Source organism: Conger conger, chromosome 4, assembly GCF_963514075.1.
Source record: "Conger conger chromosome 4, fConCon1.1, whole genome shotgun sequence".
In the NCBI taxonomy this organism is placed as follows: Eukaryota; Metazoa; Chordata; class Actinopteri; order Anguilliformes; family Congridae; genus Conger; species Conger conger.
In genome coordinates, this window is record NC_083763.1 from 41,294,740 (window position 1) to 41,583,097 (window position 288,358).

General features: G+C 39.9%; 1 protein-coding gene and 1 long non-coding RNA gene across 4 annotated transcripts; one reads left to right on the top strand and one right to left on the bottom strand.

The window, feature by feature from the left end:
• Nucleotides 1–16,133: 16,133 nt before the first annotated feature.
• Nucleotides 16,134–172,982, bottom strand: LOC133125843 (uncharacterized). 3 transcript variants are annotated; one of them, XM_061237524.1, is made up of 5 exons: nucleotides 172,675–172,982; nucleotides 143,945–144,066; nucleotides 131,261–131,308; nucleotides 33,704–33,909; nucleotides 16,134–17,045 (listed from the first exon to the last, which is right to left on the bottom strand). In XM_061237524.1, exons 1-5 carry the CDS (start codon nucleotides 172,739–172,741, stop codon nucleotides 16,769–16,771), a joined length of 720 nt encoding a protein of 239 aa, XP_061093508.1. In that variant the 5' UTR covers nucleotides 172,742–172,982; the 3' UTR covers nucleotides 16,134–16,768. The 3 variants fall into 3 exon arrangements, 2 of the variants coding, with proteins under 2 accessions (XP_061093508.1, XP_061093507.1); XR_009708466.1 differs by lacking the exons at nucleotides 16,134–17,045; nucleotides 33,704–33,909; nucleotides 172,675–172,982 and adding exons at nucleotides 114,716–115,624; nucleotides 115,849–120,615 and having other exon boundaries at nucleotides 143,945–144,034; XM_061237523.1 differs by lacking the exons at nucleotides 16,134–17,045; nucleotides 33,704–33,909; nucleotides 172,675–172,982 and adding an exon at nucleotides 114,716–120,615 and having other exon boundaries at nucleotides 143,945–144,034.
• Nucleotides 172,983–222,696: 49,714 nt separating this feature from the next.
• On the top strand, nucleotides 222,697–226,244 carry LOC133125863 (uncharacterized). Its single transcript, XR_009708471.1, has 3 exons — nucleotides 222,697–222,722; nucleotides 222,799–222,874; nucleotides 225,774–226,244. It is a non-coding gene; the product is annotated as an uncharacterized LOC133125863 (long non-coding RNA).
• Nucleotides 226,245–288,358: the final 62,114 nt, after the last annotated feature.

Consider the following 288,358-nt stretch of genomic DNA (forward strand, 5'->3'; position numbering starts at 1 on the left):
TCTGAGACAGAGACAAAAATTACAGCGCTATAAATATACGTCCATATTTAAAACTCTGAGTTGTGTATAAATAGGAACAACACATGACCATGATTCAAATGTCCGTTTCCTTCTGGCGATTATTTTGTTACCAGAAACCTTTTCATAACTCTATAATGATAATGCAAGCTTCACAAGATGAAAAAGGGCATTGCTGTCCCCCTAGTGTCGGAACCTGCCAGGAAATTTAGACCGCTGTGGATGAGATTGTTCAAATATATTTTTGCCTGTTTGTACTCAAGATGAGCTCGATATGATGAAAACATTTAAATGCAATTGTTCTGCACTGCAGGCTAAAGCGAAATAATGCCTGGTCTACTATCGAAATAGGTCTACTGCTCATGGCGAATAGCCAGAATTGCTTTTATGAGCTTAAAACATTTTTTATTTTAGTCATAGAGATGATTCATCTTTATTTAGAAGAAAATACATTTAATAATTTAATAATAATACAAAATCATTGCAGTTTATTTTGTTAAGAAAAGATGCCTATTGGCATGTATTGAAAATATATATGGCGGGAACTGTTTTAAGATGCCATTGCTTTAACAGTTCCTTATTTTGTGCGTGGTAAAACAAGTATGGGGGCCCCTCATATTCCCTGCTTTTTGGGAATCCACATACTACAAGAAATAAAATAATGTCACTTTTTCAAGTGTCCAGTGGACCGAATACATAATAGCACATTTTTAGAATGAGAAACTAACTCAGAGAAACATTGATAGAATGTCCATTGTTTACTTAACAATTATCATTGTTATCCGCTTTGCTGTTGCATACTTCTACAAAAGTACTTGTAGAATGCTATTATCTACATTTTGTATAGGCTCCCCTGAACATGATGGGCCCATGACTCTGACCAGTATTTGTAATGTAGTTGCAGAGAAAATGCATTACCCCCATCCCCCCATTTCTGTGTAAGAACATTAAGTATAACATTAAGAATGTTATAGAGTTAACGGCTAAAGTATTTCTGCTAATGACATTATGTTTCCAACGGTGTATCATTTGTTAGGCTTGCATAAAACAACACAGCATTTTTTCACTACGTAATAAAACTGCAGCATTTTTTATACGCATGTAGCAAAAACAGTTTGCCAAAAACACAGGACTTTCTTTGGAGGAGTTCTAAGTCAATATTTCTGAGGAAGACAGTGGAAACACCATTGACAACACAATAGAGGGCATTTTCAGGTCCAGGGGCACTGGTTAAAAGCAATGGTATAATGGATTCCACCAAGTATCAGGTAATGTTGTCTGGCTATCTGGTTGCCTCTACCACAAAGCTGAGACTTGGTTGTCGGTGGACTGTCCAGCAAGACAATGTCACAAAGCATACATCAAAATCCACACAGAAATGGTTCTGCAACTACAAAATCTGTGTTCTGCAGTAGTTATCTCAGGTGTGAGACCTCAGTTCAACTGAAAACCTTGTAGTTGAGAAGTGCAAACCCAAAAGTGTTCCTTAACCTTGTCAAGCATTACAGCAAAAGACTCCATGCTGTTATCCTTGCCAGAGGTAGATGCGCCAACTAATAAATCAGGGGTGCCAATAATAATGGAACCTTGTTTTTGGTAAAATCATTTTTTTTATTAAATGAATGTTAGATTTTTGTTGGTTCCATTGAAACATTAATAAAGTACAGTATGTTTTATCGTGGGCCCTTTAAAGCAGTTAATTGAGAACATGGAGTCCATATTGCCTGGGAAACAGACAATGGCAAAAGAGCATGTGGACAGCCCTTCTCAGTGGTCTAGGCAGTTTCTTCCCTTGTGTGTCCCTCTAACTACACCACACGCAGTCCTTTAAGAGTTACTTCATTTACTACAGCGAGGGTACTCTGTGCAACATTTTATTGTGAAATTGTGGGTCGACAGCCTGTTTATACTTTTTTTAAGTTACAATGTTTTGATATTTTAAATAATTATGTTTACTGGGCTTGGTGTACTTCTCTGTCAACACAGACATCAAACCACAAAGAGAAAGGCTGTCTTTTGATTTTGTGGGATTTTAATTTTTAATGTCCTCTTCTGGCCATTTTGATCCAATATGTAAATAGTTTCTAACCCCATTATGGATTGTATTGATAAATATGACAACGGTCCAAGAGTAGATAGATGGTCAAGCTAACAGAAATAAAGATTACAATGCATCAATGGGCTACTCCTAGGAAGTAGAACTGTAGGAGTAGAAGCTGGAGAATTTCTAATTAAAGGTAGAGTTGGCAAAAAAACGACCAAGCAAGTGTCCTTGTAAAAAGGGAATAGGAACATCAGGCAGCATGCATACATCATGCAGCATAAAGCTATGCTTAAAGCTAGTTCACATCAAAGGGATGTCAACATGCCCAAGCGCTTCAGTTGCTATTTATGTCTCTGCAAAGCTGATCCTTTTTAGATTTTTTCAGTGCTGCCATTAGGAAGCACGCCTTACTTAAAGCCCATTAAAATTGAAATATAATGTGTTTTCCCTCTTCTGTTGGCTCTTCATTATTTAAGACTGTTCCTTGAAAGGGATGCTTGTATTCTCACCGATCAGGGTAAACAAGTGCTCCAAACTGCCATTTACTACAGGCCACATAGTGGAGAACACAGGCACCATTAGACTGCTTTAACTCTCTGAACTCTGAACATAATGAAGGTGATGAAAACATTCTTGGGAATAAAGGGCGACACAATGAAATGTCAAATGTTTTCTTTTGCTGTCAATGGCCAGTCAGTTTCTATTCATTTGGAAGCAAAGTGTATGATGGTTGACTTATGGCCATATAAAATTTATATACCATTTAAAAAGAAAAAATATAGTAGATCAAAAGTATCAAAATCAGACTTATTCAATCAAATATTTAACATGGTTTAATTTGAACGGGAAGAAACAGATTGTGGAATTATTTCAGCAAATTCAAACTATGGTAAATCGGCAGTCCATGTTTGACAGCTCAAACTTGTCTGTGGCTAATGTTTGTAATGGGAACCCCATATTTCAAAGAGGCATCTTTTTTTTATCTTCACAGAGTATGCACAGTAAACAACAGGTTTAAAGAACTGTGTAGTGTCTCTTCACATCCTACTCTTCAGCCAGTTCAACAGAGCATGGTTGCACTGAACTTTAAAAGGGCATTTAAAATGGCTTTCCGCTCCCCCGTGGAGCAGCCTTGTTGAATATTTCTAAGTGATGCTCTCAAAGATAGCAGAGCTACATCAGCCTTGCTCACTGACCCTGAGATTACATTCTTTGGTTTAATAAGCCTGGATGGCAGGGTGCAGTCTCTCTGTTGGCCCATGGAATATGCACCTGTGGAAAACGGCAGTATTCCTTGTGACTTCTCACTGCATCATTTAATTATGCACTAATACACGTGGAGGAGTTACTTACTATGTGATAATCCCACAGCAGTGACATTATCTGATGGTAAGTCACAACTTTGCGTGTATTATTGCAATTATACAACTGTTTTGGCAACACATTTATAAATATATTTAAAAACGTAAAGAACGATACACTAACTCAGGTTCAAACGTATGCCGGTTTAACGACGTAAGGGAGCTCTTCAGAAGTGTTGCTAGGTTAAGTAGCTCTGATACAATGAATCAACCAAACGTAAACATACCGTAAACATCTCTCTGCCAATCGCAATGTGAGGTCAGAACAAACTGTTGTATAATGAACGTTAAATCATCTCCAAAAGCATCCTTTTTCTCTCATTGGGAAAAAATCCTAAGGCTTGATGGGGTTAAAATCCCACTTGCCAGTCAGCCTACGAAACCCCTGATTATCATACAAGCTGCAGAGGAGGAGGGGGACACAACACATAAAAGTCTGTCTCAAAGTAAAAGATAAGTTCTTATCTTAATCTAATGACTCCAGAGGCTTAATTTGTCAGACTGGGCCTGTTGATAAAAAACAGGTTTCTGGTTCCCAGTGTTAATAGGAACATCTTTCAAGTCTTGGAGTCAATTGGCAGACGGGAGAGGATCATTCTGTAGACATTCAGTGACGACGCCAATGTGGGGTTTGTTCTTCGCGACTAGCATTTCTGCTAAGAGACACTAATTAGCACCTTATCATCCGCCAAATTGCTTCATAGATAGAGCAACACAGTAACAGTCTATTTTTTAATCCCAGTCCCATGACTGTATGAGCAGCGACTTCAGAGGGAGTCCAGTTAGTGGTCTGAAAAGTGTTCGCTGGAGTAATGAGAGCAGACCCATGACCTCATGGCACAAACATTTCACATTTTTGCCAACGGGGAAAGGGAAAAAAACAACCTCAAAACAAAAACAATCCACATTCACACTTTAAATTCCATGAGGAAATAATCACATGTATAATATCAGCTTCTTCCATATGGTTGTAGGGATGACATTCCTAAATTCATGAAAATTAATTTGGTCACGGGGGCCCAAGCATTTGAAAAAATGACAAAGTTCTGATTTCCATGTCAGAATCCACAAGGTATACTAATGTACACAGCACAAATTATTTGGGAAAGAACTGCATAAAATACAGACTGCTCCTTTTGTAAATAATTTAGGCTGAGCCTGCCATAACTTTTCTCTACAGGGAAAATAACATTTTTGAATGACAGAGTTTGAGTGTGATGACAAAAAGCTTGTTTGTTTTTCACAGTCAACACCATTAGGTTATAATGAGAAATGGCGATTGTGGAGGAGCAAGAATTCCTTGACCTTTAATCTTCACACAGTGAGTTGTGCAAAGCAGCCAATTAAATTTTCACAAAAGGCAAGGATTTATGAGAGCTTTTCCCTCCTTACTAGAAATTTTACATTTAAAGTAAATAATATAATATTACGACTTCGCTGACCCCCCGAGGCATAGTTCCACAAATGTCAAATTGTTTTGTCAAATTCCAGTTTTGCTCAATTACTGCTGTTTTTTTTTCTCGTTTATTCCAAGGTGCATAGACACATCTTTCATTCCACAAGGCTATAAATTATATTAAAGTGACATTATGGGCATGCCAGTGTGAATAGTCAGGTCATAAAGTATCTACGGTTCTTACTGCATAGACAGCAAACAAAATATAAAGCAAACAAAGTATCGTGTGAAGCCAGAACGAGAATTTAAAAAATGTTCAGCATGGCATTAATGAGTCTCAAAAAGAATATGTAAGCAAAGTGTAAGAGTAAATCTCAATAGATTAATTTGAAGTGTGAATTGTCATTCCTTTTTAATTAAGGATAGAATTAACTGCTTTGTTAATAGATTCCTCAAGGAATTGAGCTCCTGGCAGATTCGCAATGAACAGACAAGACATATTTTCTCTTGACATTCCTAGAACTGAATTTGTCCATGTCGAGGTACAATCGCTCATGATTGAAGAAGTTTATCTTTAGAGAACATTATGTTTTGTTGAGGTGATTCTGTTTTCATGTAGGACGTTTTGACATAAAATTATTGAGATTGCAGGAATAATAATGACAGAAGGAGAGGGGGGGCCTTTACCTATGTTGCATTAAATACTTAATGTGCATGAATTGCACTATGCATGCATTTCTTTAATATAAGCCAGTCGAAGAAGTTTGCAATGAAGTGCCACTTAATTTATTTGATGATATTTTCCCTTTACCCAACTTTGTCCATGAAAAATATGTTTCCATCATTTAGTACCATGCAACTTTTTAAGATGAATTTGAAAACCATGGAGAAAGAATAATAAACTCATTGTGAAGACCTGAAAAGGTCTGGCATTCCCTCTGGTTCAGTGGCATCTGAACAGTAGACCAGACAATCCATCAAACCTCAATATTAATACATCTACTTTGTGATAGGGGAATGAGGTATCATGGCATCAACAATAGGTAAGGATACAGTTAGCCATCAACCAGAGTCAGGTTTGCTCCACACTACAAAACAGTAACGATAGCTATTCTCATTCTCATATAATCTCATTCTCCCAGTACTGCATAGAGTGTCATTCAATGTATTGTAAATTCAGGTGTGGTTTAATCATGGTGGCAGTGAGAATGCTTCAGTTTTTGTGCAGGCCATGTTCTTATTGTTCATGAGAACTGACATTGTTTTCCTGTCGGATGGGGAGGCCCCTAGCCAAGATTTTGCTTTTCATGTATCAAATGGGAACAGTGTATGCAAATGGCCAAGGTGAGGTCAGCCATTCCCAGAACTAGAAAAAAAAAATCACCTTGTGGTACCACCCAGGCTTTGCAGAAGGTGAGATGAACCTAGTCTATTTAAAGGCAAAATCACACAGAGTAGGCCCTACATTACAAGTCAGCAGATTCCTCCATGGGCCTGTCGTGCATGATGTACGCATCGGGCAATATCTCTCCCAACAGAGTCCTGATTCTTTTGATATTTTTATTAACATGTCCTCAATCATAAATCATCGGGAGACTAAGTCCGATCCCTCCTCTCTCCTCGGGATCAGATTACAGTTGGAAGACAAAGTTATCAGCCGGCGTGTCACGTGTCCCATATTTAAGGCACAGAGCCTTGTCCTATATTCAGGAAGTAGCACTACTTCCTAGTGAGTAAGACATAAACACTAAAATAGGTGCCTCAGAACTACAAAGTACATTCAGACAATAAACAATATAATAGATAAAATGTATGACATACTGTGTGAAATATTACGGAACATCATAATCATTGTTACAATTGTTTTTTGGATTGATCATAGGCAAATCTCTCCTAAACCCCCTCCACCCACCACAACATTTTTCGGTTATTCTTTCCTAGTTTGTAAAATATGTTAAAAATGAATTCATCAAGCCATCATGTCCTCTAAGAAATTGTGTATATTGCTTTCAGGATACTAAGGATTTCATTTAAAAAAATATATTATTCTTGATTCTCCAAAAATTATATTACTTGTTCTGCATCTTATCTTTGTAGAGAGCACAAATGATTACATTGTTTAAGCACAACACAGATACTATTTACATGACAATTAGGGCTGTATTCTTCTCTCAGAATCTCCCAGCAGCCAACAGTACAGTACAATGAGGAGACTTTGCGTATGTGAGCCTTTGTGTAGCCCCCCACATTTTCATGTCACAGCGACCCGGCACTGTGCGCAAAACTGTCACACTATCTTAAAGCCCACAGATGCGATGTGGAAATCCTTTAACGCAGCTCCATACAGATATACCTATCATTGGTGAAATGGCCTGTCCATGGCATCTTGCATTCCTAAATCTTACCCAAGCTGGGTAATTCACTTAATTCATTCTTCTTGGATTGCAGGTTAAGATTAAAAATAAGAAATGAAAAAAATAGGAATATTCTCATGTTTAATTCATAGCCATTTGGATGTATAAATGCCTGCATGCATTACACTTCTAGGACTTGCAATGACACACTCTTAATTCATTATAGTGCTATTATACTGATGGTAATGTGCAGTATGTGTGCTTCAATGTCTGAACTGTGCATTTAATGGAAAATAACACTGAGCTTCTCCCTTGCAATTGCTGGAAAAACTGTTAACAGGCCCAAGTTAAATAAATAGCAGTTGTACAGCACTTGCTGCTCCAAAACATTGTATAGCTCCCTATTAAAACATCCAAACACAAAACAAATTATTTTGCTGTGGGAAAGTGCCATCACTGATGTATTCTTTAAATTGTGAGGACATGGTAACCTGAACTGAGAAGACAAGGATAATTTATTGTTTAAGATTGTGTCAATTTTGCATGCTTTGAAAGGGTGTTTCTCAAGGCCAGGCAAATACGCTTTTCACTAGTCATTCTTTGGCTGGTTTCTCTTCATATTTATTGTATTGTTATATACTGTGTATGTTATGGCCAATATATCATCTTGCACTATCCTTTTCATCTGGCTCCAAAAAACCCATATTACCTTTGGAATAATAGTGAAAAAGATTCCTTTGTTGGTTTAAAAAACATCTTGTGCCTCAATCTGAAAAGGATATTTATGGAGACGTATGATCCTGAATTGCAGCACTGTAAAGTTTCAACAATCTAAAGCCTACTTCCAATAGACAGTGGTGTCATAGTGGGTAAACAGTCCATGTGCTATGCTTTTAACCTGTAGCAGTGAACTGAAGCCGATTCATTTTACCTTGGTGACTTCAGAAGGAAATTGACTCTGGCTTTATGCTGATACAGTTAAAAATAAAATAAAATTGTACACAGACTATCGAAAAGGACATTCGTTGTAACTTCCGTAACATTGTTCCGGGACCAAATATCCTAAACCCATAAGGTCAGTTTACATGCACAATTTTAAGAATAATATTTTAAAATGTGTTTGGCTGACTAATTATTTAGGTAAAAGCACAGTGTTCTACAGCACAAGTGCATGCATTTTCTATACTCACTGAGATTATTGCAATTATGAAGCTATGGACTGCAAATACCCGCAATGACATTTCTGAGCTTTGGGTCCACCGCAGAGCCATCCGGAGACAATGAGGTAACACAACGTTACATGAGGCTAACGCTGACATTCTTGACTCAGCCAGAAAAATAACCAGGAACCGCAGTGCCTTACAGTGGCTCCACAGGGACAGCCGGGAGACTCATCTTTGAAACGAGCCTGCCAACGCGGGTGCTCCTTTCCACCCATTTTGCCGAGGCGGCCTCTGTTCCTATAGCAAATGCAAATGCGTCTGCGACCCGTTTAATCCTCCACAACAGGTAGCTGAACGGGAGGCTGCCCGAGCCACAGATCAAAAATCTCCCACAACTGGGACATTTGGCACTGTGGCCCTGACAGCCAAATCTTTGTTGGTACATCAAAGCTACCTGCTATTTCACATCTGATTAGCGCTCAGTGGGTCTCTCCACCTGGACAGCAGTCAGAGCGGTAAAGGGCTTTATCTTCACATTATGATTCTTGCACCCTGATGGATGACTTCATAATAATTACCGGCTGAACTTTTAAAGGGGCAGTTCACACGAAAATTTAATTAAGCGATGTTTCCACTTACCCAGAGCACTGTTTGTTCATCCAGTTTCACTGAGATTTGACAAGTTTTACAGATGTCTGCGGCAACTCAATCTCATACAATGGACCTAAACATACCCATATTTTTGTGGTGCGCAACATCTATTTGCAAATAGAAATGCAGGGTTACTCACTAACATCCACAAAGCTCAATTTCTGCATGACTTCATCAATAACTACAGAACTTATTCTACCGAAGTATGCAAACTATGTACAGTATATGCAAGCAAAGCCTTTAACTTGAAAATGACATACCAAAAATAAAATGGTTACAATTCTTGAACCCTCGAACATAATGTCAAATAAAAAAATAAAATAAAATGTTTTGTATTTGGTTGCATATGCTTTCCATGCCATGACTTCCTGATGTCTGTGGCCTATCAACAGGGTCTGGATGTTTTATTTGTGAGGTTGTCCTACAAGCTATACTAAAAATCTTTGGATTTGAATGGATTTGAATGGGAATTGGGGGGTGGGACTAGATTCAGGTATCAAATGAGCCACAAACCATCATGCTGCTGCCAGATATGCAGTAGATACTACAATAATTGTTTCTCCTGACAAATTTTCCTGTTGAAAATTCCTGAGAGTACTGTATCTACTGCATATCTGACAGCACACACAGTATGGGAGAAGGTGAGGTCCCCTCATGCTTGTTTTACCACCCACATGTTACAAAATAAGGAACTGTTGTTGTTAAAGCAATGCCATCTTGAAATAGGTTGTACAGATAGAACCGTGAGTTTTAACACTTTCCAGCCTTTCAAAGCACAGAACAGCTTAGAAAGTAATTGTTGAGACATTGGCATGTATAATTTATTTCATAGAACAAAAGGTGAAACTTGCTTTGGATTATGTTAACTACAAACCTTATTTTCTACATAAATCGAAAACCCTATAGGGAAAAAGCATTGGAAATCTGCAGAGGGAACCCAAAATGCTAACTCACTTCCGGATTTTTGAAACTGTGGCTATACATAGTTGGTATACATTAAGAAGTAGTTCTTGATGAAACTGCACAAATTAAGCTCTGTGGATGTTTAACTGTGACATTATATTCGGACACTATTGTTGAGTTTTCCCAATTATTGGGCGCCACAAAAATATCTGTTGGTCTGTTGTGTCAGGGTGAGTTGCAGTGGATATCGAGAAAATATTTTAAAATTCTGATAAAATGAGGGACAGTTCATCCAAAAATGAAATGAAGGTATGTTTCCACCCAGTTAGATAGTATTCTTAATTTCATTTTTGGATGACCTGCCCCTTTAACATAGATTGTGCTTCCAAATGACATACTTCCCTTTCCCTGGCTCCGCCATGAAGCACAACGTTACCTTGCTTTCATTCCAATGGCTTGCGCTTGTTTTCCACAGTACCCACCCCCAGTTCACTAGTAATTAATTATTGCATGTGTTTTTTTTTCCAAAAGGATACATTTTAATTTACTTGAATATTCTGCATGCATCATTGCAGTCCAAACAAGAACACTATTAAGCTTGTTTATGTGTTCTCATTACAATTAAAATGAGTCACACTGACACGGAGCAGCCAGTCGGAACAAAAAGACAACGGTAATTCTGTAATAATTATAATCTGCAACAGTTTTTTGTGTACAGACAAATGCATCCGAGAATTAAACATTTTTGTGTTATGTTATAATAATAAGAGAAAGCAAACAGAAATGACAGGAGAGATATACTGTAAGCCCAACTCTTTGTTTTTGACAAGAGGGTAAAACGCGAGGCATGATTCCTCATCAAACAGATTGTCATCAGTGGGTTAACAGCTAGTTACATTGTCTGATCCTGGCTGCCGCCAAAGCAGATTACACATATGACTCGCTGTTAAATGGTGAAAGCATTTTTGTTACGTTTCCAAAAGGTAAGTGGAGGATGTGCTCCCAGATGGAAGCTCTGTATGTGAATTGAAAACCACTTTGTTCATATTACTGATGTGCTTGTCCAAAAACAAACCATAAAAATGTTTTCAGGATGCTTCTGTGAAATCTGAAAATGAGGGGAAATTGGTTTCTATACTGTAGGATACTTGAGGGAGAATATATTTAGTAGGCCAACATACATTTTCTCTACTTTACACCAACTCTATGCTATGGTTTTTGCAGTCTGGTTTACTGTATGCGAACCGAGAGCGCTTGTATACACATTCAATATGGACATTGTGGTCTGTCATTTTATTTGGCCATTGCCCATTTAGCTGCACAGTGTGAAAATGCCCTTGAAGCACAAAAGTGGGTCGCAGAAAAGAAAGGATAAAAAGGACCAGGAGGAAAAGGTAGCAAAACTACCTAAACTGTACGGCTTTTTAAAAAAATGATCTTTCAACTGCTGCGCTGTTCCCAGTAGCAGTTGCCCATCGCAATCACTGCACCCGACGGCGCCGAAACCTTGCAAGTAGGATAGCAAGCTAGATATAACGTTAACCTACTGTAATTTTTCAGGAGAAAATTTGGCTACATTTGGCTGCAAGTTTTCTAGCAACTAGGACGTAGCCATGCTATATCCAGGTAAACCCTGAACTGTATTGGGGTTAACCTAGTCCATCAAAATGTCTCTCAGCCTATATTGGGTGGAAATATAGGCTGAGAGACGTTTTGATGTTCAATTTTTTTAATAATAATGACAAGTTGAAAGATAAACCAAAAAAAACCAATTTTTTTATTGTAAAAAATGCATTCAGTGAAAGAACACAGTAAACTTAATACATTCAGTGAATTTATTGTGTTGTGCCTTTCCTCTGATACTGACACATGAGTAGCAAAGGCCTAAGCTTTAGTTATATAAACATCCCAACTATAGTTAGTTGATTTGTTGACTTGTTGATTTGATTCTATGACTATCCATGTTGCTGCATGGTTCTGACTTGATTAATACAAATGTTCTAAAGTATTGCAAACAATGTAGCCTGGGTTCCAATAATCAAAGTTACTCATAAGCCAAATCAAAAGTATTGCCTGTAAAATATCTGTCTAATTGTGCTGTGTGTGTGTGTGTGTGTGTGTGTTTGTGTGGGCATGCATGTGTGTATGTGTGTGCATAGGTTAGATGTGTTTGCGTTCGTGTGCCTGCATCTTGGTTGGCATTTTTTGTCAGAGGAAGGGCTCCATAAAAAAATCTTGCACCGGGGCCCATCCTAACTAGCTGCTGCCACTGAGCGTATGCAAAACAGACAAAAGCAAATAATCAAATGCAACTGCAAAAGAAGGGGGAAAAAAAATCACATTGAAGGCAACCCACATGTAAAGTGGTGCCTAGCTGGAGGCCCTGCCTGGACACAGCCTGCATTTCAAGCAGCGATATTTCAGGAACATTTGTCTTGTGCAAAAGCCCGGGCTCGTAACCTTTAGGATGTCATTTGCAGCAGCGCCCTGTCGGAAGGCGTGGATGTCAGGAGAGGATGCCCTGGTGGAGGTGTGCCTTCCTCGCCGGCCCACCCCCCCGCCCGCCTCTCCTGTGGCACTCCGCATCACCATTTGGAGTCCCAGATGCTGGAAATGAAATAATCCACGCTCATACAGTCATGAAAGTGCCCATCTGGCCCATGCAAATATTAAGCCTCGAAATCGCATAGGCGTGGGCTCACTTTTGTTATGGCATTTTGCAGCCTCCACCCCCCCCCCCCCCAATCCCATGCACGTCAGCCCACCATCCTTCCCGCAGACAATACCGGGGGCTCTTCTCCCGTGCACGACCCTCGCACATGCTCGCTTTCCGTCCGCACAAAAGGCACCGCGACAGAGAGGGTGCACACTGTGCGGCAGGCAAACGAACAGGCCGGATGCACGCGAGAACCGCCGCCAAAGCAAGGCGGGACGGAGACACGCTCCCGCACCCGGAGACCACAAAGCAGGCTTGCCGGCAGACGGGCTCTCGAGAAAGACAATGGGAACAATGACATTTGATAGCATATTACTTTGTACAGCTGGGAACGTAAATTACACAAAGTGTCTCCGACGCCGGCCTCCCTTTCAAATTTTCATGAGGAATATTTTTATTTACTAGTCGAGCAAAATTGCTCCCCCCCCACCCCCCCTTTTGCATAATCTCAGCTTAAAAGACAGGCGCAGATGTGGTTGTCGCCCCTTTCTCATCACCACTTCGCAGGCTATTTAATTAAGAGAAAAACGGGGAGCGTGTGGAGGCTAATGGATCTGATGAGATGCACGAGGACAGGTGACACTAATCAGAGTGGCACGGCACTGCCTCCGTTTAGGCATCATAAAGGGCCTGAGTGCTCTCTATTCGGAAGTTTGTTTTAACCCGCTCTCATGTGAGCTAAGAGCTCATGTCATTGTCATCAGGGCTATTGTCTTTCCACTCTCTAATCACACAGGTAATGACAGTCATATCTGGTAAGCTACCATGTATGTTATCCTATTCTTTAAATCTGTATTTATTGTCTGCTTAAATTAAGTGTGCTTACAGTTAAGAGTGATTTTTTTTTTGGAGAAGCAAAACAAAAAAATCCTCTTCTGAAACACCCCGTAACAGCATAGAGGTACAAAAGAAAATTGACACAGATAGGCGTCAATTTTCACAATTGTAGTGTGCAGTGCAGGCATGCTTTTTCAACCAATGAAAAATGTACTGCATAAGGCAACGTGTTAAAAAAAATACAGTTTCAGTGAACCTTTCCTTTCTAAACTATGATCTAGTTCTGAGTATAACACAACTTTTGCCATAAAAATTTCCCAAAGCCTTGGTAGAGTTGGAAAAATAACAAGAAAAACACGAAAAGAAAGCTGAAAGGGTAATTGAAAACATAGCGGTCCATATTGGATCAGACCACCTTGTAGAAAAACGGAGCAATTTTTTTGCGGGAGCGGCAAGCAATTTCAAAGTTTATCTATATTCATGGGCAAAGTACAAATTGTTCCATCCATTGTAACTCGATGGCAATGCCAATTAAGCAAGAGAATCAGAAGTGTACGGGAGTACTCTGAAAAGCCTTTACTCTTTTGAGTGCCAGACTTAATTTGCCTCCACGTCAAGGGAGCACCTTACAAAATCAACAGAATCATGGGAAAAAGCCAGAGGAGTGATCTTCTCTCTTTAAATGAAGGGCATAATGCAAAATGGTCACTTTTTTTTCCACGCCGGCTCCTTTTCCACTGATAATTATTTAAATGATAAAGGAAGAGGTTGGGAGGGAGAGCTGGGTCTGAAATAATGGCAAGAGCGCGCAAACAGCGGGGTGGTATGGCGTTGTCTCTGCGTTTGGTGCCAATGTGTGTGGGAGGTGGGGAATATTTGTGTGGATTTTATTCTTACCCTTCACAGTACCTCATGCCCATATGCGCTCTCCTGGCGGGGTTCTGCTCAAGCAGGTGCTCAGAGGCAATGGGAGATTCAATGTGCGGAATGGTGGCGGCGGTGAAGAAACAAGAAATACTGGTGACACCTCCTATGAGACACCTGCATAGAATTAATCATGAATGTATTCATAGCAGATTATACAACATCAATTATCCATTATGCATGTGCTATGATGCACAATGAACAATGACCTATGAATTTGTAAGAGCTTATACCTGCTCACCGACCCACATAGGATAACATTTTGGCGTGGGTTCAATTAATATTTATCCATAACTTTGATTGTAACTGACAACTAAATGCAAGTGTTACCTTTTTCAAAGCTAACACATTTTTCCCACTAATTGGCGATTGCTGAGTGTGAAGAACAAACTCTTGCATTTATTTATGAGTCGAACGTAAATGATGACATAGTCCAGAACTTTGTGGCATGAGATATCATTACAGCCACTAATAGGAACAATATGCAAAAAGGTTAAAGTCTGGGAACTGAATAGATTGCACTACACAGAAAATATGCTTTACTTTTGAATTTGACTCATTATTACTGAATCACAATACATGTCTTATTGAGTCATAATACATGTAGGGGTCTTTGTTATTTGGACACATATTGTAATATATTGTCAACTGACTGTATATTACATGGGTAGTTATAACAGCATGGCCAATTTAATGTTCTTGTGCTATTGCCATTATGCATTGTATTAGCGCCATTGTTGATGTTTTATTAGTTTGAACCCACCATTAAGTAATTGCATTGAGGCATCTTCCAGACAGTTTTACTAAAAATTAATTTTATAATTGTCTGATTATCAAAAATACTACCATAATGAACATATGTTAGATAAATGTACATTTAAGCATTTAAACATTAACTTATGAATTCCAACTGCCAATGCCCTGCACTAAAAGGTGCATACGTTATTGTTTCAAAAGCCTGCATGTGATGCTGAAAGAGTTACTGCTCACCTGTCTTAGTAAAACTATGTACACTAAAAACATTTATTGGTCTTTGAAACGTTTGCAGTTTATACTGAACAGTATGTATGGCTCAGTGGTACATTTAATTGCTTGTGTGTTTGTTTTCTTTGTGTGTGCATAAGTGCTTGTATTTATGGAGCAATAGAAAAATCCATTGACCATAAACAATATGAGCAGCTGCCACAGTGTATGAGCAATCTGAAACATGGGTTTTTTCTATATCCCATATTCTTGCATGGGAATGAATACTGTGGACATTGGATTCCCATTGTACTAAATTACATCACAGAGAAAGGCTTTATATCTCTGGAAGCCTTTTTGCCTCAGTGTACAGAACATGATGTTCCCCTTTAACGTATGTAATTAACACCCACCAAGGTTTTGGCCAAGAGTGAACCAGGAAAGGAGCAGTCACGTCACAAATCATTTTAGTAACAATACTATTGCACATACTGTATAACACAATATCAATATTTAAAACTTGTTAAGACCCTTTTTGGTTTATATCTACTGATGACAAATGTCCTGACGGACTGACAAAATCCCTGTAAGGCCTCCATAATATAGAATATAGAAATGATGAGTAACATTAGTAACATGTGAGCATTACCTACGATCAGGTAGTATTTAATTATTAATGGTAAGAGCAGTGCTCTATTCAGGCACAAATTAATACACACAATTTTACTTTTTTATTTTATTTTTAAAAAATAGAAAAAAATGATGTGCTGTTTTTATTTTTTTCTAATTATAAAACCTTTCTATATATTCAAAAAAGTGAAGTTTATTTGAAACCATTTGTCATATTAGCAACACCTTTCACATTTAATTTTAAAATGTTATCGTTTTTAATTATTTTGGTTCTGATGAAATATCACTGCTACATATGTTCGACATATGCTGATCACCAACTTCTGGTGACCATTTGCAAAGCACAATCAGAAGCATATGGCGCATGTTAGTATGAAGTATATGCATATGTATCTAATACTGGACTGCAATGCATGGCAGAATTTTCAACATTACGTAAAAGGAGTTTACAGTAATTTGTTATAGAATTGTGGCCACAGTACACAGAAAAGCTTCTTGAAACGGAGGGGAAAATTAAAGCCAATTGCTCAGAGGGTAGTGTGTGGCAGCTTTATACAGCCCACTAATATTCCCCAAAATCCCAAAGTGCCAAACACTTAAATCATATGTTTCACAAATTCACTGCCCACTTTAAAAAAGCAGAAAAGCAATGAAATGTTACAAAACTATTCGGCTCTACTGTCAAGCCATAGCATAAATGTTTTCTTTCTTAAGCACATGCACCCCAAAATCCTCCAGCATTATATTGACGAGTCACATCTCCCCTCTGTAGTGTCCGTTCCTTTGACAAAAAGCCAAAGTCGCCAGCAGGGGATACGTCTGTCCGGTCCAGAAGCTAAATGAATCACTGAGAGTCAGTTTTTTTTTTTCATCGCTGCTGGGCTTTTCCTTGGGTTCCGTCCGTCCGGGGGAGTACCGTTCGCCGTTCCCTCTCAGGGCTCGGGGCCCTCTGTCTGGCCGGCCTTGACATTCCCCTGCTTTCTCTGTCCCGCTCGGATGGGCGCGGCTGTTGATGAGCTTTGACCAGCTGCTGCTCGCCGCCGTGGCTTGGGCCGCCCTCGCCCATCGCCGCCGTCCGCGGCTGCACCACGAACGACGTTTGCTCGGCCTGCCGGTAGCGGCAGGTGAAGTAGCTCGCGAGGCACCTGAGGAAACAGCCGCCGCAACAGTGAGTTGGATTGAAATAAAGACCTCACCCAGCTAATGTTCTGGGAACATCTCAGTAATGTTTTCAATAGGTTCTGAGAAGGTTCCACTGTAGCGTTACAAAAATAACGTTCTGGAAAAATGTGATTTAAGAACGTTTTGCTTCAGAACATTTTTAGAAGGTTGCACAGAATGCTCCTCAAGTGCCCCAAAAATGTTATTTTTGGGTAACCTACAATATAACAGTTATACAATGTTACCAACATTGTGAGAATGTTAAGAAACGTTAAATACAAACATTAACAAACTCCCAGAAAACTTGACAAATTTAACATTGAAGTAAACATTATAAGAACCTAAAGTTGTTAGCTGGGCAGTCCCTCACAAAATGATGGACCACATCTTTGGCTCACCGGCTATTTTGATCATTCTGCACATATAACGGGGCTCGAACAAATACATGCAAACAAATACAACCTAATCTCATTATTATTTAGTCTGTCTCTCCCCCATAAGCCCCATTCCAGGTGGAGAGAACGCTTGAGATCTATTAATGATTGACAATGGTTTCACACAACTGTATCCCCAACCTCCACTGCACCTCCAACAGTTGGGAGTGTATGTATTTTATGTGGGTATGACAGCATATCTGGGACACTGTATCCTGTATCCTCTTCTTAAAAAATAAGAAGTAGCTAGCACACAAGCACACACACAAAAAAAATATATATATGAAATGAAAATACCCAATAGTCCATTTAGCATTATGGTGTTAGTTTGTGAAGAGATACTAAAAATAGTTGACATATCAATGATATAGCAGTTTTATAAAGACAGATATGCAATTGCAATGACTTTTTACTAAACATGTAACTTAGCTGTCTTCCCAAGTCTTTTTCCATATCATTTTTTAAAATAGGAATTATCTGAAATCAAAATTCAATGAGTGTCATTTCCAGTAATGTACTTGTGGTGGTGTCCAAAAGTTCCAAGAATGTTTCACCCAAAAAAACATTCCAAGAACATTTAAAAAACACACAAAAAACCTTCTGAGAATGTTGTCCATATGTTCCAAGGATGTTTTCAAAAATGTTCCAACATTTGGCCATACCAAAACATTTGGCCATACCAAACATTATGCTCTTTATTTATGATGCCACTCTACCATCATACATCACTTTATTAGGTTGGCCTGCACACCAGCTTGTTAATGCAAATATTTAATCAGCCAATCATGTGGCTGCATCTAAATGCATAAAAGCATGTGGTCAAGAGGTTCAACTGTTTTTCAGGCCAAAAGTCAGAATGGGGAAGAAATGTGATCTTAGTGACTTTGACAGTGGAATGATTGCTGGTGCCAGACAAGGTGATTTAAGTATCTTGGAAACTGCTGATCTCCTAGGATTTTCACGCCCATCAGTCCCTAGAGTTTGCAGAGAATGGTGCGAAAAGCAAAAAAATATCCAGTGAGCAGCAGTTCTGTGGGAAAAAATGTGTTGTTAATGAGAGAAGTCAGTGGAGAAGGGCCAGATTGGTCAAAGCTGACAGGAAGGTGACAGTAACGCAAATAACCACACATTACAACAGTGATATGCAGAAGAGCATCTCTGACAACGCATCAAACCTCTAAGTGAATAGGCTACAGCAGCAGAAGACTTAATAAGTCAAAAAATATATATACCTAATAAAGAGCTCACAGAGTGTTGTACACTGCAAAACTCTCAACTCTTACAGACTATGCCCTTATTTGCATCAATTCTAGGTGTTAAGAATAAGACCAGATTGAGTTAAGAAGGCTTCCTGGCTCCATTACCCTGGAATAACCTTGAAACACACCAACTAGAGAACCTCATTGAAAGAATTTAAATCAAGGATTCAGGAACCGATGACCACAGATGGGGGGTTGCCCTTTGTCCCAGACCCAGGATATGGGGTGTAACTATTTTAAATGTGTTGCATAACATATTGGGGGGCCCTCCCAATTTTATCCCAGGTTTGAGAATTCATAGCTGTAGCACTGCATGAAATGGATGCTGAAAGTGTGGAATTGTTTTTAACTATTGGTATTGTTTGTATTTACTGTGTACAGGCAATGTCTCATTGTGCAATTTTTGTTTCTGTCTTGTAAAACAAGTTTGATATCTCAATGGGGTTGCCTGGTTAAATAAAGGTTTAATCATAAATCATTATCATTATGACCTCTGAGTGATATCAAGGGTTCACACCTTCAACAAAATCTGAAAGTAAGTGGGGATATTTTATAGTTTAAGAGCTTTCCAGCTGTCAACTGCATTTTGATCATAACTCTGCTCCAAAAAAGATTACCTCCACCCTATTATAACGAGGTATCACTCAGTCCCTCTCTGAAACAAAAACAAGCTTGAGGGTCATCAGCACTCGTAAACATCAAAGACCATCAGGCACAGAGTTTGGGTTTAATTAGGTGGAAATTACTAGAAATGCACGGTGACTCTTCAGTAATGCCACCAATGTAGTATGAGCTGTGGGAGGATAGGTGTGGATGTGCTTTGAGATTCATTGACTCTGCGCTTAAAAATCAGGAGTGATTTCTGCCTTTATTTCAGCAATCACTCACCACAATCAATGAGCACTTAACTTCAAGTGTCAGGACGTTTTTGAGGACACTATATGTTGCTTGGCAACCTCGAACCTTCAATGAAGATGTCAAGATTGAATAGTGTCATTTTTAGGTGATCTCTTCCACTTTACTGTACAGACAGTCTTCTCCCAAAATTCAAGCTGATTGATAGTTGCTGTAGTGAAGGCACATGCTACTTAAAGTTCTAACAAAAGAAACTGGAAAAAATAAATATAAATATAAAACATAAATCTACCAACTGAGTGATGACTTTGCAACCATTGTGTGATTGCCTCTAATAGCCGAAGCAAGAATAATATATGATTTGACTTGCTGAGGCATATACCAAATATTTCAATACTGCATAATGGCATAATTAGGCTTTAAAAAAGAAAAAAGGATTACAAAATAATCACAGTGTAGTGCTGTTTCTGTGCCCTATAGTCTTTCAAGTTTCACACTGTATTGCCCACCTCTGTTCTACACTTAGCACTGCCCACTTTCCCAGAGTCCAAGACCTTGCAGCATGATTCAGACTGATATTGCAGAATGAATGTTATTACAGTTGCTAAAAATGTTCAACTGCTGGCAAAATGTGCTTAGCAGTAGCAGTAGCAGTAGCCTCTGCATAGATATTACGGTGATATTTTGTGTTCCTTTGTGTTGGAAACGCTTTCTTGCATTGTACTGAATCACAAACATTTTTTGCTACAAAAAAGGAGCATGTTTTTAAGAATCGTTACAACATTTGAGCCTTGAGCAAGTCAGTGATTCAAAACTATAGAACGTTTTTTTTTATTACAGTGAGGTCTGGGAAAGTACCTCAAATGACTCGAAAACCCAAAAGTTTGATTAATTTTGGTGTACAGGCTCGAACATACTGCTTCTGTTTAAAGAATCGCACTTTCCAACACGAGTAATGACTTTAATTTAAGTATCTTACCTTTATCTTTTTCCAGCATTTTTTGGCACCACTGAGGGACATCTTACTTTATTTATATGTTTTGAACATGATATCCACCCATTCAGCCCCAAACGGGTAGGGTTCACTTGGGTTATGCTAGATGGGATTCAAGCGATCTGTGATGATGTAGGGTGTTGACTAACAGGAGGCCCCTGCTTGTCCACGTTTTTTTTGAATTGCGCCTTGTTCAGATAAATTGAAAGAAAATAGTTTATTTGTTCTTCGTTTTTTATCAGACTGGCAAGGCAGGATCATCACCATGGGGGATGCGGGCGTGTGCCAGTGAAAAGGATACCACACACAAGCTCTTCATTGGTCATTACAAAAAATGATGTGCAATAGTATGTGCCTGTCCAGTGACCAATATTCTCAGCACTCAAAGGGTTTGACATCAGTTTGACATCACATGAATTTTACACGTTGATACTGTGTTTTGACCGATGTCAAGTGATTACACTATCCTTGTTCTTTTATTTGCTGAAGGGTCAATAAGTTCTAAGGATGGCAGAAGTGATGTTGTATCAGGAATAATCATACACCTGTCTGCATACAAGATACTGGGCAGAGTCTAAAGAAAGAGGAAGGAATGATGTCAGCTCTAGGACTGTCATTGCTGTGATGAGCACTATGGCACTGATCCTATGCAACATGTTATAGATGCTGGGAATAAAATGTGAGTTTATATTGAAATTGAAGGGAAGAGTGTTTTCTCACTGTATAAACAAGGTTATACAATGAACACAAATATATAAAAATCCATGTCAGTCATGCTACTCAGTTTGAGTTGTTATAAAGCAATCACAATGCTGTACAACAATAATGTAGCTACTTACATATTTTTCTATTTGTAGACACACAAATCCATAGCTATTGGCAGTTATCAGGAAAAAATATATATCAAAAAAGTTTGCAGTGCCAAAGCGGAGAAGAGAAAAAAAAGTTCTATTTTCAGTGAACTGAAAAACACATTTCTTGCGCTTAACAGTAACTAAGCTGTCAACAGATAAGGAGGTTCACAGTATCAACTCAGTAGTAATCCATCTCAAGATTGCTCCCTTGTAGTTTCTTTTAAACAGCTTGGAAATATGGTTTGAGGCCTTTACCCAAAAGTCACTCCAAATGTTTCTTCCAAATGTTCATACAATAAAAGATTTAAAGTTGTGATGAAACTAGTGCACAAGCGACTGAACGGTTGCACACAATGTTCTGCCAGTGTGTTAACAGCTTTGCCCATCTTGGAGGTCAGACTGATTAATCAATACCGAATGAGAAAGAAATTGCTGCAACGGGGGCACAGCAGTGTTTCATCATCTCTGTTGTGAGGAATTCTGGTGGAATTCCTGAAACCATTAGGTCTTTGTTGCATTTGAAATGTTCTTTTTTTAATCATTTCTAATTAGTGGGTGTACCGTACTGTATGTCTGGCCTTCAGCATTTGGCTATGGGCCAGTATCTGCTTGCACATTGTTACTCTTCTATGAACTCTGTAGTAAAGTCAAAATGAGGGTGGAGGGGGAGGGGGGGAATTCTTCAAATACAGAGCGAAGCTTCCCAGTGCATTCACTGGATGTGGTCTCCACAACACAACATCTCGCTGTCACCAATCATTTCCATTTAACCACACAAAGAGGTTGAACTTCCCCCGTGCACATAGTCGTATCTGTCAATGCTACTTAAATAATGTAATTAATGACTTAATTAACATTTCCATAATCTATTTTAATAAATCTCACACAGCATAATGAGAGTTTATAACCTCCAGGCGATGGTATATAAAAATTTCCAGGATAGGGCTGTTCAGCCAGGGCTTTTCTGTGCCACAGCACTTGCCATGACAGTACAGACGGGGGACAGGGCCCATGGTGTGACAGTGTTTTACAAGGGAGCTCAGCCCTGATAAATGTCATGTGATTTGCTGGCCATGTACAAAAGCAGACCTGTGGCAACACACTGTTGCCAGTTGGCCATGATGAACAGAGGCTTTGGAGCATCAAGGGAGAGGTTATTTTTTTCTTTTTTTCCATGAAATTATCAGAGCGTTCAACCCATGACCCAAAATGATTTACCGCGCGTGTCACGGTGCAGTTGTAATTTGGGACTTGCAAACCACACATTTACATCAGGTAGCAAAAGGCAGGCATTGTATGTACAGTATACATATAAATATGAATACTGTATGTACAATGCCTGCCAGATTAACTGACCCTGATGAGTAAACAGTCCTATGAACAAACCTACAAACCCAGGCAAATATGGTCACTACAGAAAAATGTTGTGTAGAATGAATCTAGGGTTAAACCTATTTAATTTCTTTCCTTACTGGGGATATTTTTTTAAACAATTCTAATTTATTCATTTTTTTTTATACGCTTACTATATCAGAGTCAGTTTCAGAGCAAAACAGATGAAAAATCCACTTATTTTTAAATCCATTACAGTCTGTTCATGAATCCGGTCTCTTTATAATAATTCTGATGTTAATCCAGCGAGGGCATTGGTGGAGCATGCCAGGGTTGCCTTTGGCTATCCTGGTCCCACTTTTCTGTGCCAGAACCATGGGGATATGGCAGAGGAGAGGAGAGTCTTGGGGGGTAGAAGTATGATAGCTAGACCACACAGCATTGCATCACCTCTGCTCTCAGATGCCAATGTCCTCCTTAATATCTCACAGGTAAATGACTGGTTGCTGGTTCAAGGCATGTTATAGCCAACTAATATCCGCACAGCTGTTTGGCCCTTGATCAAGGCCCTTAACCCTGCATTGCTCCAGGGGGGATTATCCCCTGCTTATCTAATCAACTGTAATTTGCTTTGGATAAAAGTGTCAGCTAAATAACACGTCATATAAATGATGAAGGCATCTTCGGAGTACATGCGCAATACAGCATGTCAGCCATTTTGTAGCACTGCCAAAATAGATTTGGTTGGAAATGTGCAGTTCGAGGTGATGGGTACTGGAGGGCTTGTTCTCCTTGCTTGGGTGTGTTTCTTTACAGATCTCCCCATCTCCTCTATTGCAGACAGGGACTGGTCTTTCTACCCTGTGGCAGTAACAAGACGCCATAAATCAGAGTAGGACCAGGTCATCCCAAAGCCTGCATGGCCTGGCTCAGGAGCTGCCATGACAAAGGATCAAAAGACTCATTGTGGTCTATAAAAGAGCCCACAGTCAATGCAAAGAGAGATGAAAGCACATTGTTTACATCGTTATAGCACTTTGGTCCTGGTTGCCTAGATGCCAGCTTTGATAAAGAGTCCCTTCAGTGCAGGCGTAGATAACTATGTGACCTAATTTGAATAATTCCACTAAGGATCCGGCAGCCAAGGCTATGAACTAGCACACTGGATGCCAAAAACAAGATGGTGTGCTGTTTTGTTTTGTTTTTGCACTGACCAACTCACATCACTAATGGATTTCGAAATGGGTAACTGGCTAGATGATGCTGCTCTCTCATTTTTCTACCATGGATTGGAGCAAGCCATTTTGGTAACAAAGGACAGAGCACATAAATAAATGAAATAAATACACAACTAGAAAACAACAGTGAAAGGTCAAGAGCGATTGGGGTGTTTTGTGTTTTGAAAATGTTGTCTGGGAGCTGTTTTCCAAAGGTTAAGATGTCACGCCGTCTCAGAGTTGGTGAACGGCAGTGGGCCTCCCATGTCGGTCCCTCCTGGGGCCAATGCTGAGTGAGACGCGCTCTGACAGGGGGCAGCAGGAGACTGGCGGACGCGGGGCATGAGCTCCACCACAGGCCTTGCTTTCCATGACTTTCACAATGCTCAGCCCCCAACCCCCTCCAAACGCCAAGGAGGCAGCGAGAAAGAGGAATGCAGCAGAAGGTTTCGGAGTCGCAGGGTCTTGATAATGTTACAGCCCCCAACATGGAACCCAAAACCAATAGGCATATTCGACAGGGACACAATGTGTGGAGTGGCTTCTCCAACTGTTAGGGCCAAATAGGAAAATGGGTGTGCTTCAGTGATTGGAATAAAGCGGCATACTGTACCTACATTTTTTTGCAAATAAATGACTCCCACACATTCAGGGAGAGGAGGAATACTTTATGAGAAAGTACCACAATTGCTACTGCCAAATTGCATAGAGAGCACCCGAGGTGTCGTGTGAAATGACACTTCCTGGTGCACTTGACAATGTTCACAAAAAGGCATGCCAGCACATATGGACACCAAAAGATACCTAGATATACACAGACTATTTCAAGCAAATTGTCCTTTAATCTTAGCTCAATCACAGTTACCATTTTAAAGCATGCCTAGATGCATTAATTCACTCATTAATGACTGGTGCCTGTTCACATATGTAGTACGAGGAAAATAGTTTCCCATACTAAAAACATTTCCAGTACATGATTTAAATTTTTTTAAGAAAATGCATTTATTCCTATGAACACATCCATATTATGGATGGATATAATTATCTGACATATTGTACGTAAACATCAAAATACAATATATTCCAACCATAATGTAATATGATATGATTACCATGCATTTTGTATTTTGTATTTAATTTAACTGTATTTCCAAACCATTTATGTTGCAGTATTACCATTCTGTATCATGGATTCTTCACATAAAACACTCAATTTGGCCAATTAACTGTTTAGTTTATGTTATATATATTTTTTTGCTCATGTTCATTAAGGGTGCCAACAAAGGGTGTCTGTTTTCATATACAGTTACCAGAATTGAGCATCGATAACCACCGTCATGTGATATCCTCTTTGCTTGTTGGGTCAAACAAAAACTTTCACTGTGTTTAACATTTACCTACTTCTTAAATTGTTCTGCAAAGTACTAAAATAGTAGTATGTGCGTGTGACTGGCAAACTAGAGGCAATTTTTCAGAGAAATATCCCATGCATTTTAAGCGTCAACCTTAGTTAATTTGGCAAAAAAAAAAGATTGATGTTTGGAGTAGTTTTAAGGCACCACAGTTAAAAGTAGCTCTTACCATAAAATATAGGATCATTTCCACCTTTCATTTTTAATTGGGTCGCCTCTAAATTCCTCTCATCTATGCAAATTTTACACATTGGTTTTCTGCACAATGCATTGAAAGGCCAACTCTAACAATTTATTAAGCAAATTACATGGAAGGCGCAGATGACATCTATAATGATGACACACTGCTCCCAGTTACAGGATGCTATAACTGAGTATGACCACAGATAAATAAGGATGTAAACACCCAGTGGACCTTATATTCTTAATGCATCTTTCTGTTTTATAGTTTGGGAAACAGTGCAGTCAATTAGGAGACCTACAATACCTTTCACTAGCATAAAAAGCCCAATGCATCTGGGAGTTTTAGACCTGCTCTGGATGATGGAATAATGTGTGACCTCTTTTTCTAAAGAGAAAGAGTTCAGTTATAATTTGTCAAGGTTACATACTGCAGGAATCTCTTATTGCAGCACACAAAATGAACCTTTTGGATTAACATAGGGAAGTAAAATATGTTTGGTCCTTATTTGGTTTACTTAATGAAAATGGACTGTAATTAATTAAAAGGTTATTGTCTTGTTCCATTTATTTGTTATTAATTCAGAAATGTACTGAGAAAGTAAATAATTAAATGGGGCCACTGTGAGGCAGCCAGTAATGCAGAAAGTAATGGTGCAAGTCAAAATAATCTTTGGCTGTTTTTTTAATGTAGTTTAAATAAAACCCCTCTCCTTAGTTTCTTGGAATATTTTAATGATGGTATCTTTTTGGTGTAAACTGAGTAGTTAATGAGCAGAATTGAACAAGCTTTCCCGGGCTCCAAAGCAAGCATGCTGCACAGCAGGTTAGGATATGTACAAAGAATACAATTTTCCTCTGGGAAGACCTGCTTAATGTTAACCTTCAACTCCTCTGGGCCTAGAAGCACGCACGTGCAGTTGTTGCCCATGATTTTTGCAATGATGCTCAAGTTACCATACATCACTGACAAGCTGAAGTATGTGGCTTTCATTTGACACATGAAGTATGCATCCATGACCATGGAGCCACAAGATATTCACTAGGAAGCATCGATTTGTTTTGCCATTTTTATGTTGGACAAGCTACATAGATCCACATGATGAAGATAATTTTTAACTGGCCAAAACCAGACCTCCTGAACATCTTTCCTGGCAATGAGTGATCATTTTTCAAAATATCTATCCTCTGTGCATATGCTTGTGAGATATATGCTGCACATCAACATATGCAGAGCTCCTTAGGTAGCCCCAAGACATTAAAACTAAATCATAAACTGTAACCAAAAAACAGCTGCACTTGTAGTGCAAATAGTATTCCCTTATTTTGATAAAAACATTTTCCCTTACTTTGAGAAAAAGGAAATGTGCATATCCTGGTCAGTGTAACAGGGTTGTTTTAAAATATTTGTAACTATATAATAGATTTAATTAGCAATAGTCTCCATCACTCCTTTTTAAATGAAGATGTGTCTTTGTTCAGAAAGAACATACTTAACCAACACCTTCATTTGAACTGCACTACAATATACCGTGTATATTATAATTCATTATGTTGAACATAATTCGTTATTCTGACATTGTTTTAGGGCTTCTTTTATGGTGTGATGCAGAGTAATGCCATTTCCAGTACTGGTCGATAAACTGGTGCATGTGTTTGGAATTGGAGAGGCACTGAGGCAACACACAGATCAGGATGGGTAACTTATGTGCAAGAACATATGGGTTCCAGCTCTCAGTACGCCTTCCCTGTATGTTTGTAACGAGATGCCTAGAGTGAGCCAGCACAGTGTCTCTCAGTTTCTCTTCAATGTGTCGTTTAAACTAAATCATATCCTTAAATCACAAACAACAATATTACAGCACATACATAACATGAGTTTGGGCCTTAAACAACACAATATAGTACATATGCAAAAACATTACTAACAAACTCATGCCACAACATTTTACAAAGGGTTAAAGGAAAAAAAGGAGTACAGGTTATGAAATTTTAATTTTCATTGTTAGCATGGAAAATGCTGCAGGTGATATAATTGTATCACCATTTCTGTAAATATCATCTGTCACATTTAATTTGTTAGAAATTTCCAAGGAAAGGGAGTCAAACAACATCTTTTTTTCATTATGAATGCAGCGAAGAGTTGATCATGTTTAGGCCAGCCATTTAATGCATTATTTACAAGTTGGATGCTAATAAAAGAAGACTGTTCATTTACTAATGATATAGAGTACCCCAGGCATTATTCCAATTAGTTTTATCAAAACTGAATAACGTTCAGATAAAATTAAGAAGAAGGACAAAGGAGAAGTTGAAGTAAAGAAAGCCAAGCATTTTTTAAATTGGAATTGTTTGGTGACAGCTTCTCCTACTGTAGTCTTTTCAAATACATAGAGAAACTGAAAGCTATTTTTTACTGTTTGGCCATTTGCAAGAGCAGATTAAAGTAACCCTGTGTTTCCCAGTGAATTAATCAGCAGTATGCTGATGCATACGGGCCTCCTCAGTGCTGCCCATTATGACAAAATCTCAAGTCAAGGCGATGTACCAAGCCCCATATCAATTGTGTAGCTCACAGCAAGGCATGTGTTCTCGGGTGATCCAGCTAGATTAAGTGATTGGATGTACGTGAGAACTACAAAACAATGTACAGATACAGTATGTAGCCCATTATATCTCATATAATTACTGAATATGTATCAGGAGTAAAAAGGCTTTTTATGTATAGGTTAATGCTGACAAAAAAGTGTGCAGCAGTAGCCATTAGAACATGCTTTATTGCAGTTGTATTCTTTTATGGCAACAGGGAAGGAAAATATATGTCTCTTCTATGCCTCTTCTATCTAATCCAGTTGTCTCCACCCTGGTCCTAGAGAGCTACTGGATGTGCTGGTTTTTGTTTTCACTGTAAAATCGGCACCCTATTGAGACACAGGTAATCAGGTGAGGCGAGTTAACTGTGTAATCAACTGCTCTAATTGATTAAGTGCGGACTAACAACAAAAACCAGCAGACCCCGTAGCTCTCCAGGACCAGGGTTGGAGACCACTGATCTAATCCCTTTTACATGAAAGGGTACCAAATGTGCTGCCACTTTACCAACTTCAGAAAGCTTGCTATTCCTCCTGGGGGGAATTCCGCTGGAGAACTGTGCTAAGTAAAACCTGGAACAGCGCTTTTTCTTCAGACCATGTTCAATATTTGAAGGGTTCTGGGCTTCACTTGGTGCAGTTATCCAGCTCAAACAGGGGCCGGGTCTCAAAGACTGGTTAATAATATCGAATTGCTAAAATGCAGCGGACTTGCGGTTGCAGTTTGTTGCAGTTGCACACCGAGGACCGGGGTTCGATTCCAGGTCCTGCCAAAAGCCAAGTTTGGCCGGCTCTCGTGGAGCGCCATAATTGGCTTGCTGCTCCAGTGGGTGGGACTTGGCAGGGTTAACTGATCGCCGCACAATAAGCATCTCGGACACCTCGGAATCACAGAAAACGAGCATGAGACGAGACGGCTTGAAGAAGGCGTGTTGCTCTCCTTCGAGACACCGAGGGACGGGGTGTGAGTGGTGTATCTAACACTAACTCTAATTGGATTACATGGGATACAATTGGCTACCAAATTTGGAGAAAAAGGGAAAAATCGGAAATAAATTTAAAAAAAGAAAAAAATACTAATTGTGATATAATTCACATTGTACTGGGCACAGCCTAGTTTTGCCCTCTTGTGTGTAATGTGCCTTGAGGTATTTATTGTTTTCAAAACTTCTGATAATCCTATTTGACACATACTTTTATGCGTGTGATATAATACTTTTTTATTTACTTCATTGCAATAGTAACAGATAATGTTATCCATTATGTATGCTTCATGGGTAGGGGCAGTGGCGGCCTTTGGTGATACTGGATGAGAGGCCTAAAAAAAAGGCTCTCACACTCCACCATTGCCATGGAAAATATGACATTCGATGAATGCTTTCATCCAAAGCACCTTACAATACCGTGAGCGCATACATTTTTCAGTATGGCTGGCATCAGTGAGTATGAATTGAATCCATAACCTTGGCAGTGTTAGTAACATGCACTACCAGTTGAGCTACAGGACTACAATATAGGACCATACTCGGTTAGAGCAATACAGCTATGAAACCAAGCATTGCTAAAGTAGGTACACTGAAGAGAAATATCCATAACTGAACCGACAGCAATGTAGCCTATCTAAGCGCAATTACACACGGGCTAACACATGCCGCTTCTGTGGTCTCATCAGTTTGTACAGCTAAATGTGGCCTTTGATATTTAATTAGCCAGTTAACAGTGAACATACAGTCAAGCAGCTTTTGACATGTCTCTGACGTGTAACTTAGTGTGTTAGACAAGTGATCGGCAAACTGGCTATCTAAAAAAAGAGAACTGGGCAGCCAAGTCTGGAAACATGCATGTAGTGGAAACATGTAGTGATGTGGTAGTTTCATCCTACTCAACATAGAACAAACTTGTGTCCTCCATGAAATTTAATACAATCAACAATTCTGGACAATTAGTACGTTTTTTTAGTAAGTTTATTATGTCTCTGTACGGAGTTACAATTAGCTACCTTCATCAAGCTGACAGGCTATGTTAGCTTTACCCAGCATTGACAGATTGACGCCATTTGTGCTTCCAAATTTTCTCCAAAAAATGTTTCAAATCGAGTCCATGCCATGTCCACTCCAAAAAACAAACATGGGAAGCAATAAAGCACATTCTTAGCTATACTCGCTGTTAGCTAGCCAGCCCTTTAAAAAAATTTTTTTTGGTTGTTTGTCCTGTTGTGTAAGCTGCACATCATTTGGTCTCCAATCTCTTTGTTTCAAGTTTTACCTCCAAATACATTTTCGAAAACAAATGATTAGTGAAATATATAGTTTACCTTGTTCATATTGGTGTCCACCATTTCATTAATTTGCCACTGTAATGGGCTGAATATATTTAGCCCAAACGGATAAGAAATCGAGAGGGCTTGTGACAATATGTAAAGCACATCACACACTTGACACTGAAATATACTCACCATGGGCTCAGAAAAAGTAGCCCTGTAGCCAAAATATTGGTCATATCCTATGTTTTTCTTATGACCATTAGATTGGTTTCCCCATAATTCAAAAGAAACCGATTTCTATTAATTTATTGACATGAAAAAAGATGACAAACGAGACCTACACAAGGGTCATTTTAAAAAAACATATTTTTCTTCAAAAGGTAGGGATAGCCCTGTTTAGCCCATTTATACCATTGGGTAGGGGTTATAAGATAAGTACTTATAATATAATTATTATTATATTATATTATATGATATTATATTATATAATCATGAGTGTGAGTGTTCACTGTATGAATCACAAACAGTGGATTCAAAGAACAGTTAGCCCTTTGCAAAATGTAATAATGTGTTACAGTGATCCACCATGAGAAAGTTGTCTGTGAGGGTACTGACATTTTGGAAAGATTATTTATAAATAATGTACAAAGATGGAAGATGCACAAAGTCACTAAGTGGTACACAAATGTTGCTTTGATATCAGGAAACAGGTCTGCAGATATTGCCCTGAAGGTCAGGTCAAAGTGGTTTGAGTAGCCTTGACAGCGCAGGTCTATTCACACAATAAGGCAAGCTGCCCCAAGATAAAAACTAACAAACAAACACAAAAAAGGAAAGAACATACTGTGTGACCTTTTAGTACCGCAACCAATTAAATTGCCTTGCTGCTATATTGACAGAGGAGTAGGGTGAGAGCTTGAATTTGTATAGTATGCAAAAAGTGCAATTATCATTTTGCGCTTGAGCTGTATTGCTGTAATTTGGCTTCCAGGCTTAACAATTACCAGAAGCCTATTGTTCTTGTAAAGGTTATTATTCTATTCAGTCAACCCAAATGCAAAATTCCAGCAACCTTACATTTAATTCACCATAGATCCTAGTTCATGCAGGCTGTTGTCTTAAAACTGCATGTTTACGTTCTGTCCCACATACTGTACAGGACTGCATGGGTAGCCTGTAGCCTGGTGGCTAAGGCACATGACTGGGACCCAGCAGGTTAGCGGGTAAAGCCCTGGTGTAGCCACCATAAGATCCGCACAGCTGTTGGGTCCTTGAGCAAGGCCAGAATTGTCGTTGAGTCTAATCAACTGTAAGTCGAAAGGAAGTGGAGAAATATTATCTGGCACACAAGGCAAGAATACGGTTTGACTCTTTCAATCCAAAGCCTGGACCAATGGTAAGGACTGTTATAAAACAAGAATCTACAGCTTCATTTTTTTTTGGCTGCATTTAAATGAATTTCTTCAGATGTAGATACAATTCAGAATGATTCACATGGCCTCTTCTGGTTTGGGCTTTCCTGGTGGCCAGATTGAGTTATTATTATGCACAAGGAATGAACAACGACCATCTTAAACCAGGCGCTGAGGCATTTAATTGCATATTATGGGTGTTTTAATTTAGCAACTTTCTCCCTCATTATGGGCACGGTCTACTCATTAGACACTGAGCTATGCATGGCTGCAGACTTCAGCATGGTCCCACCCAGGACACCCACACTCTCCCAGGTGTGTTCACCCCACTGGGTGTATATTGATTGACAGCGCCCCCCTCCCCCCTGGAATCTACAGGGGAAAATCTGGAGAATTCACTTCTGCGCTGAGTGAGAAGGATACTGTACGCCAAATGAAATGACTAATCAGACCGCAGAGAGATGACGTGTACAGAGATATGACACACACATACATACTTATCACTGTACATTATATTTGTATCATATGTCAAGAATAGAATGAGTATACTGATATAAGTAAGCAAATGCCCACTTTGACAGCATCACATTCATTCATCGAAAATCTCCTTTTATAAGTTAACATCCATTTAATTGCCTTATCCTATCCACTGAAAAAAAAAGAAAAATAATTACTTATCCTTGTAAGTGACAGGCATTGAATTACTTCAGTCAACAAAAAGGGAAAAAATCGATGGAGCATTTAATTTTACCCATGATTGATTATTCCAATACTGCACACACCTCTTTCAATCAAGAAACCATTTTAGGCATTTTATATATCCACACATTTGTGTACTGTACGTCTCAAAGCTACTGGTCGAAATGCATCACGGATTGTGAGATAAGAACTCTTGGAGGACCGGATCCTGTAGGGTAAGGCACGTTAAACGGAAAATGGCCACTTCAGTCACTGCATAATTTAAATTGAATTGAAGAAAAAAAATCTTCCCACATGCGTATCCTCCATCAGCCTACTGATTGCCACTGAAATCCTAAAGTAAAGAGAGTGAAATCACCCCTCTGCTCTTACTGCCTTAATGGGGAACCCTTGATCAACACAAACATTAGCGAGGCAGGACCAGCTCAAATTATAATTGATTCAAACTGGGTTTCGTTTCTTTGTGTAAATGAGGGGGGAAGAAGCTTTTCTATTGCCTACAGTGCTTTCATTACCCTCCCCCCAAATGTATTTGTTAGCAGATAGAAAGGGGGAAGTTGGGTTTAGATGACTGAAACATCAACATGGCGGGGGGGGGGGGGGATCTAATCAAATTTAATTCAGCTTAATCAAGCTCCTGTGAAGATTCGAGACAGCAGAGTTCTGTATAAACAAATACTCACACAAACTGCGGAGCCATCTGGTGCTGCAGAGTGTCAAAGCTCAGCTTTCCTCATATTGCTCTCATCCCTCAATATCAATTTATTTTTACTTCATTAACTGCTGCGGGAGTAGAGCTGGGTGTTTCATGGTTTGGCAGGGAGCAATAGATTGATAAAGAAATTTCAACAACATCAGAGAATAATGTTGAACTTTTCACATTACCACCTCAACTTGTCTCCACTTCTCAGGAACGACAGTGACAAGCCACGAATCCGAAGACTCAGACAGGGGCCATGTGCTTAACGACATCTCGGCAATTAGACAAGCGCAGATGTGAGCGCCCCTAGCAACCCCAAAGTCGTGACTCCGAAATTAATTTCCGAGGCCCCAACAGGTTGAGCGAATCTCCAGGGTGTCGCTACCAGGTGTTTTGACGTAAAAGAGTTAATTGATGACAAAATGCCTGACAATACTCACTTTATCAGGAGGGTCTCGGTGAGCAGGCCGAAGCAGACTGCGGCCGCCTTGAACAAGGAGTGTGGCGGAGGGTTATGGAAGGCTGTCATCATCCGGAACACCACATAAGGGACAAGGCCCAGCAGGCCCACACTGACAGCCAGAACTAGCCAGGTCTGCCACTGGCACACCACCGACCTCCACGGCGGGCGTCTCAGAAGCTGGTACTGTGGAAAGAAACACATGGCGGGAAATGGCTTTTCAATAGGGGAGAATAAAAGGCTGCTTTTACAGTTGCGCTTGTGTTTACTCTGGGATAAAACTCGTTCTTGAAACGGCGGCCATGTTTGCCACCCACGGAGCAGACAGGAAATGAACGTGTTCAGTTACCCCCCAGGCATGATGAAGCAACACCGGGGAGTTGTCACAAAGAATATAGAGGTGACAGTACAGCCCAGGGGAGGGTCTTAAAAGACGTCAACAGTGCGAAAACAGCTTTCTTACTCCTTCATAGCCATGGCAACAGGCTGTGAAATGTAGGTGGTTTGTATAACTTCAGCACTTCCCGTATATCCAGTATATAAAAATAACCCCCCAATGAGACTTGTCACTGTCTGTATGGAATGGAATACAATGGACATTGGATTGAATTTAAATAGTCTCATCTCATAATTTCACCACCTACATCTCTCATTCAAATGTTTCTTTAGAATTCAAAACCCAAAAAGTTAAAGCTGTGAAAAGCTGTACAACCCAAGAGGTTCGTGCAAGTGGGCAGCAGAATAGGTTGAAACATACAGTATTACAAATAAAGCACACTCCATTGAACACAGATGAAATGTATAATTTAAGACTGGGTATGGTTAACTTCTGTGTATGGTATAGTAATCCTACATTCTCCCTCTGTAAGATAAACACCTGTAGCTAATCTTCATGTTTGCAGAGGCAATTTGATTAAAACCCACATTCAGCATTACCAAAATATCTGGAACTAGAATGTACACTACCGTTAACCTGAAAATAAGATATCCAGACTCTGATGATGTTGATGGGTCACAGACATCAGGAAGTCATGGCATACAAAGTATATGCAACCAAACACAACCATATCTCTATTATTTGACATTATGTTCATTTGTCTCAAACATTGAAATGGGAGACAAAAAGTGCTGTAATTACTACATGGTGAAACCAAAATGTATAAAATACCCTTTAATAAAAGCTCTGAGTCTGCACTTTGACCATGTATGAATTGTTTGATTACAAAAATTACAAAAATATTCAATCCTAAAAAGCCAAATTTCAGCCAATCTATACAGTAAGCACTACATTGAGCGCTTTCCAACATATTCTGCTTCTGACACTGACCTGTATTTTCACTGTAACAAAACTTCAGGGAACCAAATAAGCTCAACTTGTACTCCTAATGAAAAACAAACAAAGTTAATGTTATTAGAATAAATATCTATCATGACTTGCACCTGATCCTGCCTCTCCTCCCAGACGTGGGCTATGCAGCCATTGCCCCTGGCACTAGCATGACCTGAGCCCTCTTTACAAACAAAGACAAGCATGGCTTCTCTTTTACATTTTTGCATATAAACCTTCAGGCTGTCCATCAAATACCTTTGGTGTGTTTTTGATGGTCCTACGTCGTCTTCCTATCAGCTTAGTCACAAAGTGACAATCGGCACCCCATTGTCATAGATCTGATAAAAATGTTGGCACAAGGGAAAGATAATGTAGATCCCTTTGATCTTTTCAATGATGTTTGGGCTTTCTAGATGATTCTAGAGCCACCTTACATTGTGACAAGGTACAATGCAGCGGTTCCACAATTATTCACAACTGGTTTCACCCGCCACTGTTTCGCTCTTACCCTGGGACCTGATGCAGGGGCCATTATGAGCACTGCTTTAATTGCAGAACTCCTGCTGAAGACCGTTTCAAATAGTGCACAATAATTTTTGGAACAGGAAATGATACAATAATCTGAGCCAACGGACAGCTATCATTCACAAAGTATTGAACAGGTGTGTCCAGAGCCCATGTTGGGCTAAGAGTCAAGATTGACCTTTGTGACCTCTCAACCTGGAATGCTCTGCACCTGGACAGATGGGGGGAGGAGGGGGGTATGCTCCCTTCCTGCCCAAACACAATGATACAATGTAATAAAAAACCCTCTGCTGTTTGCCTCTCAAGGGAGAAACTAAACAATTTCAGTGTGATATTCGAACAGGATTTAATTGGTTTCCAGAAATCATCTACAAATGCACACTGCCTCATTTTCTCTCAAGGCTGTTATTCATTAATTAGATTCATTGTGGCAAGTGCCACTGAGCTATCTGCAATGTTTAAGGTTACATCAAGCCCCTGTAAATGGCTGCCTGATAACAGGATGCATCCATCTTCATTACTTAACCGTTTCTGTCTGTGCTCGTTCTGCTGCGAGTAATGGCCGTGTCAGTGAGTACTGAGGAATTAAAACAATTCATCCAAACCAGATTCTGAACTTTCGCCTTTTTTACTTCATGAGTAGCTCTAATTAATTTATGTGGAAGACCAGTGGAAGCTGATAGAGCATCTCTCCATATGCAGCGCTGCCAGTAATGATTTAAACTGTAACAGGGCCTTTCTGTCTCACACCCAGTTCAGAGTTGGTTTGCATCATCTTAAATGCGGTATAACTACAGCACAAGCTACACTTCTACACCTTTCAGTCAAGTTGTTATATTTAGACAGTGACCCATCCAAACTGCTCTTTCCTTCCAGCATTCCTATTTCTCTGAAGCCTACAAAAAGCCCAAACGATCACAGCTGACATAAATCAAGAAAGGACTTCCCCCAAAGCTCCCCAAACTGTATGCATCAAAGCTAGCAGGATGAATTTGAATGGGCTCTATCTGTAAAACAAACAGATTAAGGCTTTCTAAAGAACATGCCCTGTATCCTCTGCTTCAGTCTTCCTGAAAGACTTATTCTCCCACATTACTCTCCCGTTTGGCCCCACCGCCCTGTTTATCTATGGTCTCGGATATCAGCAGAGCTCCTCCACATGGTCGCAACCTGTCCAAACAGAACAAGCCGAAAGACACTCTCCCGGGTTCTCTGTGCCTCGCCCTGGACCAGAACATAACTGCACTACTGGCGTGGAGCTGCAACTTGTGCCCCACAGCATTATCTTGTCAAAGGGCATGTTGTCTATTATTGTATCTTGAGAACTGTGCACAAGGGTAAACACCATAGGTCCCATACACAGCTATCAGGAATTGCAGCAAATCCACTAGTGCTTTATGGACATGAGAGGTTATCAAATAGTGCCATGCTCTGAAACTGTACCACACTGTTTTTGCAACTGGCCTTTTCACTCACGGCAGTGGCTGTTAATGACAGGGGAAGCAATTGGTTGTAAAAGGCCCTCTGTTTTGAGTATACCAGGTGGTATTTACACAAACTCTAAATTGTGGTCTACTCAAAGGGTCACTGGGAACTTCGGTCCATTAGGATGGCTAATCCTGTCTATCTCAGTTTCCAGTTGTTTGCCCTTCCCTGTCCAATCAGATGTCATATCACCAAACAGAAGGCCAGAGTCTTTTTTATGTGCGACACCTCAAAACGGATAGCTGTCATGGTAGGTATGCATAGTATTTCTGGCATCTCATAAGTTATAAGTTTAAATATATGAGATGTGACACTGATCACAGCCACCAATGTCTCAGTCGTTTCCAAATTGACTTCACTAAAAACCAAGATGTATTTCTGTGAACAACTGTAAATGGAAATGTATCCATTCTCTCTCCCAAATGAAACAAAATGCACCACAGCCATATGGGTTTGATCATGCAGATTATTATCTTGTAACAAAATATGAAATGGACACTCTTTCACAGAAAGGTCAAAGTTCAAAAGTATCAATGGAATATAACAGATCAGCTTTAAAGTAAAAATGGCTTTGTTGAGATTATGAGAATGTGAATTAGATGACTGTTCATTGGAGGAGTGCAACAAGATATTGCAGCACTTCAAATCACTAAGTAGTCCCATATTATGTTGAGAATATATTATCCACTGAGTTCATTGAACGTCAACAGAATTGAGTGTTTCTGAAAAGATCTGTATCAGTCCCATTACATTGCTATTTTTTGTCTTTCTGACAATTTCATTAAAAGGTGACTGTATTGAATCTAATTGTAAAACACTCCCACTCTCTTCTGTACTATAGCTTTCAAAAGTTTCAATGCACAAGAAAAATGAATGTTTCTGGAAATAATTTAGCTTGTTCTTTTGTACATGAAGAGTTACAAGGTGAGGAAAGATGCCTTTGTTAACGGGAACATATTTCTTGAATATCGCCAGAATCATGAAGAGAATGTCCAAGGTAAATGCTTTTACAAGTGAATATGTTTCCATACAAATAAAGTTTTATGCTTGCACATTGTGTGGATAAAGCATAAAACTGTAAAATCGGAGATATGAAAGTGGCCATGCCTAAGAAGTCCGACATAATCAAAAATAGTAGGTACCCTCTGTTAAAAGTTTCAATGGCAATATCCAGAAAGGAAGAATTGATGGATAGAAGATGCATGCATTTTTCCACTCCATGTTCTGTCTACCTTCAATCATATTTATGCTTAAGCAATGCCTTTATCAGGACCAAGGTGCCTCAATCGAGGTTAAAAGCATTACAAAAAGGTTACTCTATCCACAAGAAAAATTCAATCATACGCTCCGAGATTGGACAGAAAAGCAGCATTATTGAGACAAACCATTGTGACCACGGTATATATTATATTTTTATCTGCAGAGAAAGCAGTCTGGTATTTACATCAAACAAATTGAAAAGGACTAAAATGGTTCAGTAAAAAGAATCAGATAATAGTCTATTTCATCAGCAGGCAGACTGGGGACCATGTGTAAGCTCTTTCAGAACACATGTGACTGTGAAAGAAAATCGTTATTGAGATGATCAGATTCCACAGTGGTATAAGAACAACTAATCAGTGATCCTACAGCTTTACTTCACATAGAATAGTTGTACATGAGTACAAGCTTTGTGTGCTTCATAATCAATGACTTCATAGAGAAACTGGCAAAAGGCAATGGACTACTCATTTTGGGGTTTGCTGGCAGCATTCATATTAAACAAACAATTCACTTAGGATCTTCCTCAAGCAGTGTAACAACCAAATTTATAAGACGTGTGGAAAATATTTGTTACTAAAACATAGTCGCCTCCAGAATTATTAGCACCCCTAAATGGCAATGCACAAAAAAACAAAAACAATATCATGATTGAAATAAACTCAAAATACCAACATGTGAAATACACTGCAATCATGCTTCAATGAAACCAACCAAAATCAAACATTAATTTAATAAGAAATATACAGTCACTGAGCACTATTCTGTATTTATTAGACTTATTTTTTTACTTATTTATCTTCTGCTGCTGTAGCCTATCCACTCACAGGTTTGATGCATTGTGTGTTCAGCGATGCTCTTCTGCATACCACTGTTGTAATGTGTGGTTATTTGCGTTACTGTCACTTTTGACCAGTCTGGCACTTCTCCTCTGACTTCTCACATTAACAACACATTTCTGCCTGCAGAACTGCTGCTGCTGTTTTTCGCACCATTCTCTGCAAACTCTATAGACTGTTGTGCATGAAAATCCCAGGAGATCAGCAGTTTCTGAGATACTCAAACCACCCTGTCTGGCACCAACAATCATTCCATGGTCAAAGTCACTTAGATCACATTTCCTCCCCCTTCTGATATTAGTCTGAAAAATAGCTGAGCCTCTTGACCATGTCTGCATGCTTTAATACATTTAGTTGCTGCCACATGATTGGCAGATTAAATATTTGCATTAACAAGCTGGTGTACAGGTTTTGGACCGGCCTGTAGCGTAGTGGTTAAGGTACATGACTGGGACCTGCAAGGTTGGTGGTTCAATCCCCGGTGTAGCCACAATAAGATCTGCACAGCTGTTGGGCCCTTGAGCAAGGTGAAGTGCTACAGGGGAGAATTGTCTCCTACTTAGTCTAATCAACTGTAAGTCACTTTGGATAAAAGCATCTGCCAAATGCCATTAATGTAATGTAATGTAAATGTAATATTTGTTCTCCTAAAGAGCATTTTTATATCATACAGTCCTGTTGCAGCTAGGTATCCTCACAAGGGACACAGGCACTAAACTCCCTTGTATTTATTTTTTTATTTTACGACTGGATATTGTGTCAAACGAAACGTCACAAAGAGCCATTCTTTGAAAATGGGGTCTGATTCCCATGCACTACATTAAAGTTGTGCTCAATGTTGTTTTGCCCCCCCCCCCCCCCCCCTCCACGCTACCTTATTGTGTTTCTTAGTATCATTGTTTGAGTCATCCATTACTTTACATCCATTACAAATGTGAGATACCTTTATTGATATTTGGCAGCATGCCATGTAACATTTCAAGGTAGGGTTCTATAATTGGATCACTCACAACTTACAAGATGTAAGATTGGAGAATTTATCGCAGATCCAGGGTCAGTTTTCCCAAATACATTATTGGCAAAGATAATGTAAAATGAATAATCTGGCTGGTTCGCTATTATGAGAAAAAAAAACCTGAAATCTAAAAATTATCGTACATATAGGGGTTTTCAGAATTATTGATTGTACATCATACAAAGGGCTAAACTATCGTACAAATACAACAATTATTGTACATCTGGCATCACTGAAGTACAACATCGTTCAATGCTGAAGGACATTTTCAGTGAGTACAGCTAATTCAGCTGACATTTACAGCAAAGTTTTCTGGAAAAGAATGGAAAGACAGACTTATGAAGAGGTTCAGTGCAGCATTTAAACAGTTGCAACTATGAGTGAGGTAAGCTTTATTATTATTTTTAACTAACGCTGGTCTGTCTGTTATCTTTAAGTTTGGTCGCGTTGTCAGCTTACTAACTAACTAAAATAAAAGCATTGGGCACATCCAATTGGTGTGGCCTTTGTTGCCGTCTGACGTATGTTGCTGGCAACATGCAATCCATACTGGCCATTTTCTTTTATATAGTTTTTCATATAGATCAGATACCAGTATCGTTCACAGTGATCAGTTAATCGAATTGTCCCAGTAATTTGAATCCAGTAAATCAAATTTTGGTGATGTGCCATGGTAAATTTCAAGAAGGATGGGTATTATTTAAATGGGCCTTAAAATTTGAATAATTCAGTTTTGGTACCTGTAAAGACAAGCATGTATATACCTCTTCCAAAAGGTGATGTTTCAAAATGGGGCTAGCAGCTATATTGTTCTCCCAGTTCCTCCCATTGCCCCATGTATAGATTGCCGACTCCAGAGCTGTCCCTTGTATTTGCGTATAGTATTTATCGTCAAACATAAAATAAATTGATTTTAATATCAATTCTGTAAAGTCTAGCAATAGTTCAGGGGCTATGGTTCAAGCTGACAGGAAGGTGACAGTTACTCAAATAACCACGCGTTACAACAGTGGTATGCAGAAAAGCATTTCTGAATACACATGTCGAATCTGGAATGGATGGTCTATAGCAGCAGAAGACTAATACCTCTAAAAATAAGTCTAAGAATTACCAAATAAAGTGGTCACTGTATAGCTAAATGCATAGCGCACCTGACCTCTGACCACATGAGCATAGAGGGTAGATAAAAAAGCTAAAATGTAAAAAAGGAAATTGTGTGAAAATGGAGCAATGTTACATCCCATGCCACAGTCTGCAAATACAATATGGAACATCCAGCACCCACCCCATTAACTACTGGTTAACAGTCACAGACAGCAGTGTGATAATGACACTCTAATGTTTTATGAATATGACCTTTAGGGCCCATTCCAATCAATCAATAAGCACAGAAGCAGCCTATTGGGATTATTTAAAATTCAAGATGCAGAAAGTAGGGCACCATTTATCTTCACACAATCATTATTAATGAGTGTTCAGTTAACCCAAATACATTTTCTACATTTGTTTATTACATACACCAAATTTTGTTCTGTATATTTTCAAACCCATAAAGTTAGCAGCTCCACAATATATATTGGTTATCATCCAAGATTTTTGTGTGCTACATAATATTTTTTTGTGAATCAACATAATATTATGCCTGAAGCCGAAGCTTCTCTCTCCCTGAAATGTGTTTTCGATATTTTCAAATATATTTTATATGATCCATTTTACATGATGTAATATATTTATTTACAAATTTCAATTTCAATTAAAAAAATGGGACAGTCAATGAATCTCTCATTTTCACAATTGCTCCAGAAACAGAGAAAGGCAATTACAGCGGTTTCAACAGCCATTTTGCAGCATCATAAAGGCCGCATAAGACATGTGCAGCACATACGCGCAAGCAGAATGCCCCTGTTCCAGATTGGTGTTGCGGGGGGTTGGGACAGTGCAAACATGGAAACAACCATAAAAACACTTCCCTCAGAGACAAAGAACCATGCAGACAAAAAGGCAATAAAAAAAGGCAAACGGACTGGCAAATAATGCCTGAAGTCTTGGGTCCAGAGAAGGAATTCCTAACTAATGTTTGTTTGTCCCGACCCCTTTTGTTTGTGCATGAATGTTGCTGCACTCGTATGGGAGACGAAAGCTGATGCATATTTTAACAACATTTGCATAAGTTGATCAGAAGCCTTGCCATGTACTGACAGGACCTGTGGCCAGAGGAGTGGTCGGGGTTGTGGGTATTGGGCGGGGGGGGGGGATATCCTAGAGGCTAAGTGCAAAAGGCAGGAACAAGCATGGCTGCAGATGACGCGATAGAAATTAAACAAAACCCACACATAAACCATAAAAAGAACAGCCATGAAAAATGGTTTGCTATAAAATGAGGTGGGGGAGGGAGGGGCAAATCGAGATGGGGATATATGACAGTGAACCTGGGGGGGGGGGGGGGGGTCTGGGTGGGGGGGGGGGGTGTGCGATTCAATTTCCACCTGACAATCTGGACTATTGAAGTATGACCATTATTTTTTATTTTCTACATTTTTGGTTAAAAGACAGTTCTGAGTAATTGAGCCCCGTAATGAGCTATGCTTCGTTAGTCAATTTAATTTCTAATTGAATTGGATGGATGTAACTCTGTAAATCTGTCTCAGAAGGATCTGTTGTGTTCTTTATTTCATTAACATTAGAAGCCCCCTCAAAGCATAAAGCAGCAGGCTGGATCTTGGAGCTGGGGAAAGGGTCATTTTGGGAAGATGTACTCTGGTAATGAAATACTTCCAGATGTCGGGGGAAAAATGACTAAGAAAGAAATTAAAAGTTTAATGAGTGTTTCTTTATAAAGCTTCAGACAAATGGTACATTGTCCTGAAAGTAGCAAAGGGGATTTGAACATTTGCCATTGTTTGAGTCCTGTGTTCATAATTGTGAATTGTGAGCAATTATGAAATGTTGAATCACTGATCCGCATAGAATTCATGATATTGTATGCACTATATAACACAATTTAAGTGGCTTACAGTAACTGAACCACACCTGTATATATTAGTTTTCTTTGTTCATACGGGTCACCTTTTTGCAGTATTTTTGAGACTCCTGTGGAAAGAAGGTTTTCCGGTCTTATGACTTGTTTGCTGATGGCCGGTTTCAAATCAGACAAAGCTCACAGAAGCTAAAGTAGTGAGTCCATTACCCTTTAAAGATTAAAAGCCTGATGTCTCAACTCACATTCAACTTCATCCCCTCAGATTACACTTCCAAAGCAGAGAGGTGATTGATGGGAGCCTTCAGCTCGCTGGAATCTCTCCTTTTATTAAACCTACTCTGCATCCCTCTTCAGCACACACACACACACACACTCACATGTGCACACACAAACACACAGAGGCATACAGACACATGCACTCACACGTAAATGTACACATGCACATGCACAAGCGTACCACACCAATGCAAAAACACATACACCTACACATAAACCTGAGAACATTGACGCATGCACACAAGCACGCAAACACACACAATTCCCAAGGAGATGAGTGCAAGCACTAAAATGTTACCTTGCGCATTAATCTCTGGGAAATTAATTTTTGCCCCCTTATTTTGGAGACAGAGAGGACGACCTAGCTCAACTGAGGTGCAAAGCGGTCTCTCTGCTCTCTAATCTTCACGCCCAGTCACCTCCCTCACTCGAAGGACCAGGTGGATTAATGGGCCCGGGGGGAGACAGCGTTTTTGCCAGTCACGTTAAGTCCAATCAGAGGCCACGGCGGCTCGCTCCTGGCGTACGCCTTTGGAGTAGCTTTGCGTAGAAGTCCTCAGGACCGGCCGCCAGCGGAGCAGGGCCCCGGCATTGGTGCCTCTCCCATCTCTGCCAACCTCTGTGTAAGTATACGGTCGTGGTCGGGCGGTTGGTTGGTGGGGGTGGGTGGGTAGCGGTCAGCACATCGTGGGATAAAGTGCGCTGACAGGGCAATCTGGGAGAAAGGAATCTGGCCACCGCATGGCCTCAGGGCAGTCGTCGCTCACCCTGATGAGCTTTTGAAAAATGGAGCCCGGGAGAAATTGGTCTCGCAGAGGACCTTCAGACACGTTGCTTATTGGGATTATTGTCACCTGTCTTCATTGGCAGCCCAAGTCCGTTTATTAACCCGACTCACCTTTCTGAGGTGAGGAGAATGTTTTTGGTGTTTCCCGCTGAGGGCCGAGGTCAACAGTGCTGCCACAGGGGCACTGTAGCCTAGTGGCTAAGGTACATGACTGGGACCCGGAAGGTTGGTGGATCAAACCCCGGTAGCCACAATCCGCACAGCTGTTGTGCCCTTGAGAAAGGCCCTTACCCCTGCACTGCTCCAAGGGGGATTGTTCCCTACTTAGTCTATTCAACTCTAAGCAGCTTCAGATAAGAGCATCAGCTAAATAACACATTATTATAATTATTATTATTACTACAGAAAAATCTGTTAGAGCAGGGATAAGTCCTAGAGGGCTACAGTGTCTACAGGCATTTGGGGTTTGCATTCAATCAGCAGCCAAAGGTCTTCAGAACGAGGTGTGTGGACTCCTTAGGCATGTGCTGAAACACACTGAAAACCGGCTGACACTGCGGCCCTCCAGGACTGTAGTTTGACACCCCTGCCAAATGCCACAATGCCCCAGAAGCCACCGAGCCACTGAAACCACCGGTACAAAACCCCGTCTGGACCTGCCTTGTAAATCAACGAGAGGCAGCGCTCCGCAAAGCAAGCGAGTTAAGTTATTCAACACAGATAATGACAGGCCCCTGAACCTTTGTCTCAGGGACGGTCATATCACTAGTGATCAATCAAGGAGTAGCTGGAGTAGGTTAAAGATTTACTCCCCCCTCTTCATTCCTACCTCAATAACAGAGAAACTATTGTTTTAAATGGAGAAACTCGATCGATAGGTTTGATCAATAGACATCTTCCCTAACTATGCCTCATTTACAGTAAATTGAAGGATCAAGGCTATTGGTTTCAAGCAAAGTAGCCACAGGAATGCAGAAAATTAAAATTTCTAGCCATGGTGGGGGGGTCCAATCTTTTTGTGACTGGTGAAACAGGAAGGAAGAGACCCTCTGCAAACATACCATCCTACTTCTGCACCCGTGAGAGAGGAGAAGTACACTTTGAGGCAAGGAAAAACCAGATTAGAAAAGCGTGTAGGATTTGATTTTGATGATATGTCAGCATCCGAGCCGCACGGCGTGGCTTAATTAAAAAGGTGCGCTTTGGTTGGATGGTGAGTGATTGATTAATTGAGCATGCTCACAGTAATAAATACAAATAAAGTATGTTGGGCCAAGCAGAGCCTATTAGAGCTCAGGACATTAGCTCATGAGGTAGAGTGGTCGTCTGGCAATCAAAGAGTTGCAGGTTCGATCCCTGGCCCTTCTGGGCTAAAGTGTTGAAGTGTTCTTGAGCAAGAACCCCTAATTGCTCCCGACAAGCTGGCTGGTGCCTTGCATGGCTGCCTATTATCGTTGGTGTGTGAGTGTGTGTGAATGGGTGAATGAGAGGCATTAATGTAGTTGCTGGAAAAAGCGCTATATAAATGTGGCCCATTTAGCAACGGTACCTGTTCACTCTGATGCAATGTCATGGACACTGTGAGCGGTGATTGCAGAAAGACTGATAGACTGTCTAAGCACACTGATACACAACACATGGGTTATTACAGTTCATTTAAATGGATAATTCCCTTTTTTATATATCTCTTTAGTTTTACTGTATATTTCCGATTGGCCTGGGTGGTATATCTGTGACTACAGTAAATGACTCCAACAGAGCTTGGACAGCAATGTCACTTGCAGAGGTTGTACATATTAACAGATTATTTTCATAATTAAAGGCAATCTAAACTTAGTTTATTCAGGTATATTGTGTCAGTACTTTCCTGGTGTGCAGTGGTCTCAGATTACATTATGATATTGGAAATAGTTCAAAATTGCAATAATATTAAATATAATTTCTAAAAAAATAATTGAGTACCATATCTTTATACAACCTCTGGTAGCTGAACATTGCTGCACAAACTCCTGCACTTGGCGAATGATACAGCAAAGAGTATATCACAAATATTTTTTATGTTAGCTAGTGCAACAAAAGCTGACTAGCTAACACTAACTGTCAAAACTATGGCAAAAAGCAGATGAAAAATGATTGAATTTCAAATTTCAAAGAAAATAATATATTTGATTTGAAACATTCATTGAAATATTTCACAAATCCAGCTTCTCTCACCTTAAAGTTAGTGGGCAATTCCCTGCATGTCATCACATAAGATGAAACCGTGGGCAGGCTGTGTGAGCACCAATTAACGTGCATGGGGGAGATAATTTTTTCCATATGGTCTCTCTTCTCCTGTGGCCTTAATGCACAAGTTATTTTCAGAGCATTTCCAACAGAACAATATACATGTTATGACTTTTAGAAAGTGCACTGAACAAAATTGGCTTTTTGAAAAAGTTACACATACTGTATACTAAAATTGTGTTTTCTTGCTTTAGACTATGAACCCCAAAATGGCCAGTGGCAGCCAATGTAGAGCAAGTAGCTAATTAGCCTTCTCAAAATATCTAAAATACCTTTCATTGCATGCAAAAACTATAATGTCACTGTTAGTGGTATTAAGCATTGTGTTCCAAACGCCAAAGAACAAATTATCAATTGTCATTAGATGCCAGATAGGAGCCTTAAGAAAAACTAACTCAGTTCTATATTCTCAACCAAATTGTCCCCATTGCCTACAAAAGATGAAGTAATACTGCATTACCACTCATAGTAATTACAATTAATATGTTATAGTAATATCAGGCAATTCATTAATCATTCATATTCATTAAAATGCTATGCTGTTGTATTAAATAAAAATGCTACTGAATTTTGTTTGGTTGATTAGATTTTTTAAAAATGTCTCTTTTTTCAGCATTGAACTGAACTGTTTCCACAAAAGATTCCTCAGAATAGCCACTGTGAGACCAAGATTGAGATTCTATGACAGTGTAGTGTTACTTTATAATTTCAAATCTTGCTAATTTTATATTTAAATAGGAGCTTCTGTGTTAATAATAGCTTATAGATTTATGAGTCTGGTTAAGTTGCATGCATACAGAGTTCTGTACAGATGGAGCAAAACTAACTGGTGCTATTAAAGCAATGAGAACATTCAAGTATGTTTCTGTTTTAGTGTCAAAGGAAAAGAAAGAGAACAATTTGCAGTTTACTTTTCAAATATGGCTTATTTCCCAGAGCAAACTTCAGAAGACAAAAGTAATTACATTCATAAATAACAAAGCAAATAATATTTAACACAAATTTCCCTAAAGGATACAGGCGCCCTTAATCAAACTTTTTTAAGTATAGGTTGATTAAAGTAAAAATTAGTTGTTGTTTCCTTGGGGATATTTTTTATGAATCAGTTTTTCATAGATACTTCTATTTGGAGCAACCTCGTTACCGCCCACAGGTATAATCATCCTGAAAATTAATAATTTTCCAGGACCACACTATAAATCATTATGCTTTAGACAATTAATGTTGGAGGAGAAATGCAAGATCTATTAAAATACTCATGGTGCATATCATAAAAATGTAAATCCAACGTGCACTCATTTAACCAAGGTTACAGGCCATTAGTACTTTTCATAGTAACACCGCATGTTAATTTTATTACTTTTTTACTATATGAAAGTAGTTCCTTGGACTGTTTTTTTTTTTTTCTTGGACTGTTGTGGACAGAGAAATTCAGTTAATTTCTGAAATAAATTATAAAATAAGATCCAAAGGTTAAACCAGATTACACAATCAAAGTCAAGGGTCAAGATTAGCTATGATATGCCCACTATTGCATAACTTTGGCAGTTGTGAGAAGAAACTTCATTGCTGTTTGTACAGTGCTCTGATTGTTTGCACTGTGCTGTGGGAATTCTGGTGTTCAGTGCAATAAAAAGTCTTAAATGGATTAAAATTGGGTGTCAACATGTATAGGTATAATATCTAGCGTGCTAAAAAAATTTATGATAGGCCCGTGTGATGCTGTATCACCCACAAATGTCTTAAAATACCATTTATAGTCATGTTTATGAGTAAATTGGAGATATACCATTCTCAAGACAGTATTTCCTTTATTTCACATGTGTTATCTAGGTCAATACACAGGTTAACAGTCTCATTAAATTATTATGTGAGCAGAACTAAAATCAGGGTTAACTTTTTGCTTTAACTCCACTGCCACTACGGCAAAATGTATAATACTAGAATTACCCTACAGAGACATTCTTGAAAAGGTTTGTATTCCAAGTGCATCTGTCACGACTCTACGTAAACTCTGATTAGCACAGGGACACACTTGAAGATTCTCATCTTCAAAATGTCCAACCCCTCATTAGCGCTGGTACATTATAATTATGTTCATCTACATATTTGGGAAAACTATTACATTGACATCAAATTACCCACCCAAATTAAACATATTGAATGATATAAGATGGTTTAATGTGCCGCTTGCTGTGTATCTCAGATGTTTATGTAAGCTGTGTTTAGAATCCGCTCTCGATTTTTCACCGTGGTAGCTCCATGTTGCCACTTCACAAATTAATAATTTTTTTTCAGCTTTCTGTTATTTCGTTGCATATCAGTCTGATGAATCTAGTGAAGTGAAAATAAAAATCTAAACACATCGTCGCTCCGTTGCTTTGTCCTCGGGTTTTTACGTGTTCCTTCCCCACCCAGCAAACATCCCAGGCCCTATGCAGGGTGGTGGTACCCCAAATGGGATGCATTGTTTATTGATTTCTCTCTTAGCTCCCCAAGCTGTGGAGTACTCAGGTTGCAGGACAAGCTGAAGTGAGCTCCTGCCAACAGGTCAACAGGCACAATACCCCTCAGCTCCTGAGAATTCCTGGAGACTTGAGTGGCACCACTCAAATGAAGTGCAGATCAGTTGGATGTAAAATAGTATGATTATCACAACGTTAATGGGTTCACATTCTCCACTTGTGTATGCCTAAAATAGGGAATACTTCATTTATGTTCCATTATGCTTAGCGTTGTTCTCCAGCTCTTTTCGGATAGGAAGCCAATTATTTCACTTGCATGTGGAGAATGCTATCAAGCCCCTGTCTATTTTATCGTGGGGTCGGGCTTTAAGTCTGCATTGGTGGAATGTATTCCATCAAAGAGGCAGTGAGCAGGTGCATTTAACAAATATATAGGCGAACATGGTTCTTTTGCTAGTAAAAGTAGTGAAGTAACTGCAAATGAAAAGCAATCACCATCACCTATTGAGATGATTGCTGTAAAGCAACAATTGGGACTTGTAAGAGTCTTAAAAACAGGTTATGGCACAGGCGACCTTAATTAAGAAAGGTTTGTTGTGCCTCTCAACTTGAGTGAAAGTAAATTAAATCACTCATCTTCACAAGTCTTATTGAATCCTAATGCGTGCCACCATTTAAGCTGAAGATATTCTTTATGCACTCTTCATTTCACACCAGGGTTTAATTATCAAAGTTGGAATTGCATTAGTAGGCATTTAGTCTGGATTCCTATAGGCATAGCTCAAAGATGCTCCAACATTATATACAAGGGGAGCAGAAAGAAGAGAAATTGCATTGCAAAATAAATGAATTCTCTGGGCTACAGTATACCATTAGCTGACCAGGAATCTGCAGTGGTGGGGCACAATTGGTTTTATCCCACCAGGGTTTCTTGGTTAACCAGTGCCTGAACACTAGTAGCCACTCACTAGATGCCGACAGGTTACTGTTATCAATGAGAAATGCACCTCTCATCTAAATTGCACCAGCTCTCTCGTCTTGTGCTGTGATGGCTGTGTGGGAAGTGGTCAATAGCTTACAGGTTAATGCCTGCAACTCACAGTTCCCACTTTGCAGACACAGGAGGGAACAGTGATAACGAAAGCAAAGTAAAATTGGAGAAAAAGAAGGAAAAACTGAATAAATAAAAATAAAGTAAATAAAATACACTAAGGAGAAGCTGGTGAAACGCTAACTGTCTGTTTCAACTCAAAAGTAATTCAGCAGCAGTTGGGAGAATAAGAATTATTTTGTACATTCCAACAAACTAAATAAGATTTGTTGTGGGATAAACAGTACATGGCTGGAGAGTTGTACTGTATATGGATCAAACAGAAATAGGTAATAAAAGAGAGCACTCCACACCCATTATAAACACTCAACACTGCATCAACATCCATAACCATCGACCATAACAAATAAATGAATTCAGTTTAGATGATCAATATTTTTTCAGAGCAGCTCAAGGCAATCTGATCATGAGTGAGAGCACAGACCTTTGACAACTACTGTTGCTACTGCTGTCTACTACTGTATATGTCTACCCAGTGGTCAGTATATTTAGTTTGAAGTACAGTAGGCATATAGCACAGGGCTGTAGCATTTGTCAAAGATCTGTGCTGATACATATTGATGGAGAGCAGGCTGATGTTAGCATTAGGGCTGATCAATTTCATTTCCTGTCTTTTGAACAAGTGCAAACATTTCACTTAACACATAGTTTTTGTGATTAATTGATTGTTTCATCTGAGTCATGGCTCAGTTACTCTGATTAATGCTGCAATCCTTTAACACGTATCAAAAGAAAATGGGAAATATCTCAAGCCACACCTACACGCTCAGAAATAAAGTGACAGTTGAGGTCAATTTGCCAAATGTACCCTGAAAGTACAGTTATGGTTACAAATGAGTATGTTTTCCAAGCAAAAAAGGTACAATTAAAACCTGGCTAGGGGTACAATGTTATGTAACTATAGGGTACCGCCCCAGCGGCAAGCATTTGTACCTGTATTTCTAAGAGTGTACAGTATAACATTCATTCTTGGCTTCATTGTATCACACATACTCTTTATATCAGTCATCTGTGGATGAATGTTAGGTTTCAATGAAAGCAGCCAGTGCAATGTTTCCCAATGTACCGCAATAAAAAATTACTCTGGCTTGGTCCGGGCCATTCTTTTCATGTTTCAAATGTCCCTTTGTAAAAGACGCCTTTTGTTTTGAATCTCATTATTCCTTATAACACAAAAGAGGGTGAGAAGATTTTCCAACATAACCCTGAAATGATCACTTAATTTCTGTGAATGTCATTGTTCAACAAGCCTCTGAATTCATCTCAATGCAAGTGTTCGCTGCCAGTATTCCGAGACACATGCAGAAGCCAGTTGCTCAGTAGACCATGCTATCTGAGTTAACATCATTAGATGCAATTTTAGAGTGATAAAGATGCAATTAATAAGTTCACCAAAGCATTTAATTTATTGAATAGGTGCTTTGCATACCAGATGCTAACTCGAGAGTAGACAAGAGAGGTAGGTGTGCATAAATAATATGAAAACTAAATCCATAACTGTAATTACACAAGTGATTTTACACTCAATATTTCCACGCATTCATTTAAAAATGCTCTGCAAACATATCACGCATAATGAGAAGCAGTTTTTCATCGGAGAACACATAACAGTATGGCCTAGCTTGGCTAGAGTTATGAAACTATCTGCATATTCTGACAAGCGGAGGGCAAACAAGACAGCTTTTACTACAACTTCCCTGAACAAAAACGGCACTTCATTAGGTTCATCTCTCCCAAATTCATCGACAAATGAAGACCCAGGAATGTTGGTTTGGCTCATAGCTTTTGTTAATATGGAATACACTGAGATCTGAAGGACTGAGCATTGTAGAACGTGTTTACACTCTCCATAAACTATTTAAAATGTCAAAGCTATTTATTTTAACTTCATGTGGTATACAGCCTTCTTTAAAACTGCCAACATAGAGAGCTGTAGAATCAGCATTCTGGAAAATGGTTATGGATAATATCCAAGATTTTCCTGGACCTTTGGACAACTTTTTCCATCACAATGATTCACTACATTTGCTTCTTAAAATCTATAAATTGCCTCAGAATAGGCTTGCACAAAAAAGAATACTAGTTCAAATCACTGACATGATCAGGAGATTGCCAATCCCTTAACTGTTCTCCCAGCTTAACTGTACTGTATTTTGTTGTTTCACATTTGTTGTCCAAGAGAATTAACTGTGAGGGTTTAGTTAGACATACAGTGACATGAAAAAGTATTTGCCCTCTACCTGATTAGCTCTATTATTGAATTTTACACTGAATGGTTTCAGATATTTAGACAAAATGTAATATTAGACAAAGGGAGAACACATGCAAATGCAAAACACATTTTAAAATTAATTTTGTGAAAAAAAGTTATCAAACATCCCTACTGTAAGCAATAATTGCAACCAAACACTTCCTTTAATTTGATATCAGTCTTTGACATCCTTATCGAGGACTTTTAACCCACTCTTCTGATTTAATAAAGACAAATTGGTTGGTTTTTGAACATGAGCATTGATTCTTTTCAGTCAATTAAAAACAGACTTGCTTTTGTGTTTTGGATTATTGTCTTGTTACATAACCCTTCAGCCCAAGGACAGATGACTAGACATTCTCCTTATTAAGTTTCTGGTATAGAGCAGAATCATGGTTGCTTCAATAACAACAAGTTGTATAGGTTCCGAGGCAGCAAAGCATCACACTAATGTCACCATGTTTGACTTTTGGTATGATGTTCTTACTGTCAAATGCTGCTTAACGCTCAACGTAATGGGACCCAAATCGTTAAAAAAAGTCCATAGAACACTATCCCAAAAGGTTTAGGTATTTTTTTGCAATTGTGACATGTGCATTGAAGTTTCACTTGGTTAGCAGTGGTTTTCACCTTGCTACTCTCTCCTGAATCCCTTCTTTGCCCAGTCTCTTTCTTACTGTAGAGTTATGAACACTGAGGTCTTTAGATGTTCTTCTGGGATCATATGTGACTTCCTGGATTAGTAGTTACTGTGCCTTTGGAGCCACTCCTGGGAACACTGTTCTGGGAATACAGTTCCACTGTTCCAATTGTTCTTGATTTGGAGATAATGGCTCTCTCTGTGGTTCGGAAGAGTCCCAGAGCCTTAAAAATGGTTTGTAATCCTTTCCAGACTGATATATTTAAACTATTCTTCCTTTGATCGTGGCATACCAAAGCTATGAATTTGGAATAAATCTGAAAGGAAGCAGTTCTACAAAGAAAAGTGGGCTAAAATACCTCCACAGTGATGTGAAATACTAATATCAAATTATAGGAAGTGTTCAATTGTGGCTTTTGCTGCTAAAGGTGGTGCAGATTAAGGGGGTAATGACTTTTTTCACAGGGGTGATTTGGGTCATTAAATACATTAAATAGTAAAAAAAATGTTTTATGTTGATTCAAATAGAGGAAATAAGGAAGGGGGCAAATACTTTTTCACAGAACTATATGTCTGAAAGACTTCTGTAAAGTCTGGTCAAAAAACCTTCAATGAGTAATTTTGTCTGAAAACTTTGGAAATCATTAATTCATTAATCATTCATCCATAACCATGTTTAGGATCCCCATACCACGACAAAAGGTGCGTAATACAGTACAGAGGTACCTGCATCAGGCAACCCTTTAAAAGCACTGGATGTTGAGCTGGAGCAGAAGATCCTTGCTTGCTTACATTCTCGGCAGAGGTCATTCCTTGGCAATGGGGCAGAAAAATGGTCAACAGAATGGCTACAATTGGCCATATGTTCAAACAGCTGTGGAGTCGGCAACACAATGAGCAGCCATGACAGTGGAAGAGGGGGAGGAGAGAGAAAGGGCGAGCCAAAAGGGTGGAAAGGAGGTAGAGGGGTTGAGAGCAGGCGTTCCTGACTGACTACCAGCGCACTGCAATCACAAAGAGATCTGCACCCAGGAACATATGCACTTACATGGCAGCTTGACAATTTCAGTCGATGATTTATTCATCTTAAGTGCATCGCAAGGCTGTCTGAATTTGTCAAGTTGGAATTCTAATTAAGACTGTTAATCACGGATTCCTGTTTGTGCAGCGCACCGAGCAAAATGAAAAATGTGATAATATTATTCACTAATATTCAGACAGATAGGCCTACACACGTTGAAGTGTCAATATGCAAGGAAGTGGTGAGAAAATATCCAGATAGTAGTGGGCTGTATCTTTAATAGGATTTCTCCCACTGATATTAAATGTACAGTTGCAATGTTAAATTGAATTTTAACAACAATACAGCAGTTTTGTTTAGCCCCTGTTTAGCAATTAACATTTCACAAAAATTTAATCTGTGGCTCCAAATCCTCCAAGTCAAAGCAGCTATACTGGATGTGCATCTGTCACTGCTCATGGGGGCTGGAATATGGGACGTTTTTACACGACATCTCTGATGCGACCTGATTCATATTTTTTCCACACATCTGACACAGATTTAATAGTTCAAAGCATAAACACAAGAAAAACATATGCTGATCTGATATGCTATCTGATTTTCAGGCCACTTTCCTACTATATATGCAACTAAATTCTCATAATTCCAACCTGAATTTAAACTTTAAATCTTGATCAGATGTTTGCCCCTAAATTGATCATGTTGACATCATGTTAGTGCATTGGGTGACAAATAAATACAGATGTGCTAATGCTGGTTGATTTTTTGCCCCTTTGCTGTTTTTATTTGCTGTTTTATTTTATTTGCATTGGGTAAAAATGTTTTGTGTCCTGCACTAAATTATCCTTGATAAGTATTTCAAAAGAGTACTTTGCTCTACATCTCACCAAAACGTATGGTCCACCACTGCTTGTTAGCCTTTGCGATGAAACTAATTGCTGTACTTCTCTTTCTGGGGCTAGGGGCCTATGAGCTATTCCCGCACACTGAGGAAACTGCCACTTTGTTTTGAAGCCATTGATGACTTCCAGGAGTGGATCACCTTGGGGTAAATGTACGTATGTATTCTGTAAAAGGTTCACTTTATAGGGCCTGAAAAACTGCACAAACTATCAAACACATACGGACATGCGTATACCAAATATACATAGAAATAGTGTGATATGCAGCATCAGTAGTGAGCCACCCTCACCCACAACCCTGCTCCTACACGAGTCCTGACTGGCATTGCCTGCCGAAAAGGAGCGATTTGTCAGAAAAGACAAAAGCACACATAGTTCAGGGTATCCCTTCTTATTTTCAAATTTCCAACCACTGGGAGGCATTGAAGGAGTGCATAACGTGGTCCCACCACTCCTGACTCCGGCTGTGCCTTCTCTCACAGCAAATATTAAAGCACCGTATGTGAAAGCTGTCCCTACCGTCCATTGCTATTGCATACAAGTTTTTTCCAGTGTAGGACATTGAGAAAAATCAACATCGCTGTCATCTGCTGCCATGTCAACCTCAACTGCGTTATTCTGTACACATGCGCAAACACTATAGACAAAAGATTTCTATAAAAAAAATCTGATTCAGGCAACCAGGGTAGATATAGCCTTTATACGACATAATAGAGTTAAAAACCCATTCACTCAATCTTCAAAGCAACATCAGTTATGATGCACCCTACTACTGTTCTCTTTTCCGACAGGATTAATCACCTTCATGTTAAATTGTTTTTGTTCTTACATTTCCCAATGGGTGTGTATGCAGATGCGAATGTAAATGTACTCATACTTATAATAAAGCCACCATCAAAATAGTAAAAAAAAAAAAAACTGAAAAGTATCAATTATCATCAAAGAAACTGGTTTACTTAGTTTTTTTTCTTTGCTTTTTGCTGTAATTACATGGTTGAGGACAATGCATCTGCAAAAAAAAGAGCAAAAAAAAAAAACCCAGAGTTCTCTTGCTGGACTCAAGACAGAACTGCCATTCGGTAGCCCAATTAAATGAAAAATTAGTGTAATTAGCGATAAAGGAAAAGGTGTATCAGCGAGAGCCCCACTGCTCGGGTCTCCCAAACCACAACAGTGGCTCTTCTGTCTTTTGCCCCCCCCCCCCTTGTTGAGATGGAGATTGCTAATGGATGAGGCTCTCCGTGGCCTCCTAGGGTACGGAGCGTGAAGCGGCAGGGGCCCTCCCAGCCTCTTGCATCGCGCCGCAATTAAAACCGGAGCACTTTCTTACTTTACACACGTGGCTGTGCACTCGGCGCATCCGTAAATAAAAACAGGAGACGGAAAAGGACACGTGGAAAGTCAGACTCATTCACGAGGTAGGGAAAGTCACTTGTTTTGCTAAATAATACTTTTTTAATGACTAATATTTGGATATATTTAGTCATTTATTGACTTTTACAATTGCATATCTTTTGTTGAAGATGTTTTCACTATGCAGTGTAAAATATCAAGGCTACCAGTTGTTAGTCATTGTGACTTTGCTGTAGCTACAAAATTGACTTTCTTAGTTTAAGAACATTTCTTTAAAAACACATATGTTAAAATGAAAAAGCAAGGGATTTATCTTTGCTGTATGTGCGCATACATTTAACACACAACACAATATGGAAAGCATATATTAAATTAATATATTTCCCATTACATTACAAGAGTACAATGCAAGTGTTTTCTACTATGTTTACTTTCCATGAGGGGTAGGGTAATAGTATTTTGGCTCATGTAACCTCTTCATATCCAATATAAGGATCAAGCCTCCTTTTCTATGCACAGGCTACCCACGTAGCGATGGGCTGCCACGACCTTTCGTAAGGGCTGCTGCAGATCAAACCCGGCAGCGGGGCAGAGATACAAGGTCAGGCCACAGCCTGCCTCTTTTCTTACCCATCTGTAGTGGCAGAACAGGAGGCACGGGAGTCCTGAGAGGGCCCAGGAGAGAGGGCTGGGAAATACAAATTGTTAGATCGCTGCCTGCTGTGAGGACCCTATTAAAAACAATGAGAAAACCAGCGGGCAGTCGATCTACAGACTGCTACAGGCTCCTTTGATGTAGTTGGCAGATAACAACAAACATGAAGTAACTTCATAAAGAGGTTTTACTCCTCAACTGTCATAGCCTTTTGAAAAACAGAAGGAAAAATAAAAGACATTGTGGTGGACTGACATTTTGCAACTGTCCTTGTTTTTTCAGCCTCTTTTAAAATTTCCACAGCCCTCTTTAATAATAGCGCTATTCCCCATATTCACTATTACAAGATTATTGAGTAAAGACAGCACTTGTTTGATCAAAACCAATTCTGGATTTTATAGCTCATTTGTGATATTGATCTCATCCTCATCTAAACCCTGCATTATCTGCCTGTGCATTCCATTTCTTGTGCATAAGCGTCTAGATTCCTCCGTAATGCTAACCCTGTCCCCACTCCCATTTAATCCTTCTCATCTAAGCGCCACCAAATTATCGAGTCATATGTGATGATAATATTAAACAGCTGAAGCTTACAACAAAGCAGATGCAGAGTACATTGGCATTATTATAACTCCCAAATGAATTACACAATAGGTTAATGGGTGTTCCGGTTTTTATGACATAACTTCTTCGTTTTCCACACAGAATCTAGGCTAGCTGAGAATACACCCCAAAGCATTTATGACCAGTTCTCTGATCCTTTCCATGGCTTCCTAGCTGGCCTCGTAATTATGGGGAAATTTTATAAAGCAAGACTGTGGCATAGCCTCCCATTGGATTTAAGCTCATTGGGTACTGTGGACACTTTTAAGCAGCAGCTAAAAACATATGCTCCTATACAGACTAGACTGGCTTTCAGTTAAAATTCTTGCTTGGTCTTTGTTTTTGTGGCTTTGTTTTATTATTTTAATTTTAGTATTTATATTATTTTTATATTATTTTATTTGAAAAAATTCATGTATTTATTATATGTTTTATGCTTCTTTGAAGCGCTTTGTGAACTTGTGTTCCTGAAAAGTGCTATAAAAATTAACTTTACTTACTTCGCAACGTTTTCTCTTAAAAAATGAGAGCGTTTCATCTAGTTTGTTAATTTTATGAGGCATATCACACAAATCAGTAAAACACACAGCAGGTCAGAGCAGAGAAGTTGTTCATTGCTAGGAATGGACAGGATGGGGGGGGCACACACATTCTAGTTTAAACTCTACGCAGGTGTGAGCCAGTCAGAGTGCAATTCATTTGTCTGCCTAATTACTACTGAGACAAGCTTCGCATTTCACCTACAAACTCAACTAATGAGCAAATTCTACTTTCCACCAAACTAATTAATTCTTGTTAACATCCTCATGCTGGAGCATGGCTTTTCATTTGGAGCGAAAAAGCAGGAGAGTTGCTACTGGTGTTTAGTCTCCTCACAAATGACACCTTTTCAGCAAGACAGTAATTGCTGGTCACAGTCCCTCTCTAATGGTCATTATGACCTTACGGGGGTTGCCTCTAAACAGGTGCAATTTCCTGACCACCAGGATCTTTTGTGTGTGGCATCAAGGAAGTGTTAACAGAAAAGAAATAAACAGTCTGCCTCTGTTTGGAGAAGCCACTTTTCCCCCTTTTGCAACAGGAATGTGACAAACGTGTTGAGTGAGTTCTTCACAGCTCCCTGCAATGACTCACCCCTATGAAAACACTGAGAATGGCCTGGTTACTGCATTTTCCATGGGTTAAAAGTTATTAACACATGACTTGTAGTTATGCAGTTATAGGTTGTTAAGGGATTGGTTTTATTTGCTGTTATTTTTTACATTTTTGTGTTTTACTCTCTTTTGGCTCCCACTCTGAAGCTTTAGGTCCTTGCAAAATTAATTATTGGAGAAACAACTTATTTCAGTTGTCACTGTCAATGTATTTTACATCATCTGCCCCCAGGCCTTTACAGTGTGATTACAACAATTCCCTCCTGCCTTTTACATTACATTACGTGGCATTTAGCAGACGCTCTTATCCAGAGCGACATACAACAAAGTGCAAATCAATCACAAGAACAAGTGCAAAAGTAGACCTGAGAGGACAGTACAGTTCCGAGTCCTAGTGTAAACATACAGAAATTCAGAACCCTTGAAGAGTACAATCAGCTTTCAAACTAGCATACCACTGTTGGCAGCTAGAATACAACAGCCAATAAAAACAACAATACCTATACAAGTAACGATATCTATACATAAGTGCCATTACGGTCTAAGGCTAATCACAGTGATTGTGAGATGGGGAGGGAAAGGTGTAGCCTGAAGAGATGGGTCTTCAGTCTGCGCTTGAAGGAGGTCAGAGACTCTGCCGTTCTGACATTCACCGGGAGGTCATTCCACCACCGTGGGACCAGGACAGACAGCAGTCGTGAGCATGAAGTGCAGGTGTGGCGAGGGGGAGGCGCCAGACGGCACGAAGTGGCAGAACGGAGGGGTCTTGTTGGTGTATAGGTCTTGATAAGGGATTGAATATACACAGGGGCTGATCCTTTAACTGCCTGGTATGCAAGCACCAAAGTTTTAAATTTGATGCGAGCCATAACAGGCAGCCAGTGGAGGTTGCTGAGCAGGGGGGTGACATGTGAATGTCTGGGAACATTGAATACCAGACGGGCTGCAGCATTCTGGATGAGTTGTAGGGGTCTGATGGCAGATGCTGGAAGGCCAGCCAGCAGAGAATTGCAATAGTCCAGGCGGGACAGGACCATTGCTTGAACAAGGAGCTGAGTGGAGTAGGTGGTGAGAAAGGATCGGATTCTCCGGATGTTGTACAGGAAGAACCTGCACGCCCGGGTCACCATAGCGATGTTCTTGGAGAAGGACAGCCTGTTGTCCATCACCACTACTAGGGGATGAGGTCACTGTGGTATCCCCTAGTGAGATGGAGAAATCAGAGAAGGGAGAGGTTAAAGCAGGGATGAAGATCACCTCCGTCTTATCTGGGTTGAGCTTTAGATAGTGGTTGCCCATCCAGCTCTGGATGTCTCTCAGGCAGGCGGAGATACGGGTAGAGACCTGTGTGTCTGATGGGGGGGAAAGAGAGAAAGAGTTGGGTGTCATCGGCATAACAATGATAGGAGATGCCATGAGCAGCGATAACGGGGCCAAGGGATCTTGTGTAGATGGAGAAGAGGAGGGGTCCGAGGACTGAGCCCTGGGGGACTCCTGTAACAAGGGGGCGAGGGGTTGACACTCCTCCAGCCCAGGACACCTGGGAGGACCGGCCAGAGAGATAAGATTGGATCCACTCTAAGGCTGTGCCACAGATCCCTGTAGATGCCAGGGAGGCTAAGAGGATGGAGTGGTTGACCCTGTCGAACGCCGCAGAGAGGTCAAGAAGGATCAGAACAGAGGAGAGAGGTTGCTCGTGCAGCCTGAAGGGACTCGTTGACAGAGAGGGCCAGGTCTGAAGCCGGACTGGTGGGGGTCCAGCAGGTTATTCTGAGAGAGGAAGGAAGAGAGTTGGTTGGAGGTGGCTCGTTCAATGGATTTGGATAGAAAAGGAAGGAGAGATACCGGACGGTAGTTTTGAATGCAGCAGGGGTCTAGAGTGGGTTTCTTTAGGAGCGGGGTGATGTAGGCCCTCTTGAATGAGGAGGGAAAGCAGCCAGAGGACAGAGAGGAGTTAACAAGGGAGGTGACAAACGGGAGGATGTCAGGCGTGATTGCCTGAAAGAGGTTTGAGGTTTGTCCAGGGCACAAGTAGTAGGGCGGTGGGAGAGCAGGAGGTGAGACACATCAGCATCTGTAAGGGGACAGAAAGAGGAGAAACAGGGGGCAGACACAGAAATGGAGGCAGGCATAGAAGTGGTGGTGGTCGCGAAGGTGCTGCGGATATCTGCAACCTTCTCGTCAAAAAATACCGCAAAGTCATCAGCAGTGAGCGAGGACTGAGATGGTGGGGGAGGTGTGCTGAGGAGAGAGGAGAAAATGGAGAACAGTTGACGAGGGTTAGAAGTGGAGTTCTGGATTTTTGTTTGGTAGTAATTTCTTTTGGCAGTGGTGATAGCGGAGGAGAATTCCGCCAGGAGAGACTGGTAGGAAGACAGGTCCGACGGGTCTTTTGATTTCCTCCACTTCCTCTCAGCTGCACGTAGGCTTGGCCTGGGGGGACGTAGAAGGTCAGAAACTCATGGGCTGGGAGGGGAGGATCGAGCAGGCCGGGAGACAAGAGGACAGAGAGAGTCAAGGGCTGAGGAGAGAGAGGAAAGCAGCACGGAAGATGCGGAATCAGTGGGTAGTTTGGAGAAGGATTCAAGAGGAGGGAGGGAAGCGGTGACTCTGGGGGCAAGGGAGGAGGGTGATAGAGAGCAGAGGTTACATCGGACAGAAACAGTGGGGGTGAGAGAAGGGGAGGGAGGTAGAGCAGCTATGGAGCAGGATGGAGAAGGAAATGAAGTGGTGATCGGACTTGTGTAAAGGGGTAACAGTGGGGTTAGAAGAGCAGCAGTTCCTCAGAAAGATCAGGTCAAGAAGGTTTCCAGCCTTGTGAGTTGGGGGAGAGTGCTGCAGAGAGAGGTCAAAGGAGTGAAGTAGTGGTAAGAAGGCAGCAGACTGGGAGGCTTCCAGGTGGATGTTGAAATCTCCCAGGAGGATAAGTGGGGTGCCATCCTCAGGGAATGAGCGGAGTAGAGTGTCAAGCTCATCAAGGAAACTTCCCAGGGCACCTGGAGGACGATAAACAACGCCTTCCTCAGGATTAACTGTCCCGTACTGTCTTTTCCCACATACAGTGCATCCGGAAAGTATTCACAGCGCTTCACTTTTCCCACATTTTGTTATGTTACAGCCTTATTCCAAAATGGAATAAATTAATTTTTTTCCTCAAACTTCTACACACAACATCCCATAATGACAATATGAAAAAAGTTTTTTTGAAATTTTAGCAAATTTATAAAAAATGAAAAACTAAGAAATCACATGTACATAAGTATTCACAGCCTTTGCTCAATACTTTGTTGATGCACCTTTGGCAGCAATTACAGCCTCAAGTCTTTTTGAATGTGATGCCACAAGCTTGGCACACCTCTCTTTGCGCAGTTTCGCCCATTCCTCTTTGCAGCACCTCTCAAGCTCCATCAGGTTGGATGGGGAGAGTCGGTGCACAGCCATTTTCACATCTCTCCAGAAATGTTCAATCAGATTCAAGTCTGGGCTCTGGCTGGGCCACTCAAGGACATTCACAGAGTTGTCCTGAAGCCACTCCTTTGATATCTTGGCTGTGTGCTTAGGGTCGTTGTCCTGCTGAAAGATGAACCGTCGCCCCAGTGAGGGTCAAGAGTGCTCTGGAGCAGGTTTTCATCCAGGATGTCTCTGTACATTGCTGCATTCATCTTTCCCTCAATCCTGACTAGTCTCCCAGTTCCTGCCGCTGAAAAACATCCCCACAGCATGATGCTGCCACCACCATGCTTCACTGTAGGGATGGTATTGGCCAGGTGATGAGTGGTGCCTGGTTTCCTCCAAACATGACGCCTGGCATTCACGCCAAAGAGTTCAATCTTTGTCTCATCAGACCAGAGAATTTTGTTTCTCATGGTCTGAGAGTCCTTCAGGTGTCTTTTGGCAAACTTCAGGCGGGCTGCCATGTGCCTTTTACTAAGGAGTGGCTTCCGTCTGGCCACTCTACCATACAGGCCTGATTGGTGGATTGCTGCAGAGATGGTTGTCCTTCTGGAAGGTTCTCCTCTCTCCACACAGGAACACTGGAGCTCTGACAGAGTGACCATCGGGTTCTTGGTCACCTCCCTGACTAAGGCCCTTCTCCCCCAATTGCTCAGTTTAGACGGGCGGGCAGCTCTAGGAAGAGTCCTGGTGGTTCCGAACTTCTTCCATTTACTGATGATGGAGGCCACTGTGCTCATTGGGACCTTCAAAGCAGAAGAAATTTTTCTGTACCATTCCCCAGATTTGTGCCTCGAGACAACCCTGTCTCGGAGGTCTACAGACAATTCCTTTGACTTCATGCTTCGTTTGTGCTCCAACATGCACTGTCAACTGTGGGACCTTATATAGACGGGTGTGTGCCTTTCCAAATCATGTCCAATCAACTGAATTTACCACAGGTGGACTCCAATTAAGCTGTAGAAACATCTCAAGGTTGATCAGTGGAAACAGGATGCACCTGAGCTCAATTTTGAGCTTCATGGCAAAGGCTGTGAATACTTATGTACATGTGATTTCTTAGTTTTAAATTTTTAATAAATTTGCACAAATTTCAAAAAAACTTCTTTCATGTTGTCATTATGGGGTGTTGCATGTAGAATGTTGAGGAAAAAAATTAATTTATTCCATTTTGGAATAAGGCTGTAACATAACAAAATGTTGGAAAAGTGAAGCGCTGTGAATACTTTCCGGATGCACTGTACAAACTTTCAACACCACCCACAGGGTAGTGTGTTTCAGACTTGGTTCTCAATTCCCTCACAGCATAGTAAAGCACATTCTACATTTTTTCATTGTTTCCTTCAAAATTGGAACCTTCAACAGAAACCATTGAGAAAAATAGTGTTTGCCATGGACATAAATTATGGTCAATTTCGAAAGAAGCAAGAAGAAACTTTTTGTGTAAAAAAGCAAAAAACAAAAACCTTTACCATTAGTTTGTTAATATTTAATATGGTGCTCTAGTGCCAAACAAACAAAAAAAAAATATATAAACCACCTAAATGTCATGGACTATTTACTGATGCAGTATTTTAAATCGCCCCATGACTAAGTGCTACCACCTTCTCAAAAGCAATACAAAATAAATTTCAAGAGCACAAAGAACACCAATTTGAACGTAACGGTTGCTATGGGTGGATTACACCTTGGCTGGCCTACTGTTCTATTCCTTCACATGTATCCTTCACATCCAGAACATTTAGCATGGCTACATCACTTGACATCAACATCAACATCAGGTCTTACCAAAGGTCACAGGGTGACCTTTTACACTTCGGCACTTAAATGACATCAATACATCTACATTTACAGGGTTTCAAATATTCAGATAACTCAAAACAGAAATGTAAATGATGTCATATGTGAATATTTATAGTTACTGGTGGATAGAATCATCTCACTAAGACACATCTGTAGTGTCTGTCTTTATGCAATCACTTGTCTCTAGTGTTGGGGTTCTGGGTGAGGAGAGGGAGAGGGGATGAGGGCACACCTGAGTTGACCTGAGAAGTTCTCAGATAAGCGAACCTGGTTAGTGGTACTGGCTGAGCCACGAACATTTGGCAGCGGTGACCTTTAATTCCAATCAACAGTGTACAAATTACCTCAACATGCCCTCTCAGAAAACAGCCCTGAAAGAAACTCTTGTTAGATTGTTGCCACTTCGTTTTCGGCGTGCTCGTATTATCTACTCACGGCTTTAATGACTTCCTGCTGAGAGAGGCTCTGTGAAAGTCTTGGCAGTCGGACTAAGAATAGCATTAAACACAAGGTTATCTGGGCATTACACTCACTGTAACATGCAATTAACTCTCCTCTTCCATTTTCATTACACAATTATTCATTAATGTCAATTTAATTTTATGCATTGTTCTACATGACCGAAGGCTGATTACGGGGCTTTCTCACTCTATATCCCAAGTTAACTGGTGCCAGCCTCACTCGGGGCAGACTAATTGCAATTTAGCCCCAGACAGAACCTCCCTCTTTAGTCCTTCAGTAATGGAACAACTGATTCCAGACAGGTAACGATTGGAAAGACAAAGTGCTGTTCCACTGAATAGAGAAAACAAATGCCCTGCTGCTAAGCTGTTTTCTTTGTGATAACGGAGCTGCAATCTTTGTATTCAGAGCCTGATAAACAACAATATGTTCCGTGTTAACATACATTTTATTTTTTGTTTCTTCATTAAACTCAGTGTAAGAAAAGTATCATTTTTATCAAAATTGAGAAAAGTATACTCTACCAAAACAGGGAAAACATTACATGTATTTTCAAATTGTCTACTGTGTTGAAGCCAGAAGGCAGTCTGGGTATCCTGCCATCTGTTTTTACCCAAAAATATGAGCTGAATTGCAGGGTACCTTCAAGGTCATTTTGGTAAGCATCTGATATAAGAAAATCTGCATAATGTCACGATAATGATAACACAACCTATATCTACAAATGTAAATTGTAGTTTAAAATCCCACACTCAAACCTTTAAACTCTGTCATAACAGATCACAGACAATACAGTCTGATAAAAAAACAGTATAACAGACTTAACAGTATAGAGTTTGCATATATTGTCCTCTGAAAGGGTTAATGATTCCTGTGGGCAAAACAGTTGGAAGTTGCATCAAGATAGATAGCCATCCTGACATCCCATTCAAACTGTGTGTAGGGAGCTACATTTATTTCCCCTATTGGGCTCAGGTGTTTAACTGCAGAAAGGGGATGGTGGAAAACAAAATCTGCTTTCATCCTCATTAGTGGGTCTTTTCATAATCAGGGCAGATACGTGTGTACGTTTGAGCACATACAGTATGTAGGCATGTACATGTGTATGCGTGCGTCTGCATCTGAGAGATGACAGCGCGCAAGAGCCGTCATTTCCCAGCATTACAGCGGCACTGCAATGGTTCCCATCGCTAACATTAGGCCTCATCTTCCTGTCCTCTCCTGTTGAGCTGATTTATTCGACTAATTTAGAAAGGAAGCAAACGGAGACATAACACATACGTCCATAAACAGCGCCCTTATTTCATATATCACGGAAGGGTGCCTTTGTCTGTCTCTAACACCCAATCCCACCCACCCCCCAAAAAAAGGTGCGCACTGAGGTAAATCTTATCTGTTCCAGCTAGATGCATCCCTCCAAGCCTTACCCACTTTCAATAGACCGTCATTAACCTTTCAGTTTCATCCAGCTGATGATAATCAGGCCCTGCCATCTCAGGGTTTATTAAGGCATTAAAACAACAACTGCTTAGGCTTTTCTCTTCCCTTCTCCGGAGGGGGAGCAGGGTGTGCCGGTGCGATAATTAAATCCTCTTTGCAAAGCAGGAAATCATTTCACACCATCCTGTCGCAGTACGTTAGGAGACACCTTGTTGAAAAACAGGGGCCTGTGCTTGGTACACACCTGGTAGCTAGTGCATGATTAAAGTGTGTAAATTCTAACGCTACCTCAGGCCAAATGGACCGTCTTTTATGAGCTAAGATCCACATCAAAGTGACTTGGGCAGATTCCTCCCGGCAAATATGTTCAAAGCTCTCGCTCTTTTTCTAAATTCTATTTTATGCTTGTTGTTTGAGTTGCATTTGTGGATAAAGCATATATGATTCTCATGATAAAGAATGATAATGGGTATCATTCTATTGAGGTATCAGAAGAAGTAGACCATGTCTATTTATCAGTGTGTTGTTGTTGGGCCATTGAAATACGTTTTTCTCACATACCTTTTGTAACCAATGATCCTTTTCCAGTACCAGACAAGGCCTCACAAAGCCCTAACAAAAATCAAGGCCTCAAAAGAAATGTAAATAAAAGCAGGAAGTATAAAAATAAATAACTAGAGAACAAACAAGAGTGAAGTTTGAGGAGAGTTCATTTGTATCCTCATGCGAAGACCCTGTACACACACACAAGCGTACAATGATGGCAAATGGGCTGATCATGCTGAATATATTATTATTGGGTGTTTTGGGAAGAATTATCTTCATTTTGGTTTAGAGCCATGCGCATAGAGCGGGACATACTGTAAATTTGTACTGTAAGGTAACCATATAAACTCACATGTTTTATACATAGATGGGGTAAATGGCTTGTTTTTACTCCAAAAGCAGTACCAAAAGTTTTCCAACCAGATGTCCCTTTTAGAGAGTTCTAGATGGTACAGTATATAAGTTGCTCATCAGTCAGCTCTTTTACTTTAATTCTTTGATTGCTCTGCTTGTTTGACTTAAACCCCTTTTAATTGAGGCTTGCAGCCCTCTGGCTTATTACATATTAATCTAAGCACATTAGTTTGACATAGGCACTGAACTGAAGTCTCTGCATGGGTTGAGCTGAATTTTGAGGACGTAAGCACATTTGGCAAATGCTAGCTTGAAAACTAATGCAGATGAACAAAACGCATGCAGTAATTTAAGAATGCAAATGCTCTCGGCACAAAGCACAGAAAAATAGTAGTTGTCTCTGAGAGGTTGCATCAGGAATCCTAATTTCCAACATGCCTTCTGCAATTGCCCTTCATGTATGACTGTCCATTATACTGTCCTCTATTATTTATATGAAATATATCTTTCAGAAAATGAAATACAAATTAGAGATACAATTTTTTATGAAGAGATATCTGCCAAATATTAGGGGTCCAAGCATGCAGTGATGGAACCCTATTAATGTTTGTTCCTATGTTATTATTTTGCCACCCTAAAAGTGTTTGCACAGGAAACATTTTATATTGTACAGCAACCAAATTTATTGTAGCAGCAAGGTTTTGCACCAAAAGTCAGCCATATTGAATTCTTTGCTTCTCTTTCTCCTACACAAATTGAATGATTTGAAATAAATTTTGTCAACCACCTCCTTGGACCAACTCCATTCAAAATTTTGATATGTTATAATATGGATGAATAAACAGCCAATGAATATTGATGTGGGCATGGCTTACAACAAAGTCTGATTGCAACAAAACTTGGTACACATGTTCAGCATATCACGCCCAGGATGTATACACAATTATTTTCCACTCGGCCAAGAGTTGGCGCTATTACAGAGAAAATGTGAAAATGGCCCTAACTCCTACCAAAAAATCGAGAAGGAGAATGTCCGGCCATCTGATCGTGACCTCAAGCTGAAACAAACTTGGGTTCTGCAGCAGGACAATGATCCAAAACACACCAGCAAGTCCACCTCTGAATAGCTGAAGAAAAACAAAATGAAGACTTTGGAGTGGCCTAGTCAAAGTCCTGACCTGAATCCTATTGAGATGCTGTGGCATGACCTTAAAAAGGGGGTTTGTGCTCGAAAACCCTCCAATGTGGCTGAATTACAACAATTCTGCAAAGATGAGTGGGCCAAAATTCCTCCACAGTGCTGTAAGAGACTCATTGCAAGTTATCGCAAACGCTTGATTGCAGTTGTTGCTGCTGAGGGTGGCCCAACCACTTATTAGGTTTAGGGGGCAATCACTTTTTCACACAGGGCCATGTAGGTTTGGATTTTTTTTCTCCCTTAATAATAAAAACCTTCATTTAAAAACTGCATTTTGTGTTTACTTGTGTTGTCTTTGACTAATATTTAAATTTGTTTGATCATCTGAAACATTTAAGTGTGACAAACATGCAAATAAATAAGAAATCAGGAAGGGAGCAAACACTTTTTCACACCACTGTAAATACCGTCATTGTAAAGAGTTATATATATATATAAATATCAAAATTTTATGCAAATTATAAAGCAAGATTCATTATGATTATAATAAGATTGCTTCTTATTTTTTTAGTGTTTATAAATTATACAAAAAAGGAAAAGGGCCCTGTTCCGAAAAAGTTTTGGTTCCCTTTTGGATGATTCTTTGTTACTTTTTAAAAAGATGATTACTAAGGCCCAGACCCAGGTGAATTACTTCTTAGGGCTTCAATGGGTCTATCTGGTGTTAAAGACCATGGGTTCCTCTTAACATCCAAGCATGTCAGAATGAAGATGGTTTATTTCCACCAAGAAGGATAAGGCTACAAAGAACTCTCTCAGATCTTCAAACCAGCCATTTCCACTGTCAGAAACATTACTAGAAAATTGAAGATAAATGGAACAGTTAAAGTCAAGGCAAGTTCTGGAAGACCAAAAAAAAATTCAGAGACCGGGTGAGAAATGTTCAGAAGAATCACTGCAAAAAAAAAAAAAGTAGCCGACACAGGTATAGCTATTCACAGGACAACAATACAACATACTGCCACACCTGTTCTCAATCAAGAAATCACTTAAATAGGACCTGCCTGACAAAGTGACGTAGACCAAATGATCCTCAAAAGCTAGACATCATGCCGAGATCTAAAGAAATTCAGGAACAAATGAGAAAGAAAGTAATTGAGATCCATCAGTCTGGAAAAGGTTATAAAGCCATTTCTAAAGCTTTGGGACTCCAGCGAACCACAGTGAGAGCCATTATCCACAAATGGCGAAAACATGGAACAGTGGTGAACCTTCCCAGGAGTGGCCGGCCAACCAAAATTACCCCAAGAGCGCAGCGACGACTCATCCAAGAGGTCACAAAAGACCCCACAACAACATCCAAAGAACTGCAGGCCTCACTTGCCTCAGTTAAGGTCAGTGTTCATGACTCCACCATAAGAGACTGGGCAAAAATTGCCTGCATGGCAGAGTTCCAAGACAAAAACCACATTAAGGCTCGTCTCAATTTTGCCAGAAAACATCTTGATGTTCCCCAAGATTTTGGGAAAATACTCTGTGGTCTGACGAGACAAAAGTTGAACTTTTTGGAAGGTGTGTGTCCCATTACATCTGGCGTAAAAGTAACACTGCATTTCAGAAAAAGAACATCATACCAACAGTAAAATATGGTGGTGGTAGTGTGATGGTCTGGGGCTGTTTTGCTGCTTCAGGACCTGGAAGACTTGCTGTGATAAATGGAATCATGAATTCTTCTGTCTACCAAAAAATCGTGAAGGAGAATGTCCGGCCATCTGTTCGTGACCTCAAAGCTGTATGTCCAGGAAAGTCGGATGAAGGTTTTTGAATGGCTACCACAGTCCACAGACTTTAATATTAAAATTTGTGGGAGATCTCAAACATGTGCATGCAATGAGGCCGAAGAAGATGTCTATTCTAGAGGTGTTCTGCCAGAAAGATTTAGCTGGCTACAGAAAGCATTTGCAAGCCGTTGCCCGACTAGTGAGACAAAAAAAATCTGGGATTAATCCGGCAATAGTAATTTGCTAGCCCCAGGAATGACCTCACTTGTTGGGGACTTGCCGAAATGGCCACAGTTTTATCGACCAGAGGACTGACATGTCCGCGCCCCAAGAGGAACGAACTTCCATCCATCCAATTGCACACTTCCCTGGGTTTGCAGTGAGCCCCACCTTTCCCAGTGTCTTCAGGATGGCTTGTTGATGCTGCATATGTTGATGCCAGTCATTCCTGTGGATGATAATATCATCCAGATAGTCAGTGGCGTATGCAGCATGCAGTCTCAAGAGCCTGTCCATCAGAAGCTAGAAGGTCGTCAGAAGTCCACACAGACAAAATGGGAGCGTGAGGAATTGGTGTAATCCAAATGGAGTGGAAAAATAAGATTTGTCAGGATAGCTCGATTCACAGCCTGTGATGCCACTATAGCATGCATTGCCTGTTGTTGGTCGTCCTGCAGGATGTGGAGAGCTTGATGTTGCAATTCCAGCATCTGGGCTAGCTACTGCACCATCTGTACTAGCGGAGAAGTTTCCATTTTCAGAGACTCGTCTATCCCGGGTTTCGTCACCAAAATGTCACAGGCCGTGACACACCCCGAAGAGGACAGATGAGCTGGATACAAGGAGATATAGAAATTCTGGATTGCACCGGAGTTTTATTGACAATATGGGGCAGGGAGGGGAGAGAGAGAGCGAAACAAAAATATGGTGGGTCCCTGGTCTCTGACACCTACTGCACAAAGAGCACACATTTTAAAAGCCTGGACTAATTCACAACGCAGTCCAGGTGAGTGCCTTTTAAACCAGTAGGCCTGATCCTTGGATTGTCCTGCTTCCTTCCCACAAACCACGCCCTTACCACAATAATTGTAATATTATTTTACTTATTTGCTTGCACCACTCAGTTTAGGATTAACCAACATATGGCATGAAAATGGGACCCAGTGTGTCAGTGTTTTTCAGGCATATGCTTGTCCAGTTCTGTTGCATCCTATTTCCTTCTCATTTCACCTCAAATGAAACCTCTTCTTATTCTTCCTTATTAACCAATGTCATTAAGCTTTAAGTCTGGAAAAAGGATTTCCTGTGCTACCAAATGAGGTATGAAAACCCAAATACCAATGTAATGCAAAGACAGCTTTAGCTAAACAGCCAAATGCATTCATTGTGGTAAGAAAATCCCCACTGGAGCTAGAGATATTAGTTGCAATCAAATAAGTTCCACTATCAAGAAGAATGCCTCAAGTCCTGCACAATAAACAGAAAGAAGGATTCTTTTATTTTAAAACTAGGAACATTTGTGGAAAACAGCCAGTGAATCTGCCTTCCTGACTGGGAAGGTTGTTCCACCTTCGGGAGAGGGCAAAGAAGAGCTGCCAAGGAGTGGCTGTCAGGTGCTCAAAGAAATGACAGCCAGCTGTTGAGAGGTCTGGCTAGAGTGTATGGTGTAATCATAGTCTAAAGATAGGAAGGGGCAGTACCATTTCCAGCTTGATATGCCAGTGTGAGTGATTGATTTGAATGCAGGCAGCGAGAAGAAGCCTTTGAAGGGTGTTTTAAACAGGCGGGTGGCAGAAGGGTGACATCACAACACGCCAGGCGCCGGCCAGAAAATAGGGTCCTGTGTTGTAATGGAAAGGTCTTAATCCTTGAACTGTCTTAGAAACGTCCAGAAAAAACACATAAATTCTGAAGAAAGATAAGAATAGTTTCACGTTAGGGAGAAGTAAGAATCCTGCAGTAGATTGGATTATTTTCTTCTTCTGTGATCTATTTTTAAGATCTAAAATTATGCTCCAGTAACTAATAAATGAAACAAATGGAGTTCCATTGTATGATTACACAATAATTTAACCAAAAATAATTGCCTAACAATTGCCTAAATGTCATTTACAAAATGAAGACAAAACAAACCACCACAGTTGTAGTTGATATATGTAACATGCATTTTTTAAGCATTTGTTGTGCCTCTCAACCTAATTAATGTCAAACATGAATTTTTAGTTTTACTGCAAAGACCACAAAAATGAATCCCTGACCTTGTTTACCCTGAGTGTTTTTGTGTGTGCTCACTCTGACAAGACAAGTTCTACGATTCAACTTTTTTTAACCGAAGAAACCAACCAAAGTATTGCTAAATGCTTTTCTTACTTTATGTACTGGCACATCATTACAATTGCTGTCAAATTAATTAATTGTAATATTGCTGGTATCTAATATGACTGGTATGCATTTCAAAGCTTTTGTTAATACAAATTCCCTTGAATAGGATATGTGTATTCTTTTAAATCTCAATAGGACTAAAATAAATATATAGAGACTACAGAATAAATAAATAGAGAATACATCAGATGTCTCTGTATTTAAATTTAATATACATCCAGTAAAGTAATGTGACCTCTTACAGACTCCAGCATGTGCAAATACAAAAGCTCTTCACTTGCAATTTTTATAAACATTTGTTTTCACAGAGCTAAACACAGTTCCATATTTACAACATAACAATAACTTCTGGGGAGTATTCAACTTGGTTATTAAGAATAATTAGTCTTTTAAACCTTCCCTGGAAGGAATCATCTCGGTGCCTTTCCGCATTCGATCAGCTGTGACCGGTGAAGCACAGCATCTAGGAAAATGAGTTCTTCTACAGAAACAAATGTTTGAAGAAGCCAATCCCATTAATTCATTACGTGCTTATGCGTGCAGTTAAATGATCCAGCTTTGAAACAACAATTTCCAGCCACACCTGTTGCCAATTAACGTGCCCTCGGCGTGTCAACCAGAAAGCGCCAATAATGGCTCAGTCTTACGGAAGTCATTATGGGAAATACTCTCTGTCAATTATCAGCATTTCTCTGCTCTTTTTATTTTTCCCAATGACTCAAAATCTGCAGGCCTGTCGATAAACCCTGCTCAGGTTCAGTGATTAAGAGCAAGAACCAAGTGGGGCCTCTGCACCATTTTACAGACAACCACAATCCTTTAGAAAGTCATCAAATTTTCTGGCATGCAATGTTCAACTAATCAATAGGAGCAAATGTTGTTACTGGAAGACTACATACAAAGTTTGACGAGTTCATGCCCTTTTTTAAAATTCATCTCTCTTTGTTTATTGAGCCTTTTTATGGACTATGTTAGACTCGGGGATACAATAATGCACTGCAGCATAGACATGAAGTGAGTATTATCAGATGATCCCAATATCAATAAGGTTTGAATATCTACGGCACTAAAGAAGCCAGATAACCTCACATCAGAATCAAGGGACATGCTTCATATTAGCTCATACCATCTAAATATCATCTCTTTTGTACTTAGCGTTAATATGTCATTTTTCATATTAAAAATAACATATTTGACACCTTTTCACAATAGCGTTTTTGTAGCAATATTGATACAGTGTGTAATACACGAGATGAAGAAAAAAAAAAACAACAAACAAAAATACCCAGAAATTCCCAATTTAAGGCCATTGCATTAGCAATAAAATTACTTTTTTTTTTTGATACTTGCTTGCTTTTATTCCAGGCAAAATCTCATTGGAAGGAATAAGGCAGTACGGGAATGTACATGGTTTCTAATTTTCTAAAATTGCAAAGCCCAAATATGAGTGCCTAAAAATACCAGAAAAAAAGGCATTGCACTGGAAAAAATGTAATAACGCTATCAGGAGATGACCTTGTTAAAAAATAATTGTAGCACGATTCCCAGACCAATTTTTTACCTACTGCATGCTTTTGAACATAATTCCAGTTGACGAGATTAAATAGTCCCCCCTCTTTTCAACCCAAATACAGAAAAAAACTGAAATGTGCAGTGGCATGGGAGGATCAGTGTTATGGTACAAGTGAAGCAAGATCATCTCTGAATCATCAGAATTCTTCCTGCTTGAGGAGATGCAAGGGCCCTGAGAGAACACAGTTAGCATATTCAGCTGTTAAATCAGAGCGCACAACTGGCATGCATTCCGCAAGTCCACAATTTCACAACAGCAGAGGTCAATTTAGATTGCCCAGAAATCTGACAGACAATCTTCCCACCTTGGTGATTGCAGTGACAGGCACCATCACCATGTATGTATGTATGTTTTTGTCTTTTCTAATTGTCCTTTTTTATTGTTAATTGAAACCTAGTTAAATTTACACATCATTGCACACTGTAGCTCTTTGAAAAAAAATATATGAATGAAGGCCTAAGGGTAAACTCTTCCTCAGAAGCTTATTATAAGGGCAATGAAACTATTTCAAACATGTCTTTGGGAAACGCAGTTTTGGTCGCAAAATTGGTCATCGTTGTGTCTTGTAATAGATCTGGACATCTCAGGACACAGTGCTGGGGTTCATGACATATACCATCGCTATTTAAAATCTCATTCCTATACAGTGCACAAAGTGTACTGTTTTCCCAGTACACTTTGTGATTCTCACTAGGGGTGTTCAGAGGCCACTATCTGTATTTGTATCTGCACTTGTTGAGGCAGTATAATTATTTGTATTTGTATTTTGATAAGGAAAGTGGACATGGTGTGAACCAGAACTGGGCGTTGCTTTGCAGGGGGATAAAAAGTAAAAACTTGGCAAACCTTTTTTATATATTTTTTTGTCATTGACTCCCATTGTTGAGATATTAAGACATTAAAGTGCACATACTGTCGTGTGTCCAGCGATCGATAAGCCTACCACAAAACTGGCTCATGAGTACCAATGAATGCCACCCCTTCCCTTCTGAAGTCAGGCTATTTTTAGTTGTGTTTTTTCCCTCATGATCGCAGATTCCCTATATGGATAAGCTTCTGAATAAAAATAATATTGAAGAAATTTCATATAAAAAATATTATTAGTGCTTTACTGAATATCGTTGTTTGATTCTGGAACATCCTTAACTATCATAGTAGAGGAATAAATGACAAATTAATTTGGAAATTTTGTCAGGTACGGTCCTTCAGCAAAACTGTAGAGCAGTTTGATGTAAGTAGCACGCAAAAGCAGATTCTCGGGGAGAGGCTCAGGACCATACCACAAAAAGTGAAAAAATGTGACAGGGATTATTGTGCAGTCACAGTGAAATGGATCTAAATGTTTTGGGGGCACACCCATGAAAAACACAATGGTGGAACTGACTAGGGTTTGTTTATGAGAAAGGTCTGCTATTTTAATGGTGGATGGAGTCCTTCCCTCTGTCTGCCTCTGCAATTGGTGCTAGAATTGTCCGCTGAGAGTTGTTTACATTTCTCCAAAAGCTCCATTTAGTTCTCCTGACAAGGTGGAATAAGTGACTGGCCGTGATGGATTGAGGCACCTGCCCTAATGGCTGCTCAAACTGTGCCCACTAGTGCACGTTACATTGATAAATTGACAACAGTTGGGACATGCTCCGCTAGCAGAGAGAATGAGGCTACTAGGACAAACACACGCGGCTTCACCGCCTGCTCCCTCTCTGCTCTCTCAAAGTTACACTGACTCATAATCTAAAACTCCCAACAGCTGCAATGGGAAATTAGCTCAATACCACTTGCCAATTAATTTGCGGCCTGCACTGCCGCCATGCCTAACATATGATCTTGCCCCTGAAAATTTGGAGCTGAGTGGAAAAAAACTAAGCGTGCAAAGTTTGCCAATAAAAATATGAATGAGGCGTTCGACAATAGCATCTTCTCTATAAGTGTTGGGAACTTGCACAGTCAAACACAAGTTGAGGAGTTGATATTAATTTGACACCAGATGGGGAGAAAAAATACATCTTTGGCTGCGTCTAAGAGAGACGGAAACCCTAATCTCCGCTGATGAGATGACAGTGCTTCAGTGATAACGTTATGGACATGGGCCTTTAGATACAGACCCTGAAGGGTCCTTATTAACCACTTGAGACAATGTATCTTTCTCTGGCTTCATTGTTCTAAGAGCGATGTCACCTTTGCACCCTTGAGCTGGTTAATATCTGAGAGCAATTTTTAAGGTCAATCTCATTTTAAGGCTAATCTCTCTAGGGGCTTAGTGGAGCAAATATTGTGAAATCTATCTGCATAATATTTTGTAGTGGTCTATGAGCCAATAGGTATAAAGATTATAACTTGTAAACATCTTTTCTTCTTTTCATTCATGTTTAGAAAGCAGCCCCTGGCATGCATTCCTTGTCGTCTGGTTTGCTTTAGCATGCTTTAGGCTTTGGAAAATCAGCTGCAGTCTAATTAGTTTTGGCATTCAAACTAGTTCTGAAGGAGAAAAGGCCAAATTAAGGACCTTAAAATATCACTGTGTAGCCTGGTATTACTTGGCTACTCTATTGCTTTTCTGTAAGGAAACCAATTACTTACGATTACAGAAAATACTTTTTATGTATGGGCCAAGACTTGATGTCTCTTGCCTTTTTTAATGTGTTTTTCCCTTGGTACTTTTCAGGCTGTTGACATTATCACAGTGAAGATCCAAACCTCCCTCCTCCAGTTAGGATGTTTCTCCACACAGACACAGGAAACACATTTTCCAATGAACGGGTAAATAATTAACAGATCATTTCAAGTTTACAGTACTTCTCACTTGCAAATGTGCCCATCTTTTTTGAGTAACACCTTAGCATTTTTGCTTTTTTATAGTATTCATTACAGCTAACCATATGAAATCATAGGTGTTTACTTCAGATATGGCTATAACTATGATGGGTTAGATTTGGAGTACAAATTACCCCGTGGGGCTCAATAAAGTATATCTTATCTTATCTCTACCTTCAGAAGAGATGCTTAGTCAAGATGGTCACCCTTGCTGTGCATGTAAGACTGGCTGAGTGTTGGAAGAAATTTGGCCCTACAAATGCACTCAGTGGTTCGATCCCTTGAGCAAGGCCCTTAACCCTGCATTGCTCCAGGGGAGGATTTTCTACAGCTGAGTCTAATCAACTGTACGTCGCTCTGGATAAGAGTGTCTGCAAAATGCCATTAATGTAATGTAATGTAATGTAATGTACTGTATGTCCAAAAGTAAATATATTTTTAGTGTCACTTCTCATTGTGTAAAGATAAACACTTTACTAATAACATAAGCTGAGACACATGGAATCGATCCCTGAGGGACCCCGCAAGACAAAGGAGCAGCAGAGAAAACAAGGTCACCCATGGCCACAGTAAAACATCTGTTTGATAAATAAGAAGTGAACCAGTCAAGGGCAGAACCTGTGATACCCACTCATTGCTTCAGCCTATTCAATAAAATAGCATGGTCAATAGTATCGAATGTGGTACTCCAGTCCAGTAATATTAAAATAGAGATATCTCCAGTGTCCACATGCATGAGAAGGTCATTAGCGACTCTAAGAAGTGTGGTTGCAGTGCTGTGCAGCTGACGGTTATTACTTATTTATCAAATAAGTCATTTCTGACAGCTACCACTAGGAGCTGCTGAGCAATAACTTTTTCCAAGATGTTGGATGCAAATTTTACAAATGGATCAGTAATTTGACAGATCCGCAGGATCGAGGCCAGGTTTCTTTAAGAGAGGCTGGACAGTAGCATGCTTAAAAACGTCAGGAACACATCCAGAGGTGATGGAATCGTTAATAATGTGAAGCCGGGTCAAAAAGAATAAAGTAATGGAAATGGAGACTTCAGTGGTCAGAGAGTGAACAGATAAGCCCGAGGTAAATCACGGGTGTGGCCTCTATCATGCGTAGGATCCAGTTGGGTAAGATTAAAAGATTCAGAAATGTTTAAGAATTCAGTTGCAAAATAATTAGCCGGGTTATCTACATCATACATTTAAAAAAATATTCTTTGACAAAGTTATGCGACCTATAGAATAATTGGTTAATTTGTAATATATAAAGTAGCATTTGGAGTGATACCAAAACCTAATTTAAATATTATTTTATCAAGGATAACCGATGGGTGTAAATTACCTTGCAACAATGTTGCCCAGCATTTGCAAGCAAACAGGGATGCAGAGCTACACTAACCACTGCCTACACACTGCCATGATCCAGAAATTGATGCGGGTCTTGAGGCAAGTGATTATGTCCATAAATGGGCACAAGAGTGAGAGCTCTCTCCTGAATTATTAGCAACCAAAACTTGGGGACCAAGAAGGTGGAGCAGCAACTTTACCACGCTGAACAATGCTCCAACTCCATGTAACAAAATGAGGAGACCTAACAGCCGTCAAACAACAGCCCTTCACTGTGATATAATCACAATGTACCATGACCTGTCGTGAATTACTGCTTAAGTATTGTTTAAGCTCACCCTTTGATACACCCTTTGATTCTTTATATTCAACTCAATTTTTTTCCCAAATTGTATTCCTTACACTTTTTTAAAAGTATTTAATTTTCTTTGTTTCAATTTAATGCTTTTTTTTATCAGACCTTTATATTGATAAGAAAAGGTTCAGCTGACTGTGATGGACACTTTGGCTGTGCCACCTGACAGCATCAATCGAACATAATTAAAGTGGAGAATATGCATTGTGTCTGTTATTCTGTAATTTGCCTGATCAGGCTTTTTAAAGTGCCATAATGTGCATGTTATGACTCAAGATCACACGTGCTGAAAGTACAATTAGCTAACGCCTTGATGAACAGGTACTAATTGGGAAGAAAGTGGCTAGTCTTAATGAACCCAAACCCCCACCACACACACCACTAATGTATTCATCTTAAAACACAGTTGCACAACAAAATTGCTGATATTGAGTTGGATACGGCTTCATTTTCCACCGTCTCTGACTATTGTGCCTTCACTGCAACTACACAATTTTTTTATCTGAAAAAAAGTTAAGCGACATATTAATCAATGCACAATGAAAACCATTGATATTGACTCTTTGATGGTAAAACTGTTGGTTCCATGCTTTACTTTTGTCCCTCTACATTAGCCAAAATGAAAAAATAAATGACTGAATAACTTCCTATCATAGCTTTCAATTCCCACCGGGGCAGTATTTTAGGTAAACGGTTCACTCGTCTCTTGAGGCTCTATTATTCCAGTTCAAGCCCCCGCAAGTTGTCATCACATTTTCATATGTCCTGTTTACTCGTGAACCCTACTGCAGAGAGTGACCTCTTTGCTACTTCCATCTGAGTGATGCTGCTTTGAGAGCAAGTCCCTATAATTACCTCACATCTGTAATAGCTTACCTGGGTTATGCTACCAATTTCCCAGAATCCCCAAACCCAACAAATCAAATACAGGTGCCTGTTTGTTCACATCCGAATACAAGAGAAATGAGAAGTTCTTACCAAGTGACATTATAAACCAGAAAATATCTTCCGGTATTCTATGTGTAGGGAAATGTGTGTGCTTGTTTACAAAGCGCCAGATTTAAATACATGAAATTCTCAACGTCAAATGCGGCCTGATGAGGGTATGTTAGTGCAGTCACAGTCTGCCTGAAATTAACGTCTTATTTACGAAGGCTACCGCTCATTACGCAATCAGTGAATGGGACTGCCTAGAAACCGCATTTTGTGAAAGAAACAGATCTTAAACAGTGCAGTTAAAACAAGTGTTTAATGCTTTGAATATCTTCACTGCATGTGGTGTATTCCTTGTATCGGCTGCCATGTAAAAGGGTATCCCGTGCAGGACAAAATGTGTACATATTCCACCTGAGATGGCTATTGCTGTTTGAATTATATGCGAGATGTAACGTTCCAATGAGCTGGGCTATTGCCATGATAGAATGGAAAAGTTGTGTCTGGGAGAAATTATGCCATCATTGGCATGGGATGCCAATGTTCTCTGTTCATGTGTGTGTGTGTGTGTGGTGAGGGTGGTCACTGGTTGTGTTACGACCTATCGGAAGTATTGCATTACATTTGCTTATCTTTGCCGTGTGGATGATTATCGTTGATTTCCTTCTCAGATTAGCCATTTCAGTCTCCAGCTTTTTGTATCTGTATATTATTTGACTTCTGATTCTTGTACAGCCCCTTTTGATTTGTTTGTTAGATTTTTGTGTGTTTGACCATTAACTCATTCTAGTCAACTCTGATTCTTGCCTTAGCCCTTTAGTCTGCCCCTGATTCGTTTACCCTGACTTTTGTTTTGCACCTCTTCTTGCCATATAGTGACTCTGGTTAGTTAAATAGTGCTCCCAGCTGGGTTACAAATTCTTCCATCGAGACGCTATTTTCTTTTTTTTGATGGTGTCTAACTTTGCACTGAAATAATCTTTGCAACAAAAATCACACTATTTCAATATGAATTCATGATCACAGCCAAGCAATAATTAAGGCTGGGTGTTTGTCACATAAAATATTTAGGAAATATTTTATTCAATTAACCAATATCTCATGAGAAGCAGTGGGAAATGACTGCAATAACGTGCTCAACCATGAGAGTAACAAGTGTTGCCACTGTTGAGAATTAGTAGGTTGAATGCATTGATATGGTACGCTTTTGTCAATCGTGGAAAGACATGTTTTTTTATTTTTTGTATTAGTTATTCTCCAAAATAGTCATGGAAATTAAACTGTGAAAGACTTCTGTGACAAACAAATAGCCAAACAAATAATTGCACTTCTGAAAGAAATGAAATATATCATGGAACCTCCCACACAGCATTTCCATTCTATCCTGACAATAGTCAAGCTGAACTGTGCTGTTTATTATCTGCCTCTTTCACAAAATGTGATTCATAGGCAGTCCCATTCGCTGATTGTGTAATGAGCTGCAGTCTTTGTAAATAAGACGTTAATTTCAGGCAGGCTGCGACCGCACCAACACACCCTCGTGAGGCCGCTTTTTGCGCTGCGAGCTTCGTGTACGTAAATCTGGCCGTGCATGAAGCTTTCTGAAGCTGCCCTGTACCTGGTAAACCTTCAATGACAGTTTGTTCTTGTTAGGCAGATAGGAACCCGAGTTACTCATTAGACTGCAGTCATTTCTATTACTTATTCCCCTCTCATTTTCCCTATCCTTTTCCTCATTATGGTCTGACCTAGACCAGGTAGTAACAGGTGTGAGAGGGAAATTGCAGTCCTCACTTGCAGAAGAGACGCTTTCGCAAGGAAGAAGAGTTAATTAAATCAATTAAATGATGGCCTTGATTAAAGCTACAGGTAACATGTAAGAGGAGTAAGAGCAACAAAGGTTTATTTATTCATTTTTTTGGTTAGACTGGAGCAGGGTCAACCAGTGAACTGGCCAGTAGCGGTTAAAAGCTGATTTATCTCTTGTTTGTCAGTGGAGTGAATTCCTATGCACCTTCCTGTAATTTAAATCAAGGTCATTAGCGGAGGGGAAGATAAAAATTGGGACATTAATCCCAAGGAAATAGGTACCTGCCGTTAGGTGTGTGATCTGAATAGAATGCACATGAGGCCGAGGTGTAACGGCCGTTTGACTTTATTTTCTCTTTCTTCCCCTTTAGTTCATAATGCCTGAGGTTCTGCAGAGGCCAGATGAAGAATTTAGGAGGCCCCATCTACATCTTTTAACCAAACATATTAATCATCGAGTGCTTGAAATTCAGACAGGTCCATTTGTGGTGAGGCTGTACCAATTGTACAGGCAAATTTATCTGCCTATGCACTCCTGATATCCTTAAAGCATTCTGAATGGAAATAAATCATGCATATTATCTTTGTACTGGAAATACATTCAGGTCAAAAAGATACTATGTTTACATATGAGGAACAATCGAAAGCAATACTCCGGTAGACACATTTCTATTTCCTGTGAACATGTTCTCACTAGCTCACAATAATAAAAGCTTGCAATAATAAAAGCTTTTGAGCGCCTTTTGTAAGTGGAAGAAAAATGCCTAGTGCAGAGTCAAATGTGTTGACCTTTGTCGCTCCTGGCCCCTGGAAGCCTGACACAAAGACTCATGTTTCCATGATCCATGATCAGGGCTTTGAATCTCGTGTCTTTCTATGGGATGTCCTGTCTCTGAGGCCAATGTGCTCTAAGATAGCTTATTCAATTTATGTAACTGCTGCCCAGGAAGGGAAACCACAATATAATATTCCAATAAAAGGCAAAGCATATCAATTTTTGTGTCAAAAGCAATTCATGTGTCCCACATAGGGGATGGATTTTCTTTTTTAAACACACACTGCCAAGGTAACCTAATGCCAGAGTTTACTGTATCGCAAACAAAAAGAATCCTGGATGAATATGTACACTGGACTGGCTCTCAGGGGTATTGCTGTTTTACAGCTACAGTACGTCATTTCACTTCTTGCTTGAATGCCTCATCCTCCATTTTACAGGTTAAAAAAGATTGAAAATAATTTCTGTGTCAAACCCTGTAAAAATGTATTGAGAGAGAAAGAGACACAGAGAGTGCTAACACATATGGACAAGTACTGCCATTTGACCCTGTGCAAGCAGCATTAAAGATTTTCATATGAATCCTAGTGACTTAACACAAATAACAAGAACCAAAATCACTATTATCATTTCACAAATGATTGAACACTTTCATCTAATTTACTCTGCTTGAATTGAGTTAAAGATGATGAAACAATTATGTGGTGGTCTGGAGAAACTCATTGGGCACTGCTGACGTCTGATTTTGGTAATCGTCCAAAAAAAAAAAAAAAAAAATTTGAAAATGAGTTTTTGAGAGAGCCGGGATGGCACATGGCTGAAGCAACGGACCTTGATGCAGGTATCAGTTTGTTGCAGTTACACACGTAGCTAACACGGGCATTAGGAATAGATACAATTAGCCAAAAAAAATTAGGAGGACAACTTGAAAAAGAGTTTTTGGTCAAGAATGAGGTTTTACCATAATCTGACTGTTCTAGCTGAGGGCACCTGCTGAATGGTTGGTCATTCTGGTTAATCATTCTAGCACTCTCATATAGGTTAACATGTATTTAGAAATGTGTTCAGAAAGTGATTGATTTCTTACGGAATTCCCCAAATGCTTCTTGTGGCAAATTATGAATTAGACTTCAGTCGTTTATCACTATTGCCAATTGTAATAGGCTGTTGCCTTTGTCTTTAGCCATTGGCTTTGAAATACAAAACACTTCCAGTATTTCATATATTGTTCATATACTGTTCCACTGTAGCTGTGTTAATTTATCATATCAAAGACCATTCTGTTCTGTTTATGTTGTCATTTGCAAAATCATTTAGAACTCAAAAACCATGTGAAGGGTTTTTCTAGGTCAGCACACAATAGCATGCATCAAGTCAATCAATTTATTTTCTGGAATAAGGCAAGAGTGCCTTACAGTGAGACATGTAGTCTCCATGTACCCTTCTTTACACTCCTAGGTAACAGAGTGGGGAAGCGGCAACAATGTACTTGCATACTGCATGTATGCAGAGAACATTTAATACAGACGCAGTGATAGCAGGTCAATTAAAACCTGTAAGGTTTGAAAACTATAATCCACCACAATCACACAAACAGCAAACAGACCTTGCATGAATCAGTAAGACATATAGATTGCCCACATACAAACGTGTCTATATGAAGGTGTCTAAAATGTAGCATTATGTAGCTTTTTTTGAGCGGGATTCCAGCCTGGAGTAAATTACTTTGGGAATTGGTTAGGCTGAGTGACACTGAATGAGGGAGGAGACTTGCTTGAGGCCTGACCTGTGAAAAGGATGATTATCCTATGAGTAGCAGTGATCTCACACACTGCCACCTTGCGTGTCTTCCCAAGCTAATCAGGGAAAATCCATCTACAGGGTCTGCAATTTCTGCCCCATGCGTCCGCGCCAGATTTCTGCAGCCCATGGGATTTTGAGCTGTGTCCCTGGATTGGTCTGTGAGATCACTGAATGTATCCCGAGACTCCTGAATATTACAAATAATTGGCGAGTAGCAAGATGAAAATTGCCTCAAGCAGGGTAATCGCGCTGTGGGTAAAAGAGGCGAATGTCTACATGCGAGAGTGATTAGGAGACGCCATTGTGCTATGGTGGAATGCTATTCTTCAGTCTCTGCCACGCCGTCGTGTGGAAAGCACGTCACCATCCCGCCTTTCTACCCCCTCCCTGCACCCAAAACACAAGTCTTCAGACTTCCCCTGTCAGCCATGTTGTGGGGGTCACTGACCTGAGCCCAGACATGCTGTTTGAACGGTTTTCCGAGCAGCGAACATGTATTTGGACGGTGAAGACTAATCTGCCACTGACAGTCTGACCCTGATTCATTTCAATAAATGCTGCGAGAACGCTCCCAGGCACAGTTCTTTTTAATTTACTGCGTTATTTAAATACGATGCAACTACAACAGACATTTCAATCATTGATGTGCTAGCACTGTGTGATTTGTCTCATTAGATTTTCACACTTTTTTTCTCCTCTCTCTCTGTCTTTTCTTTCTTCAAGGTAAGAAAGGTAAGCCTGCTAAGGACCTCTGTTTCACAGCTCTGCTTGCAGGGTTGATTGTGAAATGCTCTATTTAATTAGGGAAGTTGTCACCCTGCGCATGAGAGTGGGTGGTGGCCCACATCAATCCATCAATGGCTGAGAGAAAGAAGGGGCATTTTGCATCTGTTGCGGTACCACATTATTTTAGATACAGCAGGAACGAAGATCTATCATAACAAAATATATTTGTGTAGAAAAACGTATTATTAATGTGTGTGCATATAAATACACCCCTGCATTTAGTACCCTGTAAACCCTTCCTTTGCACTATAACATCCCTGTGTGTTCTATAATGTTTCATGAGGTGAGAAAACATATAGCAAGGGATTGGAGACCATTTCTCCACTCATAATCTCTCCAGGGTGTTTGCTTGGGAACTCTCTTCAGCTCACTTAACAGGATTTCAATGGGGTTTAGGTCAGGGAACTGGGATGGCCAATGCAAATCCTGATTTTGTGGTCAGTTTGTAGATTTGGAGGACTGCTTCTAATCATTGTCCTGTTGAATGCCAGACCTCGACCCTGTTTAGCCTCTCGACAGAGGCAGACAGATTTTGGTCGAAATACTCCTGGTACTTCAACTCAGTCAACGATGCCACGTATCGTAACAGGGTCTTTGGACGCAACACAGACCCACAACATCACATATCCACCAAAGTTCAAAGAGGCGATAACATACTTTTCAGCATGACCATCACTTTTGTTTTATCCCAAACCAACCTATGGCGTTTGTGGCCAAAAGGTTATATTTCTGTCTCATCTGACATAAATCAGTTTGTAAAAATGGTTATGTTTGTGGTTTGATGACAATAGAAGCTTTATTTTGGCATGCCTTACAAATAGCTTTTTGGTGACTAATTGTAGTTTTGGAGACTTGGTCACCCCAACATGCAACCAACTACCACAGTTCTCCAACTTTGAGAATACTTTGAGATTTGTTTGGCTCTTGAACTGTGTGTGTGTGTGTGTGTGTGTGTGTGTGTGTGTGTGTGCATGTGCGTGTATGTGTTTGTGTGAGTGTTTATCTTTTAAGTACCATCACTTTTATTTCTGTTCTCATTTTCAATCTATGTAAACTGAAAGAACAATGTTTTGTTTTAAATGCACTGTTTGTGTTGATACATGGAGCAAAACAACATTTTCTGTGTCTTGTACATTAGCAAAGCTTGTGTAACCAGAGGTAATGCCCTGGGCAACACATAAGCAATAAGCCTTGACTCGGCATGTAGAGCTTTGTAAGTTCACACTAGTTTTTCTTTGTTTCTTTCTTTTTACATTCCAGAGAGCACACTTTTTCATTAACAGTTAAAGGTAAAGGTGACAGATTTGAAACATGAGGGCTGATTTATATTTGTTTTGATTTCTCTGTTGATAGAATACACTTTCAGGTTTCAAGAAATTCATGAAGCAGGTGTTCTACATACCACAGTATCGTGTTGCATGGCAACAGAGGGGCACTGCAATTACCAGACACATCTTCATACACAATAAAGACACACAATTGCTATTGTAAACCTACCTTATAAATCTATCACCACAGGCCTAGAGGTGAGAACCTTGAACAAACTTCACAGTAACCTTCACAACACAAGAATTACATTTAATCAATTTTATAATTATAAATACACATACCTGCTGTGTGTTCACAGATGTTCTTCTGCATGCCACTGTTTTAACAGGTGGCTATTTGAGTTGCTGTCGCCTTCCTGTCAGCTTGAACCAGTCATTCCCTGCTGACCTCTCTCATTAACAAGATGTTTTCGCCCATATAACTGCTGCTCAGTGGACATTTATTGTTTTTCACACCATTCCCTGTAAACACTAGAGCTGTTGTTTGTGAAAATATCAGATCAGCAGTTTCTAAAATACTCAAACCGCCCCATCTGGCAACAACAATCATTCCACGGTCAAAGCCACTTAGATCACATTTGTTGGTGCCACATGATTGGCTGACGAGATATTTTCATTAACAAGCTGGTATGCAGATCCTACTAAAGTGAATACTGTGTGCACATCAAGTCATCAATCCATAAAACCGGTATAATGAGAAATCCCTGCTCTAACCTCTCCCTTCTCAGGTCCTCTTAGCACTCATACTTGTGTTTGATTTGCACTTCATTGTACGTCGCTCTGGATAAGAGCGTCCGCTAAAAAATGCCATGTAATGTAATGTAAAAAATCTGATTGTTTTAGCCATTATAGCCTTTAGATATATTTACAAGCTGTTATGTTCTTGTATCTTATTTCAAAGGAATACAACATCTAGTTGTGCATGCAGCAGGTGTGTGTTGAGTATTAATGATTGCAATCACACATTCTGTTCATGCCTTTGCCAAAGAGATCAGAGCAGTGGACAGGTTCTGATGCCTTCTGCTACCGAAGAGACCCTCAACCACGAAACAAGGCCAATGATGGTGAGTAGTAGTAGGTCAGGTTAACAGCAAAGGTTCCCACAGAATGTAACTGTGATGGCACAGACTGCTGCATGATAGGGCCAATTCAGGATTTTATCTGGGAAAGATACTGTGCTACTGTGATTTTGCCTTCCCCAACAATAAAAGAGTTAACCTTGCCCCTGAAATAGTGTATAATCACTCCATGCAAAAGGGGGTTTGTCTCCATTATCAAAGTTGGACTGCACCCATATACGATTAATGTATTTAAACGGATTCCAATCTGCACATGTTTAAGCTACGTTCTTCGGTTCACTCTCATTAACGGACACAGAAGATTCACCTTTTACAGACTTACTGAAGGGATCATCAAGGATCGACTAATGCTCCCATGTATTTTGATTTCCTCTTTTTTTCCCTTGTAAAATAGGCTTGAATAAAGTCTTAATTTCGAGACTACACCAGTATTATCTTCTGATGCAGAGGACCATCTGGCAAATGCTCAAGCAAAATAGATAAGAATTTTTAATGAGGGGTTGGTTTTCCCGAACAGATTTTAGTAAGAAAGCATGGCTATTATGATTATCACAGTGGTACACTGGGGTGTTCACTGAATGTGGCCTGCCTGCTCTCATACTAATTACAACTATGCACTCCTCCCCATAAGATATGTGATATATAAAATATAAGACTGTTCATATATATGTTAAATTTATATTCAAGTATAAACAAGCCCTTTACACCAATGTCCCCCTTTGTCCCCATTGTTAAATGGAAATGGAATAATTATTAGAGTGTTTTTTTTACAGGTGCGGACAGTACAAACAAATGATACTGTATGTTAATTACATACGTATGCACACACACACACACTGTGTTTTTGTTATCTGTAATTAGTGTGTAAGTAGTAAAAAGAGCGAATTTGAGATTTACAAACATCTTCATATAATAAAAAATGCAGATAATAAACTATTCAGTGGTTTCGTGTTTCATTTGGTGAGATCTGCTAGGCGGCAAGTTTTTTTCCCCCACAGTAATTACTTGCTGTTCAAACAACCACCACCAGGTGGGATATGTAAGCACTCTAGTCCAGAGCGGTGTGAAATACTTGCAAGTTCCGACAGTAGGGGGGCATATCCTTTGCATGTCATGACTTCCTGATGTCCGTACTTTCAACATCATCAGAGTCTGGATATCTTATTTTAAGGTTGTCCTCCAAGCGATACTAAAACAATTTGCATTTGAATGGATCTCTTTGGGAATTGGGGGGTGGGACTAGATTCAGCTGTAAATGATGCTGGTGCAGTACCACATTTGTTGGCTAAATGGCTTTAAGTTGTCAAGGTCCAAGGTATCAAATGAGCCTCAAACCATCAGGCTGTTGTCAGATATGCAGCAGATATGGATGGATCATTTCAAGGGTTCCCAATACAGTAAACCCTGCCATAAGTTCCCAAGACAGTAAACCCAAAGGCAAAACACTATCATTGTTTTCTGGTTACCAGATTACCCACTGCAACAGAATATTTTTTAAAATAAAATAAATGTTTTTTCTTTCTTTTCAATTTGCGTTAAGAAATGGAAAAATGAAAGAAAATGGCCAGTTTTTTTTTTTTAAACCATTACATTACATTACATTATTGGCATTTGGCAGACGCTCTTATCCAGAGCGACGTACAGTTGATTAGACTAAGCAGGAGACAATCCTCCCCTGGAGCAATGCAGGGTTAAGGGCCTTGCTGAAGGGTCCAACGGCTATGTGGATCTTATTGTGGCTACACTGGGGTTCAAACCGCCGACCTTGCGTGTCCCAGTCATGTACCTTAACCACTACGCTACAGGCCGCCTAGCAACCAGTTTAACAGTAAACAGTAGTAAAATATGTTATGCATGTAAATGGATGTAAAAAAAAAGTCACCAATGTTATTAATTAGCTGGTTAGGGCAAATTATCTCTGAAAGTTATCTTCGCTACGCAAACTTTATTTGGGAACTTTAAGAATACCAAGCATTTGGAAATATAGCTTGACCTACATTATTAACAGCTAGTCATCAGCACAGTTAACAAGTAATGTTGCTGATATATTTCAGTTGTTGGGGCAGTGCAGAATGTGGACAGTTCAAGTGGTTATACACTTGCCACATCCTTTGCTCTGGAATGCTTGGACGTCGGAAGTTGGAATTGTCAACTGGGAAATTCCGACTTACGATTCGGAATTGAGCACTGCTCTATTGTGTATTTTTGTTTTGGAAAACACATTGTTAACATACCACTCACATTGTGTGTTAGCTACTGTGCTACCATGTATAAATTAACGATAATTTAACTGAAAACAAGATATTTCAAGAAAAGGGTAGAAATGGTAGGCCTAGGCAAATTCACGCCAACACAGTACCACAGTAGCACAGCTCACAACAGTGGTGGAGTAGAGTGCTCACATTTGCCACCTGGTGGTAGTTGTGTGAAAAGCAAACCATAAATCACTATGTATTATGGGCTACAAATGCTACAAATGACTGCTCCACCTGTTACAGGCTGAAATGCAATGTGACTGACTGTTGGAACCTCGCAAGTATTTTTTTCCAGCCGGGGACATTCATGCCGCAGAAGCAAACCGCCAAATGAAACAGGAAATCACTGTAAATCACAACAGGCTAACATTCTATGTGAGCTCCAGACTGATGGAATTGTGTCATTCCACCACTTCCTGTTTCACAAGAATAGAAAAATGAGGTACTGTAACTAGCATGCAAAACCTTTTGTCATCCATCACCATGGAAATGCATAGAACTGTCAATTCAAAAGAGACTTTGACAGTTAAACATACCGCTTAGCAGGGGTGAACGGAGTACATAACCTAAACGAGTATCCAGTACAATTAATGAGATTTTTCCAAGCACAAGTGTTGTACGAGCAATTGGATCAATATCCATGCTGATAGGAGCTGTACAGTTGTTTGTGATTAACATGTAACAAACGTAATATTGTTGTGTGAAAGGCCAGTTCATCCCCCTTAGATGAGTACAACATTGCATTTCTTTCACATGCATATCAGGATATTGTGCGAACTTGTGTCAATCGTAGTTTAAGGATATACTGTAACCATCTTGCCAAATAAATCTATATACATCTATATATATATATATATATATATATATATATATATAACCGGCTCTACAATTATTGGCAATAGTTGGCTATCCGGCCAAACTGAGTAATCGGGAAAGAAGGTTTATTGGCACTCTTGATAAATATGCACAAAAAATGATATAAAATAAAAATAATACAGTCACTGACATAAGCTTTATTTTCTTATGTGTAAAGTAGTGTCCTCGATTAATGATTCAAAGATTCTTTTTTGCATATTTTGCATAGGCAGAAGGCGCCTACTTTGTGTATCTACCCCACTGAACTCAGTCAGCTAATGTATCTTAGCATGGTCGAGACCACTGAACACTAGGATGGAGAGTAGCTAGCTTTGTTAACAAAAAAAGTCCAGCGAATAGAAATATTTAGGATACAAAAAATATCCAGAGAGGAAATTAAAGGAAGATTCCGAACATACCGCAAATGCATAACAATTGACTAGCCATCTCCATGATAATCACCCAATGCCATGTGACAAATGTATGGTAAAGTTAAGTTGTAGGCTAGTCTCATGCATCTGGGGAAAAATATCATAGCTTTCCTGTCTAGCCTAGCTTGTCAATAATTTTCAGCGTTAGCTCGGCATAAATGCATTTTGTGGGTGTTGCTTCCGCTTTTTTCAGTTCTTTAGAATTTCGCACTCATGAGCAGTGCAGGCCTCCTGCACATGTCACATAGTCTATTTCGTCATCCAAGAACAAAGAGCTGCTGCCATAGTTGCCACCAAGACCACAGTTTCCCACTGTTGTTCAGTTCAGTGGTAGAAGTGGGCCAGTAGCCAACTCAGCTTGTTAGAATTCTGACAACAGCTGAGGCGATACATTTATGGAATTTAAAATTCTGAGCGTATCAACTTCATGACTGTACCTTAATAACCACTGATTAAGGGACCCGAAGGTCAGTGGTTCAATCCCTGGTGTAGCCACGATAAGATCCACACAGCTGTTGAGCCCTTGGGCAAGGTCCTTAACCAAGTAAAAGCATCCCCACACCATCATATTACCATAACCATGTTTGACTTATTGTATGATTCCACCTTGCTACTCTCTCATAAATACCTTCTTTGCCCAGTGTCTTTCTTAGTCCTGAACACTGTCATGAACACTAATATTAGCTGAGGCTTGAGAGGCCTGCAAGTCTTTGAATGCTCTTCTGGGATAATTTGTGAGTTCCCGGATGAGTTGTCACTGCACCCTTGGAGGAATTTTGGCAGGCCAGTCACTCCTGGGAAGCTTCACCACTGTTTTGAGATAATGGCTCTCACTGTGGTTTGATGGAGTCCTTTGCCTTAGAAACCTTTTGGCTTTGTAACCCTTTCCTGACTGATATATTTCAATATTTTATAATATCTCTTTTTCATGAGCCATGGATTGTGGCCCAAGCTCTCGGTTTTTTCGAAAATCAACATGCAAATTATGTTGGCAAATGCCAGCCAAGAATACTGTCTCATTATGCAGTTATTTTGTGTGTGTAACAGAGCATAAAATCAGCTCTTCTGAATGTAAAAGGCAACTTCTGTCACAAGTTTACTAAGTAACATCAAAAACAGAACTTATCCATAACAGCTGTGGGACTCATATTTCATATTTCAAAATAATCTTAATAAATAGTCTTATTATTGCTTTTGACTACTGTCCAATGATATAAAAAAAGTTGGATAACTTATTATTTTGAATAATAGTAAACATATCTGGGCATATACCATATCTTCTACAGCGAGATCGCCAGTTCATTCTCAGCTTACTCTATCATTGCCAGGGTGTTTTCTTGCATTATCTGAAGAAACACACAAGATGGTGAGAGGCTGTGTACTTTCATCAAGTTCTCTTAATTAAATCTACCTTACTTGAGGCGTTTTTGCAACTGCGCAAATAAACTAGAAGTGAACATATCTAATTAAAAAGTCCCTGTTACAACAAGGCGATACTACAGTGTTTGGCTGCCGTTTGCAATCCGAGGCTAATATACTTCTGCCTGGCATGCTGAGTTTTTTTGTCATGCAGTAGCACAAACTTCCGTGAGTTCATGCTAAAATTATATGTCATTAGTAAATTACACAGGTGCCAAAGCGAGTTTATCATCTTCAGTATGTAAATCTTCCTAATAACCTAAGGAACTGCTCACAACATTTCCTATCTCTTAATCCTAATGAACACATCGCTCTGATATGAGATTACCTCCTCCTGGTAGAAGCACTCTGTTGCCTGGGGCAAGAGACTGGTTTATTCAGTTCTCCTTTGTAATCTTAACGCAACCTTAATGAGTATAAATGTGTTCAGATATGTCAGCTCCAAATATGAGCTTCCAACACCTGGGCAAGGAGTGGAGGAGGAGATGCAGTTCTACTTTGTTGCTGTGGAAGGTGGAATTATTTGGCCTGTGGAATGATTTTGATAGCTGTTGATATATTGAGAGGTCTGCAAAGTCTCTCAAGCCCAGGTATGTGGGTGATTGCTTATGGTGGCTCATTCATTCTCCCTCATTCCTTGCTATGTGTTTCTGTTTATAAACTGTCATCACTTCATAATGCACCATCATGAAACGGAAATCCATCAAATATGCACAATACACCTTCACCTGGTGTACAGAGCAAAACAAATCAAACGCATGCGAAAGCCTGTCAGGCCCTGCTGTTCTTGTATCTGAATATCTACGTCGGGTCCGTTTCTCAGACCAAAATGGATATGGTTCAGCTGCATTTGATTGTTTATGCATCTTGTGCTGACCTCTCTTTTTCTATTATTTTCCCTTTGGAGTGGGACACAGCCATCAATTTTCTATCAGTTGCCCTTCAGACCACGAGTCCATTTCCTGCGACCTTGAGAATGGATACCACTCTGAGCATTGTAGCATGTGGCTGCTGTCACCCTTAAAATGCAAATTGCAACACTTGCGACTGTATGAGTGCCTCCGATACCACTTCCCTGGTGCCACAGTAAAACTGGAGATTGTCATTATCCGTGTTTATATTCAGTGATAACAGGGGAACAAGATATCAATACAGAAGTGATAGGAGATTATGAATAGCATTAAAAGGATGTCAGTCTGGGAATAATGAATTAAGTGGAATTGGTATAATGGATGTTTATAGGGCGTCCTTGTGGAATGCTCTGTATTGAGGGCATTTTGAAAACCAATGAATAGCCCACATGAAAAGGCCATTTAGAATTGAATGTGGCTAATTTGATGTGATAAAAATTGAGATGCAGACAACAAATGCATGGCTAAAAAAGCTGTCTGTAGTGGCAATTCCACAGGCTATATGACATTTAAAAAAAAGCTAATTTCAGAAAATAAAAAGCATTGCATTCAAAGGCTGTGATGTGTGCGTCTACACAGAAAGAATGAGAATACAGTAGTTCTGCTAAATACGGTGGGCTCCAGAATTCTTGGCACCCTTGATAAATATGCACAAACAATAGTGCATATTTAAATTCCAAAAAATACTTTTCCTACATGTGTAGTGTGCTTTATTAATGATTCAATGGATTCAACCAAAGGCTTTCAATTTTCAAAGAAAAAAATTATTTCCCCAAAAAACTGGCACCCCAAGGTTTAATACATCAATGCAACCACCCCTATAATTTAGAGAAGATATTTGGAGGGATTTTTGACCATTCCTCCATGCAGAAGTTTTCAGGTTTTTGATGGAATGTTGATGTTTGAGATGGCCATTGCAGAACATGGATGTTGTTTTCACTTGTTTAGAAATTTCTGTGTGGATTTTATTAAACATTTTTCTTAAATATGTTGTTTATGGGGAACTAAATATATGTGTGAAGTTGTACACTAAAATACTGTTTAACAGTATGACAAAATGCTACAAGGTTGTATCTGCTTGGAGCCTATTCACTTTGTCATCTTTGAAGCTCAATATCTCAAAACCACTCAGAACGCAAATTGAACCTTATCATTCCAAAGAATGAAATTCACCCATTTTTATAATCTAAAAAAGGTTGCTGTCAACTTTAGTTTAGCAATTTTAGCTAAGTTAGCAATCCGTTGCACAATTACAACATCACTCTGTACGTCCACCTACTATTCACACGTGTAAGCTGTTTGCTGTTACCAGTGCAATAAGTATAACTTAGTTGCAGTGACGTCTTGTGAGCTCAGAATTGGTGGGGTGAAAAATTTTCCTTTAAACTAATCAATGAACCACTAAGTGGCCTAGACAACACTTATGAAAAAAGATGCATCACTCTGTTTTCTACCGCGTTAGCTTTCAGAATGACCAGCAATAACAGTTTACAATCTATGCATTGCAGATCATTTCCACCCCAATCTATTTTCCGAGAGTGCACACTGCGGAAGAAGTCGACATGTGTCCGCAAATAATGTTGATAAAATTTGTACGATTTCGTAATGCAAATATAATGAAATGCATAAGGCATAGGCTACTAAATAATAATACCTAATTGAGGAGAGCTGGCTCTATCTGACGGTACTGAGTATTTTGTGAATTAATTGTTGTATTGATAGCCTACTCAAGGAAAATCATTCAAACTGATTTTTGTAAATTGTATTCATAATTCAACACAATGTGATGAAGCCGCATGTTAATTCCTGATTGATTAGTCAGATCATCGACACGTGTTAATCAAGGAAAATTTAAGAAAACAGTTTCAGATCAATGATTGGTTGAAAGGAAAGTTTTGCGGACCACCAATTCTGAGCTCACGAGACGCCACTGCTTAGTAGCCTATATTTGGTTAAATCATTTGAAACTACCTATTTTTACATTTTACCTAGACTAGCAACATGCAGGGCTTTTGTAAAATTCACCACAGAAAGTAAGATTAATTAATAAAATTAGAAGAAAAAAAATAAGTTTGCTTGCACCACCCCTTCTGCTGGGCTCATTATCATTGAATATTTCTGTGATATAACTAGCCAGCTAGTTGCATTAATGTTTGCTGTGTTATAGTAAAATTAAAGAAAATAGTGGGCATAGTCTACATATAATTTCAGTGAGATATAGCTTTTGTAGCCTGTTTAACAATTGATTTGATGCTCTTACTCTGTGTGGTAACCTAATATATGACTGTAATAAAGCACAGTGAAATGACCGGTCTGTTTTAATTGTCCATGTTTATGTCACCTTTTCCTATTATTATTACTCTGAAATTGCAAGTGTAAGATTCCACCTGAACATAAATGTATCTGTCTTTTCAGCTAGGGCATAGTAGACATGATGATGAGTTGACTAGGTGAGCAATCGAGTCCTCTGGTCAACAGGGAATTCACGAACCTATTAGCCGTTACCCTGTGGCTGTTACCCTGTGGCACTACAAAGGCGGAATAGGTTTGATAGGGGTTCTACAAAATTACCATGTTCTCCTGTTAGCCACGCAGTTCTTTTTTAGCATGAAGAGTCTGCAATAATAAGCATGTGACTGAATGGGGAATTCATACAGTCATATGTGTCCTTCGTCAGCTTACTGTGTTTAAACAAAAGTCTGTTATCCTGCCATGCCCACAATGGCTGTGCACTCGTTTGCTTTCTCTTTTAGGGATGTACATTTCAACTGCCAGAAATTTGAGAACAGGCCTGAAACACACCCTACTTTTCACAAAAAAAGTTTAGCGTTGACATACAGTAATCTCTTAATTGAATACAGATATGCACCATCCTTGTGGGAAACATGGTAGAATGGCCCTTAGGAGAGAGAACTGATACAGAGAGAGGAAAAAGGCCTAATGCAGGAATCTGCTCCTGTAATGGAATCCGCTCTTAAGACCTTGCTTAAAAAATTTTTTGACTGAGAATGTATGTTGATACTCCCCTGCCCATGAGGCTTTGAGCCTCAGAGTGCACAAGAGGTGGAAAAAAACATGACAGTTTCACATCTATGGGGTGTATTAATTCCACAGCTCTACCAAATGAAGTGAGGAGTGTCCTCAGTCCAGTTGTGGGGTTCAAAAAGGTAAAGTGAAGGTAAACAGGCTTCAAAACCTGAAAGAGACACCCATGCTCTTTGTGTGCATATATGTTAAGTCACCACTGTCATGTTTGTCACATCATGTTTCATGTTTAGTTATTGTCTTAGTTATGTTATTGTCATGTCACGTATTATGTTAGTCTAGTCTCGCCACGTTTTTATGTTTTATTTCTTGTTACATTTAATTTTCATGTCATGTTATGTTTCATGTTTAGTTGTTGTTATGATTTTATTGTTAGTCTTGTCATGTTACATTATATAGTTTATTCATGTCACAGTTGCAAACTTATTATGTCATGATTTATGTTTGTTTCATGTTATGTGGTTCTGTTCATTGTTTAGCATACACTTTTTTGTGTCTTTCTGCAAACCTTGCATTCCTGCTTTCTCTCTCTCCCTTTCTGTCACTCACACCCTAATTGTTTCAATTTCCCTTGTCTTACTAATCTACTAACTTTAGATCAGGATTGGGTAATACTAACATTCTAACCATGTGTTCATGTTACCTTATGTTTCTTGTGCATGTCATTTACTAATTTACTAACGCTAGGGCAGGATAGGTTTATTACTAATTACCTTGTTAACTTGTCAATCCTCCACACCTGATTTCCATTCTCATGCTGCTCTCAAGCTAATTGTCTAGCAGACTTTGGTCTTGACTCTTGCGCCGTCATTGACCCTGAGCCTGCCTACCGTCCGCCTGTACTTCTGCCCCGCTGACAGCTTTCCTGGCTACTGGACTTTTTTGCATGGTGTACCGATTACGAGACTGCCTTCTCCCTCGGTACTGTACTTTGGTTTTGGCTGGATTTTACGTGTTTGGACATTGCCTGTTTTTTGACTATGTTCACTGGACATTCCCTGAATGAAGCCCTGATGGGACTTTATTACACCTCTGTTTCTGAGTCTCAACCACTTTATTAGGCACACCGGCACACCAGCTTGTTAATGCAAATATCAGCCAATTATGTGGTAGCAACTTAAAACATAAAAGAATGTAGACATGGTCAAGAGGTTCAGTTGCTGTTCCAACCAAATGGCAAATAAATGTGATCTAAGTGACTTTGACCGTGGAATGATTGTTGGTGCCAGACAGGGTGATATTTCAGAAACTGCAGATCTCCTGGGATTTTCACACACAACAATCTCTAGAATTTACAAAGAATGGTGTGTTATATATTTTTTTATAAATCCCTGTGTAAATTTATGTGATCGGAACCGAACTAACGAATTCTGCCCGATTTATAAAACACACGTAAACAGCTTTTTTTCGTATCCACATTCTGTATGTTGATAAATACCAATGAACCGTAAACAAAATACATGTGCACAGGACTTATGATTAGCGTAAATTCATGCCCCTAAAATACCTTATAAGGACCATGGAATTAAATTTCAGAATTTAAAGAGATGGTCAAGAAAAGATGAGAGGACCTTGCTTTAAAATGCAGTGTAGCCTACACATGATCAGATTTTTTTTATCATTATATGACTGTGTGCGCAAGCTACTTTGTAACATCTTGTCTCTGTGAACATTAAGATGTATGTTAAAACATATATCGGAGTTATATAACAGTTTATTCTGTTAAAAAATGGATGAGAAAAAGCTGATTGTCCTGGTGGAGAAACATAAACAGCTATAGCTCTGACCCACAGAACCGGCTGTATAAAGACAACATTGAAAAATATGATAATCTGGAGTGCCGTCACCGTCGCTGTTGGAGCTTGTGGTAAGTAGCCGATTTCAACGTGGCAAACTAACATCTAATCATAGTTTATTACTAATTAGCTTACTTTTGTTTAGACTACATAAACTATGTATGCGCCACATAGGACTGGAATAAAAATGAACAAAGCATGAGGGTAAGCAAATTATATATTGCATTTTCATTTTGTCATACATAATAGACTCAAGGTAAAGCATTTCATGTATGAAAATGTCTCATTCCCATTTGTGTTTACATTAGAATTTGTTATATTAACATTTTCTTTTGCAGAAACCATTGCCTCTCTAAATATAATGAGTTTTGGAAGGGATAATCCTCCATAATTATGTTGTTTTTATGAACCAACAAATTAAACCAATATTTGAAATTAGTCTCTTTTTTTAGTTCATTTTAAGTCAACAAGATTACATAGCCAGTGGAGAAAAAGATGATAGGCAAAATCTGATAACAAGAAAAAAGAAGTGTGGCTTCACTAAAGTTCACGCAATTATGAGGGTCGAATTGTGCGAGAAATTTCTCTGCCTCTATAGAGCAGGCGTAAAGGGAGGCACAAGACAAAAACACAGATCTAGGCTTCGAAGATGCACTGAAATAATCTTTGCAACAAGAGTCACACTATTTAAACACCCAGAGCAAGAAATCATCAAACAGATTATTAATAGTAAATATTAATTAATGATTGCAGCCAAGCAATAATTAGGGGTGGGTGTTTGTCACAGAAAATATTTACAAAATAATTTCTTAAATCAACCAATATCTCATGCGAAGCAGTGGGAACTGACTGAAATAATGTGGTGAACCATAGTGACAGAAACCGAAGTTTCAAAAAATCAGCGCTGCCGTTTATCTTGCAGGATACACTTTTACATGGCAGCCTATACATGGATTTCGCTACACATTTGTGAGGATATTCAATGCACTAAACACCTGTTTTAACTGTGCTGTTTATGATCGATCTCTTTCGCAAAATGCGGTTTGTAGGCAGTGCCATTCACTGATTGTGTAATGAGCAGTAGTCTTCGTAAATAACACGCACAAACACACCATCGTCAGGCCGCACTTTGCACTTTGATCTTCGTGTGCATAAATCTGGCCCATAGAGTATATCATAACTGAAGTTCAAAGACAGACTTATTCAAGGCCAGATATTACCAACTTCTTGATTTTTTTATTTTTTTTTCACTGGTTTGCCATTAATCCCACAAAGCCTCCCACTCTTGAGTGAGGATCGCAAAGTCAGTCAGTAGGGGGAGGGTAAAAATCTGAGGGGTGTTAACCTTTAGCACCGGTATAAAGAAGGAACCTCAATTAACAAGGGTAAATAATCCTTGTAATTACCTCTGGCCTGAATACTTTGGCATAAAAACTAATTAAATGGGCCCGCTCAACATAAAATTATATCTAATTGAAAAACTTTGGGAAGGCACAGTGGACCATCACAGACACTATGCCTCCTTTCTTTGTGGTCTGAGCCTGACTGAGTAATATATAATCCATAAATATTTGCTCTCCCCCACCTCAAAGGCCTGCCACTGCAATACATCACATCTCCACCATTCCATCTGCTATTATCTCACTGTCTTTCTCTCCATTTCACTCTGAACCTCTTTCCTTGTACAACGAGGAAGATTTGTATAAGCCCTGCACTGCAAATAACTCTTATCCCCCATTATGCACATGATTTCTTGTATGGAAATATTAATGAGATGCTTTTCTTTCAGTACCGTACATTATTCACATCCATATAATATTCTGGCAGTATCCAGTGTCATGTCATTTTGAAAGCAACAAAAGTTTATCCACATATCAGTTTCAACAGCCCAGCGGAATGGCTTCATCTCCATTACCTGACCTCACATTTTTTACGTACTGCTCTTGGAACGAAAATTAAGTTCGGGAAAATAACTTATAATAAATTCAGAAACCATATGAGGTGGAAAACAAGAAAAACTGAACCAGCGTATTCACTTTTACACACTGACAGTATCAGCAAATTAGAAATGGGAGCTGGATTGAATTACTATCCTCTAATTTCCCTCAAAGCTTTGTTTCTGACTGTAGGGCACGATGCACCACTAGCATTTCACCACAGTTTAATCATTTTCTCTAGCTTTGCCTTGTATAGACACAGTAAACAACTGAATTTCTCTGCAACTGTACATAATTAAGTCTGAAAAGTAAAAAATCTTCTCCAAAACATATTTGCAGTAATCATTTCAGGGTTTCTCTGTAATTTGTTGGGCAAACCAATTGCACAGAGATTTAGCAAATAACATGTAAATGTATGAAAATACTTGAAGCAATTATTTATCTGCACTGTGACTCACAGTCAGATACAATTTGCTATCATATCATCCGTGAGATGAAATTTGAAAATAAATCAGAAGCCAAACAAAGGGCTTGTCTTTCCTTTTTCTTTCGGCGGGAGAGGAGGACACTGCATACCTTGCGCAACTTTCTTTTGTGGGGTTTAGCACAACTGCGGTTTTAAAATGTACAAAAAGTCAATGTTTTCCTTGTTTGTGGGAATGTGACCTAAATAGAACAAACAGGAGATCCACCTTAATACAGGTTTGTGTTATTCTGAAGATAATGTGATGTGACAACGCTGCAGAAATCGCCTGTAGGTATTTTTATTTAAATAACAACAATGTCCCCTTTGCAGACACCGCTAATTTACCAGGAGCAATTTTATAAATCCATCCATACGCCATCAATGCACTTAACGTAGAACATTCCAAATAAAATTATGAATGTAAACTAAATGCACCTTTAATTTTGTTGAGATATTAAGATTTTTTTGCTTGTGGCAACTGTGACAATGTAAATTGGTATTTTCATTATAAAATACTGCAGAGCAATACTCAGCTGTATCATAGGGCTCCAGGTTATGCTGTAAATTTGGAGAACATGTGACACTTCTGTCTAGGTTACATCAGAATACTAACCAGGCAAATATGCCACTCAAGAAACTTTAGGATTTACTTAGATTTGTAGATGCAGTTGTGTAATATATCAGGGAAGCGAGACCGTCACCTATTAAAACATGAAGCATATGATGATTCCAGACATAACATTTTTTAAGTAGCTTTCCTTCCACACACATAATGAATGATCCATTTAACTTGGATTTACAGCTGCTTGAAAACCTGATTGCCTCGAATTTGAAAATAATTTATAAGACAAAAGCACCATTTGTCATGACGTGAGTGCTGTTTTGGTGCAGATTGGTTTCTTTGCAGTTTATCAAATTAATACATTTTTATGCTGCAATTAAACGTGGCTCTTCGGCAAAGGGAATACCTCCTGCAGTAAACAAGGCTTTAGTTTCAGTCACAACTAAAACTACAGGACATAATTGTTCTGAGACAATCGGGGATCATATTTTATGGAATCCGTTGTGTCAAATAGGACCCAAGTACAGAAACAAATGACATTTAACTTGAAATGCATTTCCTTGAAGTATTCAAATATGTCAATTTATAGATAAATCACCTCATCCTCTTTATTCACCTTGACCATTCCCAGACAGCCAGCAACAGTCAGCCAGTCCAGAGTCATTTGCTATCTGGGTTATTATTAGAATTAGTAATAACCAAACTGTAACGTTTCAGGTCTGTCTTGCCATGTTTTATGTTTATTCATTTTGTCTTAGTCATGTATTGTCATATCACATATTATGTTAGTCTAGGTTCGTCATGTTGTTTAGTTTATTTCTTGTTACGATAAATTGTCTTGTCATGTCTAGTTATGTTTTCGTTACGATTATTTTACCTTGTTATGTTGAGAGGTTATCTTCTTAGTTCGTTTAGTGTTATGTTTTGATTTATGTTTATTGTTACGTAAACTGGTCGTTGTTTAAACATACACTTTTACATGTCTTTCCGCAAACCTTGCATTCCGGCTTTCTCTCTCCCTTTCTGTCACTCACACCCTAATTGTTTCTATTTGTCTATTTTACTAAAACTACTAATGCTAGATCAGGATTGGGTAATACTAACAGACTAATCATGTGTTCATGTTACCTTATGTTTCTCGTGCATGTCATTTACTAATTTACTAATGCTAGGGCAGGATAGGTTTATTACTAACGATTACTAATTACCTTGTTAAACTTGTCATCCATCGCACCTGTTTTCCATTCCCTTGCTGCTCTCTAACTAATTGTCTACACCTGTCTACACGCGCATTTATAGCCCAGTTGCACTTCTGTTTGTTGCGAAATTGTCTGCCGCTTGTCCGTCAAAGCAACGCTTGAGCATTGGTACCATTGAGTTCACGTTACGATCCAAGCCTGTTTTTCGACCACTGTTATTGATTTCTGTTTCGTTGACCATCGTTTGTTTTTGACCACGTCCTCGCCTACTGCTTTTGTACCTTTGCCTCGCTGTTTGTTTTATGGTTTTGACTTCCGCATTGCCCTCGACTACGACCCTGCCTGCCGCCCGCCTGTACTTCTGCCCCGCTGACAGCTCTCCTGCTACCGGACCTCCCTGCACGTCTACCGACTACGAGTTTGCCTCTTCCCTCGGCACTGTGTTTTCGGATTATTTATTGTTTTATTGGCTGGATCTACGTGTATGGACTTTGCTTGTTTTGACTATGCTCCTGGGATTCGTCCTGAATAAAGCCCTGACAGGACTTTATTTTACTATTGTTTCTGAGTTGTGCATTTTGGGTCCAACCCCCACGCACCCATCTCACAAACACACACACAAAATAAGCATTCCAACCAATGTTTGATGGAATGATTCCTCCTATTCATCTTGCAGAGGTTTTAGCAGATAAGTATGTCATTTATTTAAAAGCTGTTAATTCAGTGACACGAGCATAGCAAAGTCTAGTTAATACAAAGCATGTGTCTCCTTCAAGGGAAGGGTTAACCGCAATGAGTTCTCATTACAGTTATAATTTCTCATTACTTTTCGGCTATGCTATATGATATACCTTTGCTTAGTAGAATATCTTTCAATTGCTCAAAGTGTGTAATCCAGAGAAATTAGATACATTGTCAGTCATTCAATCTTACTGCCATAGTTAGAAATACAGTGGTAGATTCAATCAAATTCACCGAGTCAGTTTCATGGCATATACAATTACCTGCCCATGACGTATCACCATGAACTTATGGCACTAGAAGAAAGAGGGTCTAGCCAATTAAAACTTGTTTTCCCTGAGGGACTGACTCAGTAGTAGGTGTCTGGTTGGTCATTTCGTTGCAAAGGTATGCTTTTTCATGTGTTTGAGTTGCAGATTATGAGCATGCTTGCAAACTAATCTCGGAGGAACGGGACAAGGGAGATATCACACCATAGGAAAAGACTGTTACTTCAACAATATTCTAGCGTATAATACAATATAATGTTTAAGTTTGTCAAATGTCCTTATACACTTACTTATAAGCTTTGTCTTAATTTTATCTATTGAAGCGTAATGGAACGAGAACCCGTGGTATATCGTGGGCACGACGCAAAGCGGAGCGCCTTTACACCCCCTAGCTGTGCCAATATACAACGATTACCACATTATACAACGGTTACCACATTTATCTTTCAGAATTTCACAAAAGAAAGACAAGACAAACTTGAACTGAATGTATTTTTAATGGAACTATGTTGCAACATATGTTACAATAACGTATACCCAGTGCACTAGCTAAGCAAAGGCACTAACGTTAACTATTAGCAATAATGTATCCCCACTGTACACACGAGTCATTTGTCTTTGTAGACGTTTATCTGGACACTGACAGATAATGTACATGATTGAAATAACTCATTTGCTTCGCCGGGCTTTAGTGGTCTTGCTGGTATTTCGATCTGATGTTGCCTTAGTTGTATTTTTTTCATTCCTACTCCTTTCTAAATAACCCTTTAAAATCACTCTTTTTGTTTTACTTTGGCAGGCTACGAAGGCGAGATGATGATAAGTTAACTTTAAGTTGCGTTAATGTCAGTTACAAATGAGATAACGGTGATCTACAAACGCAAAAAAAAAAGTATTTGCCCCTTCCTGATTTGGGCTAGGATCTTGGTTTCAGACAAAATATAATGTTAGAGAACCACAGTAAACACAAATAAACATTTTGTAAATTATTATTTCATTTGTTTAATGGAAAAACCTTTTCCCATGTACTCTACATGTTATGTTATTATGTGTTTGGCATCCCTTGACAGATATTGCAGTTACATTTTTTGCATACAGAATCATGTGGACACTGCTAACAAATATATTCAGCAACAATGATAAATCATGACAATACATATTGGGTCTCATTCATGAAACGTTAGTAAATCTATGTTCAGATTTGCACATAAACGTCCACGCTACTAAAAACCTACTCCGGATTCATGAACGCCGCGGGAAACTCAGATCTGATCATAAACTCGTGTGTATGATCATGAATGCCAATCCATCGTAAAGTGAAAGCGCGCTCCCGGTAATCAGCAATTAGCATAAATCCCCACCCATGAATAGACAATGATTACCATATAAGGAGGTGTAGACGCATCCAGTCGACCTGTCAGTCATCATGGCGCAAACAAAGAGAGAGAAAGAAAAAAAACTTTTCCAATGCGGAGATCGAAATCATTTTGGGTGAAGTGGAGTCAAGAAAAAATATTTTCTTTTCTTCTATCAGTAGTGGTGTTGTGACTGGGACAGGCAAAGCAAAGGCCTGGAAGGAGGTAACAGATGCTGTTCATGTTGCCTCTGTAGACAATAGAACCATATCCGAGGTGAAACGTAAATGGTTTGACATGAAACTGGAGGCAAAGAAACGTATAAGCGCACACAAAAAACATGCATCAGCCACAGGAGGAGAAGGCTCACAGGCACAAATATCACCTGCTGACGAGCGCATCACTGGCAGTATAGGGGAGACCTCTCTGTCATGAATTATACCTGACGGAGACACCAACATGCCTCCACTGGAGACAACATCAAACCCAGATGGTAAGGTGATAATTGTTGTATCATAATACATTCTGAAACCATCACTGATAGCTTAGTGGTTAGTATAGTTTAACCTAGGTACCTACAGTGCCACCAAACAAACAGAACATTTGTGGGGGTTTCTCTTCGGATTGAATGCAGTGGAAACGGGAAACCAGTAATGTTATATTGTGTGTAACGGTGCGTAATGGATATCAGTGTCGGAATGTAGAGCTATTTAACATTCATTTCAAGAAAGGATATGGATAACATATAGCCCACTGCAGTTTTGTATGCATCGTCTTCAAATTAATTGAATCTTAATAGCCTAAAGCTCTGTTTTATACTGTACAGCTCCAAATAAGTCAGTCTGCAGCCAACGTAAATTAAACATTTTTCAAATAAGATTTATTAAAGGTTTCTTTCAAATGAAAAAAGAGCCACACATAAAATGAAAAAAAAACAAACGTTGTCTCATATTTCTAGCTGGCGAGTGCAATTGTATAGGCAGGCTATATTCTTACCAATGAGCCAGCCGTTCCTCACAGCTCCATCCTCCAAACGCGTGCCAACTGCGCTATTATGCAGGATAAATGCATCATGCATCCCACCAGGCTACCGTGCCACAACGTTTAACAGCACACACTTTGCATCACAGATCAGTTGCACATTAACGGAATGAAAGTTTTTCCGGTTTATGTAAGCAAATGCATCACCAGATGGAGCCTTGATGCGTACGTGTGTGCAGTCTATGGCACTGATGACACCTGGCATGTTTGCAATTGTACTGAATCCCTGCATCACTTCTACCTGCCGTTGTGCGTCATAGGGAAATTTGATGTACTCTGGCACTAGTTTTAAAATACCATTGAGCACAGCAGGGAGGATGCGGCTCATAGTTGGTTGCGAAATGCCAGACCTGTCACCTATCTCGTGCTGGAAGGTCCCTGTGGCTAGAAAACCAAGCACAGATAGTACCTGTAGATGTGCAGGGATGGCATGGCTGCGTCTTGTTGGCCTTGTCAGATTAGACTCCAAAATGTTGCATAAATGCAACAGAATTGGTCTTGGTAGTCGGAAACGACTAATCAACCATTCATTCATTCAGCCAACATATCTGCCCGATCCCTGAAATACCTCTCTCTCCAGCGTCTTAATTGCACCAAATCATGCAAGAGCGCAAGGTCAGCCATTGTTACCATTAACTAAGACTGAAGGCCTTTTATATTGTGGGAAGTTTAATTAGAATTGACACCACCTGAGTGACCCAGATATGGTAATTGTTTACATCCTTTTTGTGATTTTAGCCTATTATTGGCCTATATTCTTATATATATAATATATTTATTATCATTCAACATGTAGAAAGAATGTGTTATCTATTGAGTCGATTTACATAGAAAATTCACAATCATGAACCTAATCTGGATCTTAAACCTGCTAATTGCCAACTAATTTAACTAAATGTGTTATATTTTTAATTGTTTGTCATGTTCATATCACGTGTTTCAAAGGCATCTGCGTATGCGCAATATGAAGTAAAATGTAAATTTCCAATAGTGACAAGCATTATTTATGTGCATTCTTGAATTTACACAAGCACTACGCATGGTCAGCAGCAGGTGTAGATTTTGTTAGTAGCTACGAAAAGATCGGAGCTACTAAAATATTGATGAATGCCAAAAACCTGTAAATTTCCCTCTACTCACATTTTACACACAAATTCGTTCTGCTCACGTTTCATGAATGAGACCCATTGAATCTATGTAAAGAAAATACCTAGTCATCTCCAAACTTTAATATGCTGCCATGTGGTGAGTGGCCTGGCTGCTGTGCATTACCCAGGTGGGTGCAACACACTGGTGATGGTTAAGGCACGTTTAGTCCTCATCACTGTGAAGTGCTTTGCGTGAGAAAATGACTATATAAATGCAAGGTATTGCTATTTTATTATACTGTATGTTTATGAGATGTTGTATTTTATACGGGCTTCACATGGGTTTTATATGGGTTTCACATTGGGTTTTCACATGTAATCACATGCTTCACGTGGGAATTTACACAGAGGTACTCCCAAATAAACTATGATAATGTTCCAAAGTGTTCCACATGTGATTCTTTTCACATGGTTTTTCCACATTCATGGGGTTTTTCTGTAAGGGATGAATGAAAGGTTTGTTGTCTCGCCATGGAAAATATTGATTGAGGGTCTAAGGCTTTATCACAGGGGGTCTGGAGAAGGTGGGTCATTTTTGAGCCTGCGGACACAAGCTACACACATAATGTGAAAACAAGAGGAGGGTAAAGAGAGGTTCTTCCCCCCCTCCTTTCAGACCACACCTCTTCCCCTTAGCTGGTTTTTCAGTCTTTATGAGAATAAGGTGAATCCTTATTGGCATTCGGTTCGTTTGATTGAATTAAAAATGTATGTCTCATTTGATCGAATGGCATACACCCTTATAAGGGCATCTCACTTAATTTTGCCGACAATTTCGCTTATGACAAAAATGGAGACCTGAACTGACTTTTCTCATGAGAGATATTTTCACACAAATAAGTTATCTTACATTGGTCCAATAATGAATTTATATGCACAATTAAACCAAAACCTACCTACCTGAAAACAAAGCCACAAGCAGCAATAATACCTAATCAGAAAGCTCTTTGCTACTCAGTTCACCATCTACCTTCAAATCATGGCCAAGACATTGAGCTTTATTTTAAACAATTACTTCAGAAACAATGCTCATACCAGCATATGCACTGCTGTAGACTTCTGTTTAGATCTTCAAAACAATTACAAAAATGTATTAATGCATTCTCATTAGCCCAAGTGTTTCACAGAGCATTAAGACTCTACAGCTAATAAGTGAATTAATACTAGGTTGTCAAACAATCAAAGAGATGCCTACTTCATACTTCACACTTTTTTTATTTCATATTAAATCTGAATTTTGAATCATGCTTTATAATAAAGTATGATTGTTCACTGATTGCAAATACACTTACCGATCACTTTATTAGGAATATTTGTACTTTATTACACCTACTTATCTAATCAGCCAATTGTGTGGCAGCAGTGCAATGCATACAATCGTGTAGATACGGGTCAGGAGCTTCAGTTAATGTTCACATCACCATTAGAGTGGGATTTTCACACACACTAGTCTCTAGAGTTTGCAAAGAATGGAGCAAAGAACTAAAAAAAAATCCAGTGAGCAGCAATTCTACAGACAGAAATGCCTTGTTAATGAGAGATGTTAGAGGAGAATGGCCAGACTGGCCATTCTCAACAGTGGTATGCAGTATCCTTAGCACTAGTTCACAATAATATTTGCCCTCCATCATGCATTAGCACCATATTCCTACAACGGAAAAAGGCAAGTAGAATACTGCCCATAAAATCAAAAACTACTACACTTTGGAACACTGTCCTTCACCATCCACATGCTTTGAATGAAAAGTGCATGTTTTAATAGAAGGACGACTATACACAACACACATACTGAAAGATTATGCTTGAGAATGTGTCCAGGGAAGTCATGCCCACAGGAGGGGAGTGATTCTGCAACTGTCTTTACAATTGACTCTTAATGACCAAACTCAGGCTGGCGCTCACACCCTGTTTGCCAGAATCACTCTGGAGCATCTTAACATGCATCAGCACAACCCTCTAACAGTGCTCAAGTGACTGCATTGAGATTTCTCAATACCAGCAGTGTATGAGGAAGACTTATGGAAATATTGAGAATAATGATGAGCAAAACTCTCTTGCAGGTAGGAGTAGTGCCTTTTTGCTTTGGTCAACACTCTTGAGTTTGAGGAGCTAGACTTTGCAGGGGAGCTGTTCAGTGAAATTGACATGATCACGCAGTGAACTACAGGGCAAATGAATAATCATCATTTAGCAGAGATATTTTCTTCCCAAATGGGTGCTCTTGCTGCTCACAATGGCTTCATTATGATTCTTATTTACAGAGGGAACAATCTGTTTTCACTCAGGGATTTGTGGAATGTCTAATGTTTTTTTTCCTGTGCATTTTTTTTGTGGTCATCAACTGTAGAGGTCTTCCTTGGCCGACCAGTCCCTTTGCGATTACTGAGCTCACCAATGCTCTTCTTAATGATGTTCCAAACAGTTGATTTTGGAAAGTTTATTGTTTGGTCTACTGTATGCCTCTGCTTGTTATTTTCCTTATTTCTCAGCCTCATAATTGCTTTCTTGACTGTCATTGGCACAACTCTCAACATCATGTTGACAAACACCAAAAACAGACTCCAAGGGCAATCAAAAGCCTAGAATCAAGACTAGATACTGAAAGTTTTCTAATACCTGCACTAAGGAAGTGATTGTATAAATGATTAACCGACTAATCAGAAACAGCTGAGAAGCCAACTTTCAAATTTGGTTCCCTAAAACAGAGGGACTAAGTACACAGTGGTTTCGTGTTTCATTTGGCACTTCTGCCTCCGGAGATGTGCCAGGCGGCGGCAGATTTTTTCGTTTTCCCATAGTAATTACTTGCTGTTTGCACAACCAACACCAGGTTGCATATGTGAGCACTATAATACATAGTGGTCGGAAATACTTGCAGGTTCCGACAGTAAGGGGGCAGCAGTGCCCTTTTTCATCAACCCTGGTGGAAAATCCAGATATACCTAGCTTGAAATTATAAACTACCATCTGTTTCAAAATATAGGTAAGCTGGTCAAACCATGTTGAGCATGGTGCTGGGGGATATACCATGAAGCGTGATTACTGGGTTGGCGAGCTAACCTAAGAGCTAACCCTGTGTTTTCTGGGCCCTATTTCACCCACGTAGCTAACTCGGTTAGCCCGATTAGATTGTTGATGTTTTGGGAGAAAGTCAGGACGTTCAGTTTCATAAAGGGATTTCACAGTTTAGACCAGCTTGCTGCTGGGGCAACACTGCCTAAAGCACAAACCTGCAAAACCCCTGGTTTACGGTTGAGGATAACATGAACCTAGGTGAAATAACACTCAGCAGAAATGAGCTCAGCTGTTGTTAGCAAGCTTCTTGTTGACGAACAAGCCATCTTTGTAAGAGCATTTAGAAGAGAATGACAAGACCTGTTAATGTTATCTTTATGTATGCATCATTATATGTAAAATATATGCATTTATATATATTTTATTATTCAGTCATTTAAATGCATTTTAAAATGTATTTTTCTAAGTCTAAATTTCCCACTATAAAAGTTCACCCAAACTGTCTGCACGTAGTAATTGGAATGGCCGTGCCCTCACATTCTACATGTTGTTTGTTACCATAGCTCCATGATACATGCTCATCTTGGGAGACTGAATTTTCACAAGCTAGCTAACTTAGTATACCACCTATCAATAGCTAAGGTAAATAATATTTTAAGTTGAGATAAAAGCTATAACATCCTTATGAAAGCAAACTAGCTAGCTAATGTTATTGATTATGTCACCTTATGAAAGCAAACTAGCTAAATGAATATAACCAGAAATAGTTGAATAGACTTGCTCAGGGACGCTTCAACACACCCAGGGCGGGATCGAACCGGCAACCCTCCGACTGCCAGACGACTGCTCTTACCGCCTGAGCCATCACCGCCCCGTCACCGCCGAGAACATTCTCAACTGTTTGAAAATAGGATGAGAAATTTAACACGCCTACTTCTCCGAAACAAAACAACAACCATATTTAATACTTTCATCATGTTTCTTCAATGCCCTCTTGTGCAACTAGCATATAAATACATAAAAAGTGTGAGTAACCACCATGTTAATCCTTTAAGCGCTCTTGGCAATGCTGAAATATATATATAATAAACTTTATTTGTCCCCTTATTTCATACATAAATGTTCCCAAATGTCCTCTGAGGTAAACCAGTTGCCCATTACGCTGTACAAGTAATTGGTTAAAAATTTACGATTTTATTCATAAGTATACATTGATTTACTTGCTTTTTCAATAATGGCACCACACAGAAACTTTCAATGATATTATTTTTTCATCTTCCCAGTCATAATTTTTTTTTAAATGTAATGTTTCCTTGCACTGGCATTATTAGAAAGCAAGTAAATCCAAGTATTATTCATAATTTTATTTATGTGCATGCTAGTTTCTCTCTCACTTTGACTGCTGATTTGCTGACTTGCGAGTAAAAAACAACGTTGTTTACATTATGAGAGTTTGAAATACATTGCTTCCTATCGAGAAGCCCCTGAAGTAAAAAAAAAATTGTGCAGTTATCCGAGATAACTCAATGCTTCACTAATCAAATAGTTCATGTTTATGAGGCCAAATTTAATTAATGTAGTAAATAATAATACCTTGGATTTGTGTAAACAGCTAGCAAGTTGGCTTTTTCACACATCCCTGGGCTAACCAGCATGTTGCTTGCAAACTTGTATCTGCAATGTGGATAAATAAAACAAAATTTTTTTCTCTATCTTACAAGAAGTCAGGGTATGTTTTTTTTCTTGAACAAGGGACACGTGACAATTTAAGCTTCTCCTTATAACGAGCATTGAAATCTACAATCATTCAATTAGCTGAATGATGCCATGCACGCATTAACACTCCCTCTGAGTCTGGCGGGGGTAGGGTGCGTGAAAACAATGAAGCAAAATGATCTGAAACTTCACTGTTCCGAAGACAGTTAATCCACAACCAAAAACAAACACTATCATTGCTTTCTGGACTCTTGTAATGTTACATCCATTACATTACATTATTACATTACATGGCATTTAGCAGACGCTCTTATCCAGAGTGACGTACAATGAAGGACATCCCTGTCCTGCTTTGCAAGCTCAAGCTATGTTTTTGAACAGCTGAGTAGCTGGAATTTCAGGCTGGATTTTAGTGTTGTGTAACAAACATTTGTTCATTTTAACATCAAGTTAATGTTTGTAATGATATGCTAATGTTAACAACATCCACTTCTCCATAAAGCTAGTTCCGAATACATTGCATTACGGACCAGGTCCACCCGGCACCACACATTCACAATGTGACGTATAGGTTAGCTAAAAAGGTTTAGCGAAGACTTTTGGAAAGAGAGGGTCGGCTAAAACATAGCTCTCCGTAGTGGCACGTAGGAAAGTTGTCAACAGAAATAACAGACTTAAATTGGTAAACAAGTTTTATGTAACATCACAGTTTAATAGCATGTAGTATTTAGTAAATGTATTGCAGATATATATATATATAAATATATAGCAGATATATTGCCCATGACAACACCGATCAAGCCACAAGACTACATACCTTGGTACGTACTGGTGTTCATGATGACATCTATTTTAACAGATGCTCCAATTTTTAGATAAAGACTACGCACCATATTTAAAAATGCATGGAATCTAATCCTACAGTGACGTTACTGGACATATTTGGCTTGAATCTCCAGCCTGTGTTTCCCAGAAGGTAACGGGTGCTCAAACTCCACCCTTGAATGCAGAGACTGGTTTATGGATGGCCACCCAGTATTATTAGCATACACATATCACAGAACCTACCCTGGCTAGCCGTTAGCTACTTAGCTAGACGTTAGCTACTGATATTGACTTCTGAAGCCAGACAGGGATGTAATGTTAGAAGCAATATATTGTGAAGTTTGTTATCTTCGTGTAGGGAGGGAAAAATGGAGCTTTAGAACGTAGATGTGTGCATGTGAATTCAACAATACATTTCTCACAGAAACTGTAGTTAGTCCACTTTTTTACTTCAAAGCAGTGGTGATACTTACACTTAAAGTAAGTGCTAGTGTGTTGTTGGCCTTTACTGGTCCTCTTATGAGGTTAGTATGATGTAGCTTGCATAAGCCTGTAGCACTAACCCATACAATTTGGTCATGAGAACAATATAAATGAAAGTATTTGATTACGAAAATGTGATTCTGTACCATCTATAAACAGCAAAAGTCCCACTATAGGATCGATTTAAAAGTTATACTCGAGATGCCATAATGATAAAGAGGTTAAGAGGAAATTATACCACTGTCCACAGACTTATGGACTGCCCTGTTGAACAACAATATGATACAATAATGCAAATCTTGCATCATAACACTGTCATTTGCCAAGAGCTGATACTTAAATAAATGCAAAGCAGCTATAACCCTCTGTTACTGGACACAGATTAGATGTTATGAATCATCCATATTTTCTTTGAATTATTATGCAACATTTGGGCAGCTGGACCAAGCACTCCTTACCACGAAGAACATGTTCTACAAATAGAAATAACACTGCATTTCTTTATGACATCTATGACATATTCCAAGACTGCACTCCCAAAAACGTACTATGCGGGCAAATAGATTTGTATATCTTGTCCTGCTGGCTCCTTAGTAGTGAACACCTGGAGCCATGTATTCACCCTGTGTTTACAGAGGGTCATGAAGGAGAGGTGAAGGAGATGACAGGGCAATGAACTTTGGGGTTGGAAGGAATGGCTTGGCTTCACTGTAACTTGAAATTCCAGCCACAGCCATGTCATCAAGCGGCCCTGACCTGGAGGAAATATAAATGAGCCGGGGTGTGTATTAGGCTAAAAAATGACCTGTTTGCAATTAAAAAGTTGCCGGCCCCAGGACTGCCCACAAGTGAGTTTTACAGGGTTTCCAAGGTTACACCCGCATGGCAACCAATCACTAGTGTTATTAATTCTCCATTGGGTTCATTTTGAATGTCTCAGAACCAATTAAAAAGCGATTGAATAAGACCTAGGAACTCTGCAAATAAAATCAGCTTCGGGGGGAGAGTATTAGGGTTAAATAAATGTAAAAAACACTGAAATTACCAAGGTCAAATTCGGTGCTGAGAATAATGGTTCAAGACTGGCCCAGCTATTGATGGAAATGAAATCTCATTAAAAAAAAAAGTATTTTCATTGTGATCGATGGCCTGTTGTTTTCTTAATTTATTTATAGTTAAGGTTAGGATTTGGGAAGGGAAATCTGATCCTAGATCCTATGGGACAACTTCACCCCAGAGCGCAACAACAGAAGAAAAAAAACATGACCGGTCCATCACAAGATAATTTCAATGGCTGCTGACTACACAGGTTAGTTAATCATAAGTTTGCTAGCTAGCTACGTGACCAACCAACCATAGAAGACAAAGTTTGGCTAACTTTACAGTTCAAACTAGCTGACGCTACAGCATGATCAAAACCAGTTACTGCCTATCTTCTGCCTATCTAAGAGAATGAACAGAGAAGATGTCATGCCTCATGCCAGGATGTGCTAGCTGTTGGTATCTGTAGGAAACGTTACATTAAGGTAATGTTGTTTTGTAAGATTGGCAGTGACAACTAGTCTACTGCTGTTGTTGGTTTAATGTATATGCTTTTCAGAACTTAATAACATAGCTAGCTAGCTAGAAGTTGCCATCGTAGCTAACCTGTCCTATTTTACATAGCTAGCTAGCTAATGCAATTAGCTAGTTATGTTAACGTTACTTTATCACCAAGCGGATATAGAATAGGTAGCTAGCTAACCAGACAAGACACACCGATAGACATTTGATGGCTAGAATAGCTACAGACTAACCAGAGATGCTGTTTTTTTGTGGTGTAAGGTATGAGTAATACTTAGTTATTTTGGGAAATCAGATCCCAGAGCAGCAGGGCAACTTAAGCCTGAAGTATAGGCAGATAGCTAGCTAGGAAAGTAACACATTAGGGGTAACACATATATAATATATAATATAATATTTATATATATGGGCCATTCTACCGAATTGGTTCAAAGTCAGGTTGGAAATATTTTGAAATTTTGTATGTTTTATTCCCAAAACTTTGTCCGTATATATATTGTACCATATCTAAAGTACACATATCTAGTAAAAGAACTGTCAATTTTTATATTGTATTTTCAGACTGTTGGAATGTTTTTCCTCTCCCAAAAATTGTCACTACCGAAACATAGTAATACACTATAGTAAAAAAGTATTATATTAACCTGTTAAGATTGTGTTTCATTCCCTTCTCTAAAGAGTATTTTTACAAATATTTCTTGAAGGTTTTCACAATTAAATCAATAAAAATGAAATTTTTACCAAATTTCAAAGTTCAATTTATACAATTCATCAAAATCTAAATGCAATCTTTCATTTGTAAAATGCATAATACTGATCATATTGATTCCAGAGTTGATGATTGATGAAATTGAACATACATTAAACCAATCAGTATCATAACATTTTAGTTGATAACTCAATATACTTTATTTTTTACAAAAAATCCAGTGTTTCGGTAGTGACTGCACTGTTTTGGTAGTGACCACAGTATTTTGTTTGGAAGGTTGTATCATATTCCCTCAACTTTATTGCTTAATCTTAACTCATAACATGCCTTATGTTGGGAATATTACAAACACAAATGTTTTGTGGTCAATAGAATAATTTTATTTTTGAAGACATAACAATTGTTCATCCATAACCATTTAAAGTACAAACATTACTTATCAATGGAAAATAATTACCCAAGTGGGTTCAGTAAAAGAGAAGAAGAAAACATTGACAAATAACTGATATTATGCTGTTGCTGTCAGGCTTCTGAACGCTAACCAATGTATCCTCGAAAGGTTTGTAACAAATAGATTCAACATCTTAAAGAAAAATACACCAGAAAGTGATATGCAGTTGAATCTGAATGAATGAACTGATCATGAACACAAATTTCACCACTTGCACGCGCGCAATTGTAACAGAGAACCATCAGGATTTCATTAAAACAGCAACTGGTCTTCATGTTGCTTCAAACATTACTAGTATGTCTGACGTTATTGCTGGTAGTGAGCACCTGCTTATTGTAAGCCATCATAAAACGGGTCTTGAGTGGTTAAGCCATCTTGCAATCTTAAAAGACGCTATCGCTCTGGATACTCTTTACAGCCAGGCGAATGGAATGAGAGTGGACACACACACAGGGAAAATAAACAAATACACACACACACACAAAACACAAACACAGCAGAGAACACACACACACACAAAACACAAACACAGCAGAGAACACACACACACACACACACACAGGGAGTGAGAGAGACATTTGTTGTACTGTATGTTTAAGGGTGTTCAGTGTCAGACACCATCACAAATCCATTCACAAATTTAGTTTTTCACATACTGCGGTGAACACTCTTGGGCTGATCTGGACATGCCTCTGTGTGACGTTTTCTGGTGAGGGGGTTAAGGTGACGACCTTGTCCACTGTGTACCAGATCTTGTCCTCTAGTCGCGGCCAAAAAAAGAGGTTTCGCCCAATGTAGTGTGACCTCAAGGGCACCTGCAGACAGATAACGGGTAAAATAAAAGGACATTGGGCGAGACATGATAAGTATTGCTTGTATTGCAATCGTATAAGACTATGAAATAAAGTTTGATTCAAAGGGAATGGGAATATGAGAACGGAAGATGGCCAAGTGAGAATAAATGGAAAGAGAGAAATATCATGCAATGTAACTAAATGTTGAAATATGTGAGGAAAAAAAGAAAAGATGTACAAATCACCTTCTTCTATGTCTTCAATGATTCCAGGATATGGGTCATCGTCATATGTGATGACACACCACTTTCCAACAAGGTCTTTAGTGACGTCATCAACTGGACAGAGAGTCCCTTCACACCCAGAGCTTGAGGTGGAATGGCTTCCATCTTCTGGGGCTGTTGGTTCAGATGTTCTTGTTGCAGAAGCAGCTGAGCACTCTATAATGGATCGTGCCAGGCGTAGTGCAGATTACTTGATGAATGCTCAGTGTACCTTTGATGGTGGTCAGCTCTTTTGGAAGGAGTGTGCTTACTCTGTTTATCTGGTCTTCCTCCATGTAGAGGAGCTTGACTTTGGTGAGAGGAAGGAGTGTGTCATAGAGGGCTTTCGCTGTGGGTATGTCAGTACCCCTGGCTACCTGTGAATCAGCAGTTCTCTTCATGGTGGCTCCAACGCCATCGGCAGGCCCTTTCCCGTGACCAGCTTCCAGGAAACTCCAGTTTACAGCGGTAAATCCCATCTGGAAAGGAATGGTGCTCAAGAGATAGAAGTTCTTTCCTCTATATTGCATGGTCGGCCTATCGCTGATGAAGAAGAGCTTTTGGATCTTCGCATGGTTCTCCTTCAGGAACTGAAGAACTGGTTCAAGCTGAGCCCAAATCGCAGGAGGATCATGCTTCATGGAAGGTGACAAGGCACAGAATGTCAGTGTACAATCTTTGGTGTGCACAACAGCATTGTGCAGTGTAGTCTGCCTGTGGGATGCTCCAAAATGGACTTGCTGCACCTCCTTTGCATATTTGCACTGCCAGTTTTCTGCATAGTCAATGTGAAGAATAGCTTCGTCTTCTTTCAGAGATCGGTGCAGGGATTGTAGCTGTGTGTACTGATGATGGATGTTGAAGAGGTGCTTGCACACTTTGGCTTTCATTTCTCTCTCAAAATCTTCCAAAAGGTGCTCTGGGCTGCCCTCACATCTCTGTTTAACCGTTTTTGTCACAGTGATCTTCTCTCTTTCTCCGTCCTTTTCTTTTTCATAATCTTCTTTTTTCGTGAACCACTGGTACCACCATGTGACTTCTGTTCCTGATGTACCAGTACTTGTGGTGTGTGAGAGAGACTTGTTCTTACATGAGAGACATTCCCTGTACATGCAAGCTTTAGCCTGAGTGTCACAGCACAACTCCTCTGCGACTTTGCTCAAGCTCGGTGAGTTAATAATGCCAAGGTGCTTGAGCCTGTCTGCTTTCATTTGGGCATTGTCATGCAGTTTGCAGACACATGTCTCCCTGTTGTTGGTGTTTGGGGCAACAATCCAAAAAGGTTTTGTCCTGCAGAAAAGCGAATAGGACAGCTTCAGATGAGGCATTTCCAGCATCAACTTCTGATGCAAATTCAGCATCGTGTCAGAGAGGAACCTCTTTTGTTTCTTCTTTTTGAATCTTGTGATTGTTTCATTCTTCCCCGCTGATGCCCGACTATTGTCATCTCGACTTAAGAACATTTTGACTATGTCCATGGTCTTTTTATTACCAGTTCTCTGATAGGTGAACCTCGGCTGTGGCTTGTCTACAGTCTTGTTGAACTCTTTGTGGGAGATACCTCCTGTTTTTCTGAGCAAATTAACAAGTTTGTATTTTCTGAGCAACCTGTCTGAGCTCTTCTGAATGCATTTTTCTCTTTATAGCTGACAGACTTGTATTTTTTCTTCATTTGGTGCATAAGTGTATTGTGAAAAAGAAGGGTCTTTCTGATATGAGCAGGAACTCTGTGCTTCTGTACATCCTTCCGAGTTTTCCGAGTCGTTCTTGGGGAACAATTTGACTTGTCTGATGTCAACCTCAACCTTAACCTCTGACACCTTTTTTTATATTTTGCTTCCCTCCGCTGCATGTCTTTGACCTTCTGCTTTAGCTTCTGTAATTTTCTGTAGTTATACATTTTTGCCCTTCTCCTTTTCTTGTCTGCTGGTCTATGCTCTGTTGTCTGATCAGCCTCGCTAGAAGTACTAGTTGCACTTCTCGTCCTTTTCTGGTGTGCAGGCCTATGCTCTGGTGTCTGATCAGCCTCACTAGAAGTGCTAGGTGGTGTGGAAGCCCTGCAAAATGTCTCCATCTCGCTCTGTCTTTTCACCAACACCCTGTGCTTTTGCTGTCTTTTCCTCCATGATTTTCTGACCTTCCTTTGCTCCCTGTTGGATAAATCGCTGATACATTTCAACTTTCCTTCTTCCTTTCGTTTCTTATTTCTTTCTCTTTCCTTCCTTAAATATTCTTGGTGTTTCACTGGGTCATCCCTCACTCTTTGTCTGTATTCTCTCAGCCTCTCTGCTCCACTTTTTCTAATTCCTTTTGGCATGTTGGTGTCTTATGATTTTTTCTCCCTGAACAATTTCAGATAGAAATCAGCATTATCTACATGTTTACCATTTAGTCCACAAAACATAGCCTAGCGAATGTTAGCCTACATAGTTACCAACATCAGAAGACATAGACTAAGCTGTGGTCACACTACTTATGTAGCCCTAGCTAACTACGGCAACAAACTATTTTCATTTCATCATCTCTCACTCAAACAAAAATGTCCACTAGCCACGATGCTAATTCTCGTTATGTTAAACTCCATTGACTTATGCTAAAAACATTAACGGTCTAAAAGTCCGTATTTTTGGCTTTTGGGGTCTTTCAGGATGGACGGGAGGTCCCTCCAAGGCAATGGTAAGGGAAACACTGAAAATAGATGATTGAACATTCCATTTTGCTAGCATAACTAAAGAATGCTAGCAGACACATGGCTATAGCAATAGCTTTGCAAACATAATATTTTGCATAAAACCCCAAAAAGTTTACTTTATTGAAGAGAATATGTGTTCCATTCTTAAAGTTACACACTGATTTTCAGACTTTAGAACACATTTATTTCAAAATGATGGGATTTAACTACTTACCATTCCATTTTGTCACAACCGAAATGATCATGTCACTACCGAAACTTTACCATTTGTTTCGGTAGTGACTGTTTCGGTAGGGACAATTCTAGCTAACTTTGAGCATAACTAAAGAATGCTAGCAAGCACATGGCTAGCATACACGTCTTTGAAGAGGTGTACACACATAAAAACATAATACTTTGCATAAAACCCCAAAAAGTTTACTTAATTGAAGAGAATATGTGTTCGGTAGTGACAATTCTTAAGGTTACACGCCGATTTTAAGATTTTGGAAGAGATTTATATCAAAAGTATGGGATTTAGCTACTTACCATTCAGCCATGAGGGACAGGGATGCAGTGTCACTGCCTGGTCAAAAATGCAGGGGTGTGGCTAAAAACCAGGCTCAGCCAATGGACTAAAACTCTTGTGTTTCGGTAGTGACGTGAAAACTGGGGACATGATTTTTTGAGTATAGTTTTTTAATTAAAAAATTAAACCCACAATAAATCTAAATCTTCCAACTTCTGTTTAAACTTAATCATAAAGATCTTTGAAATACACCATTGAACAAAATCTAAAAAAATGTTTTTTAGTTTGTATTTACAGAAATTGAAATTTAGATGTCAGGGTTTGGGACAGCTACTTCCCAATAGAAAGTACCCTATAAATGATGCTTTTGTATATATTTAGCTTATCACTATCTAATTTAATGCCTTGGGTTTAAATAGACCATAACATATTCTTAGTAAATATCTATGTCTGAATACTTAATTGTTTTGTTAAATAGTTTTTCTTGTTGTGGGACCGCACTTTGAACTAATTCGGTAGAATGCCCCATATACATAATATATATATATCTTTTTTGTTTTAAGTTGAATAGCTTTGTAGCTTTGTAGCTACTAGTAATTAACAAGCTAGCTAGCTATCAATAGCTAATATTAGCTGAGCTAACTGTCATCTTGAAAGAGGTCAGAAATGGCCTGTCATGACAACGGATGCATCCCATTAGCCAGAAAGTGCATACTCCTTAAATCCACGAACACCCTCCTCTACTCCGTGCCCCAGGAACTTATCTTTGTGGACTCCCTCCCTCCATTGTTCACCAACCAAGTGTAGGAACACAATGGCTAAAACTCTGCCCTCCTCCACTCCCCCAGCATAGTGTACAATGATGTATGTTTCAGCGGAAGTGTTTTCACATTCCTGGGTGACTTCAGCATGCTCACACCCACAGAGGCTGTTATGAAAACTCAACCCACAAAATCTGGCACTGACCAGATCTAGAAAGCGGAGATGGCTGGAAACTTGAATTCCCCCAATTAGGCCATGCAAAAATATTTAGTCAAATCTTTGTGTTGTTATTATCAAGCATATCATCCTACCCAGATTGCGAAATGTCAGTTTGCTTTTGTGGGTCATATCCGACAAACAAATTCAGCCATTTAAAACAAGGAAGTAGGTTTATATATTTGGTTGTAACCTACATAAAACCAGCGTTACTGATAACAAGCAGGGAATTACATACATTACATACAATATTTATTAATTACCTTATTTTACGAAGACTTATGCAAGCCTTTTAAACAAGTGTCAAAACCCACAACCAAATACAGGCCTTTTTAACAAGTGTAAAAGCCAACAACCAAATGCAGGCCTACTTAACAAGTGTCCAAGCCAACAACCAAATACAAAACACAATGCCAGCGTGAGGAAGGAGCATTCGCCGTGCAGCCATGAGCTAACGTGAGCTGTCTCCCGAATGGTGAAGCTGTGCTTTTAAACCCCCAGCTTCCAGGTGCATCCAATCCAACAATCAGCGCTGGCTCAGTTCTCCTTAGCTCCGCCCACCTTTCCGTTCCTGCAATCAGAGAACACGGGCAGAGAGAAAAACCCAGAGCTGATCGTGAACCTGGGTTGTAACACCAGTACACGGTGTTCAGATTGGAAACATTTGGATTCTCGGATTAGAAAGCACTGTCTGCTATTTACATTCCTGGACCTCCTGTTTAATCCCTAAAGTGGCATGGCCTTTGGAGTGCGTTTATTTCCATTCAATCATTTTCAACAGTGAAAGCTGGCAGCACAAATGGATCTAAGGATCTCCAAGCCTCATCGTCTCCAACCGCGACTGTGACTCAAGAGGCAATTGGGCCGCAGTTGTTGTATACGGCGAGCCTCCCCCTGCTGAGTCCTCCCCCCTCCCACGGAGTGGCAGGCCAATTATGCCACTCCACGTGAGCCGGCCAAAATCAGCCTTTGGCAGGACCGGGAATCGAACCCTGATGCCCTTTCACATTGTCCCTGTGCCAAATTAGTGTCTATAGTGCAACTGCAAGACCAAGTACTCCCCACTGTGGTAGCAGCACCCCACCAACCTGATGGTGACTGGCTACTTTCCTTGACCGAAGAGCTGCGTGAGGCCCAAGCAAACAACCTCTGTCTGGCCACATTGGCGAAGTAGATGCAATGATCAGAATAGCGGAAGGCATCTGCTCTGGGAGTAGAACTCAAGGCCTACCATTCTAAGTGGCCTACAATGGCTAAGCATAATGGACTTCGCTACCTTGGGTGGAGGGCTCCAGGGTGGGGAACTGACCTCTGGCAGCTACTGGTGCCCCACTCACTGCGTCCCCAAATCCTGTGGGCTGTCCATGTCTCAGTGGGGGCAGACTATTTTGGGGTAGCAAAGACCCTGCTACGACTGCTGCAGATATTTTACCCTGCAGATATTTTTGCAGGGTGCTGTTTGTCCACTGTTGTGATGTCTGCATTGCCAGGAAAGGACCCACTGGACAATCACATGCGTCTCTGCAGCAGTATGTGGTGGGAGCCCCTATGGAGCGCGTAGGGGTAGATGTCCTGGGTCCCTTCCCAGTTACACAACCGCTACATACTTGTGGACATGGACTACTTAACCAAGAGGCCTGAGGCATATGTGGTCCCTAACCAGAGTACAGCGACCAACGCAGGCAGATTGGTGACTGAGATGTTTTACCAGTTCTGGGCCCCTCAGGAGCTCTGCCGTGAGTCCCAGAAGTGCCAGGGACTCCAGGGATGGAATACCTTTAGGAGCTACAGGAAGGAGGCACACAAATTTGCCTGGTGACACCAGGCCAACGTTGGGGGACACCAGAAGCATGCTTACGACACACACCAGGGCCGTACTTTCACCCCTGGTGAGCGTGTCTAGGTCTTCTGTCCTGCTAGGAACTAGGCACTGCTTATTCATAACCGGAAGGTGACAACCGGGGCTGTGAACCATCGTTACCTTGGGGACTATTGCTGTGCATTAGGACGTGGCCGGGATGGCAGACAGCCTAGGTGGGGGAAAAGTAGCACTATGCCTAAAGCTCAGTTCTCAGAATGCATTGCACTATTGACAATGGACTTTACTAATGTAAATATTGAATGTACCCATTGTTATTCTGTGGTGTGATTGTGTGCATAGTGTTGTGTGATTATCTCTTATGCTTGATGTATAGTCATCTTTTCAGTTGTAATTCTTTTGGTGCTTTGCACTGCAAAGTGTAAATATGAGAAGTTATTTTTACTATTATTTCTAATAATAAAAAAAAACTTGTTAGCAAAAAGACCAAACTAATCATAAAACTCTTTTTCATTTTGCATTGCACTGCAAAGTGTGAATATGAGACAAGCAATTAGTATTATTATTATTAACTGTGACTCGTAAAACTCTTTTTCATCTGATGTTTTCAGGATTTCACGTACTACATTAAATCTTCATATGTTAACAGGCTCATTTTATCTTTGATAAAACCGCTAGCTTTGCAGTCTGGTTCATGCCTGGCGTAATTAAAGAACAGAATGACTTTCATTGGCACAACTCTGGTCCTCATGTTGACAAATGCCAATAACAGACTCCAAAAGCAATAAAATGCCTAGATGCCAAGATAGCCTAGACTAGATACTGAAAGCTCTCATACCTGCACTAAGGAAGCGATTCAACACACATGACTAATCAGAAAAGCCTGTGAAGGTATTTTTCCCAATGGTGCCTCAATTTCATTGCTTGTCCACTCCACAAGAGTTGATGTATCACGTTGTCCAGGCAAGATATTTTATATTTCACACAATGAAATGGTTTTTAAACCCCTGACCCAGTATTTAAACATATGTGTTATGTGTGCCTCTTACTCTTTCTATGTCCTACAATATTAGCACAGCATAGATGGATAAACGTAACATTACATGAATATTACATTACATTTAGGCTTTCAGCACAAGCTCTATATAGGGAGACTTGCAGTACAGTACATACGATAAGTGCATGCATAAAGGTTTACACAGAAAATAGAGCTGGTGATAAGTCATCAGTGTCACAATGAATAGTAGTGGATATACAAATGTACAACATAAAGTTAAGTGCCATAGTAAGTGCAAGAGATTAAGAACGAGGTGTTGAGCAGTAAATAGGATTTGAAGGAATAGTGCTAACACAGGGGGCGCTGGGTCCAGTAAATTCATGATAAATGTTCAGAGTTACAAGACCGTTGATATAAGATGCAGTGTAAACACTTGTATCAGCCTGCAGCAGAAGATCCCCAGCAAACACAAAATGTTCCCGGAATGATGCTGCCACATAGTGACAATTTTATAATATCCACAAAACATTCCAGTAACGTTGTGAGAACATTTTGTTCGCTGGGTAGGTTCGCTCTGCTATCCTGGCTGTAGTGGGGAGCTCATTCCACCACTGGGGGGCCAGAATACAGAGATGGGACTGAGAAGAGGGATCCTTTAGGGAAGGGAGGGTACTGTGACCAGAGGAGGCAGAGCAGAGTGGTCTGGCAGGAGACTGCTGGCAAGATGGTATCTCTTGTTGCACCATAGACCAGGACTATAGATTTGTATTTTATTTCAGCCACACCCAGTAGCCAGTGGAAGCAGATGAGGTGTGACATGTATGCATTTTCGATGATTGTAGATGAGAGGGTGGTAGTAATTCTGTCAGGATGCCACAAAGGCCTGGTAATATATGTAGCAAGAACACAGCAGATTTTGAGGATACTGCATAGAAAAATTACTTCAGCCTGGAGTAATTGTTGTAATGTTATTTGCAAAATACAGCTTTCTATCCAGGACTACACCAAGATCTGTAGCAGTCCGAGATGCAGACAGTATGGTCTTATGAAAAATAATGGAGAGATTCTTGAGAAGGGTGGACATAGTAGGTGCTGAGTAACTCAGCAGTCACTATGGATATCCATTACAGAAGTGCCCTTTGATATATGACTGCTGCACAACCACTGCTAAATGAATGCTGTCAGGAGCCTGATGACACATTTCAGGAAATTAGTAACTTGACGTGCAAGTTGACTAGCCACCGTACTGAATTGGTAGGCTTACCACCCTTCAACCTCTCTCATTTTTGGTCTTGGTCTATATCCATCTTAAATGGTAAAATTACATTGTGAATAGTATTTTAATGTAACCGATGGCATTATATGCCAGATTCCTTCAGTCTTGCAATCAATCAGTTTAGTCCCAGGGTTCTCCCCTGTAGTGAATATCTGGGGTTGCTGGAGTAGAGTATGGACACTTCCTGCTTTGTCCATTAGGACGTATGAGATATTTCCTTAGGAATTGCACATAAATCGTATCTGACTCTGATTTCCTTTTCTTAGGTTATCCTGAAAAATTACTACGGGTAACACCAGTGGCTTTGTTATAACTAAAGTTTGAACAGGGAAAAGTAAACCACTGCACAAGTCTTTTTGTTTAAAATTGGTGGTAAGTTGTGCACTTCCATGTTTGTCAAGGGTTCAGATCCAATTTCTCAGTCTGTGTTTATACCTAGCTGTGTTTTCCAACAGGGTTCTGCTGGGTGGCTCATCCTGTTAATGCACATGTGAATCAGTCTGGTGTTGAACCATGATGCTGCTGACTGTGGGGCACTGCGTAATTGGCCATTATGTCACCTGGGTAGACATTTATATAGTACACTCAAAGTGTTTTTCTGCAGAAATGACCAAAGTTTACCCATGTAGGTAATGCACAGGAGACATTTTTGTGAGGTGAAGAGGGAGAGGATTTTTTTTTTTTATAATTAGCTAGCCATTGTAATGAATAAAGCCTTGTACTCTTTGTACAGAAGAGTTTTGAAGTTTTTATAATTTTTTATTTTAGACTCTCTCTGTTCAAACTTCACAGGTTCTGATAAGATCTCCTAGCAACAAGTGTACACCATGTCAAAATCAGGAGGGAGGACTAAGCTATAGTCTAAAGTATAAAGGTGCATCAAACTGCCTTCTCTCTGCCGTTACTGTTTTCTGGAAATCGAACCCTGCCTGTGGTCTTGTTATTGGGTTCAGCGTTCTGGTGTCTGACAAATTTGTATTTGCGGTTAGGGGTTGCTTTGTTTTACACAGTAAAAATAATGATATAATAAAAATTTGTGCATTTTACAAAGTGCAGTTGTATGCTTAGTATAAAATTTTTTTATCTTAGTAATAAAAAACAATTTCAGGTATGGATAGATCACATATCAATTTTCTTATAAATAACATGTTTATAGTTTTCCAGCACAATATGTTTTCTTGGAATACTTTCCACATTTCTTTAAAATAGGCTGGAGTGAGAAATTCAGATGTTTTACTGAACACATTCAAGAGATGAGTGCTTGCATTCGGCAGTGGTCACAACACTATTCAGTTAAAATTGTACTTTCTTACAGCAAAGTATGTCACACACTGCCAAGTTCACTTAGCCTTTACTCTTGTGAAATTACTCAGTGAATTTTATTTTTAAGTCCACAGGAAAGCTGCTAATGTTTCATGATGTAAACAAAATACATAATGTTGATGCTTCCAGGTTCAAGATTCTTTGGCCCTTTCTTGCCATTTGTCAAATACTCATTGGGTTTTGTAATTAACAAACTTTTAGAGGAGGGAACTGTACCTCTAAGGAGACACTTGAGAGACAAGGGTAGAAAATGTTTAAGGAATTTGTCAAAGGATTAAAGTTTTTGGGATAACCATAAACCCAGAAAGGTGTTCATTACTTTCAAAAAGATGGGGATGCTTTGATTAATGTCTTGTCATCCTCATGTCATGTCTCCTGTATCCTACTCTACCAGGAGTAGAGTGGTCTAGCATTTGACCACATTAACTCTATGGGCTCTATTTTCAATGTCACAGGGCACATGGGCACAGTCAATCGCAAGGGCGCACTGGGCATGGCTACTGAATGTTAGTATTTCCATGAACAGAGGTGAGAAGTGTGTAGCTCAAGGTTATACGAATATATATAATCAGTAGGTGTGGTGCAACTTGATTCATATTTAATCAAATTCCAATCCCTTTAAAATCTGTGCATATTTGCAGGATGTATTGCCAATATCTGTAGTCCATGTCTGTGTGTGTTTTTCACACACTACCTCAGTGAAAATTTGTCTTCCAGTAGCAAAACTTTTTTTTTGTGAATTTCAAACCTCTTGATCACAAAAAAAGATCACATTACTTATAAGTAATTCAGTAAGAAATGCAAATTACAATTACAATTCTGCCATTTCTCCCTGTTGTTTTTTGACTACAAGTGGTAATGACATTGTGTGACCATCAGTAATTAGACACTCAATGACCGATTTGTAATTCGTCATGATAAAAACAAATGCTAATTATTTACTAATTATTATTATGATTCATTTTCATTTGTATGTGGATAATATGTTTATTACATAAGGGCAAAAAGAAAGATTGTTAGAAAATATTTCATTAGTCAACTCAGTTTACTAATGAGTTTATCCATAATTAGAGACACTGAAAAGCACATTGGTAGACTAGTCTGGCCAGAAAATTGCAATAAACTTTGGTGCTGGGCCCCCTAAAAATTAGCTGCAGTTGGACTGCATTCATATAGTGCCTTTATCCAAAGTGCTTTACCTGCCTATCATTCACCCATTCACACACTCACACACCAACGGCGATAGGCTGCCATGCAAGGCACCAACCAGCAATTCCTGCATCCTGTGTCTCCATATCAAAAAAAAAAAAAAGACAAGAGACCAGGAGACAATATCCACTTACTGTAGGCAAGGAATATAGCTACCATATGTTACCATAAAGAAAACACAGACTCAAATTTTCCAGAACTTCTTCAAAATTTCAACTCCGTTGTTACCCTCCAGCAATAAAGCCCAAACTTTCCACTTTGACTGCAAACACACACTGACAGGATGCTATGCCTTTGTTAAGCGGCGTTGAACTACAAACAGCTGTTCTCTGTGCCTGCGCAGCAGAAGGGGTTAACATTGAGAACTGAAACCCTCAACAGCTGTAGCATGGCTACCCTCTATCTGGTCAGGCCCCAAACCTGATGGGGCCTCAAGTACTCCATCAGTCATTAGTGTTGGGAAAATGGTTACTCCCCCTTCGCACAACCCCCCTGGACTGGACAGGGGTAATCAGGGCTGAGGGTATCTGTCGCTCCCCCACTGAACTCCAATCAATACCAAAAGAGGCCATTAAAACTACGCTGGACCTCATTCGCTGGTAATTACATACCCCTGGATTAAATGAGTACCAGCTAGCTCAGTGCCATTTGGAGTAATTAGTCTGGAATGTGAGCTGTCAACATGCAAAATCCTGCTCCCCCCTACCTCAGAACATAACAACAAGCACCTTCCCGTCCGCACTGGAAAACATTATTTTAGCTTTTTCTCTCTTTATTTTTTCCTCGGCAACTCATGTCAAATCAACAAAATCTTAATAATTAACTGGCAAATTTTAACATGATCACTAGTGACACACCTACTCTGATAATTATCGCTTTGAGGCTATTTGCTAATGAAATTAATGCATTCATTGCTCTAACAAATTAGAATAACTCATTCAAATGGCCCATATATGAGACCTAGTTGAAAAACATCAGCAACAAACATGTCAATATGATATGGTGAGGGCATTGAATGGGGACTAGCATTAAGGGAAGTGCTGTGAGTTTTTGAGCCGTAATGGCTAAAGGCTCTTAATTTTAACCACTGGTGAACGGAATAATTCTGATAGCAGCTTAAAGCTGCTGATTATTATTGTCATTATTGTCATCGCTTATCTAGGCATGCATATTTTTTAAAGCATTTAGAATGCTTCTATAATGTACAATATAATGTACAAATATAAAATATAATTATATTGATGCATTACTCATCAGGATAGTATTAAAATCATTTCATTTAATAAAGATGCAAGTACTGTCAAATACCTGAGTGTGCATTCTATTCTATCAGTTACTAGGCTGTTTGGTTACTCACTAGGATGCCTTTTCAAATGGATGGTTCGACATAAATATTTGATTATATGAGACTCCATGCTGGATGGAATACTTTTGGAATGGGATTCTGAATTTTAACAGCAACAGCAACAAGAAAAACAACTGCAGCAATATGCTCACATGTGGCCCAGAGAAGTGGAGAAACACAACCTCCCATAAAATTGTTTTCCTAGCACCCCAGTCTCCCTACACTTGCCCCAGGCCTCCACTGTAACAATAGCTGAAAATGACTCCAATTTAAAGGGTATTGGTTTACATTATCGTGGTCAGGTGGGGGAATCTGGAAGACATTAAGAAGTTTTCAGGCTATGCAAGGCTTGCGAGTCAACGTTACTGCTGACATTCTCAATGTTTTGTCCAAGTTTGCAGACACTAGCAGGCCTATTTTACTGAGTTTTGGGTAAATGCACAAGCTATAACAATGCAGTCTACTGTTTCACATGAGCAGTAAGCTGTTTGCTAATACTGAACCAGATGGAGCATGTTTAGGGATATGATTTGTCTTAATACAGCATTTGGCTGGGCTTTTGTGTTTCATGACCAGATCTGTCAATTCACAAACACAGCTTTAGAATGTACTTTAAAATGTGCCAAAATGATAAACTTTGTAATCCTCCCCCCAGTACACAACCTTTTTTTGGCATAAGAAAATTATTTTTAGTCCAGATCATTCCACTGATTAAAAATGCCATCCAATTAACTTTTTGGAGAAAAGTATAAAAGTGTCCTGCACCAGAAACACATTTTGGGTTGTCAGAAGGTGAATCTTAGCTTTTGTGTGATATTAATAGTATCTTCACAACCTTACGGTCTTGATAAGGATTAAAATATTATAAAAAAACAGGCATCACTGATTAAAACTACAACAGGACTGCCTGTCACTGCCTTTTCCCAGCACATACCTTCACAGCTCTGATAGTGGATGGCAACAGCAACAAGCCATGTCTCCATGCATATGATAGCACTGCCCACAGAGCTTAATGAGTGTGCTGTCTGTCTACTCTCTCTTTAGTGCATTGTGCTACCAAATCCTAACTGCAGTTTTAATAGTTTTTTGCAGTCACAAATCTTGCTTTGGTGCACACAAAATATTTCCCTATGCAGGAAAAACCCGTAGTTTTTTTCAGTGGGATTGGAGTTCAAGGGACATGAAACAATTGCTCATTAAAACAACCTACACAAAAACTGTGCTGAAAGGTCATAAGCAATTCAGTCAAACATCATCGTCATGGAACATTTTATTAACAACACTATAAAATAATGTAGTGATTGACTTAAATGTATAAGTACTTTGTATTAATAAAACCAATTCATTCCCTTCTCTTCACTGTTAAACAAACACTGGTATGTCAAAGCAGTGTTAACGACTTAAGGCCACTCCAAAGACGCCTTGCTTATTTTAACAGGGTTCCAGCGTGGCACTGGTGAGATATTTCTGTAAGCAAGACCACTGTCTGTGGTATAAAACACAAATCGCAGTACACAGGGAGGAAGGCAGTTCACTGACCTCAGCAACAAACAAAGACAGCCTCTGATGTGGTATGGGTCTTGAAAATAGCTGGCATGCAATGTGAATTAATACCATTCTTATTTTATACTTCTTTGTGTTTGCAACTAGGCTCACTGGAGACATCATGACCAACAACTAATCTAAAATAAAACTATTCTGACCACAGCATAGAGCATTTCCAATCAAACAAACTCAGATCTAGGCTTTCCCCTTCTCTAAATAGAAGGCCCGCTATGACTTCAAAGAACATCAGAAAGGTTTGATCATTAACAGGGGAAAAAACAACTAACCAAATGCATGAATGCAAAAGCAACCAGGCAACGTAATCGGCTGTGCTTTTTTTTTGTCATTTTCATGGTTGCTTTGTGCCATTTGAGAGGGTGACTTTTCCTCACTAAAATATGAATGCATTACCATGCATTCAGTGATTGAATGCAGATTGAAATGCAGAAAAACGCCATAATTTCAGATTGTGGCGCATGTATGAATACGTACTGTATATCAATAACAAAGGCCTAATCTGGTAGATGTTTGCATTGTACTGCACCTGCAAGGCACGATGCTGGCCTTTGTGATGCCACATGAACATCCACTATTTCGCACAAATGAACTTCCCCGCTGAACTGGCCAGGCATCGCAGGTGAATTTGCATTGGAAATGCACTGCAAAGGCATGATAAATTTGGTTTCATGAAATGAATACGGATTTGGACATTATGTAGGCAGCATCCAATGCCAAAAAATCAGGGTCTCTCCATCAGTGGGATGCTGTGGCACATTAATAAGGTATAAAACCAGCTTAAACTGCATTACCAGCACAGACTCTCAGAAATCAGCTGAATTAGAGGGAAAACAAAGAGAAGATTATATATTAGTATTATGGCTCCTCTGCAGCAAAATCTGTTGTATGAGTAGATATTTCTTGTTAATGAGCTAAATGGTATCCACTGTGGGAGCCATCCAGTCTGTACACATTAAATGAAATTTTGCTGCAATACTATTGTTCTCTTTAAACTGGTTACCAAAGGAACATGTTTATATTCACACAATATTTTCCTTGTGTATTTGAATACAAAAATATTATCAGAAATAATGTATATTTTTCATCATTTGGAAAAATGGCCAGAGCCTAAAACACTATACACATAATATATACTTACAATATTTATTTACTCCCCCAATGTAAAATTTGTATAACTGTTACAGTATGTACAATAATAATGATAATATTAATTATTATATGCGAATCAAAAATCCTAATTATCAAAAAATGCACGGTACAGGACTGATACAAATCGGCCTTTTAGAGCCATCTGTCCAGGCATGGGAAGGAGGTCTGGTTTAACTGCCATACAGCGCACAGAGATCATGTGCAGGTCCATGGCCATCCCTGTCTCCTACGGGGGTTGCCATGAGAAGAAGGCTTTCAGACAGACATGCCTCCTCCTAGCCGAGGGAGGGGCTTGGCCTCTAGAGGGGGCTGAGGTCTCCACCAGCACGCTGATCCATGCTGCCGACCCTCTGCGCACCCACTTCCCGCAGCATGTATTCATGCATGCTCACCCCGGCACTAGGTACCATTAACCTGCAGGAGTCATACATGGACCCACCTCAAGCACTTACCTCCTTATGCAGATACAACCTTTCCAGGTCCCTGCAATGTCATACTGGAAAGTATACACATGTCCTGCTCTGGAAGCTCTTACCTCTGCATTGCACACGCTGCACTTTGGCTTGTCTTCATTTCCGAGACCCTGTAGAGGACCACAGCATGTGGTAAATAACGGTTAACAGGATGTGGCAAACAGGATGTCACCAGTGGTATAATTTGCACTCAGAACACCATTATAATAAAGCAGTTGTGAGGGAATTCTCTACTTAGATGGCCAGTTTGTGAACCTGTTTAAATGCAGAGCAGTCATTTATACCAAGAAAATACTGTTAATGTGACTTTACAACTTGCTGTATAATAGTTTCAATACAACAAGGAAAATTGGTTTCATGTAAATTAAAATATAATTCCCAAATCTGGAGCTGATGAGCCTCAACAAAAAGTGAATATTTTGATAGATGGTAATGTTGTGTAATTACCGAACGGTACTATTAGACTGCGTGGTTTACAACAGAGCTCTTACCCCTGGTGGAATGTCCCAAATGCTGTGCGGGTTTGGCTAATGGATGTAAAGCAAGTCGGCTTCCCCCCAAACAGCATTACCAACCCGAGAGATAGGAGGAAGAGTTATCTAAATGTATTACTTTGACAACATGCAATTAAAATGGCACACATGCACACACACAAAGGACAGCAATGACTTCGGTAATTAAGGAATCTAATTAATGAAAGCACCTGATGAGTGTCTGTAGATGTATTGTGTATAATATGGGAACAAGCCAGAAAAATCTGCTTAATTTTCCCAGGGCTAAGATTGTACCATGCCATATTGCATACCTTGTGGCAAAAATAAACGACAATACCTATTTAAACTTGGCAGAACGTCTTTAATACTAAATGTTAGATGTTAGACAAGCTAAAGATTTAGATTTACAAGCTAAATTGAAACATATCAGTAACAAAAGGAACATATAAACTTCCCAGAATTATTATTTTTGAATGCTCATTTTTGAAAATCAACAAAGAAATACTTGCCAACTAGTACCATACACCATGCATATCATTTGCCTCATATGGTTGTGAAATTTTCATTCACTTTTAAAATAATGTTATGCCTGACATGTTCTACCAGTTATTCTTGACACATCCACCAGTTACAGTATGTTGGACACAACACAGTTATGTTCAACATGCTCCAGCAGTTAGGCTCAATGCATTCCGCCACTTATGTTCAACAATTTCTGCCTGTCATACTCAACATCTTGCCAGCTATCCTCAGCACATTCTACCAGTTATGCAACATATTCCAACATATTCAACATATGCTCAAGAAATGCTCAATACCCCTCTTGCATCAAACTCCGACACATTACATTCCAGTTATTCTCGACATTGGCGGCCTGTAGCATAGTGGTTAAGGTAGCCACAATAAGATCTGCACAGCCCTTGAGCAAGGCCCTTAGTCTAATCAACTGTACATCACACTGTACAAGAGTGTCTGCCAAATGCCATTAATGTAATGTAATCCGCCAAATACCCCCTTCACTGCCAACTCATACTTTAGCATTGTACTTAACCGTCAGTTAACATCTAGCCTTCTAAAAGAATTGTATATCAATAATGTAATCTGAAGGTTGCGCTGGATAAGACTATTAGCTCCCTCTGCCTCCATAATGTGCGTATGCATGGGTCAAAGTTTCCGTAAATATATATCCATTTCCTGGTCAAGTTTTTTTATCCCAATTTATGCTTAGAAAGTGGCGTACGCACATTTCAAGTCCTTTTTTGTGTGTACGCAGCGGTTACAAATGAGGCCCCTGGGCTGCAGCATTGTGGACCAGACCAATACCATGTTTACGACCTCATGAATGCTCTTCAAGAAACCGTGGGTGACCCAACCAGTAACGGCAGTGACTGTCAGCAGCACACCTCCGCTAAGTACGTAGGCTAAATAATGTAGGCTAAATAATGATGATGATAGTAATGATAGTAATCATCATCATAACGCAAATCCGCCGAAACAACAGGGAAATTATTAGCCTATAGAACAAACTCTGAAAACTGCATAGACTCCAAAGACTCAAGTCATGAGACTCATAAATGCGAATTTACAACTGAGAAAAAAATATTTGATTTATGTAGCCTGTGGATTCCCAAAATGCAGAGAAAGTGAGGCTCCCCTTGCTTGTTTTTCCACCTCATGTTACAAAATAAGTAACTGTTGTCGCTAAAGCAATGGCATCATACAATATTTTATACAGATAAAACCGTGACTTTTGATGCTTTTAAACGGTATATGCTGTGACCATATTTATTGAAAATTGCAGCTTGAAAAAAGGAACGAATGCAAAAAATCCCACTCTGGCCTGAATACGGGCCGAGGCGACTTAAAGGCTTAAGCCCCTAATTTAAAGAAAAAAAAAAAAAAGATTATCATCTAATAATTAAATTAAGAATGATCTGAATGCCAGAGGTTTCCTTTCAATAAAATGTTTACTGATAACAGTGAAAGGAGTTAACCAAGAAAGCATAACCAAATCCAACCAGATTTAAAACGTAAGTTTTGTAATAATATTCTAAAATGTATTCCTTTTTTAAGGAAAAAATGTTAAATAAGAAAATGGAATTTATGTGCTTTTTGTTTAAATAGTTTTTAAGAGGAGTACAACTCATACTAGTGCTTTCCACTGGCTGTTGAGAAGCACTTACAAGTCAGATTGTTATTCGATTACATTTCTGGCTTCATAAAATGTGGTTAAGAAGCACTTTAGATGTACATGCATGACCTGCTTTTGAGATGGCTATCAGACACAAGTGACAGGTCACTTGCTGATTGCTTTGGGTGGGATGGGGGCACTTATAAAAATCACTCTACTGCCAAAAGAAAGTTTTGAAGTAATTCAGCTGCACATCTCACCACGCAGTTTCAGGGGCATTTGAAAAAGTTGAATCAGTGAGTGCATTTTGAATGCAGATAGAAATGCACTCAAGGGAAGTGGTCTTATAACAGGCCAGCTTGTTTCAGTCCTGTGTCATTAGGCCTTTTTTGCAGTGGTGAGGCCCTTCACTTTAAGAGCAGGACTACACAAATGAAAGGTCTCAAGTTGCTGTTATCTGCTGCTTGAGGGTCCGTCAAAGACACTGGTTACTGAGCTGTTGTGCGGGCAGAAGACCATTAACACCTGAGTGGTCATTCACCTCGTATCCCAAGTGCAAGACAGTAAATAAGCACTGAATGTAAAATAATATTTAATTGAAGTCACATACAGTTTAACTCTTTCTTGTCATGCCACCAAATAGGGTGTCAGCACAGATAATCCACTGGAATATGGTGAAGTCAGCCTCAGGTGTACATACCTCAAGCAGCCAGTGGCATCTCATGAGCTCAAAATTGGTTGGAGCCAAAACGTTCCTTATCATTGATCTCAACTTGCTTTCATTCACTTAAAAAAGATGAATGTGAATGGTGAATGGTAGGACTAAAAAAAGCTGAATGTTAACAAGAGAGTATCAGGATGAAGGATAACATCAGAGACCAATATCTTGTGTCTAGCAAAAGAAACCACAAAAATGGCACCACACTACACAACTACAGGAAGAGCCCTAACTACAGTGAAAGGGCAACTACAATCTGCTGGTATTATCTGTGAAAAAGCTTTTTCCTAATCTTTGTTGGTCTGGTGTTGATGATGTGTTTAAGATTATTTGGTACCACTTTATAATTAGGTCACTGAATTGGCATTAGCTACTGTAGTTGCTAACATGAATTATAATATATTCTATATATATATAATAATTTCTCATTAGTTAGTAGTTATCAAATACATTAATAAATGTATTAGTTACATGATTATTTACATTAGCAAATATGTAGGACAAACGTATAATTAGTTCACAACAACAGTTTTTTTTATCTGTTGACACAAATTAATGATGTATAACATTAATAAAACTGTACAGACTAGTTCATGGCAATTCATGTGACCTTATTGTAAAGTGTTACCAAATTACTTTTTTTAGTTATTGTAGATAGAAGTTTGTTATTCAATAAATGCATAAATGAACTGGATTCTTCTACACCTAAAGTTTCTTTAAAAAAGGACATGTGGCCTAATACTTTTGGCCTGTACTGAATGTCTCAAGTTCTTGCTGAAGGTAAAAAAACCACCATAATCCAGTTTTAAAAATAATAAAAAGTTACTTGATGTTAGAAATGCTCTGGATGGTATTCTAAAGCCGAGACACCATCAAGATGTCTTCCCATAGGGGAGTTTTTTCTCGCCACTGCTTGAGGGTTTTTCTCCCCATTGGGGAGTCGTTTACCTCATGTGCTATCAGGGGGCTTAGGGCTAGTATTTACTTTTCCCATTTTGTTGTTCTGTGGGTTGTCTATATGAAAGTGAATTACATTAAATGTACGGCCTTTTATTTATTTTTTATTTATTATACTATGGTTTTTCTGTCTATTTTGTCTTTCAAAATGTTATTTGTTTTATAAATTTATAGATTTTATATTTGTATTTGAAGTTAAGTAATATGTAGTTTTTTTGCCATTGTGCCTATTTTTATGGTATTTGTTTTTTACTGCTGTAAAGCACAAGTGCTGTATGCTCAGAAAGTGCTATAAAAATAAAGTTATTTTATTATTATGATGGTAAATGGTTGGTATTTATATAGCATCTTTATCCAAAGCGCAGTACAATTGATGCTTCTCATTCACCCATTCATACACAACGGCGATTGGCTGCCATGCAAGGCACCAACCAGCTCGTCATGAGCATTTAGGTGTTAGGTGTCTGGCTCAGGGACACTTCAACAAACACAGGGCGGAATCGAACTCTGCGACTGCCAGATGACTGCTCTTACCACCTGAGCCAATGTCGCCACATTGATGAAGTTTTGATCGTGAAGAGAATAAATCTGTTTGCAAGCAGGCCAAATCTGAGTGCGCGCAGAGTTTTCAGTGCGAGCAGAGTAAATCTGCGTTCGAGCAAGAGGAATTCTGCTGTAAAATGTATGTATTGTGCCATACTCGCATGCTATTTTTGGAACTAAATAAATGCTAGACGTTCTACATACAGTAGCTACTGTATATAAATGATAATGTCTATATTGGCAAATAGAATAGATATCTGTCTTAATGTAGCTTTCCCTGAGAAAAAATACGAGGCATCCAACTTACTTAAATGGGCTACATCATGCAATATCTGCTGCAATAGGCAGCAACTTCACCCCAAACCGTTTCTGTTTTAAGGTAGGCTGGAGGTTGTAGTTCGCAATTCCCGGCACTTTTCCATCTTGACAATTAACTGTCTATATTCAATCTTTCTGAAGACCCTCGCACATGAGTTTACTTTGAGTTGTGACAGGGGACTGAGGTTTTTTGTGGACAATACCATCCCTTTATTTGGGCTATGCATTTAAATAGACACCAAAACTTTTACTAAATGCACCTACTCTGGAGGGGCCAAGAGCACCACTGCAAAGAAAAGGGGTGCACTGGCTTTACAACATAAGACAAAATGAGAACAATATTACACAACATAATTAATTCTTGCCATTTTTCCTCGCCTCTCCTGATCGGTAGCGCAAGGAGCAGAAACAATAGTAATAAAATTTTAAAAAGCTGTGTTCACTTGTTTCTTTGCATTCTTGCTTTCACAACAGGACTGGGCCTGGCTGTTTTCAGGTGCGCATCCTGCTGCACATGATCCTATTTTTATGCGCATGGAGAAAAAAGCACCCACACATCACTGTCATTCTTTCCACTGCTGTCCAATTGCAAGGAAATAGAGGCAGAGTTAGATTTTTTCTAGGTTCCATAGTAAACAAAGATGGAGCACAATTTGGTTACTGCAGTTGACACCATTTGGTCCATCCACATACGATTTAACAAATTTAGTTTTGTATTTCACCTTGTTTTGTCTTTCACTCTCCAAAATAGTGAAAGCCCTCCGCTTATCCATTGCTTCAAAAAAAACTTGGAGCACACCAAACATCCTAGTGAAATCATTTTGCTATGCCGTTAATTAGAACCTTAGCAAAGCAATTGCGGTTGCCTAGCGACAGCAGAAAAGACAGGTACAGAGCATTTTACAGATTAGGTTCCATAAAATCATACATGTTGTGCATACAAGCATGTTCAGTGTGATTGGCCCCTTAAGAAACAGCTACATAAGATCAACAAATGCTAACAGTACACTCTACACTTAGGCTACCGCTGCTGATACAATTACTAAACATTAATTTGCTGAAAGGAAATTAAGCTTGGTGCTAAAAGACAATTTGGTAACACTAATATCATGATATAGTACACAAAATTTGAAAAGGGCATTCTTCAGTTTGAGCTCACAATAGAAGTTTAACTGAGAACTGAGAACCCAGTTATTCACCTCACAAATGCTGAAAAGTACTGCCTGCTTTGTGATGGCTTGCTTGCAGATGAGTGTGCATTTTGTGTGTTAAAGAACCTTTTGATAACCAAACATTCAGATTCATCAAACTTACATAAAGATCTGAAGATACCTGAGTGTCTGTTTATAAATTCCACTTAGCTATGAAGGATCTTTGGATACATGAGTGTGTGTTGATGAATTCCAATTGGCTATGAATTACAAATGTAATATGCTTTGAACAAAAACAAGCCATAAAGCTAGATATACTGTATAGCTAAAAGCACCTTTATCAATTGCAATGGATTCAAACATAAAAATACAAACTGGCATTTATAGCCTATAATTCCCAGCAAAAAATAGTCTTATATTCTTATATAATTTGAATATAGCCAAGGAAATATGAAGCCCTACTTTTGTGGCACCAAATGACAGTTAGGCTAAAAAGTGCTTGGTTTTTGTATCGGAGTGGTGCAAAGGGCTTATCATTATGGTTGTGATGAGTTCTGTATTGTCATGCCTGTTTTAATGCTTGTGAATAGTGAACGGATACAATTGTACATGATAATACTATTTTCAATAAATTGAGGAGTTATTAATAATAAGTAAAAATGAGATACTCTGAGATACTCAAACCACCCTGTCTGTCAAAATCACATTTCTTCCCCATTTGCTGTTTGATGTGAACATTAACTGTGATTATATGCATTGCACTTCTGCCACACAATTGGCTGATTAGATAATCATAAAAATAAGATGTACAGGTGTCCCTATTAAAGTGCTCAGTGAGTGTATATTTATCCATGATTTTTCCCACCCCCACCCAAACTCAACCAAACTTGTTCATCTCCCGCCAGCAAGGAGATGGCTGATTCACATGAGGCCTATTCTCTCCATTTTCCACCCTAATCATATACTGCCCTTGTCCTCGTAGGAGAATGAGGTAAACATGGTTTGTGCATCCAAGGGTGCCTGATCTGACCAGGAGTGGCCACCAGAGAGTGAAGAAACCAGCGGAATTGCCGGCTTACCCACAATCATTCCCCAGCGAGGCTGAGCCAATTGTTGCCTTGTCAACGTGGACCTCTAGCCAGAGCCAGCAATGGCACTACACCCAGTTCAAGGGCTAATGCTTTTTTGCTTTATAGCATGAAGCCACCCAGATGCTACATTTGTTGTGTTTTTTAATTTGCATGTGCTGAAAGGTTATGCACATGCTCAAGATCAGGCCCTTAATGTGCTGCTTAAACAAACAGACAACTGGTGCTTGATTGACCAGAGAGCACAGGTGAGCAATGAGACAGTCATCCAGGACAGATCCTTCCTTCCCTGGGTGATGCTACACCCAGTTATGAGTTGCATTGTGAGGTTGCCTGCCACAGACAGAATTGGCACAATCCAGATTTGTCTGTTGGGCCCATACACTGGTATAGTGGCAATAGCCATTCAGCGACCATCGGGTGTACATTTTATGTATTATATTTTTGATAATCTTTATCACTTTATCACAGCTCAGACAATCAAAATATCCAATGTCATGAAATATCACATTTATGCAAGTAGGGAAACGTGCATATTCAAGGAGCTTTCATAAATATTTGATATTAGCTAGATTCATGTTCATATTTTCAAATCCTACTCATGCTAAAAATGTGATTTCATAAATTACAGCCCTGTGCCCCAAGGGATATTTACAGCTTTGGTCCTGGTTGGTATACCCTAAATTTGCTTTGTGTTGAGTATTTATTGTCAATAATGGGTTATGGTGGAAAAACAAAATTGAATTTGTATTAGAAATAAATTGCATGATTTTGTGTCCATTTACATTCTCAATAAAACTGCTTGATATATCATTCATTGGTACCTTAAGACACCTCATTCTCATTAATAATTGCACTATGCATTATAAATTATTTATCTACATTTCACATCCTTGTGGACACTAATTCCTCTTAATGCATTATCATGTCTCTCCCTATCTGCATACCTTGTGGTTTTGCTGATACACTCAGACCTTCTCCCATCCCCACCATTTTATACCATTTTATATTTTAAGTTATAATTTTAAATGGCATTCAATCTTTAAAATCTACCCCTTTTGAACATCTGTGGTTTGTTGAATGCATTATGCACTGTGGTGACAAGATCCAGTGACTTGAGTATGCCTAGAATACAGAGGGTATTCATTGGTCTCTGCTGTGACCAGTAGTATTTTGGCCATTGTCTACCATGTTGCAAGCTGGCGTACTATTGATTTTGCCTTTTTAGATGATCCAGATGCCTCTGGTAAATTAGTGGAAGGGGAGATGCTGCTTGAGGTGTGTCAGTCAAGAGTGAGTAGCTCATTGCCAATTTGGTGTAGCTTATTGCAATTTTCCAGTCAGACAGGTCCACATTTCACCCTTTTGCCACCCACCTGCTCAACCCAGGTATTAGGCACAAGTTTCAGTAATGTCTTTGTCTTTGATATTGCTAAATTCCACAAGCAGAAAAATGCTTACATATGGTTACATCGTATATATTGTTCACTGTTTTTCTTCTTCTTTATCACTCTAATTATTGTATTTATTTCTGTTTTTAATTGTTTGTGGCTATTTTCATAGTAGCCTGTGCTAGCATGAGTACAGTATTTGGTTCTTTTTCTTTCACCCATCTGTAATGAGAAAAATGGTGTAACACAACATGAACAATCTTTTCATTTACTCACGTCACAGTAGTTAAAATGATAGCTACAGTAGCATTTACAGGCATACATTCTGGATAGACTGCATTTATAATTCACAATTAATATGATATTTTGCTATTTTCTTTTGCCATAATAAGTAATATGTAATGAATGTAATATGAATGTATATGTGAAGCCATAATTACCATTTGTTTTAAACAAGCAACGATCATTACATCTACCATGATGTGGTTACTACCAACATCACTGAGCAGTCTATCTTGCAGTTGACGGAACTAAACAATTTATGCCAGTACTGTATATGCAAGCTGCATTTAGAGCATTAGCTGTCTCCAAACATATCTTCCTCGCTAAATTGCCATGAAAGGTTGGTGAAAAACCTGGAAAAAAAACACACATCTGGGCATTTTCTTTAATTGAAACAGTCAGGGTGTTACTCTTTGATGTAACAGATATTTTGAATTTATGCAAATTAAAAACTTATTTGGTGCCTACAATATTTATACAAATGACAGGTTGTCTTTGTGAGTTTATAATTTTTTCTTATATTATTCCAAGAGGATAAATGTACGTACTATTACCTGAGACTTAAACGGTTAAATAACTTGTATATGACGTGTTGAAATCGAGTGAGTCACAAGTGAGTAAAAAGTGTCCCAACTATCTCCGGACTCCCCAAGCCATACTGTTCATATGAAATAATGTGGATTATTTTTTTCATTTGTTTGAGCAACAGGTCATACCGAGTCATTCACTGCTGCGAATATGGGCGGCCTGTAGCGTAGTGGTTAAAGTAAATGACTGGGACACGCAAGGTCGGTGGTTCTTATCCCGGTGTAGCCACAATAAGATCTGCACAGCCGTTGGGCCCTTGAGCAAGGCCCTTAACCCTGCATTGCTCCAGGGGAGGATTGTCTCCTGCTTAGTCTAATCAACTGTATGTTGCTCTGGATAAGAGCATCTGCCAAATGCCAATAATGTAATGTAATGTAATGAATGGCTTGATAGCCTGTGTTATGATCTTCCCTGGATTACTTTGTTTAAAACTTAAGAAATACTTGAAAAATGTGTCAGTATTTCTCAGTTATATAATAATGCATTTAAAGTATTGAGCTACAGGTTTAACAGGGAATTCAAACTAGCCCATAATAAATGTTTAGGTGATGTTTTATTGACATTCTGACAGAAGAAAATAAGTTGGATGGATTTCCAAACAGATTCCTCTTATTTATGGATGATTCATTATAAATCAAGTCTGAACCTGCCACAAAATAACTTTTTGGGAGAAACATCTGCCTTATCCTCATCGTCCATTGTAATCATAAAGACTACAGAAATTACCAATCCAACCTGCTCAATATGCACAGATCTTAATGGCAATAAAATAGTTCATTTGATTCTATATGAATGAATCAACGTGCACCACACTCACTGATAACATAGTGAACATAATCCAGCCCTATTTTCCACCTGCCCATGCACCACTAATCAACTTCACACGGCTCCATTAAACTCCATGATGCCCAGCCACACAGGTTACCAGAAAGCCACTGTTTATGCTACTCATTACTGTGAACTGAAGTAAAATCTGTTCCTTCCCTAATAGTGAGTTTGGAATTAGCCAATTGAGGGTCCTTGAACAAGGGGCACACCCAATTTCTAGAAGTTGATTCTGGAAAATATGGCCCTAAGCCTCACAATCAAATCCATCTGCTGTTCTTTCCATTTCAGAAGAAATGAACAAATTACACACTTAAATGCTTTGCTTAACATCAATCCCGACTTGTTCACGGACCCTAAATTGTCTTGTCTGGGTAATCTAATTCCAAACTTAGTATTAGCGAAGAAACAGATTTTACTTCAGTTCACAGTAATGAGTAGCATAAATAGTGGCTTACTGGTATCCTTTGTGGCTGGGCATCATGGATTTAATTAAAGAAGAAACTGGAACAGTTGTGTTTCTACAATCTAGTCTAATTTGCTTTATAAAACATTTTTAGAAACAATGGTCCCCGACTGTTGGGCACATACAGTATATACACATATGCATACATACATACAGTACATACTGTATACAACATACAGTGGGCTCAAGAATTATTGGCACCCCTCACCAGCAATGCACAAACAAGGCTTAAAAAAAAATAATAATATAATTATAGAGAAAGGTAATACACCAACATGTGCCAAATACTGTACTTTATTAATGTTTCAATCGAAACAACCAAAATCATAACAATCATTTAATAAAAAATAAATTTCAACAAAATCAAGGTTTCAGAATTATTGGCACCCTTCACCTTGTACTTAGTGCAACCACCTCTGGCAAGGATAACAGCTCTTCCTGTAATTTTTGACAAGATTAAGGAACACATTTGGAGGGATTTTGGACCATTCCTCTTTGCATATCCTTTCAAGATCCTTCACGTTCTTGGGTTTGTGCTTATCAACTGACCTCTTCAACTCAGCCCACAGGTTTTCGATTGGATTGAGGTCTGGTGACTGAGATGGCCATTGCAGAACGTTGATTTTGTTGTCACGGAACCATTTCTGTGTGGATCTTGAGGTGTGTTTTGGGTCATTGTCTTGTTGGAAAGTCCACCTACGACCAAGTCCCAGACTTCTGGCAGAGGGAAGAGAGAGATTTTCAGCCAAAATTGCCTGATACTGGCTGGAATTCATTATGCTATCAATCCGAACCAGTGCTACCACCATATTTCACTGTGGGTATGAAGTGCTTCTCCTTGTATGCATCTCTGTTCCAAACATACCAATGCTGTATCTGACCAAAATGTTCAATTTTGGTCTCATCTGACCAGAGAACCTTGTTCCAGTCATAATGTAAATGACAAATGGCAATGGCAAACTCCAAGCGCTTTCTTCTGTGTCTTGTGGTCAGAAAAGGCTTTCTTCTGGCAACCCTTCCAATGAGGCTGTGGTTATGGAGGTGGCGTCTGATGGTGCTTTTTGAAACCTGGTGACCCCAAGATGCTACCAAGGCCTGCAATTCTTTCACTGTGATCCTTGGGGATTTTGTTGCTTCTCTCACCATTCTCCTCAGTATCCTGGGGGGCAAGATGCAGTTGCGTCCTCGACCCATGAGATTTTCAAAAGTTCCATATCTTTTTAACTTTTTTATAATTGCTCTGACAGTGCTCAGTGGTATATTCAATTGTTTGTGAATTTTCTTGTAGCCATTACCACGTTTATGAAGGTCTACGACCATCTGCCTCTTTTGAACTGCCAATTCTTTTGTTTTCTTCATGGTGTTGGATGACAAAGGGATATTGCATGTGTGTTACCTCATTTTTATACCCTAGTGAAACAGGAAGTGATGTAATCACTCAATACAGTTCCTTAACACATAGATAAACTTAAATAAGTGGAATTTAATACCTGGTTTAATTTTGGTAGGTGTTATTTACAATAATCTTACAATAATAATTGTGAAACATTGATTTGGAGGAAATTGATTTTTAATTAAATCAGTAAATGATTTTTGTTGGTTCCATTGAAACATTAATATAGCACAGTATTTATCACATGTTGGTATTTCGAGTTTGTCTATAAATATATTGTTTAGAAATTTTGAGTATTGTTTGTTCATTTTCTGTCAGGGGTGCCAATAATTTTTGAGCCCACTGTAGATGTGTGTATTTATCAAAGTGCTGACTAACATAGCATAGTGACAGCGTTTTACCTCCTTAATCCAGGTGAGGAGACAACGATGATGAGCCAATAGGTTCTTGCAGTCACAGAAATTCTGCAGAGCATCTTGGTCCATTCGTTCTCCATCTCTGCATATGAAGCATTCAGACATATCTGGAGAAGAAGATTAACGTGAACATGAGTGGCATGTCAAATGAACATAAATTTGATGAGAAATTTGATGGGGCATTTTTTCTAAACAAAACAGACAAAGAAAATGCATGCACGCACACATATACTTGGGTGTCGATCTTGCACAGAGAGCCTGGTTATAATTTTGTCGATTTATTATTTTGTCACATCTAACAGCAATTGATGTGATTTGTTTTTGTCCAGTCATTAAGGTTCTTGTTCACGCAAGGTGTGGGGGAGATACGATCTGAGGGGAAATTACTCTGAAGTGCTGTAAACAGGGAGAAATTAACCACAGTATCTGCAAAAATTAAGTAATTACAACAGGCATTGGCAGTCTGTAATGAACAATTAATCAACCATAAATAGCTAAGTGCTTTAAAAAATCATTATCACTGTTTAATTTGCTGTGCAAATATTATGGTCAGTAACATCAGTTAGTATTGAAATTGTCTTCATAGTCAATCGTTATCAGTGTTGGGTATGTATGCACCCAAACCACAAAATTATCCCCCCTACTTATCCCTGATCATGTTTCTCTCATGCATTACATTTATACAGACTTTCACAGGTGGAAAAGTCTGTATAAATAAATATATTGGAATTGCCATGTGTTTACCATGGAGACATGGAGCACAACTTCAAGACAAATTCAGTCATCAATGGGAGTTGCATAACTGACAATAAGTGATAAAGATAAATGATATATCATTTTTTTTTTTTAAATGACTTCCATTTATCATACTAGCCCAGTGGGCTTTTTTGCATTCATTCCTTTTTCCATGGTGCAATTTTCAATCAGTATTGAATAACAGGATATATTGTTTGAAAGGATTAAAACTCATGGTTCCATCTGTGTAACCTGTGACTCACTTTGTAACATGGGTGGCAAAACAAGCGTGGGGGGACCTTGGACAAAATTCTATAGAATGCCCATTGTTCACTTGTAATTTATCTGGAAGAATTATCATTTTTCCATACTTCTACAAAAGTACTTGTACATAGTAATGCTATTATCTACATTTTGTATCGCCGCTCTGGACCAGTAACCGTAATGCAGCTAAGTATTGGTGTTCTCCCCATCCATGTGCAATATGCTACAGTACAACTTCTGTCGAGCAAACAACTGACTACGTGCATGATATTGAAGTTATGAGAGTGGAATTGCAGCAACTAACACCCTCAAACCACAACAATGTTTATCCCTCCCCCTTCTCTGTGAACACCCCCCCACGCCATTGGCTGTGGCAATTAGAACCCATTTTCAACCAATGAGCTTGAATTATTGTACCGCTGTACAATATTTTGGTGTCGGTGCATTAACTTTATATTTTGAAACCTGAATTTAACAAATTGGTGAGCCTTTTTCAATGATAGGAAGGGGTTTACAATTGATTCATTGAAATTCTTTTTTTCCACAGCCTCAACCAGGAGGCATCATATCTTTGTACAGTATTTGTCAAAAGCATAAAACACAATAAAACCCGAGAGCTTATTTATAACAATGTTTTTACACAAAAAATCTTACCAATTGTACCTTTAAAGGGACTGTGTAAACCACCCTCTTTGGCCAGTACACAGTGACACATTTGCCACACCGTGAACTTATTAAAAACGTAAATACCATCTTAATGCTCTGTGTACCTGCACTGCTTCTGTTAGTAGCCTTAAAATGGTGAAAAATATTTGCACGTACCTCTTTTTGATCTGTGCTTGTGTTTGCTCTAGCATTTACTAACTGCCTTTGCATCCACAAAATATATGTAAAGCTTCCACCTTATGTAGACGAGGTGCATATGGTCATGATCACACTATTAGAAACCAATCCATTAAGGAGTTGTAATGTAATAGAGGTTATTAAGGCTTTGATCTCTGTAGTGCAATTATTACTTCTAGTTAATAAGGAGGGGGCTGTAGAGCAAAGGGCATATGTGGTGGTCTGAGGTAATATCTCTTGCATAAATCACAGGCATTTCCCTTAGATTCAGTACTATAACAGCTTGTCAGTTCCTCATTAGTCATGGTTCAGCTGTTGCTTTTGTTTTTGGGGGAATTACACTAACTTAATCAGGAAATTCCCACAAACATACTATTTGATCTTGTAGATCAGAGATCACTGCGATCAAATGTTAATTCTCTGTGTGGGAGGAATTAAAAATGGATGGAGATCAGTCATGTTACACTTTCAGAGAGAGAGAGAGAGAGAGAGAGAGAGAGAGAGAGAATAACCAACTGCAGTCTCATCAGGGCATTCATCAAGGCCATTGGTAAAACAAAATGTAAAAACACTGTCGTGCCATCTTCACTTGCAACAAGAAAAGCATCAAGACCCTTCTGCAAAAGCAGTCTTAAAACAAAGGCAAAGGTTTGCTGTGCACTTTGAGATTTGTAGTCTGTCTTCTGGTAGGTCATCAGAGCCTTATCAACTTGCTCCTGTCTTGCACTGCCGAAAGGGCCCAGGCGTGGGCAGAGAAGGCAAGCTGTGCGTTAATGAGGGGGCTCACAGGCACATCTCGTGACTGCGAGGTGACCCTTCCCTGACACGTGCTCTCACATTCATCAGATCCCACTTAATTTCACAAGGTGTTTATTTATTGCAACTGTGACTGAAGCTTTTCTTAATTACCTTAAATACTGTCAGCTCGCATCAGCCTCCGCGTTTAGCCATCACAGGTCTATGACGCAAAGTGCTCTCTATCTCCCCCACCAAGCAACACACTCGCAACTTGCCTCCTCAAAATTCACTATTCAAAGACGTCTACCAGGGAGTGGTTGTTGAGTTCCCTTTTATTTATGCATTAATTTTTTTGCAAAGAATATTATTTGGTGCCAAAAAATGGCCAAATCGAGCACCATTTGCACTGCTGTAGGACAGTGAACATACGTTTTTTACACAATGTTTGCACTCCTTTGAACCCGAATAACAATGGCAGGTTTCAGTGTTATTGGAATTGACATAACAGATTCGATTGACAGCACCATACCCAGACAATCAGTGTAATCTTAACTATCCCATGTTCCCATGTGTACATACAGTACCTACAGTGTATTCATGGGCCAGATTTATGTACATTATTCTCACAGCAAAAAATGCAACCTGACGAGGCTATGTTGGTGTGGTGACATTCTGCCAGAAAATAACTATGGGCTGACGAAGCATATTATCAACAATATAATAGCGATTACCATTTACAGTGTATCATATCACAGATAAATCAGTGATCAAAATAATCAACTGAACAATCTGAAAATCACTCATACTAATAAAAATGTTAATGTACTTTTTCCATTTGCTTTTTAAGTCAGTTTGGGTTGAACTCACTTCACTTGATTCACTTGAACTCACCGTTATTGTTTGTTGTTTATTTTGTTCAAAAATGGGCAAGGAAAAGCTGACTGTCCAGGTGGAGAAACATGAATAGACATGCCATAGTTTTGTTGCTAATTAGCCTACTTTTCTTTATATATACTACATGAGCTATGTATGCGCCACATAGGACTGGAATTATCCATTTTTATACGTCTATGATTGGATCCGACTTGTGAGCCTCGCTTTCCGAAGTCAGCTACGCCATGCACCAATATATGTAAATGTAATGTAAAGAGAGGTTGGATATACAAACAAATGTCTAAGCTAAAACTTGTACACCCTATTCATAGCATACTTTGTTTACGTGTTTTATGGAATTTATATTCAACTCCACTTAAGCATTAACTAATCAGGATTACCTCAACAAAACATCAACTATGCACAAGTGATGACTTGGGCCCATTACAGTCTCAGGGCTGAAAGTAAGAAAAAAAAATCTGAGTCTGAAATGTATTGTTCGGGGTGGGGGGGTATGCTGGTATTTAATATTATTTAGTTACGATTATTTCATAACGATTCAATGTCAAAATGCGCAATGTTATTTTAAACGGGCAAATGCCGCTGTTCAATGTCAGAAAGTAGCAAAGTTATGTATTATCTTGACTTGGCCAGGGAGTGGTTGTTGTGTTCTTTTTTTTGGTGTTTATTCTTTTGCAAAAATATTATTTAGTGGAAAAAATGGCCAAATGCCAGAAATCCGGCACCATGCCTGATAAATTTAAGCCCTGCAGTCTGCAATTAGTAGATAGAGACATACATGCCACTATCAAGAATTTGACAGCACCAAACAATGTCAGGCAGTTCAATGATTTCCCTATGCATCTCGGAACCATCTGTCAGAACCTAGTGGTTTGGATTGCGGGCATTCCCTGGGTTGTTGGAGTTATTTATGGCACACATGTCTCATGAGTGGAGTATCAGACAAGACCTGGACCACCAGTTCAGGCTGAATTCTCTACAGCGCACCACCAGGGCTACAGACACACCTAGTTTACCTCACGGTAAGTTAGTGGCCTATAGCGAGTGGAAGCTGGTGTACGCGGAACGCTGCATCAATTCACAACTGCAAACCACAGGAACAAACTTTTCCACCCGGAAAAAGGACCAGCGAACATCTTTTCAGCAATCGAACGGACCAGACGACAACACAGAGCTGAGAACACCCCAGCTTCACGCACCTCTCTAGGACAGCATTCACAGCACCATCGCGGCTCCTACAAGGACAGCACATCTTTTGGATCCAGCATTGCGTTTGGACTCAGTAAGACAACAAACATTCGGGCATAGCCAGTGTTTAGTCTTAACTGATATTGTGAATCTGTGTTTCTATATTTGCTGTCTTATCATTTGAATGTATTTTGTTAGCTATATATGTACGTGAATTGATTCGCCGTCTTTCGCACATATATGGAGTAAACTACGCAAGTAGTTGCTCTTCTCACAGCTGACACTAATACTCTTTAACACACCCAGAACTCTGGCTTACCCAAGCTAGCTACTCCCACCTTTCCCTTGTCCAAGGAACACACACGCTTGCGCGCGCACACACACACGTTCCTGCCCTACTAACTTCCCTTAGTTCAACCTCATATCTGTTCTGTGTTTGTATGTTTGTTTAATAAATATATTTTATTAAACCCGGTGTCTGTTTTGGCATCACATAGACATGAGAGCCGAGTTAAAGCAGTCTTTCAAAGAACTTCCAACCTTCAGGTTATCGATATGTTTAATCAAAAATACAAAATTTGTTGTTAGATATTTCTGAAAACAGTAATTTTATGAGACTGATTACTTTTTACTACATTAATTGGCACCCCGGTTTCGTAGAGAGTAAAATCGCTATGTTAATTGGCGGCCTGTGCAAGGACCCTACATGATAAAGAATCTCCCTTTTCTGTGGTGTGGGAAGTAGGTTTCATTGTATCATCTCTCCTCACATTCGTCTGGAGTTAATTTAGTCGAAAAGAAGGACAAATTAATAGTTTACAAGATTTCTTGCCATGCTTTTTGTCTTCCATTCCATCCTGTTTTAATACTCAGTCATTTACAATTTCTTGCTGTGTCAATTCGATTTTCTCCTTAAATTCATTATTATCTCAGCGTACCACATCACATTATAGTCTATGCTACAGCACTTAATTTGTTGTGATAAGATTAGCAGACATTAATTTGTCTAATTCAAATTTAATTTAAACATGGGGGGGGGGGGGATTTTTTTTCTGTCAAAATCTTTTTCATGTAAATGGAATGCAGGCACAAGCACATTGCTAAGGTGTGACAACATTTGGTGACAAGAAGGAAGCAGTCACTCCTATTTGTCAACGTATGTTTATTTTTTAATATAAAGTGAATTGAGTGGGGCACGAAAAATTGGTAATCATTCCATTTAATGCAACGGGCTGTACTATGAAAGCTTGCTGGGGGGCATCATTGTCGTTCCTCTTTATGGCACGAGTGCGACAACGAAGAACGAACTGACACCCAGATCCTGAGATTATTTTAAAACAAAGTAACAAGTAAGTGGTGTCGTTTAAACAGCCCCCCGTATTACATCGCGATTTGCAGTAAATTGAAACCAAGACTTTCACCTAATACAGTTCTGCACTCTGTTATGCATGTAAATCTCTATTCAATCTTTATCTGGTTAATCTTAACATCAATGAAAAACTAAGACCATCTATATCAATCAATACGTGAACAATTTTACAAGGAACACTTTTGGCTGAACCGCCTGCCCTTTCGTATCAGAACCACTATCCGCGTTGCTGTCACGCTCACCCTTTAAACACTATGCACTATGCTCTTAAACAACACATCTGTCACAGTTTGTTACATAAATAAAATAATGCATATAAAAATCACTCAAATAACATCACAAACACTTGGGTGACCAGGGACCACACTCTCCCGGACCACTAACTCTCATGACAATCTGTGACAGAGTGCACCTCATTCAACATACTGGCCATACTGGGTATGGATTATCGGTAAGTTTCAAAATAAGTTACATCGGAACAAAACTGCCCCATATCTTGCTATCTAGTAACGTCTATCTGTCACCCACACTACAGTATAGTCAGCCTAATGTAACAATAAACAGGTTTATTTCAATTTAGCTACTTCACTATTTTAGAAGCTAAAAATGTATTCATTGACATGATCATTAAAACGCTATACATACAATTGAGTACAATTGAGTTCTAACCCTGACCGGAGAATGCAGTCTGACTCAGGTAGAAAGCTCACTCCAAAGTGCCACCATTCATGCTTTAAAATGTTTGGGGCATGTCTCATACATATTTTGGGCTCTTTTTGGTGCGTTTCACATATAAATGGCAATTGCAAGCAACAAACAAAGGTCGCAAGCGTGTTCATGTAGGCAATCCGTTATTCGGCTACCATTCTCATCTGCCTGCCTCATTTTGGTTTTGTATTGTCTTTTTGCTTTGTAGCTATAGAACTGTCAGTTGTAGCAAAATGTATAATCATGGTTCTCTTATAATGTCTTATTCCTATCCCTTACTATTGAATTAAAACTGCTAATTTGCAAGGCACAATTCATATTTCACCTTCATTGGAAAACACTACAGCACTAAGCAATTTGTTACCCGAATTAAGGCTACGTGCCTCAGTTGAGGCGATTGTTTGAAACAAACTAAAAATAAATAAATTTAAAATAAATGTAAAAATCCCAGGAGGAGCTTAAAACCATAATCGAGATGGCTGGACAAAACTTAAATATTTGGATGTCCTCACTCGTGACATTAAAAATAAGATGGCAATGCATTACAAATGCTGTCAATGGTGTAGCTGGCAATCAAAGGTCAGTAACTTATATAAAAAAGTGGACTGACCTTGTCAGCCATACCAAACCGTTAGAAGCTGCTTGTTGGAGGCAGTTGAAGCTAACTGGAGGGAGACGGCAGCCTAAAGATTTGACTGAGGAGGAACAGAGCATACTGGGGGAGATTGTTGAGCTTGCAGCGGGTGGTATTCCAAGCGGACTAGATACCTTGAAGCCATGTACCTCCCAAGATTTGATGGGGGATTTCGACGCACCCGATTTTGCCCAGCTGATAGCAAAGTTGTAAACAGAGAAACGGAAATGTTAGCTGACACAGACAGCATTTTTTAATGAGAAATAGCTGCATCGAGATGGCAAAGTCTGTCTTTGAATTATACTCAAGTTTATTTGCATATTGCAGCAAGATTTTTGTGGTCGAAAGGAATTTTGAATGCATTCAGTGAACCTTAAAAATGTGGAAATACTGTACATGAGTGAGCATGTTTAGTATTACGGTTCATATTCACTGAAATACTGATGAAGTGAATGGATATTCTACCTCAGAGATTTTTTGTATTTTTAAACAATTTAAACTTTAAAGTGCATCAATGTTGTTTTGAATACCTTTGAGACATTTTAGACAACAGATTTTTTTCCTAAGAAGAAGAGTAACGACACAAGGTATGTTTGTAGTCCTAAAACATGCAGCTCTCTCTTTGATTTCCCATCCTCTGTCATTTAGTTTGCTACTGATTTACTAAAAAATATATACACATTAGAACAAATGTTTTTCATACAGAAAGAAGATACTAGTCTTTGCCATGACTATAGAGGGACATGTTTAACAACCTGGGCTTTAACGTTTAAAAAGCGTGTAGCCTAAACAGTATCCTATACGTTACCTACGTGAAAACAAGGGATTTTATATATATCCAAATACCTAGCTAATGGTTTTGTGTGCGGCCTAAGGGAAAAGTTATAGAAACATGGATGTTGTTACCATTAGCTCAGCACTACAAACATTAACTTTAAAAATAACCTTAAAGGGACATGCAAATGACTCAATGACTTGGTTTCCTGGCATTGTTCACATTGTCAGCAATGGCAATGGCACTACTACTGTATAACAACACAAACAAATGAGCACAGATAGCCTACTAATAAACTATAAGCTCATGCGAGCAGAGTGGGATGAATGATACCCCGCTCGCTAGCTGTATACACCAATCCAAGGTATTTTTTTACTATATTATTTAAATTCGGCCTTAATGCATTTAATAAACGTGAACTACGTTGAGTCACTCTTTTGATTAGTGAATCTAGCATTGAATCATCTTGGATAACTGCAGGACAGTATTTGCAGATAAATACAATTTGTAATAATGCTTGGATTTACTTGCTTTCTAATAAAGCCTGCACAATGAAACATTAAATTATATGATTTTCCATGAAGGGGAAGATAAAAAATATATATATAATTCATAGTAAACATAAAGAACATAATGACAGAAAGCAAGTAAGACTAAAAATTTGAATGTGAATTGAGCAGTAGTTGGAGGTGAAGCAGAGCACAACCATTGTTTGGTCCCATCGTGGTACCATATCCAGCAAACTCCAACAGTGCTAACGTAGCCATCATCCCGAATATGGATCACTTGTGCAAGTTTCCTTTTAAACAAAATACAGTTGCATCCTTTCCGTACAATAGCATGGCTTGAGTTTCATCTCCGTCAAGATTGGGGCCTGATTTTGACCTGAACAGCCAAAAGAATTAAGAACTAATCAGCGTTCATATGCATTTTTGAACAATCTGTGAGTATGACGCATGAAACCTTTGGGCTTCCAAGAGGTCATTCTACTTTGCGACCAATGGTCTGGTTTTTTAGCAAGGCTGCGTGAGCTCTGACCAAGCTGTACACTCTCCCTGATCTTGAAAAGGTAAGGTGCTGATACATCTGCTGCTCAGTATAGTCTCAGCGTACACTGCCTCTTATGTTCAATATATAGACCTACACTCAGTGAGCAAGGTAATTCTTTAAAGGTAATTCTCTGGGCTAATGAGATTCTGCTTCCATGATCCATGTACCGTAAAGCTTCCTGAAATATATGCTGCCTCGCTGCTTCATAAGCATCTGGTGGATTGCTGGGTTAGTTCTATTGCTGCTGCTTAATAGGCTATGCTTATCAGGTGGATTGTAATTCTAATTAAGTCCACGCTGCTTAAGGTTACACATTCTGGTGGGTTTCTGGATTTAACTGCTCCTCTGTGGTTAATATTTGCAATGGCAATTTCCTGGTTACACATTCCATAGCAGCCAATCAGGCAACCAGCACCAACAGGTCCAATCTCAAGTAAAGCCAGATGGCCACAGTGCATAGTGTATTTCGTCACATTGTCTCAGACGAGTGGGATATTGGCCTTGTTGTATAGTGGGTGCTCCACTTTACACATGGCATAGTTGGGTCAAGCTCTGTCATGTCAAGCGGTTTTTGGGGTTTGTAGTCTGTAGTCTGTTCGCTGGCTTAAAACAGGGAATGGTAAGAGGCAGAACCTTGACGAAGTTTGCTTTTACATTAAACTTCAATAAATAAAGCACATTCTACATTCTTAATACACGTCACAAATCATGTAACCTTGAGTCTCCGCCATGCTGGAGGACAACGTGTCCATACAACTGCATGTGTTTTTTCACCAAATCTCAGCTATACCGATTATAAATACAGCAACAATCCAGATTTATAATGGTTAATTTCCGTGCAGACTATGGTTGCTCAAATCGAGCTGATCGGGAGATAAACAAGTCATTCTTATGTTTGCCAAATTGTCCACTGATTGAAGTTTTTGTCAAATACCCAACCCCCGTCAACAAATCAAACACATTCCACAATTTCAATGAAAATGATAAATAATGGGGTCACGTCACTGAAAATTCCCTCTATCAGTGTTTCCACTGTCTCCCTCAAAAACATTCACAGACAAGAGATTCCTTGAAAGTTCTCCAAAGGAAGTCCTCTATTTAGACATAGTACATTTTTTGGTGTAAAACGTCAACCTTTTTTGGCATGAAGTCTGAAGAACTGCTTTTACCGAAGCATAACAGTGCTCAGCATGTGTATTGAAAATGCTGCAATTTCATTACACAGGCGAAAAAATGCTGTGTTGTGTTATGCAAGCCTAACAAAATATACACCATTTGAAATGTAATGTCATTAGCTAAAATGCTTTATTGTTGTCACTTCAATAATATGCCTGTAGTTCTTTGATGAGCTGAAGTCATACAGAATTTTCTTACACACATTTTCTCTGCAACTACATTACATTTACGACTATACGTGGGCTCATCGTGTGCCAGAGAGCCTATACAAAATGTTGATAGTAACATTCCAGTACTTTTGTAGAAGTATACAATGCCGAAACGGACAACAATGATAATTCCTCCAGTGAAATTCTAAGTGAACAATGGATAATTGTAAACAGTTGATCCAACACTTTTAACTTCAATCAGAAATTAATCCCATTTGTTGTTCAATGGTTTGGAAAAAGAGAACATTCATTCAGTAAGGTTACTTCTTTTCAACAGTGGATTCTTGTTTGCTTGTATACAATGTGGTGAATAAAATTCAAGAGAGTGAAAGAAAGAAACAGAACACTGAAATTAAAGGGGGGGAGGAAAATGGTAAGATATTGATATCTCCTGAAGGAGCTGTTATCATATCATTGATAATGCTCACTTTGCTTTTAGAAGCTCTCATTTAATTTCCCTCTGTATCAGTATGACCTCTGCATCCCTCTTTCTCTATTAATGGCTACTGAGTGTGCGTAGGGCTGGCCACTGTCAGTGACAGTGCTCTGCAAAAATAAGCTGGAGCAGTTAATGGCACATTAGTGGATTTTATATTACTGAAGTTCCCCATAATTTGTATGCAGCGGTACTTCCAGGCATATAATGAAAACCATAAACAGATTTGGACTGATGCCACTGTAACTAGAAAACACAACACACCCAATCCAGTGATTAATACTAAACCTCTTTTCTCCCTTGAATGGCCTCAGTTATTCTGCATGCAACTTCAAATGAGCAGAGACTTGAGACTAGGAAGGGGGTTGGCAGCCAGTTACACCCCAGTGTGCTTTTTTTTAACAGCCACAAGAATGTAATGTACAATTTCAGCATTTTATTCTCAGACTTTTCTGTTTAAATATTGTAATTATAATACATTAAAGTCCTTTGTTCATAGAGAGCTTTCTCACCTATTGTTCACAGCACATTAGTCTTATTAAAGAGCATTAATACAAGGCAGGCCTTCTAATTGCATTTTAACATAATTATATTGCAATAGCCCATTTATTCACTATTTCACTGAATACATTCAATTAAACACAAACATTATACAGTTCAGTGATCTCAGCTGTGACTGACAAACTCAACAAGAGAATTTTAAGTGTCCAATTGGATTGTTAGAATTAATGGAACCGGCAAACAACTGTCAAGAGTAATATGTAGTGGCACTACACTTATGACTTGTATAAACATGTTTTAAGCAAGACTTATCTACTCATTGCTCTCATCTTCTCTTTCTTGAACCTTTAAATGCTTACATGTTCATTAACATTTTCAGGGAATAACTGAAAAACAGTACTGTTTCTACATTGGTCTTAACCAAAGGCCAACTATAATATTGAGGTAGAAGATTGACATATGATTCACACAACGGGATAATCGATGGATAATTATGGTGAAATACAATGCATCCGGAAAGTATTCACAGCGCATCACTTTTCCCACATTTTGTTATGTTACAGCCTTATTCCTAAATTGAATAAATTATTTTTTTCCTCAAAATTCTACACACAACACCCCATAATGACAAATACGTTTTTTGGAAATTTTTGCAAATTTATTAAAAATAAAAACCTAAGAAATCACATGTACATAAGTATTCACAGCCTTTGCCATGAAGCTCAAAATTGAGCTCAGGTGCATCCTGTTTCCACTGATTAACCTTGAGATGTTTCTACAGCTTAATTGGAGTCCACCTGTGGTAAATTCAGTTGATTGGACATGATTTGGAAAGGCACACACCTGTCTATTTAAGGTCCCACAGTTGACAGTGCATGTTGGAGCACAAACCAAGCATGAAGTCAAAGGAATTGTCTGTAGACCACCGAGACAGGATTGTCTCGAGGCACAAATCTGGGGAAGGGTACTGAAAAATTTCTGCTGCTTTGAGGGTCCCAATGAGCACAGTGGCCTCCATCATCCGTAAATGGAAGAAGTTCGGAACCACCAGGACTCTTCCTAGAGCTGGCCGCCCGTCTAAACTGAGCAATCGGGGGAGAAGGGCCTTAGTCAGGGAGGTGACCAGGAACCCAATGGTCACTCTGTCAGAGCTCCAGCGTTCCTCTGTGGAGAGAGGAGAACCTTCCAGAAGGACAACCATCTCTGAACCTGCTCCAGAGCGCTCTTGACCTCAGACTGGGGCGACCGTTCATCTTTCAGCAGGACGACGACCCTAAGCACACAGCCAAGATATCAAAGGAGTGGCTTCAGGACAACTCTGTGAATGTCCTTGAGTGGCCCAGCCAGAGCCCAGACTTGAATCCGATTGAACATCTCTGGAGAGATCTGAAAATGGCTGTGCACCGACGCTCCCCATCCAACCTGATTGAGAGGTGCTGCAAAGAGGAATGGGCGAAACTGCCCAAAGATAGGTGTGCCAAGCTTGTGGCACCATATTCAAAAACACTTGAGGCTGTAATTGCTGCCAAAGGTGCATCAACAAAGTATTGAGCAAAGGCTGTGAATACTTATGTACATGTGATTTCTTAGTTTTTTATTTTTAATGAATTTGCAAAAATTTCAAAAACTTCTTTCATGTTGTCATTATGGGGTGTTGTGTGTAGAATTTTGAGGAAAAAAAAGAATTTATTCCATTTTGGAATAAGGCTGTAACATAACAAAATGTGGGAAAAGTGAAGCGCTGTGAATACTTTCCGGATGCACTGTATATTGGCCAAAAGAATTCTAGCACCCCTCCTCCTCAGGGTGCAAGAGCTTTGGATGTTCAGACAAAATGGCCACTAGGGCGCAAGGGTGGAAAACTGGGAGTCACATGTGGTTTCTTAACACGTTGATGGATCTGTAATATCAGCTCATTAACAAATCTTTCAAACTTCCAGATTCAAGTTGGGATTCAGCATCAGGATATTTTTTCTTGCTCTAGCCCCTGTCTGAAATAACCTGGATTCAAGGACTCACCACTCGCACTGTGGTACACATTCAGCACCAAAAGATAGCGCTGAGAGGTTATGTAGATAGAAAATCAAAGCCAAAGGAACTCTATACAAATACAAAGGAGCTCAACCAGCAAACCAAGACCTCACAAATATAAACCTTCCACAGAGCTGGATTCTTGAGTGTTCTGGCTTTGAGATTCATGTCAGTCCTATTGACAGAGGATTTGGAACCCCTTGTAACAGCTATTATTTTCTCAAGGCTGCTCATCTCAGTCTTAGAAATGCAATGATCAGTCTTTCAGGAGTGTTGCCATCTACAATATAGCATGAAAACTCATTTTATGGTGATTGCTAGACATCTGCATGCTGATTTCCTACTTTGCTAGGGCTAAATTACAGGTGAAATAAAGGAAAATGCATGTGTCCGTGCACCGTGTACAGTCTCCTTTTTTTTAAAACATTTCAAGTAACTACTGTATGCATCAGGTTTTACTGTGAGGCTACACAAAAGTGTTTACAGCAATACTGAAGACCGTAATAATCACTGAAACAGAATTGATTAGTCAGCATTGGTTTCCATCCATTAAGTCTTCAGTTTTGTTTTTTACATTTTTGTTCCCACTTTGGAATTTCCATTCACAACAGCAGTTGTCCCATACTTCAGTCTCCTCCATGAACTTGAGCAGACATGCAAAAGATGAAGTCACTCCCTCATTTCCTGGCAAAGCCACCACAGGGAGCTACACAAGTGGCTACAGGGAAAGTGAAGGCACCAGAACAGAACAGTGGTGTGTTGCTGGCGAACAGTGACAAATGGTAACACTAGGCGTCCTATTTTCTGGAATCAGCTTTCCGCATGGCGCACTGGGCGTGGCTATTGAATGTTAGCATTTTTGTTAGGTGAAGTGAGAAGTGCACAACATCAAGGCATGTAGCACAGGTGTAAAATGGCCTGGATTATGCTAACTTTATTATCAGTGGGTGTGGTGCCCCTTATAATGTGCGATTGAACCATAAATTCACATGAATGATATTGCTTACTAAACTGAACTGAGTGGAAAATGGACATTTGGGGTTCACACGTTGACTTCACGTCATATGTTTTTTTTAGGCTATTGCAATTCAGTGGGGATACCGCTCCTTCTGCTGGTACGGTAACCTCACTGACAAAGACTTAAATCTTGCAATGTAGGCTTACCAAGACAAACTTTAAAATAACCAATAGAAATGTAGGATCAATATAGTTTTTACAATATTAATACACAGTGGTTGGAGAATGGGGTTGTGTAATTGTCCCTTCTTATCCTACGTAAACACTAGACTTGTTAATCAGCATGAGACTGATTCTGTGATTTCAAACCATAAAAAGGGAATGGTAACTAAAAAAATATATCTTTACAATGCACATGCAAAATCATTACAGAAAAGTTGGCTGAAGAAAATGTAAGTACAGTAAAGCAGGCTGTTTATACAGTAGGTTATAGGGCCATGTTGGTTTGCATCATTAAGTGTAAAGGAACAACATGGGCTTTAAAGTTTAAAAAGCTTGTAGCCTAAATAGTAGCCTGTGTTACATGTGTCAAAACATTTTTTTTTCTCCCAATGATGTGATGCTAGCGAACAGACACAGAAAGAGCTCAACTAAATTCAAAAGACCAAAATTTGAAATAGCTAGCTAATGGTTTTGTGTGCCGCATATTAACAGGAAACGTTAGTCTTTAGAGACGTGAATGTTGTTAAAATTAGTTCATCAGTACAAACATTAATTTAACTTTAAAGTAAACAATTGTTTGTTCTACAACTTAGCTGACAAAAGCTGTCCCTGGTGTAAAATCCAGCTGTGACCAGCTTGCCATACCAGCTACCGAGCTGTGCCAAAACATAGCTTGAGCTGGTCAATGTATATAATGCAGAATACTGCATTAGTGTAACCACTGATATAAAGGTGTCTGTAATCAGTAAATATAGTGTGTTACATACACCAATCAGCCCCAACATTAAACACACCTGCTTAAACCAGTTCTTTCATGATTAAAAATGCTTTCAACTTGTATAATCTTGTCTATAAACACTTCATATATAATTATTTAATGATTGTGTACTTATATAAGCAGATATAAGCAGATAATCATAAGTGAATTGCATTCAAAAGTTAAATTTTTAAATGGAAATCTTGTAACATCATTGGGCCGGGGGGTGAATTTTTTCGATATTTAAATATATTGGTATGTACTGGTGTTCAGGATCACGTCTTAAAATGAGCAGGGGCAACATTATGTCAGGCGGTAAGAGCGGTTGTCTGGCAGTCAGAGGGCTGCCCTGCCTGGGTCTGTCCAAGTGTCCCTGAGCAAGAAACCTAACCCCCCACCTGACGAGCTGGTTGGTGCCTTGCATGGCAGCCAATTGCCATTGGTGTGTGTGAATGGGTGAATGAGAAGCATCAATTGTACAGTGCTTTGGATAAAGGCGCTATATAAATGCCAACCACCTAACAGCTGCTCCTCGATGTAGAATTTTTTTTAAAGACCACCTGCCGTCAGTTTCACCCTTCTTCCCTCCATTGGAAGTACATGGCACTGCAATGTGGTGAAACTTCTGTAGGGTTCGTCAGCATATTAAGTTTTTTTTTCCAGCATTGCCCGAAGTTAAAAATACAAAGATAAAAACAAGAAAGTCAGTCTTCTTTTCATTGCGATCAAAGGTCTGTTGTTTTTTCATTTATTAACAGTTAAGGTTAGGATTTGGGGAGCTCCATCGCAAGATCATTTCAATAGCTGCTCTTAGCTAAATATATGTTTGCTAGCTAGTGTAGCGTCCGAGGTGTAGGGGCTTCTAAATATTCTCTTATAGGTACAAAAACTCCGGAACGTATACTCTTGGAGTGCCAAGCAACCAACTCCGTTTATTAGACATGAGACCAGAACAAAGAAAACATCGCTCCCATCTGACGTCACAAGCCTGCGCTCACTCACTCCAGGCATCCCCAATACAACACAGCCAAATCCTGCGCCTACATACGTCCCCCCTTACTAAAAGAAATGTCCCCATTTCTATGCACAAAAATAAAATTCCACAGAACAGCAAAACAAAAAAACAAAGGTAACGTATGTATGTAAACAGAAAACACACGTGAAAAAGTGTGCAACTACAAGGTAACTACATGCAACTACAAGGTAACACACATAAATAGGCCCTGTGACAGGCACTCAAGTAACAAACATGTCAGACTCTTGTCTGCGTTACCCTGAACATACACAAAAGTAACACCGGAGCAAACAGTACCCAACAGACGTGCATGACAGCAGGTCACCACAGTCACACGCTACCCCCTTACGAACATAGGGAACCAGAAACACATGAGCACGTATACGTGTCAGCCCATCACATAGTCCCCAAAGCGTACTGGACATTACATTTACATTATTGGCATTTGGCAGACGCTCTTATCCAGAGCGACGTACAACAAAGTGCATACCCATAACCAGGGATAAGTTCGCTGAAAGACCCTAGAGGTAAGTACAATTTCAACTGCTACCTGTACAACAAAGATAAGGACAAGGGCCATTTTTTTTTTTTTTTTTTTTTTTTTTTTTTTGAACAAACAAACAAACAGAGCAAAAGTCACCAAAGTTAACTATCCAAACACTGCTTACCTAGCCAACTAAAATACTGATACACAAGTCACAGAGACAACAATTAAGGTTCACAGGGAGGTAGGGAGGGATGGGGAGAGGTGCTGTTTGAAGAGGTGTGTCTTCAGCTTGCGCTTGAAGGTGGGGAGGGATTCTATAGTTCTGACCTCAACGGGGAGTTCGTTCCACCACCGTGGAGCCAGAACAGACAGTAGTCGTGAGCGTGAGGTGGAGGTTCTGAGAGGGGGAGGTGCCAAGCGGCCTGTGGAGGCTGAACGAAGAGGTCTGGCAGGGGTGTAGGGTCTGATGATTTTTTGCAGATAAGCTGGGGAAGACCCTTTAACTGCTTGGAAGGCTAGCACCAATGTTTTGAATTTGATGCGAGCCATGACAGGCAGCCAGTGGAGGGAAGTAAGCAGGGGGGTGACGTGTGAGTATTTGGGAAGGTTGAAGACCAGACGAGCTGCTGCATTCTGGATGAGTTGGAGGGGTCTGATGGCAGACGCTGGGAGGCCAGCCAAGAGGGAATTGCAGTGGTCCAGGCGGGACAGAACCATCGCTTGGACCAGGAGCTGGGTCGAGTAGGGGGTGAGAAAGGGGCGGATTCTCCGTGGACGTTGCACTGACCTCCCAGCCCTGGAGAGCCTAAGTGGGGCAAGTGCGTGCTCAGGGAAATCAAAAGAACCAGTATCCGGTTCAAGAACACAGTCCATGCCCGTTTCAGAAACAAATGAGCCTGCGGGGCTACCAGGGGAGGCAGCATTCCCCTGCAATGCTGCAGGTGGGGAAAGGGTGAAAAGAGACCTCGTTGGGCCTGCCAAAGGAGGCCACAGGTAGGTCGTAGCGCCGCAGCCTGTCATAATGAACGGTTTGGAGAGGGGCCTCATCCCCAAACGGGCTACTAATCTCATATGTGACCCCTACCTCGTCGTCCCTGTCCATTCTTCATTGTACCAAGTAAGGCCCCTTCCAGTGGGGAGCCAGTTTCCGGCGGCTCTCCGTGGGGTCGTTCAACCACACAAGATCCCCGACCTCATAAGGGTTATGCCTCAGCCTGGTGTCATAGTAGGTCTTTTGTCTTTTGCTCGCCACAAGGTTGTTGTCCCTCGTTTTACCAAACGCTGTGTCCAAGCACTTGAGAACTAGCGAAGGCCTGCACCAACGGACCCAGAACAACATCCACAGGTGTCCGAGCCTCCCTGCCGTGCGTGAGGAAGTAAGGTTTGAACCCTGTGCTTGAATGGACACTGGTGTTGTACGCAAACGCGACCTGCAATAGAAAAGAGTCCCACTCCCCCTCACAAGACAGGAGAGTCTTTGCCAACTGATCAATAAGTGTCCTATTAAATCTCTCTACCATGCCATCAGATTTTGGATTGTATGGTGTGGTGTGCGTTTTCTTCACACCCAACATCCCGCACAAATGTCTCACCACGTCCGATTCAAACTGCCTACCCATGTCTGTGTGCAGTGTTTCCATTACCCCGTGTTCCAGGATGTAGTCCTTAAAGAGACACTCCGCGACTGTGGTGGCTTTTTGGTCAGGGATGGCATACAGATTCACAAACTTTGTGAAATAGTCTTCAACAACCAAAACATACCGGTTGCCTGTAGACGTGACTGGCAACTCTAGTATGTCGGCTGCGACACGTTGGAAAGGTCTCTCCGCCTGTTCTCATAGGGGCATGGTGATGGGGTACCGGGGACTTCCTCCTTTGGCAGGCGTAACATTGATCACACCATGTTCGAATGTCACTGTGCATAGAGGGCCAATAGCACACATTTCTTGCGCGCGCCAAGACCCGTTCATAGCCCAGGTGAGCCGTCAGAGGGGCCCCATGCAGGTGTCCAAGGACCAAGACGGCGGGGACAACAATTTGAGTAGCCTGCCCTGCATCAGACAGCCAAACAGCTCTGCATAACAGTCCCTCAATGAAGGTTAACCGAGGAAACTCCTCCATAGTCTCCTCAGACCCCGACTAGCCCCCTTCAACCTCCACATAGGAGGTCTCTGACCATTTTCCAGCCAGGACAAAACCTGCCCAATGTCAGCGTCCTTCTGCTGGAGCTCCCTGACATTGGAGCCATTATGAGACAGGGTGTAGATTAAATCCTGGTCCGTAGGAGCCTGGAGATCAGGAGAACAGGGGCTGGAGTGGATGTCTGTGGCAGGGGTGGTGATAGGAGTGTCAATGGCGCACACAGCACTGGGGTCATTGGCCATAACCGTTTGGGTACCTGTGTTGACGAGAGTGTGTGTCTCCAGGGGCGTCACAGTCCATTTGCACTGCATAGGGGTCAGGCCTGCGTGAAAGAGCATCCGCATTAGTGTGCTGGGCCCCACTCTTGTGCTCGATCACCCAGTCATATGGGTCCAGCTCCAGGGCCCAACGGCTACGGCGCCCCGTTCTATCATTGTCAATTGGGAGCCGTCGTAGGCCCAACAACGGCCGGTGATCCGTGACGATAGTGAAGGGAGTGACTAGCGTAGGCCACCACCTTCTCCAGGCCGTCCACTTCCTGTGCCAACACTGCTCCCACAGCGATTTGCGATGCGTCCGTGTACAGCGTGAAACGTTGGGTGAAGTCTGGGTGGCTCATGATAGGTTCAGCGCAAAGGGTATCTCGCAAGAACTCAAACGCCTCTTGGCAGTCTGCTGTCCATTGAAACGGGACATCCTTTCCCGTGAGATAATTGAGGGGCGCTGCGTGCTGGGCAAAGCTCCTCACAAATCTCCTGTAGTATGAGCAGAGCCCTAGAAAGGCACGCACCTCCGTAGCGGACCGTGGGACAGGCCAGGTTCTCACCTTGTCCGCGTTCCGGGGGTCTGGGCGAAGCCCCCCAGCAGAGATGACGTGACCAAGGAAGACCACGTGATCGCGGGCCAGGTGGCACTTCCTGGCATTCAATCGCAGCCCAGCTGCTCCAATCCGGGTGAAGACCTCCTCCAGAGCAGAGAGGTGGGCCTCGAACGATCTGCTGTATATCAGTATATCGTCAAGATAAACCATGCAGAGCTGCCATGGTAGCCCCCTTAACACCAGCTCCATGACCCTCTGGAAGGTCGCTGGTGCATTGGTGAGGCCCATGGGCATGCATTTAAATTGATACAAGCCCTGGCCGGTGGTGAAAGCGGCCTTTTCACGGTCCTCCTGCGCCACTTCCACCTGCCAGTATCCATCAGAAAAGTCCAAGGTGCTGAACCAGGTGGCTCCCGATAGGGCGTCCAGTGTGTCATCCACTCGCAGCAGCGGATGAGAGTCTTTTATCGTCACAGAGTTGAGACCCCTGTAATCCACGCAGAATTGCCATGTATTGTTCTTTTTCCTGATGAGCACCACGGGAGAGGACCAAGGGCTACAGCTCTCCTCAATGATGCCGTCCTCCAGAAGAGACTGCACTTGCCTGTTTATTTCCCTCCGCTTCTCGGGGGAAGTACGGTAGGCCCGTCTCTTTATCGGGGACTGGTCCCCTGTCTGGATGCGGTGTTTGATCAGACTGGGGTTTCCTGCTCCACCCCGTCCGGAGCGGAACACCCCCTGATGTTTTTCCAGCAAGGCCTGCAGTTGTTGTCTCTGTTCAGCAGACAACGGACAGTCCAATACATCCTCCAGAGAAGCAGCCACCTGCGGAGAATCAAAAGCCTCTGCAGGGGTGAGTAAGTCACATTCATTAACATGGTAAAATACCCCCAGGTGGGACCCGGGATGCAGTTTCAGTTCATGTTCAGTAGGGTTGAGCAGCCGGGCTACAGTGCGGCCATTCTCCACCAGCGCTACAGTAAGTGCGACCACCAGACCCGTGTTATCCCGCACATCAGGCTCCAAATAGCCCAGATAGGAGTCGATCGGTGGTCCAGTTGTGCGGGGAGGCCCTACCTGAACGGGAACAACCATTTCACTAAAAGGCAGAATAGTAGCATCAACAGACATATACATGTTACAACATTCTGGTATGAAGTCTGCGGCCCGCATTAGAGGAATGTCAATGTCTCCAAGGTGGAGCAGTCCACAACCAACGTCCATAATAGCGTGAGTCTGTAGCATGAAATCAAAACCCAGCAGAATAGTCTGTGTTGCCCCCCGCACTACGTGAACAACCTGTTCCCAATACTCACCACCCAACCGTATAGGAAGGGTCACTGTACCTAAAGTGTCCAATAATTGTCCATTCACTGCACGTGCAAAAGCGTACTGCGTATTTAACACACGTTTACGTAAGGCTGGAATGGACATTCTGAACTCCTCCGAAATCAGTGAAACATTGGAACCAGAGTCAACACCCTCTACCAGTCCTCTAACATAGGATGTAGGTTTGGACTCGCCCACTGAACACGAGTCTATCATGGGATCATGCCGAGCTGTCATTTTGACCCTGTGGTGGCGAGACTGGCATCTGGGTCTCGATGCCAGCTACCGGAAGTTTCCCCGCTCCTGTCCGTGCGGGGATGGCGATGGTGATCGTCGGGAGGGAGACAAAAACCTCACTCCACGCCTTGGCTGCCGTTCCTCTGCAACATGTGGCCCCCGTGAGCCCTCGCTATCTGGTCGGCACAGCGAGAAGTCAGCAGCGGTGTCTCGGGTCCCTCGCTCTCTTGGAGACCATTCCCTGGTGCTGTATCCTCCCTGTGGTCTGCGCTGTGGAGAACGGCCCCTCATGCAGTCATCCATCTGGAAATCCCCGGCGGTAGACCTGCAGCCAAACTCGCCACAGTCACAACGGCAGGCACGCCGTTGCTCTCTGCGCACCCTTGAGTCACGCAGATGATCCCCAGCAAAGGGGGAGCTCCGCCTGCCATTCTCAGTCCCATGGCTACGTGCTCTCAGGTCCCTAACTTCTGTCTGTAAGTTGTCCATCTTTAAAGTGAGGCGTTCAACAACATGGATGAGCTTCTCCGTTGCGTTAGCATTACAGTCCACAACAGTAGCCGGCGGCGAACCGAGAGTGGCCACAACAGCAGGATGTGGGGAAGAGTAGGGTGAACCAGGCGTGCTCACCCGCTATTATCAACGCCTCCTCCATATCAGTTGCCCCCTGTTCGTGGCATTTCGCTTGGAGAGCAGGGTCAAGGCCAGCAAGAAAACGCCTGAATTTCTCCCCATTCATTGCAGCGTGGTCATAATCAGGAAACGCTTCAGCCACTAGCCTGGAAATGTCGGCAGCGTAAACCTCCAAACTCTCATTCACCTTGCGGGGCCGTGCAGAGACGCACGTCTGGAAATATAGGAGGAATTGTTTCTGTCCAAACGCCTCCTTTAGCTTCTCCTTCATACATCCGTAATCACATTGTACATCTGCAGGAAAGCTGTCCCATAGCAGGAAAGCTGCCCCGTCAAGTCTGGTAGGGAGAATGTTCACTAAAGTAGCGGCGTAGCTCGCGCCTCTCACCCCTCTCATTTGAGCGCGCACCGCAGCTTCAAACTGTTTAATCCACGTAGCAAACGGCTTCTGGCCGTCGCCACAAAATGGCGGCGGGAGCTCCACTCTAACATTACTCACGGAACCAGTCCACGAATCAGTACATCCGTCATAATCGTCTCCCATGTCGCCGTCCATATTGTCACACTTCCGTCCTCCAAACATGGCGCTCCAACGCAAACACACGAGTACCGCTAGCCAGCCGAGCCGACTAGAAAGTTCAGTAATTGTCCAAAGAGAAAATTAATCCAAAAGCAAAAAAAACACACTGCAAATACCGCTGCCACCAATGTAGCACCGAGGTGTAGGGGCTTCTAAATAATCTCTTATAGGTACAAAAACCAATGTGAGTGCCAAGCAACCAACTCCATTTATTAGACATGAGACCTGAACAAAGAAAACGTCGCTCCCATCTGACGTCACAAGCCTGCGCTCACTCACTCCAGGCATCCCCAATACAACACAGCCAAATCCTGCGCCTACACTAGCAACGAGACCATCACCCATAGTTGACGAAGTTTGGCTAACTTTACTGTTCAAACTAGCTAACGTTACAGCATGATCAAAGCCAGTTACTAGCTAGCTCTAACTATCGTGCTCGCTATGATAGCTATCCATGTAATTAATGTAGCGGCGGGCAGTGAAAATGAATGAACATGCCAGGATGTGCTAGCTGTTGATAGCTGCAAATCTGTAGGTAACGTGACATTAAGGCAATGTTTTTTGTAATGACTTAATAACATAGTTAGTTAGAGACAATGCCATTAGCCATTATAGCTAAATTGTCCTATTTAACATTACATAGCTAGCTCGCTAACGCAATTATCTAGCTAAGCATAGCTCTATGTTTCTATCTAGCTATCCCAACAAGTCACATCGATAGACATTTGATGGCTAGAATAGCTACAGACTAACCAGAGATGCTGTTTTTTGTTGTGTAAAGTATGTTACCCATTGATCCAGGGTCCGATCAATGGGTAACATATTCATCTGACCCTGATTTTGATACAGATGGTAGTTTACAATTTCAAACTGGTCATAGCTGGATTTTCCACCAGGAAACAGAAACAAAACATAACCATGATTCAAATGTCTGTTTCCCTCTGTTGAGTATTTTGGTACTGTATTTACTTCCAGAAATAGACTCTTCAGCTCTTTCATGATAATGCAAGCTTCTCATAATGAACTGCTGCCCCTCTACTGTCGGAACCTGCAAGTATGTCAGACCACTGTGGATTAGTGCGCTAACATATGCCACCTGGTGGTGGTTGTGTGAACAATAAGTAATTATTGTGGAAAAAATAGTAATCTGCCGCTGCATGGCTGATCTCCAGAGGCAAATGAACCATGAAACCACAATAGGCTACTGTATGACATACTGTATTTACAAAAAGTCATGAAAGGAGTGTGGCCCTCCTTCTAGGAGATATCAAGGTACACAATTAAAATGACCACACTTGGGACCGCCTGTGTTCTGAGCAGAGTTCACATTGTAATTATTATGCTATATTGGAAACAACATATTTAACATATTTAAAAAGATCAGTAAATCAATTGGCTCCTATTGGTTGTTTAACACATGTTTCAATCCGTCCATATTTTAATTTTTTTTTTTTACTTATGAACACAATGCAGATTTGTCACATTATCATTTGCTTTAACCCCTTAACCCTTTAATACACAACATGGGTCGAAAGTGACCCAACTGAGTTTTAATTGTAAATATCTTTGCAATACATTCATTTCACCATTCAGAATTCCAGGTATTCCTCAATTAACTTTTTTTTGATCATCACAAATTCATATTTTCATTTTTCTTTTCTTACTTTTTGAATAAACATTTTTTTTGTATCACTACCATTCTAAGGGACAACATGAGTCCAAAATGACCCGTATTCATTTTCTATGATATTTCATGCATGGCTGAGTGTTTCTTTGCTATATCTTTTAAAATCTATTTATTGAATAATTTCGTATTTCAAGTATTGAATATATATCTTGTTTTTGATTACCATAAATCATTATTTGAATTTTCTACATCAACTACATCAAGTTTACACACATGGGTGAAAAATGACCCATGTATGCAAGTATGATAAAAATGAAAAAAAAAAACTATAATATTTATACTATATACTATATACTATAATATACTATATACTATAATATTTATTTTTAATATAATTCTTTTAGCAGTGATTTGGACCAAGCATGTATTCACTATGGAGTTTGATAGGAACCTTTGATTTGTAAATGTTTGCAGTTAGGAACATGTTTTCTGTGGACAACTTTTCACATGCCACACTTCAACAGGCACACTTCTGCACATCTGATTCATGTAAGTCTTATTTTACAATTGTTTTACGTAAGAAAATATTTGATATCTTGAAAGATAACTGTACATAATATTTGAACATTACTTGACCTCGACATCCATTACTAGTGACAAAGAGAAATGTGTCCAAGATTATTAGCTAGCTGTTGATATATTCTATTCTAGCTAATGTTAGCTAGGTCACCAGTATCCCTCTGGCTGAGAAGCTCCTTGAGAAGAACTTGACCATTGTGGGGACTCTATGCCAGAACAAGCCGGACATACCGCCTGTCATGAAGCCATCCAAATCCAGGGAGAAGCATAGCTCAGAATTTGGATTCAGAGGCAACATGACTATGGTGAGCTATGTGCCGAAGAAGGGGAAGGCAGTTGTCCTCCTGAGCACCATGCATGATGACAGAGCAATGGATGACAACAGTGTGAAGAAGAAACCAGAAGTGATCCAGTACTACAACAAAACAAAATCAGGAGTGGACCCAATGGATCAGATGGTTCGCACCTACACATGTAAGCAGAGATCTCGAAGGTGGCCTATGGTGCTCTGGCACAATGTGCTGGATGTTCCCACCCTCAATGCCAACACCAACTTCACTGCACAACACCCTGATTACATGGGTGGTGTGACCAATGCACTGCGGCTGTTCATCAAGGAGCTGAACAAAGAACTTATGACCACATATGAAGAGGTACGTGGAGGGCACCTCCAAAAGCACATTACAGAGGCAATGGAAAGATGTGGGGTAAAAAAACAACCTCAGCCACCACCCAGCTACAGGAAGACACCAGACAGGAAGACCAAGTGAAGAGGAAGTGGTGCAAGATCTGCCCAGCTACCAAAGACCGAAAAGCCTGTAGGGTAGTGGTTAAGGTACTCTTCCCCCCGCCTGTTACCCTCCCCCTAACTCTCCCTCTCCTTGGGCTCTCCTTAGGTAGCAAGATGTTGAAGATTGTAAAAATTATATACTATATATTATATTATATAATAACATCTTACTAATATATACTAATCTATTCATTGAGGTCCATTGATTAACATCTTTGTCAAAAACCAAACCCCCATCAACAAGTCAAAGTATGCAAGTAGAAGTATGCAGTGGCAAAAATGATAATTCAGCAATGATAATTCCTCCCAAGAAATTCTACCTAAACAGTGGACATTCTAACGGAACCATCCCAGTGTGGGTTTGGGGCTCAGCCAGATGGCAAAATTTTCCTGATGCATCTAATGATCTGGCAACGGTGTCGCAATGTCCCGTAGCCCTGCAGAATGCGCCATGTTACCATTATTACGCACGGATTCTCTGACTCTATACCTGACAGCTTTCTTCTGAACGGCAGCTCCCATCCCATATTGTCAAAACTGGCATCAAAAAGAGATGGAGTTACAGAAACAGCTTGCTTGCACAATAGAAAGTGTCTCCAGTGGTTGATCCATTTGCAAGCATTAGCACACATTCAGTTTGTTTGAGAGGCAGCAATGTATTGGTATCTAACATGGCAAACAACAGAGGCCTGCTTTGTAAACAAATAGATTTTTTTTTAACCCACCGCCTGTTTAAAGCAGTGGCGCGGTCTCACAATATTGACGACTCAGGATACAGTGGGTGGGTCTAGCTCTGGGGCCGATCAGTGCGCAGGTCCCTTACTTTCACTATCCTCTTATGTGAAAGGCTCACCGCTGATTGTGAGCTGCAGGGCCTCACCTTAAGTGGCCAGCATCTCCCCCAGATATTCTGCTGCTATGGACTGCTCTGGCTCTGACACGCATATTAATCAAGAGCCGGGAGCTTCCTCTGCAACCGACCCTCCTGTCTCCATTGCAGGCCATTCTGGCAAGGTAAAGCAGCTAAGGCTAAAAATAATAGAGAAGGACTGAAAAAAACGTGACATGTTTAAAAATATCCAGAACCTAAAGTAATCAAGGTGCCCGAGCCTACGAGTGGTGCCCCTCTGATTTTATGCACTGAAAAGGAAGTGAAAGGATGCTTTGCTCTTTTATTGCCTGCTGTGGCTCAGGGACCTCAGAATAACTTTAATGGTATGAAAGGACATCCACCCAAAAGTAGAGCTTCCTGACTATGAGACAAACAATAATAGGCCATATGATCAAATCAATTAAAATACTGGATTTGCATGTGGAATTATTAGCTTTTAGTCAAGCTGCTGTGACAGCTTGAAGGCCAAAATATGTTGCCATATATTTTTTTTCATGCATCTCACACAAAAGTAGTAAAAAAGAGTAACTGGATCAATCAGACATAAAAAGCACAAAGCATAATCTCTGGAATTATGACTGACAGTGGTGTAGCGTGATTGGAACCAAACTTTTACAGTAGCTATCTTCTGGACTGCCACATATAAAATTAATCTTAATGGCTGGTAGAGAACAAAAACATTCATACTGTAAATTAACATGACAGCATAACCAAAAGCTTCTATCGCAAGCAAGGTATGCAAAAATAAATAAGAATGAATCATAATTATATGACTGTGACATTTATTTATTTGTATCTTTACTTAGATTGGTTGTCACATTTAGTTTGTGTCATGTTGTGTCATAACATTTACCTTTAGCATGCTTTTACTGCCATATTGTTACATACTATGTCAGAGTTACTGTATTTGAAGATGTTGGCTGAAGCTTTCTTTTATAACATTTCTATATCACTTAACTGAAACTAAACTAAGTCATGTCCAAATATGTCACCAGAGATTTCTAGCATTGCAGAAAGCACTTTGGTAAGTGAAATACCTGAACTGACCTTGAGGACTGCTTCAAATAGGAACATAAAATTATGAAACCACTATAATATGGAAACATTTCATGGTTTCTGTATTATTTGTAATGTATATCACACCCACAGGTGAAAAAATCAACACCATTCTGCTTATTCCATATTCTGCACTGTTTCTTTTCATAAACCTAAATGCCAATTTGATACAAGTACATTATTAGGCACTTTAGTAGGTATTTATTGGACTTATTTTTCAGACTTCTACTGCTGGAGCCTATCCACTTAGAGTTATGATGTGTTCTGCGTTCAGAGATGCTCTTCTGCATACCAGTGTTAAAATGTGTGGTTATTTGCATTACTGTCACCTTCCTGTCAGCTTTGACCAGTCTTCTCCTCTGACATCTTTCAGGCATTTCTGTTTGCAGAACTGCTGCTCACTGGATTTTCTTTAGTTGTTTGTACCATTCTTTGCAAACTCCCAAAAAAAATCTGAGGAGATCAACAGTTTCTGAGATACTCAATCCACTCGACAACCATTCCATTCCAACCAAGTCACTTTGATCACATTTTTTCCCCATTCTGATGGTTGATGTTTACATTGAACACTGAAGCTCCTGACTGGTATCTACATGATTGCACTGGTGCCACACAATTGGCTGCTTCGATATTCGCATGAATAAGTAGGTGTAATAAAGTTAAAATGTTCCTAATAAAGTGATCAGTGAGTGTATATTGTAGGATTTCTAAATTGAGAAAGTGCAGTGAAAAAAAGTGATTAAAGTGAACCCAAATCTTTTAATTGAGAGAACCTAATTAACAATATAGGTATAACAAAGTGTAGTAAAATGTTATGTTTAGCCATTTGAAATGTTTTTTGAGTGTGTAGTACCAAACAAATGTATCCACATCTGGAGTTAGAATACCGCTGTTGGATGTAATGCAGTTTGGGGGTGTGTAAAGATTTCATGAAAAGATATCTGCTTAGAGACCTCATAGTGAACTCATAAAGAGTAAAATAAAAAGCACAAAACAGAATAGAAGAAACCACAAATACCCCTTGAAAACAAGCATACTTACCTGTAATTAAAACTTTACAGGAATCAGGAGTGATGTCATTGGATAAAACTGCATAACCATTGTCCATTATTCATTTATGTCTTATGTCTGTGCCACTGTGACTGCTGTTCAATCCCCTCTGCCTCTGGTCTCACCATACGATGTGAAATACTTCCTCTCTGAATGACACCACTTTTTTTCAGTCAGTCTGTGGACCACGTTCCATTTAGTTTATAGTTTCAGGCAAGGAGCACAGGCCTCCAGCGTCCCACTACATAAAGCTTCTAAACAGGCATAGAACAGCTCTACGAATGAGGGCAAGTCTGTCAGCTGAGCTGCACTGTTTTTCTTTATTGAGGAAGTTGGGCAAGAGTTAACCTATCACAGCTTCCCTCCCCAGACGAGTCTTGCCCAGACAGGAAGAAACAGAGCGCTGCATTTTTGGGTGTCTAACACACTGCCTGTAAAGAAAAACAAGCAAGGATTGGGATCAACAGCTGCTCTTCGCTTTCTGGTCGCCTTTCAAACCTTAAGTGCATATGAATGCTGCACATGGACGAGTGTTTTTTCTGTTTTACATTTATGTTTTTGGGAAGCTGGAAAATAATGACAGTCACATGACTTCTGAGAATCAGCTCCACAGAACAGATATGATGTAAGGCATATGAGTTATGTGTAAGCTGCCAGTGAGTTTCCTCGCATTTAACCAGGAGAGCTAGTTCAATTAATTACACACACTAATCCCAAAGCCCTTTCATATTGCATTTTTTAATAAGTCTATACCACACATTTCATTCTTTTTTTCTGGTGAGGTTACTTTTTTTTTCTACTTGCTTACAATGGTTTTCAGCATTTAGTTGATAATGTACATGCACACACACACACACACACACACACGCACACGCACACGCACACCTAAATCTGTTAATGAGGCAGAAAGTCTGTAGCAATGATGAACACCACATTAATCATTATTCATATGGCTATTAATTATAATGACCAGGCAAGTACAGTGCACACCTGCAAATATAATCCCAAGCCACTTCTGGGCCAAATAATGTTACATCAGCTATGTGGTTTGCCATCTCCTTTTCCAGCCACAATCTAAACTAAAAGCAGCACTGTTGTTGCATAATACCAGTAACACTGGAACTTCTTTTTAAAAAAAGAAGTTCAAATCATTTGGATCACATGATCACAGAAGAAAGCACTGTGGAATATTAGCTGATATTCAATTCAATCAAACCTTGAAAGTAAATGGAAGATGCCTAGTCTGTGAACCTGTATTACTCTACACCCTCTAAATCAAATCATCTGAAAGTGGGTGGGCGTTATTTACTCCCCAACAAGATGGTAATCAGACACCAGCCAATCTATCCTGTGGATTGGAGATTCTCTGTGTGGCATTCACAGTGCCAATAAAATGTGTTAATGGCACATTGCTTTTGTACTCCATTTAGAAATCTGTCTTTCTGTCTTCGACGCTGGCATTAATTTACTTGGGATGAGTCATAAAGGGAGAGAGTTCAATAATGGCCAGTGCTCTTAAATTATAGGTTTTAATCTGGTTTCTCTGTTAATCAATCACCAGAGACCAGAGCATGAACAAACATCAGGGGTTTGTTTCTACAAACAAAACGGCAACAACTCCACCACCTTGTCCACATTATTAAACTTTGTTTATTCATCTAACGTAAACTCACTGTCTTCCAAACACCAAGTTAGCTCACCATGTTCCGAACAGTGCAACTTTCATGATGAATAACTAAATACTTTTGTGCTATATATATACACAAAAACCTATCAGCCTAGGTTTTTGTGTATGTGTAAAGTATAATTCCTTCAGTTTTCATAAAAACATGGTAGGAGTCACATACGTGATACATTTCAGCATACAGTGACATGGTAATGGTGCTCCACTGTGACATTGTGGTGGGGAAGCTGTTGCTAACAAGAGACTACAAACCGGGCAGGCTTATATGCCGGTGTTTGGACCATTGTGAGCTAACATGGTCTTCCGAACACAGGGATGTTGTGCAGTTATTTGATGTTTTTTCGTATCTGAGATAGTGATAGGCAACCATAATCATAAACTGTATTCCTCAGAAGAAAAACTATGGACTTTAACTTCTGGTGGAAGTGGCCACCTCCCCGTGTTCTATGAATATGGTGAGCTTACAGTACAGTAATAAAAGTGGCAAATTTCCATTAGTTTCTATTTTTGGTTATATTTACCACAGTAACAAAATTAAGAAATCCATTTTGTACAGAAATGGCACTTGTGGTGTGTCACCAAAGTTTGTTAGCTATATTTGTTAGCATTGTTTTATGCACATCACTTTGTCATGTGTTGATTCATGTCTTGGAGCTTCAAAAGTTTTATGTGATGCAAGATAATTATTGGGGTTGTTATTTCTCATCAGGGTTTGCATTAATGCAAAATTCTACATTTTGGACAATACCGGGATGAACCAGTAAATTAAAATAAGCATGGTGGCTGACAAATTTTCAGAATGTGATTATGAAAAAAGGAAATCATTCCGCAATCTCATGTGTTCTCTACCTGTAATTGTTTTGCAGTGCATTTTGAACATCAAAAATTAAGCACGTATGGCGGCTGACGTTCAATTGTCCTATAGCTTGCCACAAAAAAAGACAGAACATTATTATTCAAGAAGCATATAAAGTTGGCACATAGCCAGGCTGTCAATCTCGATTAGAAACTGCCATTAACATTTAAATTAGGGCACTGGATAATCCTCTAAGTATGCGGGAGGTGGTTGTGTGGGATCCATTACTAACACTTGCACTATTCTGTGATAGTGTACAATAATAGACATAGACAGACTGGCATGGTTACAACATCAGAACTGTGGTTCATCATTTCTTACAGACCATTGAGAAGGAAGTAATTGTTTACCAATGTGAACACTCACGATAACTGACATATGAAGCGCCATGAAGCGGCATAGGCTACGTTTCAATAATGTACAGAAATGTTTCTGAATTAGCATATGTGAGATACAACCGACAATAGCCAAGAATATAGTACTGTTGAGATCAGACATATTGGGATTCTGGGATTAGCCTATGGAGCTGTTCAAAACCTAGGTCAAGGTGTCTTTTTCAGACACCTTGCTGGACAGGGATGTAACGTTATACAAGCGACGAGAAAACAATGATACGGACCAGGTCTCGTTTGGTTGTAGCCTATCAAGATAGCAAAGTATGCCTTTGAACTACACACAAGCTAAATGACACAAAAAACAATTCACTGCCTACAATTCACATTCCTGGACTTCAAGAGGTAGCAGAGCCGTTAAAACCTTTGCTGAGTGACGTCAGTTTCGTTCTTCCATTTTGTTGCCTCCATATGGCTCTGGCAATGTATAATCTGTATGAGGCGCATGGCTCGCAGTTGAGCCTTGTCTTACATTATAGAGTCACTGGCTAACAGACAAGCTAACTTTTCACCATCCAGTTTCAACAGGGCCTCGTTCTCAAAATATCAATTTATCAACAAATATCAACAACCGTAGCACATGAAAACCCGGTGTTAGGAAAAGGCACTAGTCCGTTTAAAAGTAGGATGTGTTCAAATTGGCTGAGAAACTCTAAAACACTTAAAAGACTCTTATGAAAATTCTAATATTTTCACTACAAACTACATTTTCAGGACATTTTCACATTTGCTTTACCAAAAGATGTATATTGGTCCCAGAATAGCGGAACGACAAGGCTGGTGATTTTTGTGGTTCGGGCATTATCTAACAGAGGCGCGATGTGTTACCAAATGTTCCAACCAAAGTCTTTCTTATTTTTAAAATAAAACAGATATATTGGCACCTTGGTTAACACCCCTGGCAAAGATGACAGCCTTTAGTCTTTTCCTAGAATTTGTGATAAGTTTAGATAACACATTTGGAGGAATTTTTGATCATTCCTCCATGCAGAAATTTTCATGGATTGACTAAATCTAGAGATGGCCATTTTAGAACAAAGATGCCCTAGGTAAGATTTTTGTGTTAAAACATTGTTTCAAGACCATTGTAAATCCCTTCCTATGATTGAAAAAGGCTTACTGACATGTTGACACACCATCTGCCTGTGTTTATAGTCCTTAAATTCAGGTTTCAAAATATACAGTTGACAGCCCGACACTGTGCTAAAACATTGTATAACTATACAATAATTCAAGCTCATTGGTGGAAAATTGGTTCTAACTGCCACAGCCAATGGCGTCTCAACGTCTGCTGGTTTCAGAGAAGGGGGAGGGGGAAACAGTGTTATGGTTTGAAGGTGTTTGTTGCTGCTATTCCTCGCTTGACCATTAGAAGTCCGAAATGGCCTATTGTACCGTTAACCATTTATGTGTGCTTGAAGTCACTGTCCTGCTGGACAATTCAACATTATGGAACGAGAACCTGTGGTATATCATGGATATTGGCACAGCTAGCGTTCCATAATGCTTTTATACAACGGTTACCACATTTATCTTTTAAAATTTCACTAAAGAAAGACAAACTTTAAATCAGTGTATTTTTAATGGAACTATGTTTTATGGAACAGTAGTTTATTGGTTGCTATGCAACAGTATTGTGAACGTCAGCTAGCAAAAATGTATCACCACTCCACTATCGAAGCAACGGTACTAACGCTAGCTAACGTTAGTAGGAATAATGTATCCCCACTGCACTAACTTTAGCGAAGCAATGCTATTGCAGTAATGTATCCCCACTGCATTAACGTTAGCTAGCTTGCAAGTTTATGTTACACCAGACGACACTGACACACACAAGTCATTTGCTTTTGTTGTAGACGTTCATTGGGAAATAACTCAGTGTCATTATGAGTCATCATTTGCTTCGCCAGGGTTTGGTGGTCTTGCTGGTATGTCGATCCAAGGATGTTGCTTAAGTTGTATTTTTTTCCTTCCTACTCTTTTCCTAATCAAAGGATACTTTAAACTCACTCATTTTATTTTACTTTGGTAGGCTACTAGCAGTGAGATGATAACGTTAAGTAACGTTAATTCCAATTACAAAGCAGATAACGGTGATCTACAAACGCGGAGTAATTTTAAAAGATGTATGAACATTCCATTTAGCCATGCGTATACCGTAGATATTGGCATGGCTGGAATGCAAACTGACCAATCGAGACAAGTTTTCAGAGTACTTTGTTGAATTTCATTGTGCCATTGATCTTATCCATAGCACTCTCTTCCGGTCATAATTCCAATGAGGTTTAGAAAACTCAAGATGCTTGGTTTTGTGCATTGTGCTCATTAAGGGCTGTCTTTGTGCCACCCTACCAAAGAGTTTGCTGGTATGGAGGTGACATTTTGTAAATGTATTTGTTAGACTTGATGACCCCAAGACACAATCAATCTCTGCAATTCTTAAACTGCGATCCTTGGGATACTTATGGCCTCCTTCACCATCTTCGTTACCATCCATGGAGATAATATGCACTTGCATGCTCTTCCTGGCAAGTTCGCAACCATTCCATGTTTTTGCCTTTTAATTATTGCTCTTACAGTGCTAAGTAGTATGTTTAACCGTTGAAGTATTTATTTGTACCCATTACCCAACTTGTGATGGTAAATTACCTTCTGTGTCTTCTGAATTGACAGTTCCATAGGTTTTTCCATGCTGATGGTTGACAAAAGGATTTTGCATGCTTGCTACCTCATTTTGGATGAAGCATGAAGTGAAGGAATGACAAAATATAGTTAATTTAGACTGGGATTAACGAAATTAAACAAATTGTTTTGCCACTTCTTTTGATTTCATCTACAATAAGAGTTAGCGGTGCAGATAATTTTGGCACCTGTTGTTTTCAGAAAAAAATGAGATTACTCAATAAAAAAAGATTTAAATGTTGGAACATAACATGTCATTATCCTAATTGTCTATTATATGCAGCCTTTTTTCTACATTGTTATTAAGGGTGCCAATAATTATGGAGCCCACTGTATATGGTTTGCCAGTATGGACGCTTCCTGATCCAGTCTTAAATGAGGACTGCGGGTTCACTGTTATTATATTCTAGGCATGGACATATCTTGACAAGAACGTTTGCATTTCACCTTTTCTCCTCATGCTGTCACTTATTTCATTGGCAGCAGCTCTGACATTCAGTGATAGACTTGCTGTTTGGCTGCTTTTGTTCTTCTTTGAAGAAAGCACATTATTCAAAGTGCATGTATTTGCATTTATGTGTGTCCATTGTTTGAACAAAAACACATGAAGTAATTTTATGCATGCGTTATGGAAAATAATAAACTACCTGTACAAGACTTTGCATGCTTTGTCTTTATGAATAAAGTTTAGGGGCCTTGGCAAGGTCCTTGCTTTGGCACATTCTCAGAACAGTTTTTTAAACTGATGAGCATTTATTGAGATATATTAATGTTTTTCAGTTAATGACTTTTTTCAGTGAGCACTTTATTAGGTATTTATTAGACTCATTTTTTAAATCTATTGGCCTTCTGCTGATCTGTAGCCAATCCATTTAGAGGATGCGTTGTGTGTTCAGAGATGATCTTTGGGATACCACTGTTCTAATACATGATTATTTCTGTTACTGACATATTTCCTGTCAGCTTCGACCAGTCTGGCCCTTTCCTCTGACCTTGCTCTTTAACAACACGCTTTTGCCCTCAGAACTGCTGCTCACTGGATGTTTCTTGTTTTTCACACCATTCTCTGCAAACTCTAGAGACTGTTCCGCATGAAAATCTGGTGAAAAGACACCAAAAAATCTGTCCGGCACCAACAATCAGTCCATCGTCAAAGTCACTCAGATCAGTGTTTCTCAACTCTGGTCCCACTTTGTTGTAACTAGGAACTCACACATCTGATTTAATGACTAAACCAATCAAACCACTAAAATTTCCCTTGAATAGTTAAGTCAGGTGTGTGAGTTTCTGGTACCACAAAAACCTTCTGGCACATGGGTCCCGAGGACTGGAGTTGAGAAACACTGACTTAGATCATAGTTCTTCCTCATTCTGACATTTGGTCTCAGCAACGGCTGAACCTGTTGACCACACCTGTATCCATTTATGCATTTAATTGCTGCCACGTGATTGCCTGATTAAATATTTGCATTAACAGCCTGGTGTACAGGTCTACCTAATAAATTGCTCACTGAGTGTATATTCCGAATAAAAACTAGATTCTGAAAGCTCTCTTATATCTACACTAAGGAAGCAATTGGACGCACCTGACTAATCAGAGACACCTGAGAAGCCATATGTCCTGAAATGGGGGACGATGGATAAAATGTGCTACATGCTGAAACTAAAATTGCATCTTTGTTTCAAGACTTGGAGTTACAGTATTAACAGAAAATAGAAGCAGTTCCCTATAATATACCATAATGTACCATATCTGCGGTTAAAAAAGTACCAAGCTGCATGGAGACTTCACTGCGAATGCATTGCTTTGTATTTTTGTCTAGTTTCACTGTCAGACACAGTAGAGTGATGTCTGTGCAGGGGAGTTGACATGTTCATGGTATTGGCACCAGTGTATGTTACATGTCAGACACACTGTAATATTCAGATCCACTGCTGCCAGTAGCTATTGCCATCTTCAAAGAGCGAATACTAGGCTAGCATCTTGATTTGCCTATTTGCAAGTGGCTGCTTCACTGGTTTGAATGAACTATTGCTGGTTCATTAAACTCTCCTATGAGCATCCAGCTATTGTTATGCTCATATAAGCTAGCTATTGTTACTGAAATGCAGTGTGTTTGCTGCTGTGTGATGAAAAAATGTTCATGTGGAAGTAATAATTATTATTTCATGTCGTAGACGGCTGTGTTTTTTAAAGATGCCTTGTTCTAACTACGTGGTTTGTTTATGGTGATTTAAGTTACCACCATTGAGGTATTGTATGTTGGTAGTGAAATTCTTTCTTAACAAAGATTAAAATCTACCAAAACTGGACGGGCCTGTGAGCAAAGTGGGTGGGCCCTGGCTAGCACCGTCATTAATTCCTAATCACATTTGCTGCCTGTTCTGGCCCCTCGGCTGAAGAATGAGGTTACTGCAGTGCTTCCGACACAACTTCTACTGCACCGATCCCTTATTTTACCCTTGCATTTGCATTGTACATTGCTATGGATGAAACGCTAAGTCTTGTATCCTGATGTAATCTAAAACATTTTTATTGATGTCTGTAATATGGGCAACAAGTATGAATACAGTATTTGAGACTATGGGCCACAGAGTACATAGGAAACATTTTTGGAATCAAGAAGTATAAAAGTGTACATTCTCTAATATGTCTCATTAAAAGGTATATTGATGTTATGTTTACTTTCCTCATGTATGGTTTTGTTGTTATATTATTCTAATTCAGACTAAATTCATTATTAAAAGACAAAATATTTTTTTCTTATTACTGAGGCACTGGAGGGTCATTGAACATCTGTTTCTCCCATATCCTTTCTTGCTCTCCTTTTTAATATATCCCCTGCTGTATATTTAAATTCAACTACAATGGCTAGCAACAGCATTAACCCTCTGGGGTCGGGGGTGTCGTCGGCGACAGCGACAAGATCAGATCAACTTTCCTTTCTATTTGGATGATTCACTTTGTGAGATTTTACCATACAGATGCAACAAACATATTGACAGAAACCTTAGAATCTTGACTTCGCAATGCACCAATTGACATATTAATAGTTTTTAAATGTTTTAAATTAAACTAATAAGACCACTGTGATTTCTTCGTCTTTATTCATTAATATGTGAGTTTTGCCCTGCACAAATTCCGGCCCTTCTCATTCAAACTGAAACAAGGTGATAATTATTCTCTGGCAGGGGAGAGGCGAAGCCATGCGCGAGAACGCCAACTGCAAAGCATGATACAATGACATACAGCAGCATAGGCTATTCACTTCTTTTGAGGTAAACATTTTTCATCATGGACCATGTTTCATTACGGAAAATGGCATGGATGACTGGACGTCATGAGTAAGTGCATTTCTTCCGTGTCTACTGTAACTTCTCCAGCTTTCAATATTCAGCAATATGTGCATTTGTAAATCCCCACACTCTAACCATTGCATCTCAAAATAATACATATGTGATATGTAGTGGCGTAGCCAGGATTCTAAAACTGGGTGTCCTTGCACAATCGATATTAGCATACTGTATCTATGTTTGAGGAAAAAGCTGAAATAACTTTGCGAAACAGACCAACTCCAAGAGCAAGTGTATTTCTTATGATCATATTGGTAAATATGTGTGCTTCATTGGAACTTCTCTCTGTGTTCGTCTGGATATCCAGTAATGTGTGTTTGTAAGTTACTACTCTGTTCTGAATTTATGAACGATTCTAACCATTACATTTCAAAATAATACCAAGATGTGATTACTCTGCAGGATGGGAAAAACATTGGGGAAAAAAACAGAACACTCTGTGGAAGTGCAAAGAGTGTGATGCCCCCTTGTGCTGGCAGCTAAACAGGAACGGTTTTGAAAAATGGCACGCAAAACTGGTGTTTGTGAATGGCATCTTCATTGTATGTCATTTGTGAACTTATTACTCAATTACTGAATCAAATAAAATATTTGTTTTTGTCTTCTAAATGGCTGTATTGCTTTCAGGAAAGGCTTTGTCTTACTTACCTGGCATGACCGCATACCACATAAATATTCATTGAAGAAAGGCCATTAGCCCTCCCATTGTCAACTGGTCCAGAAAAATAGTAGTGACAACACAAGGTTTTTGTAATTTATTTTATATTTCTAATTGGATTTGCTACAATATTTTGTCATCTTTTCATACCCAAGACCTAGATGAACAAATTTCAGAGATCCAAAAATTTTGTTACAATAGGTTAGTATGTCTTTTTACATCATTCCTTCCATGTTCAAAACTACTATTTACAATTTGTGTATGATTCTGACCTACTTACTGTTGGTGTATTATTGTAGCTAAGTTTGTGCTGAAAGCAAAGACTTGAAACACTTTGGAATCAGTGTATATAAAGTTGAATAAAATGACACAAATATCAGAGTATGGCACAGTCACCAGTTTTCTTCATTTTGACCTCAGAGGGTTAATGATTTGTTGGTAGCCACAAACATGCATACAGAAAAATGTAATCTTGGTAAGATTGTGGTTAAAAAGGCACAACATCGAAAAGCACTAGCTGAAAGAAATGTGTTTGATTTCAAATGAGCTGTACAGGTCAAACGTTCTGCTCCTCTGGTTAGTCAGTGATGTAGCCCGCACTTACTGTTGGTGTGTTTACAGAGAGTAAGGGCACTTTTAAAACCTATAGTTCGGACAAACCGGAAAAACAAAACTTTTCCATATCCCATAATGCCCAGCGCAGCTTGCTACAGCAACCGGTTTAACCAAAAATGCACAATGCTTCTTGTAATTGGGTCAGATCTAGGTCGGATCATGTTCTCACTACACATGATCTGCTCCAGAGTTTGTTTGTAACTGGTCCGAGACCACCGTCTCAACAAGGTCTAGGTACGGTTGTTTTGGTCAGCACCAGGGCTCGATTGTTATATTCACACCTGCCCAGAAGAACCGCACCAGGGGGGGAAATGCACCAGGGTTCGATTAAAATGGATTAAACTAAAGTGTTATAAATAAATGTCTCTGATCCACAATTTCAAATCATTCTTTCTTAAGAAACCATCACCAAAAGATGCATAGCTTAGATGATCGTTGACATGGCTGACGTCCCTTTACATTACATTTGTATTTATTGCTTTATCCAAAGATTTGGCGTACTCATAGGCATGACCAAGCTGATTCCTTTGGTGGGGCTCATAAGTCGGTTCCCAACATAGACCGTATAAAATGGGTCTGACTCAGAACGTCCACATGTTCTTCCTGACGAGTTCCAGAACATGTTCAGGTGCTTTCCGTCTGGCTTCTGGGGGACTGGCACAGGACAGTGAAAACACATTGCTGTCGCCCTCCTGGGTAGTTCCAGACAGCAACTTTGCCTCCAGTTTAATGTCAATCCTTTTTTATTTGACCTGTTCCATGATGCATTGAACTCGAGACAGTGTTTACAACAGCAGTATCTTCCCTGGCTCTGACATTCCGCTGCTTACCCCATTTTACTCCTCACGCAGCATGGCTCCGCACCGTACACCGTACCCCTATTTACAAGACCAAATGCCACAGCCACTCCTTGATCGGAACCGAAATGTTGTATAATTATCCAGCAGTAAGATTAGGTTTCTAGCCAACTTTAAATGTTAGTAACGGTTTGTTGGCTTCAGATTAAAGCAATTCATTATGGATGGTTAGGAGGATTTAAAAAAAAAAAAGAAATATGAACAAAATCAGATTTTATACAACCACAATATTTTCTTTGCAATCTCAGAGTCTGGCAAAATGACAGAGTTTGCTACCACAGTCGGCTGACCTGTATGAATGGGAGTGGTACACAGTGTGATACATGCTTGTTATCTTGGCTGCAGTGAATTTGTCTGTCTGGCTATCATCTTTGGGTATAAATAGAAATGCTTCTATAGATCTCAGGTATGTATCTTGAAGCAGGATTACCGAGTTGGCTGGATATATCCATCTTGAGATATTGCTAGCTAGCTTTGACTATGTGCCTTGTTGATGTTTTTTGACTGCAGGAGAGCGCGTTAATTCACGACCAATCAAAGTGCGATACTTCGTTCGTTGTTCAGTTTTTGGCAAAATAGCTAATACAGATATTTTTAAGGTCATTTTACATTTATTATCTATTGCCTAAAAATCCCAATAATCAAACATATCAAAACAAAAAAATATGTTTCAGGTCTATTAGTTCTGTAGGTATATTACTGTATTAAGTTTTGCAGCAAAAACACTGTGGTGGCCCGATCTGGGATCGGTACACCACTGGAGTGGAACGGCCAGTGTGCCGGCGCCAGGAGCTAGGGAAATTGATTGAAGTACACTTATGAGCTACCCTATGCTCGAACATGGTGTTTGTTATCGCCAATCCATGACCAGCACAGAAGTCCAATAACAAAACACCGCTTGGGTTCAGATCAGGCAGGCCGTTCCTCCCAATCACCCCCCTCCAGGTTTCTCCGTCATTGCCCACGTGAGCGTTGAAGTCGCCCAGCAGAACTATGGAGTCTCCGGGTGGCGCCCTTTCCAGGATGCCACCCACTGACTCCAAGAAGGCCGGATACTCTGAACTGCCGTTTGGTGCATAAGCACAAATGACAGTCAGAGCTTTCCCCCCAGCGACACGTAGTCGCAGAGAGGCGACCCTCTCGTTCCCCGGGTGGAACTCCAACACAGTGGCGCTCAGCCGGTGGCTTGTGAGTATCCCCACACCCGCCCGGCACCTCTCACCTTGAGCAACTCCAGAAAAGAATAGAGTCCAGCCCCTCTCCAGGAGTTTGGTTCCGGAACCAGTACTGTGCGTGGAGGTGAGCCCAACTATATCTAGTTGGTACCGCTCCGCCTCCCGCACTAGCTCCGGTTCCTTCCCCACCAGAGAGGTAACGGTCCACGTCCCCAGAACCAGTCTGCGACGCCGAGGATCAGCACGCGAAGAGTGAACTGCCCCGCCCCTGACAAAGACGGGCGAACGTTGTCGCTTGAATTCCAGTCCTTTTTTTGGCGGCAGTAATTAACACACCGTTTTTCTTTTTTTTTTATAAGCCCAGAAGAAAAAGGGGAATTACTTTTCTGGTCTGGAAGGGTGTCATGCGCTCTGAAGGCGCTCACAGAAAACTACTGCAGAAAATAACGAATTTCTGTCAAGCACAACTCGTCAGTGCTGACTTACTTTACCCGTGTTGCTCTCCCTCTCTCTCACCCAGCAGGTTACCACACTACTTATATATCTACTTATATACTATATCATTTTTTTAAAATCTCCCTCCACTTTGGAGGACAACTTTTTACATAAATAGTCATTTATACAAACTTTTGACATACAATAAACAATATTTGGTTGGAAGGGACAGTCTTTTCATTAAATGCAGTATTATACATGCAATATGAATAAAAGCGAACAGAAAATAATGACAAAAAAAAGATGTAGGTACTAGGCCACCCTTCCCTTATATCGCTGGCAATTTCAACTACAATTCCCAGCAACCCACTCATATGACCATGGCTACACCTCAAACAAATGGCAGCCGGTGGCGACGGACTGTTACTGTACCACTTGTGCTTATGTGCGAGTAACAGTACTTAATTTGAGAAATCGAAGATTCCTTCCTCTTCATCTACACCGGACAATAGGAGAGAACTCTTACTACTAAATTACCCAATAAGTTAGGCCTGCATATACTAGCTTGATCACCTTCTTTAGTTCGGAAAGGCCACCAGATAACCTAACCTTAGCATTTGTTAGCAACCAACCATTAACATTGGTTAGCAACCGACTTTTAGCAACATTTGCCAGCAACTGTTAGCAATTTAGTGGCTGTCCTGGTAATAATTAGTAACCATTAATTCATCTTGATAAACTAATTGCTGGTTATTATCACTGTCATAACTCGCTACTGTAAACGATCATAAGGTAACCATTGCAGAGGCATTAGAATAGCGCCGTTATTCAGTGCTGGTGTATGACTGTTCAAAAACAGTATACCATTTAAAGACAATCATAGAAATCTCAATCACATCATTTACAGGTTAGACACCACTGACTGGTTATTTCACACGATTCGGCTTCCATCCCCTTGTGTGGCATAGCTGCCATTGCCTTCTTCGGCCTTGGGTTCAACACCCAATAGCTAACTCAGCTCACCCTTGTTCAGCCACACATAGCCTGGCTATCTACATTCTGCTTCAGGCCTGCAAATGAGCTCGCTGAGGCAACAACTTTCTCTTGTGGCTCTGTCGCCACTGCCTTCCATTTGGCAGATGCACCAGAGTGATGTACAGTTGATCAGACTAAGCAGGAGACAATCTTGGAGCAATACAGGGTTAAGGGCCTTGCTCAAGGGCCCAACAGCTGTGCGGATCTTATTGTGGCTACACCAGGGATCGAACCACCGACCTTGTGGGTCCCAGTCATGTACCTTAACCACTACGCTACAGGCCGTCCACGCTTTCAATTTGCAATATTTAAAAATCTCTAAAGAGGTCAAATTATTTGCTTGTGGGTCATAGTAGTGTTCCAGTTCCACCACACTCCTCACACTTGTGCACATGCACAATGCATTGCAGCTCAAACCACTGCCCTGAAACATTGTTTTTGGGGAAACAATTGTGTCAACTCAGATGTAATCTTAAAAACAGGTGCTTGCAGTATGTTTAACCTGTAATAAATGTGAAATGGCAAATGTCAGCCTTTCACCAACAAGATGCAATTAATTTCTCTCTGCTACTTTTCAAGTTGAAAATTCTCAAAATGTAGAAACATGATAGAGCTTTCTGGAAGAATAAATACTGGTTCGTTTTAAGCTTATTGGAACAGATTTTAAATTATAGCATAAGATATGTAAGAAATCATAAGTTCTTTACATATATTAAAGAGAATTAGAGGCCTTTATTACATTAATGCAATGCTTTGAACTTCTACCAGTGAGTAACAAAGAAAAGGCCTGGTTTTCAACAGGTTTTGCATGCTAAACACTTGACCTGTACTTAGTAGAATTTCCAATACCATCCACATTCATTTTCAGCTACTTGTCAGACTTCAGTGACATCTATGTTTCTGCATAGGGTGAGGTCTCAGAATAAAGCAATACCTGCCTTACCCTTTGAAGATGGTAATATATACATTTCACAGCTTAGCCCTTCAGCTTTTACATTTTAAATCCACTTTCCCTAACTCCTCTTTATCTCTCTGCAGAAGTAAAGGTGTATCCTTGAAGAAGTGGTTAACTAGGTTCAATCTTTTTGAAAACTTCTATGAGCTGTAATTCATGCCTATGCGAGAAAAAGGGTAGAATGCATAAATTGCACCATCAAATGTGTGAGCAGGTTATGGAGAATTATTGAAATGCGTATTTGCATTTAAGGTTTATATATAAGTCATCAAATAGATATAAAAATGAGGGGCTAGAAACCTTTCCAAAAATGCTGCCAGTGAATGAGATAATCTGACAGATATGCGTCCCTGGTACGGAAGCATATCACAGCCAATATTCAAAAGAAATATCCATATGACACACTGGGAGGATTATTTGTCACTTCAGGTGAAATTCAGGAAAAAAACTAAAAAAACACTTCCAGGTTCTGTGCTCCAGATATCTGGAACTCCATTTAGCAAACCCTGAAACAAAAACAACCTTAGTGTCCATAAATTAATTCAAAGCAATGGTAAAGAATTTGGTTAACCTGATTTGTGAGTGTTTTACGTGAATGTTTTAAAATATTTGAATTAGAATTTTTTATTTTTTACTTTTTTACTTGTATATATTAATATGCTACTAATGACATATAAATGGATGTTTTGTCTCCTTCTCGCAGGAGTCCGTCAGCGTGCTTTACTGGGGTCTCTGCTCTTCCAGTAATTGCATCATATAGTTTCTCATATCACTGGTATGCTGATGATACTCAACTTTTCCTCTCTTTCCCTCCCTCTGCCACACAGGTTAATCAGGAAATATCTACCTGAACAAGACGGAGCTGCTCTCCATCCCTCACATAGCCTCATGACCACAAGAACTCAGTCACCGTTGGTGGGACTACAGTGGCTGCTTCCTGCTCTGCTAGGAACCTAGGGGTGGTCCTGGGCCACCAGCTGGACTTCAAAGAGCAAGTTGCAGCAAGATCACGGTCCTGCAGATTGCTTCTGTACAACATGAGGAGGATTTGGCCATACCTGACCACTTACTCCATACAGCTACAGTGGTGTGAAAAAGTATTTTTGCATATTTGTCACAATTAATTATTTCAAATCTTCAAACAAAATTCTATATAAGAAAAAGCTAACCTGAGTAAACAGAAAGTACAGTTTCTAAAACATCACTTCATTTATTGAAGGAAACAGATTATCCCACAGCAATGGCCCCTGTGTGAAAAAGTAAGTGCCCCCTTAGTTACTCAATCAACCAATAGCCACATTTAATTGATAATTGGGTTCAATTAGACTAGAGACACCCAGGTTTGATTACTGCCAGCCCTGGTGACTCTAGACATCAATAGAACCTTTCCAGCAACGTGAAGTAGGCTAATGGGTTCCAACAAGCGGCACACTATGCTACAATCAAAAGAAATTCCGGAAGAGATGAGAAAGAGTTTCAAGGCAAAAACCACTGCTCACATTTGCCAAAAAACACATTAATGACCCCAAGCCTTTTGGGATAATGTTCTGTGGAATGATAAATCAAAAGTTGAACTGAAGAAATGGGCCCCATTACATCTGGCGTAAAGCTAACACAGCATTCCACAATAAGAGCATCATTTTTATTTCATTTTATTTTTATTTGTCCTTTATTTAACCAGGAAATGTCACCATTGAGATACAAGATCTCTTCTTCCAGGGAGTCCTGGCTAAGACAGCACACATAAAGTTACAACATGAGAAACAATAAGGCATATACAATATACATGACAAAAAAAAAAAAATGTAAAAAAAAACATAAGTCAAACACAGACGCAGTAGGCTACAAGTGCATTTTAAAAAAGCATAATCGAGTCAGCATCAGGTAAAGCAATGACATGTTTCCTGTAGGGCTCTCTGTAGCATAACCATACAACATGTTGACCAACAGTCAAACATGGTGGTAATAGTGTGATGGTGTGGGGATGCTTTGCTGCCTCAGGACCTGGGCGACTTGCCATAATTGATGGAACCATGAATTCTGCTCTCTACCAGAAAATCCTGAAGGAGAATGTCCGGCCATCAGTCTGTGAACTGAAGCTCAAGCGCAATTTAGTTATGCGGCAAGACAACGATCTGAAGCACAAGAGCAAGTCCACCACTGAATAGCTAAAAAAATTAAAAATAAATGAAGGTTTTGGAGTGGCCCAATCAAAGCCCTGACTGAAATCCCATTGAGATGCTGTAGCAGGACCGTAAACAGGCAGTTCATGCTCGAAAACCCTCTAATGTGGCTGAATTAAAGCAAATTCCTCCACAGCGATATCAGACTGATCTCCAATTATTGGAATCGTTTGGTTGCAGTTGTTGCTGCTAAAGGTGGGACAACCAGTTATTAAGTTTAGGGGGGGCAATTACTTTTTCACAAGGGTGATATAGGTGTTTCATAACCTTTTTCCTTCAATAAATGAAATGATCATTTAAAAAGTGTATTTTTTCTACTTGCATGTCTGCCAGCCTACGCCTGTGCATTTGTGTTCTCCAGCGTATGGTTATTGTGTATTCCTTTTCTTGTCCATTGATTTACCCTACTTCCATCTCCATGTGCCTTTCCCCCATTACTATTATCTCTCCTTTGTCCAGGTCTCAGTCAGGTAGGAGGTTTGCGCCCCACCAGTTTGGTTGGAATCTCCAACCTGAGCTTCCCTCCCAGATCCGCCGGTGTCGATCTCTGTGTGGCCGGTAGCCTCTGGAACTACCAGTCAGCTATCCAGCCAGTCTTAATCTGCCTCCCCCACTTCCTTGCTCTGACAGAAATGTCGCTCTCACCAAAGAACACAACCACCCTGGCTGCCCTTTCCTCTGTCTATTCTTTTTCTCACGCACCCTCACACCCACTGGCAGAGGAGGTGGCCCGGTCTCCTAATCTGATCCTCATGGAGTTGTAGTGTCTTCTCTTCATCCTCTTCATCGATAGCTTCTCTTTTGAATTTCAACTCTACTTTTCATTTTTGTTGTCCATAGCCCTCAAGGTCCTCTGGGGAGCTTCTTGGATGAGATGGATGGCCTGTAGCGTAGTGGTTAAGGTACATGACTGGGTTGGTAGTTCGATCCCCCGGTGTAGCCGCAATAAGATCCACACAGCCATTGGTCCCTTGAGCAAGTCCCTGCATTGATTCAGGGGAGGATTGTCTCCTGCTTAGTCTAAATCAACTGTAAGTCGCTTTGGATAAAAAACGTTCCCCAAATGACATGTAATGCAATGTAAAAAAAGATGGACATCCTGCTCAGCTCCTCACTGGATGACGCTGTAGGGGTCCTCGCACGGGCTCCAAATTATGTAGGGTCCTCGCACGGGGCTCCAAATTATGTAGGGTCCTCGCACGGGCCGCCAAATAACGTAGAGATTTTACTCTCTACAAAACCGGGGCGCCAGTTAATGTTATGTAGCAGTATAACTGCGAAAAGTAATCTCATAAAATTTCTGTTATCAGAAATATCTAACCACAAATTTAGTATTTTAATTAATAATTAAAATAACCAATATTAATGATTGAACACACCGATAACCTGAAGGTTGGAAGTTCTTCGAAAGACTGCTTTAACTCGGCTCTCATGTCTATGTGACGCCAAAACAGACACCGGGTTTAATAAAATATATTTATTAAATAAACGTACAAACACAGAACAGATAAACTAACGGGAAGTTAGTAGGGCAAGTTAGTTGGGTATGTGAGCATGTGAGCATGTACTGGAGAGATGCGCAGGCTGGGGCGTCTTAGCCGCGCGTTGTCGTCTGGTCCACTTGGTTGCTGGAAGGATGTTCGCTTGTCCTTTTTCCGGGTGGAAAAGTTTGTTGCTGTTGTTCGTTGGTGAGCTTTGCAGGAGTAAACTGATGTAGTGTTCCGTGTACACCAGTTTCCACTCGCTATAGGCCACAGAGTTACCGCGAGGTAACTAGGTGTGTCCGTAGGCCTGGTAGTGCGCTGTGCAGCATTCAGCCTCTGAGTCTCGGAGCAGATGAGCCGAAGCGATAATTATACCATGTGTCTTCTGACCTGTCAGAGACCTTTGATACAGCCAAGCAAGAGATTCTACCCTCATCTCTGACTGAGATGGGCGTCACAGGATCTTCACTTGCATGGTTGACTTCCTACCTCTTCGATCGTTCCTACCAGGTGACTTGGAGTGGCTCAGTCTCTGATTCACCACCCTATGGATTAGTGTCCCACAGGGCTTAGTTCTTGGTCCCCTCCTATTCTCTCTGTACACCATGTCTCTTGGTTCTGTTTTCTCTTTCTTTCTGTGCTGTATCTGAAATGCATGTGTCCAATAAACTGAATGCATATGCTACGCCACTAAGTAGCTGCAAAACAGGATGGCTAGGTTATAGTTTGCTAAGTTGTACCGAAAGGAGGCGGCAGAGATCTGCAAAAAGGTCTTGTGGACAATGAGACCAAGGTTGACTTGTATCAGAGTGATGGCAAGAAGTGTGGAGGCTAATAGGAACTGCCAAAGAACCATCCGTGAAACATGGTGACAGGAGTGCTATAGTTTGTGCATGTATGGATGCCACAGGTAAAAGATCACTTTGCTTCCCTGATAATGTAACAGCAGCATAATTAATTCTGAAGTGTACAGAAGCATCTAATTTGCTGAAATTCAATTAAATGCCTCAAAACTCTTTGGGCAGTGCTTCATCCCACAGCAAGGTAATTATTCCAAACATATACCAGTGCTCTGACTTCTTAATGATGTTCCAGTTTGTTTTGGTACGCTTATTGTTTGGCAAATGTCTCTGACTGTATTTTTTATTATTTCTCAATGGCTTCCTTCCTTCACTGGCACAGCCCTGGCCCACATGTTGTCAAACACCTATCAGAGACAGGCAATCATAAGCCTAGAATCATTACATTACATTACATTACATTACATGGCATTTAGCAGACGCTCTTATCCAGAGCGACGTACAATGAAGTTCAAATCAAACACAAGTATGAGTGCTAAGAGGACCTGAGAGGACAGTACAGTTCCGAGTCCTAGTGTAAACATACAGATAATCAGAACCCTTGAAGAGTACAATCAACTTCCAAACTAGCATACCACAGTTGGCAGCTAGAATACCCTGAATACAACAATACAACAGCCAATAAAAAACAACAATATCTATACAAGTAACAATATCTATACAATCTATACATAAGTGCCATTACAGTCTAAGGCTAATCATGGTGGTGAGTTAGGGAGGGAAAGGTGTAGAGATGAGTCTTCAGTCTGCACTTGAAGGAGGTCAGAGACTCTGCCATTCTGACATCCATGAGGTCATTCAAGACTAGATACAGAAAGGTTTTTTGCACTAGGGAAGCAATATGATACACATGACTAAATAAAAACAACTGTAGCCAACTGTCCAATTACTTTTGGCTCTCTAGAATGGGGGGACTATGTATAAAAAGGGATTTAATTCCTACACGGATCACAATACTGATGAATATCCTGAAATGACAGAATCAAAAGAACAGAAATTGTACCATTGACCGAATACTTACGACGTATATCCAAATACACATAAAACATTTAAATGGTCTCACTTTTTCAAATGATCGGTCAGCCTGACAATAGCAATATGTTTTCAGTAATCTAAAAAGTGAGAATAAAAGTGTATGGAAGTCCACAAGAAAATGGCACTAGTATGCGCTTTTCACTGAAATGGAAGTGTCATTTTTCCACATTACTATCCCCTTCTACTGTACCTTTCAGTACCCATTCAAAACTATTTCTGCTCCTGTTACAAATCACTTTTAAGATGACACAAATGAATAACTAAAAAGCAGTGGCAGAGGGTGATTATTCCTGATCCTAACACTTTTCAGCTCCTGTCTAAAATGTGTGTTGTGGAGACAAAAAAAAAACGGAGAGTTCTTCATCCTTTTTTATCAAATTAATGTCAAGACGGATGCCATTTGACATCAACTTCATTAATGACTCCACAGGTCCTATAAAATTAATGTCAGCTACTATGTCTATTAAGAAATGAAATATTTAGACTTCTAGGGAAGCCATTTTAATCAATTTTCCTGATCTAGAAAGCTCTTTGCTACGGTTATGTATTTGCAATCCTCCTCTTGCTTATCACTAGTATAAGTCAGAGGGAATTGACAACAGATCACTATGTTTTCATCCCTCTCAAAATAGTTTCCAGTCAGTAATCAACATACTCAGTGAGCACTTTATAAGTCTAAAAAATAACATGTTGTGTGTTCTGAGATGCTCTTCTGCATACCACCATTGTAATGCGTGGTTATTTGCGTTACTGTCACCTTCCTGTCAGCTTTGACCAGTCTGCCCCTTCTCCTCTGATCTCCCTCATTAACATGTTTGTCTGCTGAACTGCTGCTCTCTGGATCTGTTTTTGTTTTTTGCACAATTCTCTGCAAACTCTAGAGACAGTGTGTGAAAATCCCAGCAGCTCAGCAGTTTCCATGATACTCAAACCACCCTGTCTGGCTCCAAAAGTCATTTAGATCACATTTGACATTTGGTCTGAAAAACAGATGAACCTTTTCACCATATCTGCATGCTTTTATTCATTTAGTAGATGCCGCATGATTGGCTGATTAAATATTTGCATTAACAAGCTGTCCAGGTCTACCTAATGAAGTGGTCACTGAGTGTATATAATTGCCACATAAATTTAAACATAAAGCTGCCTTAATGTAAAAACAAGTCCAAAAACAAACATACCAGAGGAGCATAACATTAAGCTTTTCAGTGAAGACTTAAATTGTTTTGAGCAGGACCTTTTGTATGCCTGGTTAGAGCACTCTTTCATATTTGTGGATATGTCTCGATATTCTTATGCACTTTCATAAATATATCCTTCACAATGAGCTTGGCAGGACAGAAGTGAGAATCTTGGCTTCAGTATAAAAAACAACCATTCCTGTCTCTGCTCGAGAGATTTCAGTTATTATGGAAGGCCTGGCAGATGTAATCAACTAACACTGTGTCACATATTAACCAAATGTGAAACCTCTATTTTGTTCTCCAACTGTTCCTCTCATTTTAAGTTTTAGCACTCAATTGTCACCTTTCAGAAAAGGACTTTCATGCACAATGCAACACTTAACCAAGCTGAGGAGTCAGAAGAACCACACAGAAGTTTTTTTTTATGATGCTGTCTATAGGCTTGGAGGTTTTCTTTCACTTGCTTAAATTTCATGTTTGATGCTGTGACTGAGAAATGTATCCATGTCAGTGAAACAGATTAAACTTAACTGAACTTTGGATGTTGCTGCGCTGTGGCATCAGTGTAAATGTGTGTTTTCTGTCTGAACCTTCACTCTGATTGGTGTCCTAACAGCGTGAGAGTAGCATGTGCTGTATCAGCAGAGTTGTCACTTTTTACACTTCTTCACACTCCAGCTCCCTTTTCAGGATCATATGCCTGGAATCCCCCCCCTGAACTTGGAGTCCATTCACTTTGATAGCACCACGGCAAATCTATAACCATGTATTCACAATACATACTGTAAGTATTTGGACTATGGTACAATTTATGGTCGTTTGGCTGGGTACTCCAGCACATTGGATTTGATAAAAAACAAAACAATGAATATAAGGTTAAATAACAAAGACTAACAGGTAAAATGATTAGCCAACCAGTTTAGTCTGAGATTGTGTTATTGTTTTTTGCAATGCAACCTCATACAGCATTTATCCATATTCATGATGATATAAAATGTGTAAAATGTCATTTGAAGACTGTAGTTTAAAGATTTTCATAAATGTGTAGTTTTGACTAAATTGAGTAAGAATTGCTGTCTTAATTGGCCTACATTCTCTAACATGATGAAAAGGAAAGCTACAAAGGGACATGGCATTCAGAAAGCGTAGGAATTTTTTGCTATAGCCTTATTCAAATTATTCTGATTACTGCCATCTTTGTTAAACCATCTCATATTGTAGTTATCTCTTTGTAATAACCATTTCTCAATCATATTCTACATATTCGTCTTGTTAATCCAGCAAAATAAATAAAATGGGTTGAGCAGGTTGAATTTTATGACACAAAGAAAATGGATAGCTTAGTTGGCTACACTCTATTGATATTTACTATTCAGTTATTGCTTGATTGATAATCAAAAAGGTACTGGGAATAGTTTAAGAGTAATCATCCGTTTAAGTTACTGGAGGCCTTTTCTATATCTGATAGTATGGCACTATTAAATACTATTGATAAAGGCTACATTTAAAGGAACACAGTGAAAAATGACCCATTATGGAAGGTTAGAGTGATGCAATGTGGTGTGGTGCGATTTCATCAGAGGATATGTTGAGAGGGAGCGGGGAAGGAGGACCAGACGCAATCGAAAAGGGAATCTTAAAGTTACCCACAGAACATGTGATAACCACTAAAATAATCAAGGGTTCTCCCAAATATAATCAAGGGGACCCACTAGAGGAGAAAGGGGAAAAACGGAAAACAGGACAGAAACTCCCCAGGGAAATGCCAACTAAAATAGTACCGAAAACCTGGTCTAATTTTAGACTTAATAGACGAAATAATAATAATACCTGATACGGTTACCTGAAAAACGGGTTGACACGCCTTTAAGTCTCTAATGAAATACCAGCCTTGAAGGCTACCTCTACCTGGCTCAGTGTCTGAAACACTCAAGCACAGAGCAAAGTCTTAAATAGGGTAAAGCCCGCCTACCAATAAGAGATAATTGGTCAGTAATTAGACTGCACCTGGAAACCAAATAACCAAGGCAGCAATCTGCATGCATTAATCACGAAAAATGATACTGTCTGGAAAGCAAGTAGGAAAACCCTGACATGTGTGGCTTCCGCTTTCAGTATCTCGTCTTGATTTTACACTTTTGATTGCCTTTGGATTCTGTTATTGCCATTCCTCAACATGAGGACCAGAGCGAGTGTCAAGGAAGCCATTATGAGGCTGAGAAATAAGAATAACAGTGTTGAGACTGAGACAGGCCAAACAATAGGCATACTAATATAAACTGTTTGGAACATCAAGAAAAAAGAGAGCACTGGTGAGCTCAGCAATTGCAAAGGGGCAGAGGAGCTGTGTCACTTGGGCATGTATGGTTGCCACTGGGACTGGCTCACTTGTGTTCATTGATGATGTCACTGCTGATGGCAGCAGTAGGATGAATGCCAAAGTATACAAAGTATCTTGTCTGCTCAGATTCAAGCAAATGTCACGTGATGCGGTAAAGGGAATACCATGGCACAGATCTCAAGTTTTGTTTGATGTGAACCCAGAAGATTCAAGCTACAAAATGAGGTATCAATTGTTGGTTGACCAATCAATTTTGGAGATGTGGCTTATTAAAGTATGTGTGTCTGACTGAGATTGTGGTTGTGATAAATTAGTCTTCAATGTTTTGTGAGCGTTTATCACTGATTCTCACCTAGATTTGACCTAGGTGTGAGAAGTGGTCCATCAGCCAGTGCTGTGAAGAGATCGAAGAGTAGTTGGAGGCAGGACAATAGGTCTGGGGGTCTCAACGAGCTGCATAAGGTATGTCTGATATTTAGGTGGAAGGTTTAAGAATTATGAGTTATGTGGTTTAATACTAGAAATGCAGTGTTTTGTTTTTTTAACCTCCTATTAGCGATATGATGTTTGTCCAGCATTATAGCATCAATGTCTGCACCCTTATTAACCTATAATACATTTTATGAAATCATATGCTGTAAAACTATTTTCTAATAAATAAAGGACACAGCTGAATACAGTGTTTCCCCTAGGATTTTCTTCCAGCAGCAGCACACAGGTTTCAGGACACGAATACGGTGCAACTCATCATTGCAAGCGCACTGCCAACTAATTTTACTACAGCTGATTCTTGGAACGTTACCAGTCCAATTGTGTGTCCAATAAAGGCAGTCATCCAATCGGTATGGAACAGTTGGGGTAGAGAACAACACCGCAAAAGACTTCCATAATGCAACTGAAAAGTGAAAGTAAATGAGCTTCAGAGAGTGATAGACTTCAGAGAGTCATTGATTGCAAAGGATATGCAACATAGGATTGCTTATGATGACTTTATTTCAATTTGGGCAACTATGCATAAAAAGGGCTGTAATTGGTACATGGTTCACCAAATATGTACGTAAAATTTCTAAAATTTTGTACAGAGCGAAAACATCACAAAATATGTCACTGTCCAAATAATTATGGACTGCACTGTATATCAACATCTTAGACAATAACAAATAGAACTTTATGGTGAATGCATGATGCAAGTAAAAAAGATACACCTGAAAGCCAGCCCGAATCAAAACTAACAACAATTGCTAGTGCTTTAGCAAGCGTTAAATTATTTGAGAATCTCAGAGACTTAAGGAAATCACTGATGCGGTCACTTACTATTTAGCAAAATACATGGTGCTGTACTTTCCTCTAGGGTCTTCAACGCACTTGTCCCTGGTTCTGATTTGTACTTTATTGTACATGTAATGTAATTTAATGTAATGCAATGCCAATATATACAGTGAGCAAAGACAGATTCCAGAAACTGATCAACTTGAATCAGTTGCATTCGCACAACTTATATTCAGTTTGCAGACTTTGTACCACAAACTTTGTAGCTCCTTCTAGTATTTCTAATTATCTATTATATGTATAATATATGCATAGTATGAATCACAATAGGACTAGCATAGATCTGCATTACTACAGATGGCATGTATTGGAGCATGTGACTGGTAGGTGTTTCTTGTTGCCCAGATGTGTTCATTGCAAGGTAGCCTACAAGAACAATGCAGTGAGATAAAGATAAAATAAACGGCATTAATAAGTAGGTGTAATGAAGTAAAAATGTTCTTAATAAAGTGCTCGGTGAGTTAAAAAAAAAAAAAAAAACCTTAAAAAAAAAAAACTTTAGAAATAGGAAAGCAGCATACGATTTCATAATCTTTGTGATAGGTCATTATGGGTGCAGAACCCAGAAAGCTGTGATCTAAGTGCTGAATATAAATCTCTTTGAGCCATATTTTATGTATGAAATGTGCTATATAAAGGTGCTATAAAAAATAAAACTTATGATTATTATTTAAACGCTGCCTTTCAAGTGTTAAGCCTCCCACCTAAAGCTCATGCCTACATTATGCAGCTCATTAGCATCTCCCACCCCCATTTAGCACATTAAGTCACATATTATGGTTGATTTGTATAGATGAAAGGCAAAGTGTGGAACCATATATTATTGCTGCCATTGTTGCTGTGGTTGTTACCAAGAAAAGCAGCAATATTACAGCAGGCATTCTTTAATTGCGCTGAGTCATGTAAAATGGTCGTCTTGCTTTAAAAAGACTTCCCCTCCACCTCACCTCTCAATTGTATTAAACTGCCCTGAAATGCAATAAAGACGTGTGTCACATTTAAATACTTTCTTTCTTTTTATATCCTGACAACTACATGTGACAGCAGTCGCCCTGTTACTGTGTGGTGCTAATGCATTTCCTGCTAATGCAAGGTTGCATCAAAACATGGAGGTCTTCATTAAAATCAGCCAGTTTCCCTCACCTTTCTGACACATCTTATATCTGATGAACATGGATTAAAATCTCTCAAATGACTAATAATCATATCAAAGCTGCCATGTCAGGCAGCAGATTAACATAAGAAGGCTTGGAAACATTTGCATGCCTCTGTGTGCCAAAGCTAAGAAGCTAATGTCATAAAAGTACCAGAAAGGCATGAATTAATGTAATCGGTCGTGTCATATGCTAATCTTCAGCCATTTCTTGAGTACTGTAAGTAAGGGGAAAGCATTTGGGGGGGGGGATCCATTCTAATTTTACTGAGTACCACTCTGCATCTGGTCAACTCAAATTCGTTCAAGGCATTAAATGTACGGTTGCAGTCAATGTGGATAAGGTCACATCTAATTGCATACCCTTGTCCCTGCTCTCTCTTTTTCTCTCCCTCTCTCTCCCTCTCTCCAGCTGTGCATTGTAGCAGCTGTTTCTTTCTGCGTATTGCATTTCAGGTCAACTGGAGCCCTGGAACTGGCACATACCTTATAAAAGACAAGGGCAGCTTGATAGGAAGGGATTTATGGCTATAAATAGCTCTTACAAATTGCTAATCTACCTCTCAGCCTCTTAAGTGCCTTTCCTTTCAGAATTGCATTTCTGCACAACACTTTCTCATCAAAAAGTCAAACACTGAGGCCAAAGATTTATTTCTAGGCTTACTAAGGGGAAAAAAGCTGTCATTCCCACTCATTCCCCGTTGATGGTAAGTAGGTTGTATTTGGGTCTTGCTTCACTTGGGGGGACAAGCTGCACATTCAAATCTTTCAAGGGGGTTCGAAGAAAATACACGTGCTGGAATGAGGTGTTAGTCGACTGATGTAAAGTGACCATACCTCAGGTCAGGCCATCATCCTTCCAGCATATAGTCAACAGAATCCGTGCAGCAATGTTGGTATGGATCAATGGGTCGTTTTAGTCATTCAGCAGGAAACCTTCTGTTTCTGCAAATCCAAATTATTGGCACCCTTGATAAAGATGAACAACAATTTGTAAAAGATTAGCATGGGAAATCAACCAAGCCCTAATAGTGATAGTAATTAGTAATTTTATATTAATGCCATGTGATCATTCTCTTCATTTCTGCTTGTTAGCTGCAACTGAGCTAGTAGTACTCATTTTGAGATATTAGTGAACTTGTTCATCATTTATAAAATTGATAATACAGAATAACTACATTGAATGTCATAAACTTGTATTGGCACATTATTATGCCATAGTTGCAAGGTGATGTGATTTTCACATTCACTATCTTTATTGAAACTCTAATTGCTGGTTTCTCATTCACATAAAGTAATATAAAGTAATATCATGTGATAAAAAAGCCATTCTTTCAAAAGAAACTGCCATGGTTGCCCTTTGGAGAGAAATAAGGGGAAAAACGCTGTTAGCAGTATATGCCTATTACAGTGTGCCACTGTGCCAAAAGATATTTCCTGTATCCTTCTTTAAATAACTGCCTCTATCCAGGACTCACAAAATATCCCTCAGGAAATGAGTCAATACTCCAGAAACAAACCAGAAACATTAATCCACTCACTGGTTATAAAAACACTCTACTAAAACAGACGGGACCTTCCCTATGAGCCCTAGTGCAAAGACCCCATTTTCTAACGATTAAAAACAACAGAAACAACACTTAACATCTTGCAGGTTGCTCTCAACCTGCCAGCCTCTCTCCCCCGCCTGCCAATAATTGGTTCAAACTGCTGTGAAAGCCTTTAACCTTCACTACTGAGAGCCACAAATTGATCCTTAATTGAATGGCGAATTTCAGAAATGGGTACCCAAAATGACAGATGTCTGAAAAATGAATCTGGGAACTTCAAATGTTAATCTTCACTCTTGTTGCATTGTGCTGCATCAAATATTAAATGTATACAACTTCAGTTACCATACCATAGTTGTTAACACTCACATTTATCAAGGGATTTCTCCCTTTTTTATACAGATGTAATTTTATCCCTATTGTTTACAGGAAAATAAATACAGCATGTCCAAATCATCTAATCTTCCAGAGATAACACTTAGGTGGACTTGATTGGATGTGAGAACTTGTGGGTCAGTGGACAACATTTGGATATAGCAAGCTATGACAGTTGCCATAAGATGGCTGCCTGGTGACTGTGAAATAATATATTTTAACTAAAGATGTGCATTTCCTCAAGAAAGTATGTGATTGTGGTAAATCGGTGGACTCGGCTTCTACTGCTAATACTATGGTGTGCCTGGTCTTTTGTAGGTGGTTATTACAGTGTTGCTAGATGGTTCCTAAGGGGTTGCTAGTTGATTGGTAGGGTGTTGATAGGTAGCTGCTAAGGTGGATGCTAAGGTATTGCTTGGTGGTTGCTAGGGTGTTGCTAGGTGGTTCCTAGGTGGTTATAAGGGTATTGCTAGGGTTTTAAGAGGTGGTTACTAAGGTATTGCTAGGGTGTTGCTATGGTATTCCTAGGTCGTTACTAGGGCGTTGCTATGTGGTTGCTAAGGTGTTGCTAGGTGGTTGTGAGGGAGTTGCCAATGTGTTGCTATGTGGTTCGTAGGTGGTTGCCAGGGTGTTGGTAGGATGTTATACATATGGTGAACCTATTAACAAATACATTTCCCAGCATCGTGGGGTAACTTAACTAAAGTTACATTTTGGGTACTTTTACCCTGGGAAAAGCAAGATCAGATAAATTAATAAATAAATAAATAATAGGAATATAGGTCTTCAGAACTGAATCCAGTTGGTTTGTCAGCGCTTTCTGGTCACTTGGCATGGAAGTGACGTCCAGTAAAATGAATGCATGCCACTAGTACTTTTCACCCAGATTCTTTTCCCTCTGCTGTAGTGAACTCTCCTTAGACAAAATCACTTTATGGATGAGGAGCCACAGTCTACAGTATAGCCATACCTCTCATTATTCTTTTGGTGCACCCATGAGAATAAGCTTCTAAGGTACTTAGTAATGAAAGGCAGCTTTTGTTTTGCATTTTTATAAACACAATGTATCATTTTGGATTTTCATTTGGATTTTATTTTGAGTTTTTCAGTACAATGTCCCAAATGTATAACAGAGAGGCCTACAGTGGGCTCAATAATTATTGGCACCCTTAATAAATATGGAAACTGCTGTAAACTAAAAAGTAATAACAGTTATTGACATGAGCTTTATTTTCCAACATGCGTATTGTGCTTTGTTGATGATTTAATGTAATCAACCAATTTCCCCAAAAATCGGGTTCCACAATCATTGGCAAAGATGACAACCATCATTTCTGGTAAGTTTAGAGAACAAATTTGGAGGGATTTTTGACCATTCCTCCATGCAAAACATATTAAATTCAGAATTATTTATTGATATCATTGGGTTTGTGCATATGGACCCCCCTCTTCAGTTTAGAGCCCGATTTATGATAGGATTTAAGTCTGGAGACTGAGATGACCATTGCAGATGTATGTTTGGAGGCACTGTGCTGTTGGACAATCCTATGACCAAATCTCAGCTTCCTAGCAGGGGCAACCCGATTTTCTGCCATTCCTGGTGCTTTTTATTCCTGCCTTTACAGTGCTAAGTGGTAGGTTTAATCATTTATTTAAACATACCACTTAGCATACATACATACCATTTATGTATTTTTTGTACCCAATACCAGACTTGTGATGGTGAATTACGATCAATGTCTTCTGATTTGACAGTTCTTTGGCTTTTCCCATGCTGATGGTTGACAAAAGGATTTTGCATGCTTGTGTAACAGGTTACAATTTACTGATGACTAAAAACACCCTAACTAGAGAACAGGCTAGGTTAAAATGCATTCAGGTATGCGTTTTGGCGGCGCCGTCGGAAGTGCTTCCGTTCTTTTCACTGCATACTATAGTGTGTGTGTAGAAGTAGAATATTTTGTGCTATATTCACCGTGTCCGTATCTCACCACTTTACAGTGCGTGTGTGTATGTCTGCTGGCATCTTCACGAGTGAGTGACCTTTCGGTTCCACTTCCACCCTCCACGGACTCATACCCACCAGCACCCAGCAGTGCCCCTAGCGGCTACTACCAGCTAATTTTGTACTTTTTGGGAATCCTGTAGGTTTTATAAAAAATTTTTTTTTTTTCCAGATTTTTCCCTTTTTCTCCCAATTGTACCTCGTCTGATTCAATTGGAGGTAGTCGTATTAGATGTACCGCCCGTACCCCGTCCCTCAGCGGCCCGAATGAGAGCGACACGCCTTCTTCAAGCCGGCTCGTCTCGTGCCCGTTGCCGTGATTCCGAGGTGCCCGAGGTGCTTATTGTGCGGCGATCTAATAACCCTGCCAAGTCCCTCCCTCTGGAGCAGCGAGCCAATTATTGCTGCCCCACGTGAGCCGGCCAAACTTGGCTTTTGGCAGGACCGAGAATCAAACCCCGGTCCCCAGTGTGCAACTGCAGCAAACTGCAACCGCAAGTCTGCTGCGTCTTAGCCTGTTGCGCCACCGCGGCTCCAAATCCTGTAGGTTTTGTGTGGGTTTTTCTATTGTCGGTTTTATGATTGTAAAACATAATCTGGATTTTTTTATTATTGAATCTACGTCTCTGCTTGTTCATTTAGTTGAACGTACCTATGTGGGGATTGGTCATAAATCCTTGATTTGTACAAACCATTTCTTTTGGCATAATTCCCAAGGTTGCATAGTCAGGTGATGTTATGACAGCTCACACTTGTTACCTCATGTTTATACTCCAGTGAAACAGGAAGAGATGGAATGAGACATATACACTCAGTAAGCACTTTATTAGGCATTTATAACTTTTTTTGTTTGTTTTACTTATTGGTCTGCTGCTGTAGCCTATCCACTTTTTTGATGTCTGTTTACATATCTTAAGTACTGTTTAATATTTTGGTACTGTATTTACTTCCGGAAACAAATTTTCAGCGTATGATGAAAAACTGCACTGCTGCCCTCCTACTGTCGGAACCTTACGCACTACATGTTCGTGTTCTATACTTTATTATGCATATTACACTAATATCTAGGCATGCCATTACAATAGTTTAAGTTGACTAGGTTACTAAAACTCTTTGCATTTGAATGGATCTCTCTGGGACTAGATTCAGCTGTAAATGACACTGATACAGTATGGAACACATTTGCTAAATGGCTTTAACCCTTTCACGTAAGTTCTAAGCTAAGCAGCAGCTGTTCAAGAATTCAACTGTTACATCACACTTGCCTCCACATGGTTGAAGTAGTTCTAGCCTGTAATTAATAGTTTAATAACACTAGTAATGCAGGCATACTACTACTACTACAATAATAATAATAATAATAATAATAATCTTAATGATAACCTTACCCATCAGTGGGGAAGTGGCCAAACTGCCTCCACATCAGCAGATACCGGCCAGCTTCATCTTCCACCACGTAACTACACAACTTTCACCCATCACCCTCACAGGATCCGGGCTACAACAACAAATGAAAAAACCAAAACGAAAATAACCAGACTCGCATAGCTTTCCAGCTGAGCTGGCGTCTTGGCTTGCTTTCGCTTTTCAGGCGTCTCGGCTCTCTCTCCACTGCGTGCCCCCAATCTCAGACACCTACTGTGGAACGATCACACATCATAAAAGCCTGGACTAATTCACTACGTAGTTCATGTGTGTGCCGACTTAACCAATAGGCTTTGTCCTTGGATTGTCCTTCCTTCCCGCAAACCGCACAGTAATGTACGTACATCTTTGTTATGTTCATCAGCTTCTCCATTAAGATGACTTCTCACTCACTCCCCAAGTCCAGGTCAAGAAATTGCTTTAAGTTATGGCTCTATTGTATAATGTGTCCTAGGGTGCTTGTTAACTGGCCAAACTACATGACAATGGTGGCACATAGAAACTTTGTATTTGATCTACTTCTCATTTATTGCTTACTAATGATGTAAGGGAGCAGGGTCGGAGGACCAAACACGACCAAGTTGGGTTAGAAAAGCTACTCACAATATTTTTCTGGGGGCATCCCAAGAGACAATGGATGCACCCCAGAGGAGGAAGGGGTAAACACAAAAAGGAATTTGGCAGGGGTTTGGTAGCCAAGCAAACAGATATAAGACAGGTAAGCCAAAATATGGTTGCGGTTACAAGCAAAAATTAATTAACAGAAAGGCAATTAAGAGAAGGCAGAAAAACCCAGACAAAATCGAAACAAAAAAGGACTGCTCACAAGCGCCACTGCTGGGGATCATTTTTTTGGTCAGTTAAGAGCAATAACGCAGCTCTTTCACCAAAACTTTGTCTTGGTTCCTGTCACACATAACAGCCAGTGCTCAGCTGGCTCTCATTTAAACAGGCTTTGCTGCCTTTAAAGCCAGAGTCGTTATGGTATAAATATGAGCAGATTGGGACAGGCTTCAATTAACATATGCCTAAACTACAAGAATTACAGAACTGATGTTTTGGGCCACCAGAAGGGATCAATCCTATTTTAGTGCCGTGGATGTGGCTTGCCCATTCTAGGGTTAGGATTGGCAGGAATCTAAGTTGTATTTTATTCCAAGGTATGGGATTTGTCTTCCCAAAATCAGGGAATATATCATGTGTCCAATATGGTTAAAGGGTGATGGTAGTTTTAGCTATGTTGAGAGAATTAATGAGGGACTTCAATGACAGGAGTCACATTCAGGTTTCGACAACTGCCCTAATGCTGCCTCCTTCCTGCATATCCCACTCTGTATACACTCTGTTAACCATCGCATTAGCTTATGATGCAAAATAAAAATGATTTTATTACTCATCTGAGCTGGCTATATATAATGGTATTGATCATTATGTGAATATAATGTGCTTATATTAATGTATTAACATGCAGTGGTGTGCACTCATTGTGGTGACGGGGGATGTTTGACACCCATCATTAGCAAAAAAAAGATTTAAAGATCAAATTAATCCTTTCTAACAAATCGCTATTTGCCATAATAAATTAAATACACAAATTACTAAAACTAAAAATGAAATAAAGCAACTGCTGGGATCAGTAGTCTACAGTTTAAAACTATATGTTCCATAATACATCAGGACAGGATGGTGGGTTTCCTGCAGCTGCAATATCAGGACGAGTGCTAAACTCTTTTTGATGAAGTAGAAAATCGCTAGCTACATTGAAGTAATTTTGGAAGCAAATCCCCCAATGGATGCTACTGCTAGCTACCAGGATAATTGTGATGAGGTGGTAGAAACAGCCAAATTGAATGAAAGGGGGTGAGTGATTAAACTGCTGCTTTGTTGCTTTGTACTGCCGAAAAAAAGGCCTCAGCCAACCCAAAGCGGTGGATAAACACTCATTCCAAGCTGGCTGCTATCAAATTCCAGAAGCTAAACAGCGGCTTGTATATTAAAACACATGCAACCTAATGTTTTGCTTTGCATGCAGGTTATTTACATCTAGTATAACCGCATTTAATGACACTGCTTTCATAGCATGAGGGTGTGTTAATTGGAAAATCGGGTTGCCAAAAAAAACAAAAAACAAGGGGATCGCCATTATGCTGCAACATCTGAACTTGTGTGTGTGTAAATTCCTTCCGTATTCATAAAATGATTTATACGCAATCCGTTTCAGCATACAGTGATAAGGTAATGGTGCTCCCCTGTAACAGTGTGGTGGGGAAGCTGTTGCTAACAAGAGACTGCGATCCAAGCAGGCTTATACGGCTCAGACAAATAAACCTGTGGAAAACTATCGTAGTTGTGCTTCAGGTGCTGTTCGGAACCGCGTGACCAGGTGTTCACAACGCTGTCTCCTAGCATTTCCCTTTGCGCTACCTTTGTTCTCATGTTTTTTTATCCCTGTTCACTTCCTATAGCCCATTACTCACCTGTGTCACGTTCTCACACCTGTTTATCATTTTCCAAATTTGTCTGTGTATTTAAGCCTGCCTGTTTGTTCAGTTCTTTGCAGATTGTTCTGAGACCCGACCATACTCTCCAGTGGTTTTCTGCCTGCCTGTTTCGTGTTGTGACCCAGTTTGTGTACCCTGACTTCATCTTGTGGATTTTCCCTTTATTTCTTGTTTGGATTTCCTGCTACAAGCCAACTTTCATCTCTTCTTTTTTGCAGCACTAAATAAAGTAAAGCGACTTTGAAATCATGGACGTCTGTCTGTTGAAGTTTATTTTCCTTGACCGACCCGTGGTTGTTTTCTATTCTATTTCCTACCTGAGCTGTCTGCTCATTCACATGACACTCTTTAATGTCCCTTGTCCCACTACTGAATTTGGAACAATTTTCAAAAGAATTGTAAACTTCCATCCATCCATCCATTATCTGAACCCGCTTATCCTGAACAGGGTCGCAGGGGGGCTGGAGCCTATCCCAGCATACATTGAGCGAAAGGCAGGAATACACCCTGGACAGGTCGCCAGTCCATCGCAGGGCACACACACCATTCACTCACACACTCATGCCTACGGGCAATTTTAGACTCTCCAATCAGCCTAACATGCATGTCTTTGTACTGTGGGAGGAAACCGGAGTACCCGGAGGAAACCCACGCGAACACGGGGAGAACATGCAAACTCCGCACAGAGAGGCCCCGGCCGACGGGGATTCAAACCCAGGACCTCCTTGCTGTGAGGCGGCAGTGCTACCCACTGCACCATCCGTACTTTATAAATTTATTTCAATTGTGGACTTTAAACATGTAAATTGTGACTGAAGTATGCTCCCCTTTTTAACTTCTGTCTCATTCCCCATGTTGTAAATTTTGCCTGCTGTTTTGTTGAGTAACTTTAGATCTCAATGGGTTTTTTTCCAGGTAAAATAATGGTTAAATTGTTACAATTGTTGTCACGTTTTCACAACCTAAGATTCTGAATCTGCACTCTCCATTGGTGTGGCATAGCACTACACAAGCAGCTTGAAGCCACAATGAGTAGCCAACACACGTTCATATGCAGTGTTGTGTTCTGCTGTGGTTAGATTTTGAACAAGTTTGCCTTCTTATCAAAGATACTACCCGCTTGACTGAGGAGACAAGAGCGAGAGGGTGAAATGGATGGGCCAATTGGATGAGTACATAGCAGAGTTGGAGACTCATAGTCATAGCTAACTCAGACTTGGATAAATTGACTCAAGTTTTAATTGTGAATTGTATTTGTTAATAAAAGTGAAAATAAAAGTGTTTCTTAGTTAATTGCAAAGCTGTATGAGCTCTGCTATTTCCAGTTTCAAGTCAAGTTAAACTGTCACCATGGTAGCCCTACGCATGTGCATGCAGGAGTGTTGTTTGTGTCTGTGCCAAGCTGCTATCATCATTTTGAGCACTTATGTCCAGCAAAAATATACCCGAAGTGATTGTGTTTGAATTTAAAACTTAAACAACAAACAAACCATCATATGTAAGACATGTTGGATTAAGATATCGGATGGAGGCTGCACTACATCAAACTTTATTAGAGATCTACTGTAAAAATCTACCAAGCAAGGTCAGTATTTATATTCCCCAGACTGATATGACTGAGCTAGCTAACACTATCAATCAGTTGCTTCAGAAGTTGAACAAACAACAGCTAACTACAGTAGCTATCTAAATAATAAATAACTGTCGAACCAATGTAATTCTAAAATAAACTCTCTGCTTCAACGCAATAAAAAAAAAAGAAGATTCACATGAAGACTGTATTATGAAGACTGACGAAAAATGTGTTTTGATAATCTGTTGACATGTTGAAAAATGGTAGCCTACTCCAAATATGACAGTGAACACATCATTTTCATCCACTGTCCTCTAGCTAGCTAATGCAGTTTGCTTCATTAATGGTTGTTTTTTTTCCCCACACAGGGGTTTGACTTTACTGAATTTGACTCAGTGAATAAATTGGCTATGAGTGGTTTTAGTATTTGTTACTGTCGCTATAGAAGGAGCAAACGGCATCCAACATTTTATGACAACTGACAGGCAGGCTGTGTATAGTTACCATCCAAAACTGCAAAAGAATCACAGAAAGTACTAAAAACAGGAAACAAAAATCATTGAATTGATAACACCTGCGCCCTGTGACAAAAACCCAGCTGTAGAAATAATTACTCTTCTGGGAGAAATAAAAAATGACCTAGAACCTCCCATGAAATGTTCCCATTATGTCAAACTCCTTTCAACATTACGCTATCTCTGGATTAAATCAATCTACAATTACCGGGTCAACTGGAATATCACAGTTACTCTTACATCACACCAGAAGATACATCAAATGACGATATTCATATAACTATGCCTTTAAAGCTCCACTTCATATGAAAGGTATACACATACTCTAATTAGCGCAGACGGGGTACACACCAACACCAACATACCCTTGTCAGGCCAAATTTTTTAGTTTTATGTACATACATCCAATGTGTTTTTAAGTCACATAGAGGAGTTTAAAGTACCAATACCAATCTTCACTGAAAAAACTGTTAGAAGAAGTGTATGTTATTCAGTGGATTACATGCATAGAGTGCTCTGTAGATCTCTGTGAACTGCAATGACATCTGCACCATGTCATTAGTGTTGTGCACATATCATAGTCCTGCAGCTAGAAATTACTGAAAAATGTTCTTGAGGCTGTGGGATGTCCGGTTCTGCATTATGGGAGATTTACTATGCCCTTTGCGATGATTTTCAGGTGCACATATGAGGAATTCTTCCCAGGAAAGATGCGTTGCGATATGTATCAAACTGGCGCACGGGGCTGGAACCGCCGTATGTGTGTGATCTAGGCGAGTCGTCGTAAGGTACACTTCTCTTCTTAATGCATATACAGTATATTTAAGGGTGGATTGCACAAATAAAGGGGGGAGATAGTATGGCTGATTATGTATTCCATTGAATTTACTACAGATCACCAATGAATCAGGGTCGATTTGTTCAAAAATGTATCCGCCTCTAAATAGCAGGCGTAAACTGAGGCATAAGTGAGATAGAGACACAGGCTCTGAATCTTTAAATAACTTAAAATAATCTTTCCAACAAAAATCACACTATTTTAACTCCAAGAAATCATCAAACTGCTTAATACTAATTAATGATCACACCCAAGCAATAATTAAAGCAGGGTGTTTGTCACAGAAAATATTTAGAAAATAATTTATGAAATTAATCAATATCTCATGTGAAGCAGTAGGAAATTACTGAAATAACATGCTCAATCAGAGTCACAGTAACAAGTATGAAGTTTCAAATAATCGTTTCAGAGAAGGCTGAATGCATTGATATGCTGCATTTAATCACTTTTGTCCATTGTGGAAAGACATGCTTTTTGCCTTAAAACAGGGTTGTGTGCTTGTTTGTATTAGTTATCCTCCAAAACAATCACGGAAAAGAAAAAGGGAAAGGGAAAGGGAAAAAAAGGGAAAGACTTCTGTGACAAAACAACCATATAAATAATTGTGCTTCAGGGAGAAATAAAATGTGTCATGGAACCTCCGACACAACGTTTCCATTCTATCCCGGCAAACGACAATAGCCGACACAGCTGGAATATGTACACATTTTTTCTTGCACTGGATGTGCTTTTTACGTGGCAGCCGAAACAAGGAATATTCAATACCTGATAGATATTCAAACCCGTGTTTTAATTGTTTTACCTACGCTGTTTAAGACATGCGTTGCATAGGCAGTCCTATTCACTGATTGCGTAATGAGCTGTAGCCTTTGTAAATAAGATGCTAATTTCAGGCAGACTGCAACTGCACCAACACACCCTCATCAGGCCGCATTTTGTGCTGCGAGTTCCATGTACGTAAATCTGGCCCTAAGTTCCTTCTGATCTTTTTGTTGTCAATGTTTCTTTTACTGCCACACTAGAAACAGGTATTTTGTAGAAGGCATGTAAAAAGTACTCCGTACCTTTTAACCAGATTCCTCCCTCTCTTCACTTCTATAGGTCCAAACATCCAGCCATCCTCCCTAAAAACAGCCATCTATCCAGATTTCTTCTGAGCCATATCCACATGGTTGTAGGTAATTCTGGAAGAAGCCATATGCTTTCAAAGCTCTGACAGAAGTATTGGATAATGCGAGTCAACTCTGCTGCCAGGAAAATAGTCAGCGACTGTCTTCTGTGTCGACGATGGCATGCCACTGTAATAGAACAAAAAATGGCCGACCTACCAAGGAATCGTATTTCTCCAGACTTACCAGCATTCACATATGTGGGAACAGATCATTTTGGACCCATAGAAGTGAAGAGAAGGAAGTGGGGGAATCTTGGTTTTTACATGCCTGGTCAGTTGTGCTGTCCACCTGGAACTTGCCTATTCTTTAGATACTGACTCCCGCATTTCAGCACTACGGCGGTTCATCTGCAGAAGAGGTCAAGTTAAAGAAATGGTATCGGACAACGGAACCAACTTTGTAGGAGCTGAGCAGGAATTGCGAGAAGCACTTACCAACCTGAACCACAGTAAGATCCAGCATGAAATGCTCAGTGAAGGAATTCAGTGTATAATGAAACCACCCTCTGGTTCTCACCACAGAGGTGTATGGGAGAGACTTGTAAGATCCATATAGAAGGTGTTGTATTCAGTGTTGCGCCAGCAGACTCTGGATGACAAGGCTCTCCAAACCGCCCTATGTGAAGCCGAGGCCATCCTCAATGATCATCCCATTTCCACCGTGTCAGATGACCTGAACGATCTTGAGCCTCTGACCCTGAATCATCTCCTACAGCTCAATGCTGAACTCAAGCACTCTGCACTCAGGATTCTGACCAGAAGCAGAAAGTCTGCTGGATGGTCAGATGAACAAGATGGCTCCCCGTCAGGGAATTGAACCCCGGTCGCGCGGGAGCCGCGTATTCATGGGTACCATGTGACGTCACTGTGTTTTACCGCCGCCATCTTTGTGTCCGGTCTCAGCTGCGCGCCACAACCAAAACGACCAGAGAAAACGAAGGAAGATCCACGATAAAGTTGATAAAATATGCCCGGGATATGTTGTGCTGTTGGCTGTGACAACAGTCGTCAGAGAAACCCTGGACTACAATTCTATTCGATCCCAAAGGAGTTAGATTGGCGAAATAAATGGTGAAACCCTTTATTATTTATTTATTTATTTAATAAATTAAACCCTGCCATACATGTGCAATGTGCCATCACCACTGTCCCGATCTCCTGCACCACTATCCATGGACATGTTGCTTTTGTGTTCAGAGCCTGGGAATGATTGACCTGTTAAGTGAAAAATGCAGCACTTTATTATAATTTAGGGATGTTAGTGGTCAGCCAGTTAGTCACAAGATAAAAAATATTGTTCCACATTTTGTTGACAATGTTACTTGGTTAAATAATGGGAGCGATGTCATTATTTTAAACAAACTCAAGGAGGCGCAATTACGTAGTAGACTAGGCTATGCCTAGTTGCAGACCCGCGGCTGGTTGTCCTGCATTTCTGATCAGAGCGACCGAGAACTGTGTAAAGTCTAACGTTAATAGCCACATGTAAATGAAACGCACGAAGCCGAAGCAATCACTATCACTCTAGACTTAACCACCACCAAAATAACACGGTTGATGATTGTTGTTGAATTACTTAGGTTAATTGGTGACTCTAAAATGACCATATGTGTGAATGTGTGTAACTGTGTGAATGTGAGATCTCGTATCTCAATGGGACCTTTCTGGATAAATAAATAAATGGATTATGTATCAGATAAATGTAGATGTCGGGGAAAGTAAGTTGGGGCAGACGCTTCGCAGATTTTAAGGGACAAAATAAAGTTAAAGGTTCTCTCTGTCTCGCTTAGATGCGCTGTATTCGCTGCCGTGACGGTCCAAAAGTGTCAGTCGGACACAAATATGGCGGCGGGCATTCCGGAAGTGACGACTGGCCCGTCTTTGGTACCCATGAATTGAACGCCACCGCGTTGAACCCGATGGAGCCTTGGCGCTATTTCCCGTTTTTCGCCGCGGCCAATGAGAAGAAGTCCGTTTGAAACGGTACGAGAGAGATAGAGAATGACAGCGAGCCGGCCACAGAGAGAGCCGGAGAGAGAGAGAGAGAGAGAGAGAGAGAGAGAGAGAGAGAGAGAGAGAGAGAGCGAGAGAGAGCGAGAGAGAGAGAGAGAGAGAGACAGAAGATCGGATTTTATTGATATTTTATTCGCGTTTACATTTTTAAACCGACGAACTGAAGATTTCTTTTGACCATTTCCATCGTCGGGACGAAAGAATCGTCAGGATCGCCGCTTTTTATCCTGTCGTCAGCCAGTCTACTTACTAAGGTAAGTTACCTCCACCGATAGCAACACGACGTTAATTTCTTGAGAACGTAATTTATTGTTAACCTTTCGTCGCGAAAATGGAAAGATACAGTGTCACCCTTTGAATAATGTCGATGGGATGAAAAGTTTTTGGTAGCTAGCTGGGTAGCTAGTAGTGGGAGTCATTTGTGAAGTTAACTTTTATGGTATCTAGGGACGCTGTTCGTGGTATCTAGGGACGCTGTTCACAGCGGCTGTGGGTGTAACGTTACTACGAAGTTAGATTACTACGACGGTGTAGCGAGTTAACCTAACTCATTATTATTATTATCATTGTTATCATTGGCGCCTTTTGTGCACCTGTTTCATCCTACAGATGTCATAGTACATACTCACCTATTTTATTGGCTGCTATGGACATGTTCACAATTTCAATTCATTATTTAGTGGACTAATTTCTTTTTTTTTTGTACAGATGGCCCAGAAAACGGGTCCTTTCTTCCCTGGGAAGGTGAAGGTTTGTTTTAGAAGGGCTTTAGATGGGCTTTTTAAGGCAGGATCGTTCTGAAGCAGCAAGAGTAATTAAAAACAACCCCTCCTTGCAAGACAGGTCAGCGCCAGTGAAAGAAGAGGTGGTCAGACAGAATGCGCATGATGTCGTCTTCCAAAGAGGAGGGGACTACACCGACCGGACAGAGTTACTGGGGGAATACATCCTCCAGTTTGAAAAATATAAGGGCAAAAGCTTCAAGTGGCTTTTGGAAAATGATGTAGGGTATGCAATATACTTAAGCGGAAGAGTGGACAAAGAGACCAAGGCTGGCACTTTTACAGCAGAATGGCACAGCAAGAACAGCCTATTGTCATTCCTGGAATATGCCGACAGCTTCCAGGAAATCCAGGACCTGTTGGCATACGAAAGAAAGAAACAGGCTCCACCTGCGACTGTCACCTGCGATGGAGAAAATTTGGTCGGTTTCGGGCCGCGGGCCAACAGCACCTGGAAAGAAGTGTGGGAGAGCCGGGCTGACGGCTACGCTTCTTTCATCCTGGCACGGAAATGCGGTCCTGGAACTCAGATGCACAGGCTGCAACAATTCCTGCTGCTGCAACAACGGCAACAGGAAGTAGCTACGGCGACTGTTGTCGCGCCAGCCCCCTCTGGTCAGGGCTCACAACAACTCGGTGAGTTATCATGTGTGTATATTCACGTTCAACACATGGACAAATGATGCCCCAGATACAAGCGTAATGTAATTTTTATTTTGTATCATTCTTTTAACAGCCATGGACGACGATGAGGAGTTGGAGGCAGCAATGCTGAACCTGTCGCCCTCCAAACTGGAGACTCGGCCGTGTAAGTAAATTTATGTTTTGTTAAAATTAAAAGAATCTTTTTGTGCAAACAATTTTTTACCTGTCAAATATGGTTATTTCTCTTGAGAAATTATGGTTTGCATGTCCTCTGAGCAAAGTCTTGTCTATTTCTTCAGCTTCAGCACCTGCTGCAGTCACCAGAGCTCCAACAAAGTCTTCAGGCAGAGGTTCTCCCCCCTTGGTTATTGAGAGGCTATCCTCTCATAACAAATATTTTATTACCTTGGTTTGTTTTTTTTGGCCGTGTTCTGGCTGTGTTGTTTAATTTCTCTTGTGTTCTAAAAGTTCTATTGCAGTGTCAAACATCTTTTAATGGATCGGTGAGTTTACAATTTTAATATAGCATTGAAGTATAGCATTTATAAAAAGGGATATAAATGGTATCAGAATGTGAGCTTGACTCTTGACTTTTTCCTTCAGAACCGAGTGGTCCCACATCAGCAGTGTCCAGAGGCAGTCCTGTGCATGCCTCTTCCTTGCGTGGTAAATATATAACCATTACATCATTAATCATTAACCATTACATCATTAATTTTGTGTTTTCAGTCAGTAACCCCATACTTTGTGTTTTGTAGCAGTAATGCAGCCAGCAACAACTCCTCCCCCTCCGCCTCCACTCCCTCCAAGCTATGACCAGGAGCTCCTTCGCTGGAACTGTTCACACCAGCAGAGGGTGTGGATGAAGACCGAATTGGGGGATTTGGGCCTATGGCCAGGGTCACGACCTGTAAGACATCTCATGAATATGGTCTCACTATCACCCTCCTCAGCCGGAGCTCATTGACCATATATCAGACCTGCCTTCTCCAAATTATTTCCAGCTCCATCCTTTTTTTATTTGGAAGCCAGAATCGTCCTTAATGGAGCGGGCGAGAAACAATTATGTTCTGCCCTGTCTCCACGGCTGCAGTCATCCCCAGATTGCCTCTGCTGGCGTGGGAAGGCCACGTGCAGTTGTAGGAATTAGTGGACAATACTACGTGTTTGCCTCCAGGCTTTGCTGCAAGGCATGCAGGAAGGACTGGTTCGCAGATAACCCCCAATGGCTGTCCATGCTGCCGTCCAGATTAAAAAACATCCTCCCAGCCATTCTCACTTATAAAAAAGCCGTATGCAAATCCATCGTGCATGAGCTGAGACGGACCGGGAAGTCTCCGGGTGATATGGCCAACCAGGTCATGGAGATGCTCCACTTAAAGTATGAGCAGGCACACCTGGCCTACCTGCACAGTGTGCAAAGTGTCAGAGACGGCGAGGCTGGAGCTCATGGACATCGGACCATCACCGGCTTTATTAGGCGGGGTAAGGCACCCTTTGGTGGCTACGGCAGTCCACATGGGTGGTCCGGTGTGTCCATTTCTGGATACTACCTCACAGACTGCCTCCTGAATGAATTCCAGCGACAAGAGGGAGATATCAATCTCCTCCTCCAGGGCACCTTTGGCCAGGTCCTCAGATCGGACCACACCCGGAAGGTCGCCAGGAAGGTGACGTTAACAACAGGCACCATGTCATCATATGCCGTGATGAATGAGAACTGGATGATCCTCTCCTGGGTGATGGTCCAGTCTGAGAGCAAGGCATCACTGGAGCCTTTATACGAAGGACTGGCACAGAGGTACACTGCTGCCGGAGTACAAAAAGCCAGCTACCAGTGGATGGACAGGTATGAAATTACATATCTCTCAGGCCCGACATATTTCAATATACGAAAAGTGTGTCTGCTCAATAGGGTCACAGTACCTATTTCACATGTTCTAATTTTGTTAGGTGACCATCAAAGAACACTGAAGCAGGAAATGTATTCTTCTTGATGATATTCACTTTTTATTATTATTTTACTGAAATTATTTTAAGAAACTAAACTTTTTATCTTGAACCACGTAATATAACCAATCAACTAAGAACATTTTGATTTAAATTATCAAAAGACAGGCGGGGATACTGACCACTAAGTTTTTGGATGACTGTGTTTTCGGATTTCGTGCTTGTACTTTCGCTTGTTTAGTCTGTCTTCCTGGATTTTGAACTCTTCCTGTTTTTCCAATTATGCTCTGCTTACCCTGTATGTATCTGTCTGCCTGGATTGCCCGTTTCTGGATTACATTTTTGGATCTACCCTCTGTTATTAAAGCCTGCCTTCTTCACGTCATCCCGGAGTCCATGCATTGTTGTTGTGTCCTGTACTCTGAGTTTTACTTTTCATTTTGGCACAATAAATGCACATAAATACAGCAGAGCAATCATCAGTATGCATTTCATTCAAAACAAAGGGGCTAAGAAAACTCGGAAACTGTCGTAAGGAATCTCAATTAACAGGCATACTGGTAACTGGTTCCGGATTAAGGAGTGTACATTTGCATAGTGTTAGGAGACATAGTGATAGCGAGAGGCAGGTGCGAACACTTCACTGAAACTAAGCAAGCAATCAGTGACAGAACAGAGAGGCGAAGTTACAGAGCAGAATTGATAACGTTAGTAAGTTAATTACATGTTTAAATATTAATTACCCAAAATAAGTGACTGTTAGTTAGTTAGTTAGACAGACAGTTACTGTACTGTAATTAGCACTATACAATATCCAAGTTTGTTGTTATTCGTAAGATTTGTGCTATACAACATGAACTAGCGAAGAAGCAGGAAGTAAGAAAATGCAAGACTGGGAAGGAATTGTCGAAACCCAGAAATCTCCAAAACCACCAAAATAGTGCAGCATGCAGACAGGGGAGTGACTATGGCTCGAAAACATACTGTTAGTAAAACAAAGCTTTACCAGGAACCAGTAAGATGACCGTTGTCACAGGAAGAAGCAGATCCAATGTTCATCATTAGAAAACAGGAAAGTTTATTCGTAGCCAGCCGCAGGAACAACAACAATGTTGCTCAAGAATATTCTTACAGGTAATACTGAGTGAATCAGCTTTATACCTTTTTCCAGTACAGTACATATTTGCATATGATGGGACTCACTATTGACAAAAGTGAACACTACCTCTGATTGGTGGTTAGGGGCTGGCTTCCTTTCGATTGGACCATTTGAAGTCTAACGGTCATGGGACTCCCCTTCCCCCCCCCCCCAGAGGTGTGGAAGCCTTTGAAGCCGACAGGAAGGGAGGCCCATATGCTCATGGGGGGGGGGGGGGGGTCCCTCTCTCTATAGGGACTGCATGAATGATGAATGCAAGGGACTTTAATGGATGACAATAAACCAGATATGAAATAATTATATATAACAGGAATAACAATAAACAAACAGACAATGTAATGTTGCCTGGTATCAAACTTAAGTGGTGGCTGGCGAAATATAACCTTTGTTGTAGTTTCAATGTCAAACTTTTTTTTCTTTTTTTTTAAAGATATTTTTTAGGCCTTTTTCATATACAGTATAGAGAGACAGGAAGAATGGGAGCGAGAGAGAGGGAAAGACATGCGACAAATGTCAGACGGTTGGACGCTGACGTCGCGGCTCGCAATGAGCATGCAGTCAGTGCTCTACAGGCTGCGCCACCGAGACACCCCTAATGTCGAACTTTTTTAAAGCATGTAACAGCTTAGAATAACATGGTTGAGATATTAACAGATATAATTTAACTTGCTTTAGCAATTGCAAAATGGTGCTTTGATACCACAAACCGATTAGACCAAGAGATTAGTTCCAAGAGATTACTAATCCAGAGGCAGGCACGACCATGTTTTTCATCCACACACATTGCCAATTAAGCACCAACACACCACTGCCATATTATGAAACCATTGATATTGATATTGATAACCCTAATCTACAGTGGACATGTACTGTATGTTTGCTTGTATAGTGTATAAGTACATTACAAAAGCAATATTTGAAAGATCCAGAAATTAAAATGCTGTTCATTTTCTTTTTGCATTCAAATTCTACAGGAATATTCATTCTAATATTGAATTTGGTTTTATTTATCTATGTCATTCTAATATTGTATTTAGTTCCATTGAAATGAGCAAATAATATTTATTTCCCAAGCTCCCAAAATGTCACTGGCAATGAAAAAATGGCACAGGAATACAAAATAATGTTTCCATCAACACATATGTGTGCACCAGACAGTCAAATGTTCAATAATGTTCAGAAACATACTACACTTAGGAGCCCATCTCATCCAAATATGGTTTGAGTTGATTGAAAGCTTTTTGATTTGCAAGTGTATTCTTTTAGGCTAAGTGCTCCCAGAGACCACTGAGGAAATTCAATTGCACAATAAAATTGTTCTTTTTTTGCCCAAAATTATATCAAATCCTAATGTCACAATTGAAACACATGGAAGTGGATTGTTGACTGGGCGCCTAATGTCATTGGTAAATTCAATTCTCTGATGGCATTTCCTTTTTCTGTCTCACAAAAGTAAAAGATTTATCAAAAATGTAATTAGCAATTTACAAAAGTGGACTTCAGGTTCCTATATAGAGAATTATGGTGGCAAACAGCCCTTTCTGTAAACAATATGAAAGCAACACTTCTACATCTGAAAAGCAGGGCAATATCTAATATTAGTACAGGTTCTGACAGTGGTATAACATGGAAATGTCCTCATATTTAAAAATGACAAATTATGTCAGCTGCATGCCCATATCAGTCATAACTGAGATGGCTCTACATGCTGTGGATTCACTACAATATACTCATTTTGATCACATGGTCAATATTGAAATTATGTTTTCTAATTATCTTAAGAATGGGTCAAAAGAGGCATAAGACTGCGTATTACTCACTGCAAGAATACTCAAATGGCATTGCAGCTGAATCTCCTGTAATAATATCTACAGTCGATTCACATGCTGAATGAAAGCAGGACCTTTACAATAGTCTCAATACAACCTATTCTACCTATCTGGTGTCACAGCAGCAACAAAGTCAGACTCACTTGCTGTTTATAGTGGGCTGTTTTGCAGCTCTCCTAGGTTCTATGGTCTATAATTCAGTCTTCCATTGGGAAGATTCCGATATAGCATTCCTGTTTTGTAACATGATAATGTGAGCTGATTACAATTCCATATGAAAGAAGTTGGCATGATGTCAGGTGTAATGGAATTCCCCTAGCAACGAATGAACGAATGGGGCAACTAGTCTATTGACTTCAATGGGGGAAACATAGATCAAAATAAAATTATTTGTAGTTGAAATTAATGAGGTCCATTGAGGTGCATTCAATGTATGAAATACATTGTAAACTATTTTAAAGCTGGAATGGTGATGAATTGAATTTCTGGCAGATGGTTTTCCTGACGTGACCTGAACTAGACATTTCCATTGACACAGTAATAAACATAAAATGTTATTTATTTGTGAAATAGACAAAGAAATGTTCATTTCTTTGTCTATTTCTTTGAGCATTAGCTGTCTGTGCATTCATTATTTTCTCTCATTCACCATCTTTAGATTATGTTAAGCAGTTAATTTAGCTAACTTTTCCTTGATAGTTATGATATTAACCTAGACTTACTGCTGCTATGTATCTGTGCCGGTAACATGGCGAAAAAAGTATTTCTTGGTGTTCAAAATTATTAATATCCTTGATAAAGATGAACATAGAAAGCTGTATGAAATAAACAATACAGGTAATGAGCTATGTGGGATGGTAATTATATTCTTTATATGAATACAACTGCTCAGGGAGAAAGATTTTTTTTTTACAAATAATGTGTCAAATGTGTGCATCTTGCCCCCACACAGCGAGACAGATGAGGAAAATAAAAATTAAAGGGAATTCAAGTTGAAGATCTACACATTTTTGTTGCATCCTGGGGACACAAACTCTCCAAATCTACTACCAGATGCTACCAGCATGCTAGTAGGCCTTTGGGGGAAGAAAATTCATTTTTTATGGGGAAATAACAAAAAGGTTTGATAAACAGCATTGGAACTTCAGGTGATATGGTCAAATTGAGCTTTTTGGCCATGTACCCCAGCCGTGCATCAGAATGTTGAACACACGTTGAAAAGAAGATCACATCTACAATGAAATATGGTAATTATCTCCTGGTGCAGGGGCTCTTGTCAAGGTCAATGGAATCATGAAAGTGCCAGTAAGTACTGCAGTAGGACTGAGCCATCTACACCATAGTCAGATTTGGAGCCATATCCAGTTGCAAAGCCCCAGTAGTCATAGTCATGGCCAGAAACTGAATGCAGACTGCTCTGTGTGGCTGACACTTCTTGTTTTAGTTTTGTTTCTCTGTAAAATGGCAAATGAATATTGATATGGAAGACTGAATAAGATGATACCATGAATTCAATAATCTCTTTTATATCAATATTCCAAAGGATCCCCCTGGTCCATACATGCGGATAATAAGACACACCATGTCCTCCCATTATTAGTAATATAATAAAGCACCCAAATCGGTGTGGTATAACCGATCACGTGATCTCCAGCCAGAGTTCGAAAAGCGTGTGATAAAGAAAGTACAAAAGGAAACTTTTGCAGAAACAGCTTACTGTCCACTGACAGAGCTTTTAGGTTACGGCATCTGTCCCAGGGCGGTCCTTGCTTAGATATCTTTTGAGCTTAACTGGTACTCCATAGAATATTTTGCATGTGATTGTGTAGCTCACACATTCAAGAGTTCTATGTTGTGTTGCTGAGGTGTTGGCTAAAATGAGCCAAACGTTTGATTGGTCCTCGCCAAACAAGGTAGGAGTGAAAGCATCCTTTTGCTAAAAAACTGTGCAGCTAACAATGAACCATACTAATCATCATTGTTAGAAACTCCAGTCTGTGACTAAAAAATTGCAACTTGATGGAAATTACTTGGATTTGGATAAATTGACTTTAGGTTTAACAACTATTGTTTGTAGTTGTTAATAAAAGTGTCACATTTTATGTTTGTCATGTCATGTTTCATGTTTAGTTATTGTCTTAGTTATTTTATTGTCACGTCACGTATTATGTTAGTCTAGTCTCACCACGTTTTTATGTTTTATTTCTTGTTACATTTCATTTTCATGTCATGTTACGTTTCATGTTTAGTTCTTGTAACAATTTATTTTTTAGTCTTGTCATGTGAAATTATACAGTTTGTATATGTCACAGTTCACAAACTTGTTATGTCACGATTTATGTTTATTTCATGTTATGTTGTTCCGTTCATTGATTAGCATACACTTTTTTGTGTATTTCTGCAAACATTGCTTTCATGCTTTCTCTCTCTCCCTTGCTGTCACTGACACTTCCCTAATTGTTTCATTTTCCTGTCTACTTACTAATCTACTAACGTTAGATCAGGATTGGGTAATACTAACATTCTAACCATGTGTTCATGTTTACCTTACGTTTCTTGTGCATGTCATTTACTAATTTACTCACGCTAGGTCAGGATAAGTTTATTTCTAACGATTACTAATTATCTTGTTAACTTGTCAATCCTGCACACCTGATTTCAATTTGCATGCTGCTCTCAAGCTAATTGTCTGCACCTGCCTACACCTGCATATAAACTCAGTGTTCATGTCATGTCTTTGTGAAATTGTTGCCTCCTGTTTATCAGTGCACGGTTGAGTAGGTTTCCAAGCCATTGGCTACCCGTTAAGAGCCAAGCCTGTTTATTGACCATTGCTGCCTGTACCACAAACTCTTGCCTGCTGTCTTTGTACTTTTGCCCCGCGGAACAGACTTCGGTCTTGACTCTTGCACCGCCTTTGACTCCGAGCCTGCCTGCCGTCCGTCTGCACTACTGCCCCGCTGACAGCTTTTCTGGTTACTGGACTTTTTGCATGGTGTACCGATTTCGAGACTGCCTTCTCCCACGGTACTGTACTTTTGTTTCGGCTGGATTATACGTTTATGAACTGCTTGTTTTTCGACTACGCTCATTGGACATTCCCTTAATAAAACCCTGATGGGACTTTATCACATCTTTGTCTGAGTTGTGCATTTTGGGTCCAACCCCCCTACCCCCTATCTCAAAAAGTGAAAAACCAAAATGTTCTCAATGTTTTATTTGTATGAATTTTTTTACTGGACTATTGTTTTCCTAAATGCTCACAAAGCTGTATGTAACCCGGAGGTACCACCTTAAATATTTCTGGCTAATCTGGGGAGGCAAGATCACATGGGTTCGGTGGCCAATTAGAGCCGCAACGGACTAGCCGCAGTATTACAAACGGGAAGTGGATGCGCAGTTAATCAGGTGAATGGGGAGGCTTGAGCGGAGCGGCTGCAGGTCAGTAGGGAAATGTTTGTTGCTGGCATGTTCCAGCATTTAACTGAAACTGCTTAACTGGTTTATTGACTTGTAGATTACAAGTCCTACTATCCTGTGTGAAATCGTGAGAGGGACTCTGGTTGCATGAGTGCTTTTGTCGGAGGGAATAGGTGAGTGGTTGTCCTATTGTTAGTCACATATTAAAACGAACTGACAGTGACTCATGTCGCAAGTTTAAACTGCAGACACTTACCTCGTATCACCAGCAGTCTTTTATCGTATGACTTGAAACAAACTTACCGCTGTTGTGTAGCGATGGTAGTTCGTTTGGTTTTATGTGTTTATTAGCTGGTTAGCTGGTTAGCTAAAACAGGCTAAATGCGGTGCTACGTTAGTGCAGCTCCGGGTTTATTCATGTATAGGAGTTTAACCAGGTTACATACCTGTAGCATATTGCTATTCAGATGGTTACAGTTGGATGCAATGTGAATATGGTGAAATAGATGCTGTATATATATATTTGTACATGTGTTTATTGTATGTATATGTATTTATTAGACAGTTGAATGAAGGCCTTTGCTTAATACAGGCCAGGTTTTTGACCACGAGACTCGAGTATAAGGAATGCAGGATGGCGAGCTAATCAGAACCTAATCTTGACCAAGAAGAAAACCAGCAACCAGCCTTTCACCTGCCAAGGCGGCGCTGCAGCCAAGCCCCATTCACCTCTTTTTCCTCCTTCACACACACACACACACTCTGGTATTTCCCTGGATCAGCACATTAACTCCCTTTCATTGACTGACTATTGGACTAATTGACTTTTTACCCCCGTTTGGACTATGTTGAACACGGGCCAGAGTGAAAGCACCATTGTGTGAAGAGGAGAACTACTAATTCAAACATGTGATATTGAGTTGGGGTATTTTTGGTTGTGTTTTTTGCATTTGGTAGGATTTTTTTTGGTTGAATGAATTAGTGGGAAGATAGTCAGAACCGGTATTTTGCATAATTTGATTTATTATAATTTTGGATGAAATCAATTTTTTTGTATGGCCACTTTTTTGTTGTTTAATTTGTTTATTTCTTTTTTTTCTATTTCAATACATGGTACCTTTTTCAAAGTATACTCATGTCTCCTGAGTCTTCCCTAATATTGGCATCATCGTAATCGCTCCTCCCTAGCCGAATCTGCAAATCTTCTGGTGTCACTAGCCCACATGTTGCTAGTTTACAATTGATTATTTATGACATACATCTATTGTAAACAAATGCGACATAAATTTGGCGAGCCAGCCAGGAGGGAGGTTTTTGATGCAATATTAAAGGTCCACTCATAAATCGTGAACTCAAAAGCTTGGTCCACTAACATAAAATACAGACATGGAAGTATTTGAATTACTCGGTGTTAAAATCCCGAACGCAGTGTTGGTTGTTGGTACAACCCAGCAAATTGGGGAAGTAGAAGAGGTAGTAGATTTCCTCAAACAATATGGTCCTATTGATAGAGCCACAGTTCTGGATAAGCCAGGATCTGAGTTTCACCAAAATTGGGTTGTAGAGTTTACCTCGGGAAAAGCTTTGGCCGAGTTGGAGCCCAAGTTACCCTATACCTTTGTCACAGAGGATGGGGAGAGTACTTATCTTGTTAAATGTCTTGCAAGTATTTACACTGAGAACGTAGGCAACATTAAGACTCAGTCATATCTGTCTGAGCTTGAACGCATAGCTAAAATGAGTGGCAGGAACTATGCTGAAGTTCTGAAAGACATGATGATGAATATCAGTGTCTCCATTGCTGCCATCGATTCTGCCTCTAGTGGAGAATCAGAGGAAATGCTTGAGACCAAGCAGGCAGATGCACTCAAATATTCATCTCAACCTTTTAAAGACTCTCCTGCGGGTACTCCTCATGCAGCTAATGCGGATAGCAAGCCCATGCCTATAGCTTACTCTGCCAGAACGAGAGTTCATCCTCCTATTGGCCCTTGTGATATCAACCCTCCTGAAGTACAGCGCTATGTAGTGGAGCACATTGTAAAGACAGAAGATAACCCCCGTCATATGCTTTCATCCCAGAAACTCCGAGCCTTCTCAGGTAAAATACCAAGACCACCTCATGAAGTAGATTACGATATTTGGCGTGCAAGTGTTGATCTTTTGATGAAAGACCCAGCTGTGTCAGACCTTCAGCGGTCCAGGAAGCTTCTTGAAAGTCTTTTGTCCCCTGCTGCTGACATGGTTAAACATTTGTGCTCTGACACTTTACCCACTGTCTACTTGCAGCACCTTGACTCTGCTTTTGGTACTGTGCGGGATGGCGACGAGCTGTATGCTACGTTCATGGACACTTTTCAGGATGCAGGTGAAAAGCCATCAGCTTATCTACAGCATCTTCAAGTTGCATTGACGCTAACTGTTAAAAGAGGTGGTATAATGGCCAGAGAAGTGAATAAGCATCTTCTAAATCAATTCTGTAGAGGCTGTTGGGACAACTCTCTTATTTCAGAGCTGCAGCTAAAACAAAAAAAAGCCAATCCCCCATCATTTGCAGAGTTGCTATTGCTTCTGCGTACAGAAGAGGATCTTGACGCTGCAAAAAGCGTTCGCATGAAGCAGCATCTTGGCGCAGTAAGACAGAGAGTGACAGTTCACCAGCAGGTTGCTTATACTGAGGAAGAAAAAGGTGTGTGTGCTGCATTAACTACACTTACCCAACAACTTGCCAAGCAAATGGCTGAGATACAGCTCCAGTTGGCAGCTCTGACAGCCAACCAGCAAAAGCCAAAGTTTGCTTCTACATACAAGTCAGCTTCTGCCAGTAGGCAGCATGACAAATATAAATCTGAGAGACAGCCCTCACAAAAACAAGACGCTACCAGACCCACACCAGGGTATTGTTTTCGTTGTGGGCATGACGGGGACACAAAACCCCAATGTGATAAAGAGCCAAATCCTGCATTAGTTGCAGAGAAAAGGAGACAATTCAATGGGAAGTGCCAAAGTTGGGGAAACAAACATCCCTCAGCTGCTCATGACCCTTTAAACTAATTTCAGTTCCTATTACAGGGCGAATGGGGACTGAAACTGAGCCAACATGTCCTGATCATCAGCTCAAGCAACACGCTGACCTCAAGCAGTCAACTGCTCACCCTCCAGTTGTTAAACTGCCTAAAGGACTGGTTGGGTCAAAATGCACCGCTGTAGTTAACATAGCTGGGGTGGAAAGTAACTGCCTTTTAGACACAGGTTCTCAAGTTACAACCATCCCTGTGTCTTTCTACAACCAGAACCTGTCTGACCAACAAGTGAAACCCCTTAACAAACTGTTGGAGGTTGAAGGTGCAGCTGGCCAGTCAGTCCCACATTTGGGCTATGTGGAGATGACGGTGGCTTTTCCCAAAGACTTTCTGGGAGCCAACTTTGAAGTGCCAACATTAGCACTTGTGGTCCCTGACTTGCGTCCTGACACTCCATTACAAGTTCTTATAGGAACTAATACCCTCGATGTACTTTACGAGCTGTATTCCAACAGTGAGATTGCAGGCCACCAACCGAGTTCCTATGGCTACAGAGCCGTACTGAAAACCCTTGAACTACGGCACAAGCAGACCAAAGACGGCAGAGCCGGAGTTATACGGCTGCTCAGCAGGGCCCCGGTTCTTGTTCCGGCAGGCCACACTGTCATTCTGGAGGGATCAGCCAAAGTTCAAGACCCCTTCACTGATCGATGGGCGATAGTGGAACATCCTACTCGGTCATCCTTGCCGGGAGGGTTGTCCATCCAGACTCGTCTTATCACCCTTTCTTCTACTGCACCTCACAAGGTACCAGGAGTAGTTGCTAATGACACAGAACAGGCCATTACCATTTCACCCCTCAGTGTCATTGCTGAACTTGGAGCCTTTCACAGTATCATCTGTCAGCACAGTGTCACAAGCTCCCATGTCTCAGAGGAAGAACCCAGTTCAGGCTTGAACTTCAACTTTGGTGACTCTCCCTTGCCACCTGAATGGAAGGAGCGCCTTACTGAGAAGCTGGGTGCTATGCCTTAGGTCTTCTCTCATTCCGATCTTGACTTTGGATGTAACGATAAGGTGAAGCATCATATCAAGTTACATGATGAGACTCCCTTTAAACTCCGTGCCAGGCCTATCCATCCTCAGGACGAAGAGGCGGTCCGAAAACATCTTCAAGACCTGCTTGAAACCGGTGTAATAAGGGAGAGTGAGTCACCATTTTCCTCACCTATCGTGGTAGTCCGAAAGCGTAACGGAGATGTGCGGCTTTGTATAGACTACAGGAAACTTAATCTACAAACAGTGAAGGATGCCTATGCACTACCTAACCTTGAAGAGACCTTTTCAGCTTTGACCGGGTCCAAGTGGTTTACAGTGCTGGATTTGAAGTCTGGGTATTATCAGATCGAGATGGAGGAGAAGGACAAGGCTAAAACTGCTTTTGTTACCCCTCTTGGTTTCTGGGAGTTCAATCGAATGCCCCAGGGAATAACAAATGCTCCCAGCACATTCCAACGATTGATGGAAAAATGCATGGGTGAATTACATCTGAAGGAAGTCCTTGTTTTCCTAGACGACTTGATCATTTTTTCCCGAACTCTGGAGGAGCATGAAATTAGACTGATGAGTGCTTGCACGATTGAAAGAGTATGGGCTGAAATTGTCCCCTGAAAAGTGGAAGTTTTGCCAATCCTCAGTCCGTTACCTAGGACATGTGGTATCGGAAAAGGGAGTAGAAACTGATCCAGAAAAAGTGAATGCCCTGAGGTCCTGGCCAATTCCCCGAAATCTGAAAGAGCTAAGGTCCTGTTTAGGCTTTTCAGGCTACTATCGGCGGTTTATTAAAAACTATGCTGCCATAGCTAGGCCTCTGAATGAGCTCACTCGTGGTTACCCACCACTCCGCAAAGGTGCTAAGGGAGTAGGGGATCAGTATCATGATCCAAAGCAGCCTTTTGGAGGTCGGTGGACCCCTGAGTGTCAAGATGCTTTCCATGCCCTCATCGAAAAGCTTACCAGTGCTCCAGTTCTTGGGTTTGCAGATCCAAAGCAACCATATATCTTGCACACTGATGCTAGCACCACTGGACTGGGAGCCGCCCTTTATCAAGAGCAGGATGGAAAGTTGAGAGCTATTGCTTTTGCCAGCCGTGGGCTGTCGTACAGTGAGTCTCGATATCCAGCCCACAAACTGGAGTTTCTTGCACTCAAGTGGAGTGTGACCGAGAAGTTCCATGACTATTTGTATGGAGGTCAGTTTAGTGTAGTCACTGACAGTAACCCCCTCACTTACATACTCACCTCTGCTAAGTTAGACGCCACTAGCTACCGATGGCTAGCTGCTCTGTCTAGCTTTGACTTTAAACTTCAGTACCGGGCTGGTAAGCAAAATCTGGATGCCAATGCTCTCTCTCGAAGACCTCATGAGATCCCCCTGGAGGACAGCCAGTCTCAGAAAGAGCAGGTTCGCATAAACCGCTTCACGCAGCAGCATCTGGCTGATGACAGCTCCACAGAAGTTCTTCCCCCAGATGTTGTTAGCGCTATCTGTGAGAGTTGCCTGGTCAGAACTACTCCCGACTCTGTCTTCAGCCAGTGCAGTCCTACACTTGTGGAGTCTCTTGCTCTCTCTGCAGCGGCTATTCCTGACAGTTATGTGTCAGACGATCAACATGACTTACCTGTCCTTCCAGTGCTGTCCCATCTTGAACTCAAGGACAGCTGATTCATGCATTCGTGAAATCATCTTTCAGATGGAATCTGGAGAAAAGATCCCTCCAACTGTAAGAACTGAGCTCCCTGAACTTCCACTGTTGTTGAGGGAGTGGAACAAACTAGAGCTGCAGAACGAGATCTTGTACAGATGAAGGCAAGAGGGTGAGCAAATTTCTTATCAGCTTGTTCTACCTGAAGAGCTACGAGCACTTGTCTTCCAGAGCTTATACAATGACATGGGTCATATAGGCATAGAGAGGACCCTTGATCTTGTCCGTTCAAGGTTTTATTGGCCCAAAATGGCGGCAGCTGTGGAACATAAAATCAAGACCTGTGATCGCTGCATACGCCGGAAGGCACTGCCTGAGAAAGCAGCTCCCTTGGTAAACATCAAAGCAACTCGTCCACTAGAGTTGGTATGCATGGATTTCCTCAGTCTTGAACCTGATAGCAGCAACATCAAGGATATTCTTGTGCTAACTGATCACTTCACCAAGTTTGCACTAGCTATCCCTACGCCCACTCAGAAAGCAAAGACAGTGGCAAAATGCTTGTGGGACAACCTCATTGTGTATTATGGCATACCAGAGAGATTACACACTGACCAAGGCCCCGACTTTGAATCTCGACTAATCAAAGAACTCTGTGAAATTTCTGGAATTCAGAAAGTTTGGACAACTCCATATCATCCCCAGGGAAATCCAGTGGAAAGATTCAACCGCACATTGCTTAACATGCTGGGGACCTTGGAGAACAAGCAAAAGTCAAAGTGGCGAGAATTCGTCAAGCCCTAGGTTCATGCCTATAACTGCACCCGTAATGACGTCACCGGTTACACCCCTTATGAGCTCATGTTTGGACGTTCTCCTCGACACCTGTTGATCTAGTCTCTGGCTTGCCTGTAAAAGGAGGTCAGTTCAAAACTCACACTCAGTACGTGCAAGACCTCAAAACTAGATTGGAGGAAAGTTATCAAATCGCTTCTCGAAATGCTCTGAAAGTGGGAGAGAGAAACAAAGCTTGATTTGACCAAAAAATAACCACTTCAGACCTGGAAGTGGGAGACAGGGTGTTGGTCAGAAATGTGCGTATTCGAGGAAAGCGCAAGCTCATGGACAAGTGGGAAGCTGATATCTATGTGGTGCTCAAGCGTGCAGGAGATCTCCCAGTCTACACTGTACGGCCGGAGAATAAAGATGGGCCTAAACGCACCCTGCATAGAGATCTTCTTCTTCCCTGTGGATTTATTCCCATGACAACGGCAGAACTTCCTCAGTTGTCACCTGTTCGTAGGCCACGAACACGGCATCACCCAGGCAGTGATGAGACTGACCATGTTAATTATGAGGCGGAATCAGATTGTGAGGTTTTGGGAAGCTATGTTCAGCCAACAGTTAAATTCACTGTGGAAAGCACTGTCAAGGCTGGAGATGAGATGGGGACCCACCAAGCTGTTGACCCCACTGTTAACCCTGTCTCTCTGTCATCATCGTTAGCCCCAGATTTCCTGCCTTGTGTTGAGAAGCATATGCATGACCCCAGTAATGATGAGGAAAACAACTTACCTGGATCTATGGAGGAAAACAACTTGCCTGGATCTATGGAGGAAAACAACTTGCCTGGATCTATGGAGGAAAACAACTTACCTGGATCTATGGAGGAAAATAACTTATCGGAATCTGTGGAGGAAAATCAATTTATTGAAGTCCTATTGGATGAACCCTTACCTGAAGTTGAGCCATCTGGAGAACCTGACATTAATGTTGTTGACATACCCACTGAACCAGTTGACACTGCCAGTGATCCAGCAGAAGCTGGCAGTTCACTCAGACGCTCACATAGACACAGAGAACCCCCTCAGAGGTTTCAGTACATCCAGTTAGGCAATCCTTTGATCCACGTAGTGCAGTCTCTTTTTCAAAGTCTGTCTACAGCCTGTACTGCAGCCTTGGGTGGGGATGGGGTGTCACAGTCCTCTTATAGTTCCCAAGTCCATGTAATGTAACCGCTTAGCATGCAACGGGACGTGCATGGAGTCGGGGGGGAGGATGTAACCCGGAGGTACCACCTTAAATATTTCTGGCTAATCTGGTGAGGCAAGGTCACATGGGTTCGGTGGCCAATTAGAGCCGCAACGGACTAGCCGCAGTATTAGAAAACGGGAAGTCGATGCGCAGTTAATCAGGTGAATGGGGAGGCTTGAGCGGAGCGGCTGCAGGTCAGTAGGGAAATGTTTGTTGCCGGCATGTTCCAGCATTTAACTGATAAACTGCTTATTAACTGGTTTATTGACTTGTAGATTACAAGTCCTACTATCCTGTGTGAAATCGTGAGAGGGACTCTGGTTGCATGAGTGCTTTTGTCGGAGGGAATAGGTGAGTGGTTGTCCTATTGTTAGTCACATATTAAAACGAACTGACAGTGACTCATGTCGCAAGTTTAAACTGCAGACACTTACCTCGTATCACCAGCAGTCTTTTATCGTATGACTTGAAACAAACTTACCGCTGTTGTGTAGCGATGGTAGTTTGTTTGGTTTATTAGCTGGTTAGCTACCAGCTAACAGGCTAAATGCAGTGCTGCGTTAGTGCAGCTCCGGGTTTATTCATGTATAGGAGTTTAACCCGGTTACATACCTGTAGCATATTGCTATTCAGATGGTTACAGTTGGATGCAATGTGAATATGGTGAAATAGATGCTGTATATATATATTTGTACATGTGTTTATTGTATGTATATGTATTTATTAGACAGTTGAATGAAGGCCTTTGCTTAATACAGGCCAGGTTTTTGACCACGAAGAGACTCGAGTATAAGGAATGCAGGATGGCGAGCTAATCAGAACCTAATCTTGACCAAGAAGAAAACCAGCAACCAGCCTTTCACCTGCCAAGGCGGTAGGCCACGCTGCAGCCAAGCCCCATTCACCGCTTTTTCCTCCTTCACACACACACACACTCTGGTATTTCCCTGGATCAGCACATTAACTCACTTTCATTGACTGACTATTGGACTAATTGACTTTTTACCCCCGTTTGGACTATGTTGAACACGGGCCAGAGTGAAAGCACCATTGTGTGAAGAGGAGAACTACTAATTCAAACATGTGATATTGAGTTGGGGTATTTTTGGTTGTGTTTTTTGCATTTGGTAGGATTTTTTTTGGTTGAATGAATTAGTGGGAAGATAGTAGTCAGAACCGGTATTTTGCATAATTTGATTTATTATAATTTTGGATGAAATCTATTTTTTTTGTATGGCCACTTTTTTGTTGTTTAATTTGTTTATTTCTTTTTTTTCTATTTCAATACATGGTACCTTTTTCAAAGTATACTCATGTCTCCTGAGTCTTCCTTAATATTGGCATCATCGTAATCGCTCCTCCCTAGCCGAATCTGCAAATCTTCTGGTGTCACTAGCCCACATGTTGCTAGTTTACAATTGATTATTTATGACATCTATACATCAGTGGAGGCTCCTCCATAGAGGTGGAGGAGGCCTGGCCTCCCCAATAATTTGAGAGAAGAGAGAGATTTAAAAAAAAACAATAAATATATTTATTTTATTTATTTATTTTAACAAAAAACATATTTTTTATTTTTTATATTCATATTATTTTAGTTTTGTTCATAAATCTAAATTTTCCCATGGCTAAAACCCAATATTGCAATTGTAAAGCAACAGGCCAGATTTCCCTATCAGTTTGTATTAAGGGAGGCCAGGCCTCCCCTAGGAAATTAGCTTTTCATAGAAGTCAATGTAATGCATTTTTTTTCATGCCAATATGTGATTGGCCAGATCACTGAAAATGGGTGGGCAACGGAGGCCTGGCCTCACCATGCATTGTGTCCAGGGCTGAAAGATTGACATTTTGTTCGTCCAATCACATGCTACTGGTTCATTTGGAATCAACTATCCTTTCCTTTCCTATTCAACACAGAAGCCATTTTGAGAATTCGCTAGTCACTTCAGTCAAACAAACACTCGCCATAGTGGCTACGAGTGTCCTATCAACTTGTGCTTTTCAGGAAATTTAGAGAACACCCCTGGCTATCATCCCTGGAGTTTATAGCTCATTTGGCCAAACACTTTTGCTTAAAACTACCTCGGAAGTCGGCGAGATTCTAGCGCAATTTGAGATCTTGGGCTGGAGATATGCAGATTCCAGATACTAGGGAGTGAGAATGACATTCAATAGGTCATGTTAGACACCATTTGGGATTTATTGAACAGTTTTTGTCACGTTTCAGGTCTGTCTCGCCATGTTTTATGTTGATTTATGTTTATTTATGTTGTCTTAGTCACGTAGTGTCTTATCATGTATTATGTTGTCTAGGTTCGTCATGTTGTTTAGTTATGTCGCGTTACGATTTATTTTCTTGTCATGTCTAGTTATGTTTTCGTACGATTATATTCCTGGTTATGTTTAGTGGTTATCGTCTTAGTTTCGCGTTGTGTCATGTTTTGATTTATGTTTATTGTTACGTTAACTGGTCACGGTTTATGCATACACTTTTACATGTTTTTCCGCAAACCTTGCGTTCCGCCTTTTCTCTCCCTCTCCTTCTGTCATTCACTTCCTAATTGTTTCTATTTGTCTATTTACTAAAACTACTAACGCTAGATCAGGATTGGGTAGAGACTAACAAACTAATCATGTGTTCATGTTACCTTACGTTTCTCGTGCATGTCATTTACTAATTTACTAATGCTAGGGCAGGATAGGTTTATTACTAACGATTACTAATCTCCTTGTTAAACTTGTCATCCATCGCACCTGTTTTCCATTTCCTTGCTACGCTCTAACTAATTGTCTACACCTGTCTACACCTGCATTTATAGCCCAGTCGCGCAACTGTTCACTGCGAAATTGTCTGCCTCTGTTTTCCACGCAACTCTTGAGCATTTACTGTTTTGATTACACGTTACGATCCAAGCCCGTCATCGACTATTGATTATTGATTTCTGTTTTGTGACCTTCGTTTGTTTCTTGACTACGTCCCCGCCTACCGTTTTTGTACTTTTGCCCCGCTGATTGTTTCATGGTTTCGACTCCCGCTTCACCCACGACTACGCCTCTGCCTGCCGTCCGCCTGTTCATCTGCCCCGCTGACAGCTCTCCTGCTACCGGACCTCCCTGCACGTCTACCGACTACGAGTTTGCTTCTTCCCTCGGCACCGTGCTTTTTGTTTGTTTACTTTTTGTTTGGCTGGATCTACGTGTATGGACTTTGCTGATGTTGACTACTCTCCTGGGATTCGTCCCGAATAAAGCCCTGAGGGGTCTTTATATTACTATTGTTTCTGAGTCGTGCATTTTGGGTCCAACCCCCACGCACCCGTCTCAGTTTTATTTTTAATGTAGTCCATTTCGTTTTATTACAAGTCAATTTAATAATCTTCCATATCAAATTACTGAATTGTTGCTCTGTGAGGAAATTCACTCTAAATACGAATAGAGTGCTGCCCTCTAGTGGATAACGTTAACGTTAGATAAAGCCAACTGGAACCATATTTTTACATATTTTATATTAAATATATTGAATAAAACTACATATGATAAAGAAAGTGTTCTTATCTTTTTTATATGCTAAACTTGATTAAATTGGTGATTACATGTTGAAGCTGTAGAAGAATGAAAAATGTAAGCTAAACAAAATTGTTTTTAACTACATAATTAAAATTCCTGCCTTTTACACATGTTCACTTGGCATTTATATTACATCCAAATGTCATTTCTCAGCTTAATTATCAGGCAGGCTCATAGACTTACAGCAATGTCATTTCTTCAGGAAGGCACAAGGCTAAGCTCTGCACAATGAATTTCATCAGCCAGAACTTTCTGACTGTAGCTTACACTCCAAATAGTATGCCTTTGGCCAGCACAAAGACAGATAAGAGAACAGGGAACATTCCATCGCGAGTGAAGTGAGCAAGCGGAAAAAAATGGCCTCCTCAATTCTGGAAGTCACCAGCCTCCACTGCTATACATCTATTGTAAACAAGTGCTACATGTATGAGCACTATTATTTCCCTCAATTTAAATTGTCACCATGGTGGTCGTATGAGTTGTGTGTGTCTGCTATGTGGTGCTATGCTGCTATCATCATTCTGAGCGCATATGTCCACCAAGGATATCCCTTGAGTGATTGCGTTTCGATATAAAAATTTTACCAACTATGTACAGTACCACTGTAAGGCACATGAGCTAGCTATCTGCCAAAATAACACCTCTGCAAATACAAGTTATGGAAAACTATGATGGCTAAATTGCATCAACATCACAATTTTTGCTAGTCTCCTAGCTTTCCATACTTCACATGAATTCATTAAAATTAAATGTACCCAAATAGCACAATTATGTATTCTCAAATATGCATTATAAGTAGTTAGTAGTGTTTTTGAAAACTGCATTTTGACTTATTTGCTGCGGATAATGTTCGAAAGAAATTCAAAAAGGAATTTCAGGATAGACCTACCCTCGGTCTACCATTATAAAATGAACATTGACTGCAGTAGAAAGTATGGAACAGTTTGTGAAAGCAACTGACCTATTGACTAATTGCAAGGTAAGACAAATATTACAGAATTTCAATTAACTGAATTTCAATAACTTGTTGATAATTTAATACATTTCGTGTATATCACAGATACTATGAAGCTCATTATCTTCCAATAATGAATTGTACTTGCCCTGTAAAAATTGAGACTTGACTTGGACTTGCTCAAAATACCTTGGGCACAAAGTGCTCTTCTATCTTTTAATCATCTGCTGGCTGTATGGGTCGCTGATATATCAATAAAATGTATTATCATTATTAAGTTGTGAAAGTAAACACATAAAATGGTAGAAAACATGTACTGTTACTAATTAAATGACATCATTGCGCACACAGGTAGACACACGTAGCCCCGACAAACACAGACACACATACAGTGCACACTTACGTACATGACTGATTTCTCATTTACTGTACGAATTAACCTCCAGTTACAAAATTTCATAACCTTTGCTGCCCTCCTGACAAGTTTAGAGCTGACCCTATGGCACTTGTCTTATCTCTCTTTTCATGTTGCCTCTCTGCTGATGTTTGATTACACCTCTCAGTTCTAAGCACAAATTTCCCAGAGGACAACTCTCGCCAAGGGAGTGTAGTCAAGCCCTGCAGCACAAAAACTCTGAAGACAGAAGAGCAGTCATGATCACATGACATACTGTGCCCAATCATATCTTAAGAGGTGTGTCATACTTACCCGCATGGGGAATGCAAACTTCAGCTTTAATTGGGTGTGTCCCAACACAAGTCACCAAAATGAATGCTAGATAAGTACTGTAGCATTGTTGTGGAATGCAGTAAACAAATAGATATTTTCATGCAAAGTACAGTGCTTTGAAAAAATATTTGCACCCTTCCTGATTTCCTCCATTATTGCATATTTCACATTCTTGTTATATTTGACAAAGTGAACCTTTTTGTTTTGTGTTTACTCCTATATTTGACAGAGTAAACACAAAACACAAAAATATATATATTTTAAATTACTGTTTCATTTATTTACATATACAGTCAGGTCCATAAATATTGGGACATCGACACAATTATCCTCTTTTTGGCTCTATACACCACCACAATAGATTTGAAATGAAACGAACAAGATATGCTTTAACTGCAGACTTTCAGCTTTAATTTGAGGGTATTTACATCCAAATCAGGTGAACGGTGTAGGAATTACAACAGTTTCTTTCTGGAACAACATCCTATGGACAGATGAGACAAAGATCAACTTGTACCAGAATGATGGGAAGAGAAGAGTATGGAGAAGGAAAGGAACTGCTCATGATCCAAAACATACCACCTCATCAGTGAAGCATGGTGGTTGTGTCATGGCGTGGGCATGTATGGCTGCCAATGGAATTGGTTCCCTTTTATTTATTGATGATGTGACTGCTGACAAAAGTAGCAGGATGAATTCTGAAGTGTTTCAGGCAATATTATCTGCTCATATTCAGCCAAATGCTTCAGAACTCATTGGACGGCGCTTCACAGTGCAGATGGACAATGACCCAAAGCATACTGCGAAAGCAACCAAAGAGTTTTTTAAGGCAAATAAGTTGAATGTTATGCAATGGCCAAGTCAGTCACCTGACCTGAATCCGATTGAACATGCATTTCACTTGCTGAAGGGAAAAATGAAGGGAAAATGCCCCAAGAACAAGCAGGAACTGAAGACAGTTGCAGTAGAGGCCTGGCAGAGCATCACCAGGGATGAAACCCAGCATCTTCAGGCTGTAATTGACTGCAAAGGATTTGCAACCAAGTATTAGAAAGTGAAAGTTTATGATTGTTAGTTTGTCCCATTATGTTTGGTCCCTTAAAAAGTGTGAGGCACATATACAAACTGTTGTAATTCCTACACCGTTCACCAGATTTGGATGTAAATACCCTCAAATTAAAGCTAAAAGTCTGCAGTTAAAGCACATCTTGTTAGTTTCATTTCAAATCCATTGTGGTGGTGTATAGAGCCAAAAAGATGAGAATTGTGTCGATGTCCCAATATTTATGAACCTGACTATGTCACCCGTGTGACAAATTAATTTTAGCCCACTCTTCTTTGCAGAACTGATTTAATTCAGACACATTGGTAGTCTGCTCATTTCAGGTCCTGCCATTGCATCTGTTGTGTCTGGACTTTGACAAGGACTCTCCAAAACTTTTCAGCCATTCAGATGTGGACTTGTTTTTGTGTTTTGATCATTGCAACACAATTATGCTTCAGATGGCCGGACATTCTCTCGGACAGATGGCCGGACATTCTCCTTATGAATTTTCTGGTAGAGAGCAGAATTTGTGGTTCCTTCAATAACGGCAAGTTGTCCAGCTCCAAAGGCAGTAAAGCATCCCCACACGGTCACAATACTACCACGTTTGACTGTTGGTATGATTGTTATTGTGAAATGCTGTATTGCTTTACACCAGACATCATGGGCCCCTGTTATTCAACAAGTTTTGACTCATCTGTCCATGGAACATTATCCCAAACGGTTTGGGGATCATCCAGGTGCATTTTGCAAATATGAGAAGAGCATTGATATTTATCTTGGTTTGCAGTGGGTTCCGCCTTGCTATTCTCGCATGAATCCCAAACCGTAAACCCTCCACATTACTCCAATGTCAATTTCCGAATCCAGCTATTTTAACAGCCAACACCCTCACTTAATGTTCAGCACGCCGCATAGCAAACACAAGCGCATCAACTGTTAAAACCCTTCACTTATCCAACATGTAAAATAAATGTATTTGGTAAATGGTAAAATGGTAAAATGGTTGGCATTTATATAGCGCCTTTATCCAAAGCTCTGTACAATTGATGCTTCTCATTCACCCATTCATACACACACTCACACACCAATGGTGATTGGCTGCCATGCAAGGCACCAACCAGCTCGTCAGGAGCATTTGGGGGTTAGGTGTCTTGCTCAGGGACACTTTGACACAGCCCGGGTGGGGGATCGAACCGGCAACCCTCCGACTGCCAGACGACTGCTCTTACTGCCTGAGCCATGTCACCCCGTATTTGATTTAATTCATTAATTATCAAAGTCATCAATTATCAATTAAATCACCAAGTTCTTTGATAGACCTGTTGGATCAACTTTTTATCAAAATATACAACTCACAAGAAGATTCAAATTAAGAAATGTATGAAGTTACAACACAGATCCACGTCAAATCTATAGACGGGTTCAATTACGTTAAACAAAGAAGTAACAAATGAAGACAAGTACCAGTCTATGAAAATAAATGAAAGAAAGAGCCAAACCCCAGCGTGTCTCCCAAAACAATCCCGCGACACTGAAATGAAAGTTCCAAAGACCAGAAAGCAGATGAATATTCCTGAAATCATAGATGGAAAAATTTGAAAGGCAGAAGGCAGAATCCAAGATTCAGCAGCGCAGCATCCACACTCCATGCTCCACTATCATGACTCCCTGTAAGTGTCCATGTGAAAAGCCCCCCAAGTCAAAGAAGGCCCGCATTTTATGTGTTTAAAACAAAAAGGGGGGAAGTGACTTATCTGAACTGCCAATCTACTTATTCCCTTATGTTGCCAGGAGCAGGACTGAGCAGTCTGACATTGTCATCAAAAGATTCATGATTTTAGGATTCATGATCAAAACATTAACTAAACATGAACATTCTACACGGTATACAGGATGATGTGTGCTGTTCTTCAACCCAAGCCATTAAGTAATAAAGTCATTGTAGGGGCGCCAGATAGGGCACAACCAGATAACATTCCATAAACATGGTCTAACAGAGCAGGGTACTTAAACACATTAGCATTTAGAGAGTTCACTAAAAGAATAATTAAGTCTCTCAAAAGCAATATATATAGACAAGTGGTCAAAAATGAGATAGCGTAGCACTATGTTTGCACTATCCAAGGCATCAGACTTTCATTCATGCCCAGATTCCTGCCACATCCGAGTATGGTCGGTGCATCAGGGAGTGGCATAATTGGGCCGCCACTCTGAGGGGTTTTGCTGCATATTGTAAGGGAGCGGGGTCGGAGGACCAAACGTGACCGAGTTCGGTTCAAAAAATTTCCCTACAAGACGCGCGAGAACCACTGACATTTTCTGGGGGCATCCCTAGAGACAAGGGATACACCCCAGAGGAGGAAGGGGTAAACAAGAAGGGGATTAAAGAACTCCCCGGCAATTAGCCAACCAATAAAACAATCTAAAACTATCAAAATGGTCAAGTAGTTTTATCTGAATCGAGCAAGGAAACAATAAATGGCAGGGAAACTCAACCTTATATCCTACAGATTAAGGTAGTCGTAAAACAAGGCAAATAGAACATAGGTATGCCTATAGCGCAAGGGAGACCCCTACCCAGGCTCCCAACTGCGATATAGAAACATTTCATTTTTTCCATTGGCAAAACAGGATTATTTATACATGAAAGTGATTTGTAAATATGAAAAGCAATAATTAGATATTGAGGCATTTGGTCCTCCAAGAACTGACAGGGGAGAAAACATCATCAACTCACTATTATGTTCTAATCTCAAACTATGCCATCGCATCTAATCTTAAACTGCATGACTGTATGAAAAGACATCTGTCTTGCAGTCATGCAGTTTAAGATCCCCCATCAAATTCTTAGTGATTCTTATAACTCACTGCACCCAAAACAATTTTGATAAAACAGAAGTAATCCTTGAAGTAATCTATTGATACTTCAATAGATTACTCCTTGTGATTAGTTTAGATAACTAATCTCAAGATACAATGAGATTACTTGTCTTTGTTGACTGACTGTGACAAACAAATTAAATGAATTAGTTTCCCCTGCAGTTGCAATCAAAGATGAGAATAAAACATTTTTTCTGTTTAATAACGTTTTTAACACATCCGTCCAGAGTGTACATTTAGTCTAGTCTAGTAACATTTTGTCAGATTGCTTTAACCCCTTATGTAGCTGCTTTTTTTTGACACAAGCTTAAAAATGACATACCCAAAATAAAATTATTACTATTCTTGAACCGTTTTGACTACATAATGCATAATGCAAAATAACGAAGCATAATCCTGGTCTAATTTGGTTACTCCAAATGTTGTGAAAACAAAGTTATAGAAGCTCAAACACAGTGAAAGTGGAAGCTTCTTTTCTGAATGGATTATAATAGCTGTGGCTGGTGCGCTTAGAAAATCAATGGAGCCAAGTCACAACACTGGACACACCCCCTTTCAAATTTAAGGACAATATCACAAAAAATTCATTGTTTTTTCAAATCTATGTCTAGGCAGTTTTCCAAAAAGGACATTTGGAGACTCCAAAATGACTAAATGATATTATGAGGGGGGTTGTCTGATTATAGATCTTATGAAGTGTAAAATACTGCATTTTGCTTACTAAACTATACAACACCTTTTATCCTGAAAAAAAGAGTTTGCACTTCCCCCGCCTCTCACCCTCTCCTATCTCTCTGTCCAAAACTCCCTCTCCTTGCAGCTATCCTCAGACAGCAACAGGTCGAGAAGATCATAAAAAATAAGTACAATAATCACAATAATACTATCATGTATACTAGTTTTCTTTCCAACCATAATTGCAATCTCAGAATTTTAGGTGCTCATGTTTAGAGGGGTTATGTAAGCCACATTATGTCAGATATAGCTATGCATGCCAGTAATGTAATTAATACAATGCTGTCATGTTATTCTTTAAGCTTTGTATGTAAACTTACTAAGTATATGCGGTACTAAGTATGTACGTTATATCATTTTGTTTGTGGTTTTTATTTATCAGGTGTTTCATTCTCAACACAATATTTGAGACAGATTGGAGAATGAGCAAGCTTCATGATGTGATTTTTTCTTGGTGATATGTCTGTATGTTCTGTGAAGAAAATTGTAGTGTATGAGCTGATGATCAAGATTTTTAGACACACATGTAAGGTGGTATCCCAGGGAATTCCATCATTGCTAGTGTATAGATCTGTATTCAAAGTTGATTGGATTGCAAGGGGTTTGTAAGAGGCTCTAAAGAGAAATCTGTAAAGGGCTGAGATTAAACCCCTTGTTCCATATCCAGCATGTCATCTATTGCATATGTAAGAAGCTCTGTTCACCAGGGGACCCCGTACGTTTTAATAGTCAGATGCAAATGTCGGTAAAAGTAAAATGATGTACCTGGTAGGTCGTACTGTGATTTTAAAATGAAATGGCCATTTTCCAGGCCATTTTGCTCAAAAACATCTGAAAAAGGTATGAATTTCCTGTGTTCTCCATTGAGGAAAGACGGGAATCTGTTAACTATGAAGTTATGAAAAATGGGAGTGGCTAAATGCCATTTGCAAATGGTCTTTGTATGTTTCTTGACCTTTTCCCAAATTGGGAGAAGATACGAGATTATGGGCCCAAAATGCCATTTAGCTTGTTGCTGGAGAATAGCCAAGTGGATTACATTCAGTCTGTGGGGATATACCAGCCTTTCTTCAATAGGAGAATGCCAGGAGACAATGCATAAGGATCTATCCAAGTTGTAATTGGGCATAAAATATAAAAAGAACAAAAATATAATTAAAAATTTGATTGGGACAGCCTCCCAGATGACTTTTTGCACTGTACAAAGGAAGATTTTTCATTGTATATGAAAATGCCGAAGAATTAGGGAATTTTGGGAAGAAGTTGGACTAGTAGTGCAGGAGATTTTAACAATCCAAATAGCTTTTTGGCATCTATCCGGAGGGACATGATATAAAACACATTTTTTTTTTACGAGCCAAAGGCTCAAGGAAATGTCTCTATTTACCTTTGGAAAAAAGTACATACACACTTAAAGACAAACAAGAGAGGTTTCAGAGCATCTGGGGCCCATTTATAAAATATCTTAGAGACAAGGATGTAGGACGAATCTGGGGAAGGATATTTAAAGCCTCTGTAACAAATCACACAACAAAACCGCATTTTCGACATTATAGCTTATATTCAGATTTTTGTTGAATAAACCAAATAATAATAATAATAATGATAATAACAATAATAATAATAATAAAACTGTAACCTTTTTGTTGGTAACCGTTGCATAATCGCAATATTACACTCTTCTTTTCTTTACGTCAGTGATACTAGCCGCATCACTGTCATGGCAATAATAACAGTAAACACCCTCTGGTGTAGGCCTAACATTGCTCCATGATCATTTTCTCTCCACTCCTGAAACTCCTCATCACTAAGCTTATTTTTCTTTTTGGCACAGGTACCACAGTATTTTGACATTGTTTCAGTGTCGATGACTCTGCATTTCCTACCAACTACTGAAAGTGCTGTGGTAACTCTCATTCTTACTTGAGAAACCACAATGCTGTCAAGTTCCGTCACAGCTTACAGTCACGTCTCTATCACCATTTGACTTCATACCTTTGGCAGCAGAGTCCATATTCTCTAAAGAAGAAAATACATTCGCAGTCCAGATTTTTTCTGAAGTTGAGTACCAAGCACTTCGAGCAGGTGGTGGCGGCATATTCATTTCAGTACATAATATTTTGCACATAATTCTATATCCTCCCATCTGATACATGGCACTGACAAACCTAAGATTTGCTTCATAACCACGGGATGTGGTTTTGCAGGTCTTCAGTCGTATAGCACACTCACAGAAAGAGCATTTGAATTTGAGAATGGAATACAGTTGTAGATATTCATTCACTCATCAACTGAAATTTCAAGAAATGTTTGCATGGAAATTGCACAATGAAAAAGTCCAACATCCTGTCTCCAGTATGAGTAGGGATCTTGCTTTCTGCTTTACCAACACCGATTTTGACAGGAGAGGACAAGCTCCAAACTTCTTCTCCACCTTTTCTTTTGGAAATTGGTCATTTTCATCTGATTCTTGGTTAATTTATGGTTTATCACTGATAGTTTCAGATTTCTTTGTATTCGTCAGAGGTCTGGTTCTTCTCTTAGCCCAACCCTTCCTTCCTACTCCTAAAGGCATCTTCTTAGTGAGAAATACTTCTTTTTCTGCTCTACTGACCTCTATCAGCCGATTGTTTCGGTAGACCAGATAAATTGCTAAAGGGGCAGTCTGTAGCGTAGTGGTTAAGGTAAATGACTGGGACTCGCGGTTGCAGTTCGCTGCAGTTGAACACCGGGGACCGGGGTTTGATTCTTGGTCCTGCCAAAAAGTTTGGCCGGCTCACGTGGAGCAGCAATAATTGGCTCGCTGCTCCAGAGGGAGGGACTTGGCAGGGTTAGTAGATAGCCGCACAAAACAAGCACCTCGGGCGCCTCGGAATCACGGTTACAGCTAGGGAGGCGAGACGGCTTGAAGAAGGCGTGTCGCTCTCCCGTTGGCCGCCGAGGGACGGGGTGTGGGCGGTGTATCTAATACCAGCTCTAATTGAATCAGACGGGGTCCAATTGGCTACCAAATTTGGAGAAAAAATGGAAAAAATCGGATAAAAATAATAAATAAAAAAAAAAGGTAAATGACTGGGACACGCAAGGTCGGTGGTTCTAATCCCGGTGTAGCCACAATAAGATCTGCACAGCCATTGGGCCCTTGAGCAAGGCCCTTAACCCTGCATTGCTCCAGGGGAGGATTGTCTCCTGCTTAGTCTAATCAACTGTACCGCTCTGGATAAGAGCGTCTGCCAAATGCCATTAATGTAATGTTATGTATTGTAAATTCTAGCAGCTGTCTTCTGATTGGTCAAGAGTAGTACCACATCATCAGTTGGCAACTTTAGACCAATCAAAATACTTCTTACAAAAAAGATTTTGGTTGCAAACAAAACAAGAAGCATGAGGAACTTTTCAATGCATTTTTTCAAAGTTTGGAAGTTAGAGCTGTAAATGTATGGTGAATTTATAATGAGCTCCATTGTTATAAAAATTTAAAAATCAGTTAATGAGTAGAAATCATCCAAAAGGTGGTATTATCCTGAAAGTTGAATAGTTGAGGGATGATTTGCAGCAGTAAACAGGAAGAGGTAAATTTGACTGAATTTTCTTAACTTCAGTTTCCTTAACTGGTATGTTTAACGTTTATAATCTGAGTAAAACTTTATACAGTATAATGCGCACAGTATCACTCATTTAGTATGGTTGTTTGGGTTACAGTGTTTCAGTACTGTCTTGCAAACCAGTGTCATTTCTAGTAAGGTTTTACGTGTATTTGACAAGTGCACATTTTGGTTGCAGCCTAATCATCGATTGAGTTCCTACATTTAATATTTGTTTGTATATATTTGTATTCATGGAAACATCAGTCATGTGCTTCACGTTTTTCTTATTCAAAATTAAATAATGTAGGCTAGGCCTATTTTGAGTTTGGCCGTGATGAATGTGAAACATTTTTCTGTTTCTTCTGCTGTTCCAGTTACTGGAAGGCAGACTGGAAAAAAAATGTCATTAACCTTGCAATAATGTGAACCTGGATTTTGCATGACTGAATTTTTGAGCCCCACTTGAGCTTTAACAGAATTTTACTTTTGTTTGCTTTTTTTTTAATCATGTAAAATATAAGCACAGGAGTGGACAAATTATACATACATGTGGTTGTTCTCTGGGCAACCAAACTCCTAATCTGGTTGTCCGGATGCACTCTTTGATTGCCCATATTTGTAATAGCATGAATACAGTGGTGTGAAAAAGTGTTTGCCCCCTTCCTGATTTCTTTTTTTTTTTTTTTTTTTTTTTTGCATGTTTGTCACACTTAAATGTTTCAGATCATCAAACAAATTTAAATATTATTCAAAGACAACACAAGTAAACACAAAATGCAGGTTTTTATTATTAAGAGAGAAAAAAATCCAAACCTACATGGCCCTGTGTGAAAAAGTGATTGCCCCCTAAACCTAATAACTGGTTGGGCCACCCTTAGCAGCAACAACTGCAATCAAGTGTTTGCGATAACTTGCAATGAGTCTCTTACTGCGCTGTGGAGGAATTTTGGCCCACTCATCTTTGCAGAATTGTTGTAATTCAGCCACATTGGAGGGTTTTCGAGCATGAACCGCCTTTAAGGTCATGCCACAGCATCTCAATAGGATTCAGGTCAGGACTTTGACTAGGTGACTCCAAAGCTTCATTTTGTTTTTCTTCAGCCATTCAGAGATGGACTTGCTGGTGTGTTTTGGATCATTGTCCTGCTGCAGAACCCAAGTTCGTTTCAGCTTGAGGTCACGAACAGATGGCCGGACATTCTCCTTCAGGATTTTTTGGTAGACAGCAGAATTCATGGTTCCATTTATCACAGCAAGTCTTCCAGGTCCTGAAGCAGCAAAACAGCCCCAGACCATCATACTACCACCACCATATTTTACTGTTGGTATGATGTTCTTTTTCTGAAATGCGGTGTTACTTTTACGCCAGATGTAATGGGACACACACCTTCCAAAAAGCTCAACTTTTGTCTTGTCAGACCACAGAGTATTTTCCCAAAAGTCTTGGGGATCATCAAGATGTTTTCTGGCAAAATTGAGACGAGTCTTAATGTTCTTTTTGCTCAGCAGTGGTTTTCGTCTTGGAACTCTGCCATGCAGGCCATTTTTGCCCAGTTTCTTTCTTATGGTGGAGTCATGAACACTGACCTTAACGGCAAGTGAGGCCTGCAGTTCTTTGGATGTTGTTGTGGGGTCTTTTGTGACCTCTTTGATGAGTCGTCGCTGCGCTCTTGGGGTAATTTTGGTCGGCCGGCCACTGCTGGGAAGGTTCACCACTGTTCCATGTTTTCGCCATTTGTGGATAATGGCTCTCACTGTGGTTCGCTGGAGTCCCAAAGCTTTAGAAATGGCTTTATAACCTTTTCCAGACTGATAGATCTCAATTACTTTCTTTCTCATTTGTTCCTGAATTTCTTTAGATCTCGGCATGATGTCTAGCTTTTGAGGATCTTTTTAGGACCTTCAAAGTGAAGGTCTACTTCACTTTGTCAGGCAGGTCCTATGTAAGTGATTTCTTGATTGAGAACAGGTGTGGCAGTAATCAGGCCTGGGTGTGGCTAGAGAAGTTGAACTCAGGTTTGATAAACCACAGTTAAGTTATGTTTTAACAGGGGGGGGCAATCACTTTTTCACACAGGGCCATGTAGGTTTGGATTTTTTTTCTCCCTTAATAATAAAAACCTTCATTTAAAAACTGCATTTTGTGTTTACTTGTGTTGTCTTTGAATAATATTTAAATTTGTTTGATGATCTGAAACATTTAAGTGTGACAAACATGCAAAAAAATAAGAAATCAGGAAGGGGGCAAACAGTTTTTCACACCACTGTATGTGCTTGGGTTGATCTGTGCTTTTAAGTGCTTTTGCTAATAATAGATTGTTAGTGTAAAGACAAAACAACAGCAGGTATGTTAATGCTTGAGCCAATCTGGCAAGATCATTTATTACAGTATTTGGCACATCTCACTCACCCCATGTAGGCATGGGCCTGTATGAGTTTTTGAAGGTATGACAACTTTAGGCAAAAAATACCATGGTTTCACAGTATTGTGCACCTCTAAAATGTGTTTTGTAAAAAATCTTACAGGTTGCATTGAACCTTTTTTTTTTTTTTTACATAACATGGAGAACATTCGGAACATTCGTAAATATTTAAGCGTTATGGAACGAGAACCCATGGTATATCATGGATATTGGCACAGCTAGCGGTTAGGTTAGTTGGTTAGGCACGGCCCAAAGCAGATACACCACAGGTTTGAGTTCCATAACATTTATCTTTTAACATTTCACAAAATAAAGACAAAACAATCTTTAGATTAATGTATCTTTAATGGAACTATGTTTTATGGTAAATGTATTCTTCTGCTGAACAGTAGTTTATTGGTCGTAAGCAACGGTATTGCAAACGTTAGCTAGCAATAATGTATCCCCACTAGACTTTCTAAGCAACGTTACTAACGTTAGCTAACATTACTAACAATAATGTATCCCCACTGCACTAACATTAGCTACGCAGCACTATTGCAATAATTTATCCCCACTGCATTAATATTAGCTAGCTGGACTGCTAGTTTACGGTACACCAGACGACAATGACACACATGTAATTTGTCTTTGATGTTTATCTGGACACTTCCAGATAATGTGCAGTTATTGAAATGACTCATAATGTTGTTTTGAGTCATCATTTGCTTTATATCCATTATAGTTCTCATTTGTCTTCCCCTGTTATGTCTGCATCTGAATGTTTACCAGCCGACTCACTCCCACTATTCGGGTGTTTACGGTATTTTCGGGTTTTCAAGAAATTCCTTGGCAACTCGCGATTCTTACTTCCTGCTTTTTCTTGGTAGTTAAATGTTGTAAAGCACGATTCGTACTAACTACTACTAATCTAGGTTTTGTACAGTACTAATCCGATTAATACACTTACTGTCTGTCTAACTAACTAACTAACAATCACTTTTTGGGTAGTTTAGAAATATTCACGTAACTAACTCACTAACGCATTCTTAGTATTTCTGCACTGTTCTGTAACTCCGCCTCCCTGTGCTATCCTTGATTACTTGTTTAGTTTCAGCGAAGTGTTCGCACCAATTAAAAATTCACCAAGCAAGTAGTACTTCTTGTCCTTCTCACCAATGCTATTAATTTCCAACCAGTTAGCTGCAGTTTAGGGAAACAAAAAAGGCAAAACTATCTGGTTGTTCACTGGTCTTTGTGTTGTTGTGCACTTAAATGTGGTTATCCTGGGCGCCTATACAACCAATATACCACCACTGATTCTTAAGGTTCTTAATATTGCTACAATGAGTGAACATTTTAATATTTAGGCTTGTTGAATTAAATGAAAACACTTTATTGATATGCTCTGTTAAAAATAATGCTGAAATTAGCAATTATGACATCTATTCATTTGACATCAGCTGATAAAAAAGTATCTGTACAGGACCTAGTGAGACCTAACCACATTGCTTATGCTCCCAGGTGAGTGGAGTCCCTGTCGTCCTGCCAGTGGTATGCCAACCCACTTCCTCGCGTTGGTAGCTACAGTAGCTACAGTAGCTAGACAATACACTAATGAACTATGCCAGGAACATAGTTGATTTAATAAGCCCTGGCTACACAAGGGCAGGCTTGCAACTGATCAAGACCTTGGACAGGCAAAATGCACATTTTGTGGCAAAAGGTTTGATATTTCAAACAGTTTCTGTGTGTGTGTGTGTGTGTGTGTGTATTTGTGTTTGTGTGAAAAAGAGAATAATGTCAAAGTGAGTGTTCAGGGGTGTCTCGGTGGCGCAGCCTGTAGAGCACTGACCGCATGCTCGTTGCGAGCCGCGATGTCGGCAGTTCGAATCCGACCGTCTGACATTTGTCGCATGTCTTCCCCTTTCTCTCGCTCCCATTCTTCCTGTCTCTCTATACTATATACTCTCCAATAAAGCTGAAAAAGGCCTAAAAAATATCTTTTAAAAAAAAAGTGAGTGTTCAGTATAGACACAAAAAGAAAGCACTTGTTATGCAAATGTTTCTATTCAGTGAGTTAGTGGCCAATTCACTGTGCTTTGCCAAATTTGCACGACAAAATTGTCTACCACTCATTCATGTTATTCAAGGTATATTGTGTGCTTTGGATTTCTCATGGTTAGTTTAAATTTGATCTTTTTCATATATACACAGAGACATCCCAGAATGTTTGGTCATGAAATTTTGGTTTAAAGTAGTGGAAATCCACTGCTCAAATGTGTATGAACCCTGTTAAATAATTACAAAGGAAGAATAATCAATATAGCAAAAAATATTTTTTTCCTTTCGTTAATATGTTCATGTGCTCTTCAATGTCAATTCTAAAATGTAAACGGTTTCCAGTGTCAAGTTAAAGATACATAGACCTCTTCCACACAAGGCTTCAGCACTTGAACATCAAAACATTATGCCTTTGTTCATCATTTAATTATTTTTTAACCTGAAAGATACAATTAACCCATACCTAATTAAGGACTTCTAATGTCAAAACATATTTTACTAAACTGCAAAGACAAAACAAATCTCCAGCATAATACCATTTCACAAATTAAACAATTCTGTTATAAACATTTAAAGGTTAAGTGATCTCCAAATGATCTCTTAATATGATCTCCAAAATACTTCAATCAACTAAATACTCTCCCAGAACCTTATCTTAGCACTCAATTAGATGCAATAAATTGATAACCAGAGTAAAAGAACATTGCCCATAATGATTAAATAAAGCCTTTCAGATGATTATCAATTTAAAACCAATCCTGGCTATGACTGTGGATTATAATTTAATTTTGAAGATGTAAAATCTAATTAGAGGAATGTGAAATTGAGTCAGAATGTATTTCAAATATCATGAAGACATTCTTCTGTATCAAATTCTTACAAATCTCACAAGTTGTCTCACGTTAAAATCGCACTTGAAAAGGATTGCGAAATTCATAAGAAAAATACATTTGCTCTCCTGCAAAATCTATATTTACCTTCTACATACATACACTTGCCCATTGTAGCTTTGTAATTCACTGTAGATTGGAGCATATGGTAAATGTACACTCACTGAGCACTTTATTAGGTAGACCTGTACACAAGCTTGTTAATGCAAATATTTAATCATCCAGTCATGTGGCAACAACTAAATGCATAAAAGCATTCAGACATGGTCAAGAGGTTTAGCTGTTTTTCAGACGAAAAGAAAGATATGTGATCTAACTGACTTTGATAGACAGGGATGTTCGAATATCTCAGAAACTGCTGAGATATTCAAACAGAATTGTGTGAAAAACTAAAAACATCTAGTGAGCAGCAGTTCTGCAGGCAAAAACACCTTGTTAATGAGAGAGATCAGAGAAGAAGGGTCAGACTGGTAAAAGCTGACAAGAAGGGAATGTAAATAACCTCACATTACAACAGTGGTATGCAGAAGAGCATCTCTGAACACACAATGCGTCAAACCTCTTAAGTGGATCAGCTACAGCAGCAGAATGTATAAAAACATAACTAATAAAAACCTAATAAAGTACTCACTGTGTATATATATATATCCATAAACAAATAATTACAATGAATAAAATGCCATCCCTGTTTCATTTAATTTCACTTGCACTGAATAAAACTGATACTGTTAATTATTCTGCAAGTATTTCATCGTCCAATGAAATCACATCACATCATTCTTGACTCCCACAATCAGTCACTTGTGGGCGTCTTCTTAAGTGTAGCAGACGCGTACGACGTACAACAAATTACAAAGTGCATACCCATAACATTACATTACATTACATTATTGGCATTTGGCAGACGCTCTTATCCAGAGCAACGTACAACAAAGTGCATACCCATAACCAGGGATAAGTGCGCTGAAAGACCCTAGAGGGAAGTACAATTTCAACTGCTGCCAGTACAACAAAGATAAGGACAAGGGCCTATTTGATCATCGGCTCTATATCAATTGTGTTTAGCACCGTTGAATGTAGAAAAAGCCTAAACAGTAACCTAAACTTATTATTACAGCGTTTTTTCAATGTTTTTTGATTATCAATCAAACATTGAAATAATTAAGTGATTATTGTGATATAGTGATTGTGTGTAGCCTACTAGGCTATCAGTGTTTAGTGTGTCATAAAGTTGTGTGACATTTAATATATAGCCTATGTAATGGCGGCCAGTGTGCTGAAAATAGGGGGACATAAAGCATTATCTTAAAACCCTACTCAATCCGTTTAATTTATTTTGCTGAATTAACAATCAAACTATTAATTTCCTGAATAATCAAGAATAATATGTATCTAATATATACAGCCCTAGACTGCTCTGATTAGGGGGGGACAGATTTTAGGGGGGCAACTTTTAATACAGAGCACTTGAAGGTATTTACTTTTGTATAGGGTGATCCGTGTAGGAATTCCAGCATTTCATTTAGGCTATAAACGTATGTCAGTGAATGATAATGACTTTAGCAAAGTTACTGTGCAGGTCCATGTAAGACAATGGGTTTACATTCAAACACTACGAGTTTGCTAGCCAGCTAGGTATGTTAGGTAGCAAGTAGTCTATTGCTAAAGTCAAAGACTGCATGAAGTTAAACCATATGCCACTGGCTAGGCAATAATCATCTTACATTAGAATCTACCTGTTACTGCCTTGCTGTTTGTGGTCCTCAAACACTGAAAAGCTGCAGGCAGTGTACGGTCAATCTCCCCGAATGATACCAACAAGATGAAAAAACGTTTAATTCCCAAGATTGTTAGTTAAAATGTGGGGTCATAAAATGTAGCCTAACAGTACAGCCTATTTCTTATCAGGCCTTAGCAATTTTAGAGATCAGAAAGATTTATCTTACTAACCACACCCTCACCCACCATACTACAATGCGAGATTGTTTAACAAAGGTGACAATAATTAGTATAATTAGCCTCTAGCAAAAAACTCCCAAAGCTTTCTGAATTATACCTCTCTACTGAGTATGTAGTGTATTTACACAGCACCGCAGGTTCAGCAAAATTCAGAATTCATGTATTGTGCCCCAGTCCAGTCCATTCATGAATTTGAATTTGAATTGAATTGCCCCCACCGCACAGGATGTTGAATTGGAATTTGAATGACAGGAAGAAGAATTTAAGTAATCTCAATTCAAATACATTCACACAACACAGGAATTTCATGAAATATAGCTAATTTCAAATAATTATATATTTAATTTTTCAATTAAATATTTTAAATGGATAAAATTGGCAATTTTTGTGATTGACAAAACAAATCTGTTAACTGCCATCTTCAGGTCTCTCCATAGATGTTTGATAGGATTTAAGTCTGGGCTTTGGCTGGGCCACTCAAGGACAGTCAGACATGTCCGAAAGCTAGTCCAGTGTTGCCTTGACTGTATGTTTCAGGCCGTTCAGGCCGTCTGGAGCAGGTTTTCTCCAAGAACCTCTCTGTATTTGCCTGCGTTCATCCTTCCCTGAATTCTGACCAGTCTCCCTATCCCAGCCACTGAGAAGTACCCCCATAGCATGATGCTGCCACCACCATGTGTTCACCAGACATAGTGCTTGGAGTTCTGCCCAAAGAGTTATAGTTTTGTCTCATCCTACCAGAGAGTCCTTTAAATGCCATTTGGCAAACTCAAATCGTACCAACACAATAAACTGGAAAAAGGGAAGGGGTCTGAATACTTTTAGAAGCCATTGTATGTATGAGAAAGTGTACTGAATATTTTTCATAATTGTAAGAGAAAATGTATATAACTTTTAGTCCATTATATCAGTATGCATCGGTGTTACGTTGGCCCGATAAGTTATTTTCCATGGGGCACATATTTTGTGTTCTGCATGTTTAACTTTTTTTTTTGTGCATTAGCATTTTTGCAGAGACTGCAGAGGCTTTTCTTTGTGTATATCTATGGGTTGGTAGGTAGGGTAGTTAGTTGGATAGGGTGGTGGAAGGGTTACTTGTGTGACTATACGCCCACATAGGGTTTGATAGGTGTCTGTTTTATTTTTAGGGCCCAAGCACCGTAGGGTGCGAAGGACCCTATTGTTATTGTAAAGATTATTATTATTATTATTATTATTATTATTAGGGCCCAAGCACCGTAGGGTGCGAAGGACCCTATTGTTATTGTAAAGATTATTATTAGGGCCCAAGCACCGTAGGGTGCGAAGGACCCTATTGTTATTGGAAGGATTATTATTAGGGCCCAAGCACCGTAGGGTGCGAAGGACCCTATTGTTATTGTAAAGATTATTATTAGGGCCCAAGCACCGTAGGGTGCGAAGGACCCTATTGTTATTGGAAGGATTATTATTATTATTATTATTATTATTATTATTATTATTATTCTTTCTCTTCCGTCAAATGGGCATTTTTGAGGGCCTTGCCCTGGCTAAAAAGTCTTGAAATTTTGCAGACACATCAGAAGTGGTGGCCATCAGGATGTATCAGATGCTCAGACCTGGGTTTGGCCGAGGGACTCCACAGCGCCCCCTATTGCACTGACCCCCCCCCCCTGCATTGTTGTCTATTGTGGGCAGGCACTTTGAGCTACATGAACCTAATTTGGTATGCATATGTGGCTCCTCAATTGAAACACATTTCTCATTCGCATTGATGCAAATATGCAAACAGGAAGTCAGCCATTTTGAATTTTGTGCGTTTTCACATGTACTACACTTTTAAGTACTCCTCCTAGGCGGTTCATCGCATTCACACTAAATGGGGTAAGAATGGTCTCAAGATAGTCATGATTCTAAATTGCCAGGATATTTTTGATATCTCAAACGGTATGGTCATGGCGAGGCGTACAATTTTTATGTCACGCCGCGCCAAAAGGAAGTGGTCATAATTTTGTGGTTTACATCGTCTGATCTGGCTGATATTTCACAATTATGTTCATTGTGTGAGTATACTCACATCCATGTCCCAGGAAGAAGTCAATGTTATAGCGCCACCATCTGGCAACAGGAAGTGAGGTTTTTATCATATTTGTATGTGTTCCTGCTAGGGTATTCATCACATTCACACCAAATGTAGTCAGCATGATCTTAGGATAGTCCTGACCCTAAAAGCCAAAGGGATTTTTGATATCTCAAACGGTTTGGCAATGGCGAGGCGTACAATACACACGTTACGAGCGAAAACAGGAAGTGGGCTTAATTCCGTTCTACATCGTCTGATTGGGCTGATATTTTACAGATATATTCACTTTTGGAGTGCAATCACATCCTTATCCACATACATCTGGGCGTGGCTACGCAGCGCCCCCTATGGTTCTTTTCTAATATTGTGGACATATACTTTCACGTAAATTCACCGAATATGGTATGCATATGGGTCTCCTCAAGACACACACATTTCTCATTTGCATCCCTTAACTTTTCCAAACAGGAAGTGAGCTATTCTGGATTTTGTGTGTTTTTAAGTGTTTTTACACGTACCAAACTCTGAAATACTCCTCCTAGGGGGTTCATCACATTCACACCAAATGTGGTGAGAATGGTCTCAGGATAATCCTGATGCTAAATTGAAAGGATATTTCTGATAGGTCAAACGGTACGGCTATGGCGAGGCGTACAATTTGAGGTCTCGCTGCGGCAACAGGAAGTGGTCGTAATTTCATTCTAGATGGTCTGATCTGGTTGATATTACACAGATATGTTCGTTGTGGGAGTGTAATCACATCCATATCCCAAAAATGACTCAATGTTATCGCGCCACCATCTGGCAACAGGAAGTGGCCTTAATTTTACTCGACATCTTCCGATGTGGCCGAAAATTTAGAAATATGTATATTGTTGGAGTGTAATTAAATCCATATTTCAAAAACGACTCAATGTTATAGCGCCACCATCTGGAAACTTGAACATTGAATAAACTTAATATCACTCAACATCTTCCGATGTGGCTGAAAATTTTGAAATAGGTTTATTATTGGAGTGTAATCAAATTCAAAAACCATACACGGCTCAATATTATAGCGCCACCATCTGGAAACAGGAAGTGAGTGTTATATCATTGATGCATTCCAATAGCAACACCAACATCTTCATTGATCAAAGGGGAATTCCTGTGCACACTATACGTTGCCAAGGAAGTTGATTATTTCCAAAGTGCGTACATATTGTTAAACATGTCATTGGCACAACTATGCCACCAAGGCGGTTGCGCCCATTGTGCTTGGGCCCGTTCATTGCTGCTTGCAGCTATATTTATTATTATTATTCTTTTTTTTTCAATGTTTTGTGCATTTTTGAGGTGCTTTCCATGAATGAAAACTCACAGAATTTTGCACACACATCAGAAGTGGTAGCTGTCAGGATCTCTCAGATGCTCAGACCTGGGCGTCGCTGAGGGACTCCACAGCGCCCCCTATCGCATTATCTTCTATTGTGGGCAGGCACTTTGAGCTACCTGCACCTCATTTAGCATGCATATAGCACTCCTCAGGCCAAACACATTTCTAATTCACATCTAATCAAATTTGCAAACAGGAAGTCAGCCATTTTGGATTTTGTGCGTTTTACACGTACTGCACTTTTAAGTACTCCTCCTAGGGGGTTCATCACATTCACACCACCTGTGGTCAGAATGGTCTCAGGATATTCATGATGCTAAATTGCCAGGATATTTTTGATAGCTCAAACGGGACGGTCCTAGGGAGGAGTACAATTTTTATGTCACGTGGCGCCAACAGGAAGTGGCCGTAATTTCATGGTCTACATTGTCTGATCTGGCTCATATTTTAGAAATACGTTTATTGTTGGAGTATAATCACATCCATATCCCAAGAACGGGTCAATGTTATAGCGCCACCATCTGGCAACAGGAAGTGAGGTCTTTATCATATTTGTATGCCTTCCTGCTAGGGCATTCATCACATTCACACGAAATGTGGTCAGCATGATCTTAGGATAGTCATGACCATAAGCTGTGAAGGGATTTTTGATATCTCAAACGGTATGGAAATGGAGTCGTACAGTACACATATTGCGTGCAAAAAAATGACTTTTTTTTCGACATCGTCCGATCTGGCTGATATTTTGCAAATATGTTCACTGTTGGAGTACAATATGAAATATATACATATCAATCAGGGCGTGGCTAGACAGCGCCCCCTATAATTATTATTCTCTTTTTTTTCAATGTATTTTGCATTTTTGAGGTGCTTGCCATGGATGAAAACTCACAGAATTTTGCACACAAATGAGAAGTGTTGGCTCTCAGGATGTATCAGATGCTCAGACCTGGGCGTGGCCGAGGGACTCCACAGCGCCCCCTAATGCTTTGTCTTCTATTGTGGACAGGCACTTGGAGCTACCTTCACCTAATTTGGTATGCATGTGGGGCTCCTCTGGACAAACACATTTCTCTTTCACATCGAATCAAATATGTGAACAGGAAGTCAGCCATTTTGAATTTTGTGCATTTTACACGTACTACACTTTTAAGTACTCCTCCTATGGGGTTCATTGCATTCACACGAAATGTGGTCAAAGCGGTCTCAGGATAGTCATGATACTAATTCCAAAGGATATTTTTGATATCTCAAACGGTATGGTCATGGCGAGGCGTACACTTTTCATGTCACGCCGCGCCAACAGGAAGTAGCCATAAATTCATGGTCTACATTGTCTGATCTGGCTGATATTTTACAAATATGTTCACTGTTAGAGTGTAATCACATCCATATACCAAGAAGAAGTCAATGTTATAGCGCCACCATCTGGCAACGGAAGTGAGGTTTTTATCATGTTTGTATGCGTTCCTGCTAGGGTATTCATCACATTCACACCAAATGTAGTCATCATGATCTTAGAATAGTCCTGACCCTAAATGACGAAAGGATTTTTGATATCTCAAACGGTTTGGCAATGGCGAGGCGTATAATACACACGTTACACCCAAAAACAGGAAGTGGGCTTAATTCCGTTCTACATCATCTGATCGGGCTGATATTTTGCAAATATATTCACTTTTGGAGTGCAATCACATCCATATCCATATTCATCTGGGCGTGGCTACACAGCGCCCCCTATGGCTCTTTTCTAATATTGTGGACACATACTTTCACGTAAATGCACCACGTCTGGTAGGCATAAGGGTCTCCTCAAGACACACACATTTCTCATTTGCATCCCTTAACTTTTCCCAACAGGAAGTGAGCTATTTTGGATTTTGTGTGTTTTTAAGTGTTTTTTAACGTACCAAACTTTGAAATATTCTTCCTAGGGGGTTCATCACATTCACACAAAATGTGGTCAGCATGATATTATAGCCCTGACACACAACTATGAACTGATTTTTAATATCTTGGAATGATATGGTCAGCCTTAAAATTAACTTGTAATGCTGCCCAAACAGTTCATGTTTTAATACAATTATGTATTAAATAATTTCAAAAAGGTATTCAATTCTACATTGCCTGATTTTGAGGCTACAACTTTTCACATATGTTCATTGTTGGAGTGTCATCACATCCATTAAGCAATAATAGTTCACTATTTTCGCTGGAGACTCATTATATCCAGTTTTAAAACTTCAACGCAAGTCGCAAATGACTCTCCCATTTCTAATACGCGACTGCCATCTACTGGCAAAAGTTGGTATTGCATATATCTTGCAATGACGTTCAATGTTATTTGGTTTAAAAAAAACCGTGTTGTAGCATTTTAAGGACTCAATACAAAACAGCTGTTCGAAAAGTTAGCTTGAAAACCAAGAAGCCTTATTAAGGAATTCGAGCCGTTTCTATTTGACTTCATTCGGTTGAAGTCAAATGGGCATTTTTGAGGGCCTTGCCATGCATAAAAAGTCTTGACATTTTGCACACACATCAGAAGTGGTTGCTGTCAGAATCTCTCAGATGCTCAGACCTGGGCGTGGCCGAGGGACTCCACAGCGCCCCCTATCGCATTGTCTTCTATTGTGGGCAGGCACTTTGAGCTACCTGCACCTAATTTGGTGGCCATATAGCGCTCCTCAGTCCAAACACATTTCTCATTCGGATCTAATCAAATATCCAAACAGGAAGTCAGCCATTTTAGATTTTGTGAGTTTTACACGTACTACACTTTTAAGTACTCCTCCTAGGGGGTTCATCACATTCACACCAACTGTGGTCAGAATGGTCTCAGGATATTCATGATGCTAAATTGCCAGGATATTTTTGATAGCTCAAACGGGACGGTCATGGGGAGGAGTACAATTTTTATGTCACGCCGCGCCAACAGGAAGTGGCCATAATTTCATGGTCTACATTGTCTGATCTGGCTCATATTTTAGAAATTCGTTTATTGTTGGAGTATAATCACATCCATATCTCAAGAACGGGTCAATGTTATAGCGCCACCATCTGGCAACAGGAAGTGAGGTCTTTATCATATTTGTATGCCTTCCTGCTAGGGCATTCATCACATTCACACCAAATGTGGTCAGCATGATCTTAGGATAGTCATGATCATAAGCTGTGAAGGGATTTTTGATATCTGAAATGGTATGGAAATGGCGAGTCGTACAGTACACATATTGCGTGCAAAAAAATGACTTTTTTTTTGACATCGTCCGATCTGGCTGATATTTTACAAATATGTTCACTGTTGGAGTACAATATGAAATATATACATATCAATCGGGGCGTGGCTAGACAGCGCCCCCTATAATTATTATTCTCTTTTTTTTCAATGTATTTTGCATCTTTGAGGTGCTTTCCATGGATGAAAACTCACGGAATTTTGCACACACATGAGAAGTGGTGTCTCTTAGGAAGTATCAGATGCTCAGACCTGGGCGTGGCCAAGGGACTCCACAGCGCCCCCTATTGCATTGTCTTCTATTGTGGACAGGCACTTTGAGCTACCTTCACCTAATTTGGTAGGCTTGTGGGGCTCCTCTGCACAAACACATTTCTCATTTGCATCGAATCAAATATGTGAACAGGAAGTCAGCCATTTTGAATTTTGTGCGTTTTACATGTACTACACTTTTAAGCACTCCTCCTAGGGGGTTCATTGCATTCACACGAAATGTGGTCAAAGTGGTCTCAGGATAGTCATGATACTAATTCCAAAGGATATTTTTTATATCTCAAACGGTATGGTCATGGCGAGGCATACAATTTTCATGTCACGCCGCGCCAACAGGAAGTAGCCATAAATTCATGGTCTACATTGTCTGATCTGGCTGATATTTTACAAATATGTTCACTGTTAGAGTGTAATCACATCCATATACCAAGAAGAAGTCAATGTTATAGCGCCACCATCTGGCAACGGAAGTGAGGTTTTTATCATGTTTGTATGTGTTCCTGCTAGGGTATTCATCACATTCACACCAAATGTAGTCATCATGATCTTAGAATAGTCCTGACCCTAAATGACGAAAGGATTTTTGATATCTCCAACGGTTTGGCAATGGCGAGGCATATAATACACACGTTACGCCCAAAAACAGGAAGTGGGTTTAATTCCGTTCTACATCATCTGATCGGGCTGATATTTTACAAATATATTCACTTTTGGCGTGCAATCACATCCATATCCACATTCATCTGGGCGTGGCTACACAGCGCCCCCTATGGCTCTTTTCTTATATTGTGGACATATACTTTCACGTAAATGCACCACATCAAGTAGGCATATGGGTCTCCTCAAGACACACACATTTCTCATTTGCATCCCTTAACTTTTCCCAACAGGAAGTGAGCTATTTTGGATTTTGTGTGTTTTTAAGTGTTTTTTCACGTACCAAAGTTTGAAATACTCTTCCTAGGTGGTTCATCACATTCACACAAAATGTGGTCAGCATGATATTATAGCCCTGACACACAACTATGAACTGATTTTTAATATCTTAGAATGGTATGGCTATGGTCAGCCTTAAAATTAACTTGTAATGCTGCCCAAACAGGAAAATTATGTATTAAATAATTTCAAAAAGGTATTGAATTCTACATTGCCTGATTTTGAGGCTACAACTTTTCACATATGTTCATTGTTGGAGTGTCATCACATGCATTAAGCAATAATAGTTCACTATTTTCGCTGGAGACCCATTATATCCAGTCTTAAAACTTCAACGCAAGTCGCAACTGACTCTCCCATTTCTAATACGCGACTGCCATCTACTGCCAAAGATTGGTATTGTTTCTCTTTTTCTTGGATAAAGTGATTGTTTCTTTTTGCGAGCCAGTAACCATAACGATGTATGAGTAACAGCGGCAGCCTACGTGACAAAATGTACTGACAACACCCAGCCCACAGCAACGTTTTTTCTCATCTACCTTAATTATATGGATTGAATAACTAAAATAAAAGACAGGCTTTTACTGGCAGGAAAGTATCCTATATTTAAAAGATTAACACATATAATGCATATCTTGCATTGACGTTCAATGTTATTTGGTTTAAAAAAAACGTAGTGTAGCATTTTAAGGACTCAATACAAAACAGCTGTTCGGAAAGTTGGCTTGAACACCAAGAAGCCTTATTAAGGAATTCGAGCCGTTTCTATTTGACTTCATTCGATTGAAGTGAATGCCGTAACCCAATTAAATGTAATTCGCGACGGAATACACATAATAGCCTACACTGTCAACGTGAAATAAAAATATATAGAGGTTTAAATCGATCCTATATTGGGACATTTGTTATGATGGCTGGTGCAACGGGCATTTTAATAATCGAATGCTAGCATTTATATCATTACACTGACCAATTCGTGTTAAAAAGCACATTTTTGGTTCCTTTGTGGAAACAGTGAAGTTGTCTACACAATCTATTCTACTCACAGACTAACTGCGTCGCTGTAACTTCCCCCCATTTCTGATACGGGGATTCCATTTATTGGCAGAAAGTGGTACGTTTATTTTTTATCCTTCAAGTGATTTTTCAACGATAGGTTTTTGTTTTTTATAGCGAGCCAGTAGGCATAACGATGTATGATTTACAGCTGCAGCCTACGTGACAAACACCCAGCCCGACGTTTCTTTGCATCTATTTTCATTATATGAATTGAATATCTAAAATAAATATTAAAAACATTTAATGACTGTCTTTAAATGGCAGGAGAGTATCATATATTTAAAAGAGTAACACATGAAGTCAAAAAGAAACCTTAGCATTTGAGGTGGCTCTGCTCGAACGCTGTGTTAACATGAAACCGTTATGTTCAACAAAGGTATGGCATGCAGGTCGTTGCGAGATGACAGGCATTGGCTAACAGCAGCCAGCCTGTCCACTGTCTGTGTGAGTTAAAAAACAGGTCAGCTACGTTTGTTTACATGAATAGAAAACTTTCAGTTCAATCGCCAGCTATGTTAGTTTATTTTTCTTGTCATTAAACACGAATTAAGAGAACATACAATTTCGCTAGGAATTTTTGACTTAATATGAAAATACCGGATTGAGGGCAGAGACTTGGCATCTCCTTTAGATTTGGCTGAACAAATGCGTTTCAGGCAGCATAATTACCGGTGAAATGGAAAAGAATGATGCTGGCTAACTCGACGTTTAATGCAATATTATCCGACACTTCGGAGAGAAATTATTTAACCAAGATAAAAGGAAACGTACGACTTTTGGCCAATAGATGGCGAACGTGTATAAGAGGGCAGTATAGCTTGATGGTTCAGGCAGTGGATTAAGACATGCAAGGTCCGCGGTTCCATCCCCGGTGCGGCCACAATAAAGTTGAATTGTTTCTTTAAGCCAATGGTTTTATTTTGAGTGCATATTTATAGCCTAATGACTTTTCAAGCATAAATTGTGCCTCCCGCTGTAAAATCTATGGAAATTAATGAATCTCTGCTCTCCATACAGGACTGTAGCATGTTATCACAATGTGCAAGCAAGAAGTTGTTTTTGTTTCATTCTACATAGTCTGATGTGGCTGAAACTTTACACATGTTCATTTTTAGAGTGTAATCTCATCCATATACCAATAAAGGCTCAATGGCATAGCGCCAACTGCTGACAACAGGAACTGAGCCTTCTATTGTCGTCTTAAGCATTATTTTTCAATTGGTTGATCATATTCATGGTAAATGTGGTCAGCATGATGCTAGGACAAAACAGATTTTTGATTTACTGGGATGATATGGCTATGGTCAGGCATATAAATGACACATCATGCCAGGCAAACAGGAAGTGGTCATACTTCAATTCTCCAATGTCTGATGTGACTGCAAATTTACACAGATGCTCATTGTTGGAGTGTAATCAAATTCATATACCAAAAACGCCTTAATGTTATAGCGCCACCATCTGGCAACAGGAAGTGGCCTTAATTTTACTCGACATCCTTCGATGTGGCTGAAAATGTAGAAATATGTTTATTATTGGAGTGCAATCAAGTCCATATACCAAAAAAGGCTCATTGCTATAGCGCCACCATCTGGCCACAGGAAGTGAGGCTTCTATCATAGTTTTATGCATTCCAATAGCAGCACCAACATCTTCATTTATCAAAGGGGTATTTCTGTGCACACTATACGTTTTCCTAGGAAGTTGACTTGTTCCAACTGTGCCACCAAGGCGGCCGCATCCAGGGTGCTTGGGCCCGCTCATTGCTGCTTGCAGCTATATTTTGTTATTGTTGTTGGTTGTTTATCAGTTTCGGTATTTTAACATTTAAGACAGAAACCTAAATGAGAGTATACATGAGAAAAATAACATGTATTGTGTAGCTGTCATTCTGTACATGTAAAAATGATTTATTCTGATTAAATACTTGTCATGTAAATACACACCCAACACCCATTGCTCTGAAAATTGCTCCATCAGACCAATGGCATGGCACCACTGTGAGGACAGTTTAGACTCCACCAAGAGTTCCGGGTGTTTCTTCTGAAAATTAGAATATATATTTTGTAAACTTAAAAATGTTCTGAATTTGTAAATGGAATCTAAATTTAAAATTTGTACAGAACAAAAATATCTGGATGAAAAACTTTGGTTCCGAAATTTTGATTCTATTCTTGTACTAAATATATAATCACCATAAGATGTTCTATTCCGGAAAGCTACATTCAGTTTGCTGGTCGTTTGAATTTGCATGTCAACAAGTAAACAGGGATCTTCTGTGAAACTTAAGAAATGACATAACGTTACAATCAGCCATAAGTCAACCAACAGCTACAGAAATTATTTGATAACTCTAATACTGAAGCATTCAATGTGGTGTTTGCATTTTAAACCCCCTGAAATGTAACAAACTACTGTAGCTTGTTGATTGCTAGTTAGATATAAACCGCAATAATACGCCTGGTGGTGAACGTGCACTTATTTTAAACTGAACTTACAATTTCATCTTGGTAAATGGTTGGCATTTATATAGCGCCTTTATCCAAAGCGCTGTGCAATTGATGCTTCTCATTCACCCATTCATACACACATTCACACACCAATGGCGATTGGCTGCCATGCAGGGCACCGACCAGCTCGTCAGGAGCAAATGGGGGTGAGGTATCTTGCTCAGGGACACCTCGACACAGCCCGGGCGGGGGATCGAACCAGCAACCCTCCGACTGCCAGATGACTGCTCTTACTGCCTGAGCCATGTCGTCCCCATCTTCAGAAAAAATGATTGGTAATCGTTTTTCTACAATTTTTTGTAACCGTTTACAAATCAGTTTCGGTTAACTGTTATAATCTTTGGACATAATATTATGTCCAAAGATTATAAGGTTACTTACACATTGATGTTAAAATTATTTCATACATGTATGTAATTTATTTTCCTGAAAACTATACAATGCTCGACATTGCCGCCTGGTGGAGTAATTGTTATTGGTGGTTTTGAGACCGCAATTGTGACCTCCCAAATGCTTCTAATTTGCATTGACCAATGTGCAGGGGAGAATTGTCTCCTGCTTAGTCTAATCAAAGTATACATCGCTCTGGATAAGAGTGTCTGCCAAATGCCATTAATGTAATGTAATGGATGCAGGACTCTAATGGACAAATGTCTCTTCAAAACATCCTTGGGAAAATTTCCCAAAACTAACTAAAAACTCAAACAAAGGGAGGTGGAGGTGTGAACGTGAAATGTAATACACATTTGCGTTTTCTTTTGCTTTTATCACGCCACATTTAAAAACAAAACGCTACACATTGCATTTGCGCATTTCATTGCATGTTCTGTCAAAAACCACACCCCTAAGCAATATTGGACAGTTGATTGCATTTCTTTTAAGGCATGGATATGCTGTGATACTTCGATAAATGTAAACAAGCCACTTTGATGTTGGTTAAATGATATGAGGACAATATATATAATAAATGTGCATCATTATGTAAAAGCAAAGGCAAATGTGTTTCACTATGTATCTCGATTGCATTTATTTAAAATATGCTTAAAACTGTACTGAAAATCTTCCATAGGGTCAGACCATGTAGTTGGAGGCAAGGCTAAGCGCTGTGGTATTGTCAAGAGCCTCTACAATGTGAGTTTACTTCATGCGTCCAACTACAGAAGTGACATCTGTAGACAAAGAAGTAGAATATCCAGGCAGTAATAATCTCCACCTTTGGCAAAATACATTCCATGCAACAAAACCAAAAATCCCCTCTTGAAACTGGAACTACTTCTGAAAATGTAGATTTCAACTGTCAGGCCTTGACAACCATTGTCCATACAGACATTACGATTTTCAATGAATAATTTCAATTAACGCAGGTTACAGGTTACATTCAAACTTAAAATCAAAGGGCTTGTGCTATGAGGAATGATGCATGGGGTTTGCAAGCCACACATTCACACCTCTTCTGGCAGTTACTGCTCTCTTTATCTATCACTCCGCTCAGAACAAACCACTTTTAAGGTGAATAAAAGTCCCGACAGCATGTTCCTTGAAAACACTTTAAAATGATTTGGAGTGCTCGTCTGACAACACAAAAATGTCAGACTCTGACAGAAAAATGCTAGGCCTACATTTACCCCCATTTGTAAGGCTTGATAGGTTATGTGTTCATGCATGTTGTATGTCAAAAGGCAAATAGCATACATGCACCGGATGGTAACGTTCCCTATACAAGCAGGTTGACAGTTTCAACAGACTTAGGCATACAATAATAGTCTCCTTTACAGATTTAAAGGATTTAAATCAAACAATGTAGCCACTGTTTCTGACAGAAAGCATAGCCAGAAAAGCTATATGACAACATAGTATGACTATATCATGCAAAATTGTATATCAAAATCGCCAATGCTTGTTCTACTAATCAATAATCAATGAAACAGATGTCAGACATTGCACCTATATTTTCAATGCTCACACATTACTCAACTAAAAGCAAAGCATTTTAAAAGTTTGTATGCAGATTAAATGCAGTTTCTCTAATTTCCTAGATAATTACAATTTTTAACAGTTTTTAACACTTTCACAAGCCCAATATGAAGTGGCTCCACTCAAATCCCAAGGGCTTTTGGCTTTGGTTGAGAAACTTTAGTAAGGTTGACATTTTACTTTGTAGACATGCTATTAGTGGGACTGCTACTCTCGAGAAATGGCTGAACGTTCACAGGGTTGAAAGTGGCCAACCAGTTTTCTTTGTCTTCTTAAATAAACTTTGAATATTTATTTAATTAATATGTATTACTCATATGAGTAATAAATATTCATTATATATATTTCAATTACGGCGACTGCAAGGAGGTCCTGGGTTCGAATCCCCATTGGCCGGGGCCTCTCTGTGTGGAGTTTGCATGTTCTCCCCGTGTTTGCGTGGGTTTCCTCCCACAGTCCAAAGACATGCAAGTTAGGCTGATTGGAGAGTCTAAATTGCCCGTGGGTATGAGTGTGTGAGTGAATGGTGTGTGTGCCCTGCGATGGACTGGTGACCTGTCCAGGGTGTATTCCTGCCTTTTGCCCAATGTATGCTGGGATAGGCTCCAGCCCCCCTGCGATCCTGTTCAGTATAAGCAGGTTAAGATAATGGATGGATGGATGGATATGCCAATTGACAGATTTCCAATCACTAAAGACCACATAGTTTCAGGTTGTTTATACAATTTTTTATTTTTTTTTAATTACAAAAAAAAAGAAAACTTGGCGTGAAGACCTTCCACATTTTCAATGAGGCTCAAACCTCAGCAAACATTATTACATCCAAGCTCCTCAGGATCTGCCTGACACCCTGCCAAATGTATGAACTTTGTCATGTGTTCCCAAGTAAATTTATTACAGGAAGCCTCACCAGCCCTGCCCTGGCTTTCTTGTTTGATTAAGTCATGTTTCAAAGGGGAGAAAGTTAAACATTTCAGAAAATATGATTTAATGTGTAATCTAGTGGTGACATGTATGGTCTCCCTAGTTGACAACATGTGTCGGGAGAATGCTATAGTCCAATTCAGCTAAGATACAGGCTTGTAATAACATGTACTAACATGTTCACATTTGTCTTTCTATGTAAAGAAAAAAGCCTTGACTGCAGTACCTGGTGGGTATTGCTCAAGCTGAACAGTGAAAATAAGCTAAGCTTCTGATAGAACTCTTTATTAGTTTGTTTTGCCTTTGATATACCGCAAAATGAAACATGGTAACATACTGATATTTGTAACACAAATTCAGTTGAAAATGTTGGTCTTTACAAACAGGTTATAACAAATATTTCTACACAATACTGTTGATTTATATGGTATACTTAATACTTAAGCAACACAAACGAACACAAACCCTAGAAGAATTATTCATATTCATTATGATCACTGTTCGGTTGACATTTTTACACATGTAAAATATTAGACATTTGTATAAGTGTTCAAAAATGGAACTATTCCAAATAATTAATGAGCATTTCCAAAATAAAGAATATAATATTTTAATAATTTTTCTAAATCAATTTATAACAACAGCTTATAAGTATCTGCGTGTATGCTTTTTTTGTTCATTTGGCTGTTTGTTTGATCTTGCCACACTTGATGTTGATCGTCATAAAATACTGTGTTTAAAATGCAATGTAAGCAAGGGTCATTCAGCTGCATTTATCATAGATACAATTGCATTTTCTCTTTCCATCAAATATTAGTTTCAGAGAGTTCAATAGGGTGAATCATATTTTTACATAAGAAATACATTGTGGTTTTATTGAGCCATTCCAAAGCCAATAAAAACACTTTTATAGAGACTTTCAACTGAAAAGTCAGCTGGGCGATTCTGTATGCTTACAAAAAAGATATATAATAGATTTCATTTCACAAAGCTCCTCTCTGGATCAGGAACCAGTGTCATAATGTACAGCCACAGAGTCAATTCAGGAGTACAACACAGAGGCCACCACCATGTCTCTGGATTCCTTGTAGCAGGAGAGAAACTACATTGATATCAAGCAATATAATCTTTGCCTTGTAATATCTAAACTATAGGTTTCATCTCTACTGACACCAAGATGAGACACAGTGCTGAGGGCTAAGTAATAAAATCCCATGGATCCTCCAGCGCAACCATGTGACAAATAATATCCAACTTTTATTAAAGACGGAACCCAAGGCACTGCACCCTTATTGATTCCGAACAGATTTTTCAGCACCCACAGCTAAGCAATCAAGACAAGAGGCTCACCCTGGTCATCTGTGAAAGCCACTATTAGTCTCCCTGTGAGCCATCGAGATGAGGCTGACACCTCATAGTCTGGGGTGACGGGATGTCAGGACCTGGACAAGACCAATCAGAAAATACATCTGTAGGGCCTAACAAGGCTGGACTGGAGGGGATATTTGAGGATATGAAGGGGGAGGGGGAGATGGGGAGTCTCCACAGCGAAGTTCAATGTGCTAGCAGCACAGGGGAACGCGTGACCGTGGTGCGCAGAAAGGACACACCTCCATTAGTTTCTATGCTCTGCCAGAGAAGAGCCTGATACAGTGCACCGAGATGACAGGGTGATAAATATAAAACCACTATCATCAATAAGGCCAGGATGTAAAAGCACTTAGTCTCAGCCTAAGTAACTTGTGGAAAGTTTGGTTTCAGGGGTCCGTGCGTCATCCATCACCACTCCTCTATCCGTGGACACAGTAATTGTGGGATATCTGGAATGCAGGTACAATGCAAGCTAACGTTTGGGGGAGAGGAAACTGTATGCCATTGTAATGCAAACTCATTAACTGTACTTTCTCTTAAAGCCGGGTACTCTTTTGGGTTGCACGTACAGCTGGTTAAAGTTGACTGCTTCAATATTTTGCTTTATTAAGAATAAACATAACTGCACTGGGTTCAGTTTAGCTTACATAGTTTTGGTAGTCCCTGTTTAAATCCCCAGTTTTATACAGAACTTTGTCACATGGAAAATACATTCAAAAGACAGGAAGCACACGCATTTGTTGCCCTTCTTAGCTGGAGAATCAACAACATATATTTATGCATTAGGAAAAGGCGCTTTTTTTGTTGTTCTAGACTGTGACTTGAGGGTATGTTCAATTTAATAGACATGCAGTTCATAAAAGCTCCAGCTTACCATATCCAGTAAAGGTGTCAATTACATGTAGGTAAAACATTTCAGATTGATTACAATGACAAACTTCATTAAATGGAATTATGTTACCAAACAAGGACGAAAAACCAAATCTGAGCTCTTCAATTAAGGTAATGCTTTGGGAAAAGTTTGAAATAAGCATCATGTTCGACGGAGGAGTTAGGCAATATATATTACAATGGCATTAAAAGCCTTTCCATGATTTAAAGACATTTATTTCTCGTGTAAATCCCTCCTTTGGAAATTGATGGATGTTAAAGTCACTTTATAAGGGCATTGTGTGTATTTTATTGGAGCTTTTTAAATGAAGCAGTGTAGGAACTGAAAATATATGTCACCACAATAAAAAAAAATGTTGATTTTTGGGATGTGCTATTTTTCCTGTATGTCTGTTTACAAACCTTTTCAGCAATATGTGGTGTTGTATTTTTTGCATAATGTTCGCCATCTCTCCTAGCTTAATAAATCAAAAGATAAAGGGCAATATACAAAACAAAGAGCAGCCTTTCGATTGTCATGGGGTGTTATTGCGTGAAAAGGTCACTAAAACATGTTGAATTTAACTGAAAATTTGGTTACCAGGTGTAACGAAAACCAGATTATTCAAAAACATTATATTTCTTCTTTTTTTGCCCACATAGTGTATAGTGATGCAGTCATTTACATAGTTGATGAAGTAGAAAACAAGAAGTTGTAATGTGTCATTTCATTTGAAATTCGTGCATGAATAAAGGCCTTATTCATTTAGTCAAAGATTGACCTGCCTGTTGTGCTGTTTGTTTACCTACAAATAATGAGCTCAAGTCATTCACACAAACCATCTCTGGCTGTCACACCATGACAAGGATGCTCATTGCAGACATCAAAATGCTAAAATCCATTGAGAGGAAATGGAGACATCCTGTGGTATTTGGAATTAATTTCCCTCACCACAAGCAACAGGACGTGCGTGGATGCAATCCATGTGCCGCGAGCCACTGCCCGGACACTACGTGTAATTAGACTTCAATATTGGCGGCCATTTGATATGTAATAAATTTACTTTGATTAACTGGTCTTGTTTGTTAAAAGCTCCCATAAACATTAGCGCTCGCTCTTGCTGAACAGATCAGCAAAAGATTAATGAGACACAGCTAGTACGCTTATTATAGAGGCACACTTTAATAAACTCTTCCGGCTCGAAATTATTTAATGCATTCATACTCATGGAGGCTATCTTGGTGGTCAGCTTGACCATCAGTGTATTAATATTGAGAAGTGAAATGCACAGGAAGAAGAAAATATTGCCTGGTATGAGATAATTACCTCTCCAGCTTGACAAATGGGGTAATACCTATGTGTATGCATGCTTTACAGAACCACTCATTGTGCTTCCATAAAACAGGGCTGTGGTCTCTCTTTTGATATAATTGCTGGAGATGTTATTCTGCATTTCTTAAGGTGTGAAAATATGAATTACAGATTGATCACATGATAAAATAAGGCTGGGTTGGTTGCAGATCATGCTGTTATATTTTAAAAAGCAATTGAAATTCTCGTTCGAACATGAGGAAAAAATGGGAATTAATCCTTTGAGATCTTATGTGGGATAAAATACAATACAAAGTAAAATACAAAAACATTAAAATTAAATCAAATGCAGTACACGGAAAAGGTTGTCTGTGGACTCTGTTATTGCTGGAAAGTGCAAATTTTGTCCAGAAATCAATTTGTGTGGCATGACCTCTTTTCTTGATCATGCAAATACATTTGTGAAGCTCTACCACGGTGTTCTCTGTTGTCCATATTGTGTCTCCCTCCATTATGCTACTTGGAGTGCTTTCACGGACATATTTATAGATTTACTGCAAAAAGAATTACACTGACAAGTCCCCAGGGTTGGATTAAATGAAATGTAAAACCCACTGTTCCCAATTATAAAGTGAAAGGGAAACTATACCCTTTTTCTAATAATGCAGCACAGCACACATTAGTTAATACTTTCTCCAAGCCATTCTTCTCAGTGACTTCCCAACTTTTCAAGCGCTGTTCATTAAAAAGAAAATATGGTCAAATTGTTGTCTATTTACAGTCCCCTCCAAAATTATTGGAACAGCAAGGTCAATTCCTTTGTTTTTGCTATACATGGAAGACAATAGAGTTTGAGGCCAAAAGGGGCACATGCGATAGATCTGAATTTCATCTTTTATTTCCTGGTATTTTTATTTATATTTGTTAAACAACTTAGAACATATCATCTTTTGTATCAGAAAATATAAACCAACATAAAGACCAGAGAGCTTTTTTGGGAGAAAAGCAAGCCATTTTGAAGCTAAGAAAAGTGGGGAAATCGATATTGCTTGTACAACGGGATAGCTTGTACCACAACTTGGAATGTCCTGAACCATTGCCTTACTGAGCAACAGACATCGGACAGGTCAACCAAGGAAAACAACAGCAAAACCCTAAAACATCAGTCAGTGACATCACAAACAGAGAGCAGCAATATAGAGGCTATACCAAAAGATGCAAACCACTCATCAGTAGTAAGAATCGGAAGGCGAAGAAGTACAGAGACAAACCACAAAAGTTCTGGAACAAAGTTTGATGTACTGATGAGACCAAGATTAATGTTCTAAGTATTTTAAATGCCAGGATATAAAAGCAAAAATTCTGAACTCTTGTCTCGTGTCCTTGCTGTTCCAATACATTTGGGAAGGGATTGTAGTCATTGGTTTCTTTGACTCTGTAAGCTGCAGACAAAAAAGGGTCCACCTTCCTGCACATCAGATTGGCCATAATGTGTAATTTGACTGACGCAAAATACTTATGTTATGGATATTATTTATTTATTTATTATTAAGCATGTTTTATAAGAGCTCTTGTCATAATTAACTTGCACAATTTTGAGCAAAGAAGTAACCATCAGGTTAACATCAGGTGGCAACCATCAATCTACTTAATACATAGAAAAACGTACTATAAATACTATTTGTGCACTAACAGAAGGCCTATGTCCTCTAGAAGTCACTTCCCCTCAGCCTTGCTATTCATATGCTGACAGAAGCTATTACATTACAGAAGGAGGCCACATATACAGTACATTAGCCTATGATATGATTTAAAGGTGGTCAGCATGGTTAGAGAATCCAGGATACAGTATTAAATATGTATATCCCTCTAATGCTGACCACACATAGCACATGTAGACTGGATGGGTTTATGGTTTTAATTAAAAAAGACATATACATTATTTTCGAAGGCTTGTTATTTCAAGGAGGAAGGAGAAAGCCTTACAGTGGTATTGGTACGAGAATTATGACCCTTCCTGGCTTTGGCTTTTGACATACACATACCTTCACGGGACTAAAGTGCTTGCAACTTTAATAATGAATATAAACTACATATATAAAATAATTGACAATGCATTTAAAATTACAATTACATTACAACTGCAATTGTACATTACATTACAATTAAATATTACAATCTTTTAATTTGGGCACATGGGACACATGGGAAGTAAAACTATAATCAGCAGCGGTAGCTAAAAGCAGTAGCATTTCCAGCTCTGTGATTGTGAAACTAATCCTGTGATTCACATCATCAAAGTAAGTGTTTTTTGTAATCATAACATAGCATTCTCAATGTTCAACAATAATTATGAACATTTTAATAATTGTTAAAAAAACAATGCTTTGACAAAGTCAGCCTCAGCTGTAAATACAGTGGGGCGCACAAATTTGGGCACCCCTGGATCAAATGTCTCCTACAATGAATCTGTACATGATCAAAAGCAACCCTGAACTCTAAATGGTACAGAGTTAAACAAAAGACCACAAATTATTATATTATTATATTTTTATAAATTCCACAAATTATTTTTATTTTTTACTGGGCCTTGTGCAAAAGTTTGGGAACCCTTTTGGATTATTCTTTGTTACTTAAAAAAAAAGGATGATTACCAAGGCCCAGACCAAGGTAAGTTTGGTGAGTTTAATTCCAGGGATGAACTTTTTGTTTTGAAGTAACTCCATGCCTTCTGAAGTATCCAACTGCAGTGGCTGTTCTGTCTGGTGTTAACAACCAATGGTTCCTCTAAACTGTTGTCCAACGATGTCAGAATGAAACTGGTTCATTTCCATCAGGAAGGAGAAGGCTACAAAAAACTCTCTCAATGTTGCAAACTGCCTATTTCCACTGTCAGAAACATTATTAGAAAATGGAAGATAAACAGTTGAAGTCAAGGTCTGGGAGAACCCACTCATCATTGCAAAAGAGCTGCAAAAAAGAGTACCAAACACAGGTCTAGCTGTAGCTCACAGGACAACAATACAACATACTTTAAACAACAAAGACCTACACAGCAGAGTTGCCAGACAGAATGACCTCAACACAAAATTATGTGTCTGAAGTATGCAAAAGAAAACACTGAGAAGCCTGAGCCTTTTGGAACAATGTGCTTTGGAGTGATGTTTAATTTAACTTTTTGGCCACAACCAAAGAAGGTATGTTTGGAGAAAAAAGGGTAAAGCCTTTGTAGAGAAGAACACCTTGCCAACTATGAAGCATGGAGGTGGATCCATTATGCTTTGGGGTTGTGTGGCAGCTGGGGGCACAAAGAACGGATTCCACCACATCTCAAGAAATTCTAGAGGCTAATATTTGAATGTCAGACCACCCATTTAAGTTTAAGTGAGTTTGGATATTCCAGCAAGACAATGATCCAAAGCATACCTCAAAATGATCCATGAAGTACCTCCAGGAAAGACAGATGAAAGTTTTGGAATGGTCACAACGGTCCCTGAATATTATTGAAAAGAGAGATCTCAAACATGCCATACATGCAAGGAGGCTGACGAATATGTTCAAGCTAGAGGTGTTCTGGAATTGGCTACATATATATGTTGTCATCCTAATGTTGCGTTCCAGACAATTCGGTGGTCAATTTTTTCCAACCTCCTACTAGGAAAAGTGCAGTAGAACGTCACTCAAAGTCCGAATTCCTATTTGTGAACTCGGGGCAACTTCACGAGAAGTAGTTGTCTGATGTCACACAAAAATTGTGGTGGGGGTGCTTCTCAATCTGCACTTGACTTGTATCAGTTGGGGCGAGCCGAGTATTAGTTTCAGACGAATACTCCGAACGAGTATTGACTTTTTCCCCAACAACAAGTGTTGTAGGAGTAATTGGATTCATTATCTGTAATCAGAGAATTGGCCTGTTTTATTTATTTTTTACATTGGCTGCAGTAGCTGTACATCAGTGATGAATGCGTAACATAAAGCTAACATTGTTTTGTGATAGGCCAGTTCCTCCATGGTTCCTTCCCCTTAGATTAGTAAAAAATGACTGCCTGCTGCTCTTTTACTCACTTCTCTTGTGCATGTCAAGAGACTGTTGTGTGAACTTGTTCCAATTGTAGATTAAGGATATAACAACTTAACTAGAATCTTGTCATAGTGTGACCAGAGGTGCTTTCAAGATCAAACGATTAAGTACTTGTGGCTACCGTAGAAGTTGAAAAGCATAATATGAATTAAAAAGCAATGCAATACAGTTTAAGCTGCTTTTCATAGCCTTTTCATAGTTACATTCATTATCAAATGAAAAACCACAGAGTTTTGCGCCCAAAGTTTATTCACGCTAGTACATACCATTGTTCAAGCAATGGTCCTGTCCCGCCTGGACTATTGCAATTCTCTGCTGGCTCCGTTCTGCCACTTCGTGCCGTCTGGCGCCTCCCCCTCGCCACACCTGCACTTCACGCTCACGACTGCTGTCTGCCCTGGTCCCATGGTGGTGGAATGACCTCCCAGTGGATGTCAGAACGGCAGAGTCTCTGACCTCCTTCAAGCGCAGACTGAAGACCCATCTCTTCAGGCTACACCTTTCCCTCCCCAACTCACAATCACCGTGATTAGCCTTAGTGAAAGTTGATTGGTTCTGAATTTCTGTATGTTTACACTAGGACTTGGAACTGTACTGTCCTCTCAGGTACTCTTTGCACTTGTTCTTGTGTTTGATTTGCACTTTGTTGTACGTCGCTCTGGATAAGAGCGTCTACTAAATGCCACGTAACATACAGCACAATGCATATTAGCAGACTAATTCGCAACATTAGCTCTGACCTGACACAAGTATATTTACTGCGTTCATGCCCTTGCCTGTAGAATAGGAAGCAACAGCAAATTGTATTTATGGAACTAATCTGTGATATTCGATACAAAACAAATGGTCTTCATCATACAGTGCAGCTCTTGCGATTCCAAGTTGATATTGTATCGGCGGTAGCCAGCAGATTATTTATTTGTATTTATTTTTTCACATTTTCTCCTAATTTGGTAGCCAATTGTACCCTATCTATTTGTTAGTTGAGGATACACAGTCAACGACCCCATCACTCGGCGGCCCAGATCGATCTAGCAATCCCGAGAATGACAATTCTTCAAGCTGTATCATTTCAGAGCCCCTGGCCATGATTGATTGTGAGGCGCCCAGGGCACTATTGTGTGCAGCTATAACTATGCCGGTCCATAACAATAGAAAACAATACCAGTTTGCTATCAATAACAACAAGCAAATGAGCTATTACTAGTTAGCTCCCGGAATTTGCAAATATCCACAAATAGGCATGACGCTTGTGCAATCGCTTCTATGTTTGTATTGCCTATAGTTTATCGTAAATGGATATTTGTAAATTCGTCAAGCTAACTATAGCTAATTTGCTTGTTGTTTGTTTGTTGTTACAAAGTGGTATTGTTTTATAACTAGATATGTAGTCTTTGCTTGGATAATAAGCAATAGCGTACAGAGTTTCAGTGATCGCTTGTGTGGAGTGCAATTTTGGCAGCTACACGAACAATCCAAATAAGCCCCCACGCCATTGGCGGTGGCAGTTAGAACCAATTTTCAACCAATGAGCTTGAATTGTTGTACAGCTCTACAATGTTATGATATAGAGTGACAGCCTGACAAATGTACACTTTGAAACACAAATTTAAGGACTATTAACACAGGCAGAGGGTGCGTCAACATGTCAGTGTGTTACGGCGGGGAGGACAGAGGAACCAGAAGCAGACACAGGGGTGTGGAAAATGGCAAGTTTACTCACAGGTGATGGGGCAGACAGAGCGTAGTCACAAAACAAGCCAAGGTCAAAATCCAGGGGGTCAGTCCAAACAGGCAGAGGTACAGAATTCCACAAGGGCAAGGGCAAGGAAATGGAAACAAGGAGGCTAGAACTTGGGGAAGGAATCAAGGGCTCGGGAACAGAAACAGGACAAGACGAACTAGCAACGTGCAACTGAAAAGGACAGGTATAAATACACAGGGGAATGGGACAAACTAGGCGGGGCATGGGAGTGAGGGCGGTCTAACAAATAAACATCAGGTGAGACACATGAAAGGGTAATGGGACAATAACGAGGGGGAAAACAAAAACGCGGACTGGATTCACAAAGACACACATGTAAAACAAACGGCTCTGGACTAGAGAGTAGACAATGCATAGATTGAAGACGTAGTGATAGTTAAGAGACAGGTGCGAACACTTCGCTGAAACAAACGAGTAATAAGGGATAGCATAGGAAGGCGGAGTTATAGAACAGCGCAGAAATGCTAAGAGATGCGTTAGTGAGTTAGTAACGTGAATATTTCTAAACTACCCAATAAAAGTGATTGTTAGTTAGTTAGACAGTTAGTTAGACAGGCAGTAAGTGTATTAATCGGATTAAAGCAGGAAGTAAGAATCGCGAGTTTAGAAAAAATGTTGAACCCCGAAAACTACCGTAACCACCCGAATAGTGGGGCACGCAGACAGGGGAGTGACTCGACTGGAAAACATTCAGACGCAGACATAACAGGGGAGGACGAGTGCAAAGACTAATGAAAATAAACAGAACCAGACATGAAATATGAAAAATAATAAATTACAAGAATAAATAATACTAAACAATGATACACTAACACACAGAACACAGGAACATAACACAGTGAGCCTTTTTCAATCATAGGAAGGGATTTACAATGGTCTTGTAACAATGCTTTAACACAAACATTTTGCCTATTGTCCCTTTAAGACCAGGTTTTGTTTTCAGCTGCATCAAAATAGAAATATGCCGAAGATTACCATGACTCAAGTCCAACCCGCCCACATGGGCGCATGGTCATTTGCTACTTTCACAGTGTGGTCACTAGAAGTAAAAATTACAACTGCGTCACTACCAATGACACTTGTAAAAGGTAAATTTATTGGTTGGCATTTATATAGCACCTTTATCCGAAGCACTGTACAATTGATGGTTCTCATTCACCCATTCATACACACACTCACACACCAACGGAGAATTGGCTGCCATGCAAGGCACCAACCAGCTCCAACCACTTGTATGTGGGTTACTGCCGCATTGCACCAAATCCAAGGTATAGCGTAGCCCTTAGTCTATTAAAAGCTTTTGGCTAAGCCTCTTTATTAATTATCACACAAACAGACCATTCTGTCACATCTTCAGTGATTGTTCTGGAGTTGGCCTTTTTTGAGTTCAGTTCACCCTTTTTAGAAATTGATCATGTAGATTGGTAAATCTTGAACCAGCTTACAACTCAAAACAAATAACTCCAGGCACTAGGAGCCTGAGTACTTACTATAGTCAATTAGTAATTATAGTTCAAAAGGGAAGATCCAATATTATCATTGCTAATTGCTTATTCTGCAGCAATATGAAAATAAATAACACCCCTAGCCTGGTAATATCTGCAACACAGTATTTTTTCTTCAGCCGTTATAATCCAGCTATTAAACTCCAGCTTATTCTTCAGGGAAATGAACACATCCAGAACTGTACTAGTTCATCAGTAATGCTATGCGAAAATGTGCTGTATTTATAAAGCAAAACAGGCAGCCTTTTGTATTTTTTTTTTAAAGATATTTTTTAGGCATTTTTCAGCTTTATTGGACAGTATGTAGTATAGAGAGACAGGAAGAATGGGAGCGAGAGAGAGGGGAAGACGTGACAAATGTCGGACGGTCGGATTCGAACCGCCGACGTCACGGCTCGCAATGAGCATGAGGTCAGTGCTCTACAGGCTGCGCCACCGAGACACCCAGCCTTTTGTATTTTTACAACTTTATTTGGATGGAGGAAAGCAAATAGTATAGTCTAAGAATAGAATAGACTAGAAAGTCTGTTCCCCGTGGTCTGCACCAGTCTCATTGCAGTTGCCCATTCTCCAGTAGTCAGTGTAACTCTCCTGACTTTCATTTCATTATTTTTCTAAGCCAAGGCTGTACTAACTTTTCAGTTTTAGATGTTATTAGTTTTCTTTTCTTTTTTTTGTTCTTGTACCGGTAAATGACTGAATAATTATTGACAGCCGTGATAACGATGGAGCAAATGGTCAAACTCAGCCAAAAAGTGCAGCGTGTTTCTGAAAGTGTCTTTTGCCAAATACAGATAACCATTGAAATGGTTGGGTTTTAATTAAATGTACTCTGTTCTTTTTCATTAAAATCTTGTTAATTAATGCTCAGCCTCAAGGATATTGGATCCCCCCAGTGTTCTGCACTTATAATCAATCTGAGAAAGTATATACAAATTAAAACTCTGATATTAATATTCAGTAGATTGTATGGTGGATTTCCACTTTGGAAAAGATTGGACACTTTCTTCGCTAAAAGGAACATAGAGAGTATATTAGCTCAACCAGACTAGAGTATGTTTTTCAAGGATCGTTACCTTTTAAAATGTGTGCGTTGAATTATTAAGAGGGATTAAATCAATTCACATTCAACAGTGACCAAAGAGGTTGAGCTGTTCCAAAAGGACAGACAGTGCAGTCCAAGAAATAAACATTTACTCTGTTACATCAACTTAATGGCAGGTTTTTATGAGTCACTTGCTTTTCACAGGTGTAGATTATGTTGTATAACTTTGACAAAATGGCTTCTTTTATTAATTATAGGAATATGACCTTCCCTTTTTTTCTGGTATCTATGTCATCAAAAGAAGCAAGAGGGGAGAAACCTGAAACAAGTTATTAAGGCTGCCTGTAATAATAAGGCTGATCATATTTAAACTGAATTAAATCAATTATCTTTGATGATTTGCAAATGAAAGGTAAGACAAATTACCTTCTTGTAGTTTGCACATTCTCTTTTTAATGCCCGGCCAAGTAATTAGTTACACTCTTGAAACACAGAACCTATCAAGTCACATTAATGGTTTTGTTGCTGGAATTAATTTAGATATTGAAAATTACATTTCTGACCATAATCTCCTTACTCAAATTAAATATTAACCAAAAATTGTCTGCGGCTGAAATGAAATTCGTCCTTTGAAGTGTTTTTATTAATCTTCCGTGATGTGGAGGTGCTTTAAATTCTGTGAATGTGCATACTCCCACCATTTCAGTGCATCACTTCCATTTATTTTGCTGAGGATAATTCTATTTATAAATGAAAATCTTATTAAAAGAAGACAAGAAAAATTAGTGGCCGGCCTTGGATTGATGGTGTAGAAACAAAATGAGCCGTCTAACCCAAAGTGACACATACAAATTACCTGTTAATTTAAACTGGGTTGAGGGATGATAGAGCTGAGTTGCAGCGACAGGAAAGCACCAAAGGAATGACAGTGAAGTCTGAAGTGACCAAGCCTCTCCTACAGCCAGAACTCCACCCCTGCCCTGCACGCATTCAAGTTCAAGGGGACTGAACCTGGTAGTCCAGTAAATTACGGATTTTGGAGTGTTTGAATTAGTCCCGGCTACCTGTGGGGCGCTGATAAAGAGTAACAGACAGCATTCAGAGTTAAATGTTGCGTCTGCATCTCACGGGTCGCGGGTGTAGTCCTGGAGTTTCCCTCGGCCGGACCGGGCCTGCGCTATTCCGCACGGTGACGTGAAGGGACGGAGTTTGAAACGGCAGTGCGGGTTAAGCCAGGCTACCCCCGCAGTCGCGTACGCTGGAGGAAATCCCTGAGCAGACATTATTACACATCATGGTCATGTTGGAGAGAGCTAGATGATAAATAGCAACAATCAGTCTTGTTTTAGCAACCGCAGCTCCAGAGGATACTCGCCTTTGGAAAAAAAAAAATTGGGAGAGTGCCGTGGCGCCGGAGTGCAAGGTGAAGCTTTCGGCCTTGCCGGAGTGTCACCTTGTGTCTGTCCCCACCCCAGCCCGTCTCCACTGATGAATAGCCTGTAGCTCTATGGGCGCCAGCTGTGTCGGGTCGCCAGAACCTATTATGAATTAACTATTTAAAAAAGGAGCGCCGTGTGCGGGGACAAAACACACCCCAAAGAGAGGGAACAACTGTGCCAGGCAGGTGACATTTGAATTGAATACCACGGTAATGGACACCATCCTCTCTTGACCTCCATTTAGCCGGAAGGGAAGTGGCAGGTGTACAACAGTGAGGCAGGTCCCCTCAGGTTGACACTATCGTTGGTTAGCGCAAGCCTGTGTCTCCGGCCTCTTTCTCTGTCCGCAACCGCACACGGCAGTGTATCCATACACCTGGGAGAGGATGAGAACATGAAAACATCTTATTCTATTAATTTACTTGTGCCTAACATCCTTTTTTGTTTCTTTTGGCACCTGCCCCTTCCCCCCCCCCCCCTCAAGCTCATGGATCACTCAAACCGGACTCCTGCTCTCAGGTCGTGGACTGCTGTAGCCCTGCACCACCACCGGTTCATGCCTACTCTTGAAAACATCCTGGAGCCACAGATACATCCCTCTGCCCTCTGAACTGTCAATGGAACCGTCTTCTGTGAAAAGCGCTAGCCTCTACAAATAATAAAAAAATTGAACTGAATTAATGAAATCTCAGTGAGTAAAATGGACATACTAGTCATTACACATTGAAGAATGTTATGATCTCTGTTCCTGGTGATCACAGATATGACAGTACAGTATGAGAGTAACAGCTTGTGCTGTTAAGGCAGTCTTCTGGTTTGTGAACGGGTGCTGCAGCTGGTATTGGCTGTGGACTGTGCCCATGCCAGTTCTGGCCTCATATGCGTGGGCGCATAATTAGCTATAGCATCACCAAGGGGAAGGAGAGGTTTTAGTGGGCAAGATCTCATCTCATCCGTGTCTCATCATTCTCCAGCGACCCCCCCCCCCCCCCCTCAGGTACCTACAGTTTACCTGAATAATCTGCACATGTTGGTGGGAGTTTAACTGGTGGATTACCAGTTAGAAGAAGTGTGTTTTACAGGATTGCACATGCTTGTAATTGACAGAGGGTATTGCAGCAGCTTATAGGTATAAATGGGCATTACAAAAATGCAGAAATTAGGGATGAATCATAATCATAATAATAATAATAATAATAGTAATATTAAATGTAATCTCTCAACAATCCTTGATTTTATCATGTACCATAGGAAACAACCTGATACCAAATCATCAGGTTTTCTTGTTGCACACATCAATTGGCAAACGCATTCTTCAGTTCTTTGGGTAAGGAATATGCATATTGTTTTCCTCAGCCTTCGTGGTGGGTGGGGCCCTTGGTTCATCTGCCTAAAGGTCACATGGTACCACAACAGGGAGTCAGGCGAGGAGAGTGCTTGCATGGTCCACTCCAGGTCTGTTGGAAAGGAGAGCAGAGGCTCCCCCTCGCAGTGAACTGATTCTTCCCCCCTGTCTCACTGGGAAACTAATGAGAGGGAAGCTGCGGGTGAGGCTTAATGGGCACAGTAGTTTTGCTCTAGGCTGACTGCTGAAAATGAGCATTTAAGCACAGCCAAAGTAATTGAAAAAATGACAAGCCATACATACAGCGTGCGCGCACAACACACGTGTAGCGCAAATTATTGTGATCATCGCTCCTGCCATTACCGCTGATACTCGCCGTCGTTATAAAGCAGCGGCGGCCCGTGAAAATCCAATCGCCTGCAGAGGAGAAGCGGGTCGGAGCTGGGATACAGGCGTAAGCCGGCGAGGGAAAATGCTGGCCAATCATTCGTTGATGAACGAATAAACAGCCCTAGTTTAAAAAGTGAAGCCCTTAATGATATGTAAGGAAAATGAAAAGGAAAATGTGAGAGAATCTATTTGGCGTGGTACAATTTCAGGGCCTCTGATCCACCTGTCACCAGAGACCACCTTCTCAATGACGAGCAGAAAAAGGGGATGCTTCTGTCTCTCATGAGGGAGCTGGACTACCCTAAGCTGTTCCTGTGGTTTAACTTTGCTCACAGCTCCACCTGCTTGTCACTTATTGATACTGACTTTCCGTCCACCTAGGCTAGATGCTCTGTTCTTCGTGAGATCGGGCCCGCTGTGAGTTTGCTGAATCTGAAGTCTCACTCAGAGACAGAGCTCCCCTGTCCTTCTGTGACCCTCTGGCACACAGCGAGACCAGTTTTTATGAAGGCTGAAATCAAGCCCTTGAAAAGGGCAATAAGTGCTTGTAGGGAACAGGATGCCAGGTAATATGATCATATTTGGCAATATTCATGGAAGAAAAGGCAATGGCAACACCCATGGTCTATAATAAAATTAGAACCAGAATGGCTTCTGACGTATTGTACCGGAACTGCTTTTTTTAATGAAATTTAAAAAATGTAACACTCAAATACATTTGGTGATCAGAGGTAAATATTGGTAAATGTTACAGTGGGTAAATTAGGGGGCAAGGAACATAAGAAGCAAATCAGGGAGGCTACGCAGTTGAAGAAGTGAGCATTCCTGCTACAATAATGACTTCTAAAATGTTTAATGCGGTTCCATCAGTTGCCATTAATCTCCAAAAATAACAGACAAATACATATTAAAACATTTACTCTCCAGAGTGCTTATGGTCTAAGGTCACACTGCTACACAAGAGAAAGAACATGATGACACTGAAAATTGAAATTGTTACATAAACACGATGAAACATGGGAACGGGGGGAAAGCCGCACTCCTCTAATGGGACCTGCCTTCCATCAAAAACACTGTGAATAAATGCAGCGTTTTGAGACTGCAGCTGTTATGACAAACAAGTGGAAGGGGAAAAAAGCCTGCTATTTTAACAGGAATGCAATTAAATGAATCAAACTGATCCAGCAAGGCTAATATTGGTCATTCAGGAACCCTGTGCTAAGTTCAATTAGCCCTCGCCTCTCCCCAGCTTTCAGATGTAATTAAAGGAGCTTAGTTGTGCTTGACGATGCGAGCCACTTTATTTAATCACTAACATTACTTTCCCAAACTATTAATGATTTTCCAGGGCATATGTTTATGCAGAATTAGAACAGTAATTACCTTTTCAGTTAATTTGGTACTGCCGCATTTCACACCTAGCTCCGGTGTCCTTCATTTGCCACAGTCCTTTCTGTCAAAACAAAAGGGCCCTTGTTCTTACTTCCTTTCTCTCTGCCAGATTGAAAACTGAGTTTTGAAACATTAATAAACCATATCAGCCTCCCAAGTGAAACAGGTGTAGCCATTTGAGTTCTTCCTGTTTTAAAAGCCTCCCCATGTATGCCACGTTTCCAATGAAAAGGCTGGCACGCTGTAGGCAGACAGCCGTCTAATTCAAATTTCTGCGGAAGGGCATAATGTTTATTAGAAACCATGAGAGCTGAAAAGTGCACTGTCTCCTTCTTAACTGGTCACAGATGCAGATACAAATCTGAATTCATAATCCAGAAAATTTAAGCTACTTTTCTATGGTCTGTCTCCATATTGACTTTCCACACTACCTCCCCCTGCCCGCAGTCTGCATGTCCACAGGATATAGATGTTGCACACCAAGCAAACTGTCCCTAATGAGAGAGACTTGCCGGGCAGGCTTCAGTTCACTGCACTTCTGCAAAGTTACTGCCACTGAAATTGTTTTAATATTCCAGAGAATGCCTATGACTGGGGTTGCCTGGGCAACAAGAGGTCACATGGCCAAAGGGTTCAAGCCCACAGTGGTAGAGCCACAATGCATCTGATGATGATTTATTCAAACGGAGTTTAAAACCTGCAGTTTCCCCCCTCATTGCCTTAATGTAACCGGGACCTCATTCATAACTGTCAAGAACCTATTCATCTGGACCGGGGCTTATTAAGTCAAAATTGTACATAAAATGTGTTTTCCGGGGGGGAGAAGAGGCGGCAGCCTCATTTCTGCCGACACGCGCTCGTAATCAGTGTTATTTTGGGGAGGGCGGCAGATCAGGGATCGTCTGGGGATGACCTACGGCCTGCTCCCTTGTCCCCCCCACCCAGCTGAGACTATCGGAGGTGCCCCTGCACCCCAGCGCCCCCCTCTACTGAGTAGAGCACAGAATGGGTGAAGGTGGGGGGGGGGGGGGGGGTAGAGCAGTGACAGGGCCATGCAATATTAATGAGGTGTTGAGAAAAAGGACATGTGAAGCAAATCAGCTCCTGTAGATCTTAACGCTTATAATAACTTATACATGAGGATGAGGGTTTGATTGCGATAAAGGATCGCCGCCATCACTCACGACCCAAAGGAAGTGAACAAGAGGGGGGAGGGGACAACAACAAAGGGAAAGTTCATCCCGGAGACTGTGGACAGCGTTGAGGGACCTGCGAATAGACGGTCGGGGCCACCGGAGAGAAACGAATAAGCGGCGCGCTTTAAAGAGCCCGGAAAATGCTTCACGGCTTCGCGGCGGCACCTCGGCAGTTACCGCCGTCCGCGGAAAAACTAACGTGCCACAAAAAACGGAGCGCGAGGGCCAAAGGTAATCCGCACAGGCCGGTTTCCAAAATAATAATAAAAAAAAAACACTGACAGCTCTCGATGGTAGAACGAGACCATCTGCGCCTCTGCAGGTGATCGTCCCAGGACAGAGGATAATGTGGAGCTGGGGCAGGGACAGAGCAGCAGGTAAACAGTCCTGCTGGGAGATGCCACTGTCATTTCAGCCCCTTTATTCCCAACACGGCAGAAGAGCCTCTTTTGATCTGGTTTTCTCTGCTGGCAGTGGCAGTTCTCATTTCAGAAAGCTAACGATGCCATTCCCTCTAACCGTTACAGTGCAGCCGCCGCCCCAATTGCCATTTATTCTTTTGATTAGTGTGAAAAATGGCAAATTATTATTGAGGTGGATGTTCAGCACCTAGCAGATACATCAGGAGGAGGTTCAGAAAAACGGTAGCGGTGCTGCATGAATATATTGTTCAATTAGTCATGCATGACTTTGTTTCCACCATGCCTTCTACCCCATAGTTACAATGGTATTCCCCAGTGCTTCAACTAACCCACAGCCAAATACACTGGATTCATACAAACTCCAGGGTTGTCTGCGCGCCTGTTATCATTTTCATTCCTGGGAGACAGAGCGAGCCGTGGCCCTAATGTTCATCAGCTAATGAAGTGCTCTCCATGTGCAGCAACCATTTTCTAGTGTGTTTCCTCACCCGATGTTCCAGTAGCCGTATCGGCGCTGGAGTCGTGCTCGTGAAAGGGGATAAGCTGCTCGGGAATATAATTGAGTCATCTAGCTGTGAAACTGACAGCTGATCTAGGCACCAGACAGGAGCCAAAAAATCAGGAGAATAATTAGTGTAATGAAATAGGAGTGCTAATAATTCAAACGCCACCCAGAAGCACTCCCGATTCGAGCAGCTTTCCTGTGTTTTGTGGGAAAGATAAAAAAGGAGACAGGCCGAGCTTTACCATTCTTATTCGCATGGATATCTGTATAACTGCATTAGCGAGGGAACATCTTTCGTTTTTGTCTCTCAGTAGCACCATTGCCGTTATCTTTTCACATTTATTTACCTGATAGTGGTGCTTTATCATTGAAAGAAAATCGAAATGTAAAAAGCTCTAAATGACCAGAAAAAAAGAGAATATTTTATTTTATGCGGCTCGAATTGAACACACTGTTAATAAAAGGGACCTTGTTTCCATATTACTGCAGCCATTGTCTTTTGTGAAAATAAATTCTGTAGTTATCAAAAGATGAGTACAGCCATATATAGATCCAAACCATATATTATTAAAGTCCTTTGTGCCAGGCCTACATGACAGAACTAAATATATATAAGAACTAAATAAATCAAAAACATACATTATTTCTATTTTACCCAAGCCATATCAACTTTCATTCCTGAAGATTGTGTAATGTTTTTCTTTTATAAATAAATATCCTCATATGATTACATCATTGTTTCTACAGCTTATCCCATCCTACCAGGAACTGATGTGTGCTATTTTTCAAACAATGTGGGGAAAAACCTTTGATTCCTCATTCATCCTATCATTTTGGTATAATACAATAACATAGCTACAAGGTTAGTAGCAATAAAAATAGTGCTGAGAGGCATTTTCACAAGAAAAGTTTATTTTTGATCCCCCCCAAAAGAAAATGTCCTGTTATTAACACATTCTCTTCACATGGTTTTTCTACGTAAAAAGCAGTTCATTCTGAAATATTAATTATGCAAATTTGTGGCTTGGGGTGAAATGAACATGAAATGAATAGGCCTTTAGCAAATCAGACAATAAAAATTCAAATGGCCTGGAAAAAAAGAAGAAATTTACATCTAAACATTAGCTAGTTTACCTAGTTTGATCTCATATTTCTCATAGGTGAAAGCATGTTCATACATTTCACACAAAGTCAATCACAGGAGTTCAAATAATGGCCATGTCACTACGTGAATCTAAAACCCAACTGTAATAAGACTGGGAGATGCAGGTATCATTATACCTGCATATACTATATCAAGGTTCAAGGTTGATATTAATAGTATTAATGCATAGATGCATTTTCAAACATTTTCAGCCATTTGCCCAACATAGTTTGCCAAAATGAGCAACGCTACACATATTTTTTGGCAATTAACCAAGAAACATTTCAAGCTTTCGTTCTTCCCATTTGTTTTGAAGGTAGAATATGTTTTTGTAAAAATTTTAAATGAAAATAGCTTATTGCAGCCAAATGCTACCAAATGAGAACCCAAAAAAGCCAATGGAAATCTGCATGGCTAATCACCTGAGACTGCTTGGTGTATGGTCATGGCTCACAAAGATTGATGCAAACATCCCCTTTGAAACCATAGACACAGTGATGGTGTTGGTCTTCATTTCCCTTGGCTGTTAGTGTCCAGTATAGACTCACAAGACAGGGCAGTGGGGAGTAGGGATGTAGCCCCCAAACGTCTGGTTACAGGTTTTAATCACATGTGAAACACTGCTGCTGTGCCCTTCATCTGACTTCTTTAACTAAACCAGTTGTGCACCCTATGGGTTCAAAATTCTGTACGACCTTCAGCTCTTAATAATTTCAGTTCAATCCTATCTTGATCTGACCTTAATCATCATTACATCGTTACATTTGCACATAGATGTTTACACTCTGGTCTGATACAGGATTTAACCAGTGCTGGTTTACATTACTATTTAGTTATCTAAGCTAGAGTATCTAATTGGAACAAAAATTAGCATATGCACTGGCCCTCCACATATTTATAGGAGTTGCATAAATATCTTTCACATTTATAATCCAAGAAATACATTTGCAATAAACAAGAATAAATAAGAATAATAGTCATAGGATCAACAAATGCTAGTAATAGCAGCAACTAGATGGTTGAAAAATATTGACTTTTATGGGTGTCCCTGCCTCAGTCGAAAGTATGGAATGCTTTTTACTGTCAACAAGCTCCTCAACGTAAACAATTGCTCAAGGCCGATTATACAAACGTGATGTACGGACACTATTTGGCTCCATCTTCTCACCCTTGAAAACCACCACCTCAGCCACTCTACACAAATTAACACTGAAAGGCTCTCCCCAATCACACTCTCTCAAAGATTTCTCCAGATAAGTGTCTCCAATTTCCCCTCCCGAAGGTTTATAAATCCCAGTCAATTCCAAATTCCAAATTCTGGCCTTCATGTCTGACGGCAAGAGGTCAGGGGAACAGCTTAATCTCATCTTGACATAAGTGCAAGGCCCTTTAGGAATCTGTGGCGTTTCACTTAATTAAAAGCACAGGGTATGTCAAGCAGATAAAGAGAGAGGTAACCCGATCCAAGGCAAACACGGATAGTACTTTATTCTCAGAGAAGGGAAACATTTTCACATTTTAAAGATTGGTTCTGGTTCAACTCTTGCTCTTTATTAACTTCCCTCATTTTTTCCCTCATGTCAAAACACAGCTGCAAACAAACTCTGTGTTACAGTGCTATGTAGTTTTGTTCCTTGTGACATCATCTCTGGTCTATCAAACAGAGAAATAGGAACATAACAGTGTGGTCATGTGGGTGTGGTCATCATTCTAATATGCACGCAAATTTGACACATGCTGCAAAGTGATTCATATTTTGATTAATATTAAAATAAATATATATCCCAGAAATAATATTTTTTACAAACTTCGGCAAGCTGATTTTTGTGACGACTGAACTCAGCAAACTGTTTTTTGGAGTAATCAACACTAACACAGAAAACTGAAACCTTAAACAACATTTACTAACTTTCACTAAAGTGAAGTATTTCATTTCTTGTGCCAAAAAAGATAAAGTATTCACCAAAAAATAACTTGCCAAAGCATTTGAAAATGAGTCGACCTTAACTCATATCAAATGTTTATTGAATCAAGGCATAAATTAAGTTTTAGATTTATGGTTAAGATTTTTTGATGTTGGTCAGGAAGCTACTGAATGTGGTCACTAAAGGATACTAAATCACCATGTCTATTTTTCTGTTGTACCTTTTCTTGCTTGACAACAATAACCACTCAGAAGAACAAGCAAATAAATTACAAGGTTTGGCAATATGTTGTAGAACTTGGATGTTTTAAATTACATACATACATACATACAGTATAACCGCAAGTGGTAATTAACGGGGTCCAAGTAGTATACATCTGAAAATTGATTGGCTGATGGCAGCCATCTTGTTTCAGCAATCTACTTGTCCTCATTAAATTTCATAGGACCAATCACCAACTGCCTACAAGGACATATCACATGCTAAATTGCAATTTGTTCAGGTAATTGATTCAGGAGATATAAAGATTTGTTTGCTACAGCAACACCTATTGACTGATTTCGACCAAATCCGAAATGCCAAATAATTTTGGACCAGGAGGATTTTTTGTTCAACTGCATCCTGGGAATCTGGTGAAAAAATTATTTAGAAAAATTTGTGGCTTGCTACAGCACCACCATCAGGCCAATCGAGGGTTATTCATAGAACTTGCCAGTTTTTACAACCTAAATAATACTGCAAAGTTTCATGATGTTTGGTGATTGTGAGTTTAAGTTAGTTTAAGGGCTGCTTAAATTTTATTGTCTGATGGCAGTCATCTTGTTAGAGTATTTAACTTGTCATTTTTGGTCTTCATAACACTTCTAACATGCATTGTGCAAAATTTAGATCAGATATGTTGCTGTATCGATAGCTATAGACTGATTTACACCAAACTTGGTACTCTATAACAATATGGCCAATCAATGGAATTTCTCCATTTATGTGATAATTACATGTTACAGTTTGTTAGACCAATAGAGG

What these genes read in the sequence shown, in the direction of transcription:
- LOC133125843 (XM_061237523.1), bottom strand. Translation starts at nt 117,344, where the DNA reads ATGGACATAGTCAAAATGTTCTTAAGTCGAGATGACAATAGTCGGGCA.